Source organism: Notamacropus eugenii, chromosome 5 (genome assembly GCF_028372415.1).
Source record: "Notamacropus eugenii isolate mMacEug1 chromosome 5, mMacEug1.pri_v2, whole genome shotgun sequence".
Taxonomy (NCBI): domain Eukaryota; kingdom Metazoa; phylum Chordata; class Mammalia; order Diprotodontia; family Macropodidae; genus Notamacropus; species Notamacropus eugenii.
The window spans coordinates 8,729,911-8,987,795 of record NC_092876.1 but is presented as its reverse complement, the minus strand read 5'-3'; the positions used below and the strand labels follow the sequence as shown (position 1 = coordinate 8,987,795).

The following is a 257,885-nucleotide window of genomic DNA, read 5'->3' as shown; positions in this document are numbered from 1 at the left end:
CTGATTACAAACATTCGATGGAAATGCCAAGCCCCCAACACACCAGCCACACACACACACGCACTCGCACTCACACACACACACGGACAGGGATACATCCACACTGTCACCAAACTTGAAAATGGCCCTTCCCAACGCACCACTGGCACACTTATGTCATGTCAGGACGCCACACTCACAGGGAAGCTCCCTCACCTGAAATTCGGCCTTCCAGAAGTCTTTTCCCGCTTTTGCAGCACTTTAAAACTCTTTCCAGGAACCACTTGTGCTATTCACACTTTCTCTCTCTCTCTCTCTCTCTCTCTCTCTCTCTCTCTCTCTCTCTCTCTCTCTCTCTCTCTCTCTCTGTCTTTCTCTCTCTCTCTGTCTGTCTCTCTCTCTGTCTCTCTCGCTCTGTCTCTGTCTCTGTCTCTCTCTGTCTCTGTCTCTCTCTGTCTCTCTCTCTCTCTCTCTCTCTCTCTCTCCTCTCTCTCTCTCTCTCTCTCTCTCCCTCTCCCCCCCCCCCCCCGTCTCGCTCCCCCACCCCGTCCCGTGTCCTTTGGGTCGCGTGTTTGTCCCTGTCTCTGTGATACTCTGATTGTCTCTCTCCCTGTCTCTCTCCCTTTCCTCTAGTTCTTTCTCTCCTTGCTTCCACTGTCTACTACATTCCACACATTCCACAAGGTGCTTTGCACTTAGCTGCCTTTTCAAACTCGTTTGGCCCCCCCCCCACCCCCCTTGGACTTTCACTGCAAAGTACTCTCCAAACGAGGTACTTGTGTCTCTTTGTGGATGTTTGGTTTTCTGAATGGCGGCTGTCTTTGCTCTGGGGAGTTCGTTGTTCTGGCTTCCGTGTTTTCGTTTTCATTCGTTTCTTGCTTGGGAAAACGCCGTCATTCTTAGGATTACTTCCATGTCCAAGGCGGAGTGGCGGGCTGGCAGCTTGTGGAGCAGCAGCAAGGGTTTCTCGGTATTCCCTTTGTCAAGGTTTTGATGAGCTGCTGGAAGCTCTGACGTCACTCTGTGACTGGTGCTTCCTCAGCCTCTGTGCCCAGCTGGCCCAGATCCAAGTCACAGAGAACTACAGCCCCCATGTTATTAAACGGCAAATTCTTTGATCCAGCAAGGTAAAACCGCCAGTCCGTCATGTAACACAACTAAATTACACATGACCATACAAATACATTGGGAATGTCTTGATATATAAGGAAATCTTTTAATCATTGCATACTGCTTTTACCTGAAAGTTTTTTTTTATCCTATTCTCTCAATCACAATGAATCGCTTTGCTTTCCTTAAGTGCAGACACAGGCAAAGTGCACCCTTTCCCTCCCAACCACAGATTTTGAATATCTTGGAATGAATTTGCGTTTTCAATCCCAATAATGTGTATTTCTTTGCAGTGTTTTGGAAAATGTTCTTGCAGGTAGGTTGAACACTGGCTATATACAGTAAGTACAAAATATGCTGTCCCTGGAAGACAGAAATTCTGACCCCGTCATCTTTTCTTGTGTGTAGAAGGGAAGGAATGGGCTTCTCTCTCGCTCTCTCAACTCCTTTATGTTTTTTTCACTTTGTTTCCCTTTTCCCCCTGGTTTTCTGTTGTAGAAGAATGGAAAGAATGCCAACGATATGAGATCTTGGTGTGAATCACTGAGGTAAGGGGCAAGAAATTTTGACCATATGAAGTGTTTATGTGTGAGAGAGTGAGGGTTGTTATCCATTGGGTTTTGTACTATTGTCTATATGCTGTGCATGGGCACGTATTTATACGTTTATGTAATGTTGTATATTGTTTGTATGTATGCAGTTGCTGTGTTCCTGGGAATCTGCAACAATGTTTTCAAGTTTGCTGCCTGCTCTCTCTCTCTCTCTCTCTCTCTCTCTCTCTCTCTCTCTCTCTCTCTCTCTCTCTCTCTCTCTCTCTCTTTATCTCTCTCTCTTTCTCTCTCTCTCCTTTTCACCCATCATCTCTCCTTTATCAGCAATTGTTGAAATGATCCACTAATAATACCGCATACCACTTCTGATAAGCACATGACATTCATTGACTTTTCCCTAACATATTGCTTACAATGCCTGAAGAAATCCGTAATTTCTTTTATAATGGAGAAAACTTGTAATAATACTTTTCAATACAGGTATTATTCTTGGATAGTATTAGATGGTAACTAGGTTATATAAACAAGAATGAGTCGGAGTCTTAGAATACCAAAGATTTGAAGATAAGGGATAGAAAAAGCCAAACAATGTTCAATATATTACTTAATACAAAAAAATCATTTTTCCAATATCTTAAAATCCCACAGGGGTCCCTTGTTTGAGAATGAAAACCAATTCATCCTTAGGAAAGGCTCTGTTTCCTTCCTTTTTTCTGAAGAACTTTTTTTCTTAGTGATTGAAAGACATTACAAAATACAGACATAAGTTCTCGGCTTTGGCAGTGCCCCTAATATGTGATGCAGAGACATTGCCTGAACTTTTGACTTGAGATCTAGAGAAAAAAAAATGAAGTATTTCAAATCTTCAAGCACGTTACTGACATTCTGTTATTAGAGATTTCTTGATAAGATTTCACAACACTTTGGTTATCGGTAGAATTTAAATTGTTCTCTTGCTTTCCTTTTCTTCATATGGGCCCTGATCTTGATCATTTCTCTTTTCTGATTTCATTCACAAGAATGACTTTTCTGATCTTTAGTAGAGTGGATTTAAGTGATTTATGACTTAACGAGTCATTAATATTAGTTTTTGACAGGGTGAATTTGCTAAAGTTAAATACAAGATATCTTCCAATAAAATAGTTTGTTCTCAATATATTTTTGTGTGCAACCATTTACCATCATGTTGTCTACATCATTAGAATAAAAGGTTCCTGAAGGCAGAGAATATTTTTTCTATCTCCAGTATTTATCCTGGTGCCTAACACATCATACAAAAATGATTATTTCTTACAGATTGTGTGAACAGTTAATGTGAGATGGGTCCACAAAGGTAAATTATGCATAATAGATTCTTCAAAGTTCCTGACAGTGCAACCAGGATGATTGTTACCTAGAGCTAGAGGCTGGGAATTCTCCATGGAACAGTGGTATTTAGGAAAGATGAATTGATCTTGGAAGGAGAATCTGCAGCAGTAATGGTGATGATAATGTAATTTCCTTGAATAAAACACTCGGTTGTCACTATTTCACATATCATTTCTTGTTGTTCAGTCCTTTCAGCAATGTCCATCTCTTTATGACCCCATGTTTTCTGAAAATCAATGATCTCATCATTTGTAATGCAACAGTAGTATTCCATCAGAATTATACAGCTTTGGTTAGCCATTCCCAACTTGATGAGCATCCCAGCTTGCTCCAGGTGTTAAAATGATGAATGATTTATGCAAAAGTCCAGGAAGAAAAAGAAAATGCGATGACATATGATAACATATAATGGAGTCTATGATAAACACTGTCAATGTATTGAAGAAGGAGATGAATAAAATATAAGAGGAAGGAAGAAAGGAAGGAAATGGGAGAGGAAGGAAGGAAGACAGGAAGTACTAAGCACCTACTTAATGGGTGCCAGTGTCTACCTCCATACTAAGCCTTCTTCAGTAATATCTCATTTGTTCTTCAAAGCACTCTTCTGAGATAGGTGCTATTGTTACTGGTATTGGTGTGTATAGCAGAAACTATTGTAGAAGACAGGATGAGATAAGTGCAGAGGTCCAGGGATAAAAACAGTGTTATGAGAAATGAAAGACATTTTGCAGTGAGTTGAATCAGTCCTAGTGAACCTAAATTAGGGTTGGACCATGACTTCTTATAGGTGGAGGTGAATGCAAAGAGTTAGTGGCAGACAAGTGGGAGAGTATGGTCAAAACTGTAGAGATGATGGAAAAGAAGACAAGAATGATGCTAGGTGACTAATTCAATTATGAGAAAGTATCTTATATAAAGTGGACGTAGAAAGATAGGTGGGAGTCTGCTTGTGAATGGCTGTGAATGGTAGGTTATGAAATTACGCTTTAATCAGTAGGCAATGGGGAGCCAAAGATGATTTTTTACAGTGTCTATGACATCAGTATTATACTACTATTTATTTATTATCATATTATTAACTACACAGAAATTCACTTCTAATTTCTATCAGTAAGGATGCAGGGAAGAAGATTAATCATTAGGTTTAGGGGAAAGAGTTTGTTTGGCTCTTACTTGCCAGCTACTGGGGTTTTGGAAATTGGTCTTGTCCACCCTTATTTCTCTGAGAATAACCACACCTTGGTCAGCAATACTTGGACTCCTGTGTCTGCATGTAAACCCCATAGGACTAGGAGACAGAACTTGTGTCCCTCCCATATTCAAGGACCAAGTTTTGTCATCTGAGGGAGGCCTGGGCTGCCCTCACCTTGATGCCATAAATTATGGAGGGCAAAGAGCCACAGGCCTGGTAGACTGCAGGCATTCTTGGTATCACTTCACTTTCTGACCTTGTCACCCCTCATGGACTTCTTCTTGCTTCAACATCTGTCATTCCTGGAATCAACTCCCTCAGACTGTCAGATGCAGCTCCTGACACCCTCACTCAGATTCACTGCAGGGACGCTACTAAGGCATACACAAATTTCTGCAGCTGAAGAGGAGTCCCTGAGGCTTCCAGATCTCTTTTTTCCCCTGGGCCTGAGAAAAGGGAAGGAGCTTCCCAAACTAACTTCTCTATTTTTATTTTTTGCTTGGACTCAGGAACACAGGTGTAGAGACTTCAGGCAAGGATGATCCCTAGAGTCCCTCCATGCAAAAGATCAGTCCATATGGACTGAAGGCTAAAAGGGGTGGGAACCCAGCCATCCCCAATAACAGGAGCACTGAGAGTCACCTTTAAAATCTCCATAACTAGTCTTTTGCTCCTCCAGGATTGTCCTTGTCCTGGAAATGGACCTGACACACATGCTGTTGTGTTCTCTCAGGTATCAGGGACAGACAAGATTTGGGGCAGGGATTACAGACATTTTTTTTCTTGTAACAGGAAGCAGATCTACTGGAACATCAATAAAACAGCCATTATCTCCTGAGCCCTGCCTGTTCCTCAGCTCCTCACAGACTCAGGACTTAACTTGCTTATTATTCAGGATCCATTTTCACGATGCTTTCCCTTCTTTTCAGGACATTGCTCCTGTATTTGTCTCTCTCTCTCTCTGTTCAGGACAGACATGCTCCCTTGTTTCCAAAAAATCAATCATTACTTCTGCAGAGATGGAGACCTGAAAATTGGGGGATTTTTCTCCTTGTATTCGGTTGAAGTGGACAGTTTCACAGGCTTGGAACATCCTCAAAACACGTGTAATAATTTTCAGTAAGTGGTTGTGTTGTCATACTGTAGAGTCGAGTTTCTTCCTTGTGATTCTGAAATATGCTGACAGAGCCTGTGAGACTCACTACAATGTTTCCTCACTAATTTGTCTTTGACTTTCATTCACTTTACTTTATGCTATTTCCGCATTTCATGTGTATGTGTGTGTGAGAGATAGAGTCAGAGAGAGACAGAAAGAGACAGAGACAGATAGAGACACACAGAGAGACAGAGACAGAGGCACAGTAAGCTAGAAACAGAAAAAGAAATGGGGAGCCACAGAGCCAGACAGAGGCAAAAACTGAAAGAGAACGGGGAGGGAGAGAGAAACAGATTAGGAGAAGGGTTCCTTCTCCTTTGGCATTCCTCATCTCTGTAGCAGAGGGCTCTGGGATGAGGTAAAATAGAAGACTCTGCCCATATTTCCCAGAAGAAAGTAATTTGCAGTTTCTCAGGTATGAATCATTGCATCAGTTGAAATCAATAGATTATAGGATTTCATCCCTGTAACCACAAGTGAAAAGTGAACACAATTAAATAGTAACCTTCTCTGCTCCTAAGCAATATCCCTTCTTTTTGCTTATCTCTATTTGGAGAGATTGTTTCTGGAGGCACTGATATTTAAGGAGTGGCACCAATTGAAATAAAAGCAGCCCTCTAACATTCTATATCTCCTTTTAACTTTTTCTTATTTATGGTTGAAAGAGGCTAGCACAATGCGTTGTTCATATTGGGTGCTAATTAAATATTCATTGAGCAAATTCAACTCGATTTCAAAAGTATTTCTTAAGAATCCTGTATGGGCAAAGTATTAGGTAAGCACTGGGGAGTCAAAGCCACAACCCAAATAGTTTCTTCCCCAAGGCACTTCATGATGTCAGTGAATAAATTAATGTTGTAAATATCAGGCAAAGAGACCCATGTCTGTCTTCAAAAACAAATTGGAAACCAGTGACCAACATCCCTCTAGCCTCTCTAATCAGACCATACACTTTACCGAATTTCCATTTCATGGGAATAGATTCAACTTCTCATTAGATTCCCACACAAAGACATTCATATGGTTTACTACTGCAGCCCCTATTGGGAAAACAGAACACAGTCGGAAACTTGAAGTGACCCACTATAACTTAGCAACATCTCTATAGGAATTTATAACCCACATGTCTGAATAGTTGGCATTTCCCAGAGACTTTAATAGTATTTTCCTTTCTCCCTCTAAGAAATTTGGAGATTTTTATTTGCTAGCATGAATTCTTCAACAATGTCCCAATCAATGGAGCCTTAACCATTTTTTCTCATAATTTTTTATGTGTTCTATACTGAATTCAATAGTGATTTTTTAAAAGTCCCATACCTCACAAAATTTTATTGTTCAATCATTTCAGTTATGTCCAACTCTTTGTGACCACACTTGGAGTTTTCTTGGCAAAGATACTGAAGTGATTTGCTGTTTCCTTTTCCAGCTCATTTTACAGATGAAAAAACTGAGCCAAACAGGGTTAAGTGACTTGCCCAGGTTTATGCAATTAATATGTGTCTGAAGCTAGATCTGATCACACATCTTCCTGACTCTAGACTTGGCATGCTAGTCACTGTTTCACCTAGCAGCCTCTCAAAGAAAGGTAGACATATTGTTTTTATTACCATGTAAGCTATTGTAGTGAGAAGGATTTTGACTTACACATTTAATTGTGATCTGATTGCAAGCAATTGCCCGTTATAATATATAATATTTATGGAGGAAGTAAAAAAAATCAAGGGTACTTACATGGGATCACAAATTGTTATTATGTCTGAGCTATTTTGTACAAAGAGAGATAAGGATTGAGTACTCAGTTCTCTTGGACTATTAGTAACATTAATTTTATTTCTTTCTGCCAGAAGGATACTGATAATGACAAAATGGTTTACAAAAATCATTGAAAGGGACTAGGTGAGACCCAAACACTGGGAAGTGAATATCACTGCTCATTTTATACTGAAATGAAGGTGAGTTTAAAGATAGAATTATTCAAGGCAAGAAGGGGATGATATAAGATCCCAATTTTTTGGTTCCCCACTACTAAGATGTAAACTTGGTATAAGAGAGCACTCTCTGTGTCAGGGATGTGCTGGGTGACATACCAAGGACTGCTTTATTGGAATGAGACATTTCTAGATCTGTCAATGAATTCTCACTCTCAAAATGTGTCTGCTTCAAGAAAATCTAGGTTCATCCCCATAGAATTGCTTTCCCTGTGAGATGAAAGAGGAGAACCTATGCTGATGGGTATCCTGGGCAATGTTTGTACACAGTACAGTATTTTGGACAGTGTGAGGTGTGGGATCACTTGTAGGCAGAACTTATGACTTCTATATCCCTGTGAGGGAATGACGTGTTGCCTTCCTTCTCCTGTTCTCAATTCCTTTGTGGGTTTTCTCTGGGCTTCCCTTTCTTCTTTTTCCTGCTTATCTCTTCATTCACTGAGCAAGTTAAGAACAAGAACATTTGGTCGCTTGTACTGTTTATTTAGCATCTTTAAATGTTCCTTACTCCATAACTCTTCAGCTTCCCTACAGAAGTGTAAGATTAGTGACCAAGTCTAGGGTCACACAGCTAGCCTTTGGGTCCCTGAGATGTCCCCCCCGATTTCCTATTCATGCCTTTGCTTTTATTTTCTTTGAAAGACCTGGTATTTCCATGTCAACATCTGGATTTTTTTTTTTTTTTGAGAAATTGTGCTCCAGGTTGAGATCTTTGTTACAGCCTTTTATACAAAATTGTGGCAGCTACAAATATTTATATGATTGTGATTTTCTGTTGTAGAAGGAAAGGAGGAAGGCCTGGGGACAGAAGAGTCCTGCTTCTGAAGGCACTGAAGCAAGAATATTTGTGTGTCTGTATGTGCGAGAGAAAATATTACTTTTTAATTCACTGGATAAGCATGCCACTGCTGTCTGCTATGTGTGTGCACGTATTTATAGGCCTCTGAATTATTGTGTTTCTGTGCTACATTTTCACGAAACAACAAGAGTGTGTTTATACCTACCTTCCCCTTGTAATTCCCTCTATGTTGATCTCATTTCCCCCTTTTTTCAACCTTTTCTGTCCCCTAATTTTCCCTATAATCTCTTCTAATCACTAACTACTGGAATGTTCCTCTGATAATTGACTATTTCACTTGAATAAAACTATAACATTCATTGAATAAGTATAACATTCATTGAATTTCCTTTAGCAGATTATATGCCTGAAGAAATCATAGGGTTTTTTATAATGCTGATAATTTTCTAGTACTCATTTTAAGTAAGGAAATGGATTGTTTTTCCTGAAAGATATTGGGTGATACATAAAGTTATATAAGCCAGAGTGAGTATGGGTCTTTGAGCAGAAAATATTTGAAAATAAGAGATAGTTAAGCCATACTGGTTTCTAAGTATTACTTAATATAAAATGTAAGTTTCTTCACCTTCTTAATAGACATTGAATATCTCAAAAAGACCCTTTCCTTAAGATAGAAAATTGATGAATTCACAGGAAAATCTGCTTCCATTCATTTCCCACAAGTATTTTCTTCTTCAGTGATTCAAAGGTCTGGAAACTTTAGAGAGTAAGGACTTAAATTCTCTGAGTTGGCAGTGTCCCCAATATATGAACCTAAGAAAGACTTGGGTGCCAAAACTCTAGAGAAAAGAGAGAAGATCAAGGCGGAGAGGGTGAGCAACAGTGTCAAACCTTGCAGAGAGATTGAGAATGAGGCTGATGACTTCACAATAAATTCAATACATCTCCCTCTCCCTTAATTTTTTAGTCCACTCTTTCCCACTCATTACCTTCCTTCTCAAGCACTGTGCTTAATCAAACTGATCACTTTCATTGATATTCAGATAGTGTCAGTGGGACAGTCCTGGCTCAGTCAGAACACCTGTGTGATCTATATCAAGTTATTTCTCCACTGGGCTTCAGTTTCCACATCTGTAAAGGATAGGAGTCAGAGAAAAACACTTGTAAGTTCTTTTCCAATCATGAATGTATAGTCTCATGGTAGCAGAACAATTTCTAGAAAGTTCCTTCATGTTGCTTACCTCTATACCTTTGCTTATTCCATTTCTTCCACCTTTATTTCCTTCTTTGCCATTTCTTCTGACTGAAATCTTACCTATTCTCAGTCCAACTCAATGTTTTCTTCATGAAACCATATTTACTTTTTCTGTCACCAGATGATATTGCTTTCTTCTTTGAAATAATATTGATTTTTATCCCACTGATCAGGCACTTGTTTCATAGTGTCATTGTGTGTGATTTATCTGACTTTTAAATGTGACTCCAAGATTCAGTTTGCCTTGACCATATTTTATCTTTTACCATAGCAGAGACTTGAATGTGATAGCTTTTCAAGATTTGTTGCTGTTCATTCATGTCTTACTCTCACATCCCCGTTTTCCCAAGACACTGGAGTGCTTTGCTGTTTCTTTCTCCACTGAATTCAGGCCAACAGAGATTAAGTCACTGGCCTAGTGTTATACTGCTAGCAAGTATGTGAGGCTAGATTTGAACTCAGGTCTTTCTCACTCCAGGGTCAGCACTCTATCTACTGAGTCACCTAGTTGCATAAAAGATGTTCAATATACTGTATAGTTTTTAGACCTACAAGTGTATAGAATACTCAGGCAGACAATATAAGGATAATTCTCCTGAGAAATGACTCTTTATTCCAGAATTTGCAATAGGCTAGGAATTTAAAAGAAATGAATATGTAGAAGACAGGTATTGCTCTGTACTGGACAAACTGGTTGAACCATTCACCCTGGAAGATTAGTCTTTGTGATACAGCTGCAGTTCCTTTATTTGAAGCCCTTTGAGATAATTATGACCACCACAATCCCCACCTTGTTCCCTGACATTCTTCTCATTCTTTCACTGTAGGTTGATGCACAAAAATTATCAGCAGGTCTTGGCCCTAGTGTTTGCTGTGGAGGAAATCAACCAAAATCCCAACCTTCTACCTAACATGACCTTGGGATACCATCTCTATAACACCTACCACAGTGATGAGAGGACCTTGGAGAGCTCCTTGAAGTGGCTATCAGGCCAAAGTCCAACTATGCCTAATTTCATTTGCAGAGCTCAAGCTAAGTCAGTGGCTATCATCGGAGGAGGAACATCTGCATTATCTGTCCAGATGGGATCCTTACTAGAACTCTACAAGTTCCCACAGGTATGGTCTGTTGTACCTGGCATCTTTTCCCTCCTTTGGCAGATAAGGAAACTGATACGGAGAAGCTAATTCACTTGTCCAAAGTAATCCATATAGTAAATGGCAGGGCATGGACTCAAATCCAGGTTCTCTATCTGACTCCAAATTCAGTACTTGTTCCATGCAGCCATATTACTTGGTTTTCCAAAATCCCAGAGACTGTTTGTACCAGAGATGTGTTTGGGACTCAAGTCTCACCAATTCAATCCCATTGCTGCCTCCATTAGACAGAATTCCTTTTTTAAAAATCAATTTTTTTCTTAAGTTTCAAATCCTTTTCCTAACCTGACCCATTCCGCTTGTCAAGAAGGTGAGTAGTACAAAATCCATTACAAATATGGTCATTCAAGACAAATTTCTGCATTAGCCATGTTTCCCCAAAAAAGCAAGACATAGAGAGGGAAAAAATACAGTCTGCATTATTACTCCATCAGTTGATGTCTTACCATAGCTGTAAACAAAAGGTATCTGATATCATTTTGTTTTATATTGTGTTATGGTATGACCTGTAACACTCAGGTCATATTATCCATTCTTTTTACTTGCTCTGATATTAATACTATGTAGCATTTATACAGCACTCTAATGTTTAAAACACCCTTTCAAATTATGATTTCATTTTACCCTCACAATAATTTTGTAGGACAGGTAATATTACTATTATACAGATTAGGAAATTGTCACAGATGAATGTTAAATGAATTATTTAGAGTCATAAAACTAATGATCTGAAGCCAAATGTGGACTCAGGTCCCCATGACTCTAGGGTCAATTCCCTATCCACTGTGCTGCCTAGCTACTTCATATGGTGGAAGATGTTTGTCAGAACTTTATTTCTGCTCAATTGCCCTCTTTTCTTTCCATTTTTATCAAATAAGGTATTTTTCCCCAAGTAACTTCTGTTCCCCATTCCATTGTGCATTGGAATATTGAATTTCTTGGTTTTTTTCCTTATCCTGTGCATTCCAAGGACCTTTCTTTCTCTTTGTCAAACTATACTAAATAGTTTTAATGAACATTGCTTTACAATAATATTACTTGAGTTCTGGATGTGTTATTTTCCTTTTAATGCCTCTCCCCCTACAAACTGTCTTTAATATTGTAAATTTAAATGTTTTATTCCTTCAAATGGTTGTTATTATTATATTATCCTGCTCTTTATACTGCACACTTGGCAACTGAATTTGTAAATCACTAAATATAACAATTAAGTATTATCATCACTTTTTATAATATTGGTATAGCTCAACTAGGTGAAATGAATATCCTTCCACTTTCATCCTTCTTTCTTCCTTTAAAATACTTTGTAATTATACATCTGGAACAGGTCTTGGTAACTAACCAATCTACAAGTCTTTATTAAGTCCTCACTGTGTACCAGAAATAGCATTAGTTGCCAGACATACAAATACGAAGAATATAACAAGATCTATTGATCTATTGTGCATTCTAATAGGACAAGAACATGTAAAAATGAATCATAATTACAGTGAATAAACAGAAATACGTATGACGTAGTAAGTATGAGTCATTTTAAGAGGGGAGTTGCTAGTAGCTGGGAATATCAGCAAAGGTTTCCTGTGGAAAATACTACTGGATCTCAGTTTTCTGAGTAAAGATGTACTATATGAAGCAGAGGTGAGGAGAGAGTGCATTCTAGGCATGTAGCATAGCTGATGCAAAGGCATGGCCACCAGAGATAGAGTGCCATGTGTGAGGATCAAAAAGAAGGCCAATTTGGCTGTGAGGATAAAAATTGTCCAAACTACAATAAGGGAAACTGAGGCAGAGTTCTGAACAAATGTCACTGTATTAAATAGTCCACGGTCTCTTCTAATGAAGTGAATCTCAGATTTTCCTCATGATCTGAGATGCTCCCTCCTTCAAGGATCTTATTTTTATAGGATTACTTGCATAAACATTAAAGAACAGCTATACCAAATACAGAATAACTTCACTGGTTGATATGTGATATTTAGGCTAAAATAAACAAAGCAATTACCAGGGTCACAAGTTGGGCGAAGTAAGGAATATCTCCACTGGCTAGGTAGTCATAAGTTGGTTAAAAGATGAATACCTGCTTATGTTGGCCAAGAGAGAACTGTCAAGATGTACAAAAATAATTTGGGGGGGACTTTCCATGTAGTTGTTCTTCGCCACACTGGGCATGATCACCATGACAAGGAAAAACAAGAGTGAATGGCCTCTATCCAGTTTCCTATGATTACACAAGTGATCTTTCCATCTGGAGTTCACAGTTCTGGGGACAGAAGTTACATCAAATTGATACTGATTTGAAAGTAGGGGGTATTCAATGATGAATCACCTTCCTTATAGGTGAATTGCAGAATGCATAAGAGGAAGTAATGTTCACTAAGAGTGGGAAAATAAGTTTGGTTCATTCAAAATTATTTTTAAAGCAAAACAAAGGATTTCATGCTAGAGTTCACAGGAAGCAATTCGATTATGAGTAGAGAAATAACACGGTAAAAATTGCATTTAAGGGAAATTACCTTGGCAGCTGCGTGCAGGATACACTGGAGTAGCATAACACTTGAGAGACAGGGAGATGAATGAGGGAATTGTTGCAATGATCAAGGGGAAAAGTGATAAAATCCTGAGCCAAGATGACTGATATGTGAATGGAGAGGAATCAAATCTTAGATGTGTTGTGAAATTATTCATGTGTATTTGACAACTGATTGGATATGTCAGTTGAGAGAGAGTGAGGAATTGGGGATAATACTGAAGTCATGAATCTGATACAGTAAGAATGGTGGTGACTTCAAAAGAAATAGGAAATACTTGAAGAGGTCAGTGTTTAGGGGAAAGGTGTCAAACTCACCAGTCAGTTACTCATTAAACAAGCACTTTTTAAGAGTTTGCCATGTGCCAGTCACTGTCTAAGGGTCTAAGTGCTGAATGAACCAAGACAAAGATTCAATTTTGAAGGCATTGAGTTTAGAATGTCTTCAGGATATCCCTTTTCAAATGTTTAATAAATAGTTGGTGATGCAGGCCTGGTGGTCAGCCAACAAAATGGAGCTGGTTGTGTAGGTTTAAGAAGGATATTAGTAGAAGGAGAAGAGAAGGGGACCTAGACCAGATCATTGAGGAGCCACATTTAGTTAAGAGGTGAGATAGGGATGATAAACCATAAAATGAGATTGAAAAGGATCACTCATATAGGTAGGAGAGATTTGTGTCATGAAAACCAACGGAGGACAGGGTTTGTGGAAGGAGAAGGTGGTTTACCATGTCAAAGGTAGAAGATAAGTCAAGGAGGACTTGGTCTGAGAAAAGATTATCAGATTTGGCAATTAGGAGATTATTGACAATTTTGAAGAGTTAGTTGAGTGACTAAGTAGGAAGCCAAATTGCAAAGAGTTGGAGTTAGTGAAAGGAGAGAAAGTAGAGACAATGAGTACAAAAGGATTTTTTGTCTCTCACATTTTAATTGTCTCCCATATATTTTGTGAACTCAGAAGTTATTCTAATGGGGCCTTCATTTCTATTGTTTCCTTTTGGATTTGCTATTGCTGTGTACATAATCTGTGGTGTATGTGTGTGTGTATTAACTTTATCAGTTATTATGTTATTGAACCTATTAATTATTTCTTCCTGTTTCTTTACAACCCTCTGGAATTTACTCTGTATATATTCATGCTGTAAGTAAACAGAGATAAGTCTATCTTCTTTTTCTCACTGTTTTTATTATTTCCCTTTTCACTGCTATTGTAATGTAATCATAACCCAGGGGTATGAGACACTTTTCTAATTAGTGAGGATCAATGCCCCACACATATGTGAAGAGTCCATGAAATTAAGAGAAAAGAGAGCCTCACTCTGAGGGGGATGTACTGATATATTGATATACAGCTTTCCTTTCCACATCATGGGGATTAAGGGAGGGAGGCCCCATAATTTGGAAAAGCCCCATAAGATGTTTTGGCCCTCCCTTTGTACCAGAGGTGTCTTCTGGCTTTGAGAACTTCTTTCTTTGCTTCCTTGATGTTATGCAACAATATACATACATTTTTATGAATTTCTGAGTTTCTAAATTTTTTTCTGGGTTATCTGCGGACCCTCGTGTGTTGTCTGAACCTTCTGCAAAACTCCCCCAAAGTTCCCATTTAATTTCTTATGACAATCACTGACATATGGATACTATGATGGTGAAAGTTGTAATGTGGAAGGCATTACTGTACTATTCTCCTTTGTGCTGCACAGAATTAGACAAAAAATTAGTATAGAGGTACTCTAATTTGCTCCCTCAAACTATGGTTTATATTATTTCCAGAACAATGTCAAATAACAGTAATAAAATACGACATCCTAACATTTTGTTGGCATTTTTTATCACTTGTGTTTCACTTTTTATGACCCCACTTGGGGTTTTCCTCGCAAAGATAATGGACTGGTTTGCCATGTCCTTCCCAGTTCGTTTTGCAGATGAGTAGACTGAGGAAAAAAGGGTTAAGTCATTTCCACAAGATCACACAATTAAGTGACTGAGGTCAGATTTGAACTCACGAAATAATTCTTCCTGACTCCAGGTCCCACACTCTATCATTCCACCTACTTGCCCTGGATGGAGATTCTCATTTTACTCTTGTATTTATTGTGAAAGTTTTCCATATTTCTCCACTGAAAATTATGTAAGCCTTTGCTGTGACATAAGTACTATACATCGTATTAAAAGTGGTCCTATTATTGGCAAGTATGTTTTAACATAAAAGATTATTTTACTTCACCAAAGGCTCTTTTCTCTACTGATTCGCATAATCATGTACTCTGAGATGTTTTAATTTCCAATTTTACCAATTCTGTTAATGGTTTTCTTAATGTTGAACTATTCTTTCAACTTTTGTTCATGAATAATCATTTTTTCTATATGTATAGGTTTTAAAATAAATGTACTGAATATGAAAACAAAGAAACTGAGGACTTATACGAAAGTGTGGTTGTCCTTGAGTGGACTGAAAGTTTTGTGAGTACTAAAATTTAGAATTCTTTTTTATTTGATTCATTCAGCATTTCTTAAATTCCTCCTATGTTTCAGGAACTTCAGTTGAGACATTTGAGAGAGCAGATTAGAGTACCTCTATGCTAATTTTGTGTCTAATTCTGTGCAGCACAAAGGAGAAAAGTACGGTAATACCTTTCACATCACAACTCTCACCCTCATGGTTTCCATATATCAAATGTTATAAATCTCTTCATCTCTTAGGTTGCTTCTATTATGTTGGGGGAAAACAACAGGTACAAAGATAATCAGATGCAAAATACAGGCAAAATAATTACCAAGTATTTATTTTAGAGGCAGAGCAAGTTCAAACAATTGAAGTAATCTTTAAAAGGCAAACTAGAAGTTGATAAAAGATGAGTCTTAAATGGAACCAAAAATTTCAAGAGGCACAAGTGAAAAAGGAAGCAATGTCCAGTCGTGGGAGATAATCTATCGGAAGGTACAGAGATGAAAGTTAGAATTCCATGTATGGAGAAAAGTCAGTTAGAAAACAGAATATTTTTCTCTAAGTTTTTTAATATTTCACTTTTTAACAGCATGAGGCACAAGAACATTTAAAAATTCATCTTTTATAAGACTGAAAGTTCTCTATAGGGCTTGCTGATGTAATAAACCAGCATTCTTGAAATTTCCATAAGATTTTGCATTCTGAGCAACACCCTTGTCCACAGGTTGAAGTAATAATGTAGCAAAAGCATGCATGATGATGGTAAAAAGAATATTATACTCCATTTGAATAATTGCTAAAATCATCTGAAAGAGTAAATCTGTTGTCAGGTAAATTCATGTATCCAAAATGTTTCTGATTCTTTACAACAAGTATGAAATTATGAAACAAGTAAAGAAAACCAGTTAAACCTGGAAAGATATAGAGCCAAATTGCAAAGGGCTCTAAATGCTCGACCCCCGAAAAGCATTTACTTCATTCTGAAGGAAATACCGAGCCACTGAATAATGTTAGGGGACGGTGGCATAGCTTGTTGCTCTAGAAATTTCATTTTTTTACTTTAATATTATATTTTTCCCAAATACATGAAAAAACTATGCTAATGTTCTTTTCTTTTTCAAATCTTGAGTTCCAAATTCTCCTCCTCCTTCCCTCATTAAGAAGGCAAGCAATCTCACATAGGTTATGAAAGTGTAGTCATTGAAAATACACTTAGGAATATCAATTTGTTATCAGTCAGGAGGATGGATTAAGGAGAGGAGCGATAGTATACAGAACGAACAATTAAGGTGCTTTAATAGTTCATGGGAAATGTGATTGGGGAGAGATTTAGCGCATTCATTCATTAATTCATTCAATAAATATTTCTAAAATACCTATTATGTGCCAGAGAATATGTTAAGACCTACTGATGCAAAAGAGGCAAAAGAAAGTTCCTTTCCTCAAGAAGTTCAAAATCCGGTGCGAAAGGCCGGAGACAAATATGTACAAACAAACTTTATAAAGGATAAATCTGCTGTTGTTCAGTTGTTTCAGTAATCTTTGACTCTTAGTAACCCCACTTGAGGTTTTCTTCACAAAGATACCGGAGTGGTTTGTCATTTCCTTCTCCAGTTCATTTTACAGGTAAAGAACTAAAGCTGACTTGCCCAGGGTTACATAACTAGTAAGAGTCTGAAGTCAGATTAGAACTCACAAAGATGAGTCTCCCTGACTCTTGACCCAGAACTCTATCTTCTGTGCTACCTATGAGCCCATACAGCATAAATAGGACATTATTAAAAGAGCCACTAGAATTAAGAGGAATTAGAAAAGGCTTTCTATAGAAGCAACTATGGTTGGGACTTGAAGGAAGCCAGGGAAGTTGGTAGGCAAAGATGAATAGGGAACGCTTGCCAGACATAGGAAACAGTGAGAAAAAATCAGAGTCAAGACACAGAATGTCTTTTTCATGGACCAGCAAGAGGTGAGTGTCACTAGATCAAAAGAGGGCATGTTAGAGAGTAAGTTTATAAGAAGACTGAAAATGTAGGTGGGTACCAGGACATAAAGGACTTTGAGTGACAAGAATTTTGTATTTGATTCTGGAGGTGATAGGGAACCACTAGAAGTTACTTTGCATCAGACATGAAGTTTGTTATTTTAGTGGCTGAAGGGAGAATGGATTGGAGCAGGGAGAGACTTGTGGAAGACAAATCCCACCAGCAGTTATTACAATCATTCGATCATGAGGAGAAAAATGCCTGTACCAAAGTAGTGGTAGCATCAGAGGAAGAAAGAAATGTATTTAAGAGATGCTGCAAAGGTGAAATCAACAGGCCTTGACAATAGTTTGGATTTGAGGGACAGGAGGGTTCAGAGATAATGGCATTGTCTGTGACACACATGTTTTGAGCTGATGGAGCTGGGAGTTTGTTATTGGCCTCTACAAGGAAAGGTAGGAGGGGGATATGTAGAGGGTAAAGATAATGAATTCTGTTTTGGATATGTTGAATTTAAAATGTCCACTGTACATCCAGACTGAGATGTCTGAAAGGCAGTTGGTGATGAGAGATGTAGGTCAGCAGAAAAGTTCAGGTAGAATAGGTAGATTTGAGCATGTCATGACAGAGATGGTAATGAAATCCATGGGAACAGATGAGATCACTAAGAGGAGTTACACAGTGGAAGAAGAGAAGACGGCTTAAGACAGAACCTTGTAGGACACATAGTTAGAGGGCATGATCTGAATGAAGATATAGCAAAGGAAACTAAGAAGGAGTGGTCATCTAGGTAAGAGGAGGACCAAGTTAGTAGTATCCTGAAGACCTAGAGAGAAGAAAGTATCAAGGAGTAGAGGGTGATCAACAGATCAGACAGGTTGAAAAGAGTCAGAGCTGAGAAAAGATCATTAGACTTGGAAACTAAGAGATCACTAGTAACTTTGGAAAGAATAATTTCAGTGGAATGATAATATCAGAATGCAAACTGCAAGATGCTAAGCAAAGAGTGAGAACAAAGTAGAGGAACTAATTGTAGACAGCCTTTTCAAGTGTAGCCTGGCAGAAAAGCTATCGGATAATACTTATTGAGGTTGGAAAGATCAAACAAAGCTTGGTTTGTTTGTTGTTGTTTTTGAGGATGGAGGAGACATGACCATGTTTGTAAGTAGTCAGAAATGAGCCACTAGAGACGGAGAGACTGAAAACAAATGAGAGAGTGAGGATGATGGAGGAGGCAGTTTGGTGGAGGAGATGGGATGGAATAGGTTTGCTTGAGCACATAGAGCACTTAGCCTTGGTAAGGAGTGAGGTAACTTCCTTATGTGCAATAGGCGCGAAGGAGGAAAATAGTGCCAGACTACAGATGAGTCATAGGAGGCAAGGAAGAGGTAAGAAGATGAAGGTCATGGTGAATGGTCCCATTTTTTTGGATAAAATATGAGGCAACATTCTCAGTTAAGAGGGTGGAGAAGGGAGAAACACAGGAATTTTGCAGAGTAATCAAAAGGTTTGAAGACTTGTGGTGGAGAGTGGAATAGTGAATTAATAAGACAAGTGTAACATAAATCTGTAGTGGACGGTCAGAATACTGTGATTTTCTCCACTTTCATTCCATAGTATGTATGCAGCAGTGAATGTGGTGAAAAGTGAGAGTGATCCAAGGCTGAAGTTAGGTAGGGTGCAATTGTTGAAAAGAAGAGAAGTGCAGAGTTAAAATGGTTCACTAAGGGATTGAGACAAGGGAAAAGAGAGTGGCTAGTGCAGGGAAAATAGCGTGGAAAAGAGGTAAGGGGTCAAGGGATTGGAGCACGCAGTGCAGATTCACATACTTACTATGCAAGAAGGGGACAGATGCAGAGATAGAATTGAAAACACATGGCAACCGGATGAATATGAGATTTCTAGAAAAAAAGGAATAGTAAAAAATACTAAAACAACTGAGAATTACTCTGAGGGTGGAACCTAGGTATGGTCTTCTTAGCATCACTTTATTTTTAGTGTGTATTTTTTCATCTCAGAGCATATACTTCCATAAGTTTTATGCAGTTCATTTTTCTACCTTCATTCTTCTATTTTAGAATCCTGATTCTGGTTATTGGTGGAAACTTTCCATAGACAGTTTAAGCGTTATTTTTCTCTTGGTATTTCTAGCTGTTGTTTTATGCTGCAGGAATAAAGAACTTGGCTTTGATTCTGTTTCTCTCCTCCTCACTCTGTAACATCTTGAATCAGTCACAATTCCCCTACAATGCAAAACAGCTAATTTTCATTGTTTAAAAAGCAGTGATTAAACCACAAAAATTAGTGTTCTTATTGAATGATTTTCTGTTTTTAAGTTCAACCTCTAAAATTATTTATATGTTCCTATTTGAATCTCATTTTTAGCCTTATGATCACCACTCATTTCTGTCTTAAACCAAGCGTAGTAAAAATGATACTTTCACTGAATAAATCAGTTCAGATGCCAAATAAAGAAGAACATAAATTAGAAAGTTGAGAAGGTAAAGACTAGGAGAAGTACTGGTTGATGTGCACAGAACCATAAAAATGTCTCTTTAATACTTGTCCTTTAGGGGATCTCAGAAAGGGATAACTATTGGGATAATTAGAAGATTTAGAAGATAACTAGATCAAGAGGCACTTGATCAGTACCTCATGAACTTACAGAATTTTTCTCCAGGGGAAGATTTGCGAACTTTGCGATACATTGTACTACTAGACAGAAAGTACTACTAGACTTTCACCAGCACCACTTTCATGGAATTCAAAATAACACACACTCTTTTTTCATTCAGATCACCTATGGTCCATTTGATCCTCTCCTGAATGACAAGGTCCAATTTCCTTCCCGTTATCAGATGGCTCCTAGGGACTCCTTTCTCTCTGTGGGCATAATTCAGCTACTATTCTATTTTGGATGGACCTGGGTGGGGCTGATTTCCACAGATGACATGAGAGGAGAAAAATTCCTTTTGAACACTGCAGAAGAGATGTCCAGGAGTAATATCTGTGTGGCCTTCATAGAAAAGATCCCTGTGAGTGAGAGTCGTCAAGATGAATCTCATGTATCTTTCATGCCCATCATCAGCCAAAGTAATCATCATTCATGGAGATGCAGATTCACTCATGATCCTGAGAAATTCTATTACTTTATCACCTTTGAAATTGTGGATCATCACATCTGACTTGGATATTACTCTGAGAGCCCGTTATCATGATAGCTATGCTTTTCATGGTGCTCTAGTATTTAAACACCAGATTAGTGACGTTCTTGGTTTTTCTCATTTTCTCAAGAGTGTTAACCCTGTTAAATACCCAGAGGACATTTTCCTGAAGAACTTTTGGCATTCCACTTTCAATTGCCCAGATGAGTCTGCAAAACTGGAGGAAGGGCAATGTTCACCAAATGCTTCACTGGCAGATCTGCCTCTAGACTATTTTGACATGACCATGTCTAGCTTGAGTTACTCTATCTACAATTCTGTGTATGCTGTGGCCTGGGCCCTCCATGAAATGTTCCTGATGAGAATAGAAATGGGATTTGAGGGACATGGAGAAAATTTCACACTTCAGCCCTGGCAGGTAACATTCCCTCTAAATCACCCTCACAGTCAGTCAGTTAGTCAGTATATCAGCATATACTAAGCATTTACTATGTATTTGACATTGTGGGATGCCCTGGAAATACAAAGAAAGGCAAAAACCGTCCCTTCCCTAAGGAGTATACATTCTACTGAGTAAGATGACATGCAAATAACTTGGAACACAGGATATATTTACAAATATATGTTAATATCTGCATATATATTTACATTCATATGTGCACATATACATATATTTACGTGTACATGCATATATGCGCATATATACATATACATATATTTATATGTAGGGAGAGGGGACGAAAGAGATAAATGGAGACAAAGAATAAATGAAGGTAATCTGAAAGGGACCCAACATTATGAGGGGAGGGCCAGAAAGTACCTCCTACAGCACGTGGAATTTGAGTCTTGAAGGAAGCCAGGGAAGATGAGAGGAGTGAGGTGGCAGCGCAATGGTGATGTGGAAGACAGCCAGTGCAAACGCGTGGATGTGAGATGAGGTGGTATGCTTGAGGAATTGCAAGAGGGCCAGTGTAACTGGATCACAGAGAATGTGGGGCAAATGAAGGTGTAAGAAAGCTCCCTAGGTAGGAAGGAATTGGATTATGAGGAACTTTAAATGCCAGAGGATGTTATCCTGGATCCTGGAGGTGATAGGGACCCAGTGCAGCCACTAGCTGCTTCTGATGAGTGGAAAATCCTTGAACTTAAGATCTATGTCATTTTTCTCTTCATATTAATATCATTTAGCACACAGTAGGTGTTTAGCAAATTCTTGCTGAATGAGTGAGTCGTGGTAGACTCTATGTAGATAGAACCTGATAAGCTGTGAATGAAGAGAAGTATTTTAAGAAGTAGAATAGAAGACAACATATTGCAGCCATGAGGGGTAGCTTATAAAAATGCAGAGGTAGAAAGTGGGGTATTGAATTCCAAGAAAAGCAAACAGTTTATTTTTCTGGAATGGAGAGTGTATGGAGAAAAGCACATAATGATATGAGCACAACAACCTATTTATGATTTCTTTATACATTAGTCAATGACAATTTGATGGAAAATTTTTTTCTTTTCTGTATGGTCCTCACTTCCCACATTTCTGCATTAACTAAGGACTAAGAATGCTTGACCTTACCTCTCAAATGTGGACATCCCACTTAAGTAGTCAGTTCCTTTCATCAAAATGATATAAGTTTTCAAAGTTGGGTTCTGAGAATACAAAGACCTAAATGAACCAGCCCCTGCCCTCAAGGAGCTTATTCTACTTCTTATATATGAAGTGCTTGTTGGATAAGTATGATGTGTACTTATAGCCATAATGGTCATATAAGCAGTAATAATTGCAGCATACATTATCATCTTTTGCTACTCAAGAGCTGAATTTTCCCATTAATTTTATAAATTCTAGTGTATTTATCCTCTGGATAAATGTCAATTTGTTTATTAAAAATTCACAACCAAATTGTTAAGTTTCCCCATATATCCAACTCAAGCCCTTCCTCTTCACTCAAGATCCCCTCCAAAAAGTGCTGCCTCCATTTTCTTAGTCTGGTATTCCATTTCTTGAGCTATAAACTTTTAAAAGTGTCTTCATTTTTTTTTAAAGTGTCTTCAGTGAGATAAAGAAGTCTCCCTGCTGCCCGAGTTAGAATATGCGATGAAGTTTCACGATTATATATTCATCATCTTTCTCAAAAATAATATGACAAACACAATCACTTACAGAATCTGCTTTATTTTCAGTGAATATTCCACCATAATATTGCTTTGGAAACTCCATACCATCGTCTTACTGGTAACTAATAATTGCATCAAGGGCAGCTAGGTGGCATAGTGGAGTCAGGAAGACTCATCTTCCTGCCTTCAAATACCAGCTAAGACACTTTCTACCTGTCACAAAAAGTCAGACACGACTGACATGACTGAGAGACAATAGGTGGTGCAGTTGATAGGGTGCACAGCTTGGAATCAGGAAAACCTGAGTTCAAATACAGCCTTGGCCACTTGGTATGTTTCTATGGGCAAGTCACTTAATCCTGCTTGCTTCAGTTTCCTCATCTGTAAAATGAGCTGGAGAAGGAAAGGACAAATCACTCTGGCATCTTTGTCAAAAAAAACCCAAATAGCATTTTTAAGAGTTGGACTCAAGTGAAGTAACTGAACAAAACAAAATTCAGTATTGTATATTGTCCCCACTATCCATTTCTGTAAAGGTGAGAAGTGAATATAAAAGCTTTTCTTCTAAGGTAACCTTTTGCCCCTTTACAATGATGAGCGCAATAATTGTGATCAAAGGATCGTAAGGTTCAATAATGCTTAATGTACTCTATGCAAACCAGTGTTTGGAACTCTAACAATATGACAACATTTCCAAAACTATGTGGATCTCTGAATTTTCCTACTAGAGATAGCTTCTCAGAAAGCAGATTATTAAACCCAAACCCTACTTTTAAAGGCTATGACATAGCTCATAACCTGAGGTTCCAGCAACTTGACACATCTAGCACAGAACATTATACAAAGTTGTCTAACATTTTACATGAAAAACAACGTATCTTATGAAAAAGAAAGATTATATTAATGAATTTCCTTCACTACTCTCACATCTTGGTTTTGGGCCCACACCACTATCAGGGAGTAGGGAGTGACTGAGATTTCTCTTCCCATGTAGCACCACTCCTTTCTGAAGAACATCCAGTTTAATAATAACGCTGGGGACCAGGTGATCTTGGATGGGCAAAGAAACCCTGTGGCTAAATATGATATCATGAATTACTTGACCTTCAAGCAAAATGAAATTTTTGTGAAAGTTGGGCAGTTTGTTCCCAAAAGTCAGCTGGATCAAAACTTCACTATTTCTGAGAATTCAATCATATGGGGTATTTCACAGGTCTGTAAATACTTGAGCGCCTATTTTTCATTTCCAGTCACAAGAATAATTCTTAACCATTTGAAATTATCTACTAGTCACATAAATGAAATGGCTTTCTCCTTTAATTTATTTATTTTTTATTCACAGTAAGCAAAGAGCCAATCAAGCAAATATTTCAAATAATTTGTTATGTGCCAAAGTATCCAATTAATGCAAGACATATATGATAAATAAACTATATATTGTTTTATTATGAAATATTATGCTTTATTATGGATGATATATAATAGTATATATATCATATAGATGACATATAATGTGTATATTATTTATGATAACATAGTATTATTATATTACATATGAGTATAGCATTGAGTATTTTGTATATAAAAGAGGATGATGATGGAGTGTGTATGTATGTGTGTGTGTATACAATCGTACATACCTGGAAAGTACACTGCTAAGGTAAGCATACTTAACAAGATACTCCGTTACCATCAATTAATCTATCTATATAGCACTGATTTTTCTGAACATGTAAATAATACATAATTGTTGAAACTCTTCTGTAAAATATTTTCTTAGCCATCACCAAAGTAGCATCATTTACTTTCAGAGAGCAGTGAATCTTCCCCCTTATGGTTACAAGTCACTCATGATTTTTACTTTGCTTATTGCTCAGACCACTCCAGAATCTGTGTGCAATGAGAGCTGTGGTTCTGGATTCAGGAAGCTATCCTGTGAAGGGAAGCCTGCCTGCTGTTTTGACTGTGTGCAGTGTCCAGAGGAGGAAATTTCTAATCAGAAAGGTAAGTGTCTAAAAATTATTATCCCCAAATCCCAGATAACTCTCCTTCACAAGAATAGGGCAACAGACTTTGGCAAAGAACCTTTGTCAGGTTTTTGCAGTCACATCCTACTCATGAGAACATTACTCCATGGGGCCTACATATTATACCTAACTTATGGGTAGGCAACAGGCAAAATGAAATTTTAAAAAAGCAACCCAGAGTAATATACAACTGTGAAGAATGAGCCCAAAGATTTTGTGAGCCTTTGTAAAAGGGAAGCAAATCTGTTTCATGATGGGGTGTTAGTCGAGGGAAAATTTGGTAGCCTTTTGATGGGACACACTGAAAAGATTCTCCAAGGAGAATTCTCAGTCAAGGATTTTCCAGGTTTGTAGGGATCAACTGGAAAACAATATTTGATTTTTTGTTTTATTTTTGTTTTAATCTGAAAATAATCAATTTTCTGTTTGTTCCTTTTTCAAGTCTGATCAGATTTTTTGCTAATTTACATTTATTTCAATAAACATTAATACATATTGATTTATTAAATTCACTATAAGTATGCACGATATGGATATTCCATCTTTAGAGCCTTGGTGCCTAGAAATGCAAATCAGATCCACTCAGAGGACTCCTAGTTAAAGGAGAACTACATGATAGAAGAACCAAGGATATTGAGAGGATTCTAAAATATTGAATACTTTTGGGAGATGTAAAGTAGTAAATGATATAAAGAGAAAGAAGTATTTATTTTCTATGAATTGCTTAAGGATCTGGACTTAAACTCCTGATAGGGTAGAATTTTTCTAAAGCACTTGGACATGGATTTCCAGGCCTTTCTTTTTAAAATAAATTTCTTTTTCATTTTTGACATCACCATACTCTCCCCAGTGTCCCATTCTCTCCCAGCGAGTCATCCCATATGACATATTATTTTTAAGGGGTGCAAAATCAGCACAAGTGAAGGATATATTGTAAAATCTGAAAACATGTAATGTATAACACCTATATCCCTCCCTTCCCTTTAAGGAGTGAGTTGAAGGTGTCTTCTCCCATCTCTTCAACTGAGTTATGGAGTTATTCCCTGTTGGGGTCCCCTAGACCATTTACAGGAACCCTTAACCCAGACCTAAGGCTCTTGTCCGGCAAGAGGCCTTGATCTAGTGAGTAATGAGATGAGGCGGGAGACAAAGGTGGTGAAGACTCCAGTTTATTTCAGCTAATTCACATGCATATATAGTCTTAATTACGTAAAATATTCCTAAGCCTTACATTGAACCTATCACTTATCACCTTTCACATTGAACCTACCACCTATCACCTTTCCTTATATGGGTGTCTTCTCCACTGGACATCCGGAGCCAGACAAAGAACTGCCACGTTGCAAACAAAGACGAGACCCTTCCTCCTGAAATCCATCTAGTTCCACCCCTACTGACAAGCCCCTAGGTTATCTAGGCAGGCTCTCAGTGTGGCGTCCTGAAATGGATAGGGGTCGGCTCTAACTCACCCAGTTACAATTCCCCAAAGAAACATCCCCAATTTTTTTCCATTCCAACCACTTCCTTTCTTAGGTTAGATGCATAAATGTTATCTTAACAGCATTGTTGTTTCATGTACTCCAAGTTACTGGTTTGTCTTTTGTAAATGTCTCTGTGTCCTGGGTGGCTAAGAATATATTTCCTACACATAGATGACGAGAAATATAGGATCTGTTACTCTTCTAATTTCTCTATAGTATGGTCTTTAGTATTAAGGTCCTATATCCATTTAGAATTGTGGGTGAGGGGTTGATCAAAGCCTAATCTCTGTCAGACTACTCACCAGTTTTCCCAGAAGAAATTTTTATCAAGTGAGTTTTTTTCTAGGTGATTTATATTTTCTACCTTATGAAACACTGGAAAATTGAGTTCTATTTTTCTTTCTGATTCTCCCTTGTCTAGTCCAGTTCACTGATTTAGCTCTGCATTTCTTGTCAATACAGATGATTTCGTGACTGCTGCTTTATAATAGAGCTTGAAGTCTGAAAGCCTATTTGCCCATTTTTCCTCCTTATTCTCATAATTTTTCTTGCATTTTAGATTTTTTAAATTTTCCAAATGAATTTTTATCAAGTTTTATGTGGTATTTCCTTACCAATTTGATTAACATAGCATTAAGAGTGTAAGTTACCATTGGTGGTATTGTTGTTTTTATTATATTGGCAAGGCCTAAGTATGAGCACTGAATAATTCTTTCACATCCTTAATTGCTCTTTATTTCACTTAAGAGCATTTTGGAGTTGAGCCTGTATGAGTCTTTTGTGTGCTTTTGTAGATCAGTCCTAGATATTTTATGAATTTTGCCGTTATTTGAAATGGGAGTTCCCTTTCTACTGTTGACTCTTGTATTTTGTTAATACTGTATAGAAATGCTGCTGATTTTTGAGGGTTTATTTTGTAACCCGTAGCTCTACTGAAGTTGTAAATTGTCTCAGCATTTTATTGTCTCTCTCAGATTTTCGAAGTGTACCACATCGTTAGCAAATAGGGCCAGTTTTATCTCTTCTTTCCCTGTCTTTGTCTTCAATTTTTTTTAATTTTGTCGTATTGCTGTTGCTAGTATTTCCAGAATTATGACAAAAAAGAGTGGAGAGAGTAGGCATCCTTCCCTTGTTGCACTCTCGTATTTATTGGGGAAGGTCCTATTGCATCCTCGTTGCACATGATACTTGCTTCTGTTTTAGATAGATGATTTTTAAGATATTAACCTAAGTAATGCCTATACTTCTCATGGTTGTTTGTTTGTTTAGCAAGAATGCTGCACTTCATCAAAGGCTTTTTCTGCATTCCTGCTGAGACAGTTGTGTGGTTTTGGATGTTTTGATTTTCAACATGATTAATTATGTTGATTGTTTTCCTCATGTTGAATCACCATTACATATAAATATCTCCCTTGGTATAAATCTCCCTTGGTCATAATGAATGATTTCTTGGATTAATCACAGTATCTCCCTTAAAATGTTTGAGTCGATAGTCATAATGATATTGGTTTATCATTTTATTTCTGCGTTTTATCTTTCCCTGGCTTTTGTATTAGGCCTATATTTGTCTCACAAAAAGATTTGGGTAGTGTGCTTTTTCGGTTTTTGAGAATGATTTGTAAAATGAATATTGTATTCCTTAAAAATTCGACAGAATTCTCCTATGCATAGATCGGGACTAGGAGTGTTTTTCTTTGGTAAGTCTGTTGTGGTTGAATCTATTTTCTTTTTAAAGATTTGGTTATTTAAGATCTTGATCTAATTTAATGATAAATTGGATGTTTTATATTTTTGAGAATATTCCTTTATTTCTTTTTTGTTCTTAGTTTTGTTTGCATGTAACTGTACACAATGATATGTTCTGATTATTCTTTATATTGTTTCTGATTTATTTATTTCACCTTGCTGATTTGTTATTTTATTTATTTAGTTTTCTACCTTTTTTAAATCCAGTTATCTGGAGAATGTATCTGTTTAATTAACCTTTTCAAAGAACTAGCTTTTCATTTTACTCGTGATATCTAGGGATTTCTTAGTTTCTAATTATCTATTTCTCCTCTATTTTTAGAAATGCATATACAGTTCATTAATCTTCTTTTCTGTTTTCATAATGTATGTATTTTTATGTGATTTTCCCCCAAGGACTACTTTAGCTATATCCCTGAAATTTTGGAATGTTGTTTCATCATTCTTGTTTCTTCCGCTCAATTATTAGTAGTTTCTATGATTTGTTCTTTGGCCCACTCGTTATTTAGGAGTTCCTTGTTAAGTTTTTATTTAGATTGATGTCTTTTGTTTATAATACCTGAATTAATACTTATCTTTATTGCATTATTTTCTGTAAAGTATTTACTATTTCTCTCTTTTTAAATTTGCTTCCAATATCTCTGTGCCCTAATACATGGTTGATTATTTTTTGAGGATTCCATGTGGTCCTGGGATATTTTATATGCATATACTTATACATATATACATGCATTGGTTGTTTTCCTTCATTCTCAAAGAAGACCAAAATGACATTACTATGCTAGAGTCAAGTTTCACTGCATCCCACTGTGGCTGATCAGACCAATACGAGTTCGGAACGCTCTGCCTTGGGTCAGAATAATCTGTGGGAACATTTGGGCTGGATTCTCAGAATTTATGCATCCTGTGTTTCCTTTGAGATATTTCAATCCTGCCATACTCATAGAGCACAGAATCTTCTCTGGTGTGAGCATACCATATTGAGCAATACTGTGTCAGTGTCTACAATGTCATGCAGTCATTTCCAAAATTCTTAAGAGAGAACTTGAAAGTGTCCCTGTATTGCTTCTCCTGACCACTATGTGAGGAATTACCCTGTGGGAGTTCTTCATTAAATAGTCTTTTCAGGAACCGTACATTTTGCATTCAGACACGTGGCCAGTCCATCAGAGTTGCTCTCTGAAGAAGCAGAGTGTGAATGCTTATTTTAGGTCAAGTTTAAACTTGAGTTTAGCTCAAGTGAGGACCTCAGTATCTGGTACCTTATCCTGACAGGTGATCTGTGGAATCTTCCTAAGACAATTCAAGTGGAAGTGCTTCACTTTCCTGGCATGGCACTGATAGACTGTCCAGGTTTCACAGACATACAACAATGAAGTCAGTACAAAGCTCTATTGACCTTCAGTTTGTATTCAGTCTAATACCTCTTTTCTTCCATACTTTCCTTCAGAACTTCCCAAACCCTGATCTAGCTCTGGCAATGTGTGTGTCAACCTCATTATCAATGTTTAAATCCCTAGAAAGTACCCTAACAATGTAAGGGAACTTATCTCAGCATTCAAAACTCTTTCATTTTCTATGACTGATGGTTCCACATATGGATGGTGTGGTGGTGGCTGATGGAACCCTTGTGTTTTCTGGGTATTATCTGTTATGCCAAAATTAGCACAAGCAGCAGAGAATTGATTGAAACTTTGTTCCATCTCAGCTTCAGAGGCTACATTGAGTGTACAATCATCTGAAATGAGATCATGCACCATCACTCCCTCCATTTTGATCTTGGTTGATAGTCTTTTCAAGTTGAAGAATCAATGTGATAGCTGACCTTAATGTCATGTTCATACTCATTGAAGGTATTTGACAACATGGCTGAAAACATCATATTATAAAGCATGGTAACAAGCACACAATCACATTGTCCATTATTCAGAATCCAGGCAAGCATACCATTATGAAATTGATGCACAGTACTGATGAACTTCTCCAAGCAATCAACTTTTGACAGAATTTTCCATGAGCGCTCATGACTGACAGTATCAAATGCCTTGGTTAGATCTATAAATGTCATATACAGACTCTATTCTGCTCCTGATATTGCTTCTGGAGTTGTCTGGCAGCAAAGAACATGCTGACCACTCTTTGGCCCTTTCTGAAGCCACACTGGATGTCAGGTAGATGACCACCTTCCAGGTGGAGAATCAGCCTATTAATGAGGACTCTAGCAAGAATCTTACCAGCAGTGACTAAGAGAGAGAGACACACCTCATGATGGACCCAGGACAATATATTTACTTTACCTTTATAGAAATGGACAATTGAGACATGCTTGAACTGCTGCGGGATAATCTCCTCTTTCCATATAACCTGTAAAATTACATTCACTTTTTGTGTGAGCTATGGACCCTCTACCTCGTACATCTCAGCTGAAATAGAATCAGCACCTGGTGCTTTGCCAGATGAAAGAAGCCTAATGGCATCCAAAACCTCTTCTTCAACTAGGGAGGGATTGACTTCAACCTGAGGTAAATGGTCAGTGACCTCACTATTGATTGATAATGGTCTGCTGAAAACATCATGGAAGTGTTCAGCCCATCTCTCTAGGCATATATCCTTAATCACTAATCAATGTGATTCCATCATCACTAAGTAGTTGAGATGCACCATAGGTCTTTGGCCCATACATAGCATTCAGAGAATCATAAAAGTGTTTTGGATTGTTACTATCAGCATAAAACTGAATTTCCTCTGCCTTCTTACTGAACCAATAATCCTGCATCTCTCTAAATTTTGATTGTAGCTTACTTTTCATGGAATTAAGTGCTGCATTCTTAGAAATGGATGAACTATCCTGCTGGTAAATCCTGTAGAGTTGTCATTTTTCATTTAGCAACTTCTGGATTTCCCCATCATTTTCATCATGCCACTCGATGTTTGTGAGTGTTCTGACCCAGATTAGCAAATGCAGTGCTATACATCAAATTGCTGAAAGCTGCCCACTCCTCTTCTACTTCACTGTTGCCAATTGTGTTGGCTCAATTTTCCCTCCAAGTTGGCAACAAAGTGTTCCTGCTCAGTGAAAAGCTCTAATCTGTTGAAGTTAATTCTGGTAATCATTTTGCCTTGGAGATGCTGCTTTTGTTGGAGGTGAATATTTAGCTTGGAGACGATAAGTCTTTGATGAATCCAGCACTCTGTGCCACACGTTACCTTTGTGACTCTCACATGCTATCTGTCTGTCCTCTTTACAATCACATTGTTTATTAAATGCCAAATGTGTGCTGCAAGGATACATCCGCAAACTTTCATTGCATTTAGGTAAATGGAAGAAAATGTTACTGATGAGATCACAAGATGCACAAGTCTTTAGGAGTAAGTGACCATTGTTGTTTCTGCTACCAACTGCATTTCTCCCTGTAACTCCTTGCCACGTCTGATAATCCAAAATTATGCTTGCCCACTTTTGACACATTGATGATAAAGATTCCCAGGTATTCACAGAATTTTTCTTTGACCTCATCAGGATTCATCATGGTGGGAGCATAGGCACTGATGATGTTTTCCTGTAAGTGGCGATCACATAGTCATGAGCCAGACATTCACTCCTTTTGGCAGGCATATAAGCTTGTTGACTGTGTTAGTTTTGATGGCAAAATCCATATCAGCTTCATGGCACTTGCTTTCATTGGAGCCACTCCAGAAAAACATGTATCCAGCTCCAACTTCAGTAAAGTCTCCTTCATTTGTCAGCCTTGTATCATTCAGGGCTGCTATTTGGATATGATACCTGCTGAGTTCTCCTGCAACAAGAGCTCTTCATCTTGCAGGAGTGCTGGATTTTTGTTGTATATAGGTATGCACACATTCCATGTACCAATGGTGAATGTAATCATGTTTGGAGATGTTTTTGTAATTTCAGGTCATATGATCAACAAAAGGCTGGCTAGACATTTTCGCTGACCTTGTAATTTCCTCTCTCTACCTCTAATGTTAGAGTCTTTTGGTTAAGGCATTTTCTCTTTCTGCTGTAAACACAGTACTATGTTCGTTCAGTTACTTTAGCTTAATCTTTTTTTAAGGTGGATCTTTCCCATTGGCTCTCTTCCTCTTACCTCAGTCCTCCTTTTTCATTTGTTATTCCATTCACTTTATGGTTTTTCTTTTTGGCTCCTTTTTATTTTCTGTTGTATCTGATTATTTATTTTCTTTGTTTATCCTTTCAAGTAGATTTGCCTTTTCTTTCCTCCTTTCAACTTGTTCATTTTTTACACTCCTTTCCAGGGAAAGGCTCTTTCCCTTTCTTCATTATCTATCTTCTTGTTCTGTTCACTCTGAACCCACATTCTCTTTTTCCTGCTCCCCCCCCATAATTATCAGTTTCTCTCTATTTTCTACCTCATGGAATCATAACATCCAATTTATCCATTCTGGGTTCTCCCTTCTTGTAACTTTCTGCCACTGTATTGTAGAGGTTGCCACACACTCACAATTCAGATGGCTGCCAAGCTGGTGCCACTGGTAGTTTTCTGAGGCACTGGGAGGTATAGAAATGGGCAGTGGTGTTGTGATTTATTTAAAGGACAGAAATATGGTCTTGCCCTTTCCCTCTCTTCTTCCACTTTCCTGCAGAGATGTTTTCCAGCAGAAAATGCTACAACCACAGGGATGGCTATCTGTCAGGGCTGCATCAAGGTTCAAAAGACTGTAGTACTACTTGACACAGGCTCTCTCTCTTGAATTGAGCAAAATTTTGCAGTGTGGTGCCCATACCTGTAGAGTGCTAAAAAGGGGGAAAGTAGATCAGGTTGTGGAGTTGGATTTTCTTGCAAGCCCATGCATTGGGTCCTTATATCATATGTCAAGTGCTTTGTTCAACCGCTACAGCCTTGATGTCAGAAATGTGATGGCCAATGGGGAAGTGTGTGTTGAATCAGTTTGGCATAGGTATCAGTTCATGGGTTGTTTTACCTTCTTTTGGATTCTCACTGTCATAAGCCATGGAGACAGTTGCAGCTGCTTTTTCTTTGGGGCATCATTTTTCTATTGGAGAGGAGTGAGAACTCATGAAGGTCAGCCAAAATGTCTAGCCAGCCTTTTGTTGATCACATGACCCGAAAGTCCAATTTCCAGGACTTTCACGGAGAATCAGAGGATACTACTTATCATTAAAACTTTTTTTAAATAATGATCAAGAATCTAGAGACTAGAGAATCTAGAGAATACAGAATCTAGAGACAGATTATCTACTATTCCAGCAGAAAAATATCTGAACATCTGTATCTTCAGAAGGTACAGATAAAGATGCAGATAGGCCATCACAGTTTGTCAATATGGTGTTGACCCACAATAGAACTATAGGCCCAGGTTAGGTCTTTCTCTCTTTTTTTTTTTTTTTTTTTTTTGAGGAAAGGATTTGTCATTGTAGAGTAAATCTTGGGATATCTGGAACAGAAAAATGACCATAGTAACTCAGTCTTTAGCAGGTACCTGTTTCTGGTCAAAACAATCATCATAAGACTCCTATCCCTCTCAGCTTTATTTATTGATTGGTTTGATTGTTTGTTTATTTATTCATTCATTCATTCATTTTTTGTTTATTTATTTTCTATTTAAAGGGGCTATCCCCTAACTACTTTTATAAAGAGACCTATTCACTGAATGGCCATTATTTCACTCTAAATGAGTATCTGATTGCATCCTGGGCAGTCTCCTGTCATTCTGATGGATATCTGGTCACTGGATCCAGATGTCTCAGGAGGAGAAAGTGAGGCTGGTGATCTTGTACAGCCCTCATTCACTCAAAACAAAGTCAAGTACAAGTCATGTCATCATTTCTCTGATGTCAAGGTTCTCGTAGAAAACTAAGGATAAACACAAGCAGATACCTGAAAAAATGGCAAGTGTCAAAGGAGGTGGTTTAGCCTAGAGGAACGCTGCAGATTTCTTCAGGTGGTTCCACGGTTGTCCACAGAAAAATGAATTAGAACTGATCTATCTGCTCACAAAGAGAATGGGGAATAATGGATGGAAGATTAATATGTTCAAAACATGCTCAATAAATAAACTTAAACTCTTCTATTGCCTTAAAAAGTTCTATGTTGCCTCTCATCACTCTTTAATCAAAGTCTGAATGGTCATTGGTTATTTGTCGGAGGCAACCTTTGTTCTAATACAATTAGATAAAAAATATCCTCTCAGATATGTACTTGGTCTGATATTCTGTGCTGCTTTGATTTTGGTCACGATACATCTTCCAAAATTCTCTAATTTTCCAGTCCATGTTGTCTGTTTTTTGATCCCACTAGATCATCATTTGTGGTTTTCTCTCCATTTTCAAGATTTCTTCCTTCCCATTTAAGTCTTCTAAACCACATTTCTTACTTTTCCTGTGGATTTTCTTATGTAAGTACATGTTAAGGATTATAAATATTGCTTCATCTTGTCATGTCTTATGTTCTGATCATTTTAATATGGTATAACTTTTTAAAACCATAGGGAATTCTTGACTACACATCCTCAGCAATTCCAATGATTCTTATGTATTTAAAGTATCCAGCAAAAGGAAACATTTTTGCATAAAATATTAAGCATATACTGCGAATTCATACATGCTACATTAGGTCCAATATTATCAGCAGCTAGTGAGAGAAGAGAAGAAACTTTGCAAATTACACTAGTAAGTAAATAGTATCTGAGTTATCAGCTGGAATATCTGAATTGTATTGGATTGTCAATTCTTAAGACGTCATCTGAACATATCACTCTCATTGCATGAGGTATTAATTTGTTAGAAATCATTAGCTGGACTTTGGTAGGACGGGGTTGCAGTGTAGGAAATGCTTTTACTTCTCTAGTAACCTATTAACATTTGTTACTCTTAAGCAAGAGATTGAAACAAGGGTATTTGTTTTCTCTTCTGATAAGGTCACAAGAATACAATAAAATAGCTCTATTTCAATCTGAAAGAATATATAGTTTGATAGTGAATATGACTTATGTCCACCAAATCTTGATTGATTCAGGTAATGTGGAAATGTACTCATTTTTTGTGTTGCATACTTGTGGCACAATATGCCACTATTTCAGAAGGGTTCTTTGTCAGAAGAATTGATTTGATATGATATAATGATTATATTTATCAGGTGCTAAGGTAAAATTATAAGCTATAAGATATTGAAATACCCTTTGTTCCTTGTAGACATGGACCATTGCAAGAAATGCCCCGAGGATAAGTATCCAAATAAAGAGAGAGATAACTGCCTCCCAAAGACTGTAATATTCCTCTCTTTCAAAGACTCTTTGGTATTGACTTTGATTTGTATAGCTCTTTCATTTTCTCTCCTCACAGTTCTGATTCTTGCGATATTTGTGAAGTTTCGAGACACTCCCATAGTGAAAGCCAATAACAGGACTCTCAGTTACACACTCTTCATATCCCTTACCTTGTGTTTCCTCTGCTCCATGCTCTTCATTGGCCATCCAACATCAGCAACCTGCCTCCTACAACAAACTGTATTTGGAATTGTGTTCACTGTGGCCCTTTCTTCTATTTTAGCCAAAACCATCATTTTGGTTCTGGCTTTTAAAGCCACAAGACCAGGAAACAAGATGAAAATGTGGGTACAATCCAGAGTTTTCAATTTTGTTGTCTTCATCTGCTCTATGATCCAAGTGACTCTCTGTGGCATCTGGCTGGCAACCTCTCCACCTTTTCCAGGTCTAGACCTACACTCAGAGCCTGGTCATATAATCATTGTATGCAAAATAGGTTCTGTCATTGCCTTCTACAGTATCTTGGGTTACATGGGTTTCCTGGCCCTGGGGAGTTTCCTAGAGGCTTTTTTGGCCAGAAACCTTCCTGACACCTTCAATGAAGCCAAGTTTATCACATTCAGCATGCTGATCTTCTGCAGTGTGTGGCTGTCTTTCATCGCTGCCTATCAGAACCCTAAAGGAAAAGCTATGATGATTGTGGAGATCTTCTGTATTTTGGCATCCAGTGCTGGTTTATTAGGCTGCATCTTTCTTCCCAAGTGCTATGTGATCCTTCTGAGACCATAGAGGAACACCTTGGAATATCTGAAGCAGAAAGCAGATTCGAGTAGGAATCATTCTGAAATTTTATCTGCAAGTCACATTTGACAGTATGAGGGATTCCTGAAAAAATTGAGTCAATTTGAAAAATCTATAATTGGTGATATTACTAACTTTTCCACTAAAGATACCAACCTTTCATAGCTGTTGTTATTCTCAACTAGATCATCATCTCTCGATGAGCATAATAGTCTGTGTGATAGTTCATTCTAAAATGTCTCTTGTTCTCTACACTAATTTATATTTCAACCTTGCGATTTATTCTCACGTCTACAGGAATTCACTTTGCTACAGTTCAATACTCCAAACATTAACATAACTACTATTTGCTATGCATTGTCATAAATGCTATGGGCAAAAACAGTGACACAACCAAGAATCTATTCTCAGAAAGCTTAAAATACAACCAAGAGGGAAATGTATACACTTAACTAAGACACAAATCATCGTGGGAGATTCCAAGGATGGTTCAAGGTTAAAGTTAAGTTTACAATAAAGAATTGGGAGAAATAGTTTTTGCCTTAAGAATGGGATGAGATAAGGTTTCATGAAGTATTTAGCACGAGATTTATGCCAAAGTAAGAGACTTAATCTTATACCGGTATTAACCATGGGGTATAGAATGAGCAAAGATGCAATGAAAGGAAAAATTTTCAGAAAGCAAATCTAGAATTAGTATATTTGACTGAAATAGAGAACATATAAGGGGAATTATGTGAAATAAACCTGCAAGGCACATTGGAACCATATTGTGGAGGATATTACACACCATTATAGGATTTGATGTGGCATTTAATAGATTACATAGCATCACTGACTATTTTTAGTAGAAGAACGGAATGACTACAATGGTTCATTAGGAAGATTATTCAGGTTGTTATGAAAAAAACTAGTTAGAGAAGCGAAGGACTAAGACAAGAAGAATTATCAGGGAAAACAACTCAGTAACAGATTATATATCTCAGGTGAGCTACAGGGAAATAATGACTCAGTTATGAGACTGAGTAGGTGATAGGATGGTAATGCCATTATCAGAAATGGAAAAATTAGTAAAAGGTGGAGTAACAGCATGCATTTTCTAGAGTACTCCCTCCAAGTCCAGTCAAATACCTGTAAAAATGGTTCTTAAAAAAAGTCTGGAGCAGCAGAACCCACAGAATGACAGAGTGAAGCAAATCTTTAGCCCAAGACAGCCTGAAAGATCGCAGGGAAGTGTCTATTATGCCATGCAGGGGGCAGGGCATAGTCCAGTGTGGGCCACCTAAGCACAGACAGGGCCTGGGCAGGCTGTGGCAGTTTCAGGACTCCATGACCCCAAATTGCCAAGAAAAAATTGGAAGGTCAGTGAAAAAAGAGTGTGGAACCAAGGTGGGAAAGTGGAGTGGTCCGGCCCCAGTCCTAGGGCAGCAGAAGGAGAAGGGGGGGAAAGAATCTGCAGCAGCCACAGCAGCAGCAGGGGCAGAGACAGCAACTGTTTCTGGAGTTCTAGGCCCACAGACTGTGGGGGAATCGAGTGGCTGACAGTACATCTCCCACCCCCAATGGAAGCAGAGATCTACCTTAACAAAGAGCTCAAAAGTTAAGTAAAGAGCTGGGGAAATGAGCAAAAACCAGAAAAAAAATCAGACTATAGAATCTTGCTCTGGTGACAAGGAAGACCAAAACATGCAAACAGAAGAAAACAAAGTCAAAGCTCCTCCATCTAAAGCCTCCAAGAAAAATATGAATTGGTCTCAGGTCATGGAAGAGCTCAAAAAGGATCTTGAAAATCAAGTAAAAGAAGTAGAGCAAAATTTGGGAAGAGAAATGACAGTGATGCAAGAAAATTATGAAAAATAGACAACTGCTTGCTAAAGGAGACCCAAAAAAATGCTGAAGAAAATAACACTGTAAAAAATAGACTAACCCAAATGTCAAAAGACATCCAAAAAGTCAATGAAGAGAAGAATGTCCTTAAAAGAAGAACTGGCCAGGTGGAAAAGGAGGTCTAAGAGCTCACTGAAGAAAATAATTCCTTAAAGATTAGAATGGAGCAGATGGAAACTAATGACTTTATGAAAAATCAAGAAAATATAATACAAAACCAAAGGAATGAAAAAATAGCAGACAATGTGAAATATCTCACTGGAAAAACAACTGACCTGGAAAATAGATCCAGGAGAGACAATTTTTAAATATTATGGGACTACCAGAAAGCGAAAAATTAGAAGAATGAAAAAGTTGTTAGGCAAGATGAATTCAGTTTGGGATATGTGAATTCCTATCGATATCATATTGTTCACCATTTATTTGTGAAGAGGATTAATGACAACACAGGTGATGTCTTGACACCCATGAATTGAATTTAAGTGAGGTTGAGTTGCACAAAGTTATTAGCCTTACTCTCTGTTCCAAAGTCATCAATACAATGGAAAACAAAAATAGACCACTGGTGATGGCCCAGGTTGACTGTGGTGTCTTTGATGTCTGACCAAGCTCCAACTGCTCCAAAGTGCCTGTTTCAGCTGCCTTCAAGGCTCTTGTAAAAAATTATTCTCATCCACACACTCCATTGGGAGATGTCTTCACGTGCTTGGGGCAGATATTTCTAAGTCATCAAGAAGTTTGAGGTCTGTCAGTTACTCAATCTGGTTTAGTCATAGTTTAGGTGGTTTTCCTGGGGTGTGGCTGCTTTAGAGTCAATAGAAAGCCACTGAGGGTCAGGTAGATGATTTTGATGTTTATGTGAGGAATGTATTGGAGAGAAGAAAGACTAGAAGTGTGGAAAACAATGAGGTTATTTTAGTAGTGCAGGCAAGGAGGCAATATCGTTCTGAACTAAGATAGATGCTGAAAATGGAGAAGGGACAACCCCTCTTCACACACAAAATTCTGACATGGACTAGTTGTTCCATGATCTCAACCTGTACAGTCCTACATCTAAACATTCAAATTTCCTCCACCTACATATTCACCTTTTAAAATCATTTCCTTCCTTCAAGGATAGTTCTAGGACAGCTTACACACACAGTGGGTATTATCTAGTTTGGCTGCTATAGGGTAAAAGTTCTTTGATCATCTTTCCCTTTCAACAATCAATCTCACCATCAAACTACTTCATATTTTTAGCCATCATGCCAATCTACTCCCCATCATAAACGTGGATTTTATACTGGCATTACCATAGGCTTTTCCTTTCTAGATAAACTTTTCCTGTACTTTGTTGGAACCAATCCTCCACCTTACTTTCCATCCACTGGCTCCAAACCCTATCCCAGAGAAGTTAGAACCCTTCTGCTTTCCAGTTTTCTTTTATATGGGGTCTTTCCCCATGAAAACATAAACTATTTCAAAGAAAGAACATTATCTATATTGTATCATATTTTATTTGTTTTGTTAAACATTTCTCAATTATATATTCAACTGATGTCAAAGTTTTGTGGTGATCCTGTGAATATGACACCTCTCCTCTAGCGTAGGGGGTGGGGAGGATATAATAAGGTTAGAGAGTATATTGTAGTCCATGTGAAGGGTTTTATGAGCTAAACAAAGGAATTTGTATTTGATCTTGCAGGTAATAAATACAGACCAACTGAAGTTTACTGAGCAGAAGAGTGACATGGCTAGACCTAAGCTTTAAGAAAATCAGTTTGGCATTTGTCTGTAGATAGCTTGGAGAGAAGAGAGACTTAAAATACGATGAATTTACAGACTTTCAGTAGGGTAAGTGACAGGTATCAAGGTTCTGAGCTGGGATCACATCTGTGTGAGGACAGAAATGTAGATTGTCTTGAGAGATGTTATGCAAGAACAATCTACAAGATTTGGCAGCTGTATGGACATGGGTGGTAAGGGGTGCTCTGAAGTTGTGCAACTGGGTGACTAGAAGTTCCCTTGATCAGAATAGAAAAGTTCAGATCATGGGGTGGGTAATGCTTTGCCATTTCCTTCTCCAGATCATTTAACAGATGAGGACCTGAGGCAAACTTGAGGCTTCAGTGACTTCCCAGAGGCACACAACTAACAAGTGTCTGAGGTTGGATTTGATCTCAGGTCCTCCTGACTCCAGGGCCAGTCCTCCATCCAGTGTGCCACCTAGATGCCCCATATTCACACTTAGAGAGTATGAAATAAATATCACCTAGCTAGGAGCCTGAACAAGAGCAGTCATACTGGGAGAGAACGAAGAGAAAGCATGAAAACTAGAGAGAAGAGAGTGTCCAAGTAGAGAAGTGTGGCCAATAGTGTCTAATCCTGCTGAATGGTCAAGAAGAAAGAAGATCAAGAAACAGCAAATCAGATTTGGCAATTAAGGTATTATTGGTAACTTTGAGATGCCACATAAGAATCTGATCAATGAGTGATATATTCAGGTGGCTGTTAGAAATTTAGGGGAAAAAAATAAGGGAAATTATAACAAATATGTCTGTGTTTATAAATAATCTCTGTCGTTGAAAAAATAATCATGCAGGAAATGATAAAATCACCAAAGAGAAGAGTATAAAGATGTATGAAGAAGGTCTGGAGAAAACTGATCATACTCACTCATAAGCCATTCTTAGCCTTCTATTTCACTTGTCACTATATTCATTCTCATTACCCCAAGTTTTAAGATAATCCAGAGCTATATTTGGATATTTTGCCAGTAATTGATACAGTCTCAAACTCTTTCTCACGAATTAGCTATTTAATAAACTAAAGAAAACTTTTTGCCATGAGAAATTTTTCGTATCTCTGAAAGCTCCAATCTCCTAGGATAAAAAAATGTGGATTACTGGCTATACAGTTTATAATAATGTAATCAATATTAATATATAAATAAGTATTTATAATATTTTAGCTGGAAGAAAAATCTCAGCTATATTTACTTCTAACCCATCACTGTAATTTGTAAATGACTTCATTACCTCTGGAAACAGAATCCTACTATTAGTTTCATTCTCATACTACCAACTATTGTAAGGACTTGGTACTTGGTACTTGGTACAAGTACAAGTAAGATCTCTTGTCAAGAATTCTCATGTTCTTCACAGTGAGTTAAAATGTTTCCATCAAGAAAGTTCTTATTGTCTTTTTTCCTTCTCATTCTTCACTTTCTTTCAGACAATTTCCATAAATCACAGTCCACCCATAAACCTAGGTCATAATGATGTGGAAACAGTAAATGTACTCTGCTGGTTAAAGAGAACATTAAGGGTTGCTTTTCCAGTACTTTGTGAGGCTCTTCCAAAGTAGGGGGAGGGGCTCATTCTGTACTTTGAAAGCATGGTAAAGTCCTTTTCCCTTTTCTTGAAATGTCATAAAACTTCTCCTCAACTTGTACCAAAGAATTCCTTTTGTTTTCATTCTCTTGTGTTCCCCATGTGCTACTTACCCTGTCCTTAATCTTTAGCCTGTGCCTCCCCTGTCCTGTCCTTAATCCTTAATCAAATATAAAACCTTAAAAACCTTATCCCAAAACATAAAGAATTTCTTTGGTCCCCCTCATCATATATCGTAAAATCCTTTCTTATCCTGTCTTTAGTCTTTCATCATCATAAAACTCTAATAAGCTTTAGACTGTATAGCTCCCTGACAGGATTTTGCTACATAAGTCTAGTTCCCCCAAATATCAAGGCCTCAATGAGCTTTTTTTTTGCTAAAATTCCCATGTGATTTTCATGTTAATAAAGCTTCCAATGGCTAAAGAGAATATCTAAGTGAATTTTTTCACCTGAACCCTACTCTCTCAACCTCTGCAATACTTTTCCACTGAGGCACATAGGGTCTTTGTAGTATGCGTGTGTGTGTGTGTGTGTGTGTGAGAGAGAGAGAGAGAGAGAGAGAGAGAGAGAGAGAGAGAGAGAGAGAGAGAGAGAGAGAGAGAGAGAGACAGAGAGACAGAGAGACAGAGAGACAGAGAGACAGAGAGACAGAGAGAGCACTAAATGGGTATAGGGAGGATCTGGGGGAAACCACAATGTCTCAGATGTAAGAAGGTTCTGTGGAATTTGTCAGTGATTCTGAAAGGGGTTTAGGTGGTACAAGATCCCCCCAAAAGATTTACCTAGGTGTTACAAGGACTAGCTATCTCCAGAGAGAATCTTGGGACTGCAGCAGATGAAAGATGAAATAACTGAGAAGAAAAAGATGTGAGCTCAGCATATTGACATATTTAGTGATATATTCCAATTGTATAACAAATCAGCTTGACAATAGACTCTGGATAGAGGGGGAAACAGTTTTTTATGCATTAAAAGAAAACAATTGACAGAATATAAACCAGGACATAAGATTGAGTGATCTGATTTCTAAATGAAGGAAAGATTAGGGGCTTTTCAAGTTGGGAGAGGGGTGAATATGCTTGAACAGTTAGGAGGGAGAAGAGTGAGCATGTGAACTTTCCCAAATGTGAAAAAGGATGTCACTCAGTTCCCACAATTAGCAATCAGGTAGAATTTATGGGGAAAGGAAACGTAAGTCTCAAAATGGGGTCAGTTTTATAAGATAGGGTTTGGTTCACACAATTCCCACAATCCTCTCAGTATATTGTTAACAAATGGAACCAAATTCAAAAAGTAAATTAAATATGTTTGGGTTCTAATTAGATAGTGGTTGTTCTTTGTTCCTTGGAAGCTAAAAGCTTGGAAATAGACAAGTTTCACTCTGCTTAAGGAATTTAGAAGTCATTTTCCCCTATTGCATGTTGCCCATTGGATATGTGAAGGCCTTGCCTTTCTAAAAGAACTAAAGCTTAGACTAACCTAAAAGAGAGCTGGAAGAAGCCAATTTTCCTCAAATAGTTGAAGGATAGCATCTCAGTTGGAGACAGAAGCAGAAAACAAGAAGGCAGAAGCAGAGAGAGTAAAGGACCAACTGAGAAAACATAGTATATCCATTAAAGAATGATGGAGATGACATGCCCAGCAGAGAGCCACTCAGCTTTTGCATGACCCATAAGGTGGCCATGCCCATCATGGTGATATCTTATCCCCTAAAAAATCCTATAGGAAACAGCAAAAAATCAGGTTTCCGGTGAGAAAGACCAACAAAAAGTCAGTACCCAGAAAAATATGGTTTGGGTGAAGATCCATAGTAGGAAACTGAGAAAGAGCCCACCATAAAAGGTAAGAGGAAAACCAGGATAGAGTAGGCCCATGAAAATCTAGAGAGGAAAGAGTGTAAAGAATAGTGCGATTGATAGTATCAAATGCTGCTTAGAGATCAAAAAGGAGGAGAATGAGAAAAGACCGTTAGATCTGGCAGTCAGTATATCATTAGTAACTTTGCAGAGAGCTGCTTCAGCTGAATGATGATGTGAGAAGTCAATTTGTAGAGAGATGAGAAGAGAGTATGAAGAAAGAAAGTGGAGGCTTTGATTGTAGGTAACCTTCTCAAGGAGTTTTGAGAGATATAGGATGCTTGCTAGAGGCAGTGCATGGATTGAGAGAAGGTTTTTAAGGACTGGGAAGACATAGGCATGTTTATATCCAGTAGGGAAGTAGCTAGTGGACAGGAACAATTCAAGAGAAGTAAGGGAGTGAGAACGACAAAAGAGGAAATCTTCTGGAGAGTTCAAGATGAAATGGGATCACGAGTGCAGGCAGAGGGGTTTGCCTTGACAAGGAACAGGGCTACCTTATTATGAGAGGCACAGAGAAGATAGTGATAGAAGGAATCAGGGTGGTATACGATGAGGAGAAGGGCAAGAGAGAGTTTTTGGCAAATAGCTTCAAATATTTTTTTTCAGTAAAATAAGAAGCAAAGTTCTCAGCTGACAGGACAGTGGGAAATGGAGCCATGGAAGGTTTAAGGATGAATATAAAGATCTAGAAGAGTCACTTTGGTAAGTGGGATAGTGATTTAATTAAGGAATTATAAAAAGATTATTAAAAATTATTAAAAAGGCTCAGGAGTAAGGTTATGTAATGTCAATTTGTAGTGGGTCCAGTCAGCATGGTTTTGCAATGGTGTCCACCTCCTTTCAGCAGTATGTGTGTAGGAGTGAAGGTGAGAGTGATCCAAGCCTGAGGACTTTTAGGCTGAGTGCAATAACGGATAGTAAGCACCATACAAATGCTTATTATTACCTTCTCTCTTCCCCCTCCACATTCGAAAATGCAGGAGGAGGGAAAGGTGTTTCTGACCCTAAGTCTCAGTTTAAGAACTAAGAGTAGAGAGATGAGTAAACAAAAGAAAATAGCAACCACTATAAAAAATAATAGTAGATCTAGAAATGCTCCCAAATCCAACCTAAAAGGGAAGAGAGTATCATTATAGCACCATATAACATATAGTATATAACATATAACAACTCAAAGGAAAATATTTATTTTCAACAAAGATTACAAAATGTACGAAAGAATACATAAAATTTAAATAAAAACTTTGGGAGAAAAGATTGGAAGAACAATTTCGAACAAACCTTACCCCAGTAAGAGGAAGATGATGAAAATAACTATGGGTCAAATAGAAATCAATGAATATAAGAGATAGCAAGAAATATTAGAACAAAATCAAATGAAAAAATAGAAGAAAATGCAAGCTATTTTATATTAAAACACTGATCTGGAAAACAAATCAAGGAGAGACAATTTAAGAATAAGCCATATAAACCATGATTTTGAAAAATGAAAACTTGAACATGAAGCTTCAAGAAAGTATAAATGAAAACTTCCTTCAAAGAGAAAACTCCCAGGAATGTCATACTTCAAATCCAGCACCTCCATCTTAAAGAAAAAAAATGCCTCCACCGTTGAGAATAAAAAAGTTCATATACTAATGAACCACAACCAGGACTGCACATGACTTCTATTTTAAATGAGATGAGAGCTTGCAATATCAAATTCCAAAGAGTAAAATATATGGGCTTTCAATAAAGAATAACTCCCTCTGCAAAGATTATATGAATCCTACTGGCGAAAAAGGATTGAATAGATGAATTTCAAGCACTTATCATGAAAATATAAGCACTGAGAAATAACTTTAAAATACAAACAGAACTGCAGAAAAACTTCAAAAGTTGAATTTATTTGAGTAATTAGAAGGATTGATGATACAGTGATAGCATTCAAATACGGATTTAAGAAACAAGTGTCAGGGGGTGAGCTGAGATGGCAGAGTAAAAGCAGGCACTTGCTTCAGCTCTCCCCACAAACATCTCCAAATACCCGTAAAAAATTACTATAAACAAATTATAGAGCTACAGAACCCACAAAAAGAAAGACTGAAACAAATCTCCCTTCCAAGACAACCCAAGACAGGAAGTTATGTTGCACTGGGCTGGGAGAGGTGCTGTATTAGTAAACACTCAACATATACAGGGGGGGCTGCAACCACAGATTCCTTGACCTGCTTCTCTATAAGGAAAAGCGACTTTTGAGGGGCTAACAATCACTTTAAACAAGCACAGGCATCAGAAACAATCAAAATCTAAATTTCAGAGAAATTGAAAATCAACAGACAGTTCTTCCAAACTGCCTGATTATTAACATACATACGTCTTTACCAGAGAAAGAAGCACCTACATCAGGGTTTTCAAAGCTGGGGGCTGCTTAGTGGCTTCCCAGAGTCATATCTGGCACACAGACCTTCTTCCAAAAAGTAAGCCCCAAAGTAAAACCTCGCCCTCAGAGAATTTATATACTTTTCAGAGCCAAAGGGCATGACACTCTGACCCACTTCCTCAATAGAAAAAAGAAAAGATATTTGGGACCCTCTTACAAAACAACTCCACTAATCAAGTTTCCCTCAATAGGCAGGCCCATCAATGGATGGGGAAGATCTTCTTTAATCATATTCAAGTAGAAGCATTATACTTCTTGACTATGCTAAAATAAAAACAGCAAAAGATCCAACTTTGCTTGACCTCACAGGAGCACAGTTCAGCTTGGGCCACGCTAGAATATACAGGGTAGAGAAGGCCTCAGGGACTGAATCACTGGCAGCTATAGCAGTTTCCAAACTTCTCAACCCAGAAATGCCAAAACAGCATAGAAGGTCACTGGGAAAACTCTGTGGTACCTGGGTGAAAGAAGAGCACATGGTCCAGCTGGGATCCAACCCCAGTTCTGGGGCAGGATAGATGGTAGCCGCAGTGGCAGCTGCAGTGGCAGCAGCTCTGGGCCCACAAACAGTGGGGATTGAGTGGCTGATACAAAATCCCTGAAGCCTGGGACAGTACACCTCCCCATACTAGAAGCAGAGCTCTCCTTGACAAAGAGTCAAAAAGTCAAGCATTTGACTGGGAAGATGAGCAGATAGGGTAAAAAAAACCCCATACTACAGAATTTTACTTTGGTTACAAAGAAGACCAAAACATACAATGAGAAGAAGACAACAAAATCAAAGCTCCTACATCAAAAGCGTCCAAGAAAAATATGAATTAGTTGCAGGTCATGGAAGAGTTCACAAAGGATTTTGAACATCAAGTAAGAGAAGTAGGGCAAAAGTTTGGAAGAAAAATGAGTGTAATGCAAAAAAATAATGAAAAAATGAGTCAAAAACTTGCAAAAAATACTGAAAAAATACTATCTTAAAAAATAGACTAACCCAAATGGCAAAAGAGATCCAAAAACCAATGAGAAGAATGCCTTAAAAAGCAGAATTGGTGAAATGAAAAAGGAGGTTCAAAAAGTAACTGAAGAAAATAATTCCTTCAAAATTAGAATGGAGCAAATGGAAGCTAATGACTTTATGAGAAATCAAAAAACTATAAAATAGAACCAAAAAATGAAAAAATAGAAGACAATGTAGAATATGTCACTGGCAGAACCTCTGACCTGAAAAATAGATCCAGGAGACATAATATAAAATTTATTGGACTACCTGACAGCCATCCTCAAAAACGAGCCTAAACGTCATCTTTCAAAAAATTATCAAGGAAAACTGCTCTGACATTCCAGAAGCAGAGGGCAAAATAGAAGTTGAAAGAATCCACCGATCACCTCCTGAGAGTGATGCCAAAAGGAAAAATCCTAGGAATATTGTAACCAAATTCCAGAGCTCCTAGGTCAAGAAGAAGATATTGCAAGGAGCTAGAAAGAAACAATTCAAGTATTGTGGAAATACAATCAAGATAACACAAGATCTAGCACCTACTACATCAAGAGATCAAAGGGCTTGGAATATGATATTCCAGAGGCCAGAGGAGCCAGGATTAAAACCAAGAATCACCTACGAACAAAACTGAGTATGATACTTCAGAGGGACATGGAGTTTCAATGAAATAGAGGAATTCTTGATGAAATTACCAGAGATGAATAGAAAATTTGACTTTCAAATACAAGGATCAAGAGAAGTATGAAAACATAAACAGGAAACAGAAATCATAAGGGACTTATTAAAGGTGAACTGTTTACATTTCTACATGAAAAGATGATACTTGTAACTCATGAGACCTTTCTCAGTATTAAGGTAGTTAGAGGAAATAGACAGATGGATGGATAGATAGATAGATAGATAGATAGATAGATAGATAGATAGATAGATAGATAGATGATAGATAGATAGATAAATAGATAGATAGATAAAGACAGATAGATAGACAGATAGATAGCACAGGGTGAGTTGAATACATATTTTAGATGGTATCTAAAATATGAAATTAAGGGATGAAAGAGGAATATTGGGAAAAAGAGAAAGGGAGAAATAGAATAGGGTGAATTATCTCACATCAAAGAGGGAAAAAAAGGTTTCACAATGGAGGAGAAGAGAGGGGAGATGAGAAGCAATGAGTGAACATTACTCTCATCAGATTTGACTTAAGGAGGAAATAACATACACATTCAATCGAGCATGTTACTCTTGGAAAGGAGATGGGGGGATTATAGAAGGGAGGGTAGATTGTGGGAGAGGGTATTCAGAAGCAAATATTTTTGAAAAGGGACAGGGGCAAAGGTGAAAATAGAATAAGTGAGGGGTGGGATAGGATGGAGGATAATATATTTAGTCTTTCACTACATGACTATTATGGAAGTGTTTTGCATAGCTACACATGTATAACCTATATTGAATTGCTTTCCTTCTCAATGAGTGTGGGTGGGGAGGGAGAAAAGGGAGACAATTTGGAACTCTAAGTTTTAAAAACTAATGTTAAAAATTGTTTTTATGTGCAAGCAGGAAATAAGATATACAGGCAGGGGGCTATAGAAACCTATCTTGTCTTCAAGAAAGTAAGAAGGAAAGGGATGGGGGTGATAGAAGGGAGGGCAAACTGGGGAAAGGGATAATCAGAATGCATGCCATCTTGGAATGGGTGAGGGCCTAGATGAGGAGAAAATTTGGAGCTCAAAATCTTGTGAAAATGAGTGTTGAAAATTGGAAATAATTTTTTAAAAAGAATAACTCATATCCTTCCACCAGATCAAATTTCTTAAGTAAATATAACAAGTTTGGTGAAAAAAAGAGACAAGTATCCCTTCAGAGCCTATATGTCTTTAAGGGCATTGGGGCTATCAGAAAAAAGCAAGGGTCTTGGTGGAGAGATGGATGTGGAACTGGTTCTATTCTGATGATGTTAAGAGGGGAGAGATAAAGGAGGTAATAAGGACTTCATTAGTGTAGAAAGGAGGGAAGAAGGAGTAGAATTTGTTGTTTCTTACAACTGAGGTGCATGAAAAGAATAAAAATGTAATGGTTGTACTGATGGGGACGGGATCTGGATCCCTTGGCATCACAAATACCACACTCACTAGGAGTCTGACCTACTTCTATTGGTGTTGTAATAAACTTGATATTTGAACTGAAAGAGTGGCTGGATTCTTTCGAGGCAGACCTACCCTGTATTTGATGGTTCCTAGCACCCCTAGATGACAACAGCACTAGATTGTTTGTGAAGTTCCTTGCAGTTCTAAACCTATCATCTTATTCTAGGTATGATTTTAGCTCATAAAGAACTATTTCCTTTGGTAGATATGATGGTAACCCTGGAAGGAAAGGTCCATTTCATCTGAGAATTTTTGATAGACAAGAAAATAAATGTTGGGAATAATCTGACCTACACTTTAGATTTGGGAATGGTAAATTACAAAGACTTTAGAAATAGGATATATTAAAATCTGTGGCATAAAATTCTGTAGAAGAAATCAGACTAGGAAGAATCTCTTCTGAATACAATTTTGATGACATAACCAATTCCACTGATGAGGGAAAGGGAATAAACATTTATGTTGTGTCTACAATGCACCAGGCACTGTTCTGAAAACTTTTTACAGATATCTCATTTCATGCTCACAAGAATTCAGCAAAGTAGGTGCTATTATTATCTCCATTTTACAGTTGAGGAAACTGAGGCAACAGAGGATAAGTGACTTGCCCAGGCTCATACACCTTCTAAGTAACTAAGGCTAGATTTGAACTAAGTTATTTCTAACTCAAGGCCCAGGGCTCTCCACAGTGCCATCATCTGTCTCTAACCTCCGATAAAGAAAATGAAAAGTTATGTGGAAACTGGCCAAGTCTTACTATTTCTACTTACACATCTCTCAATTCTACTCCTTTCTCTCTATTCATAGAGTCACCACTATACTTCAGGACCACCATCATCATCACCTTCCACCAAGATAATTACAACAGGCTTTCATTTTCTACACTTTGCAAGTCTCTGTACTGTTGTCAAAGTGATAGATATGACCATATCTTTCCTTATCTATTCAAAGTGACAGATATGACCATGTCTCTCCTCTGTCCAAAGTGACAGATATGGTCATATCTCTCCTCTACAATCAATTCCAATGTTTCCCTATTGGCCTCAGGATAAACTCTTCTGTTCAGCATTTAAATTCCTTCAAAAGCTGCACCAATCTATTTTTCTAGGCTCAAGTATACATGAAATGATCATTCACTTAGGTGCATTCAAAATGACTGAATGATTAGACCCAAAGAGTAGCATGGATGGTTCAATGTTTCCTTGAGAGGACATTGCCAAGTGAGTGTCTCAGAAATCTGTTTCCAGGTCTGTACCATTTAACCTTTAAAAAATGAAGTGAATAAAGGCGCCTCCAGTATGCCAATCAAATTTAGGAAAGACAAAAATTTGGGAAGCATATCTCACACAATTGATAAAAGTCAGGATACAATAAAGTCTTGACTGGCTATTATTAGGGCTGAGTCTAATAAGATGAAGTACTTACTAAGTTCTTACTAAGTTCTTACATTTGTATTAAAGTATATTCAACAAGTCTAAGATAGGTGAGAAATGGCTGCATAATGATACATTTAAATGATGATCTGAGGATTTTAGTGCACTACAAGCTTAGTATGAGCTTGTGCTGGTCTATATTAAGAGAGGCAGAGATTTCTGGAATAAGGATACGATAGTCACCTCTATACTCTGTTCTATTCAGATCATACTGGGAATATGACATTCACTTTTTTGATGTCACATTTTAGGAAGGTCACTGACATTGGAGGGCCTCCACATTAGTGATGGATCTCAAGTTCATGCCATATGAGAATCTTTTGAGATAACAATGGAGGTTCATTCTGGAGAAAGAATAGTTTAGGTGGAATATTCTTGGTGTCCTCAAATACCTGAAGGAATGTCTTATGGAAGGGCGGACTAAGTATGTTCTACTTAGCCTAGAGTGCAGAAATAAGAGCAATGGGTGGAAAGATCAAGGGGAAATGTGAGCTTTAGATAAAGGAAGAAATTCCAAAAAAGATAAAAGCACTTTCTAATGGGCTTCCTCAGAAGGCAGTAGGTTTTCTATCCCTGGTGATCTTTGTGAAGATCCATAAGGAAGAGTCTTCAGGTGTGTCACACATGGGAGACTTCTTTTTCATGTACGATTTGGGTTAAATGTCCCCAGAAGCTCCATTTAACTTAGAGATTTGGTGATTCTGGACAGAATGATGATGATAGATGAAGAGAAAGGGAACCTACCCAACTCTTTCTTTTCCCTGACAAGTAATATGGTATTCAGATCAGAAAGGATGGGTCGAAATAGATACTAGGAATTCAGTTCAACAAACATTTATTAAGTGCCTGCTAAATTTAGAAGCACCTGCAGGCAGCTAAGTGGCTCAGGAGATAGAGTACTGGGTCTGGAATCAGGAACACCTGAGTTGAAATCTGATCTCACTAGCTTTGTGAGCAAGTCACTTAACCTCTCTTTGCTAAACCACTGGAGTAGGAAATGGCAAGGCATGCCAGTATATTTGCCAAGGTCATATGAGGTCCCAAAATCAGATCTGTGTGAACAATGACAAGGCAAGTGAAATATCTATTCAAACACACATACACACACACACACACACACACATCAAAATCTCTTGACCTCAAGATTCTGTGGAAGGCTTGGTAGCGAGGACAAATAGAATTTACACAAATAAGTAAAAATAAAACATATACATGTTCTAATGTCCCTAACAGGTCTAAATCCCATGAAAGTCCTATATCTCTGAGTAAGATTCCTGAAAGTTCAGTTATACAAAGTCTGCAAACAGTCTATAGAGTATGCCTATGTCAAATGAGACGATGTGTCTAAAGCACTTCACAAAACTTAAAACTTTAAATGATGACAATGATGATGATGATGGCGGTGGTGATGATATCTGATATACTGCAAGGCTCAAGAAGATGTGCAGATCTGAAACTGAAAATGTAGAGATCTCTTTCTTGAAATGGATGGAAGTTATTCACAAACTTTTCTTATCTCTTAAATGACTTCCTGGATTTCTCTAAGTTTGAGAAGCATTCAGGTTCATAAAAAGACAAACACCAATTTTTTTATGAGTGGAGCTAAGTTTGTGTATCATTCTATATGACTCAGAAAGTAGTTCTATGTAATGTTCATTTGCAAAATGTAGATAAATTATTCATTTGAATCAATACCAAAGCAGTGACAGAAATGGCAAAATCATCCTGATAGTTTCGTACATTTGATTTTCAGTGTATCAATTTATACTACTACAACTAGGGGGTGGAAAGTAAATCTAAAGTATTTTATATGAATATCTTTTATGTATGTAAGGGCTTCTTAAGAGTGTAAGGTATTTCTCCTTCCCATGTCCTCCTCTTCCCCTTACATTTAATGCATAGTTTATTTTGCCATTCTCCAAAATAATCTGCTTATTCCCATGCAGCACCTAGTACTAATTACATAAATCTGTTTTTTAATTAAAAAGATGAATTTTTGATACCTAGGATCATTTTAGAGTATGAGGGGCAAAATGAAAAGACAGCATAGTAGAAGGAGTTGACTGGGAGTAATGAGATTTGGAATGGGTCTATAAGAACTTAGGCAAATTATTACAGTCTGAATTGTAAAATGATGAAGCTGCTTTAGGAGATCTCTACAGTCAATTCGAGTTTTAAACCCGGAAGACTTTAATTCTCTCCTAGCTGCATAATATGGGGAAAACTCGGGGGCAGCCTATGAAAGACACTAGAGATACCAGTTTCAATATCCCCACCTGTGAGACCCTATAGAACTCAAAGAGGGTCCTAATTTGGACAGACAATGAATATGTGGCTCTTCCAATGATAGCCACAGATTTGTCCTGTCCTGAACAGCTGGAATTAGGTATTATATGGCTTGATCCAGACAGCCACATTAGGGAGTTCTCCATGGTTCTGGCAGAGTGCTGATGTGGCATTAAGGGGGTGATGAAGGGAAAGTGAAGGGGCAGGGGTACACCAGGTAGCATGACCTTTGGTGGTTCTCCTCATACTGGAGCATTTTATTTGCCTAAGGGAGATACTTAGTTATTTTAGCTTTGGCAGGAAGGGTGGGGGTTTGGGGAAATTTATGCCTGAGGGGTCTTCACTTAACCTGATTTCACTCAAGATTCAACAGACAGGGCTCTTACTGTCTGAACAAAGTAATACAACCACCTACAAATACCTTTCAATGGGAGAGCACAAACCTCTGAGTAGTCAGGAGGCTCTTAACAAATGGTTACTCAGGGTCCCATTCAGGGAATCAAAAGGTCCTTCTCATAAGTGAACCTCCAAAGCAAAATAACAAAGACTCGTCTTTGGCTTAGAGTCAATAGAGAGGAAACCTACATGACTCACCACAGCTGTGAGCTATCAGGGTTCAAAGGAGATCAATCTTTCAGATATTTTCACTGAGCCTGGGAAACTGAACTCCCAAAAGAAAACAACAAAAATCCCACTTTGCTTGCTCTTACAGTTGGAAAGATCAGATTCTTTACAAATAAGGGTATGCAGATTTATTTTCTAGGCAGTGCAGCACCATCAGTTTTTAGGGGATACAGTATCAATGTAGTATAGGAAATGTAATCTACTGAGGCATATAGTAAAAGGACTAGGGCTTATAATGTTGGCAGGAGACCAATTAGAAAGGTATTGCAAAAATTCTAGGATTCATGTTGATTAAGAACCTGAACTACGGAGGGTGCAGTAAGATTGGAATAGAAGAACTGATTGAAGATCAATTATGGGCTTGCTTATTTAGTGGGATATAGGGAAGAGGAATTAATCAAAGATTCAATGTTTGAAGCCTAGGAAACTTTTACTATCCTTAACAGTCATTGAGAAATGAAAGAGAGGAGTTAGGTTAGAGGAAAGATCCTTATCTGTTTTCTCATACATCAAGCTTACTGTTGGGATATTCAAATGCAAATATTTCAGTAATTACTGAGCTGCATCTCCACAGAGCAACTGAAGTTAGAGACTGAAACATGGGAGCTATTTAAGATAGAGGCAATGGATAAAGTTGTGAAAGAGGATGATACTACAGAGGAAAAAAATATACATAACAGGAGGAAAGTGTCAAAACCCAGCTCCTTCAAGAATATCCATATTTAAGTAACTAGAGGAAGAAAATTCCCCACAAATGGAGATAAAGAAGAAATATTCCAGGAGTAAACATATGATTGGAATGCTGCAAGTCACTGTTGGTAAGTATAAGTTGTGTGTTTGTCCTTCATTGCCAAAGAAAACCATGCCATCAGAGAAATAATGACATGACTTGCATTTGACTTTGTTTTGAGTGAGGGAGGACTGTGCAGGTCACCAGCCTCACTTCTCCTCCAGAGTCATCTGAATCCAGTGACCAGATACATTCATCAGGATGACGGGAGATCACCCAGGATGAGGCAATTGGGGTTAAGTGACTTGCCCAATGTCACACAGCTAGTGAGTGTAAAGTGTCTGAGGTGAGATTTGAACTCAGATCCTCCTAACTCCTGCACTAGTGCTCTATCCACTGCACCACCTAGCTGCCCTGATATGTATAGTGAGGTTGGCAGAAGGAGATTAGTTCTAATACAAGAGGTTTAAAATTTGCAGAGAGGGTAAGGAAGGATTAGGGTGGAATAAAAAGCAATTGTATTTGATGAGAAAAGCAACTATGGCATAGTGGAGAGAGAACTGGTGTCAGTGATTAAAAAGAACAACCTAGGTTTAAGTGTGATCTCTGAAACACATGAGTGAGTGACCCTGAGCAAGTCACTTCATTTCTTAGTGCCCTGAGAAACTCTAAGATCATAAATTAAGGAGTAGGTGCCTATCTACATCAGTACAGGGAGTTTCTTCATAGGGAATTCCCTATGTAGATGAAATTGCTGACTACTTAAAATGTTAAAGCAATCAGCAGTGACATGGAATAGTTTCACTTAAACAACTTACATAACAGATTATCAGTCAAAGAGAAAGAGATTCAAGAATTCTTGATGTTGAATTAACATGTCTGAGTTGGGACTGCCGGTAGGTCAGAGGAGTTAAGCCTCTCACTAAGTTCTTCCAAACTCATGAACTGTTGATATCCCGTGTTCCCCTCTCCTTTCTTCAGTCACTTTGGGCATGTATGACCCTGTGATCCTATTTGGGGTTTTCTTGACAAAGATACTGGAGTGATTTGCCATTTCTTTCTCCAGATCATTTTACAGAAGAGAAAACTGAGGCAAACAGAGCTAAATGCCTTGCCCAGGGTCACACAGTGTTCAAGGCTAAATTTTAACTCAGGTCTTTCTGACTTCATGCCCAGCGCTCTATCCACTGCACTATCTTGCTTCTCTCCCACTTTCTTACTACTGCTTGATGCATTCTTCATTCTCATCATGAAGTTTTCTTTCTTTTCTTATCCCCAGAAATTATCCCAATAACTGACACATAGCAGGCCCTTAATAAACATTTGTTGATTGATTGATTGATTTAATGCCATCCACAGAGCATTGATTATGGAATTAGCAAGATTGGATTCAAATCCTACCTCAGATATTTACTCTGTGATCTGCATAAAGCACTACTCCTTAGACCCTCAGTTAACTCATCTATAAAATGACTGGAACATATTGGGTGCAAAATAAATATTTTTTTATCAGTTAAATGATTGAAATATAACATCATAGCAATAATAATGGCCCCTGCTTCACAAGATTGGAAGATCAAATGAGAAAATAGATGGAAGGTGCTTAGCAAACATTACAGTGTTAATATAAATATGAGATATTATCATTTTATCCAGATCTGAAAATTTCCAGTGATAAAATCATGCCAATTGATGCAGATTGGAAACAATTCTGCAACATAATGCTGTAAAGAATTATTACCTGAAGATAAAGATAAAAACAAATGAAATTATTTAAAGGGGGCATTGAAAGGATAGAAATGGAAATAGTGATTAGTGGTTTACCCATGATCCTTCAGTCACCTAGGATCAGAGGCAGCCCTTAAACTCCAGTTTGCACATTTATTTTTGCATATGGCCATTATCAGATTATTTTTGCAAACATTGTTTTCCCCTGAGGAAAAACTTGAGGACAGGGACTGGTTGTTATTTTTTCCATCTTTTCATAACCCAGTGTCTAGAAGAGTTCTGGAAATAGGGTGATTGATAAATTCTTGCTGAATTGAATTAAATTAAATTGACCACTCTGTACTCTGTGGCAGTTTTCTCTATGACTATAAATTTCAAATGAGATGCATATCTCCATTCACAGAAGGATTTTAAACATAGGAAGTTCCCTTCACTGATGAAATCATATTTGAATAAAAAATGTTTTCTTATAATACAATGCAACAAATTTAAGATTAAATTACAATAATATTCACAAAATGTATGAAAAGAATAGGAGCTTTAAAAAGAGTAATTTATTAAACAATGATTAATTTAAAGAAATCAAACATAAAAAGGATATTTCTTTCATTTGACTATTATTTTAATTTCCACTATCATGTAATGCTTTTTCTTTCAATATTTTCTGGTTTCTATTCCATCTTATAATATATAATTGCTGCTACTCCTTTCATTTGAACTTTCAGTTACATGATATATTTTAGATAAATTTTTAATTCGGCTATGTACATATCATTTTGTATTAAGCGATATCTGCTATATAGTTTTTTGTCTCAATGGGAAAATTTCTATCATTCACATCTTATTGCTGTAAGTACTGGATATAATTTGTCTTCTAACTTTTTTTATGGAAATGAAAATCTCTTTTACTTATTTCAGTCTAGTTAAACTCTTAAAATTATTTTATGAAATGATGTATGTCTTTAAAAGTAATTAAATTGTATTCTTCCTTATAGTTTACTCACATTTTTTCATTATAAATAGAGTTTTTACTTTGTAACTGCAAATTTCTTTCAAGATTTCTGTCCTTGGGGTTGCAATGTCCTTTTTCTTTTCCTTATTACTATTTTCATATGATTATTCCTGAACTCCTTCCCTCAGATCCCCAATGTCCCTATAAATAGAAGTCCACAGGAGCCCTAAGTTATTCAATACAAAGTTATTCTTTGCATCAAGTCTAACTTTCTAAAAGAGAGCTATCTAAAAATAAAAAGAACTGCCTCAGAAGGTAGTTAAATTACCATTAAGGGAGCTGTTCAAGGAAAGTCTGAATGGGCTCTAAATAGCTATCTTATATCAGGAATTATTTGTGGTTATAGATTAAACTAGCAGATCAGTTTGAAATTCTATAGCTTTTACTTCTAAGGATCAATCAATTTCATTATGTTTAAAAGTATCTTTGATAATGGAATAGCTAGCATTTATATAGCATTTTAAGGTTTGAAAAATGCTTGATTAATATTCTCTTATTTGATCCTCACAGCAGTCCTGGAAGTGTGCTAATACCCCTACTTTACACATCAGGAAACAAAGAGAGACACAAGTTAAGTGACTTGCTCAGAACACACAGCTGGTTAAGCGTTTGAGACAGGATTTGAATTCAGATCTACTTGACTCCAAGCCTAGCATTCTGTGAATTATTCCATCTACCTTCATTAATATTAATAAAACTATGTTTATATAAAACCGCATGGTTCAGTTCAGAGTTAATGTAATCCTAGTTAAAATGTCAATGGGATACTGCATAGTATTAGTGTCATCAAATTATATGGAAGAACAGTGGACAAAATAGTAAGGTAAAGTATGAAACTGGTAATAATAATGTTGATGGTGGACTTATTCTTTCAGATTTCAAATTCTATTTTAAATCAGTCATTGCAAAATCCTCTGGTATTGAATTTCAAAACTAGGAGAACAGATATGAGGGTCTAACACTTCATATATTGAATAAATTAATAAAAATATTTTATTATTTCTCAGACATTAAGAGATGTGAATAGCAGCATGGTAAGAAGTGGAGATAAAGTCACAGTTTATAATACATGCCAAATGAATTCAAGTGAAAGAATTACATGAACAGGAGATGGCATAAGGTCACACTGTCACAATTCTGGAAAAGAGCAAACTTCTTAGCTATTCAAAAAGCAGAAGAAACTATAGGAGAAAATAGATGAATTTGATGTAAACATCAGGTTTTGAAAATAGTAATGCTTTTAATGAATAGTAAAGAAACAGATTGAGGGAAATCTTTCTATCAGAATTTCACGACAAAGTTGGACATACAATATCTAAAAGGAATTGGTGAAATTTAAAAGAGAAACTTGCGGAAAGGTAGCACTCTAATGAGTAGGTCAATTCTGAAAAGTGACCTGAAAAGTCGTTGAAATTCTATAACAATCAGGTAAATGACAATTAAAACAACTTTGTGATGCAGCCATAGATCTATAAAAATAGAAAATTTTTTTTAATTTTATGGTAAAGTTGTGAATTGATTGGACATTTTTAGAAAGCAAAATGGTATTGTAAAATAAGTTATAAAAAATATTCTTACCATTTGAATCAGCTTTTCCACCACTGATACTATATCCTAAGAATGTTTTTGACCAAAAGGAATAACATTGTAAAGTTACGTATAATATTATTCTTCTTAGGAGCAAAATTTTAAAATCTGGTAGTAGTCTGTGTCTAAACAGTTTGTTTCTTATTTGTCGTGTGTCTTGTTGATATGCATTTGCTTGTTGTCTTCCTCATTAGATTGCGAGCTCCTTGAGGTTGTGAATTGTCTTTTCCCTTCCTTTTAATCCCCAGAGCTGTGGATGATGATTGCTGGACTGATGGGTCTAGACCCCTACATGCGTCTAGGTGTGAGAGCAGACGGAGGAACTCAGCGCGGAGCTGGGTCATAGCCAGCCACGTGGGGACCTGGCCAAGACTGAGAGATAGTCCATGCGAGGTTGCGGGGGAGAGAAGGAAGGGGGACAGAGGACAGATACGTAGGGGCCAGACACAGACAGCACAGAAGAGGACCGGCACCATTTCCAGAGAACGACAAAGGTCCCCTCTTTCAGCTGGAATTTAGGAAGTCTCAAGACAAACCCCAAATCGGGCGGTGAGCTCTCCTTAAATCCGTCCTTCTGTTTTCACTTGGAGGGTTTTTTCAGGGTTTTTTTGGGGGGGTAGGGGAGTGTGGTTCTTGGAAAGCCTAGCTGTGGGGTAGCAGCACAGAAGGCACAGTACAGTACAGTAAAGTTAAGGTAGGTGTTTTTTTTGGATTGTGGATTTCTTTCAGAATTCTTTACATAAAGTTGAATTTCCATAATGTGAATTTATATAATTTATGTAAAACAGTAACTGTCTGTAGTACTCATCTTATTATTAAAATGATAAACAAAGGCACTGAAATGTTAGTTAATTTGCCAAAGGTCATACAGCTTTTGTTTTGGATTTGATCCCAGACCTCATGCTTCCTTTGTGGTAAGATAGCCACTTGTGGAACCTGATGGTTCAACTGACTAAGGGGAGATTGTTCAAGAAACAATGGCCCTAGGATGCATGAAAGTAGCCTTGTGTCAAGTGTCAAGTGTCTCCGGGTAATATCAATCCTAGTCGATTCATGCTTAATATCAAAAACATCTATTAACAGCACATTGGGAGCACTGAATTGCTTGAGAGTGATCTCAGCAGCTTTAACAAAGACACTAAACTTAATTTGTCAGTCAAAATCTAATAGCACCACTTGGGTTACTACACCTTTAGTTGTCAAAAATTCCATCGAAGGAAAAAGAAGATGGTTGTCCCAAACTTCTATTATTGACAAAGAACCTTCAGGCAATAGATTTGCCTTCATTTAAGTGGGCGCCATGATGTTTTTCACTTGATTGGCTTCCTGTCAACCTTAGATGAAGCAGAAGAATAAGATGCTGAAGGAAAAGTATGCAAATGAATCTCTTTGGTGCCACCTGGTGATCTCTTTAACCATTTATGTGTGTGGTCATTGAGCCTAAAGAGAATCATATAACACTTGGGTACAAAGATGCAACCCAGTAGCCCAGCACTGGAGGTCAAAATGGAGAAGACCTCCACAGCTACCATGGCCTTCCCCTTGGTGCTCTGATAGGTGGGAAGGAAGGAGATCCAAACACTGCAGAACACCAGCATGCTGAAGGTGATGGACTTGGTTTCATTGTAGGTGTCAGGAAGGTTCCTGGCCAGGAAGGCCACAATGAAGCTCCCAAGGGCCAGGAAGCCCATATAGCCCAGGACACAGTAGAAGGCAATGACAGAACCCTCATTACACTCAATGATGATGTACCCAGGCTGAGAATGGGTGTCTGCAACTGGGAAAGGGGGAGATGTTACCAGCCAGATAGCACAAAAAGTGAGTTGAATGGAAGAGAATATAAAGACCACAGAGTTCAATATTCGGGGTCTCATCCACCTCCTAATTGTGCTCCCTGGTCTTGTAGCCTGGAAGGCGAAAATCCCAGTGATAGTTTTGGCAAAAATGGAGGAAAGTGCCACTGTGAATACAGTGCCAAAAGTGCTTTGTCGGAGGAGGCATGTGACTTTGGTTGGATGACTTAGGAAAAGCAAGGAGGAGAGGAAGCAAAGAGCAAGGGAGATTAGAAGAACATAACTTAGAACTTCATTGTTGGCTCTGACTATAGGAGAGCTTCGGTGTCTTACAAAGATTCCAAGAATGAAAACTGTAAGAAGTGAGAAGGAAAGAGCAGCACATGTCATAGCCATGCCCATGGGTTCTTCATAGGCCAGGAAGACCTCAGCCTTGGGGACACAGTGATTCCTGTGACTGTTTGAATACTGGTCTTTAGGGCACTTTTCACATTGCTTCACATCAAAGAAAGGAAGCATTTCAGTAATTCATATATGCAGTAGTCCAATATTTCCCATGGAACAATTACATCAGCTGGGTTGGTCACATTATCAAATCATTAGTCTCTTTCCCACAACCCCATCTCAGTTTTATCCCTAAAAATGCCATCCCTAAGTCTACAAGAAGTTACCCTTCTCTTTGGCCTGGAACGTGACTCTAAGAGTAAATTATTGCCCATAATTGTACAAATTTTAAAGCAGCCCAAAGAAAAATCGACCTTTACTGGGGATCTCAGTAAAGAGTTGGCATCCCACTTGATTGCAGAGTAATAAGATTTAGCATTGGAAGAGAATTCAGTAGCCACAAAGTCCAACTCATATCTTAAAAGGAGATTCCATACTATAATATATCTGATAAGTAGTCACACAGTCTTCACACAGATTTCCAAGGAGGAAAGACCCAATGCCTCTACAAGTGTTCTTCCCATTTTCCCTTGACATCAAACTTAAATTTCTCTCTTTGCAATCTCTGTTCATTACCCATAACTCTGCCCTATGAGTCCAAAGAGAGCAAATCTAGTCCATCCTCCGTGAAACAGTACGTAAAATGCTTAAAGACAGTTCTTAAGGCCTCTTGTTCTCTCCTCTTCAGTAAGAATCCCTAGTTCCTTTAAATGATTCTTACATGGCCTGGACTTAAGTTCCTACACCCTTCTGGTTGCCCTCCTCTTGATAGTCTCAAGCTTGTCAATGATCTTCCTGAAATGTGGCCCCTAAAACTGAACTAAGGCTCTAAAGACAGTCTGATCCATTCAAAAGTACAGGGGGACTATTACCATCTTACTGTTAGAAATTATGTTTCATTAGATTGTGAGCCCCTCAAGAGTAGGGACTGATTTTTGCCTTTCTTTGTATCTGCATATCTTAGCACAGTGCTTGACACATAGCAGGCAATTCATCCATGATTATTTAGATTGACTGAAGGTAGTCCAAGATTATATTATCTTTGGAGGGTTGTCATATCATATGGTTGACTCTTACTGAACTTATAGTTCACTAAAGCACTCAAATAAATTTTAAACAACTTGTTGTCAAACTATACATCTGTCACTGAGGAATGTAAAAAACCCTTGTCACCTCACAACAATCTACCATGTGAGTACCATGCAGTAACATTTATCTCTTACATTAAAGGTTTGAGTTTATCCATCATAGACAACTGACAAGACTATCCAGAAAGGGGGAAAAGGTATTTCTACTATATACATTTGCTTTGGTAGAACTTCATTCTTCTACCTCAAAAATGTTTCTGGAGGGAGGAAAGGACACAAAAATTTAGGGACAGTGAGTTTTTCTGTAACCAACATACAGCACAAAAACTTATTTTTCTTGTTGATGAATATACATACTAAAAAAGAAGCCAGCTAGGTGGTGCAGTGGATAGAGCACCAGTGCAAGAGTCAGAAGGACCTGGGTTCAAATCTCACCTCAGACACTTGACACTCACTAGCTATGCGACCTTGGGCAAGTCACCGAACCCCAATTGCCTCATCCTGGGTCATCTCCAGTCATCCTGATGAATATCTGGTCACTGGATTCAGATGACTCTGGAGGAGAAGTGAGGCTGGTGGACCTGCACAGCCCTCTCTCCCTCAAAACAAAGTCAAGTGCAAGTCATGTCAACATTTCTGTGATGGCATGGTCTTCTTCAGCAACGAAGGACAAACACACATATACTAAAAAAGGAATTTGACCTTGGTTTACGAAGAGCAATGATCTTCTCTCCTTAGATTTCATTTTGTTCTTGCTCAAATTCATTTGTAGCTGAGAAATAAACTCAAAAATATTTAAGAATGCCATAATCCTAAGATTAGTAGCTAAGTTATTGGTAATGGAAATTTTTTATCTTCACTCTGAAAATGGTAGATGTCATCATCCTTTGGGGGTGCACGGCTTGGCTTCTGTTAGGTAGATGCTGTAGCTGTGACCAAAGAGCTGTCAGCCAGCCCAGTGCAGGCAGGTGTTCTAAACTTTACATCCTAGCAGTCATTATTATACCTTGAGATAACTTAGATGACCCAGAAAACAGTAGGAGGGAATAAAATCAAGTTGAGACAAGACCAAGAAAGTAACACAGAGAAAATGTGTAGGGGCAAGCATGCCCAGTGGAGTGACCTGCTAATTAGTGACACCATCCTCAGTGAGCATCAGGTCCAATGAGCTCAGCTGAACAAAGCACCCAGTCAATGTGCTGTACCCAATGAGGAACAGCATGATGACTTCACCAGTTTAAATGTCCCTCTGCATAGGGAATCTATGTGTGAACCTCTCATGTATGAATCCTATAAGCCGTCACTCTTCACACTGTTGATGTTATATATCCCAGATGTTTGTTGGCATGGGGGAACTGTTCTATTGCAAATCATCTTACTGAGATATTCAACTTAATATCTTTAAAATGCATAGATTTTTTCCTCAAACTGATTAGAGAAAAATAAAAACCAAGACGGAGGTTCATAACCTATTGTTTTGCATGACTGTGGGCCCACAGAATACTCTGGACTATTCTTGAGTGTCTATATTGTGGGATGGGGCATGCTACAAATATGCAAATACAGTCCCTCAATCGTTATCTATGATGGAAAGGGGGTCCTCATACAAAGGAAAATGACAAGAGTCAATAGCTGAATTTGAGAGTTAATAGATGAGAAACAAAGATTCATCCTTGAAAATACCTCACCTCTGTTATTTGCAATGTAACCCACTGGACAGGGTCTACAGTCAAAGCAGCAATGGGGCCAGCCTTGATGTGGAATCTGACTGGATCCCGGAAGGCAACTCTCACTGCAGACAGAAAGAGGAGCCTGAGAGCACAGGGAGAAAATAGGGAGAAACAAAGCATAGAGATCATTGTATCCTTTGATTTTCCTTTGGAAAAAACATCTCTTCTGATTTACATGGATCAGAATAATGGCCCACAAGTAATATCTGAATTATTTTTTTCAGCATGTTATCATATTCATCTAGGGAATACTGCACAAAGGAAGCGGAGTGGTCCCATGGAATGAATATAGGTCTGAGTCTAGCATTAGCAGTTTTTACATATGTGTCCACTGAGGAGCTCTCAGACAAAACTGAAAGCTAACTCAATGCTCCAAAAACTGATATCTTATAGATATTCTTATGTATTACATGAGGAAATCTTCTAATTTCTCTGTTTTGAAAATGTTAATTGATAGTTTCATGAGTTGCAGATTTTCTATCCTGTGATTTACGCATGCCACTGTCTCCCATAATTATGCCTTTGCATAGGTCATCCTTCTCATCAAAGAATCCCATTATTCATTCAGGACTTCAATTTCACCACAACACATTTCAATCACATCTACATGAAGCCTTTCCTGATTCTACTCAGTCTCTCTGTTCCTAACCATTTGGATGTGAATTTCTTGGGTGTATTTGTATTCATTCTAGATATATACTTTTCTCCATTGGAATGTAAGCACCTTTAAAGTAGGGATTGACTCATTCTTTGTGTCTGTATCCCCAGCATCTAACATAATGTCTTCAATTTAGCAGACATTCAAAACATTCTTGTTCATTGGTTAATTGTTTACGATTGTCAAGGTCATTCTTTCCAGAAGCAGTGCATCACCTGTGACAGGCCCCCTCTCCAAACAGTGGAACTTTTATTGATACTCAATTCTTCTCCTGATGGGCGTGTGGCATCAATAACACCAATGTTTACCAAGTAAAATGATTTTTGGGGAGCCTCTTGCCCATTTAGAATGTCATACACAGTGGGGGAATCTCCACTGGCATCAAAGACAACCTCTTTTCCATGATGAACCCAGAATCGAACCTTCTTGATATAGTATAAAAGCTAGTAACAAAAAAAAAAAACAACTTATATTACTTGATCTTGACAAGGTAAAGGTAGATTATTATTAGGTTTCAACCTTTGATTACCCTAAGATATTAAGATAGAACTCTGGTCACTTTGCTCATTTTCCCTGAATTCAACTTGAAATTCTTTTGTTAGTTCTCTGACTTGGTCCTCTGTTGCTGTACATCCACAGAGGAAATATAATTTACTCAGTTCCTGCGTCTTGGAGAATTAAAAGCAACCCATTTATCAGTACGCACTGAAGTGACTATGATGTGCTGGATGAGAAACAGCTAGACATAGTCACTGAAGAGTTGGCTCCAATGCCAGGAAGACCTGGCTTCACATTTCACCTCTGACACAGGCTAGCTATGTGACTTTACACAAGTCACTTGAATTTTCAGTGCCCCTCATGTAACCCTCTAAAACTATAATGGAAAGGGAAAGTGTCAGTCTGCAGTGGTCTGGCAGATTCCCCTTCTAGAAGTTCCCTATACCATTGAAACCATATATATAGTGCCTATCACTATATACATGGCACAGTATGTTATTCCAGAGATAAAAAGATAAAAATAAAAGTGTACCTACCCTTATGGAGTTTCTATTCTGTAAAGGAAAACAATATAGACATAAATACATAAAGGAAAATATAAAATATATGCAAAATAAAAGCAAATTAAATTCAAGAGGGCACCAGCAGCTGGGAGATTGGGAAAAGCTTTAGTTAGGAGGTGATGCTTGAGCTTAATCTAGAGAAGAGCAATGGGCCATAAGGGACATGGATGGCTAGATTTCATTCCAGGCATGGGAAACAGACTGTGTCAAAGGCACAGAATTGGAAAGGTATGCTATGTACAAAGAGCAATGAGCAAGTAGGTTGATTTGGCAAAACCAAAGAATGTAGGAAGCAGAGGAGCATGGGTTAAGCATGGAAAGGTAGGTGAAAGCCAGATTGTAAAGGATTTTAAGGCCAAATAGGCCAGTCTATATTTTATCACCAATATAATAGGGAGTCACTGGAGTTTCTTGAGTAGAAGACTAACTTAATGAAACCCATGCTTTGGGAATATCAGGCAACTGGTGAAGAGGATGAATTTAGAAGGGAGATATCTGAGTTAAGGAAACCAATTAAGAGGCTATTGCAATAGTCTAGACAAGGAATTATATGGGTCTGGATTAAAATTGGGAGAAATGCAAAAGATGTTACTACTACAGAAATGATATGACTTGACATCTCATTGGATATGTGTGTGTTTGTCCCTTGTTGTCGAAGAAGACCATGCCATCAAAGAAATGATGACATGACTTGCACTTGACTTTGAGTGAAGTAGGAATGTGCAGGTCACCAGCCTCACTTCTCCTCCAGAGCCATCTGAATCCAGTGACCAGATATTCATCAGGATGACTGGAGATGACCCAGGATGAGGCAATTGATGTTAAGTGATTAGCCCATGGTCACACAGCTAATAAATGAGGCTGGATTTGAACTCAGAAAAATGAGTCTTCCAATAAATCTTGGTTAAATTGAATACAATTCCCTCTCCCAAAGCCACCATTCAATTTCAGCTTGTAAGCTCATTCTCACATCAAGAGTTTGAGACATTCATAACAATGCAAGAACCTAAAAAATTCCCAATAAACTTTTGAGGCAAAACACTCTCCACATACAGAGAGAGAACCATGGAACAGGATTGCAGATTGAAGCAGACCATTTTCTTTTGTGCTATGTTTTGCTTTGTTTTATGGTTTCTCCCATTCATTTTAATTCTTCTATGCAACATGACTATGGTGAAATTGTATTCAATAGGAATGTATATGTAGAACCTAGGTTAGATTGCGAACCATCTCAGGGTGGGAGTAGGGAGGGAGGGGGGAAATAGTGGGAGGGAGGGAAAATATCTAAGATATATGGAGGTGATTATAGAACACTAAAAACCAATAAAATAATGATTTAAAAAGGAAAAAAGTTTGAGATAGCCCTGACTAAAGCTGCCTTCAATATAAAAGCATCACACAGCTCTTAAAATCATTGGATCTGAGTTTCAGTTGTTTATTGCAGATTAAATGGATTGGGTTGAATATAAAGGGTAGCTTTCAGATCATTAGCAATAGTTGTCTCAAAGTAAAAAGGGATTCCTCCATGTTTGCCCTACTGGAAATGTCCAATGAAAGGTAACATGCCCACTTGAGAACAATACTGCGGAGAGGACTCCTTATGGGTTATGGGGTTGGATTCAATGGTCTATGAAATGTCCCACAATTTCCAAATTCTTTTGAAAATTGTGAGTGTACTTACACCAAGGACTACCTTTGAGACCAAAGGTATTTATTAGTTTTCCTGGCAGTTCATTCTCTGTTGGGGGTGTAAGCTCAGTTCCATGTGGACAGTCTCGGACGGGTAAAGGTGAGGACTTCTAAACCTTAGAGTTCTCATGAGGCCCCCTAAGGAACAGCAGGGAATTGAGGTGTGAGACCGAGCTATCTCGTGCATTTCCGCCTCTTCCCGTGAGAAACGTGATGGGAGAGAGCATCCCCGCCCTCGAGATTGGCCCAGATCTGGGCACACCTATTGTTATCTAACAGGCACGGTATTCAGGTGCAAACTATGCGGCCAGAGAGCTTAAGTAGGGTCAGGAAAGCCTGAAGGCACTCTTAGCGCTGAGGGGCCCTTACAGGACAGAAGGCCCCTCTTCCTTCTTTCCTCTCTTCGCTCTTCCCTCTCCCCTCTCTCCCCACTTCCACTTCTGCTTTCATTCTCTTACTGTAAGATCTTTGCCTCCTTGGGAGATTCCCCTCTCTCCTAAGGAAGAGTTCCCCCTGCACATGTAACCAAGACCCTGAATAAAGCCTAACCCTTGTTCGACTCTGGAAAGTCTCTTCTCTCATACGTTTATCCGGTTTGGCCAGCCGAAGACCTGCGACAGGTAAGGTAAGACTCGGGTAGCCCTCAGGCCTCTAGGCCTGGCAGTTGGCGCATCCAAACAGGGACAGGCGCAGATATCCTGGGTGGTTGGGACACTCGGAAGGGGCTGTGAAAGACGTGAGTCCCGAATCCTAGATTCAGAAGGAGAGAAAGAGTGAGTAGCTTCCCACACCCATGGGAAAAGGGCAGGGATGGGGAATCAATTGCCAGTAATAAAGCCAGAGGAACAGGAGGTCTGGGCTAAGATACTTTACAGGGAATGCAGGGAGGCGGGGGTCACTATAGAGTTAAACGACCTCTGAGAATTTTGTAAAAGGATTTGGAAGGTCTCTCCCTGGCTCGAGCAGACCGGAATATCAAGAGAAAGATGGGGAGAGGTCGGAGAACAAATGACCGCTTATGAACAACAATGCCCCGGGGAGCTGGAGGATTTAGATTTCCTGATATTCGGTGTGATTAAAAGCCTTTTGGAAGGCCCGGAGAGACCAGGGTGGGATTGGAATGAGAGTGGAAGCGGAGAGAGGGGAGGGGAGAACCCTGGCAAGCAGAAAGTTAAGGAGTGTAGAGAAAAAATAGGTTCGGAGCTCCATCTAGCAGATGGGAAAGGCGAGGCAGGGGAGCATATACCGTGTCTTCCCTCTGCGCCTCCTTATAGCATGCTCCATACTGGAGCGGATAGGACCTGCCTTAGCGGTCGCTCAGTACCCTGGCACTGGAAGCTCAAAGAAAGCCAGAGACCAGTGTGGGGAATAGGAGGGTGCCAAAATACCTTAGAGACAATGCACCCAGTAAAATGGGAGGCAGAGGATCGCCAAGGGACCGTATGGCTGTTGGTGATTCCAGGACTTAGTTTTAACATCTGGGGCAGAGACATCATGAGCCGCCTGGGGATGAGGCTATCAAATTTTTAGTAAGGGCCATTGCAGTTGCACTGGAGTCCCCACCCTTGAACTGGAAGTCAGACACCCCGATTTGGGTGGAGCAATGGCCCCTGACTCCAGAAAAACTCCAGGCACTACAAATATTGGTTAAGGAGCAATTAGAAAAAGGACATATAGAACCATCACAGTCACCCTGGAATGCTCCTGTGTTTGTTATAAAGAAAAAATCCGGGAAATTCAGGTTCCTTACGGATGTTAATCAAGCATTAGAGAGCCCTAGGCAGCAATACCAAAGTAAACAGCCAGTATGCAGCCTTATCAACTTCACCATAAAGGCGATCCTCGCTAAACAAAAAAGGGGAAGAGGTCGCCTAACACAATCAGAGCTTGATACAGCTGTGTATACACACAATTTTTTGCATATCTCAAAAAACTCACATACTACTCCAGCTATGAGACATTTTGTGACTATTCCACGACAACCCCGCAAGGAAAGTAATACCCAGGCTGGAAATAAGAAAACATGGGCCATGGTAAAGGATATGGCCTCAGGGAAATGGCAAGGTCCGTAGAAGATACTAATATGGGGTCCAGGGTATGTTTGTGTCTCCACAGGAAAAGGAGACACGTGGATCCCCATTAGAAGGATCCGTAGGTGGAAACCGGTGTCGGAGACGACGGAGACGCAGGAAGCGACGAGCCCAGAGACCCCGGAGAAGGACCATGCACCACCTGAGTCTGCTACTGCCAGCTTTGACCCTGCTGCCCAGAGAGGAAGCAGCATTCATCCCAACCACTGACATTGCTGCCCACTCCATCTAGGCATCTCCTTTCAGCGGCTGAAGGAGGACTTTGACATCACGAACCCAGGACACAAGGGGGGTGACCAACTTTTTGCCTGAATACCACAGGCTTGGCCGTGAGGTCCATTTGCATGACTGAGGGGGTGGTGTAGTGTAAGGCACCAGCACTGAGCTACTTCTCTTAGAATATGCTTTGGAATTAGTGATTGCACTTCCTCTTGTTGTGATTCAGCCATTTAGTTTCATCTTTGTTTTGTTGGATGCCTCTCTTTGTCAGTTGTTGTGCTAGCTGCAGATTTCTGTGTAAATGAAGTTCTTGTTGTGGGGTACTCATATGCTAAAGGCCTCCCTAACCCACTTAGCCTCCAGTCGCTATTTACTCTAGGGCCATGTGCGCTCTGCGCAAAACAAAAAAGGGGAGATGTTGGGGGTGTAAGCTCAGTTCCATGTGGACAGTCTCGGACGGGTAAAGGTGAGGACTTCTAAACCTTAGAGTTCTCATGAGGCCCCCTAAGGAACAGCAGGGAATTGAGGTGTGAGACCGAGCTATCTCGTGCATTTCCGCCTCTTCCCGTGAGAAACGTGATGGGAGAGAGCATCCCCGCCCTCGAGATTGGCCCAGATCTGGGCACACCTATTGTTATCTAACAGGCACGGTATTCAGGTGCAAACTATGCGGCCAGAGAGCTTAAGTAGGGTCAGGAAAGCCTGAAGGCACTCTTAGCGCTGAGGGGCCCTTACAGGACAGAAGGCCCCTCTTCCTTCTTTCCTCTCTTCGCTCTTCCCTCTCCCCTCTCTCCCCACTTCCACTTCTGCTTTCATTCTCTTACTGTAAGATCTTTGCCTCCTTGGGAGATTTCTCTCTCTCCTAAGGAAAAGTTCCCCCTGCACATGTAACCAAGACCCTGAATAAAGCCTAACCCTTGTTCGACTCCGGAAGGTCTCTTCTCTCATACGTTTATCCGGTTTGGCCAGCCGAAGACCTGCGATAGGTAAGGTAAGACTCGGGTAGCCCTCAGGCCTCTAGGCCTGGCAATTCTCCTTAACCTGCTATTTTATGTTACTCAACAAGAATGTGTTAAAAGCTGACAGTGTGCTAAGTACTAAGTAAGCGTGCTAAGTACTGGAGGCAAAAACAGTTCATGACTTCAAGAAATTTATGTTATAATTGGGGAAAATAATAAGAATGTAACTAGGTACATATGCATTCTTTTTCTGTATCTATGTCATTATAAATGTATTTAGCTGCTCGCCTGCCATGGACGGAAATCCCAGATCTCAGAACATGTCCCATTCCCAAAAGGCCCTTCTCTAATATCACAGGAGATCAGATCCTGGAGGGCATAAGCAATGCTGTACACAGCAGTGTAGGCACCATAGGTCTCACTCAGGGTATTTGAGGTCAGTGAAGAGATGGCCTGGCCTTGAAGATACTCTTTACCCGTGCAGAATTTGGATCCTTCTTGTTGTGTCCTGTTACCCAGGCAAGGAAGTCCCTGGGTAGGCCACTTACAGTCAAATATTTTTTCCCAAAATGTTTTTATATAATCATTCTCTGAAGTCTCATCTACATGCAGATGGTCACGGAATTCAGAAAACCCTGGGATCTTTCCCCTTTGTCTAGAAATGGCAAGAGTTTGGGAAATGTGTGGGCAGGAGAGGAGAGACTCTCGTCTATGTTTCTTCTTATCCATATCTTTCCTGTGACACCCCTTCCTGAGAGTCCCTTTAACATGAGGGAGAAGCTGAAACTGTTCAGAATCACTACAATGGCTTTAGCTGAGACAGTTCCCATTGTACGTACAACACGCTGGAAATTTTCGTGAAAGTTTGAGGTGGCAATATTCATGAGGAACTCTCTGCAGATGCCAGCCTTCTTCAACTCATCACTCAGTAAGTAGCTGGCCTGGTAACCAAAATCATCATCTTGAGCCACAATCCCCACCCAGGTCCAGCCAAAGTATTGCAGCACTAAGGCCACACCATGAGACCAGGACTGATCATTAGGTATTATCCTAAAAAAGAAGGAAACTGAGTTTTGTCACTGAGACTGACTACACTGGATGCATAGCTGACCTGGAAAAAGAAAATCTTCCTGTAGATGAGCTAGTAAGTCACTCTCAGAAGAGACAATAATCTGAAATTCATATAAATAGTTATTACAGACACCCTGGTAGGATTTATGTTCTATACAGCAGGAGACCACTAGGTGGCACAGTGCATTGCAGATAGAATCAGGAAGACCTGAGCTTAAAATCTGTCCTAGCTGTGCAAATCATTTAGACTTTTTGTCTCGGTTTACTAATCTGTAAAATGGATATAAGACTTACCTCCCAGGACCGTTGAAAGGATCGAATGAGAGAATATTTGTAAAGTGCTTTGCCAACCTTAAAGTGACATATACATGCTGCTGCCACTGCTGTTGCCTTTAATGACCCAGAATTGGTACTGTGGACTTGCACATACTGCTGTAGACAAGAGAGTCTTCCCACATGCTCAGTCCCATTCAGAGTCTGCCCTAGGAATATTAAATAGCTAATGTCCCAATGTTGTTGATTTCCCAAATGACTGCACTATTTGGAGACTTCTCTGACATCTGCACCATTCTGCAGGAAACTCATTACTGAGAAAACCACATCATCCTGCAAGATCCAATCAGCCTTGGTCTATTCACCTCATTACTATCTTCTCCCACTCCCTTTGGAGGGCAGATTCATGAATTCCAATGCTTTCATTTAAGGAAGAGGCTGAAGGGAGCCATCTTTTCATTTTTCCCTGGGCTGCACTGCTTTGGGACTTCTGACTTCTCCATCATGCTCCCCAACCCTGGTCAGGGACAGTACCTGTCTTTGTCCTCCCCTCCCTCTTTCAGTTTCCTTGTGTGTGTATTCTTTCCCCATTAGGCTGTGGGTTCCTTGAGGGTGGAACTTTGTGTAGCACGTAGTAAAGAGCTTAACAAATGTTTAATGACTGATTGGCTTTGTCCTCAGCCATCAAGCTTACAGTACAATTGTGTCAAATACAGGACAGAATTTATTCACCCAATAATCAAGTCAATACATATTTATTAAGAACTTACTTGAACAGAAGGCAGAAAACACAAATGCTTTTTGCCCAAGCCCATAAATGATCAGAATTGCTCTTCTCCTCCTAAATGAGCTTCATCTCTCCCAGATACTTCTGTAATTCTCCAGAATTTTAGTATTATCTTGTGGCTGGAAGTTCCCCTGAAAGGGGAACTCTACTGAATGAGGGAAAAGTGGCCAGGCTAGGTAGGAAGAGATCATCCCTGTGAGTAATGATCATAGCTAGTGTTTATATAACACTTAAAGGTTTGGAAACACTGCATAAAGTTATCTCATCTGATTTTATTAGCATAGAGAACTTCCTTTACCTATGCAGACCAATACCTTCTCTCTGACTTAGAATAGCTTTGCAGCCTCCAAGAGGTTGAATGATTTGCCCAGAATCAAAGAGTTAATGTGTCAGAAGGAGGACTTGAACCCAGGTCTTCAGAAATCCAAAGCTGGCACAGTAGGCACTTGCTACATTGACTCATGGCTAGCATATTACAGAATTATTGAGGAAAATTGTGCAAAGTCCTATGTTCCTTCTGTATTTGGACTCTGCTTGGTGTGTCCCTCCTCCCCTTCCACTTAGCACTGGACCTTTTACTCATCAACTCAGACTATGATTTCCCTTAGCCACCTTGACTTTTTTAGCTTGTGGATTGTTGGTTTTGACATTAGCACTGGATTACTAGTGGTTCATTTGATCCAAAGAATAGAGAATTACGCTTGGACTATGTCCATTTCCATCTGTGTATGCGCATAAGTTGGTGAATGAATAAATACAAAAGGATTTGTTAAGAACTCCCAATGTGCCAGGCAGTGTGATAAGTAATGGACATACAAATATAAAAAAGCAAGACTATCCTTGCCCTCAAAGAGTTTATTTCCAAATAAAGGAGGATAACATACACAAGGGAATGGAGGGTAGAAAAAGAAAGGAGTTTTGATCTAAGGAGTCACAGAAATGGTAGGTTGATGTTTATGGCAGAGAAAACATACCCAGGAAGGACATGTTCTAAGACTGTCACTGGTCTACCAAACCTATGATTCACATCCCCAAAATTCATCAACCACATATCTCACTCTCTCCTGACAATTCATTCTGAGTGCTACTCATAAAATATGACCTCAATAAAAATATGCTGAAATAATACACTAGTAGTCATCCTGAGGTCTGCCTTTTTTGTTTCCTGTGACTACTACAATCTTTGATGGAAGTGCTTGGAAACAATTTACATGTGGTTCTTACAGCATTCCCACCTCCAGGGGCTCCCCTGCCCCCCTTTACCCTTACCCCAATTGGGACACATCTCTGACCTGCATGTCAGAGACTAAACTACCTTAAAGCCATGAAAAGAAGTCCTTCATGAATCTTTATGATGTCAGAAGAATTCATCTTTCTCTCTTGTAGGAAGGGTCATAAGATTGTAGATTTAGAACTGGAAGAGACCGCAGAAGCCATCTAATGAACCTCTCTCATGTCATAGGTGACTGTCTGAGGCTTAGAGGTAAAAGCTGCCCAAGTCGACACATGTAGCAAGTAGAAGAGACAGGACTTAGACCCAAGTCCTCTGATTCCAAAACCCAGCACAGTTTCCATTGCTCTATGCTGTCTCACAGGAAGAGTGGAGGAAAGGTCTTTCTGTTCATTACAGCTCCATAAAACTGAGTAACCAGAATGAGAGAAACCAGGTACATAAATATTGCTTTATTCTTCCCCCTCTGGATTTTATAGGGTGTTCCTCAATAGGCTTAACACCACTTTGACTTAAAAAACCATAGATCAAAGAACTGATCTGTTCATTTCTGGTGGCTATTTATGAAAGTTTCCCAGTACTCTTTAATCTTAGTGCCATCTCTCTGAAACTATCCTTGATTTATTTTTCTATCAGTCTTGTTTGTACATAATGGTTCATATGTTGTCTTCTCTATTAGACTGTGAGGCCCTTGAGGACAGAGATTGTCTTTTACTTTCCTTTGAATCCCGTACACTATAGACATACAATAGATGCTTCACAAATGTGTATTGACTTACTGACAAATAAACTGAAATCCTTGCTGCCCTCTATGGGAAAGAGTTAAACGGATTCCTAACTCATCAAGCCATGATATCAAATCTTCTAGCAACTGTACCTATAAAACATAAGTTCTTATGTTTTTGAAAGGATGAGTTTGATCTTTCTTAACCCCCCATTCATTATTTTATTTCATCCATACATGAAAAATATCAAAAAAAAAAAAAGGATGCAAAAAGAGAGTGCAATTGGTCTAATAAATAATTGTAGAAAATTAAAATTTAGCATAATAGAGTTCTTTGTACCACAGTGTTTGAGGAATTTTTCTGGTAGACTTAGTACTTCATTGCAATGTAAGGACTTAAAAAATTCCCAGTGGACTCTTGAGGCAAAATGCCTTCCACATCCCCGAGAAAGAACTATGGAATTTAATCAAAGAATGAAGCAGACCATTTTCTTTTGTATTATGTTTTGTTTTGTTTTATGATTTCTCCCATTCATTTTAATTCTTCTATGCAATATGACTAAGGTGAAAATGTATTTAATATTAATGTATGTGTAGAACTTATATAAAATTGTATGCCATCTCAGGGAGGGAGTGGAAAAGGAGGGAGAGGGAGGGAGAAAAAAATCTAAGATATATGGAAGTGATTATGGAACACTGAAAACAAATAAAATAATTTAATTTTTTTAAAAAACATAATAGAGTTCTGGAATATTGTTTGTGCCTGTAGCTACACAAAAACATCTATTTAATGATCACTAGTTGTGATATCAAAAAAGCTCCTAGGATGGTAAGCTGTCTTCAAAAAAAAATGAAATTGTTACAAGGACCACTTTCCACTTTCTAGAAAATGAATTTTTAACCTGGAGTCTGTGAGGTTTTTTTTGTTAATTTAAAAAATATCTAACATAATTGGTTTCCTTTGCAATCATATTTTACTTTATGCATTTAAAAACATCATTCACATAAAGGGTCCATGAGTTTTCTTGAACTTTCAAAGGAGTCCTCAATCTAAAGAAAGCTTAAGAATCTCTGTTTCCAAGCTAAAACAGAAGCTGTTTTAATGAAGAAAATTAAAGATATATAATTTTATAAATATATGATTTTGCTTTCTAGATGGAGCCTCTTTCATTCCATATCCTGGCAATATTAACCCAATATTTAAGCTCAAGTGCTGCATCTTTCCCAAGACAAAGGTAACCATATTAGTTATATCTATGCTTTTAGTGTTTTGGAAAATAATTATTTCAATGGCTGAGTTAGTAGGTGATGAGCACCTGAATTAGGATGATGGTGATAAAAAAGAGAAGGAAAAGTTGAACTGTCAGGACTTCTTAATTCATTGAATGTGAAAGGATAGGGGGACTGTCAAAGATTTCCAGCCTAAAGGGCTATGATAAAGATGATAATGTAGAAAAGGTTTAAAAAGGTTTAAAAAGGCTTGGTAAGAAGGAGATGATGAGTTAAGTTTTTAAAACATTGAATTTGATAGGATGGTGTACTCAAGATACGATGACCAACTGGTAATTAGAGGTACATATGACTCTAGTAGCAGAGGACTTAGGATCAAATTCTACTTTGGATGTTTACCATCACCTTGGCCAAAACATTCCACCTGCCTATGCAGGTTTCGTCATCTATAAAACAAAGAGAATTGGACTAGATTATCTCTGTGCTCCTTGACAGCTCTATACCTATAATTGTGTGGATCCATGAAGTTATGTCCTGCAGAACAATTTTATGAAGTTCTTTATATAAACTATGTAAAAGCTCAATCCCGTGAGAATAACTAGAGAGAAGAATGCCAAGGATCGAACAGAACAATTAGACATATGTAGAAATGTGATATAGAAAAGTGATCAAAAGAGAAATGGGAGGAAAACTAATAAATTGAAGTATGTCAGAAACCAAAGCATGAGGAGGTGTTAAATGGTACAGAGAAATAAAGTATCTTGAAAACAAGGAGATATCTTTATCCCCACCCCCATTTAAGTATCCTATTGAATAAACACAAATAATGATTTTCTATGCTGTATAGACGTATTTACCCCATTACTAGTTCCTTGAAAAGATTTTTAGGCAAGATATTTGATAAAGATTGTGTTTTTTGAGTTTCATATTTCTAATAGCATGGAGACTATATTCAAGGATACCCTGTTACCTGGAGGCTACTTAAATATTTGTCATAGTATCCCTTTAATTGTTCAAAATAAGGGTGAATTATTATGATTAAAATATTTTTTAGTGTTTGGGAGAATTTTGAAAGGCAAATTTTCAGTAATGACTATATTTCTTCACCTTTATATTTCACTATACTCAAAATACCATGGTGTAGTATCCATCCTGGATTTATAAAATGGGTCATCTGAATTAGGTATGTGTATATTGTGAAATGACAATATGATTCTTTTCAAGAAAAAAATACAATCTGATTCTGCTAATACTAAGAACCATAGGCATAAAAAGTGAATTGGAAGGAATGGGTAGAGGTGATAGTGAGGCAGTCCACATAAGGAAAAAAAAACTACTGTTAGAGATATGCGGAAACCAAATGGGTATCCTTACAAGGTAGAGTTACAGTGAAATCCTGCTATAGGTAACATCAGGCTTACCAGTGAAATGAAATGTAAAACTGTCAAGTCACATTGCCATATGCTCGTCAATATTTCACTTTATTTTTAGCTACTTACACTCAGAAGGAAACGGGGATTGATTGTTTTAAGCTGAGCCATGAACAATCATTGGGAAATGCAAGAAACCTTGAACTTGGACTTTTGTTAGCATCTTGTAAATCAAAAAATGTGCTTCTCTGTACAGTAAAGTGCACTAACATTTAACAACATGGCCCTGTGTAACAGTAAATAGCTTTGTTCCCTTGAGGAGAAAAATAAGGTAGTGAGTTCCCCTAACTGGAGTTGGATGATCACTTCTTGTCAAGTCTATTGTATTCACTGGAATAGATAGCCAGCTATTAGAATTAGTGGGCTCTGATGTCTCAACTATGACAATTGAGTAGCTGTTCCCTCCAGTGGCAAAAATGGAAATCAGCCCAAGAGACTGGCCACTTGATACCAAATTCTTTGTCTATGGCAACCCACAAAACAAAGATTCTGATCTAATTTGAGAAAATCTGCTTTGTAAGTTAAGTCATATGTGATTGAAGTATTTGACTTCTAGGTTGAAGATGAAAGAAATCTCTTTAATAATATGGAGGCATGAGGTAACTCACTGTGTTGGGTAGTAGACAATAGAAAATAGGAAAGGAGTCCAAGGTCACTCACCTGAGGAAATTTATAAAAACCCAACCATCTGGCCAAGGGGATGGAAAGAGAAGAATGGGCTTGTCCAACAAAAGGAACCAGGGGAGGGTTGAACAGGCAGCTATAATTGGGAACTGGATCTCCCTGACCTTTCAGGAGGCCCCCAATTCCCTGAAGGGCCTTGAATATAGAGTTCCCTGAATCCCAAATAGAGAATCCCAGGGTGAGATTGGGCAACAGCTGCACATCTCTGTTGATCTCCTCAACAGCAAAGATGAAAGCCCGATCTACCTGATAACCCCATGTTGAAAATCTGAAAGGAAAAAGGAAGAACATTGGTATTTACTCATTACCAAGAATTATACCACGATGCAAGAGAGTGGCCCAAGTGGGACACCTCCTTCCGCATCTCATGGAGATATGGACTGTGCTTGTGATTTCATGAATAGAACTCCCAGATTAGGAAATTCTCAACTCAAATAGATCATCACCTTCTGTGCAACTGATAATCTTAGAGAGTTGTCTGGGTCACTCAGCGGGTAAGTGACTTGTCCAGGATCACACAGCCAGTTTCAGGTAGAGGTTGTACTTGAGACCAAGTTTTCCTGGTTATCTGCCACATGGTGATGTCTCTCTTCTGGGCCAGAACCACCAGTTATTTTCCATGTTGCTTTTGGAAAACATTCCTATCCAATCCTTCTTCCTCCTGCTACCATCGTTCAATAATCTGTCCTTGGAAGAATTTATCATCTGACTATTTTGTCCTTTTCTAATCTTTACCATTGTCACTGATGACATCTAGACATTCTAGCATCTTTCTCCATGACTTTGGTACTTGGCTTAAAAAATAGTTCTCTTCTTAACATCATCCTTAGAGATTTTAATATCCACATTCTGTCTTCGTGATTCTATATCCAGTGTTCTAACCATTACGCCACCTAGTTGTCACTCAAATTAAATTCCTGACTCCCATTTTAAGTTATTCTGTTAATGCCTGCTGTGCTTTTTGCTTGGTATTTATTCTGTGTATAGGAATAAATATCTAATTCATATTACATATTAAATATCTTTTATACTTCCCTCCCCTCAACTTTGGGGAAAATTTAATTGTGACCAATAAACATCCTGGGATAATCTTTATTCCTGGTCCATTTTGGGCCCATTGAAAGAAATCTCACTGTGTATCCTTACTGAGAAGACACAAAAAAGTTTCTTCCATTGTTAGAACCAACTTTCAACACAGTCCTCATGGTGGAGTATTCAAAAGTCCTTGTAAAGGACAAGCATCAAACTGCCTTCCCTTGCTTTCTCCATCTTTCCTCACAACTCAGACAATGCAGAGGTGATTGTATTTATTGCAGCAAGGACTGTCGATGTGTTTTTGTGCAAGTGCCATCTGTCATATTAACTTGAGGTTCACTGAAAGACTTAGGTCCACAGGTTTAAGAAGCCAGGACTAAAACTTTTGAGCTCTTGAAATGCGTGATTAGCTCATAAGCTAAGTGGGCGCATAATAAATCTGAGGACAGGGTTTTTAACCCACCTCATTTAAAGCCAAGTTTCCCCAGACCTGAAAACAATTCGAACCATATTCCTGGGCCAAGAACAGTGAAAGACTCCATACATCAGTTCCTTAATGTTAGAACAAAGTCTAATAGGAGAGATATATGGAGAAACTATTTGATTAATAAGAACACCAAAGAGAAAGAAATAGCACCGATATTTTATATGTACGCACCAAATTGTAAAACCTCTAATATGTAAAGAAGAAATCAAATGAAATACACTGAACAGTAGAGAAGAAAACTCTAAACGTTGTGGATTGAAGCACATTTCCAACAAAGAGCTCTACCAAATGTAACAAAAAGAGAAATTAAGAAGTCAAACACCTGAACAGAATTTTAGAAAGGTTAGCTATTATCAATTCCTGACAGTTACTGAATCGAAACGAGAAGTAATAGCATGTTCCTCAGATAGGCATGGTGCTTTAAAAAAAATCGACCATGTGTTGGGTCTTTAAAAACTTCACAGACAAATGCAGAGATATTTACCGTATCACAAAGCACAGCACTTCAAAGCACTAATATTTAGCATGTCTTCACTGACCACCGTATGATAAAAATAATAATAATATTAAAAGGCCTTGGATAAAAGGATTCAAACTTAAATGGAGGATAAATAATTTTATAATAATAGCCAGTATTTATACGGTACTTACTATGTGATGGCATTGTGCTAATTTGATTCTCATAACAACATTGGAAAGTATGTGCTATTATTATCCCCAATTTACAAGTGAGGAAACTGAGACAAACAGAAGTTAAGTGACTTTTCCAGGGTTCTACAACTAAGTATCTGAGGCTGGATTTGAACTAAGGTCTTTATGACTCTAGGTCTGGCACTCTCTCCACTGCATTACCTAGAAAAAAATCTGAGAATCAGCAGATTATTTCATCCCAGAAAATGACAACAATAAGACATCCCCAAACTTTGGGAATGCATCTAATGCAGTTCTTTGGAGCAAGTTGGTCATCTCTAAACATGTTCATCTATAAAAGAGTCAATGAAGATAATGAATTCAGCCAATTAATTCAGTGTGAAACTAAAACAAAACCACCACAGAGAGAAACCTGGAAAAACTTGCATGACCTGACCTTTAGTAAAATGAGCAGAAGAAAATAATTAATACAAAAAAACATTTTAACGACAAACAAGCTTGAATGACTTAAGGATTCTAATTAATATAATGACCAAATATGACTCCAAATGAGCAATGGATTAGCCATCAAATTACCCATCTCCTGATAGAGGGGTGATGGACTTAAGGTGCAAAATTAGACACACACTTTTAGACATGGATAATGTATGTATTTGTTTTGATTGACTATTCTTAATTTTCATAAGATTTGTGGAAATTTTTCCAATTTGGGGAACTTTGAGGGAAGGAGATCTATCCACAGTATTAAGAAAGAAAGAGAAGGATCCTGCAAAGGGCTGTTGGCATAGTGTAAATATCTTTTATGTAGGGACCCAGAGGTGGTGGCAAGTTACTCTGGGGGGTGCTACATTGACCATGGCTGAGGGGGACAATCGCTCCAGCAAGCTACTGGCTGCAGAAACTGCCAGCCTGGAAGAACAATTACAAGGATGGGGAGAAGTGATGCTAATAGCAGATAAAATCCTTTGAAGGGAAAGAGCCTGGTTTCCCCCTGCAGTTGTGGGTGTCATTTCTTTGGTATAACTTAGGTCATCTGCTCTTTCAGTGTTTCCTGTTTTATTATGCTTTTGTGTCTGTCTGACTACCTTGTACCCATTCTTGCTCCTAGAAAATTTGACTCCTAGAAATGTACTACTGAGCAACAGCAAAGATTCCATGAACTTTGCACCAATCTAGTGAAGAAGCAGCACAGAACCGTTGTCTGGTGGAGACATCTCTTCACACTGAAGGAAGAAAAACCTAAAATGTCCTTCATGACCATGAAAGTTCCTCTCGCTGCAGCTGCTTGGATTGGACAGCAAGTCCACAATCTTTTCGTCACCTACCATATTGTAACTTTCTTACTGCTACTTTCTTGACTAAACCAACTTGGAATCATTTCAAAGCACGTTGGAATGGTCAAAAGAACGATAAATAAACACCTCAAACAAAAGGAGAAGAAAAATTAATGATGCATCTCTTTCATTCAGTATCATAAATATGACAGTGTCCTTGGGAACAGTTTCTACAAAGTATGTGTACTAAAATGTTACAGAAGCACATTTTTACTTTCTCACTTAACTTCTGATTGGTTCTTGATAAGAATTTGAGAACAGCTAGAAGAAAGGTCCCGTGCATGGTGTCTTTGTATAAAGTTCAGCAGAATGTATCGTCACTGACTAATATTAATAACATGGAAAATAACTGTCTGTGAAATGGCCCCTCTGGACTTGTTCTTATTTCATTACCCAAGGTTAACTGAACTGGCATTTTTATGGAACTAAAACAACCCTCTAGTATAGTAATTTAGTCATTCACTGATATAGTAATTCTCTTTAATCCTTTAGAATGTTAACAATAACTTGAGTAACACAGTCCATCTTAGAGTGGAAAATCTCAGGTTAAACTTTTACTCCTGCAGAAATAGTGGCGGTCTATGGTTGTAGAAAGTAAGTTTCACATCCTGGAGAAGTTGACTCCATGGTTATAACGACCAATTTTGTCACTTATGACAAAGAGACCAATTAGTATTAATTTTTCATTCCTATTCATTGTCACGGAGATGCCCACAGAATTACTGAAAAGATGGTTTGCTTAATGTTTTGCCCGTATGGAACACCTTCGCAATGTGCAGAAATTGGACCATTTCTTCCAAACAGTAATCTGACACACTTGTCAGTCACTCTTGTGTCCTCACACTTAAGAAATGGTAACTTCTATTTAATAAATTGTTGAGGAGCTTCCTTACTTCCTTATAGTAACTCCTAAACAGAGTCCTACTGTTATAATTATCTAAATCCCTGGCCTGGGGAAGAGGGCAAAGAAAGACCTAATGAGAAGAGTCACCATTAGGTAAAAACTCTAGAAACAGTCATGGTGAACAGAATTAACTCCTAGCTCTAAAGCCAAACAGCAAGACTTACCCTTGAATTAGTCAAGCTCCACTCTAGTAGATAATAGATCTCGTGACATACTATTTTAAATTCTCAGACCTATAATATGACTCAGGTTAATACTGATAAGACACTGCTGTCACTATAAGTTTAATATAAAAACAAGTGATTGCCTGTGTCCTTTTCTTTGACCACTCCATGGAGAACAAAGGGGCTATTGGTAAAAGTATGCTAGAGAGTCTCTCCCTGTTTATATGTTCTGAATTTACCAGATATTCAAATTATAATCATTTTCTTATCCAGAAATTGAGGTCACTTTGAATTTCAATAAAGATAAAGCACTTCACCATCAACACCCCATAAAAAGGTCAAGGAATGTTTAGAAACAGTATTTAAAATCTTATTAAGCACGGAGTAGTTTTGTGAATTTAATCACACTGAAATTATAAAAACTGTGCTGTGATCATTTATAATCTAACAGTAAACTTTTGTTTTCAGAATACTACTGTAGCCAAAGAGCCCATGTGGCACAATTAGTTTTATAAATGTTGTCTGATATACAAACCACCTGGGAAATATTGTATTGATTGTCCTCATAGCTGGTTTGGGGTGTTTGCCCCTGCCCTTCTCATCCCATAATTCCTTCTGCTGTGTTTTGTGTAGGAAGAGACAGAATAAAGAGGGGTGGGAAAGGAGAAAAAGAGAGAAGCTCTTCCCTTTTATAAAAGGAAAGAAGGAAGGAGGGAGGGAAGGAGGAAGGAAGGAAGGAAGGAAAGAAGGAAGGAAGGAAGGAAGGAAGGAAGGAAGGAAGGAAGGAAGGAAGGAAGGAAGGAAGGAAGGAAGGAAGGAAGAAAAAGGTCATTAATGCATATTAAATGCATAGAAAAATAGCCATCTGAGAAGGCACTGTAATTGTAATGTTAAGTGTTTTTAAGATTTTAAAATGTGATTTTGAAGAGGACCACATTTGGAGTCAGAAGCCTTGGGTTCAAATCCCAATTCTGCCACTTAGTGCCTAACACTAAGAGGAATAGGGAAAGGCTTCTTGTCTAAGGTAGAATTTTAGCTGGGACTTACCCAGAAGCCGAGAAAGCCAGGTGGCACAAATACCACTACGTAGCAGGGACACTAGAAAAAAACAAAATTGACTACAAGTCTAAGATGAAAACAATAGGTTCCACAGTAATGTTGGAGTGGGGTGATATCTGTTGGAGTGATTTATCTCACTCTCAAATGCCTCCTGAAGCTGCGAGCGCATCCAACCATTCTGGAGAGCAATTTGGAACTATGCCCAAAGGGCTACAAAAATGTGCATACCCTTTGACCCAGCAATATCGCTACTAGGACTATATCCCCAAGAGATCATAAAAATGGGAAAGGGTCCCACATGTACAAAAATATTTATAGCAGCACTCTATGTAGTTGCCAAAAACTGGAAGTCAAGGGGATGTCCATCAATTGGGGAATGGCTGGATAAATTATGGTATATGAATGTAATGGAGTACTATTGTGCCATAAGAAATGATGAACAAGAAGACTTCAGAGAGGCCTGGAAGGACTTATATGACCTGATGCTGAGTGAAAGGAGCAGAACCAGGAGAACTTTGTGCACAGCAATGACCACAGTGTGAGAGAGTTTTTTCTGGTAGACTTGGAATTTTGTAATAACGCAAAAACTTCTTATAAAAAAAAAAATCCCAAAGGTGGTTCTCAAGGCAAAATGCCTTCCACACTCAGAGAAAGAAATATGGAAGTCATTCGCAGAATGTAGCAGATCATGTTTGTGTATGTGTATGTGTTTGTGTATCATGTTTTGATTTGTTATACGATTTCTTTCATTTATTTTAGTCCGACTACATATGACTATAGTGAAAATGTACTCAATAGGAAAGTATACGTAGAACCTATACAGAACTGTATGCAGTCGTGGGGAGGGAGGGGGGTAGCGGGGAGTAGGTGTGGGGGGGATAAAATCTCAATTGTATGGCAGTGATTGTTAAACATTAAAAAATAATAAAAAAATAAAAGAAAATAAAATGCCTCCTGAAAATCTGCAGGTACTCACTGTGAAAGGTATGTCTCAGCAGGATTGGCAGTGACTGAGGGCAAAGATGAAAAGCTGGTGGTGTGAATAGGGAAGATGCCTCCATTCATTATATCCCCCATCCTTTCAAACTTCAGGTTTTCCCACTTGAGGCTTAGGCCCCGTGGCTCTGTTGGAATGCAAACAAACAGAGATCCCAGAAGAAAGGAAATCAGTGAACAAAGAAACATTTTCAGAGTCCCTTTCCCGTGAGCTCTGTAGGCAGAACGGATTGGAAGAAGACAATTGTCAGCACCTCTTTCAACACTTGTGTGCCAAAACTAGAGTGAAGCTACCAGGAATTTATCATCCTCAGGGACGTTTTTCATCCCAGCTCTAATATATGGGTTCAGGAGTGTAGAGGGGGTCCAGGAAGAGACACACTTGGGAAAATCAATTGCAAGCTGAGAGGCTCCTCTACGTCTTTCTCTGGAGGGAATATTGTGTTCAAGTTGGCTTGGGACCTAGACCTTGAGTCCCAATATGTTTACCTTCCTTTAGCCATCACTACAGAGATTTGTTTATTCCTCCTCCCTTCTAGAAGCCTAGGGAATAGAGAGGAGTGGAAAAGCCAGGAGACTAGGGTTCACAGGGGAAAGTGTTCTTTGCACTTTCCAAATGTGCCACCAGTGATGAGCATTCCCTGGGAGCTTTCTGAGACAGAGCAATATCTCTCAGCCACCTGTGCCTTTCTGGTAACTGGGGTACCCAGTGCTTCCTCCAGAGAGATTATTGAGTCAATTGCCACCACTTCACTTAATGACAAGGTAATAGTCCAAGGGGTTCCTCATGGGAAGAAGGAAGCTGGAAGGTGTGTGTAGCAGAGTCCTCAAGTGCTGCCAAGGTCAATGACTGTAATAGAAAGCCTTGACCACTTCTGTAGACTAGATGCTCCCAGCTCAGGTAGCAGCAAGCTCCAATCCCTTCGGTCACTGTGACAACCTATGTGTCCTCAGAAGCAGCATCAACCAAGTCCCCACTCTATGTGGTGCAGAGTTGGGAAGGGATTAATCTAAAAGTGTGTGAAAATAGTGAACACATTCTCTCTCTTCAGCTCCTCCCTCCAACTTTCCCTGAAAGGAAAGGAGTCTCCTCTCCCTTTAAGAGGGAATTGCTTTCTTCTTCGTATATCCATGTATATTTATTGCCACTGAAAACAGCTCAAGTTGGATGGCTTTTGAGGATTTTGTATACGCACAGAATTATACAATCATTTAACTGTCTGAAATTGTGCAGATAAGTACAAGAAGACCTGAGAGGATGTGTGTGTGTGTGTGTGTGTGTGTGTGTGTGTGTCTGTGTGTACCATGCTTAATTGTAGCCTTTTGGGGAGGAAAAAAAGAACAAACTAAAAAGTACACAGCAAAGAAAAAAAAGAAAATTTACAAGGAAGCAAAGAAAAGATGGACAGCCCTGAATATAATGTGTGGTATTTATTGCATGGGCTTTCTTGAAAAGGAAATTTATTGCTTTAGATTTTTAATCCTCTCTTATGCTCTGTTGTGCACATGGCAATGCTTTTTTTTCTTATTTTGTATTTAAGTTGACAAGATTTCTTTTTTCTTACTGTGTATTTAAGTTTAAAATAAATTAATAAAAATGAGTTGGTATTGGGGGAGAGGGAGGGAGGGAGAGAGAGAGAGAGAGAGAGAAAGAGAGAGAGAGAGAGAGAGAGAGAGAGAGAGAGAGAGAGAGAGAGAGAGAGAGAGAGAGAGAGAGAGAGAGAGAGAGAGATTCATCACCATGGAGACTGATACATCTGAAAACTCCAACCGGTGGGTGTGGTTTCATCCCATCCTTGCCCCTTCCTTTCACTCCCCTCCCTTCCTCCCTGGTCCTGTCCTTCTATAAGTGCAAAGCCAGGGAGGATAGGTGCCCTGGATTATTCCACTTGGGCTGGCCCCTGGGCTCTCAAGCTGGGAGATCCAATCATTAGCCAAAGTCTGGGGGCACAGAAGTCTTGCATGAACTTTCCCTGTGTGTCTTTTTTCATCAATTCTGTTTTTTCTGTAGAATTGTCTGAGATTACGATTGCTACTCCTGCCTTTTTTACTTCATCTGAAGAATAAAAGATTTTTTTATCAATCCCTCATTCTAACTCTACGTAAATCTTGAGGTTCCTAGTATGCTTCTTATAAACAATATATTTTTGGACTATTTTCTAATATATTCTGCTGTTCCATTTCATGGGAGAGGTTATCTCCTTTACATTCAAAGTTTTAACCATCAATTATGTATTTCTCTCTGTCACATTTTCTTATGCTTTTCCTTTTCTTTGGCTCCTGACCTCTCTTTATAAAGAAGAGGATGGTGAGTAACAAATTGCTTTTCCCATGCCTCTCTTTTTTTTTAACTCCCTCAGACTCCAGTCAGAAGTTATTACCTTTTCTTTCATTTATTCAATCATTCCATTTATCCTATTTGTTGATAGTGATCTTAGATCTCTAATAAGACAGCCATTACTAGAAGACTTGAGTCAATAAGAACATTTATTGCTATGCTAAATGGTTATTGAAGTCATGGTGAACTCTAGAGATGACCAAAAATCCAAGGGGCAGGTAGAGAAAAAAATCAAATTAGAATTTAGGTAGATGGTCATGTACTTGAAATTGAAATATGCTACACAGTGGGTCACAAAATCCAAGCAGTTAACTAAAGGGAGTTAGGACATAGTAAATAGTTTGGAGATGGGAGCCAGAATGTGCTAGTAAATGTTTAACAATTGACTCTCCAAAAATGTAAGCACAACACACTTTTAAGTTTAATTAGTTAAACTTAAAGATTAATAGTCTATACTTTTAATATTTCCTCCACCATTTTCTTTTTTCAATTTTATCAATTACATTTGTTGATAAAATTATACAGTATATTCCAAATACACATTTCATGCTTATGGATTACAAAAATAATGCATATGTAATGAAAACTTAATACACAATGGAACTCTGCAAAACTCTAAAATTAAATCTCAGAAAACACAATATATTTATGACAGGTAAGAGGAGATAAATTAAATCACAACTTTATTTACAAAAATACTTATCAAGCATTTTTTAAATAAATGCTGCCTCAAGATTGCCACATACTAAATCTTAACAGTGCAGCTTGTTTTATTTTAAGTTTAATGGTATAAAATCAAAATTATTTGGAGAAATCTGTCAAGCACTGTCAGTCAAGCACTGCTTCTTAATCAAAATAAGATCGATGACAGTTACCAAATAATTTTAAAGAAAAAATGTTTTTTATTGAAAATCTTTACTAAGGCCTCTGGAATAAGGTTTGATTTTATTTTAAATAAAAAAGATGTACCCAGTGTTTGGGATGGTAAGTTTGAGTAAATAGTTCTTGCTTTTACTCTTAGCAATATGTGAGTCTTTGCACACTAATAGATTCTGCTATAAGTGATATTTCTTCAGCAGATGATCTAAATGGAATTTGCAATTTGTGCTAATTTGAGAAAGCTTAGTTTCTACTATATTGTCTATTTAAATAATGACCTAAACTTCAATTACTTCTTTCTTTCCTTTTCTGTTTTGAAACTTCACAGAATAGTAGTAAATAGCTTGCAGTTTATGTAAAATCCAAGAAAATGAACTATTCCCAAGAATCTGTTTCAGTGTAATGGCCATAAAAAATCTGAAAGCTACTAGGAACAGATTGAGTTCAAGGGTAGATTCAGAGAGACCTACAGTTATAGTTTTTTGCTTCTATTGGCATCTAATAAGAAAAACAAGACTTTGTAAGGAATAAAGGTTTCTTTTTATAAACCAGGTGAAAGTTGATGTTTGCTATTAAAAAGGCTAAAATAATTTTTTGTTTCCCCACTTCAAATCTCTTTATTCCTGGCTTTCTATATCAGGCCTTCCAACCGGGACAGCTGGGTAATGGAGATTCATATTCCTAAAATCAACTGGAAAGCAAACCAGCCCAAATTCAAATTTATTCAGTAATCCAACCCTATCCTTCCCCCCCTCTAAAGTACTATTTCAACCTACTGAATAATCTTGTCTTCTATATGGTTTTCTTCCTCAGAAAGTAATACAGTTTTCTTTTTCATTACTGAAAAGACAGTTTGTAAATTTCTTCACCTCCAGTAAGTTATGGACAATTATTACCCAAAATGTCAGGATCAACTACGGTATGTTGCTGGCTAAAGTCAGAAGAACCCCTTAGGATGTAGACTTGAAGAAAAAACACATATTCAATTTATGACCTATACCACAAAATCAAAACATTATCAATGTTTTAAAAGATTCTTTTATAATCTTGACATCTTTGAAAGGCATTTCTTAAGAAATGTAAAGGCAGGCCCAGTACATGTAAAATATAATAATACTTCTAGGCTTCATATCAAATAGAGATCAAATTAGGAATGGACACATTTCCTTTTTTATAAATCCAAGCTAAGAAAATGTGGATTTTAAAAAATGGTATAACTGCATAAATTCTATGTAGAGTTTTAAATATTTAATATTTGGATAAAAAAGGTTAAGAAAAATAAGAGTGTGGCAAGGGCCTAGTATGATCAGTGGTTTCTATATATGAGAACTTTTATTTGTTCACCTAATAACAATGGCTTAAAGTTTCTACTTTCCCCTTAAACATTTTAATAGGAATAATAAAGTCAATGGCAACCAAATATTGATCTTCCGCTAATATCTTTTTTAAAATATCATTTCCCAGTGTACTATACATAATATAAAAAGAATGAGATAAAGTGTTGATTAAAGATTGTGATTTTTCTGGTGCCCAATTCACTAACAACTTTTTAAGTTAACCCTGGTTCCTTATTAGGAGCTGTGCAATAGAAGCTCAGTGATTTTCCACATTCTTTCACTCCTCCTCAGGCTCAAACCACTGCTGGTTACCAACACTGACAACGATGTACTCTCTGATGGATGCATCGTCTTTCTTGAAGCTTAGGAATGGTTCTCGAGTTATTTGAAGCGTTTCCTTCAAGTCTTTGTTTTCTTGTTTAAGTTGAAAATTTTGTTCGTGCTCCTTGCCACCCTACTGCTCATCCATTTCAATAGCTTTCCTCATTACTGAGGCCATTTCAGTAATCGGGTCCACATGTACCTGTAATTCCTTGGAATGCTGTTCCTTTAGTTTCATTCTAATTCCTGGGTCATCCTTTCTGCTGACCATTGGCCACCTAAACATCTGCTCTCAGCACTTGGTCGGTACTGCTGGAAAGCAGACTGGTGTACCTCAAGAGATGTGCGTCATTCTTTACTTTCTCGCTGCAGTTCTTGGATTTGTCTGTTTTCTTGCTGAATTCCCATAACTAACACAACAGCAATATTGTATGATGAGCAGCTGTGAATGACTTCAATATTCTCAGAAATTTGATCCAACATAATCCCAAAGAACTCATGATGACAAACACTACCTGCCTCCAGAGAGAGAACTGATAGCATCTGAAGACTCAAGCATACTATTTTTCACTTCCTTCTTTCCTTGCTTTCTTATTTCCTTCCTTTATACCTTTCTTTTTCTATTTAGTTCAAGTTTTCTTCCACAAAATGGCTAATATGTAAATGTTTTACATGACTGTATACGTATAACCTATATCAGATTGCTTGACATCTGGTGGGGGCAAGGAGAGGGAGAGAGGGATAGAATTTGGAAAACTTAAATATTAAAGAATTATTTTACATGTAATTGGGGAAAAATAATATATTTTAAATTAAAAACATTCGGTATGAGCTGGAACCAGCACACCTCTGGATGTGAGGGAAAATTTAGAATGCCTTTTTTTGGGTTCTTCAGCTATCAAGTATAGTTGGAATAACGTTTCAGATGCATGGGGGAATTTAAAAAGGTAACTTGTGGCTTTAAGTCAGAGGTTCTCAAACCTTGTTACTTCATCTGTTCTATCCATCCAACCCAGATGATCTTCCTCTCTCAGTTTGATTTTTTTTTTTTAATTAAAGGGGCCATCGCTTGACTCACTTCTTAAAGAGGTCTGTTCACTGAATGGGTGTTGCCTCACTCAAAGTGAGAACCTTTTTATTCCACATGCTCTATGATCCAATGATACTGGCCTCCTTTGGTTTTCCTTCACTGTAACATTCTGTCTTCTGACTCCAAGTATCTTCCCTGGCTGTTTCCCAGGCCCAGAGCTCTCTCCTTCCTCATCTCTGTCTCCCAATATCCTTGACTTCCTTCAAGTATCAGCTGAAGTGTCACCTTCTTCAACAAGCCTTTCCTAGACCTCTTTAATCTTAGTGACTTCCTTCTGAGGCAACCCCCAATTAATCATGTATATATCTTGTTTGTACATAGTTGTTTGCATGATGCATCTCTCACTAGACTGTGAGCTTCTTGTGAATAGGATCTTTTATTTGCCTCTCTTTGTATCCCTATTACTTAGCCCAATGTCTGGTGAACAGATGCTAAATAAATATAACTTAACTAAGTGACAAACAATTTTTAAAAGGATAACTACAAACTATTGACAACCATATAAAAGAATCCTTCAAGTCATGAACAATAAGAAAAATGTACATGAAACCGACCCTGAGGTTAAACCTCCCATGAGCACACAGGCCAAGATGACAAAGGAAGAGAATGGTCATTGTTGGATGAGCCCAGGTTTGCTCTAAGATTCCACCCCTAAAGTCTGTTATTTAAAAAAACATAAAAGACATGACTGGAGATTTCTGTTCAAAGAGAAATTTGTGACTGAATAAAAATTACCACCCTACATATTGCTCTTGTCACATACAATCTGTACAGGAGCTCATTCCTGGTTGTCATGTCAAGTGAGGGCTAAATAATTTTCTCCCCAATCATCTAGTACAATGTTTTCCATACAGCAGTTTCTTAATAAATACTTGTGGATTGACTAAAAGTTTGAAGAGTGGCATAGCTAGGGAGAACATTACAGTAAAGAGATGGCATAAAAGGGAGAAGGAAGAGAAAATTTCTCAGGTGTCTATTAAAATTTCCCAGGCCTCTGTCTAGATGAGAGAAGGGAGGGGAACACACATTTTATATAGCACTTAGGTGTCAGACTCTGGGCTGATATGATCTCATTTGACCTTCACAACCCTGAGGGGTTAATGCCGTTATTATCCCCATTTTATAGTGGAGGAAATGGAATTAAACAGAACTTAAGTGACTTGTTCACAGTCACAAACCTAAAGAGCATCCAAGGTCGAATTTGAACTCAGATCTTCCTGACTCAAAGTCCAGTGCCCTTTTCACTCGGCCACCTGGCTGCCTCCTCAGTGTAGTGGGGTAGGGTGTATACTCTGTGCCCTCACACCAGCTCCAAACTTTCACTAGTAACATAGATTCAAAACATTTTCTTAGGCACCTGGAATGCGTGACTTGACCTCATCCTGGCCAGGTCCTAGTCTTGACAGTTCTCTGTGATGACAGGTTGCCTCCCCAATTCCCCAGCCTCAATCTTCCCGCCCCAACAGTGTCTAAAGGAGCCTCATGGGATGGAGTAACACAGACTCCCTACCCCACCGTACCTAAACTCAGTACTGAGGCTGAAACGCAAGAAGTCTTTCTGCTCCCTTTCCTTCCTCATTTCTTTCCCTTCTTCCTCCTTCTCTCCCTCTTTCCCCTCCTTCTTCCCTTCCTTCCCCTCCTCCCTCTTTTCCCAATATTTTGTCCTTTCTCCCCCTCCTCCAGTTCCTACCCCTTTATTTCCTTTCTCCCTGAACTCAACTCCTGGAGCCTCCCCAGCCCCTCCCCCGCCATTCTAGTCCTAACTGAACTCAGTTCCAGGTGCCTCCCAACCCCCACTTGCCCTCCAAAATGTTCCTAGGCCTCCCAGTTCCTGCCCCAAACAAAAGCCACAGCTAAGATCCCAGTAATTGTGGAGCAAGGCTGGGATGGATCTGGGCGGAGCAGCTCTTTCTTTTGCATCCCACCTGGAGGGCCAGGCCACACCTCCTTTTGTGTGTGCTCTCCTAGGCACACTGGATACTTGCCCTCACTTTATTCCAAAGAATCCTGGGAACAGAGCTCAGACTCTGGGGATGCAGAAGTCTTTCTGGGGGTCAGACAGACTAGCTTGTGTCTGTAAAACTGAAGGCCTTCAACGGAGCCCAGACAGCCCAGCCCAGCTGCAAGAATTCCTGGTGACTCTTTCTTGGCTCTTACTGGATCTCTTGTAGCCCTCAATGTTCCCTCCAGGAAGGGGAAGCCTGCAACTACTCCTTCTGAGCCAAGAAAGCACTTCTAAGATTGTCTGGATCTCACCTTAGAAGAGCTGCCTTTCACTTTCCAGATCTTCATCTCTAACCGGATCCAAGTGCCTTGTCTGGCTGTCTTTTCCTCCCATCACCTTTATAGACAACCCCCATCTCTCTCCAGCTGCTCCTGTTCCAGTTTGTGGGGTTCAGAGCCCAGCATCCCAAATCTTCAGGTGTGGAAGGCCATCCTCTGTTCAGGCCAGCTCAGCTCTGGGGCTGAAAGATGTCAGGGTAAGTAAGATACAACCAACACGCAGGATCCTGAAGTCGGAATTTAGGACCAACTTTGGGTTCAAATAGCACAGCATCAACCCAAACAGTTGTTATGCAAAGTTCCAGGGATGCTTTCTGTTTTTACTTCTTTTTCTTTCTTTATACTCCCTCCTTGAACACCTTGAAAGTTTAATGAAGTTAAACCAAGAAACCCTGACTGTACCTTGCCCCTTTAATGGCATTCCCAGTGCCTGGTTCCCACTTCCACTGAGGGACAAGAGAGGGGATTTCACTGGGGCTGGGGGGGAGGGAGAAGGGCATTATGATTAACCCAAACTCAGATGCTTTTTACTCTTCCCCTTTATGTTATTTTGGTCACTGTACACATTCTTCTGGACCTCACTTCCCTCTTTCATAGATTCACAGGGCCTTTTTGTACCCATTTGAATTACTCATCTCAGTTTTCTTTTATGTCTTAGAAATACTCCATTACATTCTCCTGCAACATGCCACAATTCCTTCAGCCATTCTCTATTCAGTTTTTTTTACCTTGTTTTTCTTACCTTGTTCACTGCTGTCACAAAATGTACTTTTATGAAAGTTTGGATGTTTATAGGACCTTCCTCCCTGCCTTTGACCTGTTTGGGTTCATATGGCCAGTAGTAGGATTGCTGGGCCAAAGTATAAGAACAGTTCAGTGGCTTTTCTCACATTCCTCCAACAAATTCTCTCAAAAGTTTGGATCAAGTCAAAGCTTAACCCATAGTACTCAGATGTGCTTGTCTTCTAATAGGTACTCCTATATTTCCATCTGCAGCATGATGGATGTAGCATGATAGAAACCCAGAAGACCTGTATTAATTCATGACTGACCCATACTGTCTCAGTGACTCAGGACAAGGCAGTTTACTTCTCCATACTCTAGGCATCTAAAACTCTTAAATTGTAGAGAAGCTGCCTTGTTAGAGGAAGGGAAGGGTCCTTACAACAGGTCTACTCCCTGTCCCTATCATCTTTGCCAGTTTGATCAATATTCAACCTCAGAGTCGTTTCATTTGATTCTCATGCCTAACAGGAAGCATTCTTGTCATGGGGATCTACATAGTTTATAATTTTTCTTTTGGAAAATGAATGTTCATATCCTTTGGCCATTGATCCACATGGTCTGAAGAGTTGGATCTATTTCTTCTCTCTCTTTGATAACAATCTTGTATCAGAGGTATTTAATGCAAAAGTAGGGCCCCCATTCAGCAATTTCTCTTATCCTAAATTCATTGACCACATATTTGTGCAAGCATATGCACAAAATTCTTTTAATTTCATGTTCTCAAAATAGCCTATTTTATCTTGTAATTGTACAAGCAGTTATTTCCTGTATACTGTGTATCAGATTCTTATTGGCGCTAGTTATAAAAAGACAAAAATTAAACAAACGTTGCACTTTCCCATTCTATTCCTTGTTTGTTTACAAATTCAGAGTAGGGAAGATGTACTCTTTTCCTCTACACTTTTGTACTTATTTCTAAAATATCTTGTACATATCTTATGGTGGTTTACATGTGGTCTTCCCCACTTAGACCTGGTTCCTTGAAAGAAAGGATTGTCCTTTGCCTTTCTTTGTATCCCCAACACTTGACACAGTTCTTGGCATGTAGTAGGGGCTTAATAAAAGCTTATTGGTTGCTTATTGACATGTCTTGTTGAAGCTTTACATTGAATATGGCATAAACTCATGGAATGCTGAGTGGCAAAGAGGATAAAGCCTAGGACTTGGAGTCATGAAGACTTGAGTTCAAATGGACCCTCAGACATTTACTAGTTTGTGACCTTGGGCAAGTCATTTAACCTGTTTGCCCTAGTTTCCTCATCTGTAAAATGGGGGTAGAAATAGCACCTACATCCCAGCATTGTTGTGACGATAAGATATTATTTGCAAAGCAATGTGCAAATCTTTAAGCATCATATAAATGCTAGATGATGAGGAGAATGGAGAGGAGGAGGATAATGGTGATAGTCATGTCTATTTAACTATTTTTCATTTTGCTGGTTGATTTGTTAAATAAGGATCACTACTCCTAGCAGCTTTTCTTCTCAGTACTATTTGGTCAACTATAGAACTACCGTTCATGATTGCCTCTGGGTTTTGCTGATCTCTCCTCTTCCATAGATGTATTTCTCTATTTGCTTGGTTTTTTTTTTCACAAATTTTATTTCATTTAGTTTCAGGAATGTCCAGTGTGATCATGTTGCCAATAGCAACTCACATCAAACACATTGTTATAGAAAATTTTATGGAGCACTTAAGGATCATGTGACTTATTCATGGCTCTAGTGCTGGTATGTATCAGAGGCAAGACTGGAACCCAGATCTCTTTGACTACAAGTCCAGCCCACTATTCCACTATCTGCTACAACACTGTAACATTGATGCAAAGTTCCTGTGAAGAAAGGAACGTTCTTTGATCTGATTGGTATAGGGTGGTACAGTGGACAGAACACCAGTGCAGAAGCCAGGAGGACCTGAGTTCAAATCTCACCTCAGACACTTGACTTTCACTAGCTGTGTGACCTTGGGCAAGTCACTTAACCCTAATTGCCTCATCCTGGGTCATCTCCCATCATCCTGATGAATATATCTGGTCACTGGATTCAGATGGCTCTGGAGGAGAAGTGAGGCTGGTGACCTGCACAGCCCTCACTCACTCAAAACAAAGTCAAGTGAAGTCATGTCATTATTTCTCTGATGGCATGGTCTTCTTTGGCAACGAAGGACGAACACACTTAACATTGATGATGATATCCTGAAAAGTCTTTCCTCTCTGGGTTGCTGTGTCATGGTTTTTTCTTGGTTCTCCATCTACCTTTCTGACTCTTTCTCCTCAGTCTCATCCATGTCATGTATATTAACTATGGGTGCTCTCTGTCCTGAACCCCCTTCTCTTTTTCAATGTTCTCTTTCACTTGGTGAGCCTATCTTCCAAAAGTTCATTGAGCATGTCTATATAGGACATGATGAGCAGATTTACATATCCAGTCCATCATTTTTCCTGAGTTTCAGTTCCACATCACTGACTTCTTATTTGCCAATTCAGACTGCCCTGTAGGCATTTCCAATTCAACATGTCTAAAAGAGAATTCATTACCTTTCCTCAGTAACCCTCCCCCAGTCCAAACTTTGCTATTATTATCATTAGCACCACCCAGCCCCACACTGACATTGTCATCCTCCACTCCTCACTCTCAGTAATCCCTTAGATCAAAATATTTGCTTAGTCTTGTCATTTCTTCCTCTATAACATCTCTGGTATATATTACCCTCATTCACAAAGAATGAGCCATTTTTCAGTCCTGCATTATCTCTTATCTGAACTATTGTAAGTGCCTTCTGTCTGACTCTACCTTGTGTTTTTCCTGTATCCAATCCATCCTCCCCTCAGTTGCTAAACTGATTTTCCTAAAGTGTAATTCTCACTATATTACCTCCAATAAACTAGCGTCATTGCTTCCTTCTTACTTTTGGAATCAAATGTGAAGGTTTTTTGTTTGTATTTTTTGTTTGCCAGACAAATCTATTGGTAATATAACCATTTCCTAACTTTGCAATCTTCTTATACATTACTTCCCTCCATGTAGGATTCAACCCCTCTCTCCGGCCTACTTGCAGTCCCTCATAGAGGAGCCAACATCTCCCATCTCATCTCTATGTCTTCATACTGGCTGTGCCTCATGCCTGGATCACTCTCCCTCTTCAGTAGAATGTCTTAGACTCTCTCACATCCTTCCAGACTCAGATGAAACACCATGTTCTGTAGGAAACCTCTCCTGGTTCTCCCCAGGTGCTATGGCCCTCCCCATAAGGGAAGCATCCATCTACTCAGTGTACATCCTGTATATACTTACATTTATATGTGTGTGTAAATACACACACACACACATACACACACACACACACACACACACACACACACACACACACACACACATGATCTCCCCCTTAGAATGTATTTTGAGGGCAGGGACTACTCTCACTTTTCCTTTGTATCCTCAAGCTTTAGCACTACGAATGGCATTCAGTAAGTCCTTTGAAAATGCTTAGTGATCAACTGCTTGAAGGTATTAATCATCTAGAGAAGTTTCTTTAAGTATCCTTTCATATAATTCTCAAACAGATAGAATTTGCTCTCCCTTTTGCTCATATTCATACCTTATTCCAAGTTATTGCTAAAGGCAACTTCAATTGGAGTTATACATTAAGAGCAATTACGCTAGCAATGGTAAATAAATGTCAGCAAGCAGAGGGCGTGTTGTTACTTTGCCCCTTGTCCTTGTTTGGAAAGTAGCTAGGCTTTCTTCATTGAAATAATAACGTTTATAGTGGTGGTAATTAAGATGATGATGAGGGTGATAAGTCTGGAGAATGCATATATGCACAGAGACCGGTTTAATCTAATTGTGTTTAAAAGAAGATCCCTTTCCAACTACATGTTCTAGAGTTTTTCATACAAAGGAGTGCCAGTTCTGATGAGAATTCATTTCCATATCAATTTATGTAATTTTTTTTGTACTGTGATATGTGTTTTCTTCAAATTAAACCATTCTTGCATCACCAGTATAGGTTCAGATCATTCTCAGGAAATAATTTGTTGGCTGTGTTGCTTCAGTATCTTTGCTAAGTTTTATTTTCAAATTTTCCATCTTATCCATCAGCAAAACTGGTCTATATTCTTCTTTTTTGTCCGCCTGTTTTGGAGTATCAGGAATACAGAAGTAACCAGGTAGTATGATTTCCTTCTCAATAGTTCACAAAACCATTTACTACATAATTATTTCTCTTTAAATCTTCGTTCAACGACATTTGATCAGCCACTTCAATCTTTAGTTACCCCTCCTACCTGCCTCCTTCCAACACAAACCTTTGGCAGTTGTCTTCCGCCTTGCTGATTCTGGAGTGAGATGCTAAAGATTGTGGATCACAGTTTGAGAGTTTTATACGTTAATAATTCACATCACTGGAATTATCAGTATTGTTAGTCTATATGTGTACCTAAAATTTTTTTATAATTCTTTCTTATTCAATGTTCTTCATGAATTCATTTTGTTCTTTTTTTGTATTTTTACTTTCCTCTCTGTACTCTGTGTCTCTTGATCAAGGGAGCTCATTTCTCATGTTTTCTTAAACTTTAAAAAAAAAAACCCAGCTCTTGGTCTATCATTTCAGTAACCTTTCTTTTTATCAATTATACTTCTTTTTTTCTCTGATTTTTCTGATTTCTATGATACTTTAGAGTTTGTTTATTTGTTTATTCTGTGGTTTTTAAAAATTGCTTGGTCAGTTCATTAATCCTCTCTTTTAAACTTGTATAAATAAATGTATTCCCCAAGTTCTACTCTGCTAAGTCATAAGGATGGCAAAGTATCCATAGATCAACTGCAGAGGGCAAGCTCTGGCTATGTCTACTATACTAAAATGGCTTTGAGTACGTTCCAAGCAGGAGTCTAAATTTGTTTTTTCACAGAATTTCTAGTTAAGTGGGGGATGTAGTTAAGATCCACCTCAAATTAGGTCGACCACTTGATAAGGAATTATTTTGCTGCATCAACACATAAAATCAAAATACAAAATGTCTCTCAGGCCTGTCTAGTTCCCCTTCTACGGTGAGCAACCAAAAAGGAGTCACAAATCTGACAACAAGGTAATTCTTAGGTCATTGATACTGCCTACTAGGTGTTGTCAATATAAATGAAATGTTCATCCTGGGGTCAATGAGTGAACATCCTCCGAAGGGGACTGAACTGTGTCCACTTCCATGTTTTTACTCTCAATGAAACCAGAAGATAGAGGGAAGGGACAGCTAAAAGGAAGTGTGTGGGGCTCATAGGTTCTCCTTGAATGGTCAAAATGGGCAGCAGAGCTGTCACCTTTGGCTATATTATTGCATCACAAAGCATCATCTCATGGAATGTTTGAGCATCTTCTTTGCCAAGGCACGTTACATGTATTTTTAAAATCAGGAAAATCCTTTCAGTTTAGCCAGCAAGAGCTGAAGCTCAGTATTGAAACACAGAAAGTCAGTGAAGAATTCAACTCAAATCGCACTTAATCAACACTGAATCTTATGTTTAGAGGCAGTGCAGCAAAGTGGAGAGCTGACTTTAGAACCAAGAACACCTGAGCTTAAGTTATGCCTATGAAACAGGGACATGTGTCTTCCCCTCTTAGAGTTCTAGGAAACTCTCTAAGACTGGGAGTTTCAGAGAAGGTGTCAACCTGAATTGGTAGAGAGAATTTTTCCATCATGGAGTTGCCAATACCAATGAAATCACAGCTATGTTCCCTAGCTGTACCAGTATAATTTGATGCTCAGTGTATTCAGTGAAAAGGTAGGAATAGGTTACATTAGAAATATTTTGAAAAACACGCATCAAAAATAAGAATGAAGACAAGCTAAAATAATGCAGACTGTGTGGTTGATTTCTTTACCTTGTGATTACTTCATTTAAAAATAAATCAAAAGTTGCTGGAGATGGTGAGCACTGAACAGATCTCACAAAAAATGAAATTAATTAAATGTTAATGCACAAAAAGGATTCATTATGGATGTCAAGGTCCTTTCTGAATTAGATTTTTGTCAGGGCTCAGTCAGACCACTGGCTAGTTGAAGCAAAGATTCAAATTAGTACAAAGCTAGAAGAATAAAAAATGGAAGGAATAAAACTATGGTATGCAATGAAATAACTCAATGCTGACCTGTCTAAATAAGTTATTTATAGGGAAAAATGGAAAACAAATAGAAAAAGGTTTAATATTTTATAAGAAATTAATAATCAGTGTCTAATAAGTTCCAAACAATTATCATCAGGAGCTAATCTAATGAGCCTCAGAGGTGCCTCAAAGAACCTCAAAAGTCAGAAAACACTTAAATTACTCACCAAGAGGAGAAAGATGGAAGCTAAAGGTAACACAGATTTAGAACATACATTTGTTGTAACACCACATGCAAAAAAAAGAATTATTAAAGAATACAAGTGACAGATCAACATAAAACAGAAGTTGAGGGCAAACCTATTCAAAAATAGCTTGCAGAGAAAAGCAACTCATCCAAGTTCTTCTAAGAATATTTGAGGGTCAAAATGGAATTACAAACACAAGACAGATGGGTAACATCTGCAAAGATTTTTAATCCAGTTCTTTTAATAGCACAAAAAATGCCTACACCCAGTGGTGTACTGGAGCTGACTCATACTGGGTCCAGAGAGTTGATCATCAGATTTTCAGTGTGACCATTTACACCTCAGAAATTGACATATGCTATAAACAAGGGCCTAATTTATTGCCTTGTTGACTACCTATGTTTAAGAAAGTGCTGGAGAAAATAATGAAGGCTAAACATAAAAATACCATACATACATATTCCTTCAGAGAGCCAGTTGTTAAATATTTGTTAGCATGCTTCTGCCTGTACCCCAACTTGAGCTGAACCAGTCCTACATGTATTTTTACAGGAAGTAAACTGGAAAGAGAAAAAAGCCATCAAGATAACAGCCAAATTAGATGAAGTGTCCATAAAGAGGATTCATGTTAGAAGAGACCCAATTGTGAGGAATTTGAGAAATTGGTCTGGTATCTGAATGGGGATGAAAATATAGAATTTCATTGATGTAGGACATGCTTTGAAGTAATTATCCCAAATTCCACTTGTACCAAGTCAGTGCCTCAAAGCAGGTATACTATTACCATATCCTTTTATGAACTCCAGGGGTAGCCCAGAAAGGTTGAGAGTGGGGTATCTTACCAGTACCATCAATCTCTGGTCCCAGTAGGTTACCCAAAAATGATCTGTTAAGAATTTATTCATCAGCAAGGCTTGAGCATATTTTTTTAGGAAAAAAGGTAAAGTGTTATGGAATTATTAATTACCAAATTAGTAACAGAAATTACTAAAGTATTATGGAAAGAAAAGTTGGTACAAAACATTCTCCCAAAAGAAAGTGATGCACTCTATCACAAGTTCACTCAGAGTTCAAGGGGTAGTGGAATCAAGCTTAGAGAGCACATGTGGTAAATGTTAGCCCACAGCACCTCACTGCTTAATGTACTTTCAGTTTTGTGAGTACTGAAGAAGTTTCCCTTAAGCATGGCATAACTCCTTTAGTGGTCTCTTTGTAGAGCTGAGAATCTTATGCCCAGTCTGTGACAGCATTTCCTCTTCTTCTGCCACTTGTACTGCCCAAGATATCATCATATTCCTACACAAACCCTCAATATGAATTTACCCTCCCACTAAAGCATACATTTTTCTCTTATTTTTAGTAATATTTTCTTTTTCTCCAATTACATGTAAACATAATTTTATTACACATTTATTACACATTCTTATTTTTTATTTTGAGTTCCAAATTCTATCCCGCCCCCCTTCCTGAGACAGTAAGCAGTCTGATATAGGTTATACATGTGCAATCATGTAAAACATATTTCCATATTATTCATTTTGTGGAAGAACATTCAAGAGGAATGAAAGAAAAGAAGGAAGGGAGGAAGGGAGAAAGGAATGAAGGAAGGAAGGAAGGAAAGAAAAAATAGCATGCTTCAGTCTATATTAAGATGCCATCAACTCTTTCACTGAAGGAGGATAGCATTTTTCATTGTGAGTCCTTTGGGATTGTGTTGGCTTATTTATTGTTGAGAATACCAATCACTCACAGTTGTTCATCACACAATATTGCTGTTTCTATGAACAGTGTTCTCCTGGTTCTGCTCACTTCACTCTGCATCAGTTTATGGTTCAGGTTAAACACATATTTCTCCAACAAAATTATTCCCATAATTTTTAGGAATTTTTCTAATCAAAATTTTTCAAGTAAGTCCTTTAAACTAAATATCTTCATTTTGATACATTTCAGGGTTTAGTTTCTGCTCTTTACTAATACTAGAAAATAAAGGACAATGGGAAATTGGGACAAATTCAGCATATGGTTTTTTCTTTAGTCACTTGAGAACAAGGGAACAACTCAATTGTTTGCATCAATCACTTTTTTTAATTTTAATTTGTAACACATCATTTCAAAAAAACTATTTGAGACATTCTGTGGCACTCATATACACCTGCATTTGTTGTTCAGTCATGTCCAACTCTCTGTGACCCCATGTGGGTTTTCTGAGCAAACAGGAGTGGTTTGCCATTTCCTTCTCCAGCTCATTTTACAGAGGAGAACTGAGGCTAACAAGTTTAAGTGATTTGGCCAGGGTCACACAGCAAATAAGACTGAGGATGGATTTCAATTCATGAAGATAAATTTTCCTGACTCCAGGCCCAGCGCTTTATCCACTGTACCACCTAGCAGTCCTATATATACAGGTGTATGTACATATAAATATATCTATATATGTGGGATTCCCATAGGTAGTTATGGGCTTCCTGTCTAAATGATTCTAGAAACAGTCAGCCTGTTCCTCCTCTTCTCAGACAGATAGCATTAGGAAATAAGCTTTCCTTTCACTCCTGGCATTACAAAGGTAAACTTGAGCATCCCTTCATTTTGGATGAGCAGACTTTTTTTCTACTGCTTGGTATGAGTGAGGCATTGGGCTTGGCATTGTTTCAATGAATGACTCATTCCTTACTCTCAGAGCCTATCATCTACATGTGCTATGACATGTACCCAGATAATTCTAGTACAGTTAAAACTGAGAAGGCAGATAGACCAAACAAAGAAGATTGGAAAAAGTTTCATGTGGGAGGGGCCATCTGAGCTGAGCCTTGAAGGAAGACTCTGAGAGATAAAATGGGGAAGCAGAGCCATAACGAGGTTCTGTTTGTCCCTAGTCTAAGAGCTACAAACTAGTCTCAGGTCTAGCAGCAAGAAACACACCCATATTCTGGAGATTTAAAGGCAATGAACATCACTGTGTAGGGAGAGTCAGATATCCCAGGACAGAAAAAAGTTTCTGCTACGGAAAATCATTGTATATTTTCATCTTAGAACACCTAGTGATCTAGAATAATATTGTTTCTTCATATTTTGTATGTAAGAAGCATATTCCTTAGGGGCCAGATGAAGTAATCACCTGTATAGCAAACTGAATCATGAATATGGAGAGGAACTAAAAGTGGACTTTAAGGCAATCCCTCAACCCTTCTAAGAATCAAGCTATAACTGTAAGGTGACTTAAGGACTATCTCATTCAACTCCTCTATTTCACAGAGAAGGAAGTTGAAGCCTCAGGGAAGGAATATCATGTACCCAAAGTCATGGAGGAAGACTCATTCAATAGTTACTAAAAGGGGCCATGGGGACCATCACCTTGGAAAAAGACCCCTTATCACTCAACAAAAACTTAATAAAGGAAAAGGGAATTGTGTATAACATCAAGTAGTTTTGAAATGTAATATATATTCTTTCCTTAGTTTATCCAGTTATGCATGGTCATACAAATGATTTTGTATTAAGACAATTTTCCCAGGCATGTATCATATTAACTATTGATAATTCTATCTTGAATTTTTTTCTCTAAATGCCGTTATAACCAAAGGGTTAAAAGTCCTCACTATTACCCTCTTGGGCTATTGCCTTTATCTAATAATAGGTCTTCCTTTTGTCCATTATACCCATACCGTGCATGACAATTTGCTTAGTTTTATTCCAGGACACATCTGATGATGTACTATGTCCCCAAACCTTCACTGGTTCCCTATTGCCAACCATTTAAAGGTTGAACTCTTTTATGCTGTAAAAGCACTGTCCTTTGATCATTTTAGGTACATAATAGATTATTGTTGAATTGGATCAATTTGAATTGGTTTAGTGTTAATATGTTAATAATAGTGTTAACATTAGTTAATTAATTTAGTGTTAATAAAGTTAAAATAATAGGTCTTCTTCCTATGGTACTGATCCAAATAGGTTTCTTGAAAGTTTCATAATAAAATCATTCCAAGTTTATCATATGAATTTTTTCTGTATGATTTCAGGAGATTGGCATGAAGAATACAAGATAAACTATACAGGAGCAATCAATTATATGGAAATCCAAAGGTATCTCCACAGCCAAGGCTAGAAAATGGCAACCACTTTTGCTTCCAGGAGAAATAACATGATGAATCTTCAAGAGAAACTTTCTAGGGACCTTGAAGAAATAAAACTTTCCTTGCATCACCTCAATTTTCAGCAAAGTGTTCTGAATCCTCAGTGTAAAGTTACTGGGAACACTAAACATACTAAGCATGTCCCTTGGCAAGACTTGGAAAAGGAGGCACCTCAGGACACTTGGAGGGAAGTTCATATAAGGGAGGCACACCCATCTAGAATAAATAAAGGTGATTTTTCAATCCAGGAACAAATGACACATAACATAAAAGAAATACAATCTCATCCCATGCCAAATGACTCACAGAGGCTACTGGATCCACATTTGTCTGACAAAGCCCAACAAACTGCTCCTTTACACAAGGAAAAGAAAATCTTTGAAGATGGCCAGGTGAAAGATCTTAGAGGAAAAGAAGACACAGACATCAAGCCTCTCAGCAGTTATCAATTTCAAAATTATAACAGTTTACCTACCAAAGAAATCAGACAGGAGAAAAATTCTAGCAAGGACGTCTCTGAAGCAAACAATTATTCAAAAACTCACCCTATAAATATCAATGACTTTACAATGAAGAACCTCTCTATAAGGGAAGACCATGGTACACAAATTAGTGACAACTCAAGCTTTCAAGTTCATCAGAGAGTCTGCATGGAAGAAAATCTGAACCAATATAAAGAGTATGACAAAAGATTCAGTGATACTTCAAAGCTTCATATTAATCAAAGGATCCATACAAGAGAGAAACTCAATACAAGTGAAGAGGTGAAAATTTTTCATCAAGGTTCATGCATTCCAGTTGTTCAGAGGGCCCTCGCAGAAAAGAAACTCTATCAATGCAAACAGTGTGAGAAAAGATTCAGTACTAAGTCAAACCTTCATGTCCACCAGAGAATACACATGACAGAAAAACCCTATCAATGTGTCACGTGTGGGAAATATTTTTGTCAATCGTCACATCTTCATACTCATCAGAGAATCCACACAGGACAAAAACCCTATCAATGCAAAGTGTGTGACAAAAGATTCACTTCCAGTTCTAACTTATATGTTCATCACAGACTCCATACAGGAGAGAAACCCTATCAGTGTACTGAATGTGGGAAATGTTTTTCTCAGCAGTCACATCTTCATGATCATCAGAGAGTCCACACAGGAGAGAAACCCTATCAATGTGAAGAGTGTGGGAAAAGATTCAGTGTCAGCTCTACCTTTCATGTCCATCAGAGAATCCACACAGGAGAGAAACCCTATCAGTGTAATGCATGTGGAAAATGTTTTTGTCAACTGTCCCAACTAAAAGCTCATCTGAAAATTCGCAAAGGAGAGAAATCCTTTCAATGCATGGAGAATAAGAAAAGGTTGAGAAACGACTCAAGCTTACATGTTCGTCCAAGAATCCACACAGAAGAGAAACCTTGTCAATGCAAAGAATGTGGGAAAAGATTCAGGTACAATTCAAACTTACAGATACATCAGAGAGTCCACACAAATGAGAAACCTTTTCAATGCAAAGAGTGTGGGAAAAGATTCAAGAATGACTCAAGTGTTCATGCACATCAGAGAGTCCACACAGGAGAGGAACCTTATCAATGTAAAGAGTGTGGGAAAAAATTCAGAAGCAACTCAAGCTTTCATGCCCACAGGAAATTCCACACAGGAGAGAAACCTTTTCAATGCAAAGAGTGTGGGAAAAGATTTGTAAACAACTCAAACTTAAAGGGTCATCAAAGAGTCCACACAGGTGAGAAACCTTTTCAATGCAAAGAGTGTGGGAAAAGATTCAGATTCAACTCCAGCTTTCATACCCACCAGAGAGTCCACACAGGAGAGAAACCTTTTCAGTGCAAAGAGTGTGGGAAAAGATTTAGATTCAACTCCAGCTTTCATACCCATCAGAAAGTCCACACAGGAGAAAAACTCTATCAATGCAAAGAGTGTAACAAAAGATTCAGGAATAACTCAAGTTTGCGGGTTCATCAGAGAGTGCACACAGGAGAGAAACCCTATCACTGCAAAGACTGTGATAAAAGATTCAGTGCCAAGTCAAACCTTCTTGTCCATCAGAGAGTACACACAAGAGAAAAACCCTATCATTGTGTTACATGTGGGAAATATTTTTGTCAGTTGTCACATCTTCATACTCATCAGAGAATCCACACGGGAGAAAAACCCTATCAGTGCAAAGTGTGTGACAAAAGATTCAATTCCAGATTTGCTTTACATGTTCATCATAGACTTCATACAGGAGAGAAACCCTATCAGTGTACTGAATGTGGGAAATGTTTTTCTCAGCAGTCACATCTTCATGATCATCAGAGAGTCCACACAGGAGAGAAACCCTATCAATGTGAAGAGTGTGGGAAAAGATTCAGTGTCAGCTCTACCTTTCATGTCCATCAGAGAATCCACACAGGAGAGAAACCCTATCAGTGTAATGCATGTGGAAAATGTTTTTGTCAACTGTCCCAACTAAAAGCTCATCTGAAAATTCGCAAAGGAGAGAAATCCTTTCAATGCATGGAGAATAAGAAAAGGTTGAGAAACAACTCAAGCTTACATGTTCGTCCAAGAATCCACACAGAAGAGAAACCTTGTCAATGCAAAGAATGTGGGAAAAGATTCAGGTACAATTCAAACTTACAGATACATCAGAGAGTCCACACAAATGAGAAACCTTTTCAATGCAAAGAGTGTGGGAAAAGATTCAAGAATGACTCAAGTGTTCATGCTCATCAGACACTCCACACAGGAGAGAAACCTTATCAATGCAAACAGTGTGGGAAAAGATTCAGAAACAACTCAAGCTTTCATGTCCACTTGAAAGTCCACACAGGAGAGAAACCTTTTCAATGCAAAGAGTGTGGAAAAAGATTCATAAACAATTCAAACTTAAAGGTTCATCAGAGAGTCCACACAGGTGAGAAACCCTTTCAATGCAAAGAATGCGGGAAAAGATTCAGGAATGATTCAAGTATGCATGCTCATCAGAGAATCCACACAGGAGAGAAACCTTATCAATGCAAAGAGTGTGGGAAAGCATTCAGATTCAACTCCAGCTTTCGTACTCATCAGAAAGTTCACACAGGAGAGAAGCTCTATCAATGCAAAGAGTGTAACAAAAGATTCAGGAATAACTCAAGTTTGCAAGTTCATCAGAGAGTCCACACAGGAGAGAAACCCTATCCCTGCAAAGATTGTGACAAAAGATTCAGTACCAAGTCAAACCTTCATGTCCATCAGAGAGTCCACACAGGAGAGAAACCCTATCAATGTGATACATGTAAGAAATGTTTTTCTCAGCAGTCACATCTTCATGCTCATCAAAGACTTCACATAGGAAAGAGAAACCTATAAATCATAGAAGTGTGAGAAAGAATTCAGTCAAAACTTCAGTCAAAACTTCATATCCCTACATAATTTAAAATATTTTAGATGTCCTTTATGGGAAAAGCTATATTCAAAGTAGATGTTTCTAAAATCATTAGAGAGACAACATGACTTAGTGGACTGAGAATTGCTCTCCAGGACCAGAGGACTTTCTTTCAAGTCCCACATCTGACCCATAATGTCTGCAAACCACTGTACATCTCAATGACTCCAGTCACCTCTCAAAGATCCCAAGTTGGTGAAAAGATGCCTAAGGGAGTTCCTCCCCAGGAGATCTTTATCACAGTGAAATGACAGAAGTGGTTATACACACTGAAATAAAATAGCCACCAAGAAGTTCACCTTTGGAAGGAAATCTTCTAAATTTCTTGAATCACATAAACAATTACCAAGAGTTTCCAAATAGACATAATTTCTTGAAATTCGTACTCCCACTTCCCTGGCCTCCAAGATGAAACTTTCCTTTCTACAGACACTCTTAACTTGATCTCAGATAGAATTTTTTGGTCAGATATTTATACTAATCTAGGAAATCACAAGAGGAAAAAGATCTTTGCTGCCACCCTGATCCAAATCAGATCCATGTCTTCACTATATTAAACAACCTACATATACATATTTATGTGTATATATACATAAAATATGTATGTATATATATAATATATGTGTACATATGTGGATATGTGTGTATGTGTGTATATATATACATATATATATGTATATATATACTAAGAGATGTATAATACACATACATAGGTGCCATTGGGAGAAAGTCATGGAACATGATAAAAAGACACAAAAATTCAAATCTCTTCTCACACAGAAAAATCTAATGAGTCATTTAGAAATGTCTGACATCTCCAACACAGGAAATAATAAGGAGAGCCAAGGTTATATCTGATCTGTTAAAAGACTGAAGGTGAAGCAAATTAGAATCTTTGAAAAATCACAGAAAGGGTCCAAATAGGATGACACAGGAAGTTTTGGAATAATGAGCATGACTGAATGAGGTAGAAAGCTGATGATCATCTCCTAGTATATGGGTGGGTGTGTCTGTACTAGAAGATGATTATCAGTTTTCTGCTTCAGACCCTTTCTGTGATTTTTCAAAGATTCTAATTTGCTCCATCTCCATTATCGCCTGCTCTATGTTCCCTCTCTCTTTCAATCTTTTAACAGATCAAATATAGCCTTGGCATTCCTTGTTATTTCCTGTGTAGGAAATGTCAGACATTTCTAAGTGACTCATTAGGTTTTTCTATGTGTGAAGAGACTAAATTTTTGTGTCTTTTTATTACGATACATGACTTTTTCCCAATGGCATTTATGTATGTACATATGTGTCTGTTTTTATACATGTAAAAGAATACACATGCACTCCTCAATGGAAGCCCATTTTAACTATGTTGTTTCTTCCACCTCCCAATAACTTCCAACATGCTTCCTATAGCTATTTCCTCAAACCACATTTTCCCCTGCATTACAGCTTCAGTCATGACATGGAAAACACACTCTGTCCTGTCTTTCCATTATGTAGATAATGAGATGAATTACTTATCATGTGGAACTAATCATGAATGATGGTTTGTCTTTCTAAAAGTGTCTTCCTAAAATCAAATCATATCTAATGGCCTAGACATGTCTTATAGGCTTCAGTTTGGGGAGGGTTTAAAAATTAGATAACTTTCATATCTGTAATCACCCATGGAAAGGGGTGGGCTGGCCAAAAAAACCTCCTGTGATTTGTAGTTTTGGAAGAGAGGGAACTAAGGACAACATCATCCCTGGGAGGAGGTGAGAAGAACTTTGACAGAAAGTGAGAGAGGATCATGGAGGATGTGAAAGGTAAGGAAGAAGGGAGAGGGATGGGAATTGGCAGATAGCACCTACTATGTGCCAGACACTGTGCTAAAGGCTTTACAAATACATCATTTGGATGAGGTGCTCTGAGAAAAACCTGGAAAGACTTACATGGGCTGATGCAAAGTGACATGTACTGTATACGAAGTAACAGCAGTATTGTAAGATGATCAGCTATGCATGACTTAGCCGTTCTCAGCAATACAATGATCCAAGACAACTCTGAAGGACTTAATGATGGAAAATGCTACCCATACCCAGAGAAAGAACTGATGCTGTCTGAATATAGATTGAAGCATATCTTTTTTTACTTTATTTTTCTTGAGGAGTTTTTTTGGTCTATGTTTTCTTTTACAGCATGACTATTATAGAAATGTTTTTTGCATGACTATACATGTATAACCTACATCTAATTGCTTGCCTTCTTAATGAGGGACAAGAGTGGGGAAGGAGGGAAGGAGAGAATTTGGAATTCAATTTTTTAAAAGTAAATGTTAAAATTGTTTCTGTGTGTAACTGGGGGAAAATACAATACTGAATAATTTTTTTTTAGAAATACATCATTTGATCCTCACAACAACCTCGTGAGTTAAGTTCTGTTATCATCCGCACTTTACAGTTGAGGAAACTAAAGAAACAGAAGTTAAGTGACTTACCCAGAGTCACACAGTAAGTGTTGGAGGGAGAAGAAAAGGCTGCATAATGAAAGCAGTGAAACCATAGAAGCTGCACATTGCAATTCTTCAATAAGTATCATTAGCAATATATGTATATATATATATAGCATATATATATATATATGTATATATATATATAGCATATATATATACATATACAATGTGTGTATATATATATATAGCATATATATATACATATACAATATACATATATATATTGCTACCTTGCAAATATTGGTGCATGTAAATATTGGAACCTGGAATAGATTCTGGGTATCGGAATAGAGGTGTTACAAAAGTTTTAAACGGCAATGAGATAATCTACTTAGAAAAGAGGTTAAGAAAAGTCAATAAGGATGTGCTATGTGAATTGTCAGTCATGCAATCATAAGTTAGCAAAAACACAATTCTAACAGCAATAGTTACTAGATATTGGCTTACTACACTACCACTCCACGTGAGATGGAGAATACCTTTGATAAAATTGTGATTCTAATGATGGAAGGGAATAACAAAGGACTACAATTTGATGATCAAACATGGAAATATGTTTGAGCTCTCAAGAGGTTAAGGAAAAACTTTAGTCATGTATAACATAACAAATATGCTAGTGATGGTGAGACTATATAGTTCAGTAAAAAACATATTTGCCTCCTTTTGAGTCTAAAGATCCAATGGAAGCTATCTCCCTAAGGCAGGGGGATCTCTTTGAGGGTGTCACATATAAAATTGAGCATTAGTACAAGAAAATAATTTTTCTCAGTTTCATTCTCAAGGCAACTGTGAATGGACTCCTTCTAGTAGATCTGCTTCTCTAGTTCCAGGTCACTTGCAGAGACTCCTAGGTAATTCTGCTAAAAACTCTGCCAGTACCAAGACTAAATGCAATTTAGTTCAACCCCCTAAATCTGCTTTTCCAATAATCAGTTCATATGGTGAAAGCACACTCAAACTTTATGGTTTTGATTCTAATAAGAACAGAGCTATAAAAAGAGCACCAAATTAACAACCTATAAAATTCATCTGAAACTTCAGAAAATTTCATTTTTTATATACTACTTCCTGTTTCTATCTTTATTTGAATCATGTATGTGATGTAGACAATGCCATCAACAGGATGAAGGAGAAATCTCAAAAATAATCCATGAGGGCCTGACTTGGAAAATAAACCCTTCTGTCTTTAAAATTATCAGAGACTTCAAAATAGGAAAATTATTTCACTTTCTTTACAATAATCAATGCAATTTCATATGTAATATTTTTAATCTAACTTTGAGAACATATTACTAAAACACACTCAAGTCCAATATATCCCATTAGAAACATTTGGAAATCCATCTGTGTGTGTGTGTGTGTGTGTGTGTGTGTGTGTGTGTGTGTGTGTGTGTGCATATGTGTCCCCCCAGTTCTTAGAGAAAACATTCTGATCCTCTTGGTTTCTAAAACAATCTTTTGCATCTTTGTCTTATTGCTCCCATTATGAGGATATTATCCCCATATCAGCCTGGAAAAAAATGAGATAATTCAAAATCTGATCTCATATAGGTATATACAGCTATTAGCAAGTGGATAGCAAAGCTCCAGAATTCATTTGTTTCATGGCTCAGAATATATAATTGACTAAAAATTCGGGTCAAAAACAATGAGATCTGTCATACTTGCATCCTATTACAGTAATTCAGAGGTGTTTTAGTATTAATGGATTTAGTGTCACAACAGTAAAATTTCCACAGCTCACCCGCTCTAATTATAGAAATTTTCTATAAATGGAAAATGAAAGATATAGTTATGTCAATACCAAGTCTATCACCTCCAGGGCACAGATACACATAAGCCATAACAAAGAAAACTCCATTAGCTCTTTTATTCCAGGCAAAAGTCATGTTTGCCAGTCATTCATGTAGCAAAGATCCACATTATTCACTGGTTAAGCTTAGGCTTTTGATAAAGTCAGGCTCTGAATTAACCAAGTGGGACTATTTCCTGCTCAGAATAGAAACAACACAGTGGGGAAATTGAGTCGAGAAGCCTACCTTCCCCAAATGAAAGACTATCCCTTCAACTTTCCCAGGCATAAATATTCGTGTAACACTCACTTTGGACAGTACCTTGAATGGTGAACTATTGACTTCATGAAGATTCAGATAATCATACCTGAAATCAAAACATAGAGAAACATCAAATTACAGTCCCGTGAGATTTTGACCCAAATAGCAAAATTTCAGTAATCAGAGCTTAGGGTTAATTTGCTATTATTTTTCTCATATTTTAAAAACAGTTAACAATGAGCAATGTAAGGAAATTTCATTTATTCTTAAGAATAATTATATTCTGGAGTTCCATGCATACAATGACTACATTATAGTTGACTCCAAATTACAGAAATATTGACTATAGTGCAGAGTCAAGATGGCAGAGAAAAGGCAGTGATTCACCTAAGTTCTCCCTAATTCCCCTCCAAACAACTATAAAATACCACCTCAAAATGAATTTTGAGGCAGCAGAACCTAGAAAAGGACAGAGTAAAACAATTTTCCAGCCCAAGACAACTAAGAAGGTTAGCAGAATGGATTTTTCATATGAAAGTGAAAATGGAGCATAATCCAGCACAGGAAATGCCTCAGCAAGGCAGCAGCAGTCTTTGGGAACAACTGAATTTGTAGCAATGACTCCCAGAGTTCTCAGTCCACAAACAGTAAAGGAGTCAGATAACTGGTGAAGAGGTGATTACAGGAGTCCCTTTGCTGGCACTGGATGCAGGACTCTGTTGCATTTCCCATACTGAGATCTGACTCATAGTCCCAATACACAGTTCCAGGTTGTAAAGAAGCACTAGCACAATATAGCTTGCCACTTCAGGGGAGCAGGGCCCCTGGCTACAGTTTCATTGTGGAAAAAAGTGCTTATGGTCATTGTCAGGCCAGGAGAGTAGTAAACAAATCTCTTCTTAGATCATACCACCTTGAAAGAACTGAAAATTTACAGACTCCCAAAACTAGCTCGGAAGACAGCAGCACAGAAAAAAAAAACCCTGAAGCTTGGGACAGTGTCCCCTGCATCCTGGAAGCAAGTGCAAGCAGCAACAACAAAATGAACCTGACCATAGATTGTTATTATGGTGACTCAAAAGATCAAAACACAAACTCAGAAAAAGACAACAAAGTCAAAACTGCCACATCCAAAATCTAAAGAAAAAAATGTAAATTGTACTCAAACCCAAAAAGAATTCTTGAAAGAGCTCAAAAAGGGATTTAAAACACAAATAAGAGAGATAGAGTAAAAATTGGGAAAAGAAATGAGAGTAATGAAATGTATCCATGAAAGTTTGTTAAAGGAGCCATAAAATATTGAAGAAAATAATGCCTAAAAAACAGAATACATCAAATGCTATACAAAAAAGCTACAAAAATCTACTTAAGAAAAGCACTCCTTAAAAATTAGGATTGGCCAAATAGAAAAGGAGGTACAAAAACTCAGTTAAGAAAATTATTCCTTAAAAATTTGAATTAGGTATCTGGAAGTTAATGACTCCATAACACATCAAGAAACAAGAAAGCAAAATCAAAAGAATGAAAAAATAGAAGAAAATATGAAATATCTCATGGGAAAAACAATTGACCTGAAAAGTAGATTAAGAAGAGATAATTTAAGAATTATTGGATTATGTAAAATCCATGATCAAAAAAGTACCGAGACAACTTCTTTCAAGAAATTATCAAGGAAAACTGCCCTAGTATTCTAGAACTACAAAATAAAATAAAAATTGAAAGAATCAATCAATCACCACCTGGAAAGGATCACAAAATGAAAACTCCTAGGAATATTGCATACAAATTCCAGAATTTCAGTTCAAGGAGAAAACATTGCAAGCAACCAAAAAGAAACAATTCAAATATTGCGGAGCCACAATCAGGTGAACACTACATTAAAGAATCATAGATCTTGGAATATGTTGTTCTGAAGGGCAAAGGAACTAGGATTAACACATAGAATCATCTATCCACAAAAACTGATTGTAATCCTCAATATCCAATGAAATAAAGGATTTTCAAGAATTCCTAATTAAAATGACCAGAGCTGAATAGAAATTTTAACTTTCAAATACAAGTCTCAAGAGAAAGATAAAAAGCAAGTTTCTCTAATAAGGAATTAATTTCTCAAATACAGACCTGAGCCAAATCTGTAAAAATAAGAGCTATCCTCCAAATGATAAGTGGTCAAAGAATATAAGTAGGCAGGTTTTACAAGAAGTAGTCAAAGCTGTCTCTAGTCCTGAAAAAAATGTTCTAAATCACTATCATTTAGAGAAATGCAAATTAAAGCAACTCTGAAATACTATTCCACACCTATGTGACAGAAAAAGAAAATGACAAATGTTGGAGGGGATGTGGAAAAATTAAGACATTAGTGCACTATTGGTGGTGATGTGAACTGATTCCACAATTCTGGAGAGAAATTAGAAAGTATGCCCAAAGGGCTATCAAAGCATGCATACCTTTTGACCCAGCAATAGCACTATTAGGTTTGTATACCAAAGAGATTTAAAAAAAAAAAAAAAAGGAAAAGGGTCTATACATGCAGATGATGAGGGTCAGGTTGTGATGTCCCAGGATGTCTCAAAAGATTTCAAAGACTCAGGCCAACTGTGTATTTGAGGCTTCACATTCTAGTGAGTGGCTAAGTTCCTTAGAGGAACTTGCCTTTTCAGTAAGGTAAGACAGATAATTTTATAGAGCATATGACTCTGATTACACAATCAAAATGTACATAGAATATAGGAATATGATTTATATTAGAAAGACAGTATGGGTTTGTTAAGGGATTAAGTAATAGGGGAAGGGATCCCTTTCATGATTCAGTGGTCAAACATTCTAATCATGCTGCTTTCTGATTGGCTAGCTATTGTGGCCCTGTCTGGTCAATATGAATAGTTGGGTGTTGTGGTCCTGTCTTGGAATAAATGGATGATGTGGTTGTGATTGGGTACAAGAAAGTACCTGTTCAAATATGCGGATTAGATCTGGGGACAGTGACTAGGGGTAGTGAGCATGCTGTTCAGTGTGGCCCATAAGGAAATTAGAATATTGGGGTTGGAGACAGCTTTAAGATTCCATCACAGAGACTATACTCTTTGTTGGTAGTCATTACTGTGGAACACAAAAACCAAACAATTACATCCAGACAACCATTTATTTAGCAATGCATGCAGTTGCAGAAACAGACTGAGTCCAAAGCTCTTGGTATCCAAAGACCATGAATCTTGGTTTATATGTTGAAAATAAACAAAAGGAATACAGGGATTAAGTAACCTGCTTTTATATTAGTGTAAAGGACCAGGATTTCCCCCAAATCAGGCAACAGCAGAGCAAAGGGAGTAATTTATAATTTCTCTAAAACTGGGAGTGACATTGGGTAGGAGGAATTTTGAGTTTTACTTTCTTTTGGGAGTAACATTGGAGAGTGGGGAGTTTTATAATTTCCCTGAAGTTTGAAAGTGAGGAAGCAGTATTACCTTAGAATTCCTTCAAAAGAAGTTAAAACTGAACTTCATGAAATGTCTGAATAAAGGGCAAAATGGAGTTATTGATGATTTTCTTATTTTATTTTTATTTTTCTAATGTAATACACTCCATGACAGAGGTAGGATCCAGTCTTTATCAGGCTCTTTGAGCACCAGGTTGAATCAAATAAGATTAAATAAAAAGGGGCAAATAAAAAGTCTTATGCTTGGGTAAGCACTGACTAGAAAACAATTTGTCTAAAGAAGATGTGTTGTTTTATTGAATTCTGAGCTCAATATGAGTCAACAGTATGATCTGTTAGGAGAAAAAAACTAACTGAAACTTAATCTTCAGTAAAACATGTTGAGTGCCTAGGACCAGAGATGTGAACATCTTCATGGACTACACCTCACTCAGACTGAGATGGCAAGTCAAAACATCACCTGTGACATCATTGGTCGTCTCCAAAAAGGAAGGACAAGCAACAACAACATTGCAGAGAAAGGTCAAGATTTTGTCTTGTAACAATTTCTATTCTTTACTCAGTTAGCCTCTGGCCATTTGAGTCTCAATTCTATTATTTTAATTTGGATCTCAATCCCGGTATTTTCCACCTTCGTAACCTTACCCACCACCCACTAAACTAAAATTCAAGATGATTCAACCAAAGTTGTTGCAGACTACTCCCATTTTCTACCTGAGGATTACTTTCATCTCTGAAAGATAAAGTAATGAAGAGGAGTTGAGGTGACTCTTAACCTGCAGCTGCCCTAAACTGTCTACCAATCAGGATTATTTTACCTTTACCATAGTTGGTCCAAATGACAGAGCATGAGGCTGATCACAAGGAAGACATATCTAAGATTAAAAGACCCTGTCAAGATCAATTTCAAAAATCTTAAATAAAATACCAGCTAAAAAATTATGACATTATATTACAAAAATTATGTATTATGATCAAGTGGGATTTAGATCAGGAATGAAGGGATAGATTAACATAGGGAAAACTATTTTAAAAAATAAACATAATAGATTATGTCAACAAAAAGTTTTTAATATATGATTATCTCGATAGATGTAGAAAAAGCCTTTGACAATATGCAATACCCATTCCTATTAGAAATACCAGAGAGCACAGGAATAAAAGGAACTTATCTTAAAATGATAAGTAATATTTATCTAAAACTATCAGCAAGCATTATCTGTAAGGGGGATAATCTAGAAGCTTTCCCAGTACAATCAGTGATGAAACAAGGATGCCCTTTATCACCTCTATAATTCAATATTGTACTAGAAATGTTAGCTAAAGCTATGAAGGAAAAAAAGAAATTCAAGGAATTAGAATAGGGAATGAGGGAACAAAACTATCACTCTTTTCAGATGTTATGATAGTATACTTAGAGAACCAACTTAAAAAAAATACTTGAAATAATTAACAACTTTAGCAAAGTTGCAGAATACAAAATAAACCCACATTAAATCATCACCATTTCTATATATTACGAACAAAGGCCAACAGCAAGAGACAGAAGAAGAAATTTCATTTAAAGTAGCCATAGGCTTTATAAAATATCTGGGAATCTACCCAGCAGCACAAACCCAGGAACAATATGAACACAACTACAAAAAACTTTTCACACAAACTCGGATCTAAATAATTGGAAAAAATATTATTTGTTCATGAGTAAGCTGAGCCAATATAATAAAAATGACAATTCTACCTATATTGATCTATTTAGTCAGTACCGTACCAACCAAATTATCAAAGACTATTTTATGGAGATAGAAAAAATAATAATAAAATTCATCCAAAAGAACAAAATATCAAATATATCAAGGGAATCAAAGAAAAAAATGTGAAGCAAGGTGGTCTGGCCATATCAGTCTGTACTATAAAGTAGTGGTTATCAAAACAATTTGATGCTGGCTAAGAAATAGAGTGGTGGATCAATGGAATACATTAGGTACATTACATTATAATAAATTGCATTATAGTAAATGATCACAGCAATTTACTATATGATAAAACCAAAGATCCAAGCTTTTGGAACAAAAGTTTAGTATCTGACCAAAACTGCTAGGAAGCCTGGAAAACAGTATGGCAGAAACTAGGTTAAAAATCAACATTTCATACTATATACCAAGATAAGATCAAAGTGGGTACATGATTTACACCTAAAGGACAATACCATAAGCAAATTAGGAGAGCATGGAATATTTTATTTGACAGATCTATGGATAAAGGAAGAATTTTGGACCAAGGAAATATAGAGAACATTACAAAATATAAAATGGATAGTTTTAATTATATAAAATTTTTTGCACAAAAACCATAATGCAATTAAAATTAAAGGAGAAATCAGGGGGAAAATTGATAACATGTATGATAAAGGCCTCATTTCTCAAATATATAGAGAACTGAATCAAATTTATAAAAATATGTCATTCCACAGTTGATCAACGGTCAAAGAATATGAACAAGATGCATGTGAAAAAAATCAAAGTTATCTGTAGCCATATGAAAAATGTTCTAAATCACTATTAACCAGAGAAATATAAATTAAAATAATTCTGAGATATCACCTCAATACCAATCAGATTGCTTAATATGACAAAAAAGGAAAATGATAGCTGTTGGAGGGGATGACAGAAAACTAATGAACTTCTGCGGGATCTGCAAACTGATCCAACCATTCTAGAGAGCAATATGAAACTATACCTAAAGGGATAAAAAAGAATTGCTTTGACCCAGCAATACCACTGGAGGTCTATATCCCAAAGATTAACAAAAAAGAGTGGGGGAAAGGAGTTATCTGTATATAAATATTTAGAGCAACACTTATTTTGGTGGCTAAAAATTAGAAATCGAAGGGATGCCCAGAAATTGGGGAATGGCTAAACAATCTGTGGTATATGATTGTGATGGACTATTATTGTGCTATAAGAAATGACAATCAGGATGATTTCAGAAAAACCTAGACTTACATGAACTGATGGATAGTGAAGTGAACAGAATCATGAGAACATCGTACACAGTAACAGTAATATTCTACAACGAAGAACAGTGAATGACTTCATTATTCTGGGCAATGCAATGATTCAATACAATCCCAAAGAACTAATGATGAAGCATACTATCCAACTCCAAAGAACTGATAGTGTTTGAATATAACCTGAAGCATGATAATTTTCACTTCCTTTCATTATATTTATTTTATTCTAGACTTCTCGTACAAAATGACTAATATGGAAATGTTTTACACCATTGCACATGTATAATCTGTGTCAGATTTTTATCATCTCAGGAAGGGGAAAAGTCGGGATAGATAGAATTTGTAACTCAAAACTTTTTTTAATTTAAAAAATTGTTTTACCATGTAGTTGGGGGTAAATTGTATAAAAAAAACAAATTAGGATCTTTTTCTGTTTTCGTTTTACTAAAAGTGCCTCTTACTGAATAATGTGACTAAAGAAGGTCTTTCCCACCCATTGATGGGCTTGCCCATTAAAAAAAGCTTGATTAGGGGAGTTGTTTTATAGGAGGGTCCCAAGTACCTTTGTCTTTTCTATTGAGGCACTGGGTCAGAGGGTTATGCCCTCTGGCTCTGAAAAGTGTATAAATACTCTGAGAGTGAGGTTTTACTTTGGGGCTTAGTTTTTGGAAGAAGGTCTGATGAGACTCTGAGAAGATGCTAAGCAGCATTTACATGTGCTTGATTCAACTGAGTGTTAACCCCTCAAAAATTGCATTTCTTTTTATGAATGCAGATCTAAGAACCTGTGATAACAGGCCCCACTGTGTATATTGGGGTGCTTACTGTTACAAGTTCTTAGGTCAAGGAGAAAATATTGAAAGCAGTCATAAATAAGCTATTTAAGGATCATGTAACCACAGTGAGGATAACAGAAGATTTAGCAGTTTCTACATTAAAGTAGCAAGTTGAAATATGATGTTCTGGAGGGCATAAGCAAGATTCAAACAAGATTGAATATAATCCTTCAAGAGAAAAAAATAGATATTCAATGAAATAGAAAACTTTTCAAGCATTCCTGATGAAAAGTCCAGAACTGAATAGAAAATTTGACTTTCAAATATAAGACTTAAGACAAATATAAAAAGGTAAAAAGAAAAGGAAAATCACAAGGGGCTTAATAAAATTAAACTATATTCCTACATAGAAGGATGATATTTGTAACTTTAGAACTTTCTTGTTATTAAGGCAGTTAGCAGTATATATAGACATAGGGCACAGGTGTGGGTTGAATATATTGGGATGATATCTATAAAAAAACTCAGGGGGGATGGAGAAGGGGTGATGAATGCAGTGGGAGAAAGGAAATGGGTGAGGTAAAGTGGGGCAAATTAAAGAAGCAAGGAGGGGTTTTTATAATCGAGGGGAAGATATGGCAAGTTGTAAGTGATAATCATTTAATATAAATTTTGGATTTTAATAAGGGCCAGAGCTTGAATTAAGAAGAGTCTGGACCTAACAGTCTCTTTGTTCTCTGAAGTAAACTCAGAGAGTACCTCTTCCTATGTCAACAAAGCCAGATGGGGCCAACTTAGCAATCCTTATGAGACACTTAACTCAAGACAGTATTTTGAATAATGGGACTTTTTCCATATCTTAATATTTTGTGGACATATACTATGTTATGACATGTTAATGGTAAAAAAAAAACACAAGTGTCTTGGGTTGTAATTTTAATTGAAACTTTGTCAACTCTGTTATCTTATTGTATTTACAACCTATGCAATTAAGAAATTCCTTTCTCATGGTCTAGTTAATCACTCATGGAGACTATAAATCTGAAGGACACAGACCACCTTGGATTGTCCTAAACATATTTAAGCCTGATCATTCTTGTATTAATCAGTCAGAAGTTTCTTCTGGCTCCATGATTATGTAATCTCTAGCTTTAAGGGAATAAACTGCATGCATTAGCCTGTTTGCTTTTTTCTTAACCAATCTTTCAGTTCAACATACGGAACACCTGAACCTTACTCTCATTGGAATTGACTCAAAAAGAGGATAACATGCAAACTCAAGACATTGATGAGAGCAGCCTGATATTACTTAGTCCTGAATGTTGGTTGACTTAGTGATGTTTCAGACCTAAAACCTGTGCAGTAGATACTAAAAGTACATGTTCCTTTAAGAACTAACCACTCCTTAATTGCTCCCTAATCCCACCCTGAATCATCTAGTCATCTCACTTGACACATGTTATGCTAAGATTGAAGGTTCCCTAAGAATTCTTCCCCATTGAAAAGCATAATAAATCTTTACCTTGACCTCAAGAATTCTTGATTCTACAAATTCATTCCAAGTGGCCTGCCCTGGTGCTCCAGTCTTTGAAGGATTTCAGAATTTCATCCATCCCATCCCCCTTTCCAGCTCTCATCAAACTCACCTGTAAAATGGAAATGGATAGCAGAATGGATCAAAACCTAGAACCTGGCAATATGTTGTTTAAAGTAAAAATATTTAAAAATGAGAGACACACATTAAAAATAAAAGTAGAAGAATTTATTATGCCACTGACGAAATGAAAAAGCAGGAGTAGCAATTATTATGTCAGATAAATTTAAAGAAAATACATTTAACCAAAAGGGATAAGCATGGAAACTACATTATGTATCTATTGCCATCAATTAAGAATCAATATCAAAAGGGGGAAATAAAAGAATTACAGGTGGAAATAGATAGCAAAATAATAACAATGGGAGAGTTCAACATTCCCCTCTCTAAACTAACCAAAAAAATAAAAAGAAGTGAGGAAAATTAAGAAAATTGTACATGAGCTAAATATGATAGACATTTGGAGAGAAGGCAATAGTATAAAGGGAACATATCCTTTCCTCAGTGATACATACATGGCACCATTGCAAAGACTAACTAGAGATAGGGCATAAAAACCTTAGAGTCAAATGCAGAAAAACATGCATCCTTTCCAGATCATAGTACAATAAAAATTACATTTAATAGAGGACCATGAAAACAGATTAAAAATTAATTGGAACTACATGACTAATGTGGCAATGTCTTTTACATGAGTGAACATCTATAAGCTATATCACACTGTTGACTGTTTCAGGTATAGGGGAGGTGAGGGATGGAGAGAAAAATTTGGAAACCAAATTTTTTTTTAATATATTCATTTTATTTATTTTTAATGCTCTACAATCACTACCATAAAACTTAAATTTTTTTCCTCTACCTACCCCCCACCACCTCCCTCCCTCCCCAAGATGACATACAATTCTATATAGGATCTACACATACGTTCCTATTGAATACGTTTTCATTATAATCATGCTGTGTAGAAGAACTAAAATAAGTGGGAAAAATCACATAACAAACAAAAACATAATACACACACACACACACACACACACACAAAATGATCTGCTACATTCTGCGATTGAATTCCATAGTTCTTTCTCTGAATGTGCAAGGCATTTTGCTTTGGAAGACCATTGAGAAATTTTTTTTAAAGTCCTTGAATTGCTATGAAAATCCAAGTCCACCAGAAAAAACTCTCGGACACTGTGGTCGTTGCTGTGCACAAAGTTCTCCTGGTTCTGCTCCTTTCACTCAGCATCAGATCATATAAGTCTTTCCAGGCCTCTCTGAAGTCATCTTGTTCATCATTTCTTATGGTGCAATAGTATTCCATTGCATTCATAGATCATAATTTATTCAGCCATTCCCCAATTGATGGGCATCCCCTTGATTTCCAGTTTGGGGTCACTACAAAGAGTGCTGCTACAAATATTTTGTACATGTGGGACCCTTTCCCATTTTTATGATCTCTTGGGGATACTGTCCTAGAAGGGCTATTTCTGGGTCAAAGGGTATACACATTTTTGTAGCCCTTTAGGCATAGTTCCAAACCGCTCTCTAGAATGGTTGGATGAGCTCACAGCTCCACCAACAATAATTCGTTGTTCACTAATTCAGTGTTCCACCTCTCCCACATCCTCCCCAATATTTATCATTTTCCTGTTCAGTCATGTTTGCCAATCTTATAGGTGTGATGTGGTACCTCAGAGTTGTTTTGATTTGCATCTCTCTAATCAAAAGTGATTTAGAGTATTTTTTCATATGATTATAGATATCTTTAATTTCTTCCTCTGAAAATTGCCTGTTCATATTCTTTGACCATTTATCAATTGGGGAATGACTTGTATTGTTGTACATTTGACACAGTTCTCTATATATTCTAGAAATGAGGCCTTTATCCCCGAGATTAGCTATAAAAAAATTTTTCCCAGCATACTACATCCCTCCAAATTTTGGTTGCATTGGGTTTGGTTGTGCAAAATCTTTTCAGTTTATTGTAATCAAAATTACCCATCTTGCACTTCATAATGCTTTCTGTCTCTTCTTTAGTTAAAAATTCTTCCCTTCTCCATAAATCTGATAAATACACTATCCCTTGCTCCTCCAGTTTGTCCATGATATCAGTCTTTCTACCTAGATCATGTACCCATGTGGACTTTAGTCGTGTGTAGGGTATCAGGCATGGGTCTATGCCTAGTTTCTGCCACACAGTTATTCAGTTTTCCCAGGAATTTTTGTCGAACAGTGAGTTCTTATCCCAGAAGCTGAGGTCCTTAGGTCTATCAAACAGGAGGTTGCTACATTCCTTGCCTACTGTGTCTTGAGTACCTAATGTATTCCACTTGTCTACCCTTCTGTTTCTTAGCCAGTATCAAGTGGTTTGGATAATTGCTGCTTTATAATACAATTTGAGATTTGGTAGTGCTAGGCCACCTTCTCTAGCATTTCTTTTCATTAGTTCCTTTGATATTCTGGACCTTTTGTTCTTCCAGATGAATTTTGATATTATTTTATCCAGCTCTAGAAAATAATTATCTGATAGTTTAATTGGTATGGCACTAAATAAGTAAATTAATTTAGGTAGAATCATCATTTTTATTATATTGGCTCAACCTACCCATGAACAACTGATGTTTTTCCACTTACTTAGATCTGACTTTATTTGTGCAAAAAGTGTCTTGTAATTGTGTTCATATAGTTCCTGGGTTTGTTTTGGCAGGTAAACTCTCAAATATTTTTTAGTGTCTACCCTAGCATTAAATGGGATTTCTCTTTCAATCTCTTGCTGTTGGACTTTGTTATTAATATATAGGAATGCAGAAGATTTGTGCGGGCTTATTTTGTAACCTACAAGTTTGTCAAAGTTGTTTATTATTTCAAGTAGTTTTTTACTTGAATCTCTGGGATTCTCTAAGTATATCATCATATCATATGCAGAGTGATAACTTAGTTTCTTCTTTGCCTATTCTTATTCCTTCAATTTCTTTGTCTTGTCTAATTGCTACAGCTAACATTTCTAGTACCATATTTAATAATGGTGGTGATAATGGACATCCTTGTTTCACCCCTGATCTTACTGGAAATGCATCTAGCTTATATCCATTGCATATAATTCTTGCTGATGGTTTTAGGAAGATACTGCTTATTATTTTATGGAAAGTTCCCTTTATTCCTATGTTCTCCAGTGTTTTCAATAGGAATGGGTGTTGTATTTTGACGAAAGCTTTTTCTGCATCTATTGAGATAATCATGTGGTTTTTGTTAGTTTTGTTATTGATATGATCAATAATGCTAATAGTTTTCCTAATATTGAACCAGCCCCGCATTTCTGGTATGAATCCTATCTGATCACAATGTATTATTCTCGTGATAAGCTGCTGTATTCATTTTGTGAAAATCTTATTTAAAATTTTTGCATCTACATTCATTAGGGAAATTGGTCTATAATTTTCTTTCTCTGTTTTGTCTCTTTCTGGTTTAGGTATCAAAACCATATTTGTATCAGAAAAAGAATTTGGGAGGACTCCTTCTTCCCCAGTTTTCAAAAATAGTCTATATAGTATTGGAATTAACTGTTCTTTAAATGTTTGAAAGAATTCACTTGTAAATCCATCTGGCCCTGGAGATTTTTTCCTAGGGAGTTCATTGATAGCTTGTTCAATTTCTTTTTCTGAGATGGATTTGTTTAAGTATTCAACTTCTTCTGTTAATCTGGGAAATTTGTGTTTTTTAAAATACTCATCTATCTCATTTTGATTGTCAAATTTGTGGGCATTAAGTTGCGCAAAATAATTTCTAATTATTGTTTTAATTTCCTCCTCATTGGAGGTGAGTTCATCCCTTTCATTTCTGATATTGGTAATTTGATTTTCTTCTTTCTTTTTTTATCAAATTGACCAAAGGTTTATCAATTTTATTAGTTTTTTCATAAAACCAACTGTTGATTTTATTTATTAATTCAATAGTTTTCCTAATTTCAGTTTTATTAATATCTCCTTTGGTTTTCAGTATTTTTAATTCTGTATTTACTTGGGGATTTTCAATTTGTTCTTTTTCTAGCTTTTTCAGCTGCATGCCCAGCTCATTGATCTCCTCTTTCTCTATTTTATTTGTGTAGGCATTCAAAGATATAAAACTTCCTCTAAGAACTGCTTTTTCAGTATCCCATAAGATTTGATATGTTGCCTCATTATTGTCATTCTCTTGAATGAAGTTGTTGATTGTTTCTATGATTTCTTCTTTAATCCACTCCTTTAGGATTAAATTATTTAGTTTCCAATTGATTTTTGGTTTATCTTTCCACGGCCTTTTATTACATATAATTTTTATTGCATTATGATCTGAGAAGGATGCATTGATTATCTCTGCCTTTCTGCACTGGATTGTGAGGTTTTTATGTCCTAGTATATGGTCAATTTTTGTATATGTGCCATGTACCTCTGAGAAAAAGGTATATTCCTTTCTATTCCCCTTCAGTTTTCTCCAGAGAGCTATCATATCTACCTTATCCAGAGTTTTATTTACCTCCTTAACCTCTTTCTTGTTTATTTTGAGGTTAGATTTATCAAGTTCAGAGAGGGGGAGGTTGAGGTCTCCCACTAGTATAGTTTTGCTGTCAGTTTCTTCCTTCAACTCCCCCAACTTCTCCTCTAAGAATTTGGATGCTATACCACTTGGAGCATACATGTTTAGTAATGATATTCCTTCATTACCTATGGTGCCTTTTAGCAAGATATAGTTTCCATCCTTATCTTTTTTTATTAGAATTATTTCTGCTTTTGTGTTGTCTGAGATTAGGATTGCTACTTCCACTTTTCTTACATCAGCTGAAGCACAGTATATTCTGCTCCAACCTTTGACCTTTACCCTGTGTTTATCGCCCCGTTTCAAATGTGTTTCTTGTAAACAACATATTGTTGGATTGTGGCTTTTAATACATTCTGCTATCCGTCTCTGTTTTATGGGAAAGTTCATTCTGTTCACATTCACAGTTATGATTACAATCTGTGTATTTCCCTCCATCCTCTTTCCCACCGTTTGTGCTTTTAGCTCTCCCGTCTCCCTTCCTATCCTCAATAGTTTTCACTTTTCACCACCACCTCCTGCAGCCTTCCCTTCCTTCTTTTAGCCCCCCTCCCTTTTACTTCCCTTTACCCTTACTGCTTCTTCCCTCCCTTTTAGCTTCCCCTCCCCTTTCTTCCCCTTTCCCCTCCTACTGCCTATAGAGCTTGTTAGAATTATATACTTAAGTTTATTGTTCCCTCCTTGAACCAAATCAGATAAGAGTATCTCTTAACCAATGCTCATCTCCCTTCCCTCTTTCCCTCTACTATGATTTTGTACTTCTTCCTATGATGTAATTTACCATTTTCTGCTTCCTCCTTTTCACACCTCCTGTTACAATCCCTTCGCATGCTTAAATCATATTTTTAACATGACATCATTTACTTTATATCCATTCCCTCTATGTATATCCCTTTTATATTTCATAATAGATGTACAATTCTCAAGATTAACAAGTATTATCTTCCCTTACAGGGAGGTAAACAGTTTGCCCAAATTAAGTAACAAGTTTTTCCCCCCTGTTTACATTTTTATGCCTCTCTTGAGACCTGCATTTGAAGATTGAATTTTCTATTAAGTTCTGGTGTTTTTGTCAGGAAGGTCTGGAAATCCCTTACTTCCCTCTCCTTGCCTGAAATGTTATGCTGAACTTTGCTGGGTAGTTGATCCTTGGTTGTAGTCTCATCTCCTTTGCCTTGTAGAATATCAGATTCCAATTCCTTCTATCTTTTAATGTAAAAGTTGCAAGGTCCTGTGTGATCGTGACTGTAGCTCCTCGATATTTGAATGGTTTCTTTCTGACTGCCTGTAGTATTTTCTCCTTCACTTGATAGTTCTGGAATTTGGCAATGATATTTCTTGGGGTTTTGAGTTTGGGATCCCTTTCGAGAGGTGAACAGTGGATTCTTTCAATGACTATTTTGCCCTCTGGATCTAGCACTTCTAGGCAGTTTTCCTTAATCATTTCCTGGAAGATATTGTCTGGAATCTTTTTTTCATCGTGGCTTTCTGGCAGGCCAATAATTCTTAAATTTTCTCTCCTGGATCTATTTTCCAGGTCAGTTGTTTTTCTAGTTAGATATTTTACATTTTCTTCTCTTTTCATTCTTTAGATTTTGTTTGACTGATTCTTGCTGTCTCATAGAGTCATTAGTTTCTACACGCCCAATTCTAATTTTTATCAAATTGTTTTCTTCAGTAAACTTTTGCATCTCCTTTTCCATCTGTCCAATTTTTCCTTTTAAGGAGTTATTTTCTCCAGTTAATTTTTGTACTTCCTTTTCCATTTGTTCAATTTTCCTTTTTAAAGAGATGTTCTCATCAGTGAATTCTCTTTTTATACTTTTAAAATCACTGACCAGTTTTTCTTCTATTTCCTTCTTCAGCTGTTCCAGGAGAGGTGTTTGTGCATGCAAAGAGTTCATAGTCCCTTCTGAAGTTTCAGATGGAAGTACAGCCTCACTACTGACCTCTTTGGTATTTACGTTTTGATCCTTGTCCCCATAGAAAGATTCTACAGTTTTTTTGCACTTGTTTTGCTTTTTCTTGTTCATGATGCTGATTGTGCATTGTGGCTTCTGTTTCTTTCAGTTAGAAGCTGCAGAACTTGACGTTCAGCTGACTTGTGTGAAAAAGCTAAGAGCCAGTGTCTTTTTATCTTTTTGTTTTGTGTTTCCCTGATCTGCCCTGGGGTTAGCTTGTTAAGTGTGGGGGAGGGGTCATCTGGTTACAGGAGATCTCCTCAGCTGAACTGAGGCAAAGGCAAGCTCAGGGGATGGTGATCCCAGCTGCCCTATTGTCTTCTTGTTTCCTCTGGAGTGCTGAGGCATGCCTAGATCCTAGTGCGAGTTTCCACCCCTCCTGGGGCTCCTCTCCTGGCGTTGAGGCTTGCCTGGGTCCCAGTGCAAGTTTCCTTCTTCCAGCTCACTTCTGCCACAGTAGGAGGAATCCCCCTTAGCTATTTTCCTAGCCTTAGATGTTATGATACTGTTTGCCCCCTCTGCTGTTCCTGCTGATCCAGGATTTTTCTGGGGAAACACTTTATGGTTCCTTCAAGGTCATCAAGGGGAGAGAAGAGAGCATTTACTTATCACTCCATCATCCTGGATCCCGGAATTTCAAGTAGGTGAGTTACAGACATTTAATCTACTGGCTGAAAATCTCAGGAGCTGCTGCGGCTGATATCTGGTGCTCAGGAGCTGTCACTTGCTTGGGTCTGCTGACTTCTCACCCTGGGCTGCAGCTCTACCAGTTCTGCCTGCTGCTACTGTCTCAGGTTTCCCCAGGGCCCTCCCACTCAGTTGCGCTGGACAAGCTGCGCTGTGTGCTCTGTGCTGTGGGCTCACCTCCAGGGAACATATCCTTCCCATGGACCTTCCAGTCTGTCCTGGGCTTTGAATCTGCCACAATCTGTCTCTTATTGGATTCTGCACCTCCAAAATTTGGTCATATTCTCTTTTTGGAGGTATCTGAAGGAGTTTGTCTAAGAGCTTAGGTGAGTTGTTGCTCTCACTCCACCATCTTGGCTCCACCCTCCAAATTTTTTTTAAGGGAATGGTAAAAATTGTTTTTACATGTAACTGGGGGAAAATAAAATGTTATTTAAAAATAGAGACTAAATAACCTAATCTTATAGAGTGATTGGTCAAAGAAAAAATCATAGAAACAATAAATAACTTTATTTTTTTTATTATTTGTTTTCAGTTTTCAACAATCATTTCCATAAGTCTTAAATTTTCTCTCCATCACACAAGAGAAAATATTCTGCTTCATTCTGTGATCCATTTTCATACTTCTTTCTCTGACTGTGGATGGCATTTTGCCTCGAGTCCTTTGGGAATGTTTTAGGTTCTTACATTGTTGTGAAGGGCCAAGTCTATCAGAAACAATCCTCACACATTGTGGCTGTTACTGTGTATAATGTTCTCCTGGTTCTGCTGCCTTCAGTCAGCATCAGTTCATATAAATGTTGCCAGGTTTTTCTGAAGTCCTCCTGTTCATCATTTCTTATAGCAAAATAGTATTCCATTACATTCATATAACCCAACTTGTTCAGCTATTCCTCAGTTGATGGGCATCCCCTCGATTTCCAGTTTTTGGCTACCGCAAAAAACAGCTGCTATACACATTTTTGTACATGGACTTTTTCCTATTTTTATGATCTCTTTGTGATACAGCCCTAGAAGCAGTATTGCTGGGTCAAAGTGCATGCACATTTTCATAGCCCTTTGGGCAGAGTTCCAAATTGCTCTCCAGAATGGTTGGATCAGCTCATTGCTCCACCAACAATGAATGTTCCAATTCTCCCACACCTCCTCCAGCACATATCATTTTCCTGTTTTGTTAGCTAATCTGATAGGTGTGATATGGTATCTCAGAGTTGTTTTGATTTGCATCCCTCTAATCAATAGTAATTTAGAGCATTTTTTCACATGAGTAGAGATATCTTTAATTTCTTCCTCTGAAAACTGCCTGTTCATAACAATCAATAATTTTATAAAAAATGATAATGAGACAACATTCCAAAACTTAGGAGTTGAAGTAAAAGCAGTAATCAAATATAAATTTATATGTTGACATGGTTATATGAATAAAATAGAGAAAGAGCAGTTCAAATAATTGGGCATTCAATTTAAAAAGCTACAAAAACAAATTAAAAATCCCAATTAAACACCAAATTTTGAATCCTGACAACTAAAGGTGAGATTAATAAAACTGGATGTAAGAAAAGTAAGAATGGAATTAACAAATAAAACTAGGAACAAGTTTTACTAAAACTAAAATAAAAATAGAAAAACAATTGTTTAATACTGCTTTAAAACAAAGAGAACTATATCCCTAGTATCAAAAATAAAAAGTGAATACAACACTAATGAAGATGAAATCAAAGCAATTTTTCTGTCTAATTATATGACAATAAATTCAACAATTTAAGTGAAATGGAAGAATACTTACAAAAATATGAAATGCTCAGATTATCAGAACTAGAAAAAATAAAACTTTTTTAGAAAAAGAAATTGAATGAGCCATCAGTGATCTTCCTAACCAAAAAGCTTTAGAACTAGATGTATTTATGAGTGAATTCTACCAAACATTGAAAGGTCAAAAAATGAATTATTTTGAATAATAGGCAAAGATGGAGTCCTATGAAACTTGTTTTATGAAACAAACATGTTGCTGCTTCCTAAACTTGGAAAAGTAAAAACAGAGAAATAAAATTATAGACCAATTTCACTAGTGAATATTAATACAAAAATCCTAAAAGAAATTTAGGAAACTACAACAATATATCACAAAAATTATACATTGTGACCATGTGGAATTTATTCCAGGAATGCAGAGCTGGTTCAATATAAAGAAAATTAGTAACATAATTTATTAGAGCAATAATAAAAGCAACAAAAATCAGACAATCATCTCAAAAGATGCAGAAAAAAAAAGCTTTTGATAAAATATAACTCATTCCTATTAACAACATTTTTAAGTATAGGTATAAATGGATTTTTCCTTAAAATGATATGAAGCATCTACCTAAAACGATCAGCAAGCATTATTTGTAATGGAGATAAGCTAGAAGCATTCCCCGAAAGATTAGCAGTAAAACAAAGATGCCCATTATTATCAGTATTATTCAATATTATACTAAGATTAGCAGTAGCAATAAGAGAAGAAAAATAAATTGAAGGAATCACAGTAGGCAATGATGAAATAAGACAATCTTTATTGCAGAAAATGTGATTTTATACTTGGAAAAGTCTGAAAACTAAAAAGTTAGTTGAAACAAAAATTTTATCAAAATAGAAGAATATAAAATATATAAAATAATTGCAAATAAATCATCAGCATTTTTATATATCACCAACAAAGTCTTGCAAGAAGAGATAGTAAGAGATATTTTATTTAAAATAACCATAGACAATATAAAATACTTGGGAATATACCTGGTAAGACAAATCCAGGAACTATATGAGCATAATTATAAAACATTTTAATATTAATAAAATCAGATTTAAATAATTAGAAAAATATTAATTGCTCATAGGTAGGCCAAGGCAATATAATAAAATGACAATTCTACCAAAATTTATGTACTTATTCAGTGCCATCCCAATTAAATTACCCAAAATTATCTTATTGCTCTAGAAAAAAATAGCAAAATTCATTTGGAAGAACTGATGGTCAAGAATATCAAAAGAATTAATGAGAAAAAAGTAAAAGAAGGTGCTCAAAGAGTATTAGATATTGAACTGTATTATAAGGCTGTGATTATCAAAACTATCTCCCTAAGATACTATATTGCCTAAGAAATAGAAGGGTGGATCAATGGAAAAGAGTAAGTATACAATTTATTGTTGATATTGTTCAATTGTGTCCAACTCTCTATGACCCCATTTTGGGATTGTCTTAGCAAAGATACTACAGTGGTTGGCCATTTCCTTCTCCAATGCCTTTCATAGATGAGGAAACTGAAGCAGACAGGGTTAAGTTACCTGCTTGGGTTCACACAGCTAGTAAGTGTCTGAGACCAGATTGGAACTCTGGAAGAGGTATCTTCCCAATTCCAAACCCAGTGTCCTACCCACTAGGCATCTAGCTTCCCTAAGTATACAATACACAATAGTAAATGATTATAGTAACTTTGTTTTTGATAAACAAAAAAATTTAAGGTTTGGGGATAAGAACTTGCTATTTGGTAAAATTGCTGGGAAAACTGGAAAGCAGTCTGGAAGAAACTAGTGACAGTAGTAGCCCAATATCTTATACCATTTACCAAGATAAGGTCAAAATGGATACATGATTTAGACATACAAGAAGATATAAGTAAATTAGAAGAGCATGGAACACATTGCCTATCAGATTTATGGATAAGAAAATTTATGAATAAATAAGAGATAGAGAACATTGGGGGATACAAAATGGATCATTTGATTATGTTAAATTAAAAAGGGTTTGTACAAATAAAATGAAAGTAGCCAAGTTTAGAAGAAAAGCAGAAAATTGGAGGAAACTATAAACAATTTCTCAGATAAAGGTCTCGTATCTCAAATATATAGAGAACAGAGTAAAATTTGTAAGAATGAATCATCCCCCAATTAATCTGAATGGCAGATAAAATAATTAAATGTCTCTATAGTCATGAAAAAATGGTCTAAATCATTTTTGATTAGAGAAATGCAAATTAAAATGACTTTGAAGTAGCATCTCACGCCTATCAGACTGGCTAAAATGACACCACCAACAACGCTTTAGGGTTCCAGTATTCCCACATCTTCTCCAACATTTATCATTTACCTTTCTTGTCACATTAGCCAACCTGATAGGTGTGAGGCAGTGCCTCAGAGTTGTTTTATTTGCATTTCTCTAATCAATAGTGATTTAGAACATGTTCTCATATGATAATAGAAAGTTTTAATTTCTTCATCTGAACACTGCCTATTCATGTCCTTTGATCACTTATCAATTGGGGAATGACTTGTATTCTTATAAATTTGATTCATTTTTCTATATATTTAAGAAATGAAGCCTTTATCAGAAACACTGGCATTCTGTAAAAATTGCTTCCTACCCTTCTGTTTTCCTTCTAATCTTGGTTACATTGGTTTTGTTTGTGCAAAACCTTTTCATTTTAATGCAATCAAAATTATCCATTTTGTATTTCATAATGTTGTCTATTTCATTTGGTCATAAATTCTTCCCTTTTCCATAGATCTGACAGGTGAACTATTCCTTGCTCTCCTAATTTGCTTATGGTATCATCCCTTATGTGTAAATCACGTACCTATTTTCACTTTATCTTGGTATGGTTGTGAGATGTTCTATGCCTAGTTTCTGCCATACTATTTTCCACTTTTCCTAGCAATTTTTGTCAAATAGTGATTTCTTGTCCCAGAAGCTGAAGTCTGGGTTTATCAAACTCTAGTGAATTACTATGATCATTTGACTATTGGGTCTTATGTGTCTAATCTGGTTTTGAGATGTCACATCCCTGAGGGGCAGACATGGCTCTGAGCATGGGGATCCTCTAGGCTAAGTCACGGGGATGGGACACATGTCTGGGGAAAGTATCTTGGTTTGGAAAGAGTGGTAAAGGTGCGTCAGGAATGGGTTCTCCCAGGGGAGAGCCAGCACTTGTTTCTCCACCATGGTGCACTCCACATCATCGTCTATCAGAATGACATCTTTCTTCAGAGCCTTCACTACAAAGAACTCACCCCTTCAGCTCAGCCAGAGGTACCTGAGTCACCAAGGAAGAAATGTAAGGGAACTGAAGCAGGACAGAGGAGGCAGAAGAGCCTAAACCAACAGTCTGGGCAATTTCCCCTTGGTCCCAAAGGGTAGTTGTGCAGTAGACACTTCTGCTCCAGGTTTCCCCTCTCCCAGGGCCTGGCACCCTCCAAGACACCCACCCACTTCTGACCTGCCTCCCCAACAACACACATGCATAATGCTTCATGCCACAGATGTGCAGATCTGAAAAAAAAAAACTGTGTGCAGATGGACACTGTGTAAATCAAATCCTATTTTCCCACTGCTTTGCTTTGTTTTCTGAGGAGGCTCATTTCTAATAGATCTTCAGTAGTTCCCATATGTTTTAGTGCCCAATTTCTCACAAACTCTCTACTCCAACTAAGACTGAGAAGATGCACCCCTGGGGGTTGTCTCTGCCAGCTCCCCCTTTTCCCTAACCCTCATTCAAACTCTAACTTATCTTCTTGGTAACCCCAGAATTAACTTATCTACTGTAATGAGACTCCATACAGAGCCAGGAGGCCTCGCTCCATTCCCAAGGATTGTAACCAGGTTACCAACATTCCACTCCTGGCTTTGCAGTTTACATCTCTTTGGGACATCATTGGATGAAATGATCTCTAAGTCCCCTCCCAGTCACCTTCTCAAAGTTGCCCTTGCCGAGGACTTCCTGGAACGTAAAGTTGTAGATGTTGAACTTGGAGGGGCTCCTCCCATAGGTCCCATTATCTGTGGGAACAGAAAGTAAACACTTCAGATCAAGACCTTGAACCACATTCCAACATCCAATCACATTTTCCTTGGTTCAGAGGGGCAGGGAGGGACTTTTAGGAAGGTGCCCCTGACCAACACTGGCTGTTCCCCAGAGGACTGGAGGGGGGGCGTGGAGAAGGGAGACACTGAGGATCAGAGAAGGGGCACTAACTCCATTGGATCCACACAGGGAAATACAGAAAGGTCCAGAACAGAACTCTAGCATCCTTAGTTACAGCTGAAGACTGTATCTATTGACACCTTCAGCTGACCAGTTCAAATACATACTGTCCTCTACCATATACACTATGCCCCCTTATCTTGTCATACCCTGACAACTCTCAGACTCAACACTTAATGACCTCTCCAAATCTATATCCTTACCTCCTACTTCAATGTTGCTGAAATTGGCTAGAGGAAGTCACACGACTGCTGACTACAAATCCTTGTCATCTAATCCCAGCTGGCCCTCCCTACGATGACATGGCCATCTTTTCATTCCTTGCTGATTGATTCTTCCTTTGTATCCTTTATTTCTTCTCCTTCTGTCCCTTCATCAATCTTTGTCCCCTCTTTCTCATCCCTGTTCTGTATCTATTGGGTCCTTTTCCATTTTCCATCACTTACTTGGTCTCTACCATCCTCTTAAACTATCGTTCAATATCTCTTATCCCTTTATAGCTGAGCCCCTAAAAAGAGCCCTCCACTCTCATTGTCTCCACCACCTCACCAACCACTCCCTTCTTAACTTTTTACAATCTGACTTTGAGCCGACCACTCTCTTCAAGGTTAGCGACAATCTCTTAACCTGAATTTCTGAATCCTTATTTTCCTTCAAGGTTCAGCCCAGGAGCTCCTCCCTCTATGAAGCTTTTCTTGATCACTCCAACAATGACTTCTCCCTCCTCAAATTGCCTTGTATCTATTTATTGGTACATACATGTACCACTACATTGTACATACATGTACATATATGTTGTATCCCTCAAGAAGAATATAAAGTTCTTTTTTTTTCCTTCTTTTGCCTTTACATCCCCAGCACATTGCACTTTGTAGGTGAATTGAATTCCGTGCTTTGAAATCTCACCTGCCCAGTCTGGTAGACTTCAAAGCTTTCTGTAGCCCCTGTGTCTGACTTCCGGGAAGATTTCTGGAGAAAGGAAGCAAAGAGAAGGGGGTTTGCAGCTAGAGCTAGCTCCACAGTACCAAGAGAGGAGAGAGCTGGAAGGGGAAGCTGGATCCTGGTCCCCCACAATCCCAACTCCATTACTAAGACAACTTCCCAGGGCTGGTTATGGGGGAACCTCTGTTATTTCAATGACACAGGTTTACTCCATTTTATTCGCTGCATGGCTGAAAAGTCTTCTTCAAATTCTGTTTTCCCATTGATATTCTGTTTTTCCTGGGATATGTTCATTTCACTTCTGGCAGATCTTATGTGGCCTCCTAACATTTCAGCTTGAAGTTTCTGAGCACTTTTTCCCACCACCCTGCAGTGTTCTTCTTTTAACTCTAAAATGTTAGCCCTAAATAAAAAAATAAATAAATAAAAATAAAAGCCCTAAAATGTTTTGGGGAGCACTCTGCATGAAGAAACCTGTCGTCCTAAATGAACGTGCATTATCTTTTCCCCAACAAATTCTAAATTTTCTAGCCTGCAAATTGGGGTTGGGATTTTTTATCTGTCCTTATCCAGTCAATGCTGATTAGTGCCTCCCCTGGTCCTAGCAGTAAGACCCCTCCCCAGCCCACCTCCCCTAGCCTGGGGGCTGATTGTTTTCCCTCCATACCACACTGACTTGGTTTAATGCTTCAGCTAACACCTTCTGGTTGATGCCGCATAAATTTGCCACTTTATTCTGACACTTATGATGTATGTTCATCCCACAGTCTAGAGGAGAGAGAAAATAGAGGTATTGGGAATCTCCCCGGAATCCCATCAGCCCCTTCACGCTGCAGACCCAGGGCCCTAGAAGGATCTAGGTGGGGCAGTAGATAGAGGGCCGACTTGGTAGTTCAAGTCTAGCCTCGGATACTTATCAGCTGTGTGACGCTGACCAAATCACTTAACCTCTGTCTACCTCAATTTCCTCAACTGTGAACTATGGATACAGAGTGGTTGTGAGTCTCAAATGACATAAATTTTTTAAGTTCTTAGCACAGTACAAGGCGTATTGGAGGTGATTAGTAAATGCATGTTTCCTTCCTTCCTTCCTTCCTCCCTCCCTCCCTCCCTTCGGTTCCCTCCTTCCTCAAAGAAATAAGATTTCAGGTGAGAAATTTACATACACCCTGACTTGTATCCAAGAGGCATAACAAAAAAGACATTGTAATAGCGAGCATTCATATAGACCTTTAAGATTTGCAAAGCTCCTTACATATGTTATGCAATTTGATCCTCACAACAACCCAGTAAAGAAGGTGCCATTATTATCCCCTTCTTATAGATGAGGAAAATGGAGGTGAGAAGGGTTAAGTTTCTGGGGCAAGATTTGAACTCGGGTCTTTCTGACTCAAAGGCCAGCACTCTATCCACTGCATGACCTAGGCGAAAAGAGCCCCAGGCTAGAACACTAATGAATAAACCCACCCCCTTCCTTCTGGAAACAGAGATACCACATCTCTACCAACTCCCCACTATCTCCTCAGCCCTCAATGTACATGATCGCCAAGGCACTGCCTTTGAAAAACTCTTCTTCTGCTCCAGTCTTCAGTTTCTTTCACTTCCATGGCTTTAACCACTGCCTCAGGAGATGAGTCCCACTCTGCCCCCAACATCCCTTCTCACCATGGTGTCCCTGCTATTGGCCACCGTGCCCAAGAACCAGCCAATAATCTTGTCGATGCAAGATCCTCAATCAATACTTCCAATCAAGGGGTACAGCCCTGACCTCTCTTTCTGAGCACTAGATTTGCATCTCCAATTACCTCCAAGATAGCTCCACCTGGATGTCCCCTGGGCAGGACAGGCTTGGGCCTCTGAGTTTGGAACTGTGGCTACTCACCCCCAAAAGCTCCCTTAGACCCCCACCTCCCTGTCTTGTTCCCTCCATCTTCCCTTACTCAACCCCCCACCCCCTGGCATTGCTTCTTGCCCACAAACCTTCACACTTTAATCCCTGCTTCACCATCCCCCAGAGCAGGTTCCCACAGTGGTCACAGAAGGTGGGGCTCATGTAGTTGCACACTTTGAAGTGATGCAGCATGTCTATGTTGAAGCACTCCTGGAACGGTGGAGAATGTAAGGAACGCTCAATGAGCTCATGCCACCACTCCCACCCCCTATCCCCACCATCCAGCCCTCTGACAGCCAGACTGGAGTCTAGAGTCACAAACTGTCAGGATGGTCAGAGGGCTTAAAGGCTGCCCAATCCATGCCACTTCAGAGGTGAAAACAGACCCAGAGAATAAGGTTGTGCCTCAGATCACAGGCAAGGATGGCACTGGGAGCTGGGAGTAGGAGGAAACCCAGAGGAGCCCCAAACCTTCTAGGGATTTCCTCATGTTGCCTGTACTCACACCAGCCAAAAGGCACCCCTCCTGAGAAGTTACAGGAAGAGCCATTCCCTCGCTAGGAGGGGCACAGAGTTTCTCTGCAATGAAGGCCTCAGATGGGGATACCTAGCACCATTTAGAGCCTTCCCTACTCAGCTGCTTTGAAGAAAGACTAAGTAATATGTAGCTGCCAGCCACACATGCTGAAAACAACCCCATGTCCCCCGATTCCTACAAAAGTCTCCCCAAAGGATTCTGTGGCCCCTCCCTAGCAGTTTCATCACTCTCACTATGATGTCCCTAGTTTGCCCCCCTCTCCTTTACATGATGCTCCTGCCGTGATCCTGTCACCATGAAGGTCCCACCCTGCCCCCAACACCCCTTCTCACCATGGTGTCCCTGCTATTGTCTGCCATGCCCATGCACTGGCTGAAGATCTTGTCGATGCATTTCTTGTGGATCGCCGCTTTACATTCTTGGGGAGGCAAAGACAGGGTAGGGGGTGCGAAAGATGCAGGGCAGGGGGTAGAGACAGTGAGCAGGCACTGACACTGCCCAGCCCCCAGGCACAAAGCTTCCTGTTCTTCCGGCCTGCCCAAGTAGCCTTCCCCACTATCTGGCCCAAAGCCTCCCACACTCATCTGGGCATCTGGCCCAAGGATTGATTCTTTTCCCCTCCCCATGTCCTGTCTGCCTGGCTACCATAAGCCCTAAGGGAAATGAGGAAGTAGAGAGGAGGAAGAGATGATGACCAGAGAGGGGGCACAAAGGGAATGGGGAGGCCATGGAGGGATCCAGAGAGAGGGAGGGACCTGGTGGATGGAAGGCACCATCTAGAAGTACAGGGAGAATGAGACCCTGGGAAGGTGTTAGGGAATACCAGGGAGGGAGGCTGGTGAGGGGATTTCTGGAGGAATGGACACCCTGGAGGAGGGGTAGCATAGAAGGGCTACTGGACAGAAGTAACCTTTCTTTCTCCTTGGGACACAGTTGTTAAAGCAACTCCCTCCATAGTTTTCACACTCACACATTTGTACACTGGCACACACATTTACATGTGTGCACACAAGTGTGCCAGAGACACACATACACATATATTGACATACACACCCACATTCATACTTACGTCTGCATTTGTAGCCTTGCTTGTTAAAGCCCCTGAGAAACCGAGTCAGAGAGACGAGGTGAGGAATGACCTTCCCTACTAATCCTTCCCCCCAGTTCCTCAGACTTCTCAAGGCAGTCCCTAGCCTACCTTCCCAGCTCTCCTCCAACCCATCCCCCACTGATAGCTTGACTCCCCTTCTGCCCTTGGGAACCTTCCCCACCACTCACCAAACAAAGCTCTTGCAGACCGAGCAGAAGGTGGGCTGGCGAAAGAAGGTGGCAATAAACTCATGACTCTTGATGTAATGGATCTTGGGCTGCTTGATGGTCCCCCACCTGTTCATGGTGGGAAATTTGCTCTTGGCCTCCACCATCAGGGGCTGCTTGCAGTCTGGAGAAGACACCAGAAGGGTTAGTCTTACCTTAGCCTGGAAATTCCAGAGTTATAAAATCATAGCACATTGGAGCCTGGAAAGGCACTCAGAGCACTTAAATCTCATGTTAGAGGCCAGGAGGAGAAGGGACTTATCCAAGGTCACACAATGAGTGAGTGGTAAGCCCAGGACAAGTCATGTTTTCTGAATAGGAAATGGGAGGTGGAGGTGGGTAGAGACAGTCAGCCTCAGGAGGTACTGGGGGGAGTGGAGGGGGAGGAAAGTTCACTTGGGTAATCCATAGTAGGCAATAGCAACTAGTTCCCCAAAGTCTTCTGCTCCACCCCCTCTGAACCAAACTTGAGGAGGAAACAGGGTGCTCTGTCCTGCTAGAGAGTTAGAACCACTCATGGACAAAGCCTAGTGAGTCTAGGACACGACAGTTTGAACCCCATGTTTGTCATTTTCCTCAGTCTGTCTTCTACCTCTTCCTGTTGCTACAGGATAGGCATGCATGTCCACTCCCCCATCCCACCCCACTTCCAGCAGGGCCCAGGTACACAATGTGAGGCCCTGGTTAACCATCCCTTACCTGTATCTTCCGGGAAACACTGGACAGACATGAGTACCTTGGCCTGAGGTTGCAGGTCCAGCTGAGGAGATAAGGTGTGTCCATGAGGAGAGGGGAGGAGTTCCCAGGACAGAATGAGAAGGAAGGGAAACTCCCCACCCCACTCCTGCCCCCACCCAACAGCTGCTCTGATGAGGGGAAGAGCCCAGATGGGAGGCAGGGGGTCCTGCAGAGAGAAGGCCACCCAACCTAGAACATCGCAAACACACTCTGGAAAGCAGGGACCTCGAAAAGGGCGCACACATCCTTCGGCTCCCACATCCAAACAAAGCGACAGACAAAGGAGCTCACCTCTTCCAGGGAGTCTTCCCTTCCTGCCTCTACTGCACTCCTCAGCCCTGCTGGCCCAGGCTAGACTAGAGAATTTGGCGCCTACAGGTCAGTGGCTCCTTATTATTCATTTACTGTTTTCCCCAACTGACTGGGAGTCTCCTTCTTCTACAGTCTTTGTCCACTATGGCAACCAAAAGTAGGTGCAGAAAGAATATTCCCTGATGAATTCAGGACTCTGCCCTCAGCCCTGATGAAGGGAGAGATCAGCGGGAGCCCTGTCTCACACCTTCCCCTTCCTTTGCTCTAGCCTGTCTGAAGTGGCTCTTACTGGGGCAGAGGAATGGACAGTTATAAAGACTTTTCCTGTTGAGACATCTCTGCTTGTGGGGAGCAAAGCCCAGGGACTTTCTGTGGGTCCTTTCGCTACAACAACATGCATCTATGCTCACACAGACACAAAGGCATGTAGATACATATGGATCACACACACACACACATACACTCACACACGGAGTAAGATCACAAATCTAGAGATGAAAGGCACCTCAGAAGCCATCTCATCCAGCCCCTTCATTTTTACGGATAAAGAAACTGAGGCCCAGAGAGGGCTAGCAACTTGCCCACTGACACAAAGGGATCGTGGATTTAGAAGTGGAAAAGACCTCAGAGGTCAACTAGTCTAACCCCTTCAATTTACAGATGAGGAAACTGAGGCTGAAGGAGGTGAAGTGACTTAGCCATATAGGCAAGGAAGAATTTGAATCCAGATCCCTTGATTCCCAAACCAGTATTCTAAATAAAATAATACAGAGACACACAGAGACATGCTCAAATGTCCACACATACACACACACTCATTCATGGGTGTGCACACAGAGTGCCCAGCCCTGATGATTCCAACACCCCTGAGTTCATCCCCTCACCCAGAATTCTAGCATCTCTCAGCCAGCACAGACACGCCCACAGTCACCTCTGACAGGGATTCCTCAGCTGCCTTCATCAAGACAATCTGGATGACCTGTCCCTTGTAGACGTGGGCATCGATATACGATGCCCAATCTGGGTACATGGTGGGCTTCTTCTGGACCAGCACCTTTCCTCTCTCTGAGGTCCACACAGTTGGGGATGAGGTGGGACGACACAGGATGAACACATCTTCAAGCATCGCCCCCTCCCAGAAGGGTATCTCCCCACCAACGAGCTCTTGCTAGCTCACTCTGGCCACATCTAATTATCCACCAGGGACAACCTGCAAATCTCATTACAAGCAAGATCTCCACCATTGTCCAGCCCCACTCCAGCAGCTGGAACATGAGCTCACAAGGCTGGGGCTGAGTCCTCCATCTTCCTGGCAGTCTCCTGTAGTATGGTTGGGCATGGCACACAGGAGGCTATGAATGACCATGGGAAGGAGGGGCTCCTGGGAACAACAAGGTCTCCCTCCCTTCCTCCTTGTGGCCAGGACACAGCAGAGAGGGAAGCCCTTGTTGGTTCTTCTGCACCATCTAGCTTCCTGCACAGCATTGCAACAGCCCAAGCAGGCAGGCAGCCAATGGATGGGTGGGTGGGGGGGTTATCAAGTGGGAGCTGCCCAATCCCAGGACATGAAGGAAGCGGTCTGGCTGGGTGCCAGATTGAGGGAGCTGAGCCTTCACAGAATAGGCTTTAATCCAGAAGACCTTGGGAGTTCTTCAGGGATGCCTAACATGGGGTAGCTGGGAGTGGGGGAGAAGGCAGGAGAGGCTGTGGATAGAATGCCAGGGCTGGAATCAGGAGGACTCATCATCCCAAGTTCAAATCTGGTTTTGGACACTTCTTAGCTAAGTGACCCTAGGCAAGTCACTTCACCCTGTTTGTCTCAGTTTCTTCATCTGCAAAATGAGTTGGAGAAGGAACCACCACCGTAGTGGCACACCAGCCTAGTATCTTTGCTAAGAAAACCCTTAAAGGAGTCACGAAGAATCGAATATGACTGAAAAAATGACTGAACGATAAGTCCCTACAGCCCAGAAAGCACATAAGACATCAGCGTATGATATATTGTTAAAAACTAGGACTTGTGATCTCGTGGTATAAGGAACTTACTGTGTGTAAACTGCCTGATGCTGGTTAGAAAATGGTTTGGAGGCTATAGCTTCAGAGTCATTTTTCAAACTTTTTGGATTCAGGACCCCTTTCCACGTCTAAAAATCTACCCTCCCCCCAAAGAGCTCTGTTAATGTGGCTTTAATCTATAGATATTTACCATATTAGAAATTAGACATCCTAGTTTATGATGAATAGTTCTGCCAATGTAGGTCCTCTGAAATGTTTTGGGGGACCCTTGGTCCCCAGGCTAAATGTTGAGAATTGCTGTCTTTGAGGACTGCCTCAAAGAAGGCAAGGAAACCAGGTGTAGGGGAAGATAGGAGATGAGACCTAGGCCCTGTCCCAAGGGAGCTGAGGATTTGGGATTCCGTCATGAAGGGAGGGATCACAGTCTACAGGGTAAAAGGGGCAGCAGAGAACAATAGACAATAGCATTCCACGCCATAACGCTCAATCAGATGAAGGGCTGGTTGGAGAAGGCAGAGAAGGCTTCCCACAGGAGACAAGGCTTAAATGTGCCCTAAAGATGGATTATAGGATTATCTAAAATCAAGGATGGGCCACATGGGACTTTCTAGGTCCTCGGGTGTGGCCCTTTGACTGAGTCCAAGTTTTAAAGAACAAATCCTTCTATTAAGGGAATTTGTTCTGTGAAGTTTAGATTCGTTCAAAGTCCTTGAGGATGTAGAGGGCCACGAGTCCTCAAGGCCCCAGGTTCCCCACCCCTGAAAGGTGAAGGACACTCATGACTAACTACATAAGCAAAGCAGGGAAAGAACCCAACAAATGGGGATAGGGAGCAGCGAAGGGAGGGAAGAAAGATGAAGAAAGGACCAGTTTGTGGAAAACCTAATTGTCAAGAAAGTCGGGCTGCTGAGAACATTCACCCAATCCTGGCTACCAGTGCAGGACAAAGGGATTAACCAGCATTGTCACAGCCCAGGCAAAAGGGTCAAGCAGGACCTCTGGAGTGGCCAGGGAGCTTCTGTGATGGGCACACTCACCCCCTCTCTACTGCACCCCTTAGGGGACACAAAGCCCTTCTCACGATGGGAGGGAGCCCTGTGCTGGCTCATAGTACAAAACAGCCTCTGTTAAGGAGCAACAGGAGAAAAGTGGCCAGAGGCTGGGCTTGGGGGGCCTGGAACTAGCTGCTTCTGTGGATTTCTCCTTGAGCCACACTAACAGACGTGCTGATATCAACACACACACACACACACACACACATCCAGAGATGGGCATTCACAGACACCCACACACACTCACTAGCATACACACATTCCCATCCAGAGCCAGCAGGGGGAGGGGATTACACAAGGGAGCAGCCCACCACCAAGAGCCCACCACTGTCCATGCTGGCAGCTGCTCCCTCCCCCATTTCCCTCCCCCCCTGGCTTTTGCAGCAGCAACAGCCCCAGTACCTTCAAGGAAAGGGAAAATGGAAAGACTCCAGGAAATCTTCAGGCTTTTAAAGTATTTCCTGTTTATAAGTATGGGACACAGAAAGTCACAGGAGGGGAGGGAGACAGAGATGCACAGAAAGGCACAAAGATGGAAGCAGTAAGATAAAGAGAGATAAAGACAGAGAAAGTGAACTAGAGAGAGTCAAAAGTAGAAATATGGGGGGGGGGGAGAGGAAAGAAAGTGAGAGAGAAAGAGAGAGAGAAGAGAGAGAGAGAGAGGGAGAAAGAGAGAGAGCAGGGCCCACCCAGGGAGAGAGAGACGTACAAGACACCCAGAAATGCATAAACTGGGGGAGGAGGGGAAGGGAGAGAAACATTTAAAAGGATGGAGACAGCTCTGCAGAAAGGCTGGGAGAGGGAAAGGACAGCAGAAAGGGACTCCCTCATTCAGTGATCAGACTGATCTCTCAAGAAAATATCAAAATGAATGTTTTTCCACTCACAGAGTGAAATCAAGCCCCTACTAGGAGGAGAGGAAAAAGGGAAGCTAGAGTGGAGAAGAGAGGAGAGGAGAATGGGAGGATAGAAGCAATGCTATCTAGAATAAGCCCAGTTTCACAAGGTACAGTGGCCTGGATATAGCTGATATGGAGAGCTGTTCACTTTCTCTTCTGCCTCCCCCATCTATGGCATGGAACAAAGTTCATGCAGGGCACTTCTAGCCAGTCTGATGAGGCTAAAGGGAGCCTGTAGACCGGAAAGCCACAATTTCCGGATTCTAGAGAAAGGGAAACAAGATAGTTGCTTTCAGGAACATGATGGGAGCCAGCAAAGAGTGGCAGTGGAGCTAAGAATAGACTTTGCCCACTGTCTAGACTCTGTACATGGACTTGGGGTCCAGGAAGAGGGCTAGCTGTAGTCTTACCCTAGGCAAAAGTTAGAGGATGAAATCAGAGCCACCGTGGACCATTTCCAAGTGAGGATCTCTTGAAGGCCTACCTTCAAAAAGAGGGGAGTCACCCCATGACTGACCACAACACTAAGACAAAATGAAGCTGTCACACATCCACAACTATCTTGTGACCTGATGGTTTGTTTGTTTTTTAACAATAACCCCTCAAAGTCTCATAATTCTTCACATAATTCATGGGAGAACCATTCCCCATTCACTCCCAGCCTTCTTGGAACCAAACCTCAAAAAAAAAAAAATCCAGCCTTTCCCTCCCCTATCTCCCAAACTTTCATCCCTTGCTCCTTTTCTACAGCTACCAGACTCTTATCAGAGAGCCTAGGCCAAAAAATCGGATCTGGGCTCACAGTATCCCCAGACCATGCATGGATCACTGCCCAGATCAGCTGTTTCTGTTTATCCAACATGGACAGAGAAGTGTTCAGAATCCTCCAGAGGATGTTGTGAAATACAAACCCAGCCACAGCTCAAAACTATGCATGGGGCCCCAACATCCTTGGACAGAACCTTCTTTCCTAGGTCCCCATATTTAGACGCTAACCTCTAACTCTAGTTTATTGACTTGATGTCCCTATCAGAACTGACCCTCCCCCCAAATCTCCAGCCTTCATATCAATCCCTAGCCCTAACCTGGCACAAATCCCCAACCTTCTTCTGAACAATAACCTCTAGCTGATTCTAAACACTATTGCCAAACTAAGACCATAACCGTGACTTTTTTTCTCCAAATAAAAACCTCCAGCCCTCACCCACATCCTAATTGCCAACCTCCCTGACCCAAATGTAGACCTAAACCACTAATATTCCTCAGACTCTAACCCTCAACTTTCCCCTACAGGATAACTTTTGCCACCCCACTCACCCCAGACAGCAATCCTTAATCCAGATCCCAAAAAGTAACATTTAAGATCAGAGATTTAGAACTGAAAGGAAACAGCTACTCAAATCCCCTCATTTTATAGTGTTTCCCATTTCTGAACTCTGCTGGATGATGGAATTCTTTTTTCTCTGTTTTCTCCCACTTCCCAGATATCAAATACAGTTATCTCTTTCATATCACAAGGGTAAGGGACATGGTGGCTCCCGCAATCTGGAAAAGCCATGTAAAATTTTTTGACCCTCCCTTAATATCACAGAAGAAGTCTGAATTATTATGGTATTAAAAGATAAAAAGGTTGATATTCTACAATACTACACATATATATTTTATGCATTTCTGAGTTCCTAAACTTTTTCTGTATTGTCTACTGGCCTTTGCATGTCGAACGCGGCTTCCACAAAACTCCCTGAAAATTTCCATTGAATTTCTTATGCTGACTAATGCTGTATCCAAACCACAATGGGATGTGTCACAATGTGGAAGGTACAAATCTACACATCTGGCTTCAGTGTCTCGAGCTCTGGTCTCCTCTTACCAACTATGATAATTATATGTAAAGCACTTTGCGAATAAAAGTGCTGTATAAATGCTAATAGTTATCTGTATATTTCAAACAGGACGGCCATAAGCACCTCAATATATCCAATTCATTCTCTTTCCTCTCCAAATCCATCCATCTTCCAAACTCCCTTCTTTCCATCAAGGGAACCATCACTCTTCAGCCTCCTCCAGGTTCTTTACTTGGGTGTTGGTCTTGACTCTTCACTCTCTCTCTCATCCCACGTACCCAATCAGCTGCCATCGCTTTCCATTTCTACCTATATAATCTCTCTGGAATCCATCTTTTTCTTTTTACTCATGCACTTGGCTTAGGCACATGTCAATCTCTTGGCTAGACTACTGCAATAACTTCTTAATTGTTGCAGATTTCTGCCCTCGCCATCCTATCCTCCACACAAATGCCAGACTAGTTTTCCTTAAGTACAGGTCTGATCATGTCATTTCCGCACCTCAAGAAACTTCAGTGGCTCCCTGCTTTCTCAAGCATCAAATAGAAATTTCTGCTTCACAAATGTGGGCTTCATAACCTGGTCTTCACCTACCTCTCCAGTGTCATTCTGTATCACTCCCCTTCTTGAACTCCATGGTCTAGTCAAACTGGCCTTCCTACCATCTCTTATCTCCATCACCTTTCCATTGACAGTCTCCTCCTTACCTTTAATGAAAATTTGCTTCCTTCTTACCTCTACTTTTTAGAATCCGTTACTTCCCTTAAGACTCAGTCTCTTTCTACATTAAGTCTTTCCTCATCTTTCCCAAGTCCCTAGTGTCCTCCCCTGCTAACTACTCTGCATTTAGCTTTACAGATTTGGTATATATTCATAGAGATGTATATTACCTCTTCGTGTCCTTGGGGACAGAAATGATTTCATTTGTCTTCACATCTCCAGCTTAACCCATGCCTGGCACATAGTAAGTGCTTAATAAATCTATACTGATTGATTGGTTGATTAAATATAGTAAATATTAAATATAGTAAAATCTCAGTCATTTGAACCCCACTAATTCATTCTGACAGGAATGAAATTTGTATTTGCAATGGATGTATGTAACTTGAGTTTTGTTGTCTAAGCAAATGAAGAATGTAAGTAAGACTGTTTAGAAATTGATGAAAATGTTTAGGAGAGTTAGCTTCTGTAAGAGTTAAAGTCCTAGAAGAGAATAATTCGACATGCTGATCATTAATTATTCTTATTTCTTAAGTAAAGAAGGTTCCTAAGAACTGCCATTAAGTCAGAAGTTTTTAACCCGGGGTCCCTGAATTTGTATGTTTGTCTTTTAGTGTTTTGATCACTGTATTTCAGTATAACTGGTTTCCTTTGTAATCCTGTGTATTTTACTTTATGCCTTTAAAAACCTTAACCTGCAGCTAAACTCTTTTGAGAAGGGACAGGTAAAAGGAGAGAGAAGGTAGAATAAATAGGAGGGGGAATAAAATGGAGGGGAATACAATTAGTCTTTCACAACATGACCGTTATGGAAGTGTTTCGCATGACAACACATATGTAACTTATATCAAATTGCTTGCCTTCTCAATGTGGGGGGAGAGGAAGGGAGAGAATTTGGAACTCAAAAGTTTTAAAAATAAATACTAAAATTGTTTTTACATGTAACTGGGGAAAATAAATTACTAAATACATTTTTAAAAATAAAATTAAGAACAAAAAAAAGACCCTTAATCTGAGGAGTCCACAGGCTTCATCAGATTGCCCTAAAAAATCCTTGACACAAAAAAGGTTAAGAAACCCTGTGCTAGACAAACTCTGGTAAGCTTTATTTAAGTCACTACATATATGTGTATTTGAAAGCAGGAAAAAAATTTGTATCCTCATATTCATGAGACATGTAGTGACAGTAAAATAGGAAGTGCTGAATTTGAATCTCAGTTCTACCACATCTTGGTTGTATGACCTTGGACAAGTAATTAAAACTCTTTGGGACTCAGTTTCTTTATCTGTAAAATGAAGAGCTTATCTAATCTCTAAAGGTCTCTTGCAGCTCTAAATCTATGACCAAATCATCCCAACGCCTATCACACAACTCAGTTCTTTGCCCCAAAGTCAACCCTGCCATTTCCTTAAAACCTAGCATCCAAAAGATTCCTAAAAGGCAGAGACAGGTTCTCTTAGGATCCTACAGTCAGCGTAGTGATATAGTAGATAGATCATTGGCCTGGAGTCAGGAAGATCTGAATTCAAATCTTGCCTCAGATACTTTCTAGCTGTGGGACCTTGGACAAGTCACTTAACCCCAGTCTGCCTCAGTTTCCTCAACTGTAAAATGGGGAAAATGACAGCACCTCTCTCTCAGGCTATCGTGAGGGTCAAATGAGATATTTGTAAGGCACTTAGCATGGCACCTAACCCATAGTAGGCACTGCATAAATGCTTGTTTCCTTCCTATTTGCAGTCACACGACTAGCAGCCCCTAACATGACTACTACTAGGACTTTATTCACTAGACCAAGTATTACGCTGTGGATGCTTTCAGCCCTGAAATTCCTATTCTGGGTTCCCTCTTCTATCATCCTGACTGGCTCATTCTAGGTCTCTTCCAGCCATGCTTCCCTTTACCACCTATTTCCTTGCCAGCTGCCTCTCCACCATTTGAAGACCCAATACTCTACCACCCCACAGTTTCCAGCTCTGGAACCATAAACAAACACCACTCCTCCTGGGAAGGTGTATGTGTTAATCTATTCACACCATTCTTATAACTTTCCAAACCAAAATATTCCTCCTGGCCAATGCTCAGTCATCTATATGTGGTCTTCCCTCATTGGAATTTAAGCTCTTTGAGCATAGAGATTGTGGCAGTTGTATATCTGTATCCCTAGAGTTTAGGAGAATGACTGGAACAGGGGAAGGGCTTAAAAAAAAATAGTTCACAGATCTCAGGTTAAGAACCCTTACATGATACAGTGTCTATCCCAGGCTTAAGAAGGCCTAAAATTGGAAACATAGAAGGTAGAAAATTGGGTCTTTAGTCCAGGGGTGGGGAACCTGTGGCTTTCAAGGTCCGCAAGTTCGGCCCTTTGACAATCAGTCAATCAGGTTCCCCGCCCCTGAATGCTAGTCTAACTGCCTCATGGCACAGTTGTAGAAACTGAAGTCCAAAGAGGAGAAGCGACTTGCCCAAGGTCACCAGAAAGTTAGTGAAAGAAAGAACTGGAAATAAAGTAGATAACCAATCATCAGAAATGGCTAAACAAATTGTGGCACATGAATGTAGTGGAACATTACAGGATACGGACAATGTAAAAAAATCAATATAAAAACTTTTTAAAAGAAACTTAGTGGCAAGGTTAACACTAGCATGTCCCCAGATAAAATGTACTAGAAGAGCCCTTATCACTTGGCAAATCCACCAAGTGACTCAGACCCATCCATCATGGATGCTCTCACTTTCTGTCCATGTGATGTTCCCAAAGGAACAAGTTGATGTGACCTTCATCTCTGTGTCTGTGTGACAAACCTGTGTGCCTATCCAAATGTGTGTGGCTATATGACCATACATCTGTCTTGAGTGTGCATTTCTGTGTCTGTGCCTTTCTGACCTCTCTTACAACCAATCCCTTCCCTTATAACTCAACCTACTTGAGTTCTTCACCTCTTATCGGGACTACTGTAGAAACCCTGACTCACCTCACCCTTGTCCAACCTCCACTGAGCTGTTAAAGTGACTGGCTGAAAGTAAAGATAACCATCTTCATTCAATAAACTCCAATGGCTCCCTATTACACTGAGGTTCAAAGACAAACTATTCAGTTTGACATCTAGATCCCTTCACAGCCTGGCCCTAACCTACCTTTCCAGACTCATTAAACATTATTCCCCTTAATGTACCTACTGTGTCTCATATACTACATTCCATCTCTGTATCTATTTCTTTGCATGGGCTAGTTCCATTCCTGGAACATGCCCCTCCCACCCCTCTGCCACTTAGAATTCCTAGTTTCCTTCAAAATCTAGCTCAAGGGCCACCTTCTACAGGAAATCTTTTCTGATCCTCTTAGCTGTTAATGACTTCCTTCCAAAAATGGCCCAGAGCTTGTATCTTCCTCATATGTACATAATTCATACATATATATGCATCCTCAAAACTTACCTTTTCCTTGTATATCTCTTTTGTATGTGTATATATTCATCCATATATCTAAATATACTCTCAAAAATTACCTAGTATTTTCTTTGTATATAAACATATTGTACATGCATGTGTATATGCACATTATTCACACACACACCACCCTAACCCTAAATGCCCTAAAATGTACCTGCACATGCAGTGCACTCACACACATCATAAACGCAAACATGTGTGAACATGTATACCTACATGTAAATATGTATGTACATGCATCTTGTCTCCCCTGGTAGTATATAAACTCCTTGATGGTAGGAATTATTTTATTTTTTCCTTTGGACACTCAGTGCTTTGCATGGTTCCTGACTAGGAGTATATAGGTAAGGGCTGTATTCTAGTGTGTGTGTGTGTGTGTGTGTGTGTGTGTGTGTGTGTGTGTGTGTGTGCATATTTGGGCGTGATCTATTTATGTGTGCCTATGTATGTTTTAGGTAGAGGGTGGCAGGGAGGATGACAGAGTCCCAAGGCTAATTAACCTCATTAGGTAATGAAATCCACATGGGAAAGGGAAAAGAAAGGATGACCTGAGGCTAGCTCTGCATATATCCTTCCCTGCCTCCCTCCTTCCTTCTTCAGCTCTGTTTGGAGAAGATGAGGATTAAGCTGCTCAAAGCAAAAGGGAGACATAAAGGGGGGAAGTGGGGCAGGGCTGAACCCCTCCCCCCCAGGCATAGGTCTTGGAGAGCCACACTCCTCCTCCTTTCCCCCTTGCCCATCCCCCAGCTGCCTGAATCACCAGAATGAGATTTCCCAGTGAGGAGCTCTCTGCCTGGCTCTCTGGCCCAATGAACTGTAACCAGCTTGATATCCCTTCTTATAAAAGTCCTGTAGCATTCCCAAAGCCTGTAAGATTTGGCATTGTCCCTCCCTATGTCCTCAGGACCCTAGCTTCGGGTCCAGATTCATGGAAAGTCAATCCAGCCCCAGGGCTCCAGATCCCCAGGCTGCTCTTCTGATTTTACCTTGGTGGGGTGTACCAATGGTCAACAGGGGAAGGAAGGACAAAGAAAGGAACAGGGGAAGAAGGAACGAGGGGAGAGGGAGAGAAGAATGATGAGAGAAGAGGGAGGGAGGGAAAAACGCCTGTAAACTTCTTTCTGATGAAGATAAAGGTGTTAACACTGTCCTAGTTTGGGAGACAGGATGTAGTGATGGGGGTGTCAGTTGAAGTATTTAGTAAATGTTTTGAGAAAACTGTAGTTGCAAGAGCACACCGGACTAGGAATCAGGTGGCCTGCCACTCACTGATTGTGTGATCTCAAGAGTCACTTGATAGTTCTGGGTCTCAGTTTCTCCATCTGTAAAATGAGAGGGTTAGAATGATCTCTAGGGTCCCTTTCAGCTCTGCTACTTTGTGAATCTGTGAAAAAACTTTAATGTACATGACAGGTTTTTGTTTCGTTCTCTATGATCTTTCTACAGAAGAAACAGAGAGATTATGCTAGCGTGGGATTGATTTACATTAGACTGTGGGTAAAGGCCCAAAGCCCACCAGCAGAGCAGAGCTTTTGGACTGGCTGAAAGTGAGCCAGGGATTGAGTCCAGTCCAAAGCGCTCAGGTAGACTGATCCCAGGTCAGTACTGGATGTGCTGGGACAGCAGATGTCTTTCTCTTTGGCCTGGGTTGGGGGGCAGAGGAAGGGCTCCAGGCCAAGAAAGAAGCACGGGGCCAAGCATGGTAAGGGGGATAAAGAAGGGGGTTGCTGCACCCAGCAGGCTTTGAGTGGTTTTCTATGATAACACTCTTGTTGTGTGTTTGTGTGAGTGTACAACCTTACCCTTGATAGCTCTGTTACAAATCTTCTTCCTTGTGCCAAACACCCAAAAAAGAAGGGAAGAAAGGGCCAGGTGACAGAAGTGGGGTCCATGAAGTGGAGAGCTGAACAAGTTCAACTTTCTGACAAAGTTTCCAACTGAGTAGGAAGGAGAATGTGAGAGAAGGGCAAAGCTCCCTAGGTAAGACTTAGGAAGGGATCGAGGCCCCAGAAAGCTGACATGATTACCAAAGGCCTCACTCTGAGCTGCCCTCCACACCAAGCACATACACACACAGTGTCACTGTTCCACACACACTCAATCCCAGAACAAAGCATGGAGTCACACTCTCACAGAAAGTGAGTATCATACACTAATACAGCAGGCATTCGCAGAGTCATGCACACTCACACACACAAGCAGACATACCCACATAGTAACAGTCACTCAATCACACACAGTCACATTCATATTCACTGCCTCCCACACATTCAGTCACATATTCGTCTTCGGCTGGCCTGTCGATAAGCACTCTGGTTCAAACTATGTCTACCACAAGGAAACCCAAATGACCTAGGTCTCCACCTCTCAGTACCCTGGTCACAGGTGGCTACAGCATGTCTGGGGATATGCTGGGGGAGAAAAAGAAACCATACACCCATACACACACACACACACACACACACACACACACACACACACACACAGAATCAGGTGAATACATGTATAATTTCACCATGTAGTGTCTGCACAGATAAACTGCCCCCATATAAAAATCCCCAGCAGGATTCACAGAGACAGGAGACAGGCACAGACAGAGGAAAGTCAGAGTCACATTGGACACAAGGAATTGGGGCACAAAGAGATGGGACATGGAACAGGCATGTCCTACAGACATGTAGGACAAACAGAGTGACAGTATTCACACAGGAAAGAAAGAACAGACACAGAAAAATGCAGATGCTCCCTAGAGGTAGATGGAGATTTTACAGGGAGGATCCTCCCCTCAAGAAAATTCACTTGGATGGTAGTTTTTCTCAATGCTGCCAGTCATGGGAGAAAGCCAAGGGAGGGAGGGGAAATGTGGAAGTGAAGTGAAAAGATGGTTGGAGGATGGACCTTTTTTCTCCACTCCCCACCAAAATTTAGAAATCCAAGGGGCCATCATGTTGATGACTTCCGTGTACAGGAGTAGATGAGTGCATTCTCTAAACCCTTCCCCCAACTCATCAAAAAAGTGTCCAGGGTTCCCTTCCAGAGGTCCCCTCTCATCTGGTCTAGGATGAGCCTCAGATCTACTGGTCCAGCTGAGATGGGGGTAGGGTACATCTGTCCCTTAAAGTTCAGGAAAGGTTGTAACAGGAAGATAGGAGACAGGGACAGAGAAAGACAGAGTCTAGGACACAGAAAGGAGAAAGAAATGAAGGAAGGAAAAAAGAGACCCCAGAGGCAAGAGGATAAGTGATGTAGAAAGCAGGTAGTCAGCCAAATTAAGGTTCTTCTCTCCCTTTGTCCTGATAGGGAAAGGAGTCAGAAATGGGATAGGAAGGACATGATGTAGCTGGAAGGAGGGCAAAGGGAGAAGTACTAGGATAGAGGGGACATCGGAGGAAGGGTGGGAACACAAAAGAAAGGGCAGAGAAAGGAAGAGAAGAGAGGATAAGGGACAGAATGGTAGATGAGACAAGACAAGACCAAGCAATAAATGAAATGATGTGGTTTCAATGGTTGACAATGAATAAGAAGGCGATAGGGGATGGATTGCAGAAATAAGTGAGGGGGTCAATGGATGTGGGGATGACAGATGGAGGTCAAGTGGAGAAAGGATTACAGACAAGATGACAATGAATGAGGGACATCAAAATGTTGGGATGGTGGAACAGGAGGATGTTGGGCAGGGTGAATAGGGATGATGTTGTGGGGGTACAATGAATGAGGTGATTATGAACGAGAAGATATGCATGGAAGATGATAAATGGGAGTGGAGAGTGGGAAATGCCAGATGAAGTAGTTAAACCCCTGGAGAGAGAGAGAGAGAGAAAGAGAGAGAGCGAGAGAGAGAGGGAGGGAGGGAGAGAGGGAGAGAGGGAGAGAGAGAAAGTCTTCATCAGTCAAGTGACAGAGACCCAAGGAGAGACCCGACAATGAGAAAGCCTGTAGAATGGTCACTAGGAAGGCAAAGAAGCAGAAGGGGCCATGGGCCACAGTGTTCTGTTGTTTCAGTTTCAGAAGGGACCCGCAACTCCCCAAGTCCAGAACCAGGAGACTGGTAGCCCTGACTGCACTGAAAAGACCCGAGTTCCTCTCCCAAGCCCAATCCCGAGGGGTGAGGGGTCCTTGGCCCCTCTCCCAGTTCCCTCCTACCTCCTCACCTTCCGGTAGGCCAGAAAGGGGGGGTTGCCTCTCCTGGGTGAGGGGTCTCTCCAGGGCCGGTCGCCTTCCTGTCCTGAGAGGGATCTATCCGGGTCAACACGGGCCGAAGGGATCTGGGAGAGCTCTCTGCCCCGGGGCGGATGAGGGTTGGGGGTCCTAGTCCCTGAGTTGGAGAGAAGCCGGGGTGGGAGGGGTGGGAGGGAGGCGGGGCGGGATCTATCTCTTAGTTCCAGGGGAGTCTCTAGCAGCCCCCAGGCTCTCGGCACTCCGGAAGGGGAGGAGGGGAATCGAGAAGGCCAAGTCTCCGGTTCTCCGCTTTGGGGTGCGCCTCAGCGCTCTGGGAGGTGGGGCGGGAATCGCTCAGTCCTCTGGAACCCGGCGCTCAGCCGGTCGGGGGGTGTCCTGAGTATCTGGCGCGTCTCTGCCTCAGGAGAGGGGGATTGCTGGGTCCCCAGGGGGACTTCGTCCAGGCAGCTGGGGTCCCTCACCCTGGGAGCTGGGGGGAGCCGAGAACTTCTGGGTCCCTGGGGTCTCTCCACCCCAGGAGTGGGGGGGATCACTCCGTCCAACGAGTCTCTTACCTCGGAGAGTGCCTCGGTTCTGCTGGCAGCCTATCTTCGGGTCCAGGCGTCTCTCGGCTCCGAGTGCAGGGAGAGGGGCGGGGGACTGAGTCCCTCGGGTGGTGAAGGGGTTAGGGTGCAGGATCCCTCTGCGCTGGGGCCGGGGAGCTCCCTCTCTCGTTCGGTTCCGGGCTGGACTCTGCCCCTCTGGTCACCTCTGGTTCCGGGAACAGTCACACTAGGAAGTGCTGACTGGGGGGCGGGGCGGCCGAGACCTCACTGAGGTGTTGGGAACCCCGGCCGCCAGCCAAGTTCAGCCCAGAGCCTCCCAGGGCCACCTCCGAGGCCGCCCTCCGTCCTTCTCCCGTTGCTGGGCCAAGGTCTCCCTCCCTCCCTCTCGGCCCCTCCTTTCCCTCAGTCCCCCGAGGCTGCAACTCTGCTGCGCCCTGCCTGTATAGGCAGGGCTTCCTATTTTCTGTCTCTTATAGAAGTGTGTGTATGTGAAGGGTATGTGTGAGTGTGAGTGTGTGTGAAGGGTATGTGTGTGTGTGTGTGTGTGTGTATGTGAAGGATGTGTGTGAGATGTGTATGAGTGTGTGTGTGAAGGGGGTGTGTGTGAAGGATAGAGTATCTAGCTTCTCGGAGAATGAGGATGAATCCTCTGTCTCCTGTCTCAGTCTCTTAGGGAGTCTTTTGACTTTCCCTCCTTGTCTCCTTGTATCAGTCCGCAGTCTCTGTGGGTCTCTAAGCCTATCCTCACCCACGCCCCTGCATGTTTTGGTTTCTGTCACTGTCTTTCTAGTTGCGTGTGTTTCCCCTTATACCTGTCTTCTTTTCTCCTTTTTCCTATGGCTGTCTCAGATCATAGCACTAGACATCCGTGAGGGACCTTAAAGATCTTTCTCCCTGTCTTTCTTTTTCTTTGAATGTGTTTGTCTCTGTGCCATCTCTCTTCTACCTTCTACCCAGGTACTCCTGCCCCAGTCTCTCTGTGACTCTCTTACTAATCATTTTCTCTCTGTCTCTCTGTCTCTGTCTCTGTCTCTGTCTCTGTCTCTGTATCTGTCTCTCTCTCCACTGAATAAGTAAATTAATTTAGGTAGAATTGTCAACTGAGGGATTCTGAATGCAGATTGAAGCATATTTTCTTCACTTTATTCTTTTTCATGTTTTTGGATGAGGGCAAGAATAGAGTGCAGTATAAAGTCCAGGCCAGAACTTCAAGGAAGCCTGTTCTCTAATTATCATCCGGTATTGCTCTCCATGCTCCCTGGAAGTTGCTGTCTCTGTGAAATAAACAGAGTACGTACAAAGTACAAGAAGCTATGTAAAATCAGCAGATGCCCTCAAGGATAACATTCCTGAAAACAATGAACTAGCCAAAAGTCTAGGATTGAGGACTGGCAGTTTGTCATGTTTACCTGTGGTTTTTATCTGTAAGAACTCTGACCCTCAAATCAAAGAACAGAGCTGCCTTATCTCCTTCCGCCTGCCCATGTCTTTCTTCATCACCGCTTCCCCGAGCAACTTGGGGACACTGGCCATCCCCCATATTTCTTTCCTTTTGATCTGTTTCTTCTTTTATGACTGTGACTAATATGAAAATATATTTCACATGAAAGCACATGCATAACCTACATGAAATTGTCTCCCGTTTTTTGAAGATGGAAGGGTAAGAAGGGAGAAAAATTTGGAACTCAAAATCTTGTAAAAATTTGGGGGGAAAATAAAATATTCTTTGAAAAAAAACAAATAATGCTTGTTCTTGGTTTTAGATAGATATGACCCTATCCCTAGCTGACTACACTAGATCTCTTACATAAGATCTAGAACTCTCTCTTATTTGAACTGACATATCTAGGTGCTGAGTGCATTAGAACTCAATTCACTCTGGGTATTGCCTGGTATATATTCTTATCTGTAGACTTTCTCTGATTTCTATTTACCATTCACTGGCTTAGATAAACGGGTTTATTTGCTTTTCTCTATATGTTTCCTTTGTAGAATTAGCATTTGGCAGGATAGGAGTCAAGCCTTGGATATACAGCATGAAATATGCATGAATATGTGTGTATTATATATACATATATATACACATATGTGTGTGTGTGTAAAAAGTAGGAATTAGGAACTCTGAACTTAGAAATTGTTCTCCTAGAGAAATCATATCTAGGGGAGGCAAATAAACATAATTGTAGCCATATGTCCTTTCTCTGTGGAAAAGGGGATTGCTCCCCTCTGATACCAACCTCCTGTTTCCCTTCCTGGCAGAAGTCTCTAGAGATATTTATTCACACCTCCCTACCTACATGTAGAGGACACACATAATCTACAAGGATGAAACTCAATACACACACTCTTTACATTAAAAAATATTTTTTTAAAAATCTGAAAAAATACATGTGAAAAACTTGTGAATTCAGTGCGAAATCATGTCAAAACAAGTATTTGTAGCAAAATGAGGACGTAGTGCATGTTAGGAGTTCTTTGTCATCTATCCAAGATAATGGGTGGAAAGTGGAATCCCAGAGTGGGTCTTTCTTTAAGAGTAATTTGGCTTTTTTCATGTGGCTTTGAGAGCTTGGATGCCTTTCTTTGACAACTACACGTTCACACCCGGTGACCATTTATCAACCCAGGAACGGCTCTTAGTTTGTTAGAAAGTTCCTTGCGCATCTTGAGATGTCCAACCTATTTGTTTAACTTTATCTCACATTAGTTTCCACGCAGTCCGTGTTCCAGTCAAGGCTCGGTTCTTATTTCCTCCCCCGTTCTTGTCCTGCCTTCTCTCGTCTACACCTCACTGCTCACACCATCAACTCTCCACCATCCCCACCATCGTCAACAGCCACAACCACCACGTTCTTCCCTTAAGCCGCCCTTTGTTTTGGCCGCCCCCCCCCACCCCGTCCCCAGCTCCTCCCTCTGCCTCCGCCCCTCCGCGTGGCATGGCACTTCAGTGCCCACAAATGTCCATCTGTCTCCGTCGCTCTTTCTGAGCATGGAAAAGCGTTTCTTTGGTGGTTGCAGTGGGCGGGGCCGTGAGGGGCGGAGCCGTGAGGGGCGGGGCCGTGAGGGGCGGAGCTGTGAGGGGCGGAGCCGAACGCTGGCCTGGGGGGGTTCGAATCCCCCAAGAGACACTTCCTGCAGGTCACGTGGGCAAGGGGGTGCCGGGCAGGGGCACTTTGGTCTAGACTTTAGGAGGACCGTGCTGGAGGTAAAAAGAGGGAGGGGCGAGGGGGCCGCCCCTATAGATGAAGAGAAGTGAGCGTGGGGGTGGGGTGGGGGCCGTGGAAGAAGGGTGGGCGTGGGTGCAGTGGCCACGAGACGATTGTGTTCTAACCGTCATCGAAATGCTCTCGAACCACGTTCCCCGACCCCACGTGAGCCAGGAGGGAGGGAGGGCCCTGCCCCCACCCCGCCCCCAGGGCTCCTGGGCCTTTCTCCCCCTTCTCTCCAGGTCGCGGCCCCCCACCTGGAAGGGCCCGGGAGAGACGGCAGCACTGCGGGCCCCTGGCCCTGCTGGGGGGCATCTAAGCTGGAAGGGACCTGGGGGCAGGCGGGGGGGGGAGGGGGGAGTGCTCCCAGCCTAGGCCGTGCTCCCCGCCCCCCCCATTTCTGTGCACTGCCCTGCATGTGACCAGCATTCAGGCGGGGGCGGAGGGGGGGAGGAGCGCTCCCAGCCTAGGCCGTGCTCCCCGCCCCCCCCATTTCTGTGCACTGCCCTGCATGTGACCAGCATTCAGGCGGGGGTGAGGGGGGGAGGAGCGCTCCCAGCCTAGGCCGTGCTCCCTGCCCCCCCCATTTCTGTGCACTGCCCTGCATGTGACCAGCATTCAGGCGGGGGGGGGGGGGGCGGAGGGGGGGAGGAGCGCTCCCAGCCTAGGCCGTGCTCCCTGCCCCCCCCCCCATTTCCGTGCACTGCCCTGCATGTGACCAGCATTCAGGCGGGGGGGGGCGGAGGAGAGGGGGTGAACTGGGCTGCCCCCCTCCTCCAGGATCCTCGCAGTGACCGCCCCGCATCGTCGGCCTCGGCACCGTGAGATCTGCAGGGTGGATCCAGCCGCCATCCCCGGCCCTCGCTCCTCCTCCAGGGCCCTCAGGTTGGAGACTCCCCGGTGTTCCCAGACCCTTCCGGGTCTTTCCCGACAGCACCACGTTCCCTCCTTTCTCCTGGCTCCAGGAGACGCACTGTCCTTGCCCCCTGGAGGGGAGCCCTCAGGAACCCCAGGGGCTCCCCCACCTTCGTGGGACCACCTCCCCTGCTCCCCCAGAACTCCCCCGCAGCCACCAGAAGAGGCCGCGGGCAGGAAGAGGAGGGCGTCCAGGAGTCCGGGAGTCCGGGGGCCTGGGCCAGCTTCCCGGCTGACCACCCTGCCGACACCCCGCTCCTCAGTGGCCGCGGGCCTCTGCCCGGCCGCCCCCCTTCCATCCCGCCCCTGCCCCCTTCAGTCTGCCCTCGGGCCCTGACGGTCCTCTCCTCCCCAAAGAAGACATGGCCAGAGCCTGGGGTTCCTCCCTCCCCATCTTCCACCTTGTGTTCTTTTTCACCGCCTCCATCATCTTCCACCTGGGATGGCGGAACCTGAGGGCGCCCCCAGACCTTCCGGCCCCCAGAGTCCAGCTGCCTCCGAGCGCCTGGACGGTGGACCCCAACGGCCGCCTGGGGAACCAGATGGGCCAGTACGCCACGCTGTACTCCCTGGCCAAGATGAACGGGAAGCGGGCCGTCATCCTGCCCAAGATGCGGAGGACCCTGGGCCGCCTGTTCCGCATCTCGCTGCCCGTCCTCACGGAGGCCGAGGCCCTGCAGACCCCCTGGGTCAGCTACGCGCTGGAAGACTGGATGAAGGACGAGTACCGCCGCATCCCCGGCAGCTACATCTCCTTCAGCGGCTTCCCCTGCTCCTGGACGTTCTACCACCACCTGCGCCAGGACATCCTCAGGGAGTTCTCCCTGCACGCCAAGGTCCGGGAAAAGGCCCAGGCCTTCCTGCACAGCGTGCGCCGGGGCCGAGGCCGCGGCCTCACCTTTGTGGGGGTCCACGTGCGCAGGGGGGACTACCTCCGAGTCATGCCTGAGAAGTGGAGCGGCGTGGTGGCGGACAGGGGCTACCTGGAGAAGGCGTTGGGCTGGTTCCGAGCCCGCTACGCCAACGTCGTGTTTGTGGTCACCAGTAACGGCATGGCCTGGTGCCGGAGGAACATCGACTCCTCCAAGGGGGACGTGGTGTTTGCCAGGGGATGGATGGGGCGGTCTGCTGAGAAAGACTTCGCCCTGCTGACCCAGTGCAACCACACCGTCATGACCATCGGGACTTTCGGCTTCTGGGCCGCCTACATGGCAGGAGGAAACACTGTCTACTTGGCCAACTACACCCTACCCAACTCCAAGTTCTTGGAGGTCTTCAAACCGGAGGCCGCCTTCTTGCCGGAGTGGGTGGGGATCCCTGCTGACTTGTCACCTCTACTTAGGAACCACCCTTAGTCCTCCCCCAGCCCAGCCCTTGGTCTGGATCATATCACTAAGGAGGGACTAAGAGGAGAATACGGGATCAGTTCTCAGACTCCACCCTTAAGACAGTCACCCACCTCTCCTTACTCTTCTGCAAAAAAGTCTCCCCTGGGCTCATGTCCACTGAATTTCCACTGTGGATCTCCTTTCCCCAAGGAGGCTGAGTGCCCACAGGTTTGAGTTTTCTCTGGGCCTTCTGTCCAGAGGCACTTGATCGAATAAAGGTTTGTACAATTCACTTAGCCTCTCCATTGGGTGATGGGGTTGGCGATTGGAGGAGGGGTGGTGGAATCTCATTCCTTCATTTGGTTAATAGTAGTAATAAGAATAACATTTATATGGCACTTTAATATTTGCAAGGTATCTTTAACATCTATGTGTATATGACACATACGTATATACATTTTTATACTATATATCTGAATAGCGTTGATAAGAACCTGAGAAGTCATTGGCTTAGGAAGCACCTAGGGGAAGAAAGTGGCCCTTTCCCTTTGTGGATAAGCATCTTCTCTGCAATTTATGGTCTCAAAGGGTAGTGGTGTCCAGGATCTCTGCAGGCCATGGACTGGCTTCAAAAACCCCAAGTTAACATTATCTATGTTTTGTTGTGTTTTTATTCATTTTGTCTAACACTTCCCTGAACTTCTAGCTCAGGCTGCACTCAGAGGAAGCCTAGGGCATTGACAAGGCTCTCTACTCACTATTCCATGTTGCCTTTGCACTTTGTGTATATTACTCACTTAATTCTCCCAGCAACCCTTTGGGGTTGGCACTATTATTCTCATTTTCCAGATGAGGAAATTGAGAGGAGATGGGTTAAGTGACTTGCCAAGGTTACTTGGCATACACTAATACGTGTCTGAGGCAGAATTTCCATTCTGGTTCTCCTAACTCCAGGTCTAGTATTCTATCTAGTGGACCACTTCTGCTCAGTGCCAGGCCATGTTTGTCTCTGTCTCAGTTGTGTTCTCCTCTTTGTCCCTGAGCTTGTCTCTGTGAGAGACACTATAGAGGGAAAAGCTTGGTGTCAGGAAAACCTGAGTTCAGCTCCCATTTCTGACTCTGGGCAAATCACCCCTCGAATCCTTAGTCTCCTCACTTGTAAAATGGGGTTGGGCTAGATGACCTCCAAGGTCCCTTCCACCTCCAAATCTAAACCATCCACCATGTGAATCAAGAATCCCTTTGGCTGGTGGAAGAGACTGAAAAGGAGGAGAGAGAAGAAAAGGGAATAGGAAGTGTTTGGGGCCTGTTTAGACACTGTGTTTTGTGCTTTGTACAATCTCATTGGATCCTCAACAACTTGGCAAGGGTAGGTGCTGTTATATTCCCATTTTACACTTAAGGAAACTGAGGTTAAATGATTTGTTCGGGGTCCTAGAAATAGAGCCTCATCATCCGATTCCCTACCCATCTTTCTTTCTGCCATACCAAGACAGTCCTCTGTACACCTGTGTTAGAGAAGTGCAACCCTTAATGTCTCTAGACCTTAGATTCCTTTTTTGTAAACGAGGAGGTTGGACTAAGTGACCTTTAAGTTCAATTCTAAGTCCTCTAATTATGTACTGCTGTGTGGATTCCTCCCCTCTTCCCCGCCCCCCCAATACACACACACCTTTGCCCAGGTGCTCTCATCTCTATCTTTCTATCTGAATTTCTCGCCCAGGTCTCTGTCCCCTGTGTGAAAGAGGGGTTTCTTTGTGTTGTCATCTCTTTCCTGCAGTCTTTTCCTCCCTTGGTGTCTAAGGCCCAGAGCTCTGAGACAGGGCACCTTAGCAGTCCCAGGCCAGTCCACAGGTCCCAGAATCAGTGCCCACTAGGCTCTTCCAAGTTCATGGTCAATACTGGCCAGTGGTTCAGCAGCCAGTGAGAAGTGGGAATGCAGAAAGAGAAGACCCATACCACCGTTTTACTCTGGAGAAGAGGGTAATGAGAGTATCGAAGGTATCCAGAAGCATTAGAAGGTCAGGGACAATCATTATTGAAAGGAGATGGAGAGTCTCATTATGGAGGCCACAGCCTCCACTGCTTTACAGCTTCTCTCAAGCACTCAGTAAGTACTTAACAGCACCTACCATGTTCCAAGGACTGTTCCAGCTTTTATTTCCTGTCCAGATTCCCCCTGGCCATACCTTCTGATCCAGCCTATTCTAAGTTTGGCCATCAGAAGATTCAGGACACCTGCTGAATGGGCCTTCAACATTCTAATCACTTCTCTCCAGTCAAATGATAATCTGCCTGAATCCATTTGTCTGAGGTCAGCATACTCCCATCCTGTCATACTCTTCCTTCTACAGTAACATGGAACCTCCAGCTGACCGACCCTCTCCGTGCTCTGTAGAATGGGTTCCAAAACGTACCTTCTCTCACTAGCCACCCCTGCCAGCATTGGGAGCACTTTCACTCATTCTCCCCTCCTACTCCCCCATACTCATTTTTCATTGTGGGGGCATCATTGACTCTTCTAGAATCTCCCTCTACTACCACTGCTAAATAACTTCTTCTCCTTTGAGGGTCACTCAGTCCGTATCTACCGCACAATGTAGACTCTGGTGGTTCTTAGCTACTTGCTCCCAAGACATTTGCTTCCTTGGTGAATTCAGTTCCTGGCTCAGTCTTTCACCCTCATATGAAGGAACTTCAGCATAGATACTGATACTCCCTCAAACACCCTAACCAAGTTACTCACTTCCCATGACCTAATCTTCCGTACCACCTTAGTGGCACACAGAGATGGTCATACCCTTGATCTTACTATCATCCACAAGGGTTCCACTTCCATGTTTGTAAACTTAAATTCCTTTACCTGATCATAAATTTTTATCATTCTGTCTTATAACTCCTAATCCTATTCTCTGACCTCACCATGACTCCCAGTCCCTCTTGTTCTTTCCTTGGCAATCATCCTGCACTAGCTACATTCTTCTCCCTTGCCCATGTTGACCCTCCAGTGAACCAGTTCAACTCCACTCTGTCCTCTTTTCTTGAACCCTTTGTCCCCTTATCCTATGTCTGATTATTCCTTGCCAAACCTCATCATTGGATTGCTCCCACCATGCACTGACTTTGATCCTGTTCATACGCTGCTTAATGAAGCTTAATAAAAATGACAAACCTTCCCTTCAGGTCCACTATAAATTTATGTTACATAACCTCAAGTGGGCCCTCTCTGCTGCAAAGCAATCAATTTATGCTTCCCTAAAATAATCACTAATCTCAAAAATGATCGAATGATATCTGTTTGAATCCAAGGCAAACTATTGACAATCATCATAATACAAGTCTGTGCTCCAACCAATGTTGCCAAAGAGGCCAAAGTTGATCAGTTCTATAAAGACTTACAATGTCTTCCAGAAATAACACCCCCACAAGATGTCACATTTATCATAGGGGAGTAGAAGGCTAAAATAAGAAATCAAAAGAGAATTAGAATAACTGACAAGTTTGGCCTTGGAGTACAAAATGAAGCAGGGCAGAAACTAATAGAATTTTATTTTGCCAAGATAACTCACTGGGCATAGCAAACGCTCTTTTTCAACAGCCCAATATGTGACTCTACACATGGACATCACCAGATGATCAATATAGAAATCAGATTGATCATATATTTTGCATCCAAAGGTAGAAAAGCTCTATACAGTCAATTTAAACAAGACTTGGAGCTAATTGTGGCTCAGATTGATGAGATTTTTATTGCAAAATTCAGGCTTAAATTAAAGAAAGTAGGGAAAACTCTCAGACCATATAGGTATACCCTAAATAATATCCTTTATGAATATGAAGTAGAAGTGATGAATAGCTTTAAGGGATTGGATCTGGTAGATAGAGTACCTGAAGAACTATGGACAGAGATTTGGACACAATTTTCCACAAGCCCTCATGACTGACATTATCAAAGGCCTTCCTTGTCCAGCCTAATTGCCATGGGCTGCCAGGTCCTTCTTACCTAACTCAGGTCTTCAGTGATCAGCCAGATAAATGTACGAGAGAAGAGACCTCCAGAGTCAAACAAGTACAGGCTTTATTCTGGATACCAGCTACATGTCAGCATGCAGGATGAGTTCTCCCTTCCAGAGGAGAGAGGAACCCTCCCCCTCTCAGTATGCAGGGCTAGTGCTCCCTGCAGGAGCCCCCTGTGGGAGCCCCCTTCTCGCTCCCGAGGAGCAAAGATAAGGGGAACCCTCAGGCTTTCCTGTCCCCATTTAAGCTCTCCCAGCTGCATAGTTGCTCGTTGACACCGTGCATTCTCTCAGCCCCTTAGCCAATTAACAACAGGTGTGCTCAGACCACGGACCAATCTCAAGGGTGGGATGCTCTCCCCAGCAAGTTTCCACTGAGAAGAGGTGGAAAAACAAGATACCTGGTGTTTCACTCCTCAATTCCCAGCTGTTCCCTGGGGGGCCTCATGAGAACTCTGCAGTTTAGAAGCCCTCACCTTTACCTGACCCGAGACTGTTCACGTGAAAACGGAGCTTACACCCCAACAATTCACAATACTGTACAGGAGGCAGCAATGAAAAACATTCCAAAGAAAAAGAGTAAACAAGCGAAATGACTGTCTGCTGAGGCCTTACAAATAACTGAGGAAAGAAAGAAAATGAAAGGTAAAAGAGGAAGGAAAAGATATACCCAACTGAATGCAGAATTCCAGGGAATGGCAAGGAGAGATTAGAAGGTTTTACTAAATGAGTAATGCAAAGAAATAGAAGAAAACAATAAAATAAGAAAGACAAGAGACCACTTCAAGAAAATTAGAGATAGCAAGGGAATGTTTTGTGCAAAAATAGGCATGATAGAAGATAAAAATGGTAGGGACTTAACAGAAGTAGAAGAAATTAAGAAAAGGTGTTAAGAATATACAGAAGAACTCTATAAGAAAGATCTTAACATCACCATTAATTGTGACAGTGTGGTTATTGATTTAAAGCCAGACACCTTGGAGAATGAAGTCAAGTAGTCTTTAGCAAGCATTGCTAACAATAAGGCTAGGGAAGGTGATGGAATTCAAGCAGAGAAATTTAAAATCCTCAAAAATGATACTGTTAAAGTGCTACACTCAGGTTGCCAAATTTGGAGAACTCAACAGTGGTCGTTGGATTAGAAAAGATTAGTTTATGTGTGACCCTGCATCACCTAGCTGCACATCCCGATATATGCCAAAATGTTTATAGTAGCATTTTCTGTAGCAGCAAAGTACTAGGAACAAAGTATAGGCCATGTGTTGGGGAAATGGGTAAACAAATTGTGGTACATGAAAGTAATGGAATATTACTGTGCTGTAAGAAATGACAAGTGTGATTATGAAGAAAACAGTGAAACACATGAATCAATGTGGGCAGAGCCAAGAAAACATAGTATGGAGTAACTACAACAATGGAACTGGGAAGAAAAAGCCCAAAGCAATCAAAAGCTAATATTGCAAAATTAGTAAGTACTGGGCCCCAAGAAAGAGCTAAAAGAATACACTTCCCTCACTCCTTTGCAGAAGAAGGCGGGGGAGGGGAATAAGGAGGGGTGGCCCATAGATCAAAATATATTGTATATTTTAGAATTTTTTTCAATGTATTGATCAGTTTTGATTTTCTCTTCCTCTTTTTTTCTTTTAAAAAAGTCTTTATTCGAAGGCATGTTTGGCTCTCTGGGCGGGAAAGGGGGGAGGAAAAGGGGTGGAAATAGGCTACAGAAAAACAAGCTATCAATTAAATTATTTTTAATGCTTGGCCCCAAAGAAAAGATTTGAGAAAATGTTCCCTTCCTCTTTTCCCCTTCCCCCTTCCTTCACAGACTTCAAGATGCATGAGTATGAAACATTGCTAATATTGGATTTTCTTTGTGTTTTGTTGAATAATTTTGCTGGGGCTTTTTCTTTTTTAAAAGCAATTCTTTGTGATAAGGGATGACCGTCTGAGAGAGGATTGGGAAAGAGGAATAATATAGGGAGAAATTTAGGCACTATCAAGATAGAAAATATAGTAGTAAAAATCTATTTTTTCAAAAAGAGCCATAGCTTCCACGAACAGAGGTGACATTCCCACTACACTCTGCCCATGTCAGACTTCAGCTGGAGTAGTGTGTGTTCAGTTCTGGGCATCAAGGTTTAAGAAGAGTGTTGAGAAATGCTGGGAAGTTAGGAAAGCAACTAGGATAATGGAGGACCTTGAGTCTGTGTCATAGGAGGAGCAGGAAGGCAGAACCAAAAGTAATGAGTGCCAATCACAGCAAGGCCAGGAAAGCTGCCCCAAAGGAGGATAGGTGGGCTGCCCTTCGTTGGAGATCCTCCAATAGAGGCCAGCTGAGCACTGGATGGGGATTTCTATAATACTTTAGAATAAACAAGTTTACATGTGGATTAAATTAATTCAGCGATTTCTTTTAAGAACTCCAACACCAAGGAACTTCACATTTATATCCAATATAGTTGGACTCTGGTTAATGAGTTTTTCTGTCATTATTAAACATGATTGCATTCTGACTATTTCTTATGCCAGGTGCACAGGTATATTTTTACAGCACTTCTTAAAATGTGGGTTAAGATTCCCATATGGGTTCAAGATCCACAGTTTAAGAATTGCTCAAGGGGTCTGGAGCGGAAAAAACTTGAGGCCTTGGACTAAGAAACTTGTACAAGTGAAGAGGCACATATGGCCTTTTGTGCTCTGGAACAAAAACTTCCTCTAGCTTTGGAATTAAAATAATGTTTTATGTAAAATCATATCCTCTTCCTCATTCAAAGGCAGTGTGACACAGTCTTTGAAAAAGCACTGGCTCGAGGGTTGGTGCCAGAGTTCAAATTCCACCTCTGACCAGGTCTGCTCCTCCCATGGGTCAATCCTTCCCAGTCTCCATTTGGGGGAGGGGCCAAGGCCAGCCAAACTTGATTCACCTCGTGGTTCTGCTTGAATTTCTACACCAAGGCCCTACACATCTTCCCCCTCCTCCTTTCTCCGCTTTCATATCCTTCCTCCATTAAAATATTTGAAGTCAGGAACGATCTGGTCTTTGCTCCTGTTTGCACACCCAGTGCTCAGCACATAGTAAGCACTTATTGACTCCTTGGTTTGCCTTGCCTACTGAGTGGTCTTGGGCAAGCCAATTAACCTTTCTGGGCCTCATTTTCCTTGTGTGTTGGACTGGATGGCATCCGACATCTCTGAGTACCTTGTTGGAAAAGGTGCCAGAAGGATTAGCAAGTAAGACCCAGGCAATGAAAAGTCATTTAAGTTTATTGACATAAATAGGGCAATAAAAATACAACTTAGTCCCTGCCAACAGGGCTGACATATTACACAACTGAAATCATTGGGAAAGGGAGACAAGGAGAGTATTTCCAAAGATAACAAGACAGCTGCTGTCTGGTTCAGATCCAACAGTAGCAGTGACCTTCTCCCACTGCCCAGGGACCCACTTCACAGAATGAGGTTATTAATTCATTAAAAGCAGCTCGAGGCAGACAGTCTCAAAAAAAAACAAAAAGTTGAGTAAACATCCGTCATCAACATTGACTTAGTGGCATTCTGTATGACTCTGGACAGGAAAGGGGTCACAGCAACCCTCTCTACTGGAGAGTCTTCAGCGCTTGGAAGCTCTACCCAACCCCTCAAGCCTAAAGCAGGGTTTCAGATATGCTGAGTCACTAAAATCCTGAGGATGCTTCCCTTCTTTTCCCCCTTCTACATTTGCACTGAACTCAGTCCATCTCTCCTGAAGGTTGCTTACCTCTTTCTTCTCGATAAACATCCTGCCCCCCACTGGATGCCAAAGTGCCTACAAGCCCACCACTGGAGGTTCATTTCTTTGGCTTCAACACTGCCCTTTTAAGGTCCTCTCTTCAGATGCAACATTTATTCCACCAACAATTATCAAGCAAATACTGCTGCAGGGTACTGATTAAAATAAATCCTCAGTTAAGTATCGAATTCTCTAAGTACAATTAAGTGCCCACTACATGTGTGACACTATGGTAAGGATACAAAAATAGGAGAAAAAAAATTCCCTTCCCCCCACCCCACCCCGAAACTTCCAATCTATTGGGAATTCAGCATTTATCTAGGTAAGTAACTAAGGGGAGAGGGGAATGAGCAAAGGCTTCCCATACAAAGTATCCCCTGAGATGAGCCTTGAAGTGATTGAAAATAAAGAAATGCTCAGAGGAAAGACAGATGATCATGTGAAGCAGGAAGGACCTTCGAGGTTGCAAAGTCAGTCCAACCAAACTGAGATCCCAGGAAGTGAAACAATTTGCTCAAGGTCACACAGGTCACTGTGAGTCCTAAAGCCAGGCCATGCTGCTCCCCTGAAAGAATAAAGGGGGGAAAAAAGAAAGGGGAGAGCAAAGGCAAATGATCAAATTTTGGTGGCAAACTCCACCAAAGCCTCCTTTCTGGCCCAAGGTTCCAATCTGAACTCTTCCCCCTAGAAGCAGCTAATACTTAAGAGAATGCAAGTGGACCGTGGAGAAGGCAGAGGGGGTGAGAGCAGCATGCCCCAAAAGGAAGAAAACAGGGTTTAGAGCGAGACAGTCTGGATCTGGGTCTTGGTAAAGCTCATCACCGGCTGACTCCCAGGAGCGAGTTTACGTCTGATTAATACGACTTGCAGAAGTATCCGCCTTCAGCGTTGGGATAAGGAAAATGTATTGTTAACTGTAAAAATGCCACTGGTATTATTGCCTTCTTCTGTTCCCTTCAAGAGGTTTCAGGCCTAACTGCAGAGTTAGCGAGGCAGGGAAAGGGAGGAACAATGGTCCACATCTGCCCACTTAATACACATTTATTCAAAACCATGCCCTCCTGAGACGGTCTTTGAGTAATATTGGCCTCCAATTAAAGTGGGGTTTTTTTAGTGTCAACTAAGGAAAAAAAACTCATTTTAGGGTGAATAGCTATAGGGTTAAAACAAAAGAACTGTGAGGGTTGGTCAGTCAGGGTCTGTCTAAATGACCGCCCTGTGAGACCACGACGGCCGGCACTGTCTAGTAAGGCAGGTGTGATGCCATGAAACTTTTCCTTTATCGCGGATTGATACTGACCAGGTCAATCCAGACACCCAGGATTCCTTGTCCCCTTATCTCTTAGTCTATTGTTACTTAGCAGGGCCCATGGATCCTGCTAATTAAGAGACAAACATTACTCTTCGAGCTTGCTGCTGCTGCTCTAAACAGTGGCATAATTTTGAAATATTGACTACTGATTGATCAGAACGAGGAAAGAACCAAGGCTACCACCCACTCAGCTCAGACTAAGACACTCCCAAGTTCCATCATCAACCTCAGAGCAAAGAGCTGTCCTTCTACAACAAAAGGGAATCCATTGTTTAACTCAAAGTACATCAAAGAGACAGCTGCCTGGTCCTGGGAAGCCAACCGGATCACAAGTCATGGAGCAGAGGTTATTGGGAGGGCAGGGGGAGAGAGATGGGACAAGAAAGAGTTCCATAATGGTCAAGATACTAAGTGACTACAGATGCTCCTACTCCTTGGGACTGAGGGAGGGCTCATTTGGCAGGAGTGGTCTCTGGCCCTGTGGCTTCTGTGGCCAAGGATGCTGAGGCACTGGGGAGAGTATCTGCCAGGGGCGCTGCTGGTGGGCTGGGGGCTAGGGCAGGGGCTACTGGAACAGGGTGCTGCTGCAGGTATTCCAGATACTCTTGCATCCAAGGATACTGCTGGGACTGCTCATGAAGCTGGCGGAGATACTCGAGCCAAAGCCGTCTCTCTGGCTGCTGTCCTCTCTTTAGAGTCTGGAGTCTTGAGGGTGTGCTCGGGGGGGAAGTCCCCCATGATGGGGAGTTTAAACAGGGATGAGACTCCATAGTGAGGGCTGGAGGCTGCAGCCAGGCTCCTGGGCTGGTGGAAGCCTCCTTGGCCAGTGTGGAGGCTGTAGCCACTGTCTCTGGGAAGCCAGGACCTTCCCCAAGGGTCACCTTTGTCATCTTAGATGAGGGGAACCTGGATCTATTGGGCCAAGCTAACTGAGACTCTGAGAGATTTTCCTGGGGAACTTGGCTGGGAGTTGAAGTCTGAGGATTTTTGGAGCCATGAACCAAGGAGCTCTGCTCTCCCTGGTCCTGGGGCTGTCCAGATAAATTCAAGCTTTCTTTTTCTTTCAGCTGTCTTGATTGTTTGGCTCTTCGGTTTTGAAACCAATTCTAAAAGAGGAGAGAGAGAAATCAGATGAAGGCCACAAAGCTATATTTTTTCTTCTCATAAGAATGGCAAGTTTCAGGGAAGGAAGGAAGGGAGGGAAGGGAAGGAGAGATGGAATGGGAAAGAAGGGAAGGAAAAGAGAAAGAGAAGGAAGGAAAGGAAGAAATTCTATAGTACTAAGTACTTTCCAAATATTGTCTCAGCTGATTTGATTTAACGTGGTTTGACTAACAGGAGCTTTGGTACGACATGACTACTCTAGCACAAATTTTTTAAATTATTTCTTTTAAAGGACATCTCAAAAACACTTTACTTCTTAAGAGCAACAGCCTACCTTCTTTAGATTCTGGGACAGCAGTTGTTAACCTGAGATTTGTGAACTTAAAAGATACAGCTATTTTGAAAACTGTATTTACATACAATTTTGTAGCTTTTTTTTTTGTAATCCTATTTTACTTTTTACATTTAAAAACATAATTGTGAGTAGGGGTCCATAGGCTTTACTGGGCAAAAGAGTCCAGGACACCCAAAAGGGTAAAGAGCCCCTGCTCTGGAAATAGAGACTGTACAGAATCAGTATATTGCACATAATAGATGCTCACTGAAAACAAAAATGACCTGTGCATCTGGAGAGGTGACATGGTGTGCTGGAGAGGGCACTAGACTTGGAGTTAGGGAAACCAGGGTTCCTATCCCACATCAGACCCATTTACTAGTAAGGTGACCCCGGGCAAGTCACTTGGCTTCTTTGTGCCTCAGTTTACTCCCCTGTAATATGGATAGGTTGACTGGTTAAGGTCCCTCCTAGTTCTAGATCTGTCATCCTAAGATCATGAAACTCTGAATAAATAGGAGGTAACAGTGTGTGTAAAGTGCTTTACAGACCTTGTAGTGCTATGTTAAATATACACAGAATCACAGGAGGTTTCTGGGAGCTGTCAAGTAGGGATCAAGAAAAGCTCCATGGAGAAGGTGGCACTCCAGCTGGGCTTTGAAGGAAATGAGGGGGTCTAAGAGACAAGCTCAAGGGCAGAGAGGTTCCAGACAGGAAAGCGTAGTATCAGCCCAACCACAGGCCAAAGCTGGCTTGGATAAAGGCAGAGGGCAGTCAACAACCCTGCCTGTCATGTGAGGGTACAAACCAGCTGGCTCAGACAGAGACACACAACCCCAGGTGGCAGAAAAGTCAAACAGCTAATAGTGGATCTCGCAAGAGTTAAGAGGAGCAAAATGCTTGAGTGTCTGTTGTTAGTGGCTTAGCAAACCCCACGCTACCATTCAAGTCCGATGCACAGTAACAAAAGTGGCCTACAGTGGGAAGGGCAGAAAGAAACTGAGCAAAAGCACTAATCCTAATCCCTACATTTCCACAGCATTTTAAAGCTCACGGAGCACTGTACATTGCTGGCCTCATCTGAGCTCACAACAACCCCACAGGGAGGTATGAGAGCTATGGGGAAACTGAGACTCAAAAAGACCAAATGACTTATCCATGGTTGCACAGATAATGACAGAGGCAGGATATGAACCCAGATCTTCCTGACACCCAGGCCACCCCTCTAGAGAACAAATCTATATGTTTATTCTTAGCTTTTAAAAAAACTAATACACAGTCTTAGGGCAAGGTATAGCGATAGAGTACTGGGCCTAGAAGCAGGAAGACCTGAGTTCAAATCCAGCCTCAGACACTTATTAGCTGTGTGATCCTGGGCAAGTCCCTTCATCTGTTTGCCTCAGTTTCCTCAGATATCAAAGGGGGATACCTCCCAGGGCTGTTGTGAGGATCAAATGAGATCTTTGTAAAATGCCTGGCACACATTTGTTTTAATTCTTCCATGTAACATGACTAATGTGTTAGTAAGAATGCATGTGTAGAACCCATATAAGATGGCATGCCATCTCAGGGAGGGAGAGGGGAGGGAGGGGGAGAAAATGTAAAACTTATGGAAGGGATTGTTGACAACTGAAAACAAATAAATTAAAATTTTTTAACATGCCTGGCACCTAGTAGGTACACTTAATAAATGCTTACTCCTTCCCATTCTCCAGACTTTTCTTCTCTCCGGGAATAAGAACCTCTCCTCCTTCTAAGGCTTCTCACATCAAAATCTCTATCCTGCATCCCCACGAATGAGCCCACATCAGCTCTGGTAACTGTTCTGTCAAGACCCATTTTTAAAGGCTGAGGGGGTGGAGAGCTTAATCATTCTTCTTTCCTAGGAGACCCAAGTCACAACTTTAAAACTTCTACTGATTTTTACAGATAAAACGCTGCGTTACTGATGAGACTGGAGAGGGCCACGTACACAGAGATGTGGCTTGGCCACATGTGATTACATCATACTCTTGTGAATTTTCACTTAGGGATAAACTGGAAAGCACCCCAGAGGTCTTGAGAATGCAGGAGTCTGGCTGTGTCCTCCTCTCCCACTCACTTCTCAGCCTTCTGCCAACCTGGATGGCGGCCAATGGGGAGTTCTTTTTCTGAATGAATCTCTCTGTACCATCTGACTATGGCATCTGGCACTTAGCAGACATTTCCTGACCAACTGCTCCTCATCCAGGGTACTTTCCTCTCTCTAAGCTGCTCTCTCCTTCTCCTTGGAAGTTGTGGCACAGTGGACAAAATGCTGAGCCTGGAGTCAGGAAGACCTGAGTTCAAATCCAGCCTCAAACAACTACTGGCTGTGTGACCCCAGGCAAGTCACTTCATCTGTTTGCCTCAGTTTCTCCACATGTAAAATGGGGATAATAACACTTATCTCCTAGGGTTGTAAGGACCAAATAAGATAATATTTGAAAAGTGCTTGGCACATAGTAGGCACACACTTAATAAATGTTTATTCCCTTCCCTGGTTTTTCTATCTGGCTGACTTTCTTTGAAGACTTCCTTGCTACATCATCCATATCATGGCCCTGACTGTCAGTGGGTGTTCTCTTAGGCCTATCCAGGGCTCTCCTTTCCCTGACTTGGTTACTTTATGAGCTACCATGGGTTTAATGATCATTTCTACACAGATAGCTCCCAGATCGATCAATCGATCGATCTATCTATCGATCTATCTATCTATCTATCTATCTATCTATCTATCTATCTATTGAGAGAGACAGAGACAGAGAGACAGACAGAGAGATACAGAGAGACAGAGAGAGAGACAGACAGAGAGATACAGAGAGACAGAGAGAGAGACAGACAGACAGACAGACAGACAGACAGACATATGTACAGCCTGAGTCTCTTTCCTGTACTCCATCCCTCATCACTCACTGCTTACTGGACATTTTTAACTAGGTAGTCAGTTCATAGGTATCTCAAACTCAATCACTCAACTGTCTAAAACAGAACTAATTATATTCCCTTAAAACCTCACTTTTCTTCTCAAATTCCTTACTGTTCCCAAAGACACCACCAGGTTTCCACAAGTTCCCAACCCCAGGACCATCCTCATCTTCAAGCTCCCTTACCCTACAAATCTTCTCCCCTAGATCTGTTGATTTTAGCCCCAAACATCTCTTGCATTGTGTTTCTAAAAGCTGAAGGCAATACTGCATTTTTGTCTTAGGTGAGTGAAATACAAATGCCATTCGCAGACAGACCCCCTGACATCGATTCCCAGACTCCATGCTAAGAAGCCCCAAGCTGGGCAGTCAGGAGGCTCCTGATTATTATATATTATTTTTGTCATTTTATCCTCTCTACTAAAGAGGACAAATTATTATAATTACAAATTATTTATAAAATAAGACCATTTATTTGCTCATGCTTGGATGGAAAGAAATCTTTTCTCCCCCCTTACACTCACAATGGCAATTTTTGGCTAAAAGAACTTCAAAACCTTCCAAAACAGAGTGAATGTGTGTATGGTGGGGGTGTCGCGGGGGCGTTGCACATGTGCATGCGAACTAAGGACCAGCTCAGTCAAGTTGGGAATCTTGCTACCAAAGTGATCAAATAATGTTGTTTTGTAGTTTTAGTTTTGGCAGGGAGAGGCAACATCAACTCATGAAATCATCTAGTGGGTTTAAATTAAATTATCTACTAAGCTGCGAGTTGAGGGTATTGTCATCTGGGCCCATGGAAGGAATTTTAGCACTGATTAAAAAGCATGGACCCACCAAAATTCAGAATTCTATGGAATAGTTTCCAAGGTGTCTCTCTCTCTCTCTCTCTCTCTCTTTCTCTCTGTACACACACATACTAAAGTGTTAGTGCTGGTTAGGTTAAAATACATTCTCTTCCTCTCTCTCCACATATGTAAGTGTGTGTGAGTGTGTGTGTGTGTATGTAATATTTCTCAGAAGAACAGCAGTACTAAGTAGCAGCAGAAGTGTTAGATTTTATATTCAAGAACCTGGGTCCAAATGCCAGGTCTATTGCTTACTATCTGTATGACCTTGAGCAAGCCATTTCATTTTTCCCAGGTTTCCTCATTTATAAGATGACAGGATTAGACTAAAATAATCTTTCAGGTTGATTCCAAAATAGGCACCCAATGTTGGGGGAAGCCCATAGTTTGACCAATATGTTACCCTCAGGTACGCACCAAGGGATTGTCTTCAAAAGGTGTATTTATAGTACTTCTGTCAATAACTGTTTTCAGATGAGATCCAATTGTCTTCCAGGGAATTGTGCTTTAAATTCCAAACCTTGTACAGTTGTTAACCTGTAGGTTCTTCCATCACTGACTGGCTCACCACTGACCAAGCTTCCACAAACTGAGTCAGTAGTAAACTGGCAATGATTTTTTTAAAGTGCACTCACAGGCCTACACTCACACAGTGTTGTTGGAGCTGTGAATGGGTCCAACCACTTTGGAAAACTAGACCTTACAATGAAAAAGGGATGAGAAATTGCTCACCCACTTTGTCCTTAAGCTGCTACTATGGGTAGTTAACCAGGAGGCAAGGTCTCAGGGACACCAGACACTTACAGGAGCGCTTTTTGTAGTAGTAAAAAAGTAGAAGCAAAGCAGATCCCCACTGACTGGGGAATGACTAAAAAACCACTACAGCCTACTAATATAAAGGAGTATTATTGAACCCTAAGAAATGACGAAGAATCTAGAGAAATTTAGGAAAACATATAGTTTACTCATCTGTAAAATTAGGAGTAGCAGCACCTAATTTGTGAAAGTCAAATGAGATAAAGCCAGAGCCAGTAAACACTACCACATTCATGCCAGCTATTACTATCAGTCAGTCAACAAGTCAGCAAAGATTTATTAAGCACCTACTAAGCACTAGGATTACAAAAGACAATAAGTGAGTCTAGTGGAGTAAACAACAGGAAAATGAATAAAAAGAAGCTAGAGAAAAGAAAGACAGGAAGTAACCCCAAAGGGAAGCCACCTCGGTGAAGGCTGACAGAGGCTTCCTTCAGAAATCGGGGTTTGGACTGGAACTTGAAAGAGGGCAGGGAGGTTGATGGAGAACACCCTGGGCCTTGGGGCCAGCCAGGAAGCAAGCAGCACCCTGTCCTTCTGGGAGCCTTCCTTATGCCCCTGGGTGCCAGGCACGGGCTCCATGGCCAAGGAAGGGTTCTATTAGGATGGGGGTGAATGTGGAAATGGTGTCAATGTATCTTCACCCCAAGAAGAGGAAAAGAAGCTGAATTTTAATGGCAATGCTGAGATCTCATTACAGAATTAGGTGAGCTCTGTGACAGCAGAGGCTGGGTTTTTGCCTTTCTTTGTATCTCCACTATTTAGCATCTAGGCAACTTGTATTTAGTAAGTGGCTACTGAGTGCCAGGCAGAGCTGAATAACTGTGGACACTGGTGGTTCACCTTTTAGCTTAGTGCACAGAGTAGGGCACTCCCACATGGACAAATGAACTCTTAACTTACCTGTATTCTAGACTCAGGAACATCAAGGCGGTTGGCAAGCTCACTCCTGATGGAGTAGTTAGGATACGGGTTCTTACGAAATTCACCCAGAAGAACATCCAGCTGAACTTCATTAAACATGGTACGCTCCCTTTTTGCCCCTTTTTTACTGCTTGTAGATGAGTCAGAGGTCAAGGTAGGTTCTAAGGGAAGGGGAAAAGTTGAGGAATCTTTAAAACAAGAATCAAAATATTTCTATCTACCCAGCATGGAACTCAGATGAGCCTATCTCTTGACATGTTGACTAACTTGTTGGAAGGCAGGGGCTAGTTTTTCAACCCTTCCCCAGTACCTAGAGGAGTAAATGCCTGTTTAATCACTGATCACATTTGGGATACAAGGGAATTTGGGGCTGGAGGATTCACAAAGGTCTCGGGCAGAACTGCCAGCTTAGAAGCAAACTAAGGATTCTTAAGGGGTAATGGGGAAGGGAGTAGATTTCAGGCCCAGGGCCAATTGGTACAAAAGCATTGTCATGGGTACTGTGTATGAGAAACAACCAGGCAGCCAGTTGGACTAGGCCTCCGAATCCCTAGTGTCTTTCCTGACCCTCCTGAAGGCACACAGCCTCCTTCTGAAGTGACTTTCCTTAGCTGTGGACATATTGCTCCATCCCCCTACCCCCAGCAGAATCCAAGTTCCTTGAAAGCCAAAGATATTTCATTTTCAATCCTTATGTCCTGCTACATTTGAAAATTAAGGTAAACTGAGGGACAAGTTTGCAAGCATGATCAATTAGTAGCCAACAAGAAGTTTTAGGCAGCTAGGTGATACAGTGGACAGGACATTGGCCCTGGAGTCGGGGCACTTTTTCTTGTTCGAGTTACATCACTAGGTCTAACAAAAACTACCTCAGACACTTAGTGGGATGTAAGGCAAGTCACTTAACTCCTCTCTGCCTCAGTTTCCTCAACTGTAAAGTGAAGATAATAATAGGACCCAATTCCCAGAGTTGTTGGGAGGATCACATGAGGTAAAGCAGTTAACACGGTGCTTGGCACAAAGTAGCTACTTAATAAGTGTTTCTTCTGTCCTTCTTATCCTGTTGCAATCTGTTACCTATAAATTTTAACTATAAGTCAACTGTTTTGTTGATTTGAAAGACTCAGTGCAAAAGCCACCAAGATAAAGTCTTGCCCATCTCTACAAGCGGACTCCCTTCTCTACTCTGGAATGCCAAAGCCCAGTAATATAAACAACACTTTCATTTCCTGCGCCTGATTTTATGTATTTTGGATGGCTTACTCTCAGGGCTCACAGTCTCAGGAATGGAATGAGGCCTCCAAGGGCAGCCTGTGACAGAGGCCAAACGTCCTGTAGCCCCAGTTACACAGTAAGGGCTTTTGTGTCTTTGAGCCCCCTCCAGCCTCTGAACAGAACCTCTGGTGGTACTTTGCAAGACATGAAAGCTTCTTCAAAGTGAAGGAGCTATAGCGAACCCAAAGCACAAGATGCCAATGGCGATCCAAGCAGATGGAGACAGGCCTCACAAAGGCCCACAGGAAAAGAGGACAGGAGGCTCATTTTCACGAGGACTTTTCCTGGCCAAGGGGATGGGAAGGGAAAGAAAGCAAACCTCTGGGGTTCAGGCGGGCTAGGGGAGTACTAGTGATGATGAAGATGGCTGGCATTCCCAGGGCACTTGAGGGTTTGCCACAGGCTGTGCACAGGTCACCTCAGGGGATAAACATGAAAACCAGCGCTGGTCAAATCTTTTTAAAGGCACAGAAGAGAAAACGCAAAAGGGCTCACAAACAGCAGTTAAGGAAAAGCCCCTGCATGTGACGGAGGGCCGAGCATGGAACAGTCTTTGTACTTGTAGAGTTCCTGTTCGTTGGCGCTCATCCTCTTGTTAGGACACTCGGTCTAAGGAAAGTTTACCAAGCTGGTCCGCCTTGGATCAAACCCGGACTCAGGGGCAGAGGAGGAGCAAGGCTCCCGGCCCGTGCCCACGTGCCCTTCGGCTCTTGGTGACTGAGCCACCGTGGGGGCTGGCAGGGGTGAGTGCGAGCCCGAGGGGGGCACGAGCCCGAGGGGGCACGAGCCCGAGGGGAACGGGAGCCCGAGGGGGGCACGAGCCCGAGGGGAACAGGAGCCCGAGGGGGGCACGAGCCCGAGGGGGGCAGGAGTCCAAGGCGGGCAGGAGCCTGAGGGGGCAGGAGCCAGAGGGGGGCACGAGCCCGAGGGGGGGCAGGAGCCTGAGGGGGCAGGAGCCCGAGGGGGGCAGGAGCCCAAGGGGGCACGAGCCCGAGGGGGGCAGGAGTCCAAGGCGGGCAGGAGCCCAAGGGGGCAGGAGCCCCGGCCGCTCACCCCGGCTCGGGGGCGCCCCCCACACAAGCCAGGGGCCCTCTGCGCCCACCATGTCTGCCAGCGCCCGGGAGCCCCTTCACAAACAGTCTTCTAGCAGACAGAGCCTGTCTCTGAGCATTTGTCTGTCTGTGTTTCGAGCCGCCTCCGGGACAAAGGGATGAAACTGGGGTCGGGAGGCCTGGATTCAAACGGGAGCCCGGACGCCAGCGGGGGACATCCGGAGAAAGGGGAGATCCAAAGCCCGAGCTCCCGGGGAGGGAGGGAGCCGCACAGGCAAGCGCGCGGAGGCTGGCGATTCTGAGGGAGTCTGCGTTAGTGCTATTCATGTGCCGGGTGTGGGTGGGGGGCAGCTGGGAGGGGGGCGCACACAGGTCGGGTCATCTCTTGGGGGGATCAAGAAAAAAAGGGCTTCCAGAAGGAGGGGCTTCCATGAGGGGCCGCTAGGGGAGGGGACGCTGGGGAGGAGGGGTGCTGGGGGGATGGGCCTCTGGGGGGGCGTTGAGGGAGGAGGGGGCGCCGGGGGGCGCGCAGCTCCCAGCCTCTCCCACAAGGAGAGGGCGTTGCCCCGTTTCCTCACTCTGCTGGGTGAAGACTATTGCGGGGCTGGCTCCATTTGGGGGGCCGGCCCGGGGGGGGGGGCTGGGCGGAGGGAAGGCCCCCCAGGAGACAAGGCAGGTCTGCACTCACCAAGCCTGGAGGCCTTCATGGTGGCGGGCCGGCTGCGGGAGTAGGAAGTCTTCCTGGGCCTGGAATGAAAGATACGGGCAGTTGTCACACCTGGGTCCAGGTACCTGGGTCCCCCCCACCCCACCCCACCCCAGGCAGGGGGCTCATCCCTGGTTCCACTGGATGAGACCTCTGGCCCACAGCCCCGCGCTGGGGATAATGTCTTTACATGCTCAGAACAAAGTGCCCAGGATGACTAAGGAAACCGGTCATCTTGAAATGGCTCCCAGATATCTTCTGTAAGTTCCCAGACCCCTGCTTTGAGTGAGCCTAGCTCCCTGCCCAAGTGAGCGAAGCCCAGGCGAAGCCGGCTCCCCTACATCTTCTTCCATTTCCTTAAATGTCCAAAGGAAAGGCTGCTCCAGGCCCCCCTTCTAGGTTAGAATTCAGCCGGAGTCTCCATGCATTTCTGGCAGGTGCCCAGTTAGGGCTCTTCCCCTGGCCTCCCCCTGTCTTTCTACTAAATCATATCTGATGATGAGGTAAAGGTGCCTGGGCCAGGGCAAACACAAGCACTTCTATCAGCCGATAATGTGGCCCAACCTTCAGGTGTCCATCTTCATGGCTGGGGGCATTTCTCTGCAAAGAAACTGGAGGGATTTTTTTAACCATTTTAAACTATAAAGTATTAGGTGTTAAAGCAGGGTTTAAACCACTGCCACTTAGGGTTTAAATTGTTGTCAACCCCAGTACATTCGGGGTTCTCTTCGAAGCAGACAAAAGGTCTTTCCTGTTGTGCTTGGAAGCATCAATTTCCTTTTCTCTTTTCAGACAGTTCAACATCCGAAAGGATGCCAGAATTCCAAGGGAATCTTTCAATTACTTGGGGCTCCTTTCAGCTAAAGTCTGGGAGATCTGTGCATATAAAGACCCTGCTGAAGCTTTGCTTTAGGGAATTAAGCAGACTTGATATTCCAAGAAACGCTGTTTTCACAAGGCTGGAGATATAACCAAAAAACATCAGGGCCCAAATACTAGAGGAAAAGGTTTGAGCTGTGAACAACTGAACTCAACACACATGCCATCTCTGCCCGGCTGCTGTTACACCATCTGCCCAGATGCTGCCTGAAATCACTTTGCGTTTCCTGATCCAGGCACTGTGGCTTCAGGAAGAAAAATTTAAACACACCTAGGGCTCAAACTTTCTTTTTTTCATTCAACAGTATTTATTAAACACCTTTTCTTTTGTGGAAGGCCTAGTACTATCTGCTGGGCATACAAAGACTGTCATTCTGTCAGTCAGAAAATATATATTTAGCACCTACTATTTGCCAAGTGCTGAGGGTACCAAGAAATGTCCCTGCTCTGGGGGAGCTCAAAATCTAAGGGGGGAAGCAACATGCAAAGAACTCTGTACAAACCATCTACATTCAGGGTCCATTAGACATAATCCATAGAAGGAAGGCCCTAGAATTCAGGAGCCTGAGAAAGGCTTTCAGTAGAGGTGGGATTTTGGCTGGGACCTGAAGGAAGCCAGAACAGCCAGGAGGCAGAGATGAAGACGCAGAGTATTCCAGACCATGAAAGGAAGCCAGGGATCCTGGTTCACAGAGCAAGCTGTAAGCAGAGGGGAGGGAAGCAGGAAGGTCTGAGAAGCCTGGAAAAGTAGTGGGGAGGGTCAGGTTAGGAATAGCTTTGAACAGCAAATAGAGAATTTTGTATTTGCTCCTGAAGGCAATAGGGATGGTAGGAACATGTAACTAATATGATGAAAAGCTTTAATGCCAAAGAAAGGAGCTATGGGGAGCTTACTGAGTTGGAGACAGTACATCAGACCTCAGCTTTAGGAAAAGCAATCTGGCTGCTGGGTGGAAGATGAACTGGGGAAGGCAGAGGCTTAAGCAAGGAGCTGAATGAGTCAGCTACCGTGATAATCCAGGCCAAGAAATGATGAAGGCCTGAACTAGACTGGTATTGTTATCTGGGTAAAGAGCAGTGGATGGATACAAGGAGGGATGTCTGGGTAAATGTTTAACAACCGGCTTGGGGGAGAGGGGGCAGGATACGTTTCAGATTTTATCTTCATTATTAACACTTTCTCCATCAGTTTCTTACATCTAGACAGCCAACAAAACAATAAGTCAAGCCAATTTCAGAGGGGGTGAGTGCTGAAATTTTAACAATCGGTTCTCCCAAGCCAGTATGAGTCAGCTCCTACACACCCCTGGATGACTGAAGAAATGACAGTGTGTGACCACTGATCAGACAGGTGGGCTGAGAGAAAAGTCAAGGATGATTTTGAAGTTGTGAACCCAGGTGATCAGAAGAATGATGACGACCTGGATAGAAAGAAATTTGGAAGAGAGGACAGGGAAAAGGTAGTGAATTATCTTTGGGCATGTTGAGTTTGAGATGTCTACAGGACATTGCCCTTAGAATGGCCACAAAAGGCAGCTAGAGGTGCATAAGGACCAGTCAGGAGACCAAGGCCAAATCCAAAGACCCGGGAGTCATCTCATCTGTGTGGACATGACAACTGAAGCTATGAAAGCTGTGTCAGGCACCAGGTCAAGAGCTGAGATACAAAGAAAGGCAAAAGTACAGTGTCTGCCCTCAAGGAGGTTATACTCTGAGGGGGGAGACAGCACACAAAGAACTATGTACAGTGTGAACAGGAGATCATCTCAGAAGAAAGGTGCTACCAGTGTTAGTGTGTGTGTATGTGTGTCTGTGTGTGAGTGTGTGTGTATATATGCATATAAGAGAGGGGAAAGGTCTCTTGCAAAAGGTGGACTGTGAAAAAAAGCCAGAGAAGCCCGGAGGCAGAAGTGAGGAGGGAAAGCATAGGAAGCTACAGACTGAGAAAAAGCACAAAGTCTTCCCACACAATGCTTAGCCCAGTGTCTGGGAGCCAAGCACTAACTGGATGCTTTCTGCCTGACTGACTGGGAGATGTACTGTCATGGATGAGAAGAGGCAAGAAGACCAGTGTCGCTGCATCACAGGAAGGAAATACAGCATAAGAAGAATGTAAAGATAGAAGGGGCCAGATTGGGAAAGGCTTTAAAGCCACACAGAAGATTTTTCTATTTGATCTTGGTGGTGAGGGGGAGTCATTGGAATTCACTGAGTAAAGGGCCACATGGTCAGACTTTCAATTCAGAAGAACACTTTGGCATCTGAGCAGAGGATGGGCTCAGGGGAGGGCTTGAAGCAGGGAGGATATAGAAAAAGTCCAGGCTTGAAGAGATGAAGGCCAGCACCAAAGTGGCAATTGTGTGATTCTAGAGAAGAGGACAGAGAAGGCAGAAATGACAAGGCTGGATAACAAACTGGAGTGGGAGAGAAGCCCTGAGGATGACACCCAGGTTGCAATCTTGGGTGACTTGAAGGAGAGAGGTCCTCTCAGAAATAATGGGGAAAGGGAGCTGGAAGAGGAAAAGGTCTATGGGAAAGGTAATGAGCTTTGTTTTCAACATGTTGAGTTTGCAATGCCTATGAGACATCCAGCCTGACATGTCTGTCAGGCAGGTGGAGACTGGAGGCAGGAGAGAGGTTAAAACTGGATAAATGCATCTGAAAATCATCTGTATAGGTGATAACTGAATCCATGAATACTGATAAAAATCACCAAGCAAGAAGATATAGAGGGAGGAGAGAAGAGGATCAAGGACAGAACTTTGGGGGACACCCATGGTTGGTGGAAATTACCTGGATGAAGATCTAGAAAAGAAACAGAGAGGGAACAGACAGGTACAGACAGGTAGAAGGAGAACCAGAAGAGAGGGGTGTCTCAGAAGCCTAGTGATGACAAAGTATCCAGAAGAAAAGGGTGACCAGCAGTGCCAAAGGCTGTAGAGAGGCCAAGAAAGGTAAAGATGAAGAAGACAACATTCGATTCAGCAAGTGAAATATCACTGGTAACTTGGGAGACAACAGTCAGTTGAATAACGAAGTAGGAAGAAAGAGAGAAGGGATGATTGTGGGGGCAATGTACCAGAAAAGATGGAAGGGGATGGGATCAAGAGAACTTGGGAAAGCCCTTGCTCAGACAGTCAACAAGTCAACTTATTATCTACTATGTGCTAGGCATGATGCCAAGCACTAGAGATACAAAAAAGGGTAAAAAGTGGTTCCTGCATTCAAGCTCACAGAAGACAACAGGCAAACCACTAAAGGCAAATGAGATACACAAGATAAATCGGAGATGATCAAAAGAGGGAAGGCACTGGCATCAGGGAAAATGAGGGGACTTCCTAGAAAAGTGGGTTTTGAGCTGGGACACGGAGACTAGGAAAGCCTGGAGGCACACATGATAGGGGAGGGAATTCCGGGCATGGAAAAAGAACAGTGAGAGACAGGGTCCTGTTCAAGGGACAGCAAGGACACCAGGCATCACTAGATGGCAGAGTCATTAGTAGGCAGAGAAGAGTAACACTTACTGAGACTGGAAGGTCAGCTAAGGGAAAGCTTTACAAGTCAAACAGAAGGTTTTTATTTTGGATTCTAGAGGTAATGGCGATGACAAAGTCAGACCTGAACTTTAGGAAGATCAGTTTGACAGCCAAGTGAAGGATGGTGCTGGTCTTGTTCAGCTCCTGCCTCTAACTAGTGACCCAGGACAAGTCACTTAACTTCCCTGAATCTTAGTTTCCTCATCTGTAAAACGAGGGGTGAGGTAGACTAGACAGTCTCTGAGGTTCCTTTCAGTTCTATGTTTATGGACTTATAATGTCCACCAGGGACTGAAGTAAAGAAGGAAATAGTGGGGGATAAAGTCAAAGTACTGTGAGATACCCAGAAGGGGAAAATAGGGAGCTCATACTGAATGACCAGATCTTCCCTATTAAATATGAGAGGGTGGGGGAGAGGTATTGTGGGAAGCTTGACAAGTTTTGGAACTGAGGCTGTGGGGGATATAACAGAATCAATGAGAAAGGAAGGAGCAAAAGGGCTTAGTTGAAAATACATCACAAATAGCAAAGAACTAGAAACCAACTCGATGCCTGTCAATTGGGGAATGGTTAACAAATACATGGATATAATGGAATATGACTGCTGTAATGAGTACAGAGAAGCCTGGAAAGACCTATATGAACTAATACTGAGTTCTGAGTCAAGTAGAGCCAAGAAAAAATATACATAGTGACTATAACAATGTAAATGGAAAAAATAAACACCATCGGGGAAAGGGGGGATCCAAAATGAATGAAATAAAATTATGAAGACCAAGCATGCCTGGACTGAAGAGATATGAGAAGATACCCTCAGTCCACTCCTTTGTCTTCGTGGAGGATCCACAGGTGTTATATATTGCACATTCTGGGACTTTTTAAATATACTGATCAGTTGTGCTGATTTTTTTCTCTTTAAAAAGTAGCAGTTGTTAAATAAGAAGGCTTTCAGGAAGTGAAGGGAAAGAGTATTTGGGATAACTATGATAAGGTGTAAGAAACAGAAGACCAATAAAACCTCATGTTAAAAATGGTCTTGGATCCAGTTAGGATGGTGTCATGACTTCTTCCAGCTCCACTCAGCATCAGATGAGAAGGAGCAGAGGAGGTCAGTGGTGGGAGTAATCTAGGGTTGGGGATTGACTAGGCATGAATAGGAAAGAGAGCTTGCTTAACCCAAGAGTTGCGATTGGGAAGGGAGGAGAGTGTAGCCAGAACAGGGGTCATGGCCTAGAAAAATACTGACAGGAGACTGGAGGTCACAGTGAGAATAAAGAAGGTTTAGAAGGCCTAGGCAGAACAGGAATGACTGGAAATTAGAATGTGATAAAAGGCTTTCTGAATTCTCAACCATGAAAGCAGAACCGTTATGGACAATGGCAAAGACAAGGATCTGCCCATCCATACGTGGCTGAGATGGGATGAATGAGCAGTTCCTGGGAGTTGAGCTGAGGGAGGAATTGTGGTTGCTCTACAACATCCACATGCACATACATTTTTCCTGAGTCTTAAGACAAGCCAAACTGAGTCTAATTCACATAGCAATTCTGCAAAGATCTGAGTCTCATCTTCTTCAGGCTAACCATCTCTTATTCCTTCAAGTGATCCTCATGGGAAATAGACTCAGTCCTTTCACCATCCTGTTCTCTTTGAGACAAAGGACCAACAACCAACTCTCCACTGAAAACTCTCCAACTCAGTAATGTGGGTCTTAACTGTGGTGTTCAGAACTGGACACAGCATGCCAGATATGGTCTGACTGAGGCAGAGTACAAAAGGATTGTCACCTTCTTCCTTCTGAAATCTATTCCTCTTAATGCCATCTGAGATTCCACTCACTTTTCTGACTATTACATCACATTACTGATTCATATGGAGCTTGAATATCACTAAAATTCCCCAGAGTTTTGTTTTTTGGTTTTTTTTTAGAAAAACTACCATCTACCCATGCCTCCTCCATCCTGTACTCATGGAGCTGATTTTTTTTGAACCCAAGTATAAGAATTTGCATGACACCCTATTGAAATTTACTGTATTAGGTTCAGCCCAAAGAATGTGGCATATTGGTCTTTTTTGGTCCTAATTCTGTCATCCAGTGTGTTACCCATGTCTTCCAGCCTGGGGTCACTCATATGCAAATGGATTAGTATGCTAACTCAGCCTTTCTCCAAGCCAACCACAAATCTCTAAGGCATTCCACCAGAGACTCCCTGACTAATGGATATGGAACTACTGTGGACTGTTCTTTGACCTCAAGGCTTTTACATTCTTCTGAGGAAATAGAACCTAGACATAAGAACAAGGTCTATCCAACATGATCTCAAGAAGGGAAGAGTTTTGCTTGTTTATTATGACCATTGGAGTAATCAGCACATAGCAGGCATTTCAGTTTAAGCTTTTACTAATGTCTACTGGGTACTATGCTAGGTGCTAGGAACACAAAGACAAAAATTAAATAGTCCCTGCCCTCAAAAACCTTCCACTTTATTTGGGAGATAGGGAGAGATGATAGGAACAACATGTATGTGGATAAACAAATGCTCAAAAGAAATACAAATGATTGTAGTGGGGGAGAGGGATAGAGATCAAGAAAGTCTTCTTAAAAGAGAGGCTACTTGTGCTGAGCCTTGAAGAAAGCTAGGGGTTGTGAGGTGAAGAGGGAGTACATTCCTGGCATGGGAGACTGCTTATGCAAGGGGCCCTGCTAAGTTAAGTTTGGGGGAAAGCAGGAGATAGGGAGATCCTAGACAATGCTGAACACAGTGCAAGGTAAGCTTCTGGGACTCGCTTCCTTCAGTTTTGGAGGGCCCCCATTGTCCACCTGAGTATCTTAATGACTCCTATGCACCTCTTTGGAGTAAGACCCAGAACAGGTTGCCATACTGGAAGATCTAAAGCTGACCACCTCTCAGTCTCTCCCACTGGACCCTTCTGCCCCTGGAAGCCCATGGTTTTGGAGGCCTCTGTCCATAAATGTCAGGTTGAGTGTAGACCTTGGCAGGGCCCAGGATGGCCAGATCAAATATGCCAGAGGAGCACAAGATTATGGGCAGTTTAAAAAAAACTCTGAATTTAATACCAAATAAAATGAGCATTTCCATATACAAAGCAGAACTGAAAAACAGGGTAATAAACTGCAAATCTCCATTAGGTACAGCTTTCTTTTCCTTTGTATAACAGGGATTTGAGAACTGACTGGCATCTTGAGATGTGTAGTTTATAGCGACAAGCATCCCTACTTGGGACCACCAAAATATTTGAGCCAGAAGGTGGAACTGACTCATATCCCTGAGTTTTGAAAGAAAAACACACAGTGCGGGAGATAAAGCCTGCGAGGATGTTATGAGAACCCCAAAAGCAGCAACACAGACAATGAGGTGAGTCTCCCTAGGCCCTCCCAAACTCAATGAGCTCAGTTCAGGGGCAACAGGAATAAAGGTGAGAGAAAAATTATGATGGAGCTGCAGAGAAGCAGAGACCGAGGAGGTCCATCAGCTAGCCCCACAGGCATCTCAGAGTGGGAGATCAGGCGGAAGACGGAAGGAAAGAGAAAGAAAAAGTCCGACTATCTTCCCGGTGCCATCCATTAAGAGACAGAGAGTCTGTTCACTTCCTTACCCCAACCTCAATTCTATCTGTCATACAGGTAAAGGGATAGAGAGGGAGAAACATCCCTTTAAATTAAGAGAGAAAGGCCAGACTTCAGCCCAAATGTTAAGAATCATCCCAACCTCAGCAGAGCTTTGACTCCCTACCTTAATTTAAATTAACATTTAGCCCTAGACCATTTACCAACCAGATCCTGAAGATGGTGTCTCTGACCCTGTAGGGGGAAGCCAGTCCAGCCTGTCTAAAACAGACACTGACTGCTCCTGCCACAATCTGTTCATCCTGTTCTCTGAGAATACTTACCAGTCCTTTTAGTTCTTTCTGACAAGGAAATGCCCATTGTTTCTATAACTCCCTTGTGATGATGGATTCTGTTTCATTAACATTGTACAGGCTTTTGTCTGGAAACTTTCTAGGATTGGTGTTGTCTGTTTTACTGTGCCAAATATACACATTTGGATGGACATTCAAACTGGCATCATGCAGGTGTTATTTGCTGTGAACACGTTCTTCCCCTTAAGTTTTTAGTTCAGGATGACAGTAAGTTCCATGCTATACACAGCTAGTTTTCTTGATAACTACCATCACATAACTAACTAATCCCTTAATTTCTGCCTAAAGGATCAGTTCTAAAGGGACCACAAAGTAAAAAACAAAAAGTAAATCCTATACTGTTAGCAGTATGAAATACAAGAATCTTAAGTGCGGTTTTGTTAAGGTGTTACATGACAAAAATATATTGTGTGTGTGTTTAAATTTGCCTAATGCTAAATACAATGTAATGGTCTCCCCAAGGTTTTAAAAGGGTTTAATGAAAATCATTCCAATCAGAATAGTTGGACACAGGAATATGTGTGATGTAGACAAATATTTAACATTGACTAAAAATGAAAACTCATCACAAATTTATCATGCTAGAAAACTGAAGAAAGAAAAGAAGAAAGAAGAAAAAAGAAAACTGAAAGCGAAAGTATCAGTTATAACACTAATATTGGATAAAGTCAAATTTAAACAGAATGGAAACAAACATACTCTGGTAAAGCAATCTGACAAATAAGGCATCCTTATGAGTGCTGGAACTTGTGTCTTCATGTCAGAGTAATATTCACCCTTTAAAGGGAAGGATAAAACATGCAAGATTATTTGAGACATACATGAGAGAAAAGCAATGGATTAAGAAAAAGAAAAATATGTTCAAACTTTCTACTTATGACCTATTTGACTCAAAGATTTCCAGGCGGTGATTAGAATTTAAGTAACTCAGTTTCATCTATAAAATTAAAGGGATAGAATAAAGGACTTTTTTAATTGTTTGGTTTTAAGTATTTGAAAAATGGAAAAAACAAAAGGAAATATTAAGAAAAATACCTAAGCATGAATTAAATATATAAGGGTAAATGACTTATATGAACTATCATTTCCATTCATTTCAATATGCATTCTCCACTAGTCCTGCAGATATCATATGACATAAAAGGAATCAATAACATTTTTAAAAATTACACCAAAGCCCTGAAGGATAAATATTAAAACACACTTCTCTCCAAGGGGTAGGGGTAGGAGACAAGGGATATGAAATATTTCACATATGGTTAGACACAATCACTATGTAAAGTTGGTTTTGCAAAATCTTTTTTCTTTGGTCCAAAGAATCATAAATGTGGGGAGAGATGAGCAGTCAAGGACTTTTGCAAAAAAAAAAAAACCTAAAAATCAAAAACACGGAGGAGAAAGAGCCAAGATGACAGAATAAAGGCAGAGACTTGCCTGAGGTCTCCCAAATTCTCCTCCAAACAACTCAAGCAGCAGAACTAACAAAAGGTTATGGTGAAACAATTTTCCAGCCCAGGGCAACTGAGGAGATTGTCAGACAAGATCTGTCTTAGTGGAGTGGTGGTCAGACTAGGAGCCCAGTGTAGCCTCACAACACAGGCCATAATGGGGAGAAAGCATCAGCCCTTGGAGGCAATTCATTAGTGGAGGCAGTGGCAGCTCTGGGAAACCCGCAGATGGTAGGGGTCATACAACAGGTCAGGAGATTACAGAGGGCCCTTTGCTAGCACTGGGTGTAGGACTATATCACACTTCCCACAAGCAGTTCCAGGTCACAGTCCCAAAGCTCAGCAATACTAGCATACTAGCACTTGCAGGTGCAGGAGTATATGGGCCATAGTTACAGTTCCAAGGCAGAAATGAATGCTTACGGTTGTTCACAGACCAAAGCATATGGCAAAAGGGCAATGACCACACTTCTTCTTAGACCATACCACACGGAAAACACCAAAAACATATATACCCTCAGAACTTGCTCTGAAAACAGCAGCAGGAAAGGTCTGAAACTTGGGACAGTGTCCCATTACACCCCAGGAACAAAGACCAACTTTAACATAAAGAATACAATGGGAAAATGAGCAACCAACAAAATCAGAACCTGAACATAGAAATTTACTATGACAGGGAAGATCAAAACACAAACTCAGAAGAAGAAAATGAAATCAAAATAGCTACAGGCAAAAGTTCAAAGAAAAATGAGAATTGATCACAGGCCCAAAAAGAATTCCTGGGAGGGTCTCCCCAAAAAATTTTAAAAATCAAATAAGAGAGGTAGAAGCAAAATCAGGAAAAGAAATGAGAGTGATACAAGAAAATTATAAAAAGAGCCAATAGCTTGGTAAAGAAGACAAAAAATACTGAAGAAAATAATACCTTAAAAACAAAATAGGTCAAATTCACTCAAGAGAACTTCAGCTGACCAAATTGGGGCGGGGGGGGGGGGGAGAGTACAAAAATCCATTGAAGAAAAGAACTCCTTAAAAATCAGAGTTGGTCAAATGAAAATGAAGGTAAAATAGTTCACTGAAGAAAGTAATTCCATAAAAATTTGAATTAGGCAAGTGGAAGTTAATGACTCCATGAAATATTAAGAAATGATTAAACAAAATCAAAAGAATAAAAAAGTAGAAAAAACTGAACTATCTCATTGAAAAAAACAATTATCCAGGAAAATAGATCAAGAGGTAATTTAAGAATTATTGGACTACCTGAAAGCCATGATCAAAAAAAAAAAAAAAAAGAGAGCCTATATATCAACTTTCAAGAAATTATCAAGGAAAACTGTCCTGATATCCTAGAATCAGATAGTAAAATAAAAATAGAAAGAATCCACCAAACACTTCCTGAAAGAGATCCCAAAATGAAAACTCCAAGGAATGTTAAAGCCAAATTCCAGAGCTTCTAGGACAAGGAGAAAATATTTCAAGAAGACAGAAACTATTCAAATATCATGGAGCCACAGTCAGGATCACATAAAATTTAGAAATATCTATGTTAAAGGAAAATGGGGCTTGGAACATGATATTCCAGAAAGCAAAGGGGCTAGAATTATAATCAAGAGTTACCTATCCAGCAAGACTGAAAAAAATCTCTTTCCCTAAGGGGGAAAAATGGATATTTAATGAAACAGAAGACTTTTGAGCACCCCTTATGAAAAGACCAGAGCTGAATAGAGAAAATTACATTCAAACACAAAAGAAGAATAAAAATGTAAACATGAAAGAGAAATCACAAGGGACCCAATAAAGTTTGACTGTTTACATTCCTATGTGGGAAGATCATACATGTAATTCCTAAAAGCATTATCATCATTAGGAGAGTTAGAAGGAATACATATAGAGGGCACAGGTATAAGTTGACTATGATGGGATGATTTCAAAAAAATAAAATTAAGGGTAAGAAAGAGGGATACATTGAAAGAGGGGGAAAGGGAGAGGCAGAATGGGACAAATTATCTCACATAAAAGTGGAACGAAAGCAAGAGCTTTTACACTGCAAAAGAAGATGGAGAGGGGGAGGTGGTGGGTAATGCATCAACCTTACTCTCATTGGAACTGGTTCAGAGGGAATATATATATATATTATTCTCAGTTGGTTATAGAAATCTATCTTGCCCTACAGGAAAGTAGGAGGGGAAGAGAATAAGAAAAAGGGGGATGGTGTGTGAACACACAAGGAATGACAGATGGGGAAGGTGGTAGTCAGAAATGAAACACACTTTTAAGGAAAGACAGGGTAAAAGGAGAGAGAGAGAGAGACGGAGAGAGAAGAATAGAAGGCAGGAGTAGGGGGAAATAATATGATGGAGAAAAATATACAGTAATCATAACTGTGAGAATGGGATAAACTCACTCATAAAATGGAAGCAAAAAGCAGAGTGGATTAAATATCACAATCCAACAATATGCAGTTTACAAGAAACACATTTGAAGCAGATACACACACAGACACACACACACACACACACACACACAAAGTAAAGGTAAGGGGCTGGAGCAGAATCTATTGCACTTCAGCTGATGGAAACTACATTTTGCTAAAAAGCACCATAAAAAATGAAGCAAGATCAATACTAAACATATATGCACTAAATGGCAGAGCATTCAAATTCTTAAAGGAAAAGTTAAAGGAGTTCCAGGAGAAAATAGACAGCAAAACTACAATAGTAGGGAACCTCAACTTTCCCCTCTCAGAACTAGATAAATCTAACTAAAAAATAAACAAGAGAGAAGCTAAGGAGATGAATAGAATTTTAGAAAAGTTAGATATGATAAACCTCTGGAGAAAACTGAATGGGAACAGAAATTAATACACCTTTTTTCTCAGCAGTACATGGTACCTACACAAAAAGTAACCATGTACTAGAGCATAAAAACTTAACAAACAAATGCAGAAAAGCAGAAATATTAAATGCATCTTTTTCAGATCATAATGCACTGAAAATTATATGCAATAAAGGACCATGAAAACACAGATAAAAAGTTAATTGGAAACTAATCTGATCCTAAAGAATGAGTGGGTCAACTGATACTGAGTGAAGTGAGAAGAACCAGGAGAACATTGTACATGGTAACAGCCACATTGTGCAAAGACTAACTTTGAGAGACTTAGCTCTTCTTAGCAATGTAAGGATCTAAGACAACTCCAAAGGATTCATGATGGAAAATGCTATTCACATCCAGAGAAAGAATTATGGAGTCTGAATGCAGATCAAAGCATATTATTTAGTCTCTCTTTTTGTTTCTTCTTTCTCATAGATTCTCCCATTGCTTCGAATTCTTCTTTACAACATGACTAATGCGAAAATAGGTTTAATATGACTATATATATATATAATTGCATGCTGTGTTGGGGTAGGGAGAGAAGAGAGATAAGGAGAAAATTTGGAACTCAAAATCTTGTGGAAGTGAATGTTGAAAACTAAAAATAAATATATAAATGTTTTAAAAAGAATGAGTAGGTCAAAGAACAAATCATAGAAACAATCATTTAATTTTTAAAGAGAACCACAATGAGACAACATACTAAAAGTTATGGGATATAGCCAAAGTAACACTTGAAGGAAATTTTATGTCTCTAAATGCTTACATGAATAAAATAAAGAAAGAGCAGGTCAAAGAACTGGGCATGCAACTAAAACAATTAGAAAAAGGACAAATTAAAAATCCCTAATGAAACACCAAATTGGAAATCCTAAAAATCAAAGTGAAGATTAAAAAATTGAAAGTAAAAAAACCACTCAACTAATAAATAAAACTAGGAGCTGATTTTATGCAAAAGATAAAATGTATAAACCATTGGTTAACTTGACTTAAAAAAAAGGAAGAGCAAAGTCAAGATGGAGGAGTAACAGCATGCACTTTCTAGAACCCTTCCGCCAAGCCTAGCAAAATACCTGTAAAAAAGGGCTCTAAACAAATTCTGGAGATGCAGAACCCACAGAATGATAGAGTGAAGCAAATTTCCAGCCCAAGATACCCTGGAAGATCGTAGGGAAGTGTCAATCACCCCAAGGTGGGGGCAGGGTGCAGTCCAGCATAGACCCCCCTGGAACAGATGAGACTTGAATAGGCTTCAGGGGCCTGAATCTAGGGCACCTGTGGTGGTTTCCAAACTTCATGACCCCAAAACGCTAAGAACAAATTGGAATGTCAGTGAAAAAAGCCTGTGGGACCAGTATGGGAGAGTGGAGTGGTCCAGGCCCAGCCCCAAGGTGGCAGAAAAGGAAAGGGGCAGAAGAACCTGTAGCAGCCACACCAGTAGCAGGGGCAGAGATAGCAACTGCTTCTGGAGTTTGAGGCCCACAGATTGTGGGGGAATCAAGCAGCTGACAGTCCATTCCCCCACCCTCACTAGAAGCAGAGATCTACCTTGACAAAGAGCTCAAAAGTCAAGTAAACAGCTGGGGAAATAAGCAAAAACCTGAAAAAGAATCAGACTACAGAGTCTTACTTTGGTGACAAGGAAGACCAAAGCTTGCAAACAGAAGAAAACAAAGTCAAAGCTCCTCCATCCAAAGCCTCCAAGAAAAATATGAATTGGTCTCAAACCACGGAAGAGCTCAAAAAGGATTTTGAAAATCAAGTAAGAGAAGTAGAGCAAGAATTGGGAAGAAAAATGAGAGTGATGCAATAAAATCATGAAAAATGAGTCAACTGCTTGCTAAAGGAGACCCAAAAAAAATGCTGAAGAAAATAACACTGTAAAAAATAGAGTAACCCAAATGGCAAAAGAGATCCAAAAAGCTAGTGAAGAGAGGAATGCCCTAAAAAGAAGAACTGGCCAGATGGAAAAGGAGATCCAAAAGCTCACTGAAGAAAATAATTCCTTGAAGACTAGAATGGAGCAGATGGAAGGTAATGACTTTATGAAAAATCCAGAAATTATAAAACAAAACCAAAGGAATGAAAAAATAGCAAAGAGAAATATCTCATTGGAAAAACAACTGACCTGGAAAATAGATCCAGGAGAGACGATTTAAAAATTATTGGACTACCTGAAAGTCATGATTAAAAAAAGAGCCTACACATAATCTTTCAAGAAATTATCCAGGAAAACTGCCCTGATATTTTAGAAGCAGAGGGTAAAATAAAACTGAAAACTTCCTGAAAGAGATCCCAAAAGGAAAACTAGGAATATTGTAGTCAAACTATAGAGCTCCTAGGTCAAGGAGAAAATATTGCAAGCAGTCAGAAAAAAAAACAATTTGAGTATTGTGGAAATACAATCAGGATAACACAAGATCTAACAGCTTCTACATTAAGGGATCAAAGGGCTTGGAATATGATATTCCAGAAGTCAAAGGAACTGGGATTAAAACCAAGAATCACCTACCCAGCAAAACTGAGTATAGTATTTCAGGGGAAAAAAATGATCATCCAATGAAATAGAGGACTTTCAAGTATTCTTGATGAAAAGACCAGAGCTGAATAGAAAATCTGATTTTCAAACACAAGAATTAAGAGAAGCATGAAAAGGTAAACAGGAAAAAGAAATCATAAGGGACTTACTAAAGTTGCACTGTTTACATTTCTACATGGAAAGATAATATTTATAACTCTTGAGACTTTTCTCAGTACTAGGGTAGTTGCAGGGATTATATACATATAGACAGAGGGCACCTGGTGAGTTGAATAGGAAGGGATGATATCTAAAAAAATAAAATTAAGGGGTAAGAGAGGAATATATTGGGAGGAGAAAGGGAAAATAGAATGGGGCAAATTATCTCACATAAAGGAGGCAAGAAAACGCTTTTTCAATGGAAGGGAAGAGAGGGGAGGTGAGAAGGGAAAAAGTAAACCTTACTCTCATCACATTTGGCTTAAGGAGGGAATAACATGCATACTTAATTTGCTATGAAACTCTATGTTACACTACAGGAAAGTAGAGGAGAAGGGGATAAGCAGGGGGTGGGAGATGAGAGAAAGGAGGGCACATGGGAGGAGGGTGTAATTAGAAGTAAATACTTTTGAGGAGGGATAGGGTCAAAAGAGAGAATAGAATAAATGGGGGGGGGGGGCAGGATAGGATGAAGGAAAATAGTCTTCCACAACATGACTTTTATGGAAGTCTTTTGCATAACTACATATGTATAACATATATCAAATTTCTTGCCTTCTCAGTGAGGATGGGTGGGGAGGAAGGAAGGGAGAGAAGTTGGAATTCAAAGTTCTAAAAATGAATGTTAAAAATTGTTTTTACATGCAACTGGGAAATAAGACATACAGGCAATGGGGTATAGAAATCTATCTTGTCCTCCAAGGAAACAGAGGGGATGGGGATAGGAGAAGGGAGGGGTGTGACAGAAGGGAGGGCAGATTGAGGGAAGAAGTAATCAGAATGCATGCTGTCTTGGGGTGGGTGGTGGGGAGAGATGGGGAGAAAATTTGGAATTCAAAATCTTGTAGAAATGAATGTTAAAAACTAAAAATAAATAAACAAATTAGAATTAAAAGAAAAAGAAAACCAAATTACCAGTATAAAAAATGTAAAGGATGAATTTGACACAAATGAAGAGGAAATTAAAGCAATTATTTGGAACTATTTTGCCCAATTATATGCCAGTAAATCTCACAATCTAAGAGAAATGGAGGAATATTTACAAAAATATAAACTGCCCAGATTGACAGAAAAGGAAATAGAATACTTAAAGAACTCTATCTTAGAAAAAGAAATTGAACATTCCATAAATTAGCTCCCTAAGAAAAAATCCCCAGGACCAGATGGATTCACAAGTTAATTCTATCAAATATTTAAAAAACAAATGATTTCAATACTATATAAACTATTTGGAAAAAAAAATAGGAAAAGAAGGAGCTCCACCAAATTCCTTTTATGGCACAAATATGGTGTTGATACCTAAACCAGGAAGAACATAAATAGAGAAAGAAAACTGCCAGGCCTAGTGGCCTGAGGGCTACCCGAGTCTTCCCTTACCTCTATCCCGAGGTCTTCGGTTGGCCAAACCGGATGCTCGTATGAGAGAAAGGACGTTCCAGAGTCGAACAAGGGTTGAGCTTTATTACAGGGTTCTGGTTACAAGTGCAGGAGAATTCTTCCTTAGGAGGGAAAGAGAAAGATCTCCCAAGGAGGCAAAGATCTTACAATAAGAGATTGGAAGTAGAAGTGTAAGTGGGGAGAGAGGGGGAGGGGAGAGAGGAGAGAGGAAAAGCGGAGCCTTGTTGTCCTGTCCGCTCCGCGCCCCTCCGCCCAAGAGAACTTTCAGGCTTTCCTGATCCTACTTAAGCTCTGCAGCGGCATAGTTTGCATCTGAATACCGTGCCTGTTAGGTAACTAGGTGTGCTCCAATCCGGGACAATCTTGAGGGCGGGGAGACCTCTCTCCCATCACGTTTCTCACGGGAAGAGGCGGAAATACACGAGATAGCTCGGTTCACCTCGATTCCCAGCCATTTCCTGGGGGGTCTCATGAGAACTCTAAGATTTAGAAGTTCCCACCTTTACCCGCCCGAGACTGTCCACCTGGAATTGAGCTTCCAACCCTAGCAGAAAACTATAGTCCAATTTCCCTAATGAATATTGAAGCCAAATTTTAAAATAAAATACTAGAAACAAGGAGATGATAGCTATATATCACAAAGAGTATACACTATGACCAGGTAGAATTTATATCAGGAATGCAAGACTGGTTCAATAGCAGGAAAACTATCAGCATAATTTACCATATCAATAACAAAAACAACATAAATCATGATTATTTCAATTGATGCAGGAAAAGCTTTTGACAAAATACAACATTCATTCTTACTAAAAAACACTTGAAGGCACAGGAATAAATGAAGCTCTTCTTAAAACAATAAGTGATATCTATCTAAAACCATTATTCAATGCTGTACTAGAAATGTTATCTATAAGCAATAAGAGAAGAAAAAGAAATTATGGGAATTAGATTAGGCAATAAGGAAACAAAACCATCACTCCTTGCAGACGACATACTTAGAGAATCAACTAAAAATCTAACTGAAATAAGGAACAACTTCAGCAAAGTTGCAGGAAATACAATAAGCCCACATAAATCATCAGCATTTCTATATATTACATATGTTATATGTAAATTATATTTTATATATACATATATCTATATTATATTCTGTATATATTAAAGTCCAGCAAGAAGAGACAGAAAGAGAAAATTATATTTAAAATAACTCTAATCAATATAAAATACTTAGGAATCTGCCTGCCAAAACAAACTCAGGAACCATATGAACACAATTACAAAACACTTTTTATACAAAAAAAGTCATATCTAAAGAATTGGAAAAATATTAATTGCTCATGAGTTCACTGAGCCAATATAATAAAGATGAAAATTCTATCTAAATTAATGTACTTATTCAGTGCCATGACAATCAAACTACCAATAATTTTTTTTCATAGAGCTAGAAAAAAATAATAGAATTCATCTGGAAGAGCAAAAGGTTAAAAATATCAAAAGAATTAATGAAAAAAATGTGAAAGTGGCTTAGCCATACCAGATCTGAAACTGTATTACAAAACAGTAATAAACAAAACAATCTGGTACTGGTTAAGAAACAGAATGCTGGTTCATTAGAATAGAGTAGGCACACACCACACAGTAGTAAATGACCATCGTGATTTAATGTTTTATAATGCAAAGAGTCAAGCTTTGGGGACAAAAGTTCACTTCTTTGACAAAAATTACTGGGAAAATTGGAAAACAATTTCGCAGAAACTAGGTATTGACCAACATCCCACACCCAATACCAAGAAAAAGTCAAAATGGGTACATGATTTAGAGATAAAGACAGATATAAACAAATTAAGGGAGCACAGATTATCTTACCAGTCAAATCTACAGATAAGGGAAGAATTTATGACAAAAAAAAGCACATTATGGGAAGTAAAATGGATAATTTTGAGGACATTAAATTTAAAAGGTTTTGCATGAACAAAAATCCAATGCAGTCAAGATTAGAAGGAAAATAGAAAGGGGAAAAAAATTATAGGAAGGTTCTCTGATAAAGCTTCATTTCTCAAATATATAGAGAACTTAGTCAAATTTATAAAAAGTTCAAGTCATTCCTCAGTTGATAAATGGTTAAAGGATATGAACAGTCAGTTCTCAGAAGAAAAAAACATTATTTATAGACATGTGAAAAAACGCTCCACACTACTACTGTTTAGAGAAATGCATGTTAAAAACACCCCACAATTATCAGATTGGCTAATGTGACAGAAAATGAAAATGACAAATATCAGAAGGGATGTGGGAAAATTGGGACACTAATGCACTGTTAATGAAGTTGTGGACTGATTCAACCATTCTGGAGAGCAATTGGGAACTAGGCCCAAAGGGCTATAAAACTGCAAATGCTTTAACCCAGGAATACCTAGGTTTCAAAAAAATTCTTAGAAAAGGAAAGTGACTGATATGTACAAAAGTATTTATAGCACCTATTTTTGTGGTGGCAAAGAATGGTAAATTTTGAGGGACTGACTATCAACCTGGGAATGGCTGAACAAGTTGAGGTATGATTGTGATAGAACAGAAATGATAAGCAGGATGCTTTCTGAAAAACCTGAAAAGACTTACATGAATTGATGGAAAATAAAGTGACCAGAACTAGGAGAACACTGTACACAGGATCAGCAACACTGTACAATGACTGTGAATGCCTTAGCTGTTCTCAGCAATACAATGATCCCAGACAATTCTGAAGGACCTATGATGAAAAATGCTTTCCATCTCCAGAGAAAGAACTGATGAAGTCTAAGTGCAGAATGAAACATACTTTTTTAAAAGCTTTATTTTTCTTGGGGTTACTTTTGGAGGGTGGAGGTGGGCTGCGTTTTCTTTCACAGAGCTAATATGGAAATGTTTTGCATGATTACCCAAATATTATCTATATCAAATCCTTGGCTTTCTCAACGAGGGGACAGGGAAAAAAGGGAAAGAGAATTTAGAACTCAAAATTTTTCAAAGTGAATGTTAAGTGTTTACATGATAAATGCTTGAGATGTGGGAAAATTGGAACACTAATGCATTGTTGGTGGGGTTGTGAACTGATCCAACCATTCTGGAGAGCAATTTGAAACTATGCCCAAAGGGCTACAAAAATATGCATACCCTTTGACCCAGAAATACCACTTCTAGGTCTGTATACCAAAAAGATCAAAGAAAAGGTAAAAGGAAATATTTGTACAAAATATTTATAGTAGCTCTTTTGGTGGTGGCAAAGAGCTAGAAATGGAGGCGATGTCCATCAGTGGTTGGATAAGTTGTGGTATAGGAATGTAATGGCACGCTATTGTCCTAAAGAATAGGTAGACTTCAGAAAAACCTGGAAAGATTTGAACAAAGTGATGCTGAATGAAGTGAGAAGAACCAGGAGAACTTTGAAAACAGTAATAACCCATTATATGCTGACTGTGATAGACTTATCTCTTCTTAGAAATGCAAGGATCCAAGACAACTCCAAAGAACTTATGATGGAAAATGCTGTTTACATCCAGAAAAAGAACTATGAAGAAAAAAAAGAACGAAATACAGATTGAAGCATATTATTTCCTTTTTTCTTTTTTTGCTTGTTTCTTCTTTCTCACGGTTGCTCCCATTGTTTCTAATTCTTTACAACACGAGTAATGTGAAATTAGGTTCAATATGAATGTATATGTAGAGCCTATATAAAATTATATGCCATCTTGGGCTGGAGAGCAGGGAAAGATGAGTAGAAAATTTAGAACTCAAAATCTTTTGGAAGTGAATGATGAAAACTAATATATATATATTTTTTAAATGTTTAAATAAATGTTTTAAATGTTTAAATATATATATTTTAAATGTTTACATGTAATTGGAAAAAAAACATTTTTTAAAAAACTCCTCATTCACCCCACGTAAACAATCCACTGTCCAATCTTGTCATTTCTACCTTGATAACATCTCTCCTATCTCACCTCTTCACTCACAAACTGAACAATATATTTGAATTCCTTCTCAGTTTCTTTCATCCAGACTATTCCAGTAGCCCCCTACATGGTATCTCTGCCTCAAGTCTCTCTCCCTCTGCAATCTATATTCTATCTGGGTGCCAAAGTGATTTCAGAAAGTATTAAGTCTGACCATGCTACCCTTCTACTCAGACTACAGTGGCTCCCCCATTACCTTCAAGATCAAACCTAGGAAGCAGAGCCAAGATGGCAGAATACAGGCAGAAACTCAGCCAAATTCTCATAACATTCCCCTCCAAACAACTTCAAAATAACGTGTCAAATCAAATTCTAGAGTGGCAGTGCTCACAAAAGCTCATGGAAAGACAAATCATCTACATTTTCCGCTTTGTCCCTCTGCAATGGAGTCACTGAGAGCTATCCTTTATAGTAAAGGGGGGGGGGGGGGAAATAAAGAAGAAAAAAGTTCAGTGAAACTAACCAATATAAGAAAAATTCCCACTGTATTCTATGCAACATTCCACACCCATGATCCCCGATACCTCTGCACAGAAGCAGGGGGAAGTGCTTATCTCTTCTTTGAAATAAAGCTTCATCAGCATAATTTCACAATATTCTATTTCAATAGTTTTGTTGTTCTCATTTCCAATGACCTTGAGGTCATCACTGTATATATTATTTTCTAGTTTTCTTTCTATTAGTTCATGTAAATCTTTCCTTGTCTCTCTGTATTCATCACATAAAATGTTTCTTACACAAAAGCAATATTCCATTACATTCATTTACCTCAATTCTTTTATTCATCCCCAATCATAGGTACCTACATTGTTTCCAGTTCTTTTTTACTAAAAAAAACAAAGTGGGGGAGGAAGGAAGATTTGCAATGATCAGGTTTGATTTATTCTATGAATGAAAGGATGTTTCATCACTAGGAAAGGCATAAACACAGTTAAGCATAATAAAAAGAAAAGCATTCCAAAACCTAAAGATTATGTCAAAAGATGTAGAAAAGGCCTATGACAAAGGCTTTCATTTATGCCAAAAAAAAAAAAAAACCCACCACAACAATCTACAAAATATAGGCATTGAGGGAACTTTAAAGAATATGATGAAAAGTATCTTTCTAAAACCAAAAGCCATCAGTGTATGTAATGGGAAAATACTGGAAGCTTTCCCAATAGAGGAATAAAGCAAGAATATTTCCTTTCCGCAATATTATTTGTCATAGATCTAGAAATGCTAATAAGACTAATAAGACAAAAGAAGGGCATTAAAAGCATGATAAAGATAAACAAGACAAAATTATCCCAATTTGCTGATCTCATGATAGTTTAATTTAAAAAGTCCCAGAGGATCAGAGAAATAACTGTAGTAAACCTGCAGGTTATGAAAATTAACTCACAAAAATCAACAAAATTTTCATACAGCAATAACAAAATACAGGAAACAAAACCAGAAAGTAAAATCCCATTCAAAATGCTACAAAATGAATAAAGTATCTAGGAGTCAATCTATACTCATACGAATACAATTACAAGAGGCTGCTAGCCGTAATGGCTGCCTGAAGAGAGACCCTATACTACCACACATCAATTTAGCAAAACCCTGAAATTCACATTAAACTGAATAATGAACAAGATATCCAATTAGAAACTACACTAAGAGCAGAAGCGTGACTGGAGGTTCCACAGAGGGTCAGGGAGGAAAGAAAGCCCAAGGAAAAGGACCTTGAAAACAGGAATGATAACACAGTAGGCAGCACCCAGATTGTGAAACTCTAGGTCCGGCCATTCTGTATCAGAAGGGTGCCCTAACAGACCCATAAGACTATCCTGGGACTCCCAGGAGTATTTTAAAAATCCAAGCCTAGTACTCTATCTACTATGCCACTTAGATATGTCAAAGAAGCTGGGAAGTTTTTAAGTGACTAACATTCTATTAGGTAGAGTAGAATGTTAACCTCCAAACTATATTTTAATAGATTGTGACCTCTTCTTTGTTCCAAATTCTTATAAATGGTACTATGCCAGTTTTGCATTTCTCTAAGCTCAATATGCTTGAATTTAGAATCACATTAAATCAACCAAAATTGTTACTGGCAGAATTGTGTAAGCAGAATATGGTATTAATGATTTTCTTCCTTGACATTTGCTATTTCTCATAATTAGGGTGTATGAGAAGAGCACACAAATGTGGAGGAAGGGGTGGAGAGAGTAGGTATCAGATGAACCTCACTAAAATGGAAAAGGGAAGCTAAACATACACACAGAATATGGTATGGAAATCCATCAAATTCAACAGGTAAATAAGAGAAGATAGAAGTCGAATTAAGAAGAAGGATAATAAGATGAAGGGAATGGTCATAAGGAAAACCAACTTTCTGATCCTAAAGGTGTTAAACAGCCCACCCCCAAAAGACCAGAATCAAAGACAGCACTTTCAATTACTTTCAGTCACTTCTAACAGTGGTGGAATGACTGAACAAACTATGGTATGTGGATGGAGTATATGTATTGTAACACAAGAAAAGACAAAATGATCAACTTCAGAGAAGGTTGGATAAATAATATGAACTTGATACAGGGTAAAGTAAGCACACCCAGAATAATTTATGCTAGAACAGCAACAATGCAAAGAAAAATAACTTTGAAATACTCAAGAATTCTGAGCAATGTGATGACCAATCAGGTCACCTATAAGGAAGCATGTTACCCACCTCTCGAGTCAGCCAACAAACATTTATTAAATGTCCATGTGCCAGGCATTTGCCAGAAACTGGGAAGACAAAGAAGGGCAACAGACAATCCCTGCCTTTGAGGAGCTCACAATCTAATAGGAAAGACAACATGCAAACAACTGTATGGATTCATTGGTTTTGCTTTTTTGTTATTGTTTTGTCTTTCTCTTGGTTTTTAACTGGGAGGAGAAAATGAGAGAAAGAGGAAGGAATAGCAATAGTGATACCAGAGAGAGCCATTATAACTTTTTTTATGCACATAAGAGAACAGAAGGAAGCACAAGTAGGACAGTTTTGAAAGTAATACATATAATTTATTATATACATTTTTTAAAGCAAGTAGTATAAAATGGAGATTTACAATTTCACATAGAATCCACTTTTGTGTGCTGCTCTGTGTATGGAATTTTTTTTTTTTTGGTTTTAATTTAGGATAAAAAATTTAAATAATACAATTACAAATTTTTTAAAGAAATAAAGAACTTAAATGACTTTAGAAATAATCGTCACACAGTATAGCAATCTCCAAACTGGAAGGTCATATAGTTAATATATACCTAAAGAAGAATCTTCTCTATTACAGACCACTATTCATCCAGGAACCCAACCCCCACATAAGGAAGACTGCTACAGTGTTGGGTAATGCTAATTATTAGGAAATCTTCCCTTATATCAAGTCTAAATTTGGATCTGTCCCCACCTTGTTTCTAGCTTTTCTCTCTGGTCAAACTGAACATGTCTACTCCCTCCTTGTGAAACACCCCAGCTATTATGGTCCCTTTGAAGTTCACCAGGAAGAAAGTCCTAATTCTTTCACTAATTTTTATATATGATCATGAAGCACTTTTACAGCCTGGTTGCCTTTCTCTGGAATGTCTTCAGTTCAATAATGCTTTTCTTAAAAAAAGCCCAGAACATAATATTCAAGAGAATAATCAAGAGAATAAAGTGGAGCTATCAGCTCTGCTCCTGGACACCATACACATTTCATTTAACCTTAGACTGCACTGCTTTTCTGGAGTAATATTCTGTAACATTAATATTAACTGAGTCCGTCCACCAGAAAACCTCTGAGATCAAACACCTATCACGTCCAATATAAGTCTTCCCCTAGAAGTTCTCCAGGATGAAAATCCTAAGATCCTTCAGCAACCCTCATGAGCTCAAGGTGTCTCCATGTTTGCACTCTTCTGCACATTCCTCTAGCTGTGCTACATTCATTATGTTGTTTTCAGTCAAGGAGAATGATTAGAAATTGGGGAGAAGGGGGATTACTAACAAGAAGTGAATAGATGAAACTAAATAAGAAGATAGGAACGAGAAGACCTACTTGCCCTTCATGAATTCAAGCCACGTGGTCCATATGAACTATATCTATGGACAATGAAAGAATTAACTGATGCTTTTGGGAAGACAATGTCAGTAATATTAAGAAAGAGCTAGTCAAACAGGAAGGGTACACAGAATTAAAGAAGGGCAAATGTTATTCCAATTTTCAAAAAACACAAGAGCATGCAACCCTTAAGTCAGAGAGTTTGACTTCAGTTCCTGGTAAAATCCTAGAAAGAATTAGTAAAGTGTTGGTTGGTGTATGAAAAACAATCAAAACAAGTTGACATGACTTGATCAATAACAGATTGTTCTAAACTAATCTTATTTCCTACCATAAAGGGCTGTTCTGAGGATCAAATCAGATGAGTTAACATACAAAAAAGTTCATTGCAAACCTTAAAGTACCATATGAATGCTAGCTGTTATTATTAATCACAAGATTACAAAACTAGTTAGCATAATGGGGATATTGTGGATATATTTTACCTAGATTTTAATGAAACTTTTCATAAACTATCTCATTCTTTTTCTTGTGGAGATGGTGAAATTACGTATTCGATTATAAGATAAGTGAATGTATTCAGAACTGGTTAAATGCTTGGACCCAAGAGTAGTTCCAATGGCAACACAGTAAGACATGTCCTGTGGAGTACCCCAGAGATCTATGTTTTGCCCTGTGCTGTTTGTTTTTATTAAAGCCTTAAAGGCATAGGTGATATGCTCTTCGAATGTACAGACGAGACAAAGCTGGGGAAGGACAGCTAATTCACTGGATCACAGAGTCATGATTGAAAATGATGTCATGCTAGAGCACTGGACTAAAGCTTAGAAAAAAAAGAGTGGGCATAAATTAAAGTCTTATACTTGGGTACAAAACCACCCATAATTGCACAAGTACAAGATGAAGAATAAAAGTTAAAAAGTAATAGTTACAAAAAAGCTTTAGACATTCTGGTAGACTGTAAGTTTAATTCAAATTAGCAGGATGCTATGGCAGCCAAAAAAACTAATGCAATCTTGGGCTACATTTAAAGAGATTTGGCTTCTAGGAATGAGGTGACAACCTGGCTGTATTCTGGGAACGTCAAATTTCATAGGGAAAAAAATGTATTCAGTTCTGGGTACAACAATTTAAGAAACTTGATAAATGTGAGTACCATGAGGAGGGCAATGAGGATGGTAAAGGGGACTTGAGTTCATGTTATATGTGAATCAATTAAAATAAATGAGCACACTTGTCCTGGATAAGAGAAAATTCATGGGAACATGATAGCCAATTCTAAATATCTGAAGGGCTGTTATGAAGATGAGGAATAGGCTTGTTTTGCTTGGATTCAGAAGGCAAAATTATGCGCAATGAATGGAAGTTGCAAAGGGGCTAATTTAGTCTTGATGTGAGGAAAAGCTTCCTAACCCTTGGAATCATCCTCAATATCAAATGGGCTGCCTCAAGAGGTGACGGATTCACCCTTCTTGACAATCTTCAAGCAGAGGAAGGTTAACCACTTAGGTAAATTATAATAGGGATTCCTTCTGTGAAATAGTCAGACTAAAGCAGGGGTGGGACCTCAAGGCCCCAGGTTCCCTACCGTTGGACTAGGGTATTCTACACATCCCTTCCAACTCTCAAATTCTGTAATTCTCTAATTACATTAAAAAATTTCACCTGTTCACTCTTATGCTCAGAAAGATGTATATACTCAGCTGAATCAGGTTAGAACTTTAGGTGAAGGATTTCCCACAATGATTACATTCAAAAGGTTTCTCTCCAGTATGATTTCTCTCATGGATAGTAAGATCCTCACTAAAGCTGAAGGCTTCTCCACAGGCATGGCACTCAAAGGGTTTCTCTCCATTATGAACTCTTACTCTTAGTAAGACATTTGTCCCTGTGAAAGTACTTCCTACATTCATTCCATTCCAAGGTTTCTTTTCAGAGTGAATTCTCTCTACTATGTATTCTCTTATGCTCAGTAAGCTAGATGTACCAGGTAAAGAATTCTCCACATTCATTGCACACAAACGGTTTCATTCCAGTACGAATTCTCTGATGCATAATAAAGGAGTTTCTCAAGCCAAAGGTTTTTCTCATGTTCATTACCATTAAAGAGTTTCTTTGCTCTAGAGTGAATTCTCTTATGTTCAGTAAGCTGTGTATGCCAGGTAAAGGATTCCTCACATTCATTACACTCAAAAGGTTTATTTCCAGTATGAATTCTCTAACACATAGTAAGGGAGCTTCTCTAGCCAAAGGAATTTTCCCCATTCACTATATTCAAAGAATTTCTTTGCTCCAGTATGAATTCTCTTATATTCAGTAAGCTGTGAATGTTAGGCAAAGGATTCCCCACATTCATTACAGTCAAAGGCTTTCTCTCCAGTATATACAATAAGTGAGTTGCACAAGTTAAAGGATTTTCCACATTCCTTGCAAGCATAAGATTTCTCTCCTGTATCAATTCTCTTATGTTCAGTAAGGATTCCTTTTTTGGTGATTACATTCAAAGAGTTTATCTTCTGTATCAATTCTCTGATGTACAGTAAGGTACAAACTTACACTAAAAGCTTTACCACACCAATTACTTACAAAGGAATTCTTTATTCCTATATGAACTCTCATGTTCAATAATGTTTACTTTAAGAGTAAATGAGTTCCCATATTAATTAAATTCAAAGGATTTCTATGCGGTATGAGTTCTCTTATGTTCAGTAAGGTTTCCTTTCTGGATGAAAGATTTCCACATCAATTATATTGAAAGGGTTTCTCTCCAGTATGAATTCTCTGATGTGCAGTAAGGTAAGAATTTTGTCAGAAGGTTTTCCCACATTCATTACATTTAAAGGATTTCTCTCCAGTATAAATTTTCTGATGAATAATACAGTGAGAACTTTGTCTGTAGGCTTTCCCCTATTCACTAAAAGAGTTTTTCTCATGTATGTATTCTCTGATGTACAGTAAGATTAAAACTTTGACTGAAGACTTTGCCACATTCGTTACATTCAAAAGGATTTTCTCTTGTATCTATTATTTTATACTGGGTAAGGGATTTCCTCCTGCTAATACACTTTCCAGATTGATGCCTATCAAGAGATTTCTCTCCAGTATGGATTCTATGATGACTTTTATGGGCTTTTTTATCTGTGAAGAGTTTACCACATTTATTACAGTCATATGGTTTTGTTTTAGTGTTCATTCTATGAGACTGAATAAGGTCCTTTGAAGAATAACTGACTTCCTGATTATATTACATTTACAAATCCTCCTCCTGGAAAAAAAATCTATCATGTTTCCAAAGACTAAAGTTCTTTTCATCTGAACCACATTCCTGTAGATTTTTTTCCCATGTGAACACCCTGTTGTAGAAAAAGGATTGACCTCAAACTGAAACTTCTTCCAAACACATTACATTCATGGGCACTAAACTTCGTAGAAGTTTTCCTGTCCATGACTGTCTCTTGCCTGGATCGTCTTTCCTGGTTGTACTTCTTTTGCTCTACTCTGACATCATATTCCCAAGCTTCTCCCAAACTGTAATCCCAAGGATCATCTCTCCCAGCTCTGTCCTTGGATGATTTGTCCAGAGAAATGCCCTGCTTTGGAATTGACTTCATTATTTCACAGCTGGTCTCCTGACTAAGGAACTCTGAAAGAAAGAAAAAAATATCAATCTCTACTGTTCTCTGTCTTGGGAAAAAGGAAAATGCTTTACGCTAACTTTTTTACTTTATTTTTCTCTTCCAAGGAAATAGACGAACAATTTTGCAAAGGTGGACTGAGTACTATTAACAGTGCAATGTGTTGCCCAACATATGCAAGGAGATAATAAAAACTTCACCTAGCTTCTCAAAATGAGATTAAAGATCTAGTGCTAAATGTAATTACATACCAGGGCATTAAAGTCCCTACAGATACCATGGAAACAGTAGTAACCATCTTTATGTAACAAGGCTAAAGCAATGATTACATTTTTTTTAAAAAAGAGAAGTTTGATTCCAGAAATTAAAGATAGGAAACCCTGATGTCAATCTTTTGCAAAAATCTACAGTCTTATCAAACGTATTTTTATAAGCAATGATAAAACAAAATATTGGACTTCTAAGTTAAGAAGACAATATGAAAGAGCATAGAAAAGTCTCATTCTTCTACTTATCCAAACTGATCACAAATCCCCAAAAGATAAATGATAAAGAAAACAGAGAGATAGAGACAAAAACAGAGACAAAGAGAAAGAGAGGGGAAGAGAGAATTAAATTACTCCACGCAGTGCAGAACTGTAAAAAAAAATGGTCAGAAGGTGGCAGAGCAGTGAAGAAGGGGGTCATCAGGGAAGTCAGCATGAGCATAGGTAAACTTGGAAGATGATGGAGGTGAGGAGAAGAACCTTGCCAAGGAAAGGAGTAAGATAAAAAGGCCAGATGCCAGCAGAGCTAGAGAAAAGGACTGTACTAGGGAAAAGAATTCAAGTTCCCACAAATGGCCCTGAAGCTAGTCAGCCATCATTCTGAGCAGGAAGGCCAAAAGCTTGACTTCTTCAGGAACTTGAAGGCAGATCTGACCCTGCCCTGTCAGAGGAGAGGCAGAGACAGAACCAGCCCCTATATACCACAGCATGGGAGGTAGTCATGTACACTTCTTAGGACAATGTGAACCACAGGACCAACTTAGCACCTTGGTGCCAGGGCCCCAGGGTCTGTGGAGGCTAAAGAAAGTGGAGACAAAATAAACTCCCAAATAAGAGTTCACACAAGGAAATGAACACCGAAACCAGTATGCTACAAAGAAACAATCATAAAAATGATTTGGTGCTGGGAACTAGGGAAAGGGAAAGGCAAAAACTGCTAGGCAAACTGGAAAGTAGATGGGCAGAAATTAGGTCTGAATCAACACCTCACACACATACCAGGTTAAGCTCCAAATAAATATGTGACTTAGAGACAAAAGGGTACATCCTAAACAAATCAGAGGAACAAGGAAGAAATTTCCATGGATTGGAAAAGAGTTCATAAACAAAGGAGAGGACCAGAGAAGATAAAATGGAAAATTCTGATCGATTATATAAAATTAAGAAGATATTGCACAAAGAAAACCAATGCAGTTAAAATTAGAAGGGAAACAATTAACTGAAAAACACATCTTTGCAAAAAATTTCTCTTATAAAGGTCTCATTCAAGATATTTAAGCCTTGTGAAAAAATGTTCCAAATCACTAAAAATTAGAGAAATGCAAGTTAAAGCAACTTTCAGTTTCCATATGACACCCACCAAAGGTAGCCAAACAGCACACTGGATGGAGCACTGAACCTGAAGTCAAGAAAAATTGAGTTAAAATACAGTTTCCAACTTTCCTAGTGACTTTGGGCAAATCACTTAGCTTCTGCCTCAGTTTTTCATCTGTAAAATGGGGAAAATAATTATAACTACCTCCCAGAGTCATTGTGAGAATCAAATAAGATCTCTGTAAAGGTCTTTGCAAACCTGAAAGCACCAAATAAATGATTGCTATTGTCACCATCATCATCAGATTGGCAAAGAGCATAAAGAGGAAAATGGCAAACGCTGGAGAGATTGTGGGCATTAAAGCACATTAATGCACTGTTGAAGCTCTACTTAGTCTAGCCATTCTAGAACTACACACCAAATGCCACCAAGTCATGAATACCATATGGCTCATTGATATCACTAACATTGTGTCCCAAAGAAATTAAAGAACAAAAGGACCCATCCGTACAAAAATATTCATACTTCACTCTTTTTGTGGTGGCAAAGAACTAACTATAGGGTGACCACTTGCAGGGGAATAGTTAAACACATTATGGCATATGAATGTAATAGAATATTGTTATGTTATAAGAAATGATGAAAGGCACAGTTTTCAGAGAATCTTACGGACAACAATTCATATAACAACAACACTACAAAGACAAATTATGAAAGACTTAAGGATTTTCATTAATTCAATAACCAATCATAATTCCAGAGGAAAGATAATGAATTTTAGAGTGAGGTAGTGAGACTTAAAGCGAAGAATAAGACATTTTCAAACATGGGAAATGTTACAATTTGTTTTGCTTAAGTATGAATATCCTCACAAGGCTTTTGGTTTTCTTTTTTACTTTTTCTTTTTTTTTTTTACTAAGGGGAAGTATGAGGGAAAGAAAATAAATGTTAGTTAACTGAAAAAAAAGTTTGAAAAAAGTTACATTTTTTAAAAAAAATTTTAAATTGAGTTCAGCATAACCAGAACCCATAATGGTCTACTAGGAGAAGAAGATGGAAGCCAGGAATTGGGGCAGATGGTGAGACCTAACATCATGAAACTCTGCATCAGTCTCAGATCCAGAATACCTGCTTGTCACTTCTGCCTTCACCCTTAAAACTTCCCCAAGAGACTCTGCTTAAGGCTTAGACCAGACTACCCTGCTGTGGTCTCTATTTTTTATCCCCTGAGATTTCCCATGGAGCCCAAAGTCAAACCCAGACCTCTAGAATGAGGCCCTTAGCTCTAGATATGAATTGACGCCCCCCCCCCCCACAGGCAACCCGCATGTGGCTTCTTCACTCAGAAACCTCCCAGGGAATACAATTAACTCTAATTTTATATAAATTGGTTGCAAAAAGAAGAGAAAGGTAGCATACTAGTAAACTCTGTCCATGAGAAAAATATGCTTCTGATACCTAAACCAGGAAGAGATAAAGCAGAGAAAGAAAACTTTGCAACAACAAAAATGAATCTAATATTAGCAAAGAATTTATATATTATACACTATACCCTGGTAGGATTTATACCAGGAAAGATTTATTTCCACATTAGGAAATTATAAATAAAATAGAATAAATAATTAACAAACTTTAAAATTACATGATTATATCAATAGAAAAACTTATGAGAAATATGACATGCTTTTTTTGTTTAAAATATTTTTTAAAATAGTAATAAATGAACTGTTCCTTATTAAGGTAAACAGTTCCCATTCAAAAGCTAAGATTAACTGTAATAGAGAAACACTGGGAATGTTTCTAATATGACCAAGGATAAAAGCAAAGATGCACATTGTCACCATCATTATCTAACAGTCTAAAAATGCTATCTATAGTAAGACAAGAAGAAGAAATTAAGGGAATAAAGACTAAAAGAAAACAATTATTACTCTTTATGCTTTAGCCTCTCTAAATATTTCCAACAAAACCCAAAAGAAAGAAACTGAAAAAGAAATTACATTCAATGTGTAAAATGTCTGGCAATTCACTTATCAAATCATGCATAGAAGCTATATGAATATAATTTTAAAAACACTCTATAGAAACAGAAATTTAAATAATTGGAGAGAGAATAAACACTTATGGTTAGGCTGTCCCAATGTAATAAAAAAGGCAATACTAATATACATATTGAATGCCACACCAATGTAATTTGCAAAGAGTAGATAGAACTAGAAACACTAGAATGGACCAAAGAGAAAACAATGACCCAATGAGATAAGAAAAAATATTAAAACAAAACCAAAATACAGAAAAACAAGAAGAAAATGTAAGCTGTGTGTATGTATGTACACACACACACACACACACACACACACACACACACACTCCTACCTGACATTTATTCAGATATTTTACATACATATATATGCATATGTGTACGTATATGGATGTGTATGTGCATGTGTGTATGTACATATTCATGCACATGTATATGTATGTACATGTCTGTGCATATACATGTGTGTATGTGTGTACATTATATATATATATATATATACATACATATATATACACACACACACATACACATACACACACACATACATCTTCAGAGAAAGAGCATCAACACCTGTTACCTTCTGAAACCCCCAAATGAAAACTCCCAGGAATGTCATAGCCAAAATCCAGAGCTTCCAGGTCAAAGAAAAAATACTGCAAGAAGACAGAGAGAAAAAAATTCAAGTACAAAAGAACCACAGTCAAAACGCACAAGACTTGGTAGTTACCACTTTACATAATAAGAGAGCTTGGAATATGATACTCTAAAGTGCAAAACATGAATAAAGACTTACACCTAAAGATAACTTACCCTGAAAAACAGTAAAATCTTACAGGTAAAAAAATTTGAACAGTGAACTTTAAAGCATTCCTGTTAAAAGAGGAGAACTGAGTAGAAATGCAAACACAGGAATTAAAGAAAAAATTAGAAAGGTAAATACATTTGAGTATTTGAAAGGGGCTATATGATGAAGTACTTACATTCTAATAGGGAAAAATAAACATATGCCCCTTCGTAAACCTAGAGTAATCAGAGCTCACATAAGAAATCAAAATAAGACAAATGAGTATCTGTGAGAAGGAGGGGAAAGTGTTGTACTATTTTATGGTCTTGAGAAGAAAAGGAAAACAAAACAGATAGCTAGGAAGAATGAAAGGAAGAAATGTACTATTCTCACAAATCAAAGTGTATGAGATAAAGAATATATAAACAAAGATGAAGGGGTGGGGAGAAGAGCCATTACATGAACCTCACTTTTATCAGAAATAGATAAACATACACAGAGTTTGGCATAGAAATATGTTAAACTCAACAGGGAAACAGGAATGGACAAGCATAGGAAAGGCAGGGATATAAGAAAGAAGGATAGGATTGGTAAGGCATTACTCTTAAAGCAAACAAACTCCATGGTAGGAGAGTAGATCATGAAAGGGGGAATTAAAAGGAAGCAACTCCAACGACAAAAAATAAATCCTATAAATAATTAGGAGAAAGACCTTCAAACATAAAGGAAATAACACATGACTATTCTGCACCCATCAAAAAACACAGAAGGGAATGAATAATATCTTCTGAAGAGCAAAGGAGCTCAAGATGTAGCCCTAAGTGACCTGAAAATCTGAGCCTAACCATAAATGAAAATAGATGAACTTTCAACAAAAGGAGGCATTCAAAACATTCCTAGAAAGAAAATTACATAACCCAAACAACAAAAATACAAACAGAGCAACTAAGGATAACAACAATGTAACAACAGGGCAGCCATTAAGATACTTCTTTCCAAATGGACATTGAGTAGATAGGGGACATCACAGAGACATCAAATAGAAGTCATGGTGGCCAGAAACATCATGGACTACACCCTATCTGCAGTTGAATCAATATTTTTTGCCAGATTAAATTACTGATGGGGGACTGACAAAGGAGGAAAGAAAAAGGGAAATGTAATTAAGTGCTGAGAAGGGGTACCAGTAATAAATGTTCATGACAGAAGAGAGATATTCTATAGAGGAAGATAGAGATGTTATAATGGATCTCATCTGCAAGGGAAAACACTTATCCTGCCTCAGAGGAAAAGGAATCATAGCTACTGAGGAAAAGGGATACTCAGAAGAGTGAGAGGGTATAGACCCAGGAAAAGACTTTCAGTCAAATGAGGAGACAACAACACCGGAAAAGAAAAGATTTTATACTTGGCTCCAGTGAGTAAATCTAGGAACAATCAGTGGAAGTTGAAGAATATTTCACGAATATTTCAACTTAAAAATTTTCAACAACAAAATTTTGCAACAATTAGAATTGTGCAAAAGAGGAACGATCAGCCTTAAGTAGTAATGGCTGTCCAATTAAAAGATACCTTGAAGTGAAAACTGGATTAGTATTTGTGGGATGTGATAGATAGTATTCCTCTTCAGGTACAGTTGGACAAATGATCTCTAAGATCTCTTCCAACTCTCAAATCTTGCAGTTTTTAAAAGTAAAATGCCTTCTAAAGTTCAAAGTAGGCTGCTATTGTTACATAGTCAAAGATAATCTTAAAAAACATTTTCCGCTCTTTCACTCTTCTCCTGATGCTGGGTTCCTTTCTCCCCCATTCCCTAGAAGTTTTCTCACCCTGGAAGATCCCTCCACTCCTACAATCTCTTCCTCCAAATGGTCAGTTCCTCCCACAACCACCATTTAAAAGAAGTGTTCAGCTGACCAGGTTCACTCCTTCATTCTTCTGGTTCTACTGACGACTCTCCCCAGACTTCGTTCTCTACATTCTCCCATATACAACTTTCTCCTGTACCCTCAACTCCTTTTTTCAGATTTCTTTTATATGTTGTCTTCCCCAATCAGAATATAAGCTCCTTAGCTTGTGGACCTCAGATGAGTCATTTCACTTTTCTCGGTCTGTTTTCTCACCTCTAAAATGAGGGAGTTGGACTAGATGACATCTCAGTATCTTTCAGATCTAACATTTTGTGAATCTATGGTTACTTGATGTGAAGATAGATACACAGAAGTAGAAAGAAGTACACAGGGGAGAATCTCAAGACTCAATCTCCAAAAGCCTGGGAGACAATACTACCAGACCGATATTGCAAAAGGACTTTTCCCCCTTAAATGTGGGGGCTCAGTTGTGACTTCTATCTGCCTGGTTTTCACCTACTCACCCAGACAGGTGTCGCTGGAGTCTTTTCTGTTTGGCATCCATAGTGCTTCTCCTCTCTTCAACTGGAAGGTCACATCTGGTTTGGAAACTGGAAGCCCTGCTTATGGAAAACGATGTGGGAAAGTATTTTGTACAGTTATCTCAGAATTCAAGTCTACGCCCTTCCTAATAGCTAGCATTTACATACGGCTATAAGGTTTGCACAGCTCTTTACACATGCTGCTTCATTTGATCCTCACAGCAACCTGTGAGGTAGATGCTATTATGCCTATTTTACAGATAAGGAAACTGAGGTCAAGAGAAGTCAAGTGACTTGTAAGTGTCTGAGGCAGGATTTGAACTCAAGTCATCCCAATTTCCAGTCCAGCACTCTATCCAATCTGCTACCTAGCTGCCAAGAAGAAGAAACATGTGATAAAGCAGAAGTCAGGAGAGACCTAGGTTCAGATTCCATCTGACACTTAATAACTATGAGACTTTGGACATGTCACTTAACCTCTCTAAGCCTTGGTTCATTTGTCTGCAAAATGGGGATAAGAAGATCTACATCATCTGTTGTGATGATCAAATCAGAAAATGTACAAAAAGCACTTGGCAAACCTTAGAGCTCTTCAGAAAGGTCAGTTTTCAATACAAGTATTATCACTTTCCCTTATCAGGAAAAAGGTGGGCTAAGAAGATCCAGAGGGCTGTAGTAAGATTATCTGTGCATGATGTTCACAAGTATGGGAAAGTGGATTACAGAATGAATTGGGTCTCAAAAGTAATACATCTTACATAATCGTCAGCAATCTGCTGTGGTGCATTAAGGGACAAACTCTGACCTGGTGGAACAAAGAATAGGGAAGGCACAGCCACAGGGGCAGAACTGTGAAGCTTGTGAAACCTGTCCGTGGTACAAACAAACACTTTTCACCTGGGAACAGGGAGTAGAACAGAAACACTGTGTCTCTTGGTCCTAAGGGATTAGAGATCTCCTCATATTATACATCTTATGGAATATGCCTGAATACCAATGAGTCAGCCAAGAACTGGAGAAACTTCCAAGTTGAGACTGCAGAGACTATTCCTCCCTCCCCATCCCAGAATGTGCAGATTCTGAGTTACAGAGAAAAGTTGTCCTTACCCAGGGAGATGAGGTTCCTACAAATGTCCAGCATCACTTCTTTGTATAAGTCCCTCTGGGCAGGGCCCAGATGCCCCCACTCTTCCCTGGTGAAGTCCACCGCCACATCCTTGAATGCCACTGATTCCTAAAACATCCAACACAATCCTGCTCAACCAAAGATATCTCCTACTACAGACCTCCTTGGTGGCAGCAAGAGGTTGGTCATATTTATAAGGAGTGGCTCTTTTAATGCTCAGCTACTTCAGGATTATCGAATACACATCTAGTTCTTTCTTGAATGGGGTATGTATTACAGTGTATTGTGTGCTAATCAAAGACACTGTCTCTGCAAGTAAGCTACAAGTGTATCATGACCTTTACTCTTAGCTTGGGACCCAGGTAAAAACTGTAGGTAGTCAAGAAACCTAAATAATTCCATTTTTTCTGCAGTTTCTCTATTTTGCCTCTGACCTTGTTTGTTTTGCAGTTATGGTCCTGGTCTGCAACCTTCCTTTTTGCTGAAACAGCAAATATTCTGAACAGTCCCACCTTTTAGGTTGGGTTATAAGAACCTGCTAATCTAAAGACCACCCTTTCCTGGTCCCCAATCTTATTACAGATCCCCAATCTTACCCCTAAGCCCCCAGCAACAAGCCCTATCCAATCAAGAAGTAGCCCATACCTAATCTACCTCCTACCTAATTAAAACCTATATAAGCCATGTCCTTTTGTTCCTTCAAGGAGTTTCTGCCCACACTGGTGGGTCTCCCTTGCTGGTGAATTCAATAAATTCTTATTGGTTCCTAAACTTTCTGATTCTGGTTTTGATTTGCTCTAGCATCAACAACTTTACTCACAAAATCCACATCCATAATAAAGTCATTTCTTTATATTAAAAAGTCATCTATTCAAACTACAGAAAAGAATAAAAGTAGGAAAGCCATAGTGCCTACTAACCAGTCCCCCAAAGAGTGTTACAAAAACACAATTCACAGCTATAATTGGCCCTAAAACTACAAGAGTATGGAGGAAGATAAGAATCTGACACAAGCACAAAGACCTAATCCAGAAAAGGAAGCTAGTGATATGACTTAACAGAACAAAACACAAAACATAATAAAAAAAAATCCTACAGATGGAGAGAAGTCCAAAAGGTAAATCCAGGAGATGAAAATAAATAAATTAAGTAAACAAGTACAAGTAGAGTCTAAGAGAAAAGAACAGATTGGCCACAAGGACTATAAGAATACAAGGAAAAAAGACACAAACGCAAAATTAAAAAGAGCTCTGGAGACACACACAAAAAAACTAGAAAGTGAATAAATAGTTTGGAACAGGTAGACATCCTTATGAAAGTAACAAACACCCTGAAAAGGTGTAAGAAAGATAATAAAAACTCAACTTCATTAGACAATAAGAAATATTAGAACAAAGTAAAAAAGAGTGAAAAAATAGAAGAAAATGTAAGGTATCTATTACCAAAAACAAGTGATTTGGAAAACAGGTTAAGGAGAGCTAAATTAAGAATCAATAGAGTCCCTGAAAACTATGACCAAAAACAAAACAAAACAAACAAACACTAAAATTTCAGGAAATCATTAAACTGCCCAAAACTAAGAGAACCAGAGGGCAAAGTGAAGATAGACATAATACATTAGCCACTCCCTGAAAGAAACCCCAAACTGAATACACCCAGAAATGCCTTAACTAAAATCCAGAGCTTCCAGATCAAACGTACAGAAAGAAAAAAAACTGAAGTGCTAAAGAACCAGAGACAGGATAATATAAGACAAAGATGCAACTCCTACAAAGAAGAGAAAACATCAGAATATTTCAAAAGCAAAAAATAACAGCTTACAATTGCATGGTAAAAATAATTAATTATCAGATACCCTGCCACTCAGCACAAAGGACAAAGAAGCTGTCTCCACAACTTGAGTGGTTCAAAGGGTAACAGCTCAGGTCCTGTCACTGCTGACAAGGCTTATTAGTCACCCAAGTGCATAAATTAGGCCAGGTCACACAAATTCAGTGCCCTTCAGACTTGGCAGATATCATAGAGCCATAAAAATCATAGTACACCTCTCTACTGACCAGACTTATTTCTATATAGCAATGTGAAGGAGTCATTTCAGGGGCCCACATCTACCTCAGTCAAGTATTGCATTTTTTGGTGAGTAACTTTGCCATGCAAACCTTTTTGTTAAACTCTATATGTGCAACCACTCTCTGATTTCATTCTAATCTCAAACTGTAACAACCAGAATGACCCGTGCCAAATCTAGCTTTTTATATTTTGTGACAATAGAGGCAGAATTGAATCACAATAGCATTGAGTGATTCAGGTAAAGATAAAGAGAACACCTCATCAGGTGTATATTCAACATATATATTACACTCAAAAACTATGACCACTAACAGACCTAGAGATGTCAGATTACCAAAGTATGGAGAAATGACAAGCACACGTAACAGCTAGAAACATGGCTTTTGTTCTTACCACATGATGAGAAGCTTTTATTTTTGGGAGTATGCTGTAAAAAGAGAGATCACAAATAAAAATGGGCATAACAGGGACAGGGTAGATAGTACGAGTGGGCTGAAGGTGGGGAGGACAGTCTGTGACCCAGAGGTTTCATTAGAACATGGGTTAAATCAGCCATCAATTAACTCCCTAGAAAAAATTTCCAGGGCCAGATGGATACACAAGAGAATTCTATCAAACATTTAAAGAACAATTAATTATATGGTCTATTTGGAAAACTGGAGGAGTCCTATCAAATTCTTTTTATGATACAAATATGGTACTGATACCTAAACCAGGAAGAGCCAAAACAGAGAAAGAAAATTATTGACCAATTTCCTTAATGAATATAGAGGCAAAAATTTCAAATAAAATATTAGCAAAAAGATTACAGCAACTTATAAAAGGAATAATACACTTTGATCAGGTAGGATTTATACCAGGAATGCAGGGCTGGTTCAATATTAGAGAAACTATCAGCATAATTGATCATATCAACAACAAAACTAATAGAAACCATATGAGCATTGCAATAGATGCAGAAAAAACTTGTGACAAAATACAACACCCAGTCTTATTAAAAACATTAGAGAGCAAAGAAATAAATGGAGTCTTCCTTAAAATCATAAGTAGGATCTACCTAAAACCTTCAGCAAGTGTTCGGTATATATAATGGGGATAAGTTAGATGCATTTCCAATAAGATCAGGGGGTAAAGCAAGGATGTCCATTATCACCACTGTTATTCAATACGGTACTAGAAATGTTAGCTTTAGTAATAAGAGAAGGAGAATAAATTGAAGGATTTATAACAGGCAAAGAAAAAAGTAAGCCATCCCTCTTTGCAGATGATACAATGATATACTTAGAGAATCAAGTAAAAAACAACTTGAAATAATAAACAACTTTAGCAAAGTTGCAGGATATAAAATAAACCCACGTAAAGCATGGGCATTTCTATATATTATTAACAAAGCCCAACAACAAGAGATAGAAAGAGAAATTCCATTTAAATTTAATGCAGATATTATAAAATATTTGGTAGTCTACCTACCAAAACAAACCCAAGAACTACATGAACACAATTACAAAACACTTTTCGCATAAAGTCAGATGTAAATAATTGGAAAAGCATTGTTGCTCGTGGGTAGGCCGAGTTAATATAATAAAAATAACAATTCTACCTAAGTTATTCTACTTATTCAGTGCCATACCAATCAAACTACAAAAAAACATATTTTCTAGAGCTAGAAAAAATAATATCAAAATTCATCTGGAAGAACAAAAGGTCCAGAATATCAAGGGAATTAATGAAAGAAATGCTATGGAAGGTGGCCTAGACATACCAGATCTTAAATTGTATTATAAAGTGGGAATCAATAAAATTACTTGGTATTTGCTAAGAAATGGAGGGGCAGATCAGTGGAATAGGTTAGATACACAAGACACAGTAGTCAATAATTACAGCATTCTACTGTTTGATAAACCCAAAGACCCCAGCTTCTGAGATAAGAACTCACTATTTGACAAAAACTGCTCGGAAAAGTGGAATACAGCATAGCAGAAACTGGACGTAGACCAATGTCTGACACCATATACCAAAATAAAGTCCAAATGGGTACACAATTTAGCTATAAAGGCTGATACTATAAACAGATCAGGGGAGTAAGGAATAGTTTAACTGTCAGATTTATGGAGAATCTGAGGAATTTATGGCCAAAGAAGAGATAGAGAACATTATGAAATGCAAAATGGATAATTTTGATTAGACTACATTGAAAAGTTTTTGCATAGATCAAGCCAATACAACCAAGATTAGGAGGAAAGCAGAAAACTGGGAATTTTTACAACTAATGTCTGTGATAAAGGCCTCATTTCTAAAATATAGAGAGAACTGAGTCAAATTTACAAGAATACAAGTCATTTCCCATTTGATAAATGGTCAAAAGATATGAAAAGGCAGTTTTCAGAGGAAGAAATTAAAGCTATCTATAGTCATATAAAAAAATGCTTTAAATCACTATTGATTAGCTATATAAGTCAAAACAAATCTGAGGTGCCACATCATACCTATCAGATTGGCTAACATGAGAAACCAGGAAGATGATAAATGCTGGAGAAGATGTGGGAGAGCTGGAACACTAACTCATTATTGGTGGAGCTGTGAGCTAATCCAACCATTCTGGAGAGTAATTTAGAACTATGCACAAAGGGTTATTAAAAATGTGCATACCCGTTGACCCAGCAATGCAGCTTCTAGGGCTGTATCCAAAAGAGATCATAAAAATGGGAAAAGGATCCACGTAACAGCCAAGAACTAATTTTTTTTTTGCAGTGGCCAAGAACTGGAAATCAAGGGGATGCCCATCGACTAGGGAATGGCTGAACAAAGTGTGGTATATGAATGTAATGGAATACTATTTTGCTATAAGAAATGACAAAGTTGGATTTCACAAAACCTAGAAAGACTTATATGAACTGATGCTGATGAAGCGAGCAGAACCAGGAGAACATTATACACAATATAGACTGTTTGTGATAGACTAAGCCCTTCACAGTAATGCAAGGACAAAAACATTCCCAAAGGACTGTTGAGGCAAAATGCCATCCACTTCCAGAGAAAGAACTATGGGAATGAAGAAGGATGCGGACTATCTTGTCTTGCATTATGTTTTGGTTTGGTTTTTCTCATGGTTTCTCCCATTCGTTTTAATTCTTCTATGCAATATAACTAATGTGAAAATGTGTTTAATAAGAATTGCATGTTGTCCCGGGGAGGGAGGAGAAAATTCAAGACTTATGGAAGTGATTGTTGAAAACTGAAAGCAAATTAATTAAATTTTTTTAAAAATGTGCAAACCCTTTGATCCAGCAATACTGCCTCTAGAGCTGTCTCCCAAAGAGATCATAAAACTGGGGAAAGGACCTACATGTACAAAAATCTTTACTGCAGCTCTCTTTGTGGTGGCCAAGAACTGGACCTTGAGGGGATGCCCATCTACGGGGAATGGCTGCGCAAGTTGTGGTATATCAATGTGATGGAATGGGATGCTATTGTGCTAGAGGAAATGAAGAACAGGAAGACTTAAGGGAAGCCTGGAGAGCCTTGTAGGCACTGACGGTGAGTGAAGGGGCAGAACGGGAGGACGGCGCACAGGGAGCAAGGACCTAAAGCAACCTGGAAGGTCTCGTGATGGACAACGCCATCCCCACCCAGAAAAGGCAGCCAAGCCACGACTTTCTTCTTCATTTTGTTTTCTTCTAATGGCTTCTCCCATTACCTAGAACTTTCTATGCCTCATGAGTGATGTGCAAATGTGCTGAACAGGAATGTACGTGTAGAGCCGGTATAGGATTGCGGGCTGTCTTGGGGAAGAAGAAAATTTAAAATTTATGCTAGTGAATGTTGAAAACTAAAACTAAATAAATGGAAAAACCTTTTTTAAGTGGGTTAAATCTCTTAGATGAAGTGGTAAAACCAAATGTGGCCCAGGAACCACGCTTCACCTATCACTACATCTACAGCGGAGTCGGAGGGCATGCTGACTAGAAAGGGCTTAGACAGTAACCTGAGCAGCAGGAAAATGGTGGCCCTTCCCCTCCGCTTCGCTCCCAGAGGCAGAGGCTTGGCGTAGACCAGCTGTGCGTGACGTCATCACAACGCGCCTGGCTCAGAAAGCTTCTTGTACGCATGCGCCCTGTGCGGAGGAGGATTGGAGGAGGCTGGAAGGCCTGGCTCAGGACCAGTTTTAGCGGAGACCAGGACCAGGCTAGGCGGACACCACGTGGAGGTAACAAGAGGTAACAGCTCCTCCTAGAGGACGGGGAGGGAAGAGGGTACGGAAGATGCCCGCGGGGCCGCGTGGGGCCGGCTCAGCTCCGGCGAGAACCTGGGCGGCTTTAAGCACTGAAGTCCTGAAGATTTGCAGCAGCTCTGGATAAGCCAAAGTGGGCCACGTGTGCGACTCCCCCCGCGGGCCCTCCCCATCGGGGTCACCCCTGCGCTGGCTCCCGCCCAGTGATGTGGCCACAACTTTGGAGCGACTCGAGCAACACCGGGCAGAACACGAGGGAGCCCGACGGCCATGGCGTCTCCCAAGGTATCTTATTTTGACTTAAGGGAGGCCCCAGCCCTTTCCAAAGTCCTGTTGACAAGTCTGGGAGAGTCTTCATTTTTACCTTGGAACAGCTTTCAGCACAAAGATCCATGAAGGTCCGTGCCGGTGAATCCCGCTGGTGCTCCCTTCCGGCTGTCTCCAGCCTCCTGCCTGGTCTGAGGAGCACCACCGGCACTCCCTGGCCCCCTCCCCGCCTCCATGTCTCCTCACCATTCCGGCGGCTGCCCTCACAGGTGCGGTGGGTTATAGTGATAACTCCCTCAAAGGCAGGGAATGTCTCCTTGGCTTTTTTTGTCCTGCCCGCACTCACCACATCGAGCGGCACATGGTAAATGCTTAACAAGTTTTTCTTTATCTCCTTCCCAACTTCGAAGATTCAGCCATAGAAGGAGGTAGTATGAGTTCATTACAGAAGGAAGTAGCATTTGAGTTTTTAAAGGATGGGTAGGAATTCGGTGGGTATGCTGAGGTAGGGGAAAGGGGAGAGGTCTCTCAGGGCATAGGCAACAGGATAAAGAAAGCACAAAAATAGTCCTAACAGGGGACAAAGGCTGTATATAGATGATAATGAGTTCTCATGTTTAACTAGATTTAGGGCTTCTCGATCTATGGTGTCTATATTTGTTTTAATTTTTTTTTTGTCAAGGTAATCGGAATTAAGTGACTTGCCCAGAGTCACACAGTACTAAACATCAGGTGTCTGAGGCTGAATTTGAATTCAGGTCCTCCTGATTACAGGGCCTGTGCTCTATCCACTGTGCCACATAGCTGCCCCTCCCCTGCTTGAATATTTTGATAACTATTTCAACATGATTGGTTTCTTTTGTAATCCTGTGTACTTTATGCATTTAAATACCTCATTCTGAGAGGAGGTTCATAGGCTTACTAGACTGCCCTAGCAAGCAGAGTAGTGTACAAAGAAGGCTAAGAGCCTCTGGACTAGAGCAGACCATGTGAAAGGGAGTAAAAAGAGTCTGAGCTTTGCTTAGTAGGCACTGGGCAGTCACTGAAAGGGTTTGTGCAGAAGAGTGATAAAAACCTTCTCCATGAGGCAGACAAATGTGCCAGCGGGTGGACTGGAATGAGGAGAGTTTGGCAAGGCAAGGCAATGTTGGACTGGTAAGAGTCCAGACAGGTGTCCTTAAGGACCTGGGAGTGGTGAGCCTGGAGGAGCAGATGAAAAAATAAACTGGCTTTGGGAACTGTCTGGACACGAGAGATGAGGAACAGAAAAAAGTCCCAAGATAGCACAAGGCTTCAAACACGGAAGATGAGGGGAGCTATAACACTGCCAATCAACAAGGAAATCAAGAGGAACCATTTTGTAGAAAAGATACCGAGCTCATCTTTTTGTGGTGACAAAGCACTGGACACTGAGAGGATGCCCATCAGTTAGGGAATGGCTGAATAAGATGTAGAATGTGAATGCAATGGGATCCTACTGTGATCTAAGGAAGATGAGCAGGCAGATTTCAGAAAAACTATGAAAGACTTAAATGAACTGATGCTGAGTGAAGTGAACATTGTACGCAGTAACAGCAACATTGCGTGATGAGTAACTTTCATAACTTAGCTCTTCTCAGCAACACAGTGATCTCAGACAATTCTAAGGGACTCCCCATGGAAATTACTGTCCGCACCTAGAGAAAGGACTGATGAAGTCTGAACACAGATCGAGGCATACTATATTTGTGTTTTTCATGGATTTTTCCTTCTGTTCTGTTTCTTTTTTCACAACATGACTAATGTGAAAATGTTTTACATGAATGCATATATATAAAACCTGTATCAGACTGCTTGCCATGCTGAGGAAGGGGGAGGAGAGGAGGCAGGGAGGGAAAAAATTTGGAAATTCAAAATCTTTCCAAGAAATTAATGCTGAAAATTGTGTTTACATGTAATAGGAAAAAATAAAATACTATTACATTTTTTAAAAGAGAAAACAAAAAATAGTTAATGTAGGAGTGGCCTAATAGAGCTAACTTGGAAATCCTCTTTGCAAGGATACATTTACCTGGGTCTTAAAGACCCTGTTCCCTCAGATGGCTCCATAACCCACCAAGAAGAAAAAACTCAGATCCTTCTCAACTGGAAAATATCCTTTCCTTTAGGATTATTCAGACAACTCCTCCCCAGAAAGGGTTTGGGAGACCAAGAGGTGATGCTGTTGGGAGATGCTCTGCTTTCTAAAATGACAGGAGAGGTGAAACTGCCATTACATAAATTACGTAGTGAATGTTTCTGGAAGAAAGGTGATCACCTAGATGACTTAATAATCCTGAGTACTTGGATCAAGATAAGGAAGGGAGCTTACCCAGCCCATGACAGGAGAAAGCCCCTAAGCAAAGAGCTCTAAATGGACAGAGACTGTGTTCTATCCTCCCTACTATGGAGCTCTGTTGGCTGGCAAACCAAGGAATACTGAGGGGATGATAGTACAACACAAGTGGAGGCATTAAGGTGGCACAACAGAGTACTGCGCATCTCAGACACTTAGCAGAGGTGTCCCTGGGCAAGTCATTTAATGTCTGTCTGTCTCAGTTTCCTTAACTGTAAACTGAAGATATAAGTAGCACCTACTTCCCAGAGTGGTTGAGAGAATCAAACGAGACAACATGTGTAAAGCACAGCACGGTGTCTGACAAATAATAGGTGCTATGTAAATACTAGCTATCGTCATCATCATGATGCATTAGTATCAATACCAGCGTTCAGACGGGCTGCACTGCCAGAGGGAACGAGCTCTCAGTTACATGGCTACAGATGGCTGACCCAACAGAGGAACTGGTAATTCTGCTGAAGGGTCACCATCGACATTGTACCACTCATCATCACCACTTTACATTAAGAGACTTCTGTGAAGTGCACAGGTCTGTCATCATTAATCAGATGGACTAAATCAGTGACATTTAAGGCCAGGTCCATAACAAAGGGGAAAGGAAAAACCCAGGATTTTTGGTCTTTGTTCTCATCTCTATACATTCAGCCACTACTTCAGGAAGGTATTGAATATTTAAGATTTAATTTTTGATATCTTTCTGTTTCAGTATTATTTCCCTCCTCCAGTGCTCCCCATTACCAGCGTCTCACAAGATTAGGGTTGTCCAGCAAAGGAGCCCTAAAATCAATTAAATGGTGATAAGGCCCTAAAGATCTTCTAGAGGCATGAGATGTGGTAGGAGTAATATCTACACCAGGGGCCCCCACCATGCAGACTAGGCTAGTTCCTTTCCTAACAAGTAGGGAAGATGTTACGAAGACTTGACTGGTCCAGGACCCTAAGGCTCAAGTCAAATCACTACTGACAAGGCTTTCTGGTCACCTAAGGCATGCCACTTGTACTAAATAAATGTCCCAGAGTCACACAAGTTACTACATCCTGTCCTGGGGATCAGGCTCATTTCTGTGGTAAGATGAAGGACAGCCACATCTATTCCAATCAAGGCCTCCATTCTTTAATGACTAAATTGATCTCCTTTGGTTAGCTACTTAAGTTTGAGTGTCTTATTTTATTCCTGAATAAAATGAACCTGAATTTACAGACCAGCTTGTTCCAGGTCTGTCCTACTATAAACCAAAAATAACTTACCTTTCAATGCTGAGCATAATCCTACAGGTTAAAAATAAAATAGATCTTTAACAGAATAGAAGATTTTCAGGGACTCCTAATGAAAAGACAAGATCTGAGCAGAATCTCTGAAAAACAAACACACAAGAAAAGAGAAACCTAAAAAGGTAAATACATGGAAACAATGAGAAAGGGCTAAATTATATATTTGCCACATTCTAATAGTGACAAGGAAAAGTGACAAGTGTCCCTTCAAAATACCACTAAATTCTAGTGTTAAAGAGGAGTAAAGAAAGGAAAAAATAAGGCTGGTAGGTAGATTGGTCAGTATCGTTGGTTTTAAAGAAAAGGGAGGGGAAAGGAGATATATTAAAGATATATGAAGGAGGCAATACTTGCTATTTCTCATAGCTGGGGAACGTGAGAAAGGAAGACAAACATGGAGAAAGGGATAGGGAAAGAAGCCATCTCATGAATCTAATTCTTCTTTAAATGGGGCAAAGTAAAGCTGAACACACAAAAACATGTTTTGGTATAGAAATACAGTAAATTGAGTGGGGAAACAGGTAAGGAAGTAAAAGGGGAAATTTAAGAGAGAGGGTAGAAATGGGGAGGGAATAGTCATAAGCAAAACAAATTTTAACCTTGGAGATTGTAAACAGTGATCAAAATTTTTAAAAATAAAGTATAAGAACCGTGATAAAAGATTTGGACTAGGTGCAGAGATGAAGGGCAGAGGAATGAGGTCGGATAACTTTGTGTGTTACAAAAATTTATCATGTTCCTTTTCTTTTGCCACATTCTTTTTTATAAAGAAACAGGTTAGAAAGGTCAAAGAAAGGAAAAAAGTACAGAATGGTGGAAAATAGTTATTGAGTCATACCCATTAATATGAATGGTATGAACTCACACAAAAAAATAAACAAGAGCAGCAAAATAGCTGAGAAAGCAGAATCCAACAATATACTGTTTACAAGAAACACATGTGAAAAATAAAGATTCATGGACAGTTCATAAGCAGCTGAAGCAAAACCTATTAGATTTCAGATGAGCTCAGAAAAGCAAGGGGAACAATCATACTCTCAGACACAACTAAGAGACATAAATAAGCAAATTATATTATGCTTAAAGGTACCACAGACAATGAGTTAATATCAGTATGGCTTGAAATGAGGAAGACCTGAGTTCAAAAACCTGCCAAAGTCATTTACCAACCAGGTAAGTCACTTAGCCTCACTTTCCTCATCTCTAAAATGAAAGGGTTTAATTCACTGCCGTTTAAGGTCCCTTCCAGCTACAAATCTATAAACCTATGATCTTATATATGCATCAAATGACAACTAAACACATAAAGAAAAGGTCAATTTATAGAGAGAGACAGTAACACTCTAATAGTTGAAGATCTCAATGTACGTCTTTCAGACTTGGAAAATATAAGGGGGGAAAAATGAATAAGAAGGAAGGTAAAGGTCTGAACAAAATTTTAGAAAAGTTAGATATGGTATTTTTCTGGCAATTACTGAATAAGATTGGAAATATGCTTATTCTCAGCTGGGTATGGCACCTTTACCAAAATAGACCATTTGATGTAAGTGATGTTACAGTAGAGAGAGAACTGGACTTGGAGTTTAGAAAACCTGAGTTTAAATCCAGCCTCAGATGCTTATACTAGTTGTGTGATCCTGGCTAAGTCACTTACCCTCTCATGTTCTCAGTTTCTTTAACTTCAAAATGATAATATTAACTGTGCCTACTTCCTAGAGTGATTGTGAAGATCAGATGAAGTAATATTTGTGGCAGAGTCTGGCACATATATAAACATTTATTTCCTTCTCTTCCCTATTTATTAGAACAGTAAAAACCTTACAAACAAATGCAGAACAGCAGGAAATGTTGACTATGTCTTTGACTGATAATTCAATAAAAATTATATTTAATGAAGCGTTTGAAGAAAGGATTAAAAATTATCTAGAGAAAATAACAATCCTAAAAAAATTCATGGATCTGTGAACAAATCAGAAATAGAAAATTTCATTAAAGGAAATGACAATGAGATAACATCCCTATGTAAAACCTAGAGCCAACATTCCCAAGCAAAGTTTAAGAATCCCTGAGCTATTTTCTCAGCAAAATATAAGCTCTTGGAAAGTAGGGGCTACTCCTTTTTATATCTGTATCCCTAAGTACACCATCCTTTCTAGAGCATAGTAACCAACTGATAAATGCTCAGTGAATGGAAGGGAGGCATGTTGTTATCCTTGTCACATTATAAAGGGGAAAGGAGCATTTCATCTTCCCAGAGACCAAGGCTCTGCTCTCAGATATGAACGTGAATGCTCAAGGGCCAACAATGTTTCCTGTCTCAGTTGGAGTCAAGTCTACCACAAACCAATAAATTCCTTTTAAATATCAAATTGTTCTGCCTAAGGGTTGGAAATAAGTACTCATGTGTTCATGGCCCTACGAACCCCTTCTAAAACAAGCACTTTTAAGTGGTCCAAGCATAGGGACACAGTTTTCAAAGGATGAATTTCTATTAACCACCACATGAGAGAGTGCTCTAAATCACTAATGATATTGGGCATACAACTCAAAATAACTCAGAGCAAAGTGGCAAAGATAGCACCAAATGAAAATGGTCAGTGTCACAGAGGCTGTGAGAGAATCAGCTGACTAACTAAACTCATCCCCTACTAATGTGGGGGGGAGATCCACATTGGTGCAGTCACTCTGGAAAGCATTTAGAATTACACAAATGGAGTGACTGAACTGTCCATAACCTCTGACTCAGGGATCCCACTACTTAGCACCCAGGAAAGTTACAGATACCAAAATAAACATAGCAACCTATTTTGTGGTACCAAAAAAGTTTAAGCAAAACAGGTGCACATCAAATGGAAAATGGCTAAACACACTATGTGGTACATGGCTCTAATGGAATATCATTGTCATAAGAAATGATTGCTACGAAGAAGTCAAAGAAGAATGGGAAAGACGCATGTGAACATATGCAGAAGGAAGTAAGGAGAACTAGAAAAACATATGTACAATTACAACAACATCAGAACAGTTATCAATTCCACATCGTAGTGTGCCCCATCATGATTTCAATATATCACGGGTCAGCACAAGAAATTAAATGAAAATTTGGGGGGAGTTTTGGGGAAGTTCCAGATTACATGTGACACCCAGAAGACAACACAGAAAAAGTTGAGAAACTCAGAAATGCATAAAATACATGTACAGTATTATATGATATGAAGATTTTATCTATTAATACCATAATAATTCAGACTTCTTCTCTGGTACAAAGGGAGGGCCAAAAAATTTTACGTGGATTTTCCAAATTGCAGAGGTACCATGCCCCTAAGCCCCTCGATGTGGAAGTAATAACTGTAGAAAGAACAAAAAAACAACCTAAACAGAATGCTGCAAAATCAGGATGCCTGGCTTGTCCCAGAAAAGTGAGAAAATATAGTTCTCTCCCCTAAATGCAAAGGTAGGGAAATCTGGTGGTAGAGAGTTTCGTGTGTTCTGTACAGCTGATGTGTTGGGGCTAGTTTTTTTTTTGTTGTTCAGCTCTTTTCAGTCATAGCTGACCCTTCATGACTCCCTTTTTTCTTTTTGGGGGGGGGGGGAAGAGAGGGAAAGGAAAGGTTTCCTGGCAAAGATACTAGAGTGGTTTGTCATATCCTTCTCCATCTCACTTGACAGATGAGAAAATTGAGACAAACAAGGTGAAGTGACTTGTTGAAGGTCACATAGTTAGTAAGTGTCTATGGCTGGATTTAAACTCAGGTCTTCCTGACTCCAGGACTGGTACTCTGTCTATTGAATCACTCAGCTACCCTGCTCACTGTTACTAAACTGCTTTTTCTTCCTCTGCTTTAATATTTGCTATGACAGAAATCTAGGTAGGAGAGGGCTATATTTCTAAAATGCAAAAACAAAATGTATCAATAAAAATGCAGTGTAAAACATAAGATTAACAAAACTCATTGAAGCCAGACCCAATTTGGGTTTTGCCTGTGCATTTCTAAGGTTATGTGCACCCACAGGCACTTGCTTCATTAATTTTTTTTTTAGTTGGACTGAATGGCTTCTTCCTTTCTTTCTTTTCCTTTGTCTGCTTTATTGCCTCTAGTCTCCCAAGTATCCTATGTATTTTAAGACCATGCCACATGCCTGACACCTCACTACTGCCTTTAAAAGAACTGATGTCTGGCTTCACCAACTTTTCCTCTTCCTTGGTCCCCATTCTTACTTTCCAGGCTTCTCCCATTTTCACAGTGAGGGAACTAAGCCTCAGAAGCCTAAGGGATCTGCCTAAAAGTAATCAAAGGTAGGATGCAAAAGCAATTGTGCTAGGTGCTGGAGTTTAAAAGAAAAAAATAAATGTCTTGGTATACAAGGAACTTGGATGCAGTTGAGGGATGTAGTAGGAATGCAGATAAGTCAACACAAGGTAATGTGAGGAGAAAGAGAGCAGTTAACAACAGAGGGAAAGAAGAAAGACTTGCCAAAGAGACAGAATGCCTTGAATATGCCTTGAAAGAAGAGGGAAGGTTAAGGAGGAACTCCATTTTAGAAAGAAGGGAGAGCCAATGGGAAGAGAAATGGAGTGGAAATATTATAAATGTAGGGAGGAGCCCATTTATGGACAGACTTCAATGCTAAGTGGAGTTTTTGGTTTTTTTTATTTTGGAAGGGATGGGGAATCCCTCACACTTTCTGAGTGGGAGACTGATCCCATCAGACATTTACATTTGGAATGTTTGGACAGCAATGTGCTAAAAGAGATTAGGGAGGCCTGAGGTGACTGGAAAGAGGAAGAACAATGAGGAGGCTGAAGCCTTCATCCAAATAAAAGGTGATGGGGGATCTGATACCAGGAATTCTGGAAGAACTGACAAGATCTGGCAACTAACTGATCAGTGCTGAGAGTGAAGGAGTGAGAAGAAACATAGACAACTTTGAGAGTGAGAATGATGGTGAACCTTAGAACAGTGGGCCCCTCACCAGAAACAGGGGTGGGGAGAGGAAAGGGAAGTACTTATGAAGTGCCTATGATGTGCCACCTCACAAATATCATTTCATTTGCTCCTCACAACTCTGGGAGGTAGGCACTATTATGATCCCCATTTTACAGTTGGGGAAACTGAAGCAGTTGGAGGTTAAGTGGCTTGCCCAGGATCACCCAGCTTTTTTCCCCAACTAACCACATGCTACCCATATCAAATCAAAATGAACTTTCTTCAGGAATCCTTCATTTCTCATCTGAACCCATATCAACACCTTGTTTCCCTGAACTTCTAAAAACTTGAATATCTCTGCCTACTCATTATGGTACTTTTAAAAACAAAGCAAGAAAGTGCATCATTAATACACATAAAATAGTTGGTCTTGCCTCAGGGAAAATGAAATCTCCAGAAGTTGGACTATCAAGTTGAATTCACAGCACCAAGCTCAGTACTGAGCATATACCATGCAGGGGTAATTTAATTAACAGGGGTCAGAAGAAGGACACCAGTGCCTTCCTCCTGAGATTATCTCCAATCTGTCCTGCATACATCTTACTTATACTTATTATTATCTCCGATCTGTCCTGTATACATCTTACTTATAGGTTGCCTCCAGGTTTGCAAAGTGCTTTATCAAAGATTATCTCATTTGATTTTCACAACACCCTGGAAGGATCCCCATTTTACAGAGGAGCAACAGAGGCAGGTGAAGGTTTCTGCTCAAGGTCCCATAGCTAGGAAGTGTCTGAGGCTGGATGTGAACTCAGGTCTTCCTGACACCAGGTCCAGCTTTCCACCCACTACACCACCTTGCTGCCTCAACGGTTTCCATGTTATCTTCCCCATTAGAGTGAACTAGGTGAGGGCAGGGAATTGAGTTTGCCCTTTTGTGTATTCCCTGTGCTCAGCCCAGTGCCTTCCACAATAAGCACTAAATAATGCTTATTGACTTGACCAGCAACTCCTGGGAAGCATTCCTCAAGGAGTGAGCACCCATCACAATGGACCCAGTTTACTAAGTTCTGGCATATGAACCAGAAGTGTTGCCAAACTCTAAGAATCTTGGTATCATTTCAGCAAAGAAGAAAATCCAACTAACCTGGCACCTGGCTGTTGGAATCACAGGGACCATTCTCTCCTGAGTGCTTTCCTCTTGGGAAAGAGCAGAATCCTCAGAGGCATAGCTGGGAAGCAGAGAAGAAAGATGAGAGGCTAGCATTTCCTTGGTCCCAGAGAAATCAAATTCCCCCTTCCAGAAATGGCCTGAGGGTAGAAGAAAAAGATGATGACACAACCCTTGCTCCCCTGCTCCCAGGAGAAGGGAAATGGGCCACAGTCTTTGCTGCCTGGGAGACAAACTTTACATTCAAGTAACTGAAGGATGGCCTCCTGAGGAGTCAATAGCATTTCCTTCAAACCCCCAAAGATGTGACTGGTAAAACTCACACTTCTACAAAAGAGAGGTTACAGGATCAAAGACTGAGGGCTTAAGGGGAATTTCAGAGATTAACTCATCTCAGGTTTTACAGACAAAGATCCTGAAACCCAGAGAACTGACAAGGTTTGCACCATGTACAAGAAGTAAATGGCCCAGCCAGGATTCCAAATTGAGCTCCCTACATCCACAGTTCTTACCAATGGATGCCCCAGGCAGCATAAGTGAGAAGTTCTGCACCCCAAGTTCCCAAGATGAGAGGAGAGGGTGAAGGGAAACGAAGGCAACACACAAGTCCCTGAAGGGGAACCACAGACAACCAACATCCCCCTCTCCTCTTCCCCTGGCTTGAGATTCTGGGGCCCCAATTTAGCCCAAGGCAGCAGTAGGGATGGATAACACAAGGCCTGCAAATGACTGATTCTATGAATAAATGAATGAATGAGTGAATGAATGAATGAATGAATGAATGAATGAATGAATGCCACTGAATGCCTTTCTCCCCTAAGCTCAGGCTCAGAGACTCGGTGCAGGCCCACCACCAGGTTCATCCCAGGAGTTTCAGCTCCAGGAAGAATCCTCCCAATCCATAGGGCCCTAACTCTGCAATATGGAATCCAAAGAGGAGGCAGAGAATCTGAAAAGTCTGGAAATGGCAAAAAGGGGAGGAAGAGAAGAACAAGGGAAAGGTGGGGGAAGAGGGAGGGAGGGAGAGAAAGAGAGAGACAGAGACAGAGGGAGGGAGGGAGAGAGGGAAGGAGAGAGAGAGAGAAAGAGAGGAAGAGAGAGAGAGAAGGGAAGGAGGGAGAGAGAGGGAAGGAGAGAGGGAAGGAGGGAGAAAGAGGGAGAGAGAGAGAAGGGAAGGAGGGAGGGAGACAGAGAGGGAGGAAGAGAGGGGGGAGGAAAGGAAAGAAAGGGAAGGGGAAGCAGGAAAAGGGGGGCAGGGGAGAGAAAGCAGCAAAGAGGGGAAGAAGGGAGGGGAGTCGAGGGGAAAGGGGGAGGGCGATGAGGGAAGGAGAGGAGCGGGACGGGCGGGGGTAAAGAAAGAAAAGACGGGGGAGGGAAGGAGGGAGCGGAGAAAGGGGAAGGGGGAATGGGAGAAGAAAGGGACAGGGAGAAGGGGGGGCGGGGGCAGCAAACGAGGAAGGGGCAGGAGGGAGAGGAGGGCAGGGGAGGACGGCCGAGGGGCAGCGCGAGGGGCGGCGGGAGGGACGGGGGCTAAAGCGGCCTCTCTCACCAGGCGAGGAGAAGAGGACAACGAGGAAGCGGAAGTCCCCCTCGGGTGGCCTGGGCCCCTGCTCCGACATTTCCGGCCCTCCCCCGGTCCTCGTTAGTGACGGTTTCCATGGCAACTGACTGAGAGCGGTCCAGGGACCGAACGAGGCGTCGTCACGGGCAATGCCTTCTGGGAAAAGTAGTCTGGCGGCAGCGGTAGCTCCTGCGCCTGCGCGAGAGGGGGGGGCGCGCTGCCCGGGGCTAGGCGGAGCCCACGTGGTATAGGATACAAAAGAGTATTCCCCTCCCCCCTCGGCTCGGCCACTCCGTCCCCATCCCTTCCCATCCCCCACCTTTCTGTACCACCTCGGGCTTCTCTCTCCCGCCTCCGGGCGCCTTCCCTTTGTGTGCCCTCAGTTTGTCCTGCTCCGTACCGTCCGGGAGCCCGAGGAGGGGTCCCCAAGGACCCCCGAGGACTGCTAGGGAAGAAAGAACGACCCCACCCCGATGCAGATCAGCACAAAAGATTTAAATTGCTCACTTCTCCCACGTGAGGCAGGGTGCCACTCCTTAGGCAGCCTGGTGAACTTGCTCCACTTTGGGGCTGCACTTGGTGCAGCACCTGGCATACATGACTGGCTCCAGCCCTCCTAGGACTCAGGAGATGGAATCAAGGTTCCCCTTCCGTGAGTGGGGACTTAAAGTCAAGGCAGAAAGACCCGTGAGAACCTCCACCAGGAACTTCCTAGCTGAGTGTACCTGGGCTTGTCACTTACTCCCTCTGGGTCAGTTTCCTCATCTGTAACATAGTAACGTTTACCTCCCAGGGATGTTGTGAGGATCAAATGAGACAGCCCATGTACACCACTTTGCAAACCTTACCACGCTATCCAAGTGCCAGCTGCTGTTATCCCAAGTATACGGAGCTGATGTGAACCCCTCCCCAAACCATTGTGAACCCCCATCCCCTAAGAAAGGCCTAAAACCTGGATAAACCAATCAGGAGAAAGACATTTTGGCCTCAACTCACCATAATGCCTTGCATGCTCTGGCATAACAAATATGTTTTGCTTTGCTCTCTGGCAGAACCCAAAGTGCCCCTCCTGTGTCCGCAGCTACAAGGTCAGATGAGGCCGACCAGGAGCATTCTACTGTTTGTGAATGCCAAGGACAAGGCACCTTGAACCAAACACTCTCTTGAACAATGGGACTTTTCCTACCTTGGTGTTCTATAAACACGTTATATAATACTATATTACATCATATTACCGATGGAAGATCAATCAATGCTGAGGCCATTGACCATTTACCTCAGGTTAAGGGTCAACTCTTTAGCTAAACTTCCAATTGAAGAAGAAGTTTTGAGGGCCATTCATGTGGCAAAGCCGCTGGTGCTGATTCATGTCTTCTGCTGAGGTGGACCTATCTGGAGGGTCATAAAACTACCTATAAAAACTGCCCCCATCTTGAAACCATTGCTCATCTTTGATGTGTTGTGCTTATAATAAAATTCTTTTAATTGTCTTTGTCCTGAGTTTTGCCTGGTTAGTCAGAGTGAAAACCCAGACGAAGAATTTTCCTTTCAGCATGGGTTTAAAATGAACATTGTAAAGGCTATTTGACTAAGAATTGTTGGTAAGAATGAAAAAATACAGCTTTCTTAAGTTATGAATGACAAAGGATTAACTCTTCAGATTCTGAAAAGTGAAGAGTAAGTAAGCAGAAAAGAGAAGACAGTAAATCTGATTTAATTTGGAAAACTGAGTTGAGTTAATCTTTGTAGACAACATAAGTGATCCTGACTGTTAGTTGGGCAGTCAAGCCCAATAAGCTATTAATTGAACTGAGAGAACCCAGAACCCTCTTCCTGTGCCTCAACAGGAGCATGAGCCACTGCAGGCCTCCTAAAAATTTTGTAATGACTAAAAACTTATTAATGGATTTTTAAGGTGATTTGTCCACAAACTTCTTCAAATACAGACACTAGGATAGACAGTGCAGGTTTCTATCTCCTTGTAAGAGAATGAGAGAAGTTTGGAACTCTGTGAGCTCCTAGAGAATTCCTGAATTATAGCTAATCAAGGGACAGAGTATAATTGTGATAGGTAAATTAATAAAGACAATCACCTGGGTTGAAATTACCTATAGAGCTTGGGAAAGTAAAGTAAAGTTGTAGCAAGTAATTAGGTTTAAGAATGATGTGCACCAAGATTACGAAGGAAATATTCAGTGGACTGAATATAGTCTGGGATACGGTTGAAATGGAGGATTTGAACAAGAAAAGGAAAGTTGTATGGTCTGAATACAAGGTTTTAGAGATGTGGAAAGAGAGAAATAGGAAAGGTTTGAGACAAGGATTATGAAAGGTAATAGAGGTTTGGTTTTTCAAACCACAAGAGAGATATACAAAAATGAAAAGAAGGTTTAAACACGTTGAGGTTTGAGAAAGTTTGCCTTTGTTTAGGTTGGGAACTATGATAGTAATAAAAATTGCAGCTTGATTTGAAAGCCAATGGAGGAAGTTATACAGGGCTAGGAGAAAATGGATTCTTGCAGCACTCAGATTCGAACTAAATTATAATGTATTCTTAAGCATGATAATTGGGATAGATTACTACTAGTTTTAAAATCTTTGGTAGTGAATTGACTGAATCCCATAATATGAAATGCTTGGAATAAATAGCCCTTGTATAAAATATAATAATACTAAATAATTGAAATCATAAATTGCAATTTTGTATGATAACATTTGGAAAATAGAAGTAGGTGTCATTGAATCTATTCTGGTCTCAATATAAGGGAAATGTGTCTTTCTTAGAATTCATTATGCTATTTGGCACTAAGATAAATTGGAAAATGTATAGATCACAAAACTTGTTAGCTGTGAGATCTTAAGCCAAGTTATCTCAGCTTGCCAATTTATTAATTGTGTGAAAATAGTGCCTACCATAAATGTGATAAGAAATATGGCTTAGAAAAGTGAACTCTTGGTTATAGACTGAACTGTTAAAAACTTGACATAAATATGTTTAAAATAAAAAAACTTTCAAAATATAGAAATATTAATAATTTTTGTGAAGATATAGCAAAGACCCCTTAAAATGTCCTTATCTTTGAAAAGTAGAATACTAAAATCTTACCAACTCTACTAATAGTTTGAAATAATTACGTTTGGAAAATACCGCTGAGTGCTGACCTCTTGTGGTAGATTGACAACTGAGCAGGGCATCAATATTTTAAGAATTCAAGAATTACCCCAATGCTCAGGTTAAAGTACAGTGATTTAATTTCGGTTGAGAACTAGAAAATGCAAAAGGAAAAGATTCAATCCCTAACCACTGTACCACATACACTAAGAATTTTCTGCAGTGAAGTGTGATAAACATCTGGTAGCTATGCTCACCCACCTTTTCAGGGTGGTTTATAAGGAGACTCTCAAAGATTTCTGCCTGAACGAATAAGGGGCTACTCTCTGTAAGCACCTAAGCTAATTCTTTAGAGCTTTTTTGCTTTTGGCTTAAGCAAAAAAAGGCTAATAACAGACTTGAATTCAAACTGGTAAAGTTGCGTCTGTTTCCTAGTATTACTAATGTAAAATTAAATATATGTCTATATTACAAAACTTGGGAACACCAGCATAGTTAGAACAATAGATTCTCTTGTAATTTGGATACCATTAGATTATAAATTCAGTTGTTAAAGAGTTGCGTAGGAGCAGCCAAGAAGTGCGGTAGATAGAACACTGGTCCTGGAGTCAGGAGGACCTGAATTCAAGTCCAGCTTCAGACACATATTAACTGTGTCATCCTGGCCATGTCACTTAACCCCAGTTGCCTCCAAAAAAAAAGTTGTCTGAAGGCTACAAGCTCTCTTTGATAGATCAGTTTATGTTTAGGAAATAAGTTCCACTTAAATTTGTTTGGAATGATGCTCTGTGTAAGGTAATTTGGAGATGTATCCAACTGAATTGAGATCACCTGTATGGAAATGGGTTTTGTTTCATATTTTAAATCCATAATATTGTTCATGATGTTGTGCAGATACACTGTTAAGGGCATAGGATGTTGCTACATTACATGCTGAATTGTTAAAGGAAAAGAAAATGTTTTAAAACTGTTAATATTCCAAATACTGTACTTTCTCCTCCCATATTGCAAACACTTTTTGATGAGAGGGGGGTAGTAATAAGGAATTTGTTTAATTATGAAGTTATATCTAGAGTGTTCTATTCTGAAGTTACATTTTAACCAACTTAGTCTTAGCAGACTTTAGTCTTAAAGATTTATTTATTTATTTGCTTTCACAGTTGAATAAGAGATAGATAACTGTCAGTTTGGAGGTTTACAGCTATCACATGTTCACTATGTGAACTTACAGAATGTTATTAATTTATTAGATTCTAATCACTGCCTCTTACATCAGGGTAAATTTTAAGCTGTTCTTGAGGAGGAAAAATACTAGTAAAAAGGAATGCTAAGTAAAATCTTTTGTGTGATTTCTGAAGGTCTGATCATTTTTATTTGCTAACTAGTTCACTGCAACAACTTGAGAGTATTGATAACAGTTGTGTCCAGCCCTACTGCAATTAGTGAGATTTTGCTTTTTGAGATGAAACCTACTGGAACCCTGAATATTCCTTCTGTGCTTTCTCTTTAGGTTTGTTGTGTCAACTTCAAGAAAAATGCCAACAGCTCAATGGGAGTGACATATGAGATCTGAGGCCAGTGGTCCCTTGGAACGAGGTTGGGAGGGTAACCTTGGGAAGGCAAAGGCTGGAGTCTATTAATTGATTTTCCCATACAAGAAATCTGCCTACCTGGTTAATTCTGATCCTGGGTATAATATCCTGGCTGCTTAAACATATGCTGACCCATTTGGTGCCCTTGGGCTTAGACATAGAGGAGCAGTATTGCTGTTATAATCACATCCCTGCTTCTTCCACTCATAGCAAATCTCTCTAGCCAGCAAGTTAAAGTTGTAATTTTTTTGAAATGATGAATCTCTTAGTGTTTTCAGTCTGAGACTATGATCAATACTTGTTCTCAATGAGAAGTGATCCTTAATAACTGAATCCACCCAAAGCTGATAATTAGAACTTGTTTCAAGTAAGACCTTATGGAACTGTAATTTATATTACTCTGTGTCTGAGTACAGGTATGATTATCAAGAAATGCTGTTGAACCAATGATCCATAATGCCAGCAAACCTATGAACAGGGGTGGGTGGGGTTAGGTCAAGTTTTAGCTCATTGGCCACTTATATGACTCTTGTCTGGGATTAACATGAAGTTAGGGAAGCATTTTTTCTTTACTATAGCTATGTCCCTATTTTCCTTTTATGGCAAATTACTATAATCATGACAGCTAATCAGTATGAACACAATATTAAATCACTATCTAATAGGCTAATACTGGAATACATCTGAGCAACTATAATAAGATGTAGGTGTATAAGATCTAAGCTATTCAGCCTAGAATTATAGTCCTTTCTATATCCTAAACGACTAAATAGATGAATACTTGGGCTAGTCATCTGCCTATTACTAGTTTTATATTCCTATATAAGATAAGGCCCTTTGATATCTTACAATGGTATAAGAATAATTAAGCAATGATGTAAGAATTTTTGAAACCAGGACATAATTCTATTATTTAGTGAGGCTAATGTCATCTATGTTTTCTGTACTGTATTAAAAAAAAATTCAGTGGAATTCATTATCTTAAGGGTGACTTATGATCTATCTTGTGTTATCTTAAAGGGACATCCAATTTTACTCAAAGTTATTATTTAATATGGGATTTACACTTGTTTAGAGAGCATGCTCTGGAAGTCAAGCAAATTATACAAGAATCTGAAGAGGATTGGAGAACAGTGATCTATGCGACTATAATACCTAGTTCATTTGGACATGGTTAGTAACTGGACATGTTTTACAATAGATAATTCATTTAATACAATTTGGAATATACCCTATCAAAGTGTTTAGTTACAACTGGAATAAAATAAGTGTCTCTCCAAGAATGCTGTTTTCTTTGTGTTCCTGTGTAGGATTAATTCCTTAGCATACAGCTAAAGGTGCATAATAAGAGTAAATAATGAAGTAAGTAGCTAGAGTAAAATGTTTTTGAGAAAATAACAAAATCAGGAAATTATATAAAAGTTGAGTTCAGATTTTTCTGATTTTTCAGTTTGAATTTGAATTTCCTGAATATATCAACATAACAACTTGCTAACTTGCATCACTTGGCAATTATAGAGAATAAATTGAAGTTTCATCCTTTCCTGGAACTTGAATCCAAGATAAATGAAATAGATGAACATCAGAACTTAAATTATGGTAGAATCAATGCCAACTAAAAGACATTTTTTTGGCCTTAGACTACATAACCATATTGGCAGATATCAAGTTCATAATTAAAAAGACTCATTCTACAAATCAGATCCTCCTAGATTCTTTTAGTTTTCCCCTTTAGTCTGTTGCTGGCAATGTTCAAAGATCAGAGCAGCAAGAAATATGGAAAAATGTAAATTCTGTGGTATAGAGACTCCTAATTTGATGTTCTTATTAGAGTCATAAGGTTTGAGCCAGATCTTACCCCATGACCTGGTTATTGGCAAAATAAATTTTAAGAAACAGTGTTGAGTTGTATTAAGATCTATTTTGCAAGAGGTTTTAACAGAGGGGGCAGAGTCAAGATGGTGGAGTAGAAAGATGCACATACACTAGCTCTTCCCCTACAGCCCATGAAATACCTGTAAAGAAAGTCTCTCAACAAATTCTAGAGCAGCAGAAGCCACAGAACAATGGAGTGGAGGAGATTTCCAGCCCAGGGTGACCTGGAAGGCTGACGGGAAAGGTCTGTTGCACCAGACATGGAGCAGAGCCTGGCCCAGCCTTGGCTTCCGCATCAGGAGAAGCAGGACCAGAGCAGGCTTCAGGACAGAATTCACAGCAGCAGCAGCAAAAGAGGTTCACAGATCCCTCAACCCACAGATGCCAAAGGTCAGTGAGAGGGCTTTTTTAACCAGAGAGAGAAGGGAGCAGGGTCCTCCCCTAGCCCCGGCCCAGGCAGTGGTGGTGGTGGCAGCAGCAGCAGCCAGGGTCCATTGTTGGAGTGGCTCAGCTTAAAGCCCCTGTGGGAATTGAGAAGCTGATCTGAACTTCAGCCCTGAGTGGTGGCCCCACCCTGCCTAAAGCCCTTGGGGGAATTGAGCAGGTGATCTGAATCTCAGCACCATTCTCGGGCGTGGCAGAGGCCCCTGAGGAGCAAGCTCCTCTCCCTTGATTGTGACACCTTGGAGGAACTGAGAACTTACAGGTCCCTAGAGTATACCCTACTCTTGACAAAGGAACCAAAACTCAAGTAACTGGTTGGGAAAATGCCCCAAAAAGGGGAAAAAAATAAGACTATAGAAGGTTACTTTCTTGGTGAACAGATATCTTCTCCCATCTTTCAGATGAGGAAGAACAATGTTTACCATCAGGAGAAGACATAAAAGTCAAGGCTTCTGCATCCAAAACCTCCAAAATAAATATACAATGGTACCAGGCCATGGAAGAGCTCGAAAAGGACTTTGAAAACCAAGTAAGAGAAGTGGAGGAAAAAATGGGATAAGAAAATGAGGGTGATGCAAGAAAATCATGAAAAGCAAGTCAATAGCTTGCTAAAGGAGACCCCCAAAAATGCTGAAGAAAATAACACCTTGAAAAATAGGCTAATTCAATTGGCAAAAGAGGTCCAAAAAGCCAATGAGGAGAAGAATGCTTTAAAAAGCAGAATTAACCCAGTCAAAAAGGAGATTCAAAAGCTCACTGAAGAAAATAGTTCTTTAAAGATTAGAATGGAACAGACAGAAGCTAATGACTTTATGAGAAACCAAAAAATTACAAAACAAAACCAAAAGAATGAAAAAAAATGGAGAGAATGTGAAATAACTCACTGGAAAAACAACTGACCTGGAAAATAGATCCAGGAGAGACAATTTAAAAATTATGGGACTACCTGAAAGCCATAACCAAAAAAGAGCCTAGACATCATCTTTCATGAAATTATCAAGGAAAACTGCCCTGATATTCTAGAAGTAGGGGGCAAAATAAATATTGAAAGAATTCACCAATCACCTCCTGAAAGAGATCCAAAAAGAGAAACTCCTAGGAATATAGTAGCAAAATTCCAGAGTTCCCAGGTGAAAGAGAAAATATTGCAAGCAGCTAGAAAGAAACAATTCGAGTATTGTGGGAATACAATCAGGATAACACAAGATCTAGCAGCTTCTACATTAAGGGATCGAAGGGCGTGGAATGTGATATTCCAGAAGTCAAAGGAGCTAGGATTAAAACCAAGAATCACCCACCCAGCAAAACTGAGTATAATAATTCAGGAGAAGAAAATGGTCATTCAATGAAACAGAGAACTTTCAAGCATTCTTGATGAGAAGATCGAGCTGAAAAGAAAATTTGACTTTCAAACACAAGAATGAAGAAAAGCATGAAAAGGTAAACAGGAAAGAGAAATCACAAGCGACTTACTAAAGTTGAACTGTTTACATGCCTACATGGAAAGATAATATTTGTAACTCTTGAAACTTTTCTCAGTATCTGGGTAGTTGGAGGGATTACACGCACACATGCACACACACACACACACACACATACACACACAGAAAGAGAGACAGACAGAGAGCACAAGATAGGAAGGGGTCATATATAAAAAAAATAAAATTAAGGGTTAAGAAAGGATTATATTGGGAGGAAAAAGGGAGAAATGGAATGGGGCAAATTATCTGTCATAGAAGAGGCAAGAAAAAATTTTTCCAATGGAAGGGAAAAGGTGAGGGTGGGAGGGAAAAAGTGAAGTTTACTCTGATTACATTTGGCTCAAGGAAGGAATAAAATGCACACTCAATTTGGTATGAAAATCTATCTCACATTACAGGAAAGTTGGGAAGAAGGAGATAAGCAGGGTGAAGGGGATGATGGAAGGGAGAGCAAATGGGAGGAGAGAGCAATTAGAAGTAAACACTCTTGGGGAATGACAAGATCAAAAGAGAGAATAGAAGAAATGGGGGGCAGGATAGGATGCAGGGAAATATAATTAGTCTTACACAGCATCACTATTATGGAAGTCATTTGCAAAACTATACAGATATGTCCTATATTGAATTGTTTACCTTCTCAGTGGGGATGGGTGGGGAGGGAGGAAGGAAGAGAAGTTGGAACTCAAAGTTTTAGGAACAAATGTTGAGAACTATTTTTGCATACAACTGGGAAATAAGAAATACAGGTAATGGGGTATAGAAATTTGTCTTGCCCTACAGGACAAGACAGAAGATGGGGATAAGGTAAGGGAGGGATGTTAGAATGGAGGGCACATTGGTGGAAGGGGCAATCAGAATACAAGGCTTTTTGGGGTTGGGGGAGGGGACAGATGGAGAGAAAATTTGGAACTCAAAATTTTGTGGAAATGGATGTTGAAAACTTAAAATAAGAAAAAATTTAAAAAAGAGATTTTAACAGAAAAGGAGGTATCTGCAAGCGACCTACACTGGAGAAGCAGATCTGTTCAAAAAGAAGTGGCTCTGAAACCCCACCTATTCAAGTGTCCAAGGGGAGAGATTTCCAGAGGTCCAGAGGACTGCATTAGATATTCTCAGAAACCAGAGAGCTGTTGATGGACTGATGAAATATACAGTGAGAGTCATTTACTGAGAAAGAGTGTACCGTTGTTCTTTATAAAGCCTTGCTTGCTTGCTAGGGATTGCCCCCAACAGCTGCTGTATTATTTTCAATCTCTTTTCTCCTTCCCCCATACCATTAAGCGTTTGTTATACCAGTTAGTGACTCATTGAAAAGCAGTGTCTTCTCAGGGAATCAGAAGGGGGAAAATGATAGGGATAGTGTTAATATCAGACATAATATTCTCTTGTCTGTCAAAAGGCCATTCTGACAGTAAGAAAGCCCCTACCTCTCAACAATCCTAGAAATATCATTGCATTCCTGCTTAACTAGGTTGAGCAGAGGACCTTGTAAAAACAGATCTAGCTTAAGCTAGCTACAGCCACCAAAGTGACTCTGAATGTCCTTGCCTCTCTCATTAAGATTTATGACAAATTAGATCATAAAGGGTAAAACAATCCAAATGAGTTGGGTTTTCTTGCTCACATCACTGAAGGTGGGTAGGGCCTCGTGACCAGGACTTACTCTTCATATAACCTCCGCCCCCCATTTACCACTTTTTCTTCCTGAAAGTATAAAAACCTTTCTCTAAGTTTTCTTGGGAGAAATCCATGTACTCAGATATATGAGTGACTGAGGATCACAAGCCTGCACCCCTTTTAATCTCAGTTAAATATGCCTTTTTCCTACACTTATGAGTTTGATTTATTTCAGGACTAACAAAGTTGTAGACTATTCTAAGCTTTAGTAGAACTGTGCATTTCCCTTTAATATTGATGGTACTGGTAGAATCAGCGAGGTTGCCAAGGGTAACAATAGCCACTATCACTATTACAAAAAGAACAAACATGTATACAGAAACAAATAAAGCATGTGTCAGTCTTTCAAGTGTATCAAAGGGCAGGAGATCAACAACTTCTTTTGCTCCCAATCCAAAATTTGTCCTCAAAAATGTAGGTATGTGTTCATCTGACTTTAGATTGAGAAACTGTTTAATAGAGGTGTTGAGAAAAACTGGAAAACAGTACCAATGCTAAGAAGAACTAAAGTTTCCCAAGTCAATTAAGGGAGACCCCAGTTTTCAGATTTTTCTAAAGTTTTCTTGAAATGACATTTAATATGATTTTTTTTAGTTTTAGTGAGGGCCAAAGCATGAACTAAATCAATCAGACTGCTTTGTTTTGTTCTAAAAATGCCTTTTCCTGTGTCAGCAACTTCAACCACCTGTTTATGACAGGATGCCTACAACCAAAATGGTGGGATTTTCTTACCTTGATATGCAGAGACAGAGGGAAACAGACATCCTAGAATCTTAATTTCCAACTGACTACCTTGTTAATTGTCTTGTCTCACTGTGTTTATACCTTACACAACTGAGAAAATTCCCTTCTCATGGTAAAGTGTATTTAAGCCTGGTCATTCTTGTACCAGGCAGGCAGAATTCCTTCTGGCTCCATGATCATGTAACTGCTAGTTTTAAGGGAATAAAAATATGAATTTAGCCTGTTTGCCTCTTTTAACCGAACTTTCAGGTCAACAGAAAGGTGTTGTGACAGGCAGATGGAATTGATGGACTAGGAGAGAACCACTCTCCACACGGTGGGGTAAGTTATTCTATTCCAAGCTTCCAATAGACTTCTACTTACTTGGCTGAAGTCCACATATTCCCTTTAAACTAGTTTTGGGGCAGGGACCAATTCCCTTTAATCTTTTTGAATTATTTAGGTCTCCTTTGACTATATTTTAGGGAAAATTAGCATGAGTATTGGTAGCACTAATGTCAATTAATTAAAGATAGCCCTAAATTATGTTGGCCACTATAGGGCTCTTTTGGACCAGTCAAAGTTACTTTATCTTAAAACTAAATTTAAAGTTTAAAAGCCAACAAAACATCTAGCAAGGAGTTGAAATGTGTTCATCTTGGGCTTACTGACATGGCTGAGGGAGAACAAAAGCCTCTTCCCTAAAAGCTCCCAAAGCTGCTTCAGTATCAGCCAAGTGCTGGCTAACTCCCTCTACTCCACCTTCCTCTCTTTTCTAAGGGCTCCAATATGTCCTTCCTTTCACTCCCTCTTCCCTATTCCTCACCTCCTTTCTTCCTCCTCCTTCCCTAAAAGGCTTTGATCTGGGGAGGATGACTGCACCTAGCCACTATCTCCTCCCTCCTCACCTTCCCTTGCCTGCTCTAGTCCTAAGGAGGATAACTTTGTTCAGCTTCTATTGCCTCCTTCCCCCCTTCCCACCTTCCTTTAAGAGCTCTGGTCTTGAGGAGGACAGTTACAATCTACCTACAGAGGAGAGGCCTGAACCTATTCCCACTGGGGCTTGTCACTTTAAGGTAGTTAATCAGAAACTTCAGGGACACCAAGGATCCCCTCCCCTCCAATGACCTTCAAGCAAAAGTTGCAGGATCCACTCTTTTTCTATCAGGTCTTGAATCCCTGCAACCTCCTTTCCTCTGAATTATAATAGCCAATTCATGATGGGGATTTCTAACAAACTTCTGATTCCCCCTCTCTCTGTTGTTAATTGTGAGCTCTGTTTGTATTTGTTCTGTCTTTAATTGTCAATTTGTCTGTCAGTGTGTGTCTGTCTGTATCATGTGTGCTGTGAATGAGTCTGTTATCTTGTAAGATTTAAAATGCAAGAAGTCAGAGACTTCTAAGGACTGCAGCTAGGGAAACAAACAAAACTATAAGACCCTTTTCTTTGTTGTTCTGGTATGGCCAACTTGGAATTATAATGGAAAGTTAGATAGAGCTTAAAACATCTTAGCAGATTTTATAGGTTATGAGATTAATCATTAAAAAGTTTGGAAACAGATCATTTGAAATTACTAGAAAAGAAACTCCTGAAACTGTGAAACTCCAGGAGCTCACCTTGCTAAAGCACCCCTCCCAGTCCTGATCACTTAGCATTCCCCACTCCCTCCCAGAGTTAAGAGAGCTAATTTTAACAGCCACAAGAGTTCATGTTAACCCCTCTCATCCCAGATCAAATTATAGAGAAGAGAATGCTAGAGAATTGTAAGGACAGTAATACTTGCAGACTGGCAGTGGTTATAACAGTCCTGTGCCTCTGGCCACTTTGTAGCCCACTCTTCTAGGTGAAGCTTGGAAATGTCACCTAGGTCCTACACATTCTGCCTACTCTGTCCCAGAAGCTGCCAACCACTCTAGGCTTAGTAATTTCTGCAGCTGTGGCAAAAGGGAGAGGTGGATGGATCAGATTTGTAGTGAACATACCCTAAACCCTGCCTACAAGAATTGTCACCACTGGGGCACCAGGCTTCCTACTATTGGTAAACTTCACATTCTCTGCTCCAGTTGCAAAAAAAAATGTATTTAATTTCTGTTCAAGCCGTTTCCTGATTTGTAAAGGGAAAAATAATAATGATTGTTGTTATGGGATCAAAATGATATAATAATGGTAAAGTGGTTAACATAATGACTGGTATATGTCACATAAAATATTATCATCTGTTATTTTAATGTAATTGTTCATTTTGAAGTGGTTTTTGAATGCCAAAAGTAATAAGACGAATAATTTCTATATGTGATCATCTGGAAATGCAATTGATGTCATCTGAAATCTATTGTTTGTGTTAAAACTTTATTTCTAAGATTGTATTTCTAAAATTAGAGTGTGAAATTTGAGAGGCCATTGTGAGGTAGCAATATTGTCAAAACAATTTCAATTTGAATCTTGTTGCATATGAATTGGGCTTTTAAAAGGAAGTGATGAAATTAGATAATTTGATATTTACTATGATAACAGATTTTTTCCATTTGAAAACTTGGCTATTATAAGAAAATATATATGGTGGTTTAAATTTATAGTTTCCACATATCATGCAAGATGAATTAGAAATGCATTGACTTAAAGTTCTTATAAAACTCTGTACAAAACGTTTTTGTGTTGTAGAATTCCTATTGAGCAAACAAGAATCTTTAAAGAAAAAATCCGGGTGTGGTTTTCAAGCCTGTTTCATTTAAAAGATATACTTGTATATGTTAATTTGAAGATCTATGGACTATCTATGTAAAATGCCAGAATATATTGAATTTCTAGTGATATGTTTAAGGAAAATTTGTTATTGTGATAAGGTTAAATTAATTGTAAATGTTCTTCTTGATTTATAGAAACTAATTCTTCTCTCCACTACAAACATCTTTTTAACTAAGGAACTTTGTGATATCTAGGAATTCTGAAATAACGAAGAATTTAGTTTTGGTATAATACTTTATCAATTTTTGTTACTTTACACCAACATAGTTTAATGAATTCCAAATTTTAAAGGTTCATTTTTTCTTTAATGGAATGGAATTTAATAGAATATCATTTTAAAGGATTCCAACTAATTTTCTTCATAAAAGTTTAGTGAACATCAGAATAAATTTTAAACTGTTTTTAAAGAAGGGGAAATATTTTTAGAAGAAATGTTTTAAAAGATCTTGTGTGATTTTTAGAAGGCCTGTGAAATTTTCAAAATAATTTTCTGTTAAATTAAGCTGTAAAACAGAAGAGATCTTGCTGTTTTGATCTGGAGTTGTAGTCACTCCATGGCCTAACCAAGAGTTAAAATTTGTGTTGGAACTTATCATATGTAAAAGATTCAATTCCTAAAGTATCTTGTTCTTCCAGAGTGAGTATAATTAGGGAAGAATAAATAAGCTTGTGAAACAGTCATGAGTCCATCAGTCTGCAAGAATAGCCATTAACCTCTTTGCTTTGTTTAAGCTGGACTACAATTCTAGTACAAAGTTATGTTAGTAAAGAATAATAACTTATGAATTGTTTTGTCTTATGGCTAAAATATAAAGGAAAGCTGGATAATCTGAATAATGGGAATGAGAGATTTGGAAAGATAAATAAAGGTCTGATTGAAAATATGAAAGACAGATAAGCAGGTTTCAGAACAAATGGAGGTTATCCAAGTCCCTCTTGTCCCTAGATAGTTGTTCTGGACACCTTTTTGTCAGTTTCAGATAGTTTAAGTATGTTGAGAGAGTGTGAGGAAATATTTTAAGAAGACAAGAAAATTATGTAACTTGATTTGATAATTAATAGCTCAACCAAATTTGAGATGACCCTATCTGAAGGATACTAGCCAATATTTATTTGCTGTTTAAGACTTTATGGAACTATAATTTTCTATTGTTTTAAGTTCTGATTACAGGAATAGTTGTCTAAGTTATCATAAATCCAATTCGCATGTGATGCAGGTTGAGAACTGCTAATGGTGGATTCCTGGGAAAGTTTTGAAGACAATTTTGAACATGGTCTAGGTAGGATCTTCCTAACTCTATTTCCCAATTTCATTATTTCCTTTTTCAAAAAGGAAAATTCCCAGGGGGCGGAGCCAAGATGGCGGAGTAGAAAGACGCACATACACATAGCTCCGAACCCACAACCCATAGAATGGCTACAGGGAAGTAACTCAAGGCGAATTCTGCACCCAGACGCCACGGAATATTGGAGCGAGGGAGATTTCTGTTCTGGAGAGACCTGCAAACCTCTCGCGGGGGGTCCTTCGCGCTGCGGACTGGGCGCCAGGACTGGGAGCTGAGTGCAGCTCTGCCGTGGCCGCGGCACCGAGAGGAAAAGATCTGAGCAGGCTTCAGGGACGGGATCTCCAGCGGCCACGCGGGGCCCTCCACCCACAGAGGGACCTGCAAACCTCTCGCAAAAGGTCCGTCGCGCTGCAGACGCGGAGCCCAGCCCAGACCTGCTGCTGCCGCGGCCACAGCACCGAGAGATACAGTTCCGAGCAGGCTTCAGGGACAGGATCTCCAGCGGCCGCACAAGTCCCTCCACCCACAGGTGACGGGGGTTGGTGAGAGAGTCTCTTTGGAGGGTCAAGAGGGGAGTGGGGTGCCCCCATAATTCAGGCTCCCCCGAGAGGTAGAAGCTGAGAGGCAGCTGCTGACCGGGGCTCCCCAAGCGGGCGGGAGCCTGAATCCATTGTGGAAGGTCTGTGCATAAACCCCCTGAGGGAACTGAGCCTTAGAGGCGGCCCTGCCCCAACCTCAGCACCTGAACTTAACCTCACGCTGAATAGCAGCCCTGCCCCCGCCAAAAGCCCTAAGGCTGGAAGCAGCATTTGAATCTCAGACCCCAAACGCTGGCTGGGAGGATCAGGAGGCAAGGTGGGTGTGAGGAGAATATTCAGAGGTCAAGTCATTGGCTGGGAAAATGCCCAGAAAAGGGAAAAGAAATGAGACTATAGAAGGCTACTTTCTTGGAGAACATGCATTTCCTCCCTTCCTTTCTGATGAGGAAGAACAATGCTTACCATCGGGCAAAGACACAGAAATCAAGGCTTCTGTGTCCCAGCCCACCCAATGGGCTAAGGCCATGGAAGAGCTCAAAAAGAATTTTGAAAATCAAGTTAGAGAGGTGGAGGAAAAACTGGGAAGAGAAATGAGAGAGATGAAAGAAAAGCATGAAAAGCAGATCAGCTCCCTGCTAAAGGAGACCCAAAAAAATGTTGAAGAAATTAACACCTTGAAAACTAGCCTAACTCAATTGGCAAAAGAGGTTCAAAAAGCCAATGAGGAGAAGAATGCTTTCAAAAGCAGAATTAGCCAAATAGAAAAGGAGATTCAAAAGCTCACTGAAGAAAATAGTTCTTTCAAAATTAGAATGGCACAGATGGAGGCTAAGGACTTTTTTCAAAACCAAGAAATCACAGAACAAAGACAGAAGAATGGAAAAATGGAAGATAATGTGAAATATCTCATTGGAAAAACAACTGTCCTGGAAAATAGATCCAGGAGAGACAATTTAAAAATTATGGGACTACCTGAAAGCCATGATCAAAAGAAGAGCCTAGACATCATCTTTCGTGAAATTATCAAGGAAAACTGCCCTGAGATTCTAGAACCAGAGGGCAAAATAAATATTCAAGGAATCCACAGAACACCGCCTGAAAGAGATCCAAAAAGAGAAACTCCTAGGAACATTGTGGCCAAATTCCAGAGTTCCCAGGTCAAGGAGAAAATATTGCAAGCAGCTAGAAAGAAACAATTCAAGTATTGTGGAAATACAATCAGGATAATACAAGATCTAGCAGCCTCTACATTAGGGGATCAAAGGGCATGGAATAGGATATTCCAGAAGTCAAAGGAACTAGGACTAAAACCAAGAATCACCTACCCAGCAAAACTGAGTATAATACTTCAGGGGAAAAAATGGTCTTTCAATGAAATAGAGGATTTTCAAGTATTCTTGATGAAAAGACCAGAGCTGAAAAGAAAATTTGACTTTCAAACACAAGAATGAAGAGAACCATGAAAAGGTGAACAGCAAAGAGAAGTCATAAGGGACTTACTAAAGCTAACTGTTTACATTCCTACATGGAAAGACAATATTTGTAACTCTTGAAACATTTCAGTATCTGGGTACTGGGTGGGATTACACACACACACATGCACACACGCACACATGCACACATACATAGAGACAGAGTGCACAGAGTGAATAGAAGAGGATGGGATCATATCTTAAAAAAAATGAAATCAAGCAGTGAGAGAGAAATATATTGGGAGGGGAAAGGGAGAAATTGAATGGAGCAAATTATCTCTCATAAAAGAGGCAAGCAAAAGACTCATTAGTGGAGGGATAATGAGGGGAGGTGAGAGAAAAACATGAAGTCTACTCTCATCACATCCCACTAAAGGAAAGAATAAAATGCACACTCATTTTGGTAGGAAAACCTATCTCACAATACAGGAAAGTGGGGGATAAGGGGACAAGCAGGGTGGGGGGGATGATAGAAGGGAGGGCATGGGGAGGAGAGGCAATTTGAGGTCGACCCTCATGGGGAGGGATAGGATCAAAAGACAATAGAAGTAATGGGGGACAGGATAGGATGGAGGGAAATATAGTTAGTCCTATACAACACAACTATTATGGAAGTCATTTGCAAAACTACACAGATTTGGCCTATATTGAATTGCTTGCCTTTCAAAGGGAAGGGGTGGAGAGGGAGGGAGGTAAAGAAGTTGGAACTCACAGTGTTAGTATCAACTGTTGAGTAATGTCCTTGCCACTAGGAAATAAGAAATACAGGTAAAGGGGTATAGAAAGCTATCTGGCCCTACAGGACAAAAGAGAAGATGGAGACAAGGGCAGAGAGGGATGATAGAAGAGAGAGCAGATTGGTCATAGGTTAGAATGCTTGGTGTTTGGGGGGGGAGGGGATAAAAAGGGAGAAAATTTGTAACCCAAAATTTTGTGAAAATGAATGTTAAAAGTTAAATAAATAAATTTAATTAAAATAAAAAAAAAAAAGGAAAATTCCCCACCTGATTACTCCTCAACCCTGCTTTCAGTGCCTAGTGACCACATGATTGGCTGTCAGATAATGACTCATTTCTGGAATCAAACAGAGCTAAGAAAGTTTTTTCCTTCTGTTAAGGTATGTGACATTGTCCATCTTTTTTTTATAGCAAATTTCTATAATCAAGAAGTTACAATGCTAAATCTATCAATATTGAATGAAACATCTCTGAGTTACTGTAATGGGATGTCAGAATGAATAGCTTACAATTTTAACCTATACTCATGGCCAAATAAACAAATATAAGATAATACCCTCGAAAGATGGAAATGATTAGACAAGGTAATAAGACAAAGATGTAAGGTGATGGATGTCTAATTAAATAAGATTACAAATTTTGAGGAAAAGCAACAGGATCAGATTGATTCCTCTAAGAATTATATACAAATATATATGATTGGCTTCTAAAGTTTATCATGTATTGGTAATGAGATCTCAAATTTGGATTTTTGCACAAATATTGTATAAGATAGTAGTGAAAGATAAAATTATTTTTCTTTATTGAAGTATCTGTCTGATAATTTTTAAAGGTAGATAAACTGATTTTATGGTTGGAACCCCCACATTTTAAAAGATTCTTATACCAGGTACAGGACTTAGGTAAGGACAGAAACAGCAAAAAATATAAACTGAAATTCTATTTCAAAAATGGAGAACAAATTTTGAATGATTGTGCTAATTTATATTGTCAAAATTTTCCGGGAACTTTTAGATCTGAATCAAAGAAACAGAACTCCCTTTTCGAACTGTCCCAAGAATGAAACCTATTGTCAAAGAAAGGACGTCTAGGGACCAGATAAATACATGAGACATCTGAGATTCAAAAACTGCTGCTTAAATGGATATTGGGAATAAATAACTGGGATAGCAGGAACTTGATGTTAGTGAACATTGGAAGTAGTGATGGCATTTATTTGTGTCATTCATATTTAACTTTCTTGATTATATTGGTGACATGTAAATCCCCTTCTCAAAACTGGTCTATTGTGAGTCATCTAAGTTTAATCTGTACCTGACTTGATATAATTTTGAAATTTTGTGAATTTTGCAAAAAAATTTTATTGTATTGTTTGAATCTAGCCCTGCACGGATGGAAAACTGAACCATTTCTATGTGTCTTTAGCTATGTTAGCTGTGTTGTGCTGTTTCCTCTCAATTATCAAATCATACGTTTTCTGGGAACCTCTGTCAGGTCTTTCTGACTATATGGACTTATGGATCTATCTGTCACATCTATTGCCTCTGCTCCTGAGTGGACATCTGAACCCACAAGAGACCTTGCCCTCCAGTTTCAAAGGGGTCTGAAAAACACAACATCAGATGTGGACAGCTTTCCCAAGAGTCTGGACCAGACCTGCATGAAGAATAGCTCCCTCCCTACCTAAGCCCCTTGCTTACCCAGGACTGGTTGCTTAGAAGTTTTTCTATACCTTCCTTAGTCTACAGGCTAAGCCTTCAGCTTGCCTTTGACCAAAAGGAAGAAAAGATAACATTTAATATCATTTTTGGACTTTAATAAGGGCCAAAGTCTGAACTAATCAATCAGACTGCTTTGTTTTGTTCTGAATATGCCTTTTCCTAAGTCAGCAACTTCAAAGATCTGTTTATGGCAGAATGCTTACAACCAGAGTGGTGGGATTTTTCTTATATTGATACACAGATACTGAGGAAAACAGATATCCTAAGATCTTAATTTCCATCTGACTCTGTCTTGTCAATTGTCTTGTCTCACTATGTTTATGAGTTATACAACTTAGAAAATTCCTTTCTCATGGTGAAGTGTATTTAAGCCTGGTCATTCTTGTACCAGGCAGGCAGAATTCCTTCTGGCTCCATGATCATGTAGCTACTAGTTTTAAAGGAACAAAAATATGAATTTAGCCTGTTTGCTTCTTTAAACTAAACTTTCAGGTCAATACTTGCTATCTACACTGAGAAGTGAAGTGATTTGCCCAGGTTCACACATTCATTATACCAAGGGGAGTATCCCAGAGGACAGACTTGAACCCAGTTGTGTGGCTTTGGGTACCTCTCTAGTCTCCAAATCCAGCAGGCTTCCAGTATACCTGATATTGGCAACCCTGGCAAGGTCAGGTTTTCCTGGGATTCCTGGGCTTTGATTCTACATAGAAATCATTCAACTTTAATCTTCCTTGAACCAAGGCTTTACTGCTTTAAATTATCATGTAAAAGACAATGAACAAAGATTAAACTAAGGCAGAGAAGTATTCCCAGCCCTGTAGCTCCCCTCCTCCCCAGAGCTATTCAAGAATGTAAATATACTAGGGAAAGGGGTTTGCCTGTGAACTTCGACGGATTATTCATCCTACAATTCCAGAATTTTCATATAATCACATATCATCTTATAAATTACTACTGTACTGTAAACTTTGTCAAGGAGCGATCTCATTCCTTCAGCAACCAACTTCTGGAGTTTTATGAGCTATGGGAAAATCTTTCAACAACAAAGCAGGAAGCTGATGGACAGATGGAGGAACTAAAGAACTGGGTCAAAATGAGTGGGCCCACCCTCACCCTCTGTTCTTAAAATGTGAAGCTTGAGAAAGCCTGTATGGCCAAGCATTTGTGCTGCAGGGTACTTTTTAAGTTCATGTGATAGCTGTTTTCTAAACCTCCAGAAGAGCATAGGATTAGAGGCCTTGCTACTATGTTAAGAGATGATTCTAATACAGCTCAATAAACTTAGTTGGAACTTAATTAAAGTAAGTTGCCATGGTTAGTGATCTCCACTATTGAAACCTTTCTAGAACTCCAAGGGAGGGGGTCAGGAAAAACAGTAGGGTTTAGGTCAGACATTGTGGCATTGGTATCCTTGAGGATCTCAGTAAGATGAGAAGCCAATACAATGGGAGTGATCCACACTAGAGATAATAGGAAAAAACCCCTCTAATCCTTGGAGCCCCATTAATTTGAGTCCAACCAAATGATCTTTTGTTGGGGTCCTCTTGTCAGAGAAGGAGGGAATCACTCTTTGGTAGCACCATAGTTTATACTGTAGCGCCAGGAAATTTGTCTTCCAATAGCTTGCATTTTTGTATTGAAAGGACCTCTTGTGACTCTGTGGGTTTGAAGTTTGGTACCTGGAGTGGGAATTTGGTCTAAAGGCAGAAGAGGAAGTAAAAGGTCTGTTTCAGGGCCTCTTTAAGTTCTAAATCTCTATATAAAATCTCAACCTGTCTACAAGTGAATTTGTGGTTGAGTTCCCCAATTATCCAGGTAACCAAGAAGGGCTGTGTGAGGACTGACTGTGTTAGTTAAGATACAGAATGGTTTGATTTACCAACAATCCTTTTCAGTGACTCAGAGTAAACTCAGTTGTATGGGCAGAAAATCAGCAACTCCAAAGCTGATTAGGATCATACCAGCTTTGAAGCAGACCCTGAGTCATTTGGTGGCTTATAGACGTTCAAGAGATACCCTTATCTTCAGGGACTCACTTAACTGTGGGTTGTGGAGTTCTAGGACTCATCATGTTCCACAGTTTTTAGATATCCCTGTATTGTCTTTGTGCTCAAGCCTTAAGCTGCCAGACCAGCTTATCACCAGGAATGATTTTGATGGGGTGCTTGGGTGCATGTGCTTGGACCCTACTTTTAAAATCACATTTCTCTTTAAAAATCACATTTCTCCCTAGCCTCAAAAAACTATCCCAAGCAGTTTTTCCCCAGCCCAAGGTCACAGTCTGCCCCAGCAACAACTGTTATCTTCCTTTCTGATACAGTAGCCAGCTGCACCTATAGAATTTATTAGTCTGAACCAGCTGTGTACTGCTTTAACTGGCTGTGTACTGGGTCATAATGACATTTACTTACACACTGACCAATCATATGTATCCTACACCCAGACATACATATACTCCCTTATATTTATCTTACCTAACAACACATGAATGAGAGCAGTCATCCTTAGTCAGTTCTGACCACTAGTTGACTTAGTGACATTTCAGGCCTAAAACCACACCTCCATGTAGCACCCCCTTGGGTTATTTCCCAATGAACTCAAAAAAATTATCTTCATCCTTTATTTTCGAAGAAGACCATGACATCAGAGAAATGATGACATGACTTGCACTTGACTTTGTTTTGAGTGAGGGAGGGCTGTGCAAGATCACCAGCCTCACTTTCTCCTCCTGACTCTGTGTAAAATATCTGCGTAGTAGATACTAAAAGTGCATGTTCTTGTAGGAACTAACTACTCCTTAGCCACTCCCTAGCCACTCCCTAATCCCAACCTAAATCACCTAGTTAGCATATTTGGCACATGTTTGACTATATAATATCCTATATAAACTTTACCTGTATCTTTGTTAGGTTGCAGATTCCCTAAGAACTCTTGCTGAAAAGTGTAATAAATCTTTAAATTGACCTAAAGTCCACAAATTCATTTCAGATGACTTTCCCCTGTACTCCTATCTTTGCTGTGTCTCACCCACTCCCCTTCCAGCCCTCATTACCTTCTAATTTGTGTATCAAAAGACCACAACTCTGACATGTCACTCCTCCTGCCCTTAGGAATGAGGTTCCCTGCTTCATCCCTTTCCAGGACCTGTCCACAATTGCTGCTTTCTCACTCCATTTCCCTGGCTTCCTCTGTATCCAGAGCAAGGCTGGTTGTTTCCATGCAACTTACCTGCTTAATAAAAAATCTTTAATTTCATAGTGTCAACCTTACAGAGTTTGTTCTAAGAAAAATAAACAAAATTAGGCTGTATCCACATGTTTATTTCTCTCAAAGCAGGCAGGGCATGCATATGGTAGCATGGGAATTCATTAGAAATGAACTCAAAAAAGGTCAGATGAAGGAGACTATATACCTGCAGAACAAGGAAGTGTTCCCCCCCTTCTCTTTCTGACTCAGGATGCCTGTGTCAGCCAGAATTATAGTTTCCTTATCTGTCAGCCATAAACATGGAAATATCATAAAACATGAATGCCATAAAAGAATAGTGTTCATAAGATAACAAGAGAAGTACCATTAATCAAGATAGTGTCTAGTTTAAGGTGCCTGGCCCTTATCAGTCATAAACAGGAGGAAGCTCCCAGTAAGCTTCATCTGAACTTGTACATGCTGATACTGATGGGTTATAAGCCCAAACTGAGACTTTCAACCCTTACCCCAAAAAGAATTTGAGTCCCATTTGTCCATAGACCCTTGAAAACCCCACCTTGAACTCTCCTTGAATCTTCTCATTTGACTTGGCTTTTCATGCCCAAATCTGTTACCTTAACCTAGCCTAGTTCTCCATTGTCTATTACCTCCAAATTGCTTTTGACTACTTCCCACCCCTGATCCCATCAAAATCCCATTTTCTTGGTTCGTGGTGTCTGACCTCTAGTCACCTTAGCTACTGGTCACTGCCATCAAGACCTTCCCAAAACCCCTCCTCTATTTACCCCATTCTACCCTAGATCCCTCCCACAATCTTTCTGTATATCAGATCCATCTTGTCTCCATGAAGCTGCTCAGATTCAATCTAGCTCAGGTTCTATCTGGCCCACTTGCCAATACAAGCATAACAATTGCTCAGATTTCTTAAGAGTCTGGCCAATATAGCAGATCTTAAATAAACTTTGTTTGTCTTTGGCTGAAAGGCTTGAGTCACATTCATTTGGGCAGAATCCAGTATGTTAGTATTTTGCTCCTGAGTACCCCTAAACCTCAACAATACAATAAGGATTGCTTTAGGTTCACTCAGAACATGCAAAGGATTATGGTACATTAATTCATAGTGGGCCAAAATGTCTCTTTCCTGATGGAACAATCCAAGTTTTTGGCCGTTTTTAGGTGATGAGGGCCTCAAGCTGGTTCACAAGAGGCATTTTCTTCCTCTGGTTTTCTTTCCTTTAAGGGAAATGGGAAGTTTAGATCTGGAGAACTGGCCTTTGCTTTCTCCAGATATCTTCCCCCTTTGGAGGAAAGAGAGATCTAAATTCCCTGAAGAGAGTGTCTGCTTCAGTTTACCCCTGACTTTCAGTTTGTTTTTTCTTCCTTTAATTTGACCACCTCCTCCTGAGTTAATTATTTTTAATAAATTTATTGATTTTCAGTTTTCAATATTCACTTCCACAAAATTTTGAATTTCAAATTTTCTCCCCATTTCCCCCTTACCCCTACCCCAAGACAGCATGTATTTTGATTGCTCTTTCCCCCAATCTGCTCTCCCTTCTATCACCCTCCCCCCCTTATCCCCTTCCCTTCTATTTTCCTGTAGGGTAAGATAGATTTCTATTCCCCATTGCCTATATATCTTATTTCCTAGCTGCATGTAAAAACAACTTCTAACACTCATTTTTAAAGATTTGAGTTCCACATTCTTTCTCATCTCCCCTCCCCATTCACCCTCATTGAGAAGGCAAGCAATTCGATATAGGTTATACATGTGTGGTCACGCAAAAGACCTCCTCCATAACAGTCATGTTGTGACAGACTAACCATATTTCCCTCTATTCTGTTCCACCCTCTATTTATTCAGTTCTCTCCTTTGACTTGTCCCTCTGCAAAAATGTTTGTTTCTGATTGTCCCTTCCCCCAATCTGCTGCCCCTTCTATTATCCCCCTCTCTTATCCCCTTCCCCCCTGCTTTCCTGTAGGATAAGATAAACTTTCATACACAATTGAGTGTGCATGTTATTCCCTCCTGAACAAAATCCAATGAAAGGAAGACTTACTTATTCCCTCTCACCTTCCCCTTCTTCCGCTCCATTGTAAAACCTCTTTCTTGCCTCTTTTATGGAAAATGATTAACTACATTCCACCTCTCCCTTTCTTTCTCCTAATACATTCCTCTCAACCCTTAAATTTTCTTTTTTAGATATCATTCTCTTTATATTCAGCTCACCCTGTGCGCTCGCTCTCTCTCTCTCTCCCTCTCTCTCTCTCTCTCTCTCTCTCTCTCTCTCTCTCTCTCTCTCTCTCTCTCTCCTCTCTCTCTCTCTTTCTCCATACACACACACACACACACGCACACACACACACACACACACACATTCCCTCCAACTATCCTAATACTGAGAAAAGTCTCATGAATTCTATATATCATCTTTCCATGTAAGAATGTA

The 257,885-nt window shown here is 39.8% G+C and overlaps 6 protein-coding genes and 1 pseudogene across 27 annotated transcripts; 4 read left to right on the top strand and 3 right to left on the bottom strand.

The window, feature by feature from the left end:
- Positions 1–4,844: 4,844 nt before the first annotated feature.
- On the top strand, positions 4,845–36,855 carry LOC140503274 (vomeronasal type-2 receptor 26-like). Its single transcript, XM_072607103.1, is given in 7 exon segments — positions 4,845–5,319; positions 10,226–10,517; positions 20,310–20,590; positions 20,592–21,096; positions 23,785–24,003; positions 24,668–24,794; positions 35,240–36,855. Coding segments are annotated over 7 exon segments (2,511 nt in total). The 5' UTR covers positions 4,845–5,176; the 3' UTR covers positions 36,184–36,855.
- Positions 36,856–59,510: 22,655 nt separating this feature from the next.
- On the bottom strand, positions 59,511–78,566 carry LOC140507321 (vomeronasal type-2 receptor 26-like). The gene is given in 8 exon segments (XM_072615435.1): positions 59,511–60,488; positions 63,209–63,337; positions 64,129–64,356; positions 70,220–70,632; positions 70,635–70,985; positions 70,988–71,042; positions 77,338–77,629; positions 78,508–78,566. Coding segments are annotated over 8 exon segments (2,505 nt in total).
- Positions 78,567–80,389: 1,823 nt separating this feature from the next.
- LOC140508480 (ADP-ribosylation factor-like protein 6-interacting protein 1 pseudogene) lies at positions 80,390–80,982 on the top strand (annotated as a pseudogene).
- Positions 80,983–91,736: 10,754 nt separating this feature from the next.
- LOC140503271 (uncharacterized) lies at positions 91,737–109,315 on the top strand. Its single transcript, XM_072607102.1, has 2 exons — positions 91,737–92,436; positions 103,389–109,315. The coding sequence occupies exon 2, from the start codon at positions 103,478–103,480 to the stop codon at positions 106,856–106,858; it is 3,381 nt and encodes a 1,126-aa protein (XP_072463203.1). The 5' UTR covers positions 91,737–92,436; positions 103,389–103,477; the 3' UTR covers positions 106,859–109,315.
- An 18,698-nt stretch (positions 109,316–128,013) lies between these two features.
- LOC140503281 (protein kinase C delta type-like) lies at positions 128,014–154,304 on the bottom strand. Of its 6 annotated transcripts, XM_072607118.1 has the most exons (11): positions 153,980–154,303; positions 153,398–153,561; positions 138,911–138,971; positions 138,173–138,335; positions 137,964–137,995; positions 137,227–137,312; positions 136,446–136,566; positions 135,133–135,233; positions 134,430–134,492; positions 133,230–133,318; positions 128,014–132,575 (listed from the first exon to the last, which is right to left on the bottom strand). In XM_072607118.1, the coding sequence occupies exons 3-11, from the start codon at positions 138,939–138,941 to the stop codon at positions 132,557–132,559; spliced, it is 705 nt and encodes a 234-aa protein (XP_072463219.1). In that variant the 5' UTR covers positions 138,942–138,971; positions 153,398–153,561; positions 153,980–154,303; the 3' UTR covers positions 128,014–132,556. The 6 variants fall into 6 exon arrangements, with proteins under 6 accessions (XP_072463219.1, XP_072463220.1, XP_072463221.1 ...); XM_072607119.1 differs by lacking the exon at positions 153,398–153,561 and having other exon boundaries at positions 153,980–154,304; XM_072607120.1 differs by lacking the exon at positions 153,980–154,303 and having other exon boundaries at positions 153,390–153,519.
- A 2,790-nt stretch (positions 154,305–157,094) lies between these two features.
- On the top strand, positions 157,095–159,711 carry LOC140503280 (galactoside alpha-(1,2)-fucosyltransferase 2-like). Its single transcript, XM_072607114.1, has 2 exons — positions 157,095–157,175; positions 157,957–159,711. The coding sequence occupies exon 2, from the start codon at positions 158,454–158,456 to the stop codon at positions 159,444–159,446; it is 993 nt and encodes a 330-aa protein (XP_072463215.1). The 5' UTR covers positions 157,095–157,175; positions 157,957–158,453; the 3' UTR covers positions 159,447–159,711.
- A 6,970-nt stretch (positions 159,712–166,681) lies between these two features.
- Positions 166,682–234,304, bottom strand: LOC140503269 (homeobox protein otx5-B-like). 17 transcript variants are annotated; one of them, XM_072607091.1, is made up of 9 exons: positions 232,809–233,053; positions 231,236–231,320; positions 225,137–225,243; positions 220,999–222,011; positions 214,925–215,051; positions 213,800–213,895; positions 178,503–178,561; positions 175,467–175,648; positions 166,682–169,622 (listed from the first exon to the last, which is right to left on the bottom strand). In XM_072607091.1, exons 6-9 carry the CDS (start codon positions 213,838–213,840, stop codon positions 168,969–168,971), a joined length of 936 nt encoding a protein of 311 aa, XP_072463192.1. In that variant the 5' UTR covers positions 213,841–213,895; positions 214,925–215,051; positions 220,999–222,011; positions 225,137–225,243; positions 231,236–231,320; positions 232,809–233,053; the 3' UTR covers positions 166,682–168,968. The 17 variants fall into 17 exon arrangements, with proteins under 17 accessions (XP_072463192.1, XP_072463190.1, XP_072463189.1 ...); XM_072607089.1 differs by lacking the exon at positions 220,999–222,011 and having other exon boundaries at positions 213,800–213,898; XM_072607088.1 differs by lacking the exon at positions 220,999–222,011.
- Between the last annotated feature and the right edge of the window lie 23,581 nt (positions 234,305–257,885).

Excerpts from the sequence above, each read along its gene's own strand:
- LOC140503271 (XM_072607102.1), top strand. The coding sequence starts at position 103,478 with ATGGCAACCACTTTTGCTTCCAGGAGAAATAACATGATGAATCTTCAA.
- LOC140503269 (XM_072607085.1), bottom strand. Across the intron at positions 178,562-213,799 it reads CTCCAGCGACACCTGTCTGG|GCCCAGGAAGACTTCCTACT; the intron begins GTGAGTAGGTGA and ends CTTTCATTCCAG. Across the intron at positions 169,623-175,466 it reads TTCCTGAGTCTAGAATACAG|AATTGGTTTCAAAACCGAAG; the intron begins GTAAGTTAAGAG and ends CTCCTCTTTTAG.
- LOC140503281 (XM_072607115.1), bottom strand. The coding sequence starts at position 140,387 with ATGCTTGAAGATGTGTTCATCCTGTGTCGTCCCACCTCATCCCCAACT. Across the intron at positions 138,336-138,910 it reads GTGTTTCCCGGAAGATACAG|ACTGCAAGCAGCCCCTGATG; the intron begins GTAAGGGATGGT and ends TGTCTTCTCCAG. Across the intron at positions 136,567-137,226 it reads ACAATAGCAGGGACACCATG|GAGTGCTTCAACATAGACAT; the intron begins GTGAGAAGGGGT and ends CCACCGTTCCAG.
- LOC140503280 (XM_072607114.1), top strand. The coding sequence starts at position 158,454 with ATGGCCAGAGCCTGGGGTTCCTCCCTCCCCATCTTCCACCTTGTGTTC.